The 241,114-nt window shown below is 52.6% G+C and overlaps 16 protein-coding genes, 1 non-coding gene and 3 pseudogenes across 29 annotated transcripts; 15 read left to right on the top strand and 5 right to left on the bottom strand.

The window, feature by feature from the left end:
• The first annotated feature begins 8,455 nt into the window (after positions 1-8,455).
• On the top strand, positions 8,456-17,099 carry LOC138991739 (leukocyte immunoglobulin-like receptor subfamily B member 3). Of its 3 annotated transcripts, XM_070387214.1 has the most exons (11): positions 8,456-8,572; positions 8,987-9,022; positions 11,132-11,416; positions 11,550-11,852; positions 12,070-12,366; positions 12,592-12,894; positions 13,523-13,570; positions 14,136-14,258; positions 14,413-14,529; positions 14,967-15,017; positions 15,947-17,099. In XM_070387214.1, exons 1-10 carry the CDS (start codon positions 8,539-8,541, stop codon positions 14,990-14,992), a joined length of 1,572 nt encoding a protein of 523 aa, XP_070243315.1. In that variant the 5' UTR covers positions 8,456-8,538; the 3' UTR covers positions 14,993-15,017; positions 15,947-17,099. The 3 variants fall into 3 exon arrangements, with proteins under 3 accessions (XP_070243315.1, XP_070243316.1, XP_070243317.1); XM_070387215.1 differs by lacking the exon at positions 14,136-14,258 and having other exon boundaries at positions 8,457-8,572; XM_070387216.1 differs by lacking the exons at positions 13,523-13,570; positions 14,136-14,258 and having other exon boundaries at positions 8,457-8,572.
• Positions 17,100-19,486: 2,387 nt separating this feature from the next.
• On the top strand, positions 19,487-30,457 carry LOC102284682 (sentrin-specific protease 3-like; annotated as a pseudogene).
• A 5,961-nt stretch (positions 30,458-36,418) lies between these two features.
• Positions 36,419-38,988, top strand: LOC102284401 (leukocyte immunoglobulin-like receptor subfamily B member 4). The gene is made up of 5 exons (XM_070387217.1): positions 36,419-36,598; positions 36,751-36,786; positions 36,963-37,262; positions 37,475-37,777; positions 38,728-38,988. The coding sequence occupies exons 1-5, from the start codon at positions 36,565-36,567 to the stop codon at positions 38,847-38,849; spliced, it is 795 nt and encodes a 264-aa protein (XP_070243318.1). The 5' UTR covers positions 36,419-36,564; the 3' UTR covers positions 38,850-38,988.
• Positions 38,989-58,994: 20,006 nt separating this feature from the next.
• Positions 58,995-66,685, top strand: LOC102287875 (leukocyte immunoglobulin-like receptor subfamily B member 3). The gene is given in 15 exon segments (XM_070387218.1): positions 58,995-59,320; positions 59,471-59,506; positions 59,678-59,722; positions 59,725-59,756; positions 59,759-59,963; positions 60,105-60,263; positions 60,266-60,406; positions 60,622-60,933; positions 61,146-61,448; positions 62,721-62,837; positions 63,843-63,885; positions 63,965-64,002; positions 64,284-64,336; positions 65,266-65,319; positions 65,321-66,685. Coding segments are annotated over 15 exon segments (1,665 nt in total). The 5' UTR covers positions 58,995-59,286; the 3' UTR covers positions 65,414-66,685.
• Positions 66,686-82,563: 15,878 nt separating this feature from the next.
• Positions 82,564-89,487, top strand: LOC102271419 (leukocyte immunoglobulin-like receptor subfamily B member 3; annotated as a pseudogene).
• A 206-nt stretch (positions 89,488-89,693) lies between these two features.
• Positions 89,694-97,034, bottom strand: RPS9 (ribosomal protein S9). The gene is made up of 5 exons (XM_070387219.1): positions 96,997-97,034; positions 96,617-96,738; positions 96,292-96,414; positions 90,750-90,936; positions 89,694-89,941 (listed from the first exon to the last, which is right to left on the bottom strand). Exons 2-5 carry the CDS (start codon positions 96,711-96,713, stop codon positions 89,764-89,766), a joined length of 585 nt encoding a protein of 194 aa, XP_070243320.1. The 5' UTR covers positions 96,714-96,738; positions 96,997-97,034; the 3' UTR covers positions 89,694-89,763.
• A 4,781-nt stretch (positions 97,035-101,815) lies between these two features.
• On the bottom strand, positions 101,816-105,835 carry TSEN34 (tRNA splicing endonuclease subunit 34). Of its 2 annotated transcripts, none has more exons than XM_070386797.1 (5): positions 105,769-105,835; positions 104,430-104,676; positions 103,944-104,193; positions 103,539-103,793; positions 101,816-102,307 (listed from the first exon to the last, which is right to left on the bottom strand). In XM_070386797.1, the coding sequence occupies exons 2-5, from the start codon at positions 104,670-104,672 to the stop codon at positions 102,120-102,122; spliced, it is 936 nt and encodes a 311-aa protein (XP_070242898.1). In that variant the 5' UTR covers positions 104,673-104,676; positions 105,769-105,835; the 3' UTR covers positions 101,816-102,119. The 2 variants fall into 2 exon arrangements, with proteins under 2 accessions (XP_070242898.1, XP_070242897.1); XM_070386796.1 differs by lacking the exon at positions 105,769-105,835 and adding an exon at positions 105,560-105,712.
• A 398-nt stretch (positions 105,836-106,233) lies between these two features.
• MBOAT7 (membrane bound O-acyltransferase domain containing 7) lies at positions 106,234-120,465 on the top strand. Its single transcript, XM_070387223.1, is given in 9 exon segments — positions 106,234-106,521; positions 107,225-107,303; positions 107,403-107,423; positions 107,426-107,531; positions 108,065-108,191; positions 110,271-110,430; positions 112,420-112,780; positions 114,796-114,972; positions 119,448-120,465. Coding segments are annotated over 8 exon segments (1,416 nt in total). The 5' UTR covers positions 106,234-106,521; positions 107,225-107,227; the 3' UTR covers positions 119,836-120,465.
• A 138-nt stretch (positions 120,466-120,603) lies between these two features.
• On the top strand, positions 120,604-130,156 carry TMC4 (transmembrane channel like 4). Of its 4 annotated transcripts, XM_005910342.3 has the most exons (15): positions 120,606-120,810; positions 121,978-122,191; positions 123,953-124,098; positions 124,288-124,520; positions 124,609-124,730; positions 126,301-126,448; positions 126,942-127,109; positions 127,333-127,496; positions 127,747-127,873; positions 128,137-128,234; positions 128,497-128,680; positions 129,064-129,194; positions 129,298-129,453; positions 129,692-129,770; positions 129,875-130,156. In XM_005910342.3, the coding sequence occupies exons 1-15, from the start codon at positions 120,732-120,734 to the stop codon at positions 129,941-129,943; spliced, it is 2,118 nt and encodes a 705-aa protein (XP_005910404.3). In that variant the 5' UTR covers positions 120,606-120,731; the 3' UTR covers positions 129,944-130,156. The 4 variants fall into 4 exon arrangements, with proteins under 4 accessions (XP_070243321.1, XP_070243323.1, XP_070243322.1 ...); XM_070387220.1 differs by lacking the exon at positions 129,692-129,770 and having other exon boundaries at positions 120,604-120,810; XM_070387222.1 differs by lacking the exons at positions 129,064-129,194; positions 129,298-129,453 and having other exon boundaries at positions 120,604-120,810.
• Positions 130,157-130,522: 366 nt separating this feature from the next.
• On the top strand, positions 130,523-133,775 carry LENG1 (leukocyte receptor cluster member 1). The gene is made up of 4 exons (XM_005910340.3): positions 130,523-130,695; positions 131,961-132,143; positions 132,751-133,013; positions 133,539-133,775. Exons 1-4 carry the CDS (start codon positions 130,564-130,566, stop codon positions 133,750-133,752), a joined length of 792 nt encoding a protein of 263 aa, XP_005910402.2. The 5' UTR covers positions 130,523-130,563; the 3' UTR covers positions 133,753-133,775.
• A 16-nt stretch (positions 133,776-133,791) lies between these two features.
• CNOT3 (CCR4-NOT transcription complex subunit 3) lies at positions 133,792-149,386 on the bottom strand. Of its 3 annotated transcripts, none has more exons than XM_070387226.1 (18): positions 149,171-149,386; positions 144,486-144,560; positions 144,313-144,380; positions 143,972-144,046; positions 143,733-143,822; positions 143,421-143,549; positions 143,235-143,330; positions 141,626-141,848; positions 141,413-141,546; positions 140,937-140,993; positions 138,724-139,084; positions 138,521-138,644; positions 137,764-137,962; positions 136,335-136,434; positions 136,061-136,259; positions 135,855-135,987; positions 135,241-135,366; positions 133,792-134,114 (listed from the first exon to the last, which is right to left on the bottom strand). In XM_070387226.1, the coding sequence occupies exons 2-18, from the start codon at positions 144,508-144,510 to the stop codon at positions 134,016-134,018; spliced, it is 2,238 nt and encodes a 745-aa protein (XP_070243327.1). In that variant the 5' UTR covers positions 144,511-144,560; positions 149,171-149,386; the 3' UTR covers positions 133,792-134,015. The 3 variants fall into 3 exon arrangements, with proteins under 3 accessions (XP_070243327.1, XP_070243325.1, XP_070243328.1); XM_070387224.1 differs by having other exon boundaries at positions 144,486-144,563; XM_070387227.1 differs by having other exon boundaries at positions 141,626-141,845; positions 144,486-144,563; positions 149,171-149,384.
• A 3,340-nt stretch (positions 149,387-152,726) lies between these two features.
• On the bottom strand, positions 152,727-163,658 carry PRPF31 (pre-mRNA processing factor 31). The gene is made up of 14 exons (XM_070387228.1): positions 163,524-163,658; positions 161,194-161,378; positions 161,042-161,102; positions 160,503-160,586; positions 159,765-159,862; positions 159,083-159,189; positions 158,240-158,409; positions 156,973-157,130; positions 156,489-156,578; positions 154,862-154,989; positions 154,714-154,786; positions 154,123-154,251; positions 153,912-154,010; positions 152,727-153,085 (listed from the first exon to the last, which is right to left on the bottom strand). The coding sequence occupies exons 2-14, from the start codon at positions 161,368-161,370 to the stop codon at positions 152,960-152,962; spliced, it is 1,500 nt and encodes a 499-aa protein (XP_070243329.1). The 5' UTR covers positions 161,371-161,378; positions 163,524-163,658; the 3' UTR covers positions 152,727-152,959.
• Positions 163,659-163,957: 299 nt separating this feature from the next.
• Positions 163,958-171,667, top strand: TFPT (TCF3 fusion partner). The gene is made up of 6 exons (XM_070387230.1): positions 163,958-164,097; positions 164,466-164,724; positions 169,617-169,687; positions 170,780-170,849; positions 170,929-171,141; positions 171,493-171,667. Exons 1-6 carry the CDS (start codon positions 164,075-164,077, stop codon positions 171,610-171,612), a joined length of 756 nt encoding a protein of 251 aa, XP_070243331.1. The 5' UTR covers positions 163,958-164,074; the 3' UTR covers positions 171,613-171,667.
• Positions 171,668-171,682: 15 nt separating this feature from the next.
• On the bottom strand, positions 171,683-175,479 carry NDUFA3 (NADH:ubiquinone oxidoreductase subunit A3). Of its 2 annotated transcripts, none has more exons than XM_070387232.1 (4): positions 175,098-175,479; positions 174,804-174,878; positions 172,734-172,811; positions 171,683-171,835 (listed from the first exon to the last, which is right to left on the bottom strand). In XM_070387232.1, exons 1-4 carry the CDS (start codon positions 175,462-175,464, stop codon positions 171,744-171,746), a joined length of 612 nt encoding a protein of 203 aa, XP_070243333.1. In that variant the 5' UTR covers positions 175,465-175,479; the 3' UTR covers positions 171,683-171,743. The 2 variants fall into 2 exon arrangements, with proteins under 2 accessions (XP_070243333.1, XP_070243332.1); XM_070387231.1 differs by having other exon boundaries at positions 171,683-171,855.
• Positions 175,480-176,187: 708 nt separating this feature from the next.
• On the top strand, positions 176,188-186,138 carry OSCAR (osteoclast associated Ig-like receptor). Of its 2 annotated transcripts, XR_011467599.1 has the most exons (6): positions 176,188-176,320; positions 177,109-177,141; positions 179,713-180,075; positions 181,301-181,582; positions 182,475-182,803; positions 183,681-186,138. XR_011467599.1 is itself a non-coding variant. In XM_070387229.1 (5 exons), exons 1-5 carry the CDS (start codon positions 176,284-176,286, stop codon positions 182,609-182,611), a joined length of 852 nt encoding a protein of 283 aa, XP_070243330.1. In that variant the 5' UTR covers positions 176,188-176,283; the 3' UTR covers positions 182,612-186,138. The 2 variants fall into 2 exon arrangements, 1 of the variants encoding a protein (XP_070243330.1); XM_070387229.1 differs by having other exon boundaries at positions 182,475-186,138.
• A 1,097-nt stretch (positions 186,139-187,235) lies between these two features.
• LOC102287400 (T-cell-interacting, activating receptor on myeloid cells protein 1) lies at positions 187,236-196,652 on the top strand. 3 transcript variants are annotated; one of them, XR_011467600.1, is made up of 6 exons: positions 187,236-187,361; positions 191,900-191,935; positions 192,063-192,353; positions 192,643-192,939; positions 193,996-194,192; positions 194,826-194,964. XR_011467600.1 is itself a non-coding variant. In XM_070387233.1 (6 exons), the coding sequence occupies exons 1-6, from the start codon at positions 187,325-187,327 to the stop codon at positions 195,273-195,275; spliced, it is 804 nt and encodes a 267-aa protein (XP_070243334.1). In that variant the 5' UTR covers positions 187,236-187,324; the 3' UTR covers positions 195,276-196,652. The 3 variants fall into 3 exon arrangements, 2 of the variants coding, with proteins under 2 accessions (XP_070243334.1, XP_070243335.1); XM_070387233.1 differs by lacking the exon at positions 193,996-194,192 and adding an exon at positions 195,271-196,652 and having other exon boundaries at positions 194,826-194,963; XM_070387234.1 differs by lacking the exons at positions 193,996-194,192; positions 194,826-194,964 and adding an exon at positions 195,271-196,652.
• Positions 196,653-200,511: 3,859 nt separating this feature from the next.
• TRNAC-ACA (transfer RNA cysteine (anticodon ACA)) lies at positions 200,512-200,583 on the top strand. The gene has a single exon. It is a non-coding gene; the product is annotated as a tRNA-Cys (tRNA).
• Positions 200,584-208,188: 7,605 nt separating this feature from the next.
• On the top strand, positions 208,189-209,097 carry LOC102284394 (vomeronasal type-1 receptor 4). Its single transcript, XM_005910805.2, has one exon. It carries the CDS (start codon positions 208,189-208,191, stop codon positions 209,095-209,097), a length of 909 nt encoding a protein of 302 aa, XP_005910867.2.
• A 1,897-nt stretch (positions 209,098-210,994) lies between these two features.
• LOC138991828 (vomeronasal type-1 receptor 4-like) lies at positions 210,995-220,886 on the top strand (annotated as a pseudogene).
• Positions 220,887-229,746: 8,860 nt separating this feature from the next.
• On the top strand, positions 229,747-230,636 carry LOC102274928 (vomeronasal type-1 receptor 4). The gene is given in 2 exon segments (XM_005910202.3): positions 229,747-230,095; positions 230,098-230,636. Coding segments are annotated over 2 exon segments (888 nt in total).
• The last annotated feature ends 10,478 nt before the right edge of the window (positions 230,637-241,114 follow it).

Consider the following 241,114-nt stretch of genomic DNA (forward strand, 5'->3'; position numbering starts at 1 on the left):
GCAGCTTACCTTACATTGCTGGGTAGAAGGATGGTTACTTTACAATCCAGCAGAAAAATGATGATTTTTTTCTTCTTGTCCAGCAACAGCCACCAATGAGAAGCAGTCACAGCACAATGAAAAATAGGCCAGCCCAGTCTATGAGAAGCAGTTAAGCCAATGGGAAACAGCCACAGCCCAGCCAATGAGAAACAGGGAATTTCAGCCTGTGAGACACAGAGATTGTCCAGTCAATGAGACACATGGAATTTCAGCCTATGCGACACAGAGACTGTCCAGCCAATGAGACACAGCCACAGTCCAGCCAATGAGAAACAGCCACAATCTAGCCAATGAGAAACAAGGAATTTCAGCCTATGAGACACAGTGACTGCCCAGCCAATGAGACACAGCCACAGTCCAGCCAATGAGAAACAGGGAGTTTCAGCCTATGAGACACAGTGACTGTCCAGCCAATGAGACACAGCCACAGTCCAGCCAATGAGAAACAGCCACAGATGAGCTAATAAGAAACAGCCATTACAGCCCAGCCAATGAAAAAGAGGGAAATTCCAGCCAATGAGACATGGTGAATGTCCCACCATTGAGAAACATCCACAGTTCAGTTGCTCAGTGTAGCCGACTCTTTGCGACCCCATGGACCACAGCACGCCAGGCCTCCCAGTCTATCACCAACTCTCAGAGCTTGCTCAAAACTCATGTCCATCCAGTCGGTGATGCCATCCAACCATCTCATCCTCTGTTGTCACCTTCTCCCGCCTTCAATCTTTCCCAGCAACAGGGTCTTTTCAAATGAGTCAGTTCTTCACAGCAGTTGGGCAAAGTATTGGAGTTTCAGCTTCAGCATCAGTCCTTTCAATGAACATTAAGGACTGATTTCCTTGAGGATGGACTGGTTGGATCTCCTTGCAGTCCAGGGGACTCTCAAGAGTCTTCTCCAACACCACAGTTCAAAAGCATCAATTCTTCAGCACTCAGCTTTCTTTATAGTCTCACATCTATACATGACTACTGGAAAAGCCATAGCTTTGACCAGACAGACCTTTGTTAGCAAAATAATGTCTCTGCTTTTTGATATGCTGTCTAGCTTAGTCATAACTTTTCTTCCAAGGAGCAAGCATCTTTTAATTTCATGGCTGCAGTCACCATCTACAGTGATTTTGGAGCCCCCAAAATAAAGTCTCTCACTGTTTCCATTGTTTCCCCATCTATTTATCATGACGTGATGGGACTAGACGCCATGATCTTGGTTTTTTCAATGTTGTTTTAAGCCATTTTTTTTTCACTCTCCACTTTCACCAAGAGGCTCTTTAGTTCTGCCATAAGGGTGGTGTCATCTGCGTATCTGAGGTTATTGATATTTCTCCCAGCAATCTTGATTCCAGCTTGTGCTTCATCTGCATATAAGTTAAATAAGCAGGGTCACAATATACAGACTTGAAGTACTCCTTTCCCAATTTAGAAACAGCCATAGCCCAGGCAATAAGAAACTGAAAATTCAGCTAATAAGAAATAGCCACAGATGAGCCAATCAGAAGCAGCAAAATCTTAGCCAATGAGAAACAGCACAGACCACCCAATGAGATACAGCCACAGATGAGCCAATCAGAAACAGCAAAATTTTAGCCAGTGAGAAACAGCCACAGTCCAGCCAATGAGATACAGCCACAGACCAGCCAGTCAGAAACGGCCACAGCTGAGCCAATCAGCAACACTGAAATTTTAACCAATCAGCAACAGCCACAGTCCAGCCATGAGAAACATCCACATTCCAGCCAATGAGAAATCATCCCATCTGCACAGCTTGCTTTTCTCTAACAGATTTGCATTTAAAGCACATCCCTTCAAGCATCCTCATTTTTCTGTATAAAGTAACATTCCTCTCCATTGCTCTCTGGACTTGACGCTGGTTTGCCACAGTTTGAATGTCCTGAATTGCAATTCCTCGGCCATTCCTAAATAAACTCATTTTGCCTGCAAAATAACTGGACCTTTAATTTTAGGGTTCAAACTGGACACACCTTTTCCTGGATGAGCCAATAATATGTCTGAGTCACTTGCTCTGGCCTCCTGCCTCCCTCTTCCTCCCCCGCCCCCTACCCCCTACCCGCTTCTTAGCAGGAATCCTCTTCCTGGTGCTCTTATCAAACTGTTGTCGTTTAGTTGCAAAGTCGTGTTAGACTCTTTTGCAGCTCCATGGGCTGTAGCCCACCAGGTTCCTCTGTCCATGGGATTTCCCCGGCAGAAATACTGGAGTGACTTGACATTGCCTTCTCAAGGGGACCTTGCCAGCCGAAGAATTGAACCCGAGTCTCCTGCATTGGCAGAGATTCTTTACCACCAAGCCAAGCAATTATCCAACACAAACCAGTCGATCCAGAGTCTACACCCCCATCACCTCTTTTACGGGTCTCCACAGTCTGGGCCACTATCCACCTGCCCTTGACACTCCGGGGCCAGGTACAGGCCAACAAGGGACACCTTCTCCACCCCACAACCCGCTGAGATCATTAAACCAGCCAATCCCAAGCTGCTTACCTTTTTTTGTCCATTATTTCTTGTGGCAACCACAATAAAGGCTCTTGCCCACATTCCCCTCTCACTCCATCTTCTTTCTGTCTCTGGAGCTTCATCTTGTGACCCTGGTGGGTGGCATCCATGCTCCCCCCTCCTGGGAACTGTGAGTTGCAAAATATCTTTTCAACAGCGAGGCGTCTCCTGATGGCTCCCTCACTATCCTTCACATTTTAAAAATACACAGCATTTTAAATCACCACCGTGCTGAGCTGGAATCAGCTTCACCTGTTTACTGGGGGACGAACTAACTCCTATCAAGAGGCCTTAGACTTTGGGGGTCTATTGGCTGTAATAATTACACAGCTGAAACACACATTCCGACCGTGAGAATGGGTAAGGGGTGACCCGGCCTTGGGTGTGCAGAAAGCAGACCCCCGTCTCTGCCTGAGTCAGAGCTTCGTCTTCCGTTCCCCGTGCACGATGTCAGCCCGCCCAGCGCTCTCTGAATTCCACACCTGGGAGACCTCATACCTTTCTCCCTGATCCCTACCCCCACCCACACCACCATCACAGACACCTGGATGGACCTCACATCTGTGTTACAGGAACAGATCCCCTCCTTCCTCTCCAGGGTCTCTGTATTCTTTCTTAATGTCACTTCCCACAGATTCAGGTCCAGCCACAATTGCCCACTTGATCACTTCACATCACTGCTGAAGTTACAGGGCTTCTAAATGAGGCCACTCCACGCTGTCTCAACAAAGAAACACTTGGGGTCCACACGACCACGGCCCCGGAGTGCCACCAAGGATGCAGGGTCACTAGGAACCCCTCGCCAGGAGAATTCCTATCCCACGCGTGGTCACTGTCCTGCTTACTGTGCAGTCAGACCTGCGGTTCCCACTCAGTGCAAATGGGAACGTTACCCCCAAATCCCGCTAGAGCACAGCAGAGTTCAGTTCCCAATTTGTGTGTCTTTTATTATTTTTAATAGAAACATAAATAATCCAGCCTACCAATGCAGGAGGCTCAAGAGACTCCCGTTGGATCCCTGGGCGGGAAAGATCCCCTGGAGGAGAGCATGGCAACCCACTCCGGTATTCTTGCCTGGAAAACTCCATGGAAAGAGGAGCTTGGAGGATACTGTCCATGGGGTCGCAGAGTCAGACATGAATGAGCAGACACAAGAAACCAGCATGCCTGTTGCAGATCTGGTATTTTTAAGTGTTCTTATACATCTGAAGCATATTTTAATAATTCATCCTAGATTCAGCCAGCTCCTACAATGACTATTTTAGTTCTGTGCAAACATTTGCACATTTAACCCTGGTAGGAACCCTCCATAGAATGTCCTACTCTCTTCTCCCATTTTCTGCAAGAACCGAGGGACTGAAACATTAGATAACTTGCCCAAGGTCGGCCAGCTCTGAGTGACGGGGCCACAGACCCATGTGGACACCTGACGCCCTGCTCTGACCTCAGGGCGGGCTGTATCTTGCCAGTTGGGAGGTTTCTGTCCTGGCTCAGAGGAGGGTGCCCAGCCCCCAGCTCGTTATTAGTACTGATCTTTCATTTGTTATTCACACTCGAGGTTAGTTCCTGCAGAGACCTGCGTCCTAACTCGGTGGTCTTCACCTTCACCTTCGTTTCCTCCGGTTCCATTCTTGTGCTGTTTCCCTGTTTCACTCTCTCTCTGCCTCTCTCTGTGTTCCTCTCTGTCTCTGTCTGTTATTTTCCCACCATTACCGTATTATTCAGGACTCTCCAGGACGGACAGGTCATCACACAGTTGTATGGGGATTTCTGAGAGGAGGCCATCATGGGAACAGACTCTCAGGGTTCAGGAGGTGGAGAGACCGTCCCAGGACCTGCTGCAGACCCAGGAGAGTGGCTGACAGCGTCAGTGTGGGTGTATGACAGCGTCAGCGTGGGTGTGTGACAGCGGCAGTGAGCGTGTGTGACAGTCAGTGTGGGTGTGAAGGCCGAGACCAGGAGAACGGCAGTGTCAGGCCCAGCCTGGGGCTGGGGAGTCAGGAACCAGGGGCTCTGAGTCTGAGGACTGGAGATGCTGGACGTCCCAGCGCAAGAAGAGGCAGGGAATTCACCCCCTGGCCCTTCTTGGTCTGTGGGGGCCCCGGGGCATGGGGTGGAGCTGCCCACATTGTGAGGGTGGACCCCTTCTCTCAGCCACTAAACCCGGCTCATCTCTTCCAGAGTCTCCTTCGCAGACATGCCTAATGCACTCCAGTACTCTTGCCTGGAAAATCCCACGGACGGAGGAGCTTGATAGGCTGCAGTCCATGGGGTCACTACGAGTTGCACACGACTGAGAGACTTCACTTCAAGACTCCTTAGCCCAGGCAGGTTGACACATAAATTAACGATCACAGTTAGAATGGTGCATTTCCCCTAAAACCTGGCCTGACCCTGACCCCAGGCAGACAGACGGACAGATGGGGGCTTAGCAGAGGGAAGTGTGGAGGGCTGGTGTTCCTGGAGATGTCCCTGAATATTCTATGCTTATGGATTGGAAAATTAATATTGTTGAAATGACTATATTACCCAAGGCAATCTGCAGATTCAATGCAATCCCTATTGAAATACCAATGGGATTTTTCACAAATGAGATGAACAATTCTAACATTTCTATGGAAACACAAAAGACCCCTAATGGCAAAAAAAAAAAAAAATCCCAATAACTGAGAAAGAAGAATAATGCTGGGGGGATTATACGCTCTGATTTCAAACTATACTACAAAGCTACAGTGATTGGATCAGTGTGGTAGTGGCACATAAACATCCCTCAGCACAAATCACCGCAGTGGTGCATGAAAATGTGCAGTGTTGGGGGAATGTAAACTGGGGCAGCCACCGCGGGAACCAGCACGGAGGTTCTGCAAACTATTAAAAATAGAGCTGCCACGTGATCCAGTCAAGGCCCATTCTGGTATTTACCCAAAGAAAACAAAAACACCAATTCACAAGGTTATATGCATGGCGATACTCGATGCACCATTATTTCCAACAGTCAGGATATGAAACAGCTAACTGAGCACTCAGCAGGCGAATGGACACAGGAGATGTGGTGTGTGTCTGAGTCTCTTGCACGCGTTTTCTACCTATGTAGTCCTTGTTTTCTATGACCCGCATTTCTCTGGTGGCTCGGCTGGTAGAGAACCAGCCTGGAATGTGGGAGACCTGGTTTGATCCCAGGATTGGGAAGATTCCCTGGAGAAGGGAACAGCTACCCACTTCAGCATTCTGGCCTGGAGAATTCCATGGACTGTATAGTCCATGGGGTCGCAGTCGCACACGACTGAGTGACTAAGCACAGACTCCTGTCAACTTCATGTTATTCCATCAGGAGGAGCACAGACAGGTTCTCTCACCTTTTCTATGACTGAGTAATAATCTTTTACACGTGTGTGTGTGTGTGTGTCTGTGTGTGTATCTTGGCATTTGTAACAACATTTGTGGACCTAGAGGGCATTGTGCTAAGTGAAATAAGTCAGATAGAGAAAAACAAATTACTGTATGATCTCATGTATGCAATCTAGAATACAAAACAAAGAAAACAGTCTGAGAGAGACTCATAGAAACAGAGCGAATGGGTGGTTGCAGGAAGGAAGGGGGACTGGAGGGGCAAAACAATGAAGGGGACAAACGTCCAGTTATAAATAAGTCACAAGCATGTAACTACAGCCTGAGGAATACGGTCAGTAACATTGTAATAAATCTGTGTGGGGATGGATGGTTACCAGACTTACTGTGGTCATCATTTCAGAACATATGCAAATGTAGAATCCTTATGAGGTGGACCCGAAACTAACATAACATTGCACATCAGATATATTTCAATAAGATAAGAGAAATGAGGAGACTTCCTGGTGATCCAGTGGTTACAGCTCTGCACTTCCACTTCCAGGGGGAGAGCTTTGGCTCTCTGGTTGGAGAACTAAGATCCCCACATGCCGTGTGGCCAAAAATAAGCGAACCTCCACTAAAATAGGAATATTCACAATAAACACATCTGACAAAAAAAGTCACGTGCCTAATAAGAATGAGAAAGTATCCCGTTATTTAGTAAAAAAAAATAATAATAAAGTTAGTTAGCCCCAATTTTTAAATGAGAAGATGATTCAAATAGACATTTCACAAAAATAAAATTAATATCCAAATGGCCAAGGACAGATGGAAAATTTCACAAGTTCATCAGTTACCAGAGACATGCAAAGTAAAACCACAAAGGTACCACCACCCCTCACAGAGGGGCAAAAATAAGAAGGTGGGAAAGCAGAGGGGCGGGTTAAGGATGTGGGGCAACCAGAATGCTCAGAGTGTGAACTGATGCCATCACTTGGAAACATATTCATAAGTACCTACTGGAACTGAATAAACGCACAGCACAACACACGGCAATTACACCCCGAGGTTTAGTCCAACAGAAACACACATATACGCTCGTCGCTGGACATGAATTAAGACATTCAAAGCAACACTTTCCATCCTAATGTAAACTGGAAGCTAAGCAAATGCCTCTTTACACTGGGGGGGATGTACACATGGTGGTGATTCACACAGTAAAATACTCCACAGCACCCAGAGTGTTAGACAAATCTTAAAATATTCGGTTGAGCAGAGGAAGCCACACACACACACACACAAAGAGGCTGCAGAGAATATTCACCCTGAGATAAAGAACCAAAACCTGCAATTTTAACCCATGCTGTTGAAGTCAGCAAAGTCATTACCTTTGGAGTTAAGTTACTGGAAAACGTGAGCGCTCAATGTGTGAAAATTCACCAAACTGTGCATTCAACATGTGCAATTTTTTGTGTATTATACTTCAATAAAAGTCAACACACACACAGAAACACATCAGTGAAAAACTGCTGAAAAACCCAAAGACAAAACCTTAAAAGCAGGGAAAGACATAATTTTCAAAGGAGCAACAGGAGGAGGCACAGTTTATCTGCACAGAAGTGGTTAATGCCATATTTAATGTGCTGAAAAAGCTAACTGCCAACCTAGAACTCAAGGGAACATCCATCCTTCAAAACTGGAAGTGAAATAAAGATATTTCAGTGGGCAGGGAGAAACCGTATCCATCGCCAACAGAATGCCAGGTTTGCTCAGCCCAGACCACACCCTCTCCACTCCCTCTTCCCTAGTCCAGGGTTGGAACACAGCCCCTCAGATAGAACTAGGTTTCTGTTAATAGGAAGACTGAGCACCGGTGCTGTGTAGACCACCATCACCACCTGGCAGAGCTCCTCCCGGGAGAAGCGGCTGTTCCCTGGCCTCAGGGACAGAGGACAAGGGATTCCACGATGGGGCTCCTGTCCTGCAGGCTCCGTGTGCACACACGCCTCCCACCCCCAAGCCCTGTTCTCATTTCAGCTCCCAGCTGAGGGCCCCACTGGGTCCCAGGCCCAGCACCAGGTCCCAAGGTCTGTCTCCCCATCACTCAGCTCTGGGATTTTGTGTGTGCTCACCGGCCAGCCCTGCCTCCCCCGGTTCCAGCACCGCCTGGGGAAAGGGGCAGAGAACACATGTGATAAGATATTTTTAATGCACTTGACACCTCCTGGGAATGTAACATATATCGCAATATTAAACACTCAGAGGAGGGTTTCGGAGTTTTCCATTTTCAATACGAGGAACCGTTGGCATAAAGTGATGCAACTCTTTGCCCAAGAACAGAGTCGGGACTGATGGTCAAGTCGGTGTGCTGCACAAAGTGTGTTCTGCTCACGGGTGGAGAATGGGGCTCCCCCTTCGGGGTGCACCCGGAGAAGAGTTGAGCCTCCTGGGAGCCCAGAGGGAGGAACAGCTGGGAGCCGCCCTTGGGTCCCCTTAGGGGGAAGTGTGACGGGCGAAGAGGGCGCTCTTCTCCTTTGTGTGAGGCTGTTGGTTGGAAACCGCCCCATAAAGGCCCGGGGCACATCCCCTTCTCCCGTGCCGGCTGCAGGCTCCATCCCTCAGCACCGACTCCAGGGCGCATCAGGACAGGGCTGGGCCATGGCGCCTGGGCCCTCCACCCTCCTCGGCCTGGGTGAGCCTGGGGGTGCTGGGACAGATTCCAGGGGCAGAGGGGTTCTGCTCAGCCCTGACTCCAGCCCAGGAGACGCCAGAATCCTGGGGGGCAACGTGGTTCCCCCTCCATCTCCGGGGCTGCGCCCTCAGCTTTGGCCCAGACCCAAGTCACGGGAAAGGTTCGGTCCTGGACACGGACTGGGTGTGGGGTGAGCGCAGACTGAGCCGGGCTGGCCTGGAGGAGAGGGTCGGGTTGTCTGAGATTTCTTCAGAGCGAGGAGAGGGCTTGCAGTCAGACGTAATGTTGTGGGGGGCGGTGTTGGGAAATGATGGAAAGACACCCGGCCACCCCACGGCTCCTCGAGGGCCCCGGGACTGCGGCCAGTGAGGAAACCGCGAGGCGGGCATCTTCTCACTAGAGCTTCTCTTCCAGCGCTCTGTCTGGCCCAGACGGTCCGCACCCAGCAGGGTGAGTCTCCCCCAAACCCCCGCCTCCCCAAGACGGACCTCGATGAGAGCGGAGCCGACCCGGGGGCCTGGGGGCCCCGGCTTATACCCCGAGCTGCTAACAGCCCCAGGGGGGGACCCTGGCCCGGGTCTCCCTTGTCCCCCCTCTGCCCTCGATGGCCCCGCAGGGACGACCCGACCCTCAGGACCGTGCTGAGCCCGCCAGCTCGCGCCCTCCTCCCCCCGCCACCCCCGCGAGCCCAGACCGCCCCCGCCCCCGCCCCCGCCCGAGTCCCGCAGCCCCGTGCAAACAGCGCTCGCTTGCTGAGGACCAGCCCGGCCGTCTCCAGTCTCCTCCAGCCTCCTCCTCCAGCCTCCTCCTCCAGCCTCCCCTGCACCACCCCCTCCCTCGCCGCCCCCCGCCACCCCCCACCCCCCGTGAGGATGGCCGCTCACTGGGTTTTCTTTCACTTTCTGAATCTCGCCCCCCAACCCGGCCCTCCCCACGGTGACTTCTCCGCCCTGCCCCTCAGCCCGGGGACAGTCCTCCACGTGTGCTCTTAGCTCAGGAACCCCCTCCCTCCACCCCTGGGTGGGCAGCTCGGCCTGGGCAGGCGCCGGGTGTTTCCCGTATTTGTGGAGCCAGAGGCACATGCAGGCCTCAGTAAACGGATGGACAGATGGATGGGAACTAGATGTGGGGGAAAGAAAGAGGGAGGGGTGGGCGAATGAGTGAGTGAGGAGCGCACTCTGCCGGCCCCTGCCTGTAGGGACTTCCCTAACTGAGGCCAACTTCCTGCTTCAGGGCTGCAAGTCCTCCTCGACCCCCGACCCCCCACCACGACCCCCACCACGCCCCTGCCTAGTTGAGACATGTGGGGTTTCCAGAAGCCTCAGTGACAAGGACACGGAAATACACTGGGATGGAGGAACAGAATACTGAGAAAACCCAGGGATGGTCCCTGCAGACTCACCCTGGACACAGTGACCCTCACCCGCCAGGGAATGTGGGACCAGACCTGTGCTCCAACTCCTCCACAAACACACACACACACTCATGCACATACATGCACACACCCCCACACACACTCGTGCACATACACACACATACCTGCCCACATACACACACCCCCACACACATATATACCTGCACACACACATACACCCCACACACACCCGCATACGCACACACATGTATACTGCGCACAGACACACACACACACCCATACACACCCCCACACACATACACACCCCCACACACCCATTCACACCCCCACACACCCATACACATATATACTGCTCACAGACACACACATCCCCATACACACCCCCACACACATACACACCCCCACACACACCCACACACATATATACCTGCACACGCACACATACACCCCACACACACCCGCATGCGCACACACATATGTACACCCCACACACACACCTGCACATACACCTACCCCCCCACACCATCTTTCCCAGCACAGGCAGCGACCCATCCCTTCAGATCCAGCGCAGGTCACTCCCACCCACTCAGAGCCCTGCTTTCCTCATCCCAGGAATGAGCCGGGCATCCCGCCCTGTGTCCCCCTGCCCCTCTCTCTGGAGTGGCCGTGGGCAGGGAGGGAGCCGCCCCCAGCTGCTCTGTCACCTCCCATGTCATCCTGAGCAAGATGTGACCGAGTCTCAGGGTCCTTACGTCAGTGGGGAGACTAACCGCAGTGGCGGGAAGTCACCTGCTCCTGCGATGGGCGGGGGGTGGGGCTGTCCACTGCAGGGGTGATGGGAGTGTTCCCAAACTGGATGCTGGTGAGGGCTGTACACCTCTGCAAGCTTCCAACAAGAAAAAGAAGCGAGAGAGTGAATTGCGTTGTGTGGTAATTCTCCACTGCTGCTGCAGCTGCTAAGTCGCTTCAGGCATATCCGACTCTGTGTGACCCCATAGATGGCAGCCCACCAGGCTCCCCCGTCCCTGGGACTTTCCAGGCAAGAGTACCGGAGTGGGGTGCCATTGCCTTCTCTGGATTCTCCACTAAAATGCGAAAATTATGCTGTGTGGTGATTCTCCACTAAGATGAGAGCCAGGGCCTGGGGGGGACGCCTGGTGAGCTCGCCTCTGATTTCCTTCCAGGGACCCTCCCCAAACCCACCATCTGGGCTGAGCCGGGCTCTGTGGTTCCCTCGGGGACCCCCGTGACCATCTGGTGTCAGGGGACCCTGGAGGCCCAGGTATTCCATCTGGATAAAGAGGGCACCTCAGTCCCCTGGGACAGACAGAAACCCCCGGGGCCCGGGGACAAGGCCCAGCTGGCCATCCCACAGATGACCGAGCAGCACGCAGGGAGCTATCAATGTTACTACAGCACCCCCACTGGCTGGTCAGAGGGCAGTGACCGCCTGGAGCTGGTGGTGACAGGTGAGGGACTCTCGGGGGCCTCGGGCTCTGCCCTCGGGAGGGGGTCTGCTCTCAGGGGGTGTCCCTCTCACAGCCCAGCCCTGGGTGGGGGAGAGGGGAGCCCCACGGATTCAGCTGCCTCCTTCTCTCCTAGGATCCTACAGCAAACCCAGCTTCTTAGCCCTGCCGAGCCCTGTGGTGACCTCGGGAAGGAACGTGATCCTCCAGTGTCTCTCCCTTCAGGGATTTAACAGATTCTTTCTGACCAAGGAAGGAGAAGATGAGTCCTCTTGGACCGTGGATGGAGAGCGACACCCTGACGGGCAGATACAGGCCCTGTTCCCCGTGGGCCCCGTGACCCCCGGGCACAGGTGGACGTTCAGATGCTACGGCTTTTACAGGGACACCCCCAGGGTGTGGTCGGCCCCCAGCAACCCCCTGGAGCTCCTGGTCTCAGGTGAGGAATCCTGTCCTGATCCCATACATTTGTGCAGACAAGACAATGTACTGGGGTCTCTGCTTCCAGGGGAGCCCCTGTGAGAGGGTGGGGAGAGGAGCGTGGGGCTCACAGGATAGACACAGAGACTGAGACACGGCGAGGCCTGGGGCCGGGCTGGGAGAGGGGGGGTTCATGGGGAAGCGGTCCCTACAACCCAGCGCGTGTCTCTCCCCAGGGCTGTCTGGGAAGCCCTCCCTCCTGACCCCGCAGGGCCCTGTCGTCACCTCTGGACAGAACCTGACCCTCCAGTGTCGCTCTGACGTTGGCTACACCAGATTCGCTCTGTCCAAGGTGGGGGGACAGGACCTCCCTCAGCGCCCTGCCCAGAGGCCCCAGGGGGGGCTCTCTCAGGCCGACTTCCCCCTGGGCCCGGTGGGCACCGTCCACAGGGGCCAGTACAGATGCTACGGTGGACACGGCCTCTCCTCCGAGTGGTCGGCCCCCAGTGAGCCCCTGGAGCTGCTGGTGGCAGGTGAGGAGCCAGCAGGTCAGTCAGGGACCAGACTCTGCACAGGCCCCACCGGGGAGCCCCAGGGGTGATGCTGGGACCAGGGGGAGGGGTCCCGGGGAGGGACAGAGAGACGGGGTGGGGACGGGAGAGACTCTGAGAAACAGAGACAGCGCTGAGGGACCAGAGAGGCCCGAGGAGTCACGCTCAGAACCAGGCCCGGCGCCCGCACCCCCTTCCTCTCTGCAGGACGGCTCAGAGACAGACCCTCCCTCTCGGTGCGGCCGGGCCCCACGGTGGCCCCGCGGGAGAATGTGACCCTGCTGTGTCAGTCAGGAGAGAGGACGGACACCTTCCTTCTGTCCAAGGAGGGGGCAGCCCATCGCCCCCTGCGTCTGCGCTCCCAGGACCAAGACGGGCGGTACCAGGCCGAGTTCTCCTTGAGCCCTGTGACCTCAGCCCACGGGGGCACCTACAGGTGCTACGGCTCACTCAGCACAAACCCCTACCTGCTGTCACAGCCCAGTGAGCCCCTGGCGCTCATGGTCTCAGGTGAGGCTCAGTGGTCAGCTCTGAAGGAGCCCCTCCTTTCTAGGGTGGGAGTTGGGGGGCTCTACAGAGAGTCAAGGAGGGTCACGCAGACGGGTACCCAGGCTTCAGAGGGACAGAGGGAAACGCTCCCCCCACGCCCTTTCCCACATCCTGTCACTGGACTTCTCAGGGGTGGGGGGAGGAGGCAGAGAGCCAGGGGCAGCTGCGGGGCCGTTTCAGAGACGCGCTGAGCAGAGTGGGTTCCAGGTAGCTGCAGCCCTTCCGCAGCCACAGGGGTCATCCAGAATCCTCTGGGGACCCCAGTCCCTGACAGGGGCTAAACGTAACAGCTCCTGAAACAACAGGGTCTCTGTAAAGTGAGTGGACAACTGGCCCCAGGCCTGTCCCTGGGTCCTTGGCTGATCTGATTGAACTCTGCTTCCAGTCTCAGCACACCTGGTGTCCTGGGGGCAGTGCTGGAAGTTGGGCAGAGAAGCGGGGCAATTGCAGCCTCCAGGGGCTCTGAGGCTAATGGATGAAGGGTCGGGGTCATGGAGCAGGAGATGCTGGGGCCCAGCCTCGTGGGGGAAGCAGCAGGGCTGAGGAGGGGAGAAGCCGCCCCACCCTCAACCCCTTTCTGATTCCGCAGGAGGTTCAGAGGATCAGCCCGCCCCTCAGTGGAGTCAGGAACAGCAGAGTAAGAGTGAGGCTTTTGGGGAGGTGGTGGTGGGTCCGGGGCAGAGCAGGGCTGAATATGCCGCCAGTTCAGGCGTCTCTGGAGACGCTGATGTGGACTCCCTCACCGTCACCACCCCCCCGTGCGGGCCTCAGCTTCTTCCAGTGTAAAAGGAGAGACCCATGCCCCAGATCTTAGATTTCCTCAGTTCTGACCTGGGTGTGACCCTGCATCGGGCGAGGAGCACAGGGAGCCCCCGAGGAGGTGACTGTGGGGGCCTGTCCCCTCCACTGCAGCATGTGGGGAGGGAGGAGAGGACCCAGAGGCCCCTCCACAAAGCCTACCCCTCTCCCTGCCCCCTCTGAGGTGGGGGAGGGGACGGGACAAGGGAGGACCCTCAGCTCCAAGTGAGACCCTCGGACAGCCCCCTGCAGGTGAGGGGCCCCCAGAGTAGGAAGCTGGTGTCCTCCTGGGGGCCAGCTCAGGAGGAGCTCAGGGTGCCCATGGCCCTGGTTCCAGTCCCAGCTCTGCCACCTCCAGGCTCGGTCACCAGGACCCGTGAGTGATCTCCCTCTCTGTGCCTCAGGCTCCTTGTCTGTAAAACGGGTGGGATGGGCTGGAGATGGATGCACAGACCCCAGCACAAGTCTGCACACGGCCCTGGTTCCAGTCCCGGCTCTGCCCCGTCCAGGCTGGGTCACCAGGGCCCGTGAGTGATCTCCCTCTCTGGGCCTCAGTTTCCTCGTCTGTAAATGGGTGGGATGGGCTGGATGTGGATGCACAGACCCCAGCACGACTCTGCACACAGCGGGTGCCCAGTTAAAGGGCCCCCATGGCTCACTCAGGCATCTCTGGTGCCCCAGGACTCACATGGTACCTGAGTGTCCTTATCGGGGTCTCGGTGACCTTCGTCCTGCTGCTCCTCGTCCTCCTCTTCCTCTTCCTCCTACACCGGGGTCAGGACAGACGCAGGAAGTCAGGTGAGTAGGGAAAAGGGTGACCAGGGCCCCTGGAGGCTAGGGTCTTCGGGCTCCACTCAAAGGGAAACCTAACAGATGGGAAGGTCAGCTTAGAAAACATTGTCCAGAGACTCGAAAACTCAGAAGGAAACACCCACTGTCAGCTCACGTGCACTAATTAAAGCCATTTCCCTCTTTTTCAATGTCACGAACACAAAACACGCACCACGAGCCCAGGCTGCCTTCTCTCCTCCTGAATCCCACGTGGAGGGCAGGGGTCACCACATCACCGGGGCCAAGCCTCTGTCCCTCTGAGGCTCTCGGAACCCCGCCCAGTGGTGCCCCTGCTCAGAAGGGTGGGGGACCACACAGCACCCGCCGCCGCCGGGGTGCAGGGTGGGGGCTCCAGCCCTGAGGCTCTCGGAACCCCGCCCAGCAGTCCCTCTGCTCTGCTGCAGGTGCTGCCGTGAGCGACGCACACTGAGGTGGGGCTGCAGCTGGACCATCGGGTGAGACCACAGACCTCTTGTTGACAAACTCAGCCCAGCGCAGGCGCCGCTGTGCTCACACCCCTGCTCCAGCCGCGCCCACCCCACCCCTCCTTCCCGGCTCCCTGGGTCCTGCTCTGACCCCACCCTCCCCTTGCCCTGTGACCTCATGGCCCCTTCTTTGGGGTGCCTTTCTCAGCTCCGTGTCCTCCGGCTGACCTTCTGGTGTGGGGGTGCAGCCCCAGGTCTCATGAGGACGCGTGCATCAGTGGATGGCCCACACGGCCCAGCCCCCCCCTCCTTCACCCCCAGCAAAGGGCGCGGGAGAGCGGGCACCACCCCCCAGGCCCTGCAGGTACGGCAGGCGCTCAGCTTGTGGTGAGAGGGGCCCCACGCCAACAAGCTGGCGGAGTCCCAGAATGCAAGGTGCTGACAAGGAAAGTAAATCAAGAGACGGGACTGGGCGCACGGGGCAGGCACACTTGGTAGGAAGGTCCTGAGGCGGAAGGGACAAGCTTTAGCAGGAAGACGGCTGTGTGCCGGGCCAGATGAGCAAGAGGTCTGGGCTCAGACAGAAACCAGGGCCGCACAAAGCACCCCGAGGCTCCCGGGCATCAGGAGGCCCCTGGAGTTTCCATCAGGAGAGTGAGCTGACCTGGCCCGAGGTTCCAAACCTCCTCTTGGCACAGCGGGGGAGCTGGCTGGAGGAGGGCGGCGGACCCAGGAGGCGCCTGTCCTGCCTCACTGTCTCCCTCCAGCACAACAGGCCCCCAGGAGGGGACGGGCGCCCTGTGAGCCCCCGAGATCACGAAGGCAGGAGGCGCCCAGGCCCCCCCCTCGCCGTCCTCCCGGTTGGGGGGATTCCGGGAAGGATGGACAGACACACAGCAGATGGGTCCCTCCTCTCCGGGCCCCCAGGTGCCCCATCTCACACACCTTCCCCCCCGCAGGCTGTCACATCTGAAGCCCTCCAGGACATGACCTACGCCCAGCTGAACCACTCGACCCTCAGAAGGGGGACGGCCATACCCCCTAGCCCCTGGCGGGGGAGCCCCAGCAGACCCCAGTGAGCACATGGCTCTCGCCGTTCGCTAGCCCAGGAAGGACCCGACCTCAGGCTCCAGAGATGAGATCTCAGGGACCCCAGGAGGCACGGGAGCTGCCAGCAGTGGACACAACCTAACAACCAGCAGCCAGTACCTGGGCTCCTAACAGACCACCAGGAGCCCCTGGGACCCTTTCGGGTCAACTTGTACCCTCATAGATAACCAATATCCTGACATTCATGAAATAATGCAACAGACTTGTCTAAAATCGTGTGTGGATGAAAAGAAAACTGGCTCCAAGCTCTACTCCCTCCTGGAGGCTGAAGGGGACAGTCTCACTGAGTTTCTTGGAATAATGGAACTTATTAAGCTGGTGGGAATTGGGCTCCCTGTCGGCTGAGGGTCCTGCCCAGCTTCCAGCAGCTGTCCCAGCCCTTGCCTTGTGGGTCCTCGCTTCATCTTTGAAGCCCAAATGGAAGATGAGACTTGCTGCCTCTCTCTGAACGCGTCTGCTGCTCCCCTCTGCCACTGCTGAGGACCCGGGTAACTCTTTGGACCCCCCTAGCTAATTTAGGATCATGCCCCCTTCTCTCAGCCGCAGCTGCATGATCCTTCTTGCCATGTGAGGTAACACGCCACAGGCTTGGGGAATAGGAAGTAGGCATCTTTTTGGGGGGTCTTTATTCTGCCCATCACACATTGTAAGTGCGTGCACCATTCAATGGTCACTCGTAAACATATACAGTTGTGCAGCCATCACACAAACCAGTCGCAGAACACATTTCTCCATCCCTCAAACTTTGCTTGCCTGTCTGCAGGTGCGCGCTGATCTCTGCCATAGGTGGCCACTGATTTGCTTTTTGTGTTTATAAATTTGCTTTTTAGGATATTTCATAAAAATAAGATTAAAAATATTGAGTCTTTTCATCCAGGCTGTTTTCCTAAATTTAGCATAATTTCTTTTGAATTTTTTTCCTTGTGTAGCATTGACCTATAGCTTCTTTTTTTCCTGTTGACTATATTCCAGGGATTGTATGTACTGTGTTTTGTTCATTCATTTACCAATTAATAAACATTTGAATTGCATCCAATTGTTGACTATGATGAATAAGCTTGCAAAAACATGTTCCACTATGTCTGTGCGTGTACAAAGATAAATTTGTGCGTTGAGAACCAAAACCAAAAGCAAACATAACAAACAGAAAGACAACACAGAAGCTGGAAACTGTTTTCAGTAAATGACAATGTAGACAATATGCATCAAGGGTATGAATTTAAAACACCAATATGTGCAGGAAAAAGATGATGAATTCAGAAGATTTAGAACCGTGAATGAATATATTACAAAAGCCTAAAAAAATCAATGACTTCACCACTCACACCAACAATTTAGGAAGGGATAGTAAATTATTTCACTTGAAGGTAGAAGATGGGAATAATAATGCAGACAATCAAGAAGTAGAGAAAATCAATTAAGGCAAAAAAGCACACTCATTCTTGACAATAGTCATAAATCCTAACCACCACAACCCAGGTAAAAAGAGAGAAACCATATTTTTTAATATCATGAACGAAATCGCAGGCAGCAGCACAAATCCTACAGAATTTATTTGGTGACAGAACATGAAACATTTGATACCAACATCCAGAAAATGAAGAGGAAATGGAAATATTCAAGTGTACAATTTCCTAAATAGACTTAAGATTAAATGGAATATTGATCACTTTATTCATTGGCTTGGTGATCAAACGCCCATGATTGAACTATGTAGAATCTAAAAAAGTCGAAATGAGAGACAAGGAAGGTAGACTGGTGGTTACTAGAGTTGGTGTGAGCGGAGGGGGAGATACTTTGGTGTAAGGGCACAGACTTGTGGTTATGAGCTGAATAAGGTCTGGGCATTCGGCATAAGGCAGGGTGATGATAGCTAGTAACACTGTATCACATTTCGAGCGTTGTGAACAGACCCTAACCACAAAAAAGGAAATAGTAGCCGTGATGATATGGAGCGGTTAAGGGAAGCTGTGGTGGTAACTAGTTCCACGTGTGTATCAGTTCGGGATGCTTTGCTGGAGATTATGTATTCATTTTCTTAACAAATGACTGACTGCCTTTATCTGACTGTGCTGGGTCTGAGGTGGGGCCCGTGGGATCTTTGATCTTCTCGCAGCAAGCGGGACATGCAGTTGGGCATGGAGGGGTCCCGGGAGCCCCCACTCCGCCCCTCTGCCTCTGAGGAGGAGCCCTCAGTGGAAGGACCGGCTCCTCCCTCTCCCCCATCCCCACCGGGGGCAGGGGCTCCCTCTGCTCTGACCACTGTGGTGTGCACACTGACACAGCCCTGCAGTGTGAGCTCCTGGATTTCAAGGAGAAATTGGCTTTGTTACTGGAGTCCTGTGGGGCCCCGTATCCAAGGGTCCAGAGACCCTCTCTTCACAGACAGAAGGCTTCAGCCTGTAGACACCCCTAACACCAGGGGGTCACAGGGCTCCCCTTGGCGACCGTGGCCCTGGGTTAGCCCAGATGGAGGGTCTCGGGGGATTCCTGGAAAGGATGTGGAGCTGAAGCGTCGGGTGCCCTTCTGCCCTCGATCCTCCCAGATGTCACTACAAGGCTGTCCCCAGACTGGTCACCATCCGTCCACACACACTGTGCTCCCCACCGATGGCAAGGCTGGGGCCTGTCGTGGGGCTGAAGCAGAGGGTCGGGGGAGAACTCACCCACCTTGACCTGGTCCCACAGGCCCCAACAGGGCCCTGGAATCGAGTGTAGGGATAATATGCATAACAACTACAAAATAAAGGGGGTAAGAACAATGTGACCTGTAGATTTATACGGTCTCTACTCTTCCCATGAAGACGTAAAATTCTCTTTCCGTGTAAAGCTGGGTACGTACCTGATAATCTCTAGGATAGCCACTTAAACAGCAAAGAGGTGTAGTTACAGCACCAATGGAAAAATTAAAACGGAATGGTAAAAACATTTTTAAATCCGAGGAAAAGCAGGAAAGGGTAAACAGAAGAACAAGAAAGAAGAGGAAGAACATTTTAAAAGATGAGATGGTAAACCCAAACAACAATCTTATCAGTAATAACATTATATGAGAATGTGCCAAACACAGCAATTCAAGGACAGAGGTTGTCAGACTGGTTTAAGAAAAGACCACTGCCACCAAGACCCTACACTATGAAGTTTAGAAAAAGCTCACTTCAAATACAACATATAAAAGTAAAAGATACGAAGGAATCTTGGAAACATTACTCCATGTGACGTCAGCCTGACACAAAGTATCTCCTACTGTATGATTTTCCTGACATGAACCGCTGGGAACAGGCAAATCCCTAAAGGCAGGAACTGGAACGGAGCTGACCAGGGGCTGGTTCTAAGAGGACCTAAGGGATTCTCGCTTAACGGGTACAGAGTTTCTGTTTGGGCTTACGAAAATGTTCTGGAAGACGGACAGTGGCCATGAATGCCAGCATGGTAAATGTGCTTAAGGCCGCTGAACTACACGCTTTAATCATGTTTCAACAGTGGAAAATATCAGTGTATAGGTTTTATACCATTAAAAAAAGTAGAAGGACTAAAAATGTACTATGCAAAGTCTAACCAAAAGAAAACTTAAGTGGTTGTATTGGATCCTATTTACCACAAATGGCCACAGACCTGGTGACCGGAAAGACTTACATGATCTTACAGCTCCAGGGGTCAGGAGTATGGAATCGGGCTCACTGGCGTGAGGTCAAGGAACAAGAAGTTTCATTTAGTTCATCTCAGCCCAGGACCGGAATTCTGGAAGGCAGCTGAATTCTAAATATTGATCATGTGTCCAGCAATGTTAGGAAACCACTTTTAAACCTTTTTCTTTCTTTCTTTCACTGCACCAGGTCTTTGGTGTGGCCTGTGGGATCTAGTCCCCCAACCAGGGATCAAACCCGGGTCCCCTTGCACTGGGAGTGTGGAGTCTTAGCCACTGCACCTGCAAGGAAGTCCCAGAGAACTCCTTCCTAACTAGAGCACAACATCTCGGTGTTACTTTGTTTTCTGTGCACACAGGAGCGCAGTCTCGGTGACGCAGTCTGGTTCTCGCCCTCTCCAGAGCCGCGCGCTCTGGCTGGTCTCACTTCCTTGGTAGGTGCTGCTAGTGTGCGGGTGAGAGCCGTGGTCATGAGGACACACATGGATCCTTGCCGGGCACAAAGGAGAGGACCCCCGTCCTCACCTTTATAAGTGGCGTCTAGGGCTAGTTGTTAAACGCGCCTTCACCAATGAAAGGAAATCCCCTTTACTTCTGATGTGTTTTTACTTCCAGCAGAAACTGTTAGCATATTGTATCAAAGGCTTTGCCTACATGTGTTGAGGTGATTATTCTTTTCACTTGCTGTATTGCATGATGTGATAGATTGCATGATGTGATAGATTCTTAAAACTTTAAGTTACTCTGTCCATCCAAAAACAAACAAACCCACAGTACGGTCACAAGTAACGTCCCTTGAACATGTCGCTAAATCTGGCTTGTGTACACTGTTCATGGATTTACACCCAAGCCCACGGGAGAGATCATCCTTTCCCTTTCCCGTTTAAAATTCCCTTGTCAGATTTCGGTGAGTATAGCCTTCTGGCCTGATAAATGTGTTGAAGTGTTGAGGTATATGCCTCCTTTTTCTGTTTGAAAGAAAAGTTTATGCAGTTACAGAGTGTGTGTGTGTGCTTAATAAGTACACAATAGTTTGGGACTTCCCTGATGGTCCAGTGAGTGAGGCTCAATGCCCCCAGTGCAGGGGCCCAGGTTCCATGCCTGGTCAGGGAGCTAGATGCCAGTTGTCACACTAAGGATCTGCAAACCGCAGCTGAAGACCCCAGTTGCCACTGGAGAGCGAAGACTTCGAGCGCTGCCATGAGGACCCAGCACAGCCAGCTAAATTACACAGAGAAATATTTCAGTTTTTTTTTTTTTTTTTAATTAGTACTTATGTATTTGGAAGAACTCACCAGGGAAGCTTCCTGAACTGACACACGCATCGGAAAATGGTTACCACATAGCTTTACTTAAGGCCTCCAGCTCATCACTTGGTTGCCATTTCTTCGTGATGAGAACATTTAAAGATCTACTCTCTTCACAAGACTCGAAAATGCGATACAGTGTTACCAGCTATAACTGCCGTGCTGTATATCTGATGCCCAGAACTTACTCACCTTGTAATTGGGAGACTGTGGCCTTGACCAGAACGTCCCCCTCTTTCTCCCCTCACTCCAACCCTGGTCACCGGCAATCTACCCCATCGGCCTCAGTCTGACTTCTGTAGATTCTACATACTGCAGTCGTGGGCGTTTGACTACAGAGTCAATGCATAAGGCAACAGAAGGGCCGGTCAATCTTACATTCGAAGCTTACCACTTGAAATTGTACACTTGAAGGTGACCATTTCACCTGTATCTTCTATGTCGGCACGTTTCAAAATGTTTCACAATGTTCTGTCACTATCTTTCTAAAGTCCGTAGAATCTGCGGTAGTCTTGGCAATTTCTTTCATATATTAGAAATGTGCGGTTTCTCTCTTTTTACCTTGGGCCTGGTGGCCAGGGTTTATGAACGTTGTCAAGAATGAGTTTCTTTTTGCCTTAACTGATTTTTTTCTACTCTGTGGTTGCCTTCATTTTTAGCTATCTTTGTCACTGTTATTCCCAAATTGCACCTTTATTTGAAAATTTTTTCTACTTTCCCCTAAATTCTTGATATGATAAACCAGGTCATCGGGTTTCTTCTAGACTTCTCTGGTATATTCATTCACGGTCCCCAATTTTCTCAGTTCATAGGTTCCACATGTATCATGCACTTTATCATTCATCAAAAACATTTCCTATCATCTTTTTTGCTGTTTGTTTTTTTGTTTGGATTTTTGCTTTTGGTTTTCAGATAACACATTGACTTTGAGATGTCCGTTGCATTATTTCCCAAATATGAGGATATTAGGTATCCTTGAGGGTAGAATTAGGTGATTCCCAAAGTGTCCCAGGGGCTCCTGGTGGTCTGTTAGGACTGGCTGCTGGTCATTACGTGCTATCCACTTCTGGCAGCTCCCGTGCCTCCTGGGCTGCCTGAGATCTGGTCCCTGGAGCCTGGGGTCTGGGTCCTTCCTGGGCTAGTGAATGGCGAGAGCCGCGTGCTCACTGGGGTCTGCTCGGGCTCCCCACTGGGGGCCAGGGGGTGCGGCCATCCCCCTTCTGAGGGTCAAGTGGTTCAGCTGGGCTTACGTCACGTCCTGGGGGGCTTCGGACGTGGCAGCCTGCAGGGGTAGGGGAGGTGTGTGAGATGGGGCGCCTGGGGGCCCGGAGAGGAGGGACCCATCTGCTGATGGTGTGACCGACCATCTGTCTGTCCTCTTCCCCGTCTGTCCTTCGTGTCCAGCAATCCCCCCGACAGGGAGGAAGGAAGGGGAGCACCTCCCCACCTTAGTTTCGATCTTGGGGATTCACCAAAGTGTCCGTCCCCTCCTGGGGGTCTGCAGCCCGCCTGTCTGCTGGAGGGAGACAGAGACACAAGAGGCACCTCCTGGGCCCACCGTTCCCTCCTCTAGTCAGCTCTCCTCTATGTTCCCAGATGTTTGTTCAGTTGCTCAGTCGTGTCTCACTCTTTGCAACTGCATGGACTGCAGCACGCCAGGCTTCCCTGTCCTTCACTATCTCCTGGAGCTTGCTCAGACTCATGTCCACTGAATTGGTGATGCCATACAACCATCTCACCTGCAGTCCCCTTCTCTTCTTGCCTTCAATCCTTCCCAGCTACAGGGTCTTTCCAGTGAGTCAGCTCTTCACATCAGGTGTCCAAAGTATTGGAGTTTCAGCTCTAGCATCAGTCTTGACAATGAATATTCAAGGTTGATTTCCTTTAGGATTGACTGGTTGCATCTCCTTGCAGTCCAAGGGACTCTCAAGAATCGTCACCAACACCACAGTTCAAAAGCATCAGTTCTTTGGCACTCAGTCTTCTTTATGGTCCAACTCTCGCATCTGTATGTGACTACTGGAAAAACCATAGCTTTAACTAGGTGGACCTTTTATACGCTGTCTAGGTGTGTCATGGCTTTACTTCCAAGGAGTATGGCTGCAGCCGCTGTCCACAGTGATTTTAGAGCCCGAGAAAAAAAAGTCTATCACTGTTTCCATTGTTTCACCGTCTATTTGCCATGAAGTGATGGTACCGGATGCCATGATCTTGGTTTTCTGAATGCTGATTTTTAAGCCAGCTTTTTCACTCTCCTGTTTCACCTTCATCAAGAGGCTCTTTAGGTCCTCTTTGCTTTCTGCCATTAGGGTGGTGTCATCTGCATATCTCAGGTTGTTGATATTTCTCCCGGCAATTTTGATTGCAGCTTGACCTTCATCCAGCCCAGCATTTTGCATGTACTCTGCATATAAGTTAAATAAGCAGGGTGACAATATACACACAACCTTGACATACTCCTTTCCCAACTTGGAACCTGTCAGTCATTCCACGCCCCATTCCAACTGTTGCTTCTTGACCTGAATACACGTTTTTCAAGAAACAAGGCAGTCTGGTATTCCCACCTCTTTAAGAATTTTCCCGTTTGTGGTGATCCACACAGTCAAAGGCTCTAGCATAGTCAACGAAGCAGATGTTTTCCTGGAACTCCCTTGCTTTCTCTACCATCCCACCACTGCTGGCAATCTGATCTCTGGCTCTTCTGCCTTTTCTAAATCCAGCCTGAACGTCTGGAAGTTCTCGGTTCACATACTTTTGAAGCCTGGCTCCAAGGATTTTGAGCGTAATCATAGGTACGCCTCTGCAAGTGTGTGCACTGCCATCGGCCAAGGCCGCTCTGCGTTATTAGGGAGCGGGAGGCCAGGGCTGGCTGTGGCCTGCTCGCGGCTGGTCCTGGCGGGGCGGCTGGAGCCCCAGTCAGTTTCCAGTCTGCTCCCTCCAGAGGAGGCAGGTCTGCCCACACGCTCTCAAGGGCAGAGTCTGGGTTTCCTTCAGCCCTCTGGTAAGCCCTGCTGGAGTGCAAGCCAGCAAAGGTGCCTCCTCCCCCCAGCACTGGTACTTAGGGCTGAGGTGCTCCATGTATGACTCAGACCCCCCGCTCCCCAGGGAGACCCCCTACCCTGTGATACCCGCCGTGTCCTCCGTGTTCCCTGCCATGGCGGTAGGTCATTCCAACCCGACTCCACGTGGGTCTCTCGACAGCCTGGCCGTGCAGCGCTGTCCCCAGGCCGATTTCCACGAGCCTTGCTCCGCGGGTAGCTGAGGTTTTGAGGTGCTGGTGGAGGGAAGTGAGCCGGAGTCTTCCTACGCTGGCCTCTTGGTCTCCTCTCCTGCCTGCTGTTTAAATACCTTGGATCGCTTTCCTCCTCCGCGGGTATCATTTCTAGTTTCCTGACTTCCAGCTTGCTGACTCTCTCTTCCACATGGGCTGCTTAGTTACCACAGCTCTCCGAGCATTCTTCATCTTGTTCACTGAGGTCTTCAGCTCCACCACTTCTGTTTCCTATTTGTTTTAGAATTTCAGTCTCCTTGGTGATGCGTTAGTTCAGTTCATTCATCACATCCCTGAGCTCGCTGAGCCGCCTCGCACAGCAGCTCCTCTGAAGTCTCCATCAGATCAGAACGCTTCCCGAGCTTCGGTTCCTTTCTTGAGGGACTGTTCTTTTTCTGTCTGTGGCACAATGTCACCATGCTTCTTCCCGCTGCCGCCTCGAGTGACTCCTTTCCTGGGGCCCCTTTCTGCTTGATTCAAGGACTCGACACTGTGGAAATCGGAGGATTGGCTTCTGTTTTCCAGTAGGTGGCAGAGACACACCACAGGTCTGGGGTTTCTCTTGCCTGAGTGGCCGGAATGTACTTGAGAACCTGTGCCTCCCACCCTCCGGTGCCCCGTCGGAGGCCCCATCTCTGACACTAAGCTGGTGGCCCCAGGGTCGCCAGTGCCTGGGTCCCCAGGACGGCGGGCTCCTCCCCCAGTCTGGGGACCCTGAGCCGCAGGGTCTGTCACCGTGGAGTGAAGCGGGGAGACGTGTACCCTGCCCAGTGCCCTCGGGTTTGCGGGCTCCACAGCTGCAGATGGGGAAGTCCCGGGAATCTCCGCGCCTGGCGGGACGTGGCCCCAGGCACGTGGCTGGCTCCCTGTGATCGTGGGGGCCCTGCGAGGACAGGAGGCCCAGGTTTGGTGCGCTGCCTCCCCTCTGGGGCTGCGGGACCCCCGGCTGTGGCCAGAGGGCGGGGATCGTGGGCACCCGCCCAGCTGGGACCCTCCTGAGGTGTCGTGCACACCTCCCTTCTCACCCAGCACCCCGGCGTGTGGGACAGAAGCCCTTGGTTGAGCTGTGGGTACTTCCCTGGTTATAGACGGAAGGGGAGAGTCAAAGGGCGCACCCCCACCCAGCACTCGGGTGTCCCTCTGCTGCACACTGTCTGATATCCACTCATCTGTCATCGATGATTGCATCCGGCACCCACGGGGGAAGCAGCTGTCCAAGTCAGCATCTGCCCACAGACTTATCCAGATGGGTGTGGAAAGCCCATAACCCTCCTCTGCGGTGGAAGACTTGCCGTGGTGATGCCACAGCTGCGCTCCGTGTCAGGATTCTTCCTTCTGTCTCCCGGGATGCAGTGACCACATCCTTTCCATTTCTCAGATCCCCAGATGCTTCCTCCCAAACTCCACAAATGACTGCTTTTGTTCCTCCATGATTCGGGCAGAGTGAACTCTTACGACACATGTTGGGGAGGGGGGTGTCATTTCCGAGCAACCGAGTGAGGAAAGGGAGGAAGCGGCCTTCAGCCGTCGTGGAAGTGGTGGTACCGCATCTTGCATTACAGCGTGTGACTCTGTGTGTGTGTGTGTGTGTGTTTTAATGCCTTCCAACAGGAGGGTCATTTGGGCCTGAATCCTGAAGGGTCTGCACCCAGCTTTGAAGGGGACGCTAAAGAAACAGAAATACCTCAAGTGATTTCTCCAAGCAGATGGAGAGACCAGCCCGCTGGGCAGGAACTGTGCAAGGTAAAACCTGGCTCCCAGGCCCAGGAGGGAGAGCTGCCCTCCCAGGCGAGTGGAAGAGCATCGTGCCACCCCAACTCGCGGCCTGCTGCCCCCACCCCGGGGCTCACCGGGTCTCCGCCAGCCAAGGCAGCCAGTGAAGCCCGTGCTCCCGGGTCTGGGCTCCCGTCCGGAGTCCGCCCTCCACACGGCACCTTGCTACCTGCCCCTTCAGAACTGTGTCCCACTCAAACTCCTCACCAGTTTCAGGGCGAGCTCCAAACTCTTCTAAGTGAACTCAAGGCTGTTCATCACGCCCCAGAGGAGGCCCCCAACCTCAGCTCTCACTTCTGTTCTGCTCCAAACCCGAAGGCTGCAGTCACACCACAAACACACACACACTCAGACGACTTCACACAATGGTGAGCCGTTTAACACACGTGTGCTTTCCCATATCTGCTTTTTTTAGGGTCATCTAGACCTGGCCGATCCATTCCCATGTCTCCAGTTGAAACTCCATGGGAAGAGTAAAACGTGGTTATTTCTTTGTCTTTTCTGATTCTTTTTGTGACTGCTACCGGGTACGCCAGGGACACAGTAAATCCTCGGTGAGCGTTTCCCTACCGGTGTTTTACACGTTGCTGGAGTTCAGTTGCTGCTGAGTGTTTAATTTACACGTTGGATTTCTCTAGCCTATTTGCAATACAGTGGCACACATGATCCTCATGAAGCAATCGGAGCCTCACAGTGCATTATGTCTCTGTCATAATCCAGGGCCCCTGCGCCTGGGGCAGCAACGCATAACCTCCACCGCCTCCCCCCTCCTCCTGTCCACACAGTCCTTGTGTCTCCAGGGCTCTCTGGAACTTTCCTTCCTCTCTGGAATGGTCTCACTCTCACCCCAGGTCTCCACCTCCTCAGAAAGCCACTCCCTAAACCATAGTCCACTCTGGCCCTCCGAGGCCTCCCACCCCCCGCCACTGCCTTTCCCCTCACCTGGGGTCCTGGAGGGGCAGGCGGCCAGTGGGAAGGTCTCGGGAGGCCACACGGCCATGCAGGGGAGAGGGGAGTGAGGTGGAGACCCTGGGTCAGCCCAGCGCAGGCCCTCCTGGGCTCATCCCCTGGACACTCTCAGGGCCCGGCCCCCACCCCCAAGGCTCCAATTCAACAACTGGGGAGTCCGGTTCTCTTTGCTCAGAGGGATCCCAGGCCACCGGAGCAGTTTCAGAGTCTCTCAGAGGAGCCAGGGCCCCTCAGATATCTGAGGACAGGCTGGTTTCCCGGGGGGTAGAGAGCTCTTGGCTGGCCTGCAGAGGATACAGACTCCATCCCATGCAGAGGCCCCCCAGTCACTCGTGTTGAGGTCCCCAAAGCCTCTGTTGGTTGGTAAACAGGAGTGGCAGTGACGGGGTGCATTCAGTTCTCGCTCGGGACAGGCTGGGGCACACAGCGCCAAGGAGACAGGCCACGCCCATCAACAAGGAGCCCCCAAGCCCCACGCTGGTGTCCAGCTGGGGCACAGTCCTGGACTCCACTTCCACGATGTCCCTCTCTGAACCTCAGTGTGCTGGTCTGCACAGTGGGTGGAGCCCGGCGGCATTCTCCCGTCGCCTGTCTGCTGGGAGAGTTGGTGGAGGTGGACGCTGGGACCGCAGCCCAAGTCTGCACCCAGGAGTGCTCAGCTGCGTGGCTTCACTGGCGCATTCGGCAGGTCTCGCTGTGCCCAGGGCCTTGGAAAGCGTTCTGACCGTGGCTCATGCAGCAAGTCAGGTGAGAGTGGATGGGGAGGCCTGGCGCCAGAGACCTAGGAGGGCACCCTCCGGAGCCCCGCACCAGGGAGAGGGGCCTGCGTTCGGTTCTGAGCGCCCTGCCCGTTAAACAGTCTAAAGTTCCTAGAAAGCTCCTTCCATCCCCACTTCACTCCCTGATCCTCTGGACAGAGATCCGGGATTCCCGGGAAGAAGGAAAGTGGGGAAGGCGCTCCTGCATGGAGGTGGCAGGGGGCTGGCTGGCATCCGAGGGGCTGCCCCGGGATGGCAGGGGCACCCCGGGCAGGTACCGCGGCTCAGCGGGAGCGGAGCAGCGGGAGCGGGCGCGGGGTGAGGAGCGGCGGCGGGATGGGGGGTGGGGGTTGGCGGCTTTAAGCGAGTATGTGAGTATGCGTCCAAGGAGCAGAGTTACGCAATGGCTGTGAGGAAATCTCAGACTTGCTAACACAGTTGGCAAAGAATGCTCGGAGGGGGCCTACTGGCTTTCGAAATGTCAGTACAACCTCATTTTTAACAGATAACTTCTGTAAATGACTATAACACACAGAAACAGTCTGACGGATGTAGACAACGTATCAGTAAGGGGATTCAGAGGCATAAACCTCTATGCATAAAGTAAATGGGACCCGGAAGCGCGGGAACCCTGAATTGAGACCTCAGGAGAGGCGGGGCCGAGGGAGAGGTGAGCTGGGAAGCCTGAGGCGGAGGCGCCCGCCCTCGGGCCTGTCTGCCCGGCTGCCCCAAGCTGGGCTACGGGAAGATGAAAGAGACTCTGCAAGACTAGCCTGAGCCTCCTGGACCCAGCAGAGCCCCCGCTTATCCAAGTCCCAGGCGGCACCATCCTCGTTGGTCCCCAGACCCCCAAAGAAAGAAAGCAGAAAGTGAAGTCGCCCAGTCGTGTCCGACTCTTTGCGACCCCATGGACTGTAGCCCGCCGGGCTCCTCTGTCCATGGGATTCTCCGGGCAACAATACTGGAGTGGGTTGCCACTTCCTCCTCCAGGGGATCTTCCCAACCCAGAGGTCAAACTCAGGTCTCCCACATTGTTGGCAAACTCTTTGCCTTCTGAGCCACAAGAGAATCCCCCAAACCCCGACTCAAATCAGGTGGAGGGTTTGGGCCGGACACTGGGTCAGGGACCACAGTGCCCCCCGGATGCCTCCCTGTCCCTCGGGCCGCTTTTGACGCCTCAGCTCGTGAAGAGGAGGAGGAAAACCCCGACGATGAAGGTGAAGGTGAGGAGGGGGAAGCGGCAGCTTGGAGGCCGCCCCCCAGATGGGCTCAGCTGGGGGCGTCCCAGGGGCCTCGCCCTCCCAGCCCTACTTATTGGAAAACCTGTTTGCAGCGCCGACCTCACAGAGCTGTGAGTCTTCCGGATGCTGCCGTACTCAGAGAAGCACCTCGCTGCCACTCCACTGCAAGCTTTGGGGTGCCACTGGGGCCGGCGGGGGAACCTCACACACCCCAAGGGCCACCTTTCACCCCGGGAAGGGGCTGCGACGCCACAGGTGCCCTCCCCCTGCTGTCGTTTTGACTTCCCCGCGGGGACCACCTCCTCCCCCGGCCCGGTCTGCTAGGTGCTCTCATGGCTGAGGAGGGGGTGACAGGGTCTCCACCAGAGCCCTCTCGGGCCCCCGTGGAGGAAGGTGGATTAAGCTGGACTCCAGTGTCTCCTCTGGGCCCTGACCTGGGTCTCGTCTCCTGGACTCTGCCCAGCGGCTTTGGGGGAACCACCTGGGCTGCAAGGAGAGTGAAGTCTGGCACCCTGTGAGGCCAGCATCCTCATCAGCAGTGCATGAAGGGCTGGGGACTGCGTGGCCCAGGAGCTCTTCCAGGCCCGGACATGGGCGCTGTAGGAGAGGCCGAGCAGCCTGGGGGAAGCTGGGCAGGACAGCACCCCAAGGGAGAAGCTTGTCTCCTGCGTGCAGAGCATCTCGGATGAATTCCTTCAGACAGATGGCAGCCTCGTCCTCCTCAGCACAGGTGAGGGCATGGAGCAACCGGAGGACATTTCCTGCCAGAATTGTCTGTACCGTCCAGGAAGGGCTTGGGGCGGCGATGGAGCCAGCCATACCCGCGGATGCCAGGCAATGCCCAGCTGAGGGGCCTCCCATCACCCATAAGGGCATGTGCCCACCACAGGTGGCTCGGGGACTCTGTCCATGGACAGAACTGGCTCAGCGACCCAGTGGCGGACGTGGGTGGAGACCTGGCAATGGACACGGTCCCTGAAAAGGTGCACTTCTCCAGCAGTTTCTTCTACGATGAACTGCGTACCATGGGTCGTGACGGAGTGAAAGGGCGGGCCGAAAACGTGGACATCTTCAGCAAGGAACTGTTGCTAGCCCCGTGGGCCCTCATCTCTGCTGACGTCAGGCGGCATACCTGTTCTGACTCGCAGCGCGCCCTGCACCGCCACTGCCCTCAGCCTATGGCCAGGTATCTGCAGGCAGAGGCCGGGAAGACAGACTGGCTGGACCTCCAGCAGGGCTGAAAGGTTCCTTCAACATGAATGTGGCCAGCAGAACAAAACCAGTGACTGCAGCGCCTCTGTGCTGCAGGACTGCCCGCACCTGGCCCTGTCTCAGCCACTCAGCTCCGCTCAGCAGGACGCGCCCGAGCTTCGGCGGCCGATCTAGGAGGAGATCTAGGAGGAGCCATGTCCGCAGACTCGGGGCCAGCCTCGGGGCCCAGGTTGTAAACGGGCAGTGGAACGTGTGAGACCCTTCCTAAGCAGCTCCACTTCCTTTGGTCTCTAGCCTCTTTCCACCCAGTTCCCTTTGGTTTTCCATATTTAAATGCTTTAACTGATTTCTGTATTTTTGTTTTCTTTGAGAGAATACTTGCTGATTTCTGATGTTCAAGGGGTGGCCATGGAAAAATCCCCAATTTCCCTCTGTCTGCAGGGGAGTATGGCCTTGTGGCCTGGGTGGGGCAGTCACCTGCGTTCCATGTGCAGGGCAGGCGGTGAGGGGCAGGAAAATCCGGGCATGGTGGGTGGGCAACGGGGTTACTGCCTGCCAAATCTTCAAACATTATATATTATATATATAAATGCCATGGCCCTGCTCTGTAAACAAAGGATCCTTTGGAGATAAAAATAAATAAGTCACAAGGATATCTCATATAGCATGGGGAATATAGCCAATATTTTATAACTGTGAGTGGAGTATAATCTATAACAAAAATTGAATCACTGTATATAATATATACACTGTATATACTACTGTATGTTTTAATTAAATCAACTGTTTAATTAATATACATTATATGTCTATAATATAGACATATATTACACATACCTTGATTGACATGCAAACAGTTACAGGCTTAAGTGCTTGTTAGGGCTTCCCTGGTGGCTCACATGGTCAAGAATCTGTCTGTGATGGGAGAGACTCAGGTTCGATCCCTGGATCAGGAAGATCTCCTGGAGAAGGGAAGGGCAACCCACTCCAGTATTCTTGCCTGGGAAATCCCATGGACAGAGGAGCCTGGTGGACTACAAGCATGCATGCTAAGTCACTTCAGTTGTGTCCGACTGTTTGCAACCCTGTGGACTGTAGCCTGTTCATAGTAATATATGCAAATGAATGAATAAATAAATTACTACATGGGAAAAAGAGAAAACTTTAGAGTAGAAATGCCAACTTATCAATACAGAGGGAGGGGTGGAAAGAGATCACCATTATTTAGTTCCCCTCATGTCAGGGGAGACTTATTCACAATTACTAACAATGGCAGTTGTGTGTCTGCCAGACGTATGTTGTACGTCTCCCAATATTGGACGAGAACCCAGCATCTATCCCGACACCGATCGAATTCCAAGGGAGAACTGGGGACTTTGCCTTGAGAAGCCGGGCACATGCCTGCTTGACGTGACCAGGCGATGAGCATGCATGACCAGGGTGGGGAAGGGGGGACACCTGGGCTCCTGACACCATGGAGACGACCACAGCCTCATTTCTGGGCTTCCGTCCAACAACGAGTGACCTGGGTCAGCTCATCCGTCCACACGGTCGGCAGAGGTTGAAGGTCATCTACAAATCCTGTACCCCTGAAGGCGGTCTGGGGCCCAAGGCACCAAGACTGGGGGGTCGTGCAGATTCTGGGGGATGACAAAACAGGACAACCACAGGCAACATATGCTTCCGGGTGAAACCCTGGACCAAAAGGAAAAACTGAGGCTGTCTGGCAGGTGACTAAATGTGAATTGGGACTGATGACTTGGTAAAATTTACATCAGCAAAGACCTCCAAATTGGCAGACTCAGGGTCACGTAGACGAGTGTTCGTGTCTATGGGAGGCACACACCGGTGTTTTTACGGTGATGATGCTTTATCCCAGGGCTTCCCAGGTGCTGCACTGGTAAAGAATCTGCCTGTCAGTGCAGGAGATGGAGGAGATGTGGGTTCGATCCCTGAGTCGGGTGTGGTGGGTTAGTCACCAAGTCGTGTCCGACTCTTTCGACCCCGTGGATTGTAGCCCGCCAGTCCATGAGATTCTCCAGGCAAGAATACTGGAGTGGGTTGCAATTTCCTTCTCCAGGGGATCTTCCTGACCCAGGAATCAAACCCGGGTCTCCTGCACTTCAGGCAGATTCCTTACCGACTGAGCTATGAGGGAAGCCTAGGGTTAGGAAGATCCCCAGGAAATGGCAACCCTCTCCAGTGTTCTTGCCTGGAAAATTCCCATGGACTGAAGAGCCTGGTGGGCTACAATCCATGGGGTCGAAAAGAATTGGACACAGCTGAGCGACTGAGCACATACATGCTTTATATCAGAAAAACATCTGTGTGTCTACATGTTTCTGTGTGTGTACACACATATGTAGCAGACTCACTCTCCTGCCACGTCCCTCCCTGACCACGTCATTCTCTTCCGACAGCTCTCTCTCTACATCTGCTTCTGTGTCTATCTCTATCTCACTTGGGTAAAATATTACTCAACTGGGAATGTAGGTCAAGATGATGTTGGAAAAAAGGCAATTCTTCTAAGTTTCCCTGTAAAACAATAAAATTACTATAAGATCACTTTAAATGAGGAGATTTAATAAGAGAGTAAGACATTTGTGTGCTGCAGGTTGCTCCTGTTTACCTTGAAGCCATGTGGGCAGAGCTGGGGGCGACTATGATCTTCTCAGGGCTGAGATCCTCTGCGATCTTAGCATAGTCTGAGAGCTGGGTCTGGGATATTGTGGAAGCCAATTTCTAACGTCATGCAGGTGCTTGCCTCAGACCCTGAAGCTAAGATGAGAGCCCCCAGAGAAATGTCATTTCTCCCCAAGCCTTACCCACTCCCCCACCCCACCTCCGCCGACCTCCCACCTCTCCCTGAAGCTCCTCCAGCGCTGCCTAGCTTTGTAGTCCTGCTTTCCTCCCCTCACTCCAGCTCCACAGCTCAAGCCCAGAAGGTGAACAAGCGTAACTGGAGAGGATGCGGGTCCTGGGTCCTGGCAGGAGGACTGGGTGGGAAGGGTCTGGGCTTCGGGACAAGGAAGCATGGACGCTTCCGTCTCTGTGATCCCAGACACAGCCCTGCCCCGTGCTGGACCCAGAGAGGAGTGTGCAGGACTGCACAGTTTGGGGAATCTCGGCATGAGATGAAGTTTACCACTCCCCAGACGCAGCCATGCGCGATTTGCTGTCTGAGGAGGGCAAACAGCTGGGCAGCCCAGTGAGTCCCAGCTTGCTATGGGGGACCCCCACACGGTCTTGTTTGGTTCCTCATGTGGGATCTTAGGTCCCCGGCCAGGGGTCAACACTGCTGCCCCCTGAAGCGGAAGCGCTGAATCTTAACAACTGGACCACCAGGGGAGGGCTGCCCCGCTCTTTTGAATAAGATAAAGCCGGGACACTTCCCCTCCTTTCACTCAACTCCCAGCAGCTTCTGACCTCAGCCTTCCTCTTGAAATAGGACACCCCTGGGCTGCTGGGATGCCACTCCTCAGGGGGGCCCTCCTGATGCCATGTGGGCCCCGCCTTCCTGGTCCTCTTAATGTGGTTCCTTTGAATTGGTGGTGTGTCCATGTCTCAGACGGTACTGCTGCCAGGGATGGTTGCATAGTGTGTGCACTGCACAAGAGAGTCCCGGGGGTCTGAGATGCTTGCCCTTTCTTATTCACACAGAAACCCCTGTAGACTAGCCTCACCCTAGCCTAGGATCCCCTGTCTCCCCTTCACTCCATTTCCTCTTCCCTCCGGCCCTGTGGACTTAGATGCGGTGGAACCACCCAACAATGTGCCTTGTGGGGGTACCTATAGGCATTGGGCACCTCCTCTCACAGGAAGGGCACCCCAGCCATTGTGTTAACACATGAGACCAGTCTGTATTTTAGGTTGTCAGATCCCAAAGTACAGCTGCACCCTCTGTACGCTCATCATTCACAAGTATTTCCTAACCCGCCTCCTTCCTGAGAGCCAGCCTTATGTAATCCGCGACCCATAAGCCGCCTGCCCAGTCCAGTAGCTCAGTAGCACATGGACGACTTGCAAAGGCCTCTTACTCTTTAGGGCTCATCACTCCCAAACACCCAAACGTTGCTCTCAATCCTTTCCTTTCCCGTGTCATGGCGGCGTCTAGAGACACTGACTGGCTGGCATGGGGGACTGACTTACACATACACGTGTTTACATGTGACTGTGTCTCGCTGCCCCATGCTGCAGTACACGGATCCTGCGCTGCAGGGGCCACTGCTCCAGCTGCAGTGTGTGGCCTTGGCAGTCGCAGCACGTGAGCCCGGGTGCTCTGCAGCATGTGGGTCTTAGTTCCCCGGCCAGGGATCGAACCCGTGTCCCCTGCCTTGCAAAGCAGATCCTTAACCACCGGACCATCAGGGAAGTCCTTCTTTATTCCTATTGAGGTATCGTTGATGTGCAGTATTATCGTCGTTTCAGGTGTACAATCTAGTGATCCAAAATTTTTACAGATTATACTCAAAATGTTATAGACTACATATAAAGTTATTATAAAATATTGGCTATACTCTTGACTTACAGCCATTATCTTGGAGTAAACACATTGGCACACATTTTCATAGGCTACCATGACTATCTGACAAGGCTATTTCAAGAGAGGAAAACTCGAATCTCAGTCTCCCAAATCAACTTAGATTGAAAAGAACTTTTAAAAATGGGGGTGGGGGGTGGGGAGTCCGATTGTAACCTGATTGCTCAATTCACACAAGCAGTGGGTGATTAATACATATTTAAATAAATATCACACTGCAGCCACGAAATTAAATGCTGGTTGGTCTCTGAAAGAAAAGCTATGATAAACCTGGACAGTATACTAAACAGCAGAGACATCTCTCAGCCAACAAAGGTCCGTCTAGTCAGGGCTATGGTTTTTCCAGTAGTCATGTATGGATGTGAGAGCTGGACCATAAAGAAAGCTGAACATCAAAGAACTGGTTCTTTTGAACTGTGGTGTTGGAGAAGACTCTTGAGAGTCTCTTGGACTGCAAGGAGATCGAACCAGTCAATCCTAAAGGAAATCAACCCTGAATATTCATTGGAAGCATTGATGCTGAAGGTGAAGCTCCAATATTTTGGTCACCTGATGTGAAGAGCTGACTCATTGGAAAACACCCTGACGCTGGGAAAGATTGAAGGTGGGAGGAGAAGGGGATGACAGAGGATGACATGATTGGATGGCATCGCTGACTCAGTAGACATGAGTTTGAGTAAACTCTGGGAGATAGTGGACGACAGGGAAGCCTGGAGTGTGGCAGTCTGTGGGGTCGCAAAGAGTCAGACACAACTTAGCAACTCAACAACAGGTAAATATCAATTTCTCCAGATAACTCAGAGATCTAATTCAGCTTACTGTCATAGAAGTTTTAGACAAAAAGCACAGAATGAAGAAGAAAGCCCTGCCCAAGGATCGTGGAGCCCCGAGGAGCCAGAAAGGACCCAGGGGCTTCTTCCCAGGAAGGCGGGAGACAGCAATACGAGAAAAAGACAAGTCCCTGAAGGGGGCTGTGATGGGGGAAACCCACACTCCGGGGCAGGGGAGGAGTCAGTTTCCTTCCTTATTCCCTGAGCATCTCCTCTGGGCTCTCGGCCACGTGGACGCCACTGAGCCCAGGGTGACACTGACCGTGTGTCCCTCACAAAGAGCAGACTTGTGGACACAGAGGGGAAGGAGAGGGTGGGATGAATGGAGAGAGTAGCGTGGAAACGCGCACACCAGCTCGTATAAAACAGACCACGGGGGAATGTGCCGTGTGACTCAGGGAGCTCACACAGGGGCTCTGTGACAACCTAGAGGGAGGGAGGTTCTAGAGGGGGGCATGTGACACATACGGCCGATCCATGTTGATGTATGGCAGAAACCAGCACCATATTGTAAAGTAACAATCCTCCAATTAAAAAAAAAATGTGTCTCTGGGGATCTGAGCCCTCCCCGAAGCGTCTCCAGGGCCTCGTGACCCCAGCCATAGTGAGGACCCCATGGGGACCTGCTGATGGCTGGGTAGAGGAGGAAGCAGACCCCGAGGCAAAGCTCGCAGAGGGAAGGAGCCTGGCCTTCCTCATCTGGAAGGGGCGTCTCAGGAAGTCACGGGGCTGGCTTCCTGCTCTGTCACGGAGACAAATGCCAGGCTTCCTGGGAGGGACAGTTCTCCTTTCTGTGGGGACGCTGATGTGACACCCTTGACGAGAAAACTCCGCCTCAGACTGCCAACAGCCTGTGGGTCTGTCTGTCTGGGGCACCCAGGTCTTCTCCATCCTCACAGCCTGGACCGCAGGGAGGAGACGCCATGGCCCCCACCCTCCCTGCCTTGCTCTGCCTTGGTGAGATGAGGTGGGGACGGGGGAGCCCTGGTCTGGAGGGACCCCCCCAGCCAGCCTGCTCCATCAGGGGACCCCAGGGCCCAGGAGGCTCCAGGGGAGCAGAGGCACTATCAGAGCTGAGGGCACACCTCTCACAGGGCGCTCTCTTCCAGGGCTGAGTGTGGGCCTAAGGACCCAGGTGCAGGCCGGTGAGTCTGTCCCAGGGCCCAGCTCACTCCTCTCATGGGGACATGGGTCACCCCCAGGCTGTGGGCAGGGGGAGGGCAGCTCGGGGCTCATGGAGTGGGGAGTCTGGGAGGTCTGGGCTGAGAGCCGGGGCCTGGGGGGGGAACACCCGGTGAGCCTGCCTCTGATTTCCTTCCAGGGACCTTCCCCAAACCCATCATCTGGGCTGAGCCCAGCTCTGTGGTCCCCTCGGGGAGCTCCGTGACCATCTTGTGTCAAGGGCCCCCGAATACCAAAAGCTTCAGTCTGAACAAAGAGGGCGACTCAGCCCCCCGGAACATGCATCCGGCACTAAAGCCCTGGGACAAAGCCAACTTCTTCATCAGTAATGTCAGAGAGCAGCAGGCAGGGAGATACCACTGCTCCCACTTCATCGGAGTTAACTGGTCAGAGCCCAGCGAGCCCCTGGACCTGCTGGTGGCAGGAGAAGAGCCAGCGGGTCAGTCGGGGACCAGACTCTGCACAGGCCCCACCGGGGAGCCCCAGGGGTGATGCTGGGACCAGGGGGAGGGGTCCCAGGGAGGGACAGAGAGACGGGGGTTGGGGAGGGGAGAGACTCGGAGAAACAGAGACAGCGCTGAGGGGCCAGAGAGGCCCATGGAGTCTCGCTCAGAACCCGGGCTGGTGCCCGCACCCCCTTCCTCTCTGCAGGACGGCTCAGAGACAGACCCTCCCTCTCGGTGCGGCCAAGCCCCTCGGTGGCCCTGGGGGAGAATGTGACCCTGCTGTGTCAGTCAGGAAACAGGACGGACACTTTCCTTCTGTCCAAGGAGGGGGCAGCCCATCGCCCCCTGCGTCTGCGCTCCCAGGACCAAGACGGGCGGTACCAGGCCGAGTTCTCCTTGAGCCCTGTGACCTCAGCCCACGGGGGCACCTACAGGTGCTACCGCTCACTCAGCACAAACCCCTACCTGCTGTCACAGCCCAGTGAGCCCCTGGCGCTCATGGTCGCAGGTGAGGACCAGTCTGTCTGTCAACTCAGCAGCTCGGGGCTCTGCCCTGGGAGCGCCAGGCGGTGGTGGAGGAGGGGGCGCTGAGGGAGGGGCCCCATGACAGAGGAGCCTCAGAGCCTGTGCCCCGCCCCTTCCTCCCTCACCAGGGTCTCGGAGGGCCAAGTGGGCAGTGTGAGGGTCTCAGGGAGGCCACAGGGCCATGCATGGCAGAGGGGAATGAGGTGGGGACTCCGGGTCAGCCTGGCGTACGCCTTCCTGGGCTCATTCCCAGGACCCAGTCTCCCAGACACAGACCCAGATCCGAACCTGGGGAGTCTCGGGGCTATCTGCTCAGGGAAGACAGCCCACCCCAGGGCACTTTGACATTCTCTGGGAGAACAAGGCCCCTCAGATCGTCAAGGGCCGGTGGGGAGTCGGGCGGAGATGTCGGGGGAGCCACAGGCTACAGGGGCCTGAGGCTGCTGGATGGGAATCAGTCTGGGAAGGAGCAGGCCCACCCCAACCCATCCTGCCCCCGGAGGCTCCAGGGATCACCCCCTCCCCAGGCAGAGTCAAGCCGGCAGAGGCAGAGGGCTGAGCCAGCGCCTGTGGGGGGCGGTGATGGGTCCGTGGGACCCCGCATACCACCGCTCGGGGGCGGGCCCCACCCTGTGGTGTCTGAGCTCCGTCAGCTCAGAGTCCTGAGCAGGAACGTCTGAGACAGTAAGATAGAGAGGCCCCGGGAGGCTCCCGAGGAGGACATGGCCCACCCACAGCCTCCCTTCAGGATCCTCGGGCCCCGCTAACACCCTCCCCCAGCACCGCGGTCAGACCCGCGAGTGGGAACGAGGACACCGTCCCCGTCAGGGGCTGGGCTCCGGGGCCACGTCCTCTCCCAGGAACGGGTGCCCTGGGCGCACACCCCGGTTCCTGGTGACGGGGCCGGCGCTGACCTGTGCGCCCTCAACCCAGACTACACGATGCAGAATCTCATCCGGATGGGCCTCGCAGCCTCGGTCCTGCTGCTCCTTGGGATCCTGCTCTGCCAGGCTCGGCACGACCACGGAGGAGCCCGAGAAGCAGCCCGGAGCTGAGCACCGGGACCTCGCACCGCCTGGAGCGCTGGAGCCTGGGACGCGAGCTTCCGGCCCAGGAGCTTCTAGAAGAGCCTTTGACCCCGGGGGAGAGACGCGCTGCTGGGCGTGAGGAGGCCCGGGAGTCCCCGGCGGCAGGGGGGCGCTGGGGGCTCCGACTCTGCTCCCGGCGCGGGGGGGGGGGGAGGTGGTGCGGCGGGGCCCTCCCTCCCGCGCCGGAAGCCCGACTCCTGTCTCCGCTCACCCCCGGCTCAAGGCACCTCCCAATGCCAGGGGGCGGGTCCTCGCCCTGCATGCCCGCAAGCTCTGTCCACTCATGGAGGACGTGAGCTTCATTGTTAATGCCAGCCGCCTCTGGTGTGCGCAAAGACCTCCATCCCTTCTCAGAAACAGAATGATGTGGACTTCTCCAGGGTTCCAGAGGTTAAAACTCCGCCTGCCAGTGCAGGAGCTCGGGTCTGATCCTGGTTCCCGAAGATCCCAGCTAAGCCTGTGTGCCCCAACGACTGAGCCCGCATGCCCCTGCGCTCTGCAGCAGGGGAAGCCCTGGCCTGCAACTGGAGAGTAACCACCACTCTTCACAACCAGAGAAAACCCAGGCGGCAGCAGCAGTGAAGACCCAGCACAGCCAAAAACAAATAAATAAATACTTTTGTATATAAAACAGATTGTCATGTAAGAAACTGAATAAATGGGTGAAGGTGGGGCCCCACTGGGAGCAGATGGATCCAGAACTCTTCCCTGAACCCCCTGGACCCCTCATGCCCTGCTCTCCTCATCAGGTGACACCCGGTGTCGTTTCTGCAGACACCATCGCTGCGAGGGGACACCCTGACGTTTGAAGTGACAGCCAGGTGCTCTGCTGGTAAACGGCTAAGGAATACAACAGTTTATAAAGAGCCCAGGTGTGTGAGCTGTGTGTCTGCTTTGGTGCAAATGCTCTCCGTGGCCAACCTCAAGGAGCCTGGGTGAACACGCTGAAGGCCCGGTGGGAAGGAAGGAGCAGGCTGACTTTCCCACAGGAGCGAGTCTGATCCAGCCAGCCCCCACCGATGGCCCCACGCGCACACATGTGTCCTTGTGTTAGTTAGATCATTTCCATGTCAGTTTCAAGCCCCACTTTCCATGAAATCAGATGCCAAAACCTTAGTCCATCAGAGGAGAGGGAAAGAGAAAACTATGCAAGTACCAGTTGCGGGAGAAAACACGGAGCACTTTGGCTCCAATACCTTACAGCTTGGAGTGCAAATCGCCTCAGTAATTTGGGGAGGAAATAACAACCATTAGTTAAAAGGGAGAGACACACAGCCCCACCCAGAGTTATGTAACCGAGGGGGAAATTGTGCCTAACCACCAGTACACATGCAGGAGAGTAAGGACAGAGGGTCACTCATATCAGACAGATCACAGAAAACAATCTCACAAACATGAATGCTTTGGTGTATACATGTGATGGAGCTTTTTTTGAGTTAAGAGAAGACTGTACTGACATACTGAGTTAACAAAAAGTTAAGACAAAACTCCTCGGAAACCATTTGCTAGTGATTCTCCCTTGCAAAATACATTAACACCAGTCTAGAAAGATCTGCAACCTGTTGCTAGTGTTAGCTTTCCAAAACTGCTGGGAAACCCGCCAATCAGTTGCTGCACTTGGAAACCTCTGGTCTTCCAGGCACGCCTCTCCCTTCCTCTCACACCTTCCCTCAAACCACTGCGGGTTTCCCGGGGGCGTGGGGGGCCCTTCCTCGACCCACTGGTCTGAACGATTACAGGCGCCGGGTTGCTGTGCTGGGTCAGCAAGGACCTTAGGCTTCCCAGGGCAACAGCATGTCCACCTTTGTTCTCTCTCTCTTAATGGAGCAGACGGCCATAGTTGCGAGGAACTAGAAGTGGCACACATGAATGATTTGGCTTTTCTTTTTTAGTGTAAACACAAACCAAGCTAGTGCTTGGCAACGGTCCAAACCTCTGGTCCTCCCCCGAAGGTTCCCCTAATGAAACCTTGAAGCCCAGCTCCCCCTTCTCAGATCAGAATTTGAGTGCAAACAGAAACAAGGACCCTCTTTGGTGCTATATATATATATGTACACACACACACATACATATATATACACACATACACACACACACACATATAGACACACATATACACACATACATACACACACATACACACACATATACATATATATACACATATACACACATACATATATACACACACACATATATATACACACATATACACACATACATACACACACATACACACACACATATATATACACACATACACATATATACACATACACATATACACATACACACATATACACACATACATATATATACACACATACACATACACACACACATATATACACATATATATACACACACATACACACACGTACACACACATACACATATATACACATACATACACACACATACACACACATATATATACACGCACATACACACACATACACATATATACACATACACATATACACATACACACATATACACACATACATATATATACACACATATATATACACACACATACACACACATACACACACATACACATATATACATATATATACACATACACATATACACACATATACACACATACATATATATACACACATACACATACATATATATACACACATATATACACACAGACATATATACACACATACACAAACATATATACATACACATACATATATACATACACATATACATAAACATATATACACACACATACACATATGTATACATGTACGTGTGAGCTTGTGTGCTCACTGATGTCCGACTCTTGCAACCCCATGGATTGTAGCTCACCAGGCTCCTCTGTCCATGGGATTTCCCAGACAAGAATACTGGGGTGGGTTGCCATTTCCTCCTCCAGGGTATCTTCCTGACTCACGGACTGAACCCGTGTCTCCTATGGCGCCTGACAGGCAGATTCTTTCCTGTTGTGCCATCTGGGAGATATATATATATATATATATATATATATATATATATATCTTCTGAAGAAAAAAGACAGACTGGCCGCTTCTTCCCACCCATTACAAAAGCAAACCGAAAAACAAAACAGGATTGAAATCCCAACTCAATGCGCGCTGTGATGCAGCTCACAAAAGGAACGCTGCCGGACCAGGACCCCGGTCAGATGTGCGAGCAGCGCCTAGCCACACACAGCAGCAAATAAGCAAGCACTACTTCTGCTTCTCAGGAAACATGATGGCCAGCTCTGCGCATCCATCTAACTCTTCCCTGAAGGTGGTCACACCTGCACACGTGCATGTACGCGCACACACACACACTTTTACACACAAACCACCTGGCGTCAGAAGCACCAAGAAAAACACACAACACCCCAAGAAGGCAGAGTGGCTGGAGTGAGGTGTGCGCAGATTCAGACTCTAGGGCTCACATAGCTGGGTCTGGAGCCCTGGCAGCAGGGCAGTCGTGAGTCTGGAGCAGCGGTGCCCTGAGGGCCGGGAGGGGACGGCTCTGGCCGGGCTCCACAGCCACCACTGCGGCAGGACTTGGAGCTCACCACTGCGGGGGCGAAGCAGCCCAGGCGAGCCCCTGTGGTCACATGCAGGGCCATCGGAGGACAGGACGGGGCATGGTGTGCTAGCCTCTCTGCATCTCTTGCTAGGACCCTGGAGGGCACGTACTCCCCTTCACTGCCCACCTTCCGGCCCTCGGGTCTGCCCGGCGCAGGGACGCCCATTCCTGCTGCAGCCAGCATGGCCACCACCTACAAGAGCTGGAAGCTGCAGGTGGACGCCCCTCAACCAGGTCCTGGGGGGTGCATCTGTCCCCAAAGGCACGCTGCTGAAATCGCCTTGGCTACGCACACCATCTCTTCCTGTTTGGCCTGGAGGCTGAGAGACAGAGGGGACCGGAGTTCCGGTGGGCCCACCCCCAGAAATCAGAGCCCACCATGATCCTGCACTCCCACTTCTCGGCATCGAAGACCAGTGACCCACTACCCAGGCTCCTCTCGGCCCCAAGTCAGCAGCGGGGATTCTGTGGCTGGTCTGAAAGGCCCGCACAGCCCTGGGACTCAGCCGTCTGCAGGAGGCGGTCGGGCTGGCAGCGCTGGCCTTTCTGAGGGCCCTCTGCCAGCTGGAGCACTCAGACCTGGCCCACTTCCCAGGCGGTACACGGATATAGGTTGAAGAAGTCCAGGGCGGCGGGAGACTCCCTCACGGGGACCGTGAGCAGGCTGGCGGTGACGTCGGGGACGAAGACCGCTCAGTGAGGCCGCGGGTGGGCCCCCAGCCCCGGCTGGTCTGGACGGACCCGGAAACGCCCTGCCGGCGCCGGGCAGGGCCCCAGGAGGAGCTGCTCTTCTCCCCGCCGTCTTCCCAGCTTCTCCCGAGGTCGGGCAGCCCTCCTGCCCGGGGTGTGTGGCGTGGACATGGTCTCTCTTCCCTGCAGGGATGGGACAGCTGGCCGCCCGGCGACCCCAGGTCCCTTCGGACGTCTTCGGCACCCTGGCCGGCTGGTGAGCCTCCGGGCCGACTTCATCCGGGGCCAAGGGCTTGCGGCCCGCTTCTTCGGGATGGGATGCTTCAGTTTGGGCTTGCCTACCAGGATCCGGGCGGCCTCTGAGGCAACGGGTGAGTCTCCAGGCCGGGGCCCCCGGGGGTCTAAGTCGGCTCATCCTCTCCTTCTGAGGACTAGGAGGACCGGGAGGACCGGGAGGACGGAGAGGACGGAGAGGAAAGAGAGGCTTTGGGCTGGAGGGGGCGCCGGGTTCCTGAGCCTGGAGCGCCGCCTACAGGTGGACATCCCCGTGCGCGTCCCCGGCCTGCCCCAGGGCGCTGGCCGCCCTTCCGGCCCTTCACCTGCCCCTCCGGTTCCTCTTCTGGAAAGCCGAGGCAGGCTCCGGTCGGGGTGTCTTCCTTGGCGCCCAGCCGTTGGGTCTGGGCGGCCCGTTGCGCCACTTGATCAGGCACCTGCGCTCGCCCTTGCGGAGCCGATGGCTCAGGCTGCGCGAGGCGCGGAGAGATGGACCGGCTCGGTCGGGCTCAGCCCCGCACCGCCCCGCCCGGCACCGCCCCGCCCCGCCCCGCACTGCACTGCTCTGCGCGCCCAGCACCGCCCCGCACAGCACCGCCCCTCTCCGCGCGCCCAGCACCGCGCCGCCCCTCCCGCCGCGTGCGACCCACCCGGACCACAACGCCCTCAGCTCACCGGCCACCAACGAGCTCCGACCCGCCCCGCGGTGGAGTTTTAAATGACAGACAGTCACCAAGTTCAACTACTACAGTAATACAGACCAATTTTCAAGCATGATAGCGAAAAAGTGAAGAAACAGTGTGTGACGTATTCCACTGCATCCGATTCACAAGGAGACGCAACGTGTTACTTGGGAGGAAGAACTTTGTGGATTCTTAGGACTAGAGGAAGATGTTCTGGATGAAGAACAAGCTGGAATCAAGACAGCCGGGAGAAATATCAATCACCTTAGATATGCAGATGGCACCACCTTATGGCAGAAAGCGAAGAAGAACTAAAGAGCCTCTTGAAAGTGAAAGAGGACAGTGAAAAAGTTGGCTTAAAGCTCAACATTCAGAAAACTAAGATCATGGCATCTGGTCCCATCACTTCATGGCAAGTAGATGGGGAAACACTGGAAACAGTGACAGACTTTATTTGGGCGGGGGTGTCCAAATCATTGTAGATAGTGACTGCAGCCATGCAATTAAAAGACGCTCCTTGGAAGAAAAGTTATGACCAACCTAGACAGCATGTTAAAAAGCAGAGCCATTACTTTGCCAACAAAGGTCCGTCTAGTCAAAGCTATGGTTTTTCCAGTAGTCATGTATGAATGTGAGAGTTGGACTATAAAGAAAGCTGAGCGCCAAAGAATGATGCTTTTAAATGGTGCTGTTGGAGAAGACTCTTGAGAGTCCCTGGGACCGCAAGGAGATCCAACCAGTCCATCCTAAAGGACAGCAGTCCTGAATATTCATTGGAAGGACTGATGCTGAAGCTGAAACTCCAATCCTTTGGCCACCTGATGGGAAGAGCTGACTCATTGGAAAAGACCCTGATGCTGGGAAAGATTGAAGGCGGGAGGAGAAGGGGACGTCAGAGGATGAGATTGTTGGATGGCATCACCGACCCAATGGACATGAGTTTGAGTAAACTCTGAGAGCTGGTGATGGACAGGGAGGCTTGGCATGCTTCAGTCCATGGGGTCACAGAGTCGGACACGACTGAGCGACTGAGCTGAACTGACAACTAGAGGATGGAAAGCTCCCACGTGACCTCCTGGTCCTCACACACCGGGGAGGGGGCGGGGGCGCCGTCAGAGGGAAGCTCAGGGGCTGCTGGAATGCGGTCCTGTCCCTCCTGACCCACGGGTACTGACTCCTGTCTGCGGCTCCGTACTGGTGAGTCCTCCCTTTGCTCCATCACCCTCCCTAGCTTCTCACCTCTGAGTGGGGCGGGGCTGAAGCAGGCTGGGGAAGGCCAACCCCTGCGTAGGGGCCGATTCACAGCAAAGTGGCCGTCCATCAGTCACGGAAAACTCTCCACACACTCTCAGCATGTTTCCACACACCATGACCTCAGCTGCCCGATCGGCATCACTGAGTCCAGCCAGACGATGAGCCGTTGACCAGGGGAAACGGGGCCTCAGACACACACTCTACCACCGGATGACATGCGGTGCAGAATTTGAATGGGGTCCATGTCAGTTTCTGAACATAAAAATCAAGAATCTCAATCTGGATGGAGGCCGCCACTGTGGACGTGAAGGGTTCAACCCTACGCGCAGTAGGATGGGGTCACAGAATGTTTGGTTCCAGAGTGAACCATATCAGGAAGCCTGGGCTCTATCTGGTCCTCAGTGAGAGCAGTGGGTGGAGGAGAATGCTCTTGGAGGGAAGGGCGTCCCTCTCCTCTGGAGTTCCTGTGCCCAGGTCCTCGCAGCGATGAACTAAAATGAGCCGATCAAATAAAAAAGCGCAGCTGTAGAGGTGGATCAGCTACATAATTGGGGGAAACAGTGAAAATCGAGAATGCAGGGCCCCACGTTCACATGTCAAGACGGCAACCGGAGAGCATTAAAGCTAGGTGGAAGCCTGTCTGATCGCACAGCGCCCTGCCCACGAGCGGCTCTGCATGGAGCAATGGGCAGCCGGCGGATGCACACCGCGGTGCCGCCAGCACTTCCGGGGTGCCTCCTGGGGCCCCGCCCACGTGGGTGCCGCACGCACACCACGCACTCCACATGCACTCCACCACGAAACTACGAGGTTGGGGCGTCTCTTTTGTGAGGGTGCTCCCAGGCTTATGCGGGAATTTACCTAAAACACACGGGATTAGGGCAACGGTCTAAACCACTGACGTGTCTGACTCCAGGAACCTGCCTGCTCTGCCGCACGGCTCCCAGCTCAGACCTACCCAGTGCCGCCCTGAGGAGCTGGCAGGACCCTCACGCCCACCGGCATGGTCGGATGTCCATCTCAACCCCAGGCTCTCTAACCAAGGCTGGCAGCCGCATGCAGGGGAGTCAGGCTCTGGGGTCAGGTTTGCTGGGCTTCCATTCCCAGATGGAAACTTCTGGTGATCTGAGCCTGAAGAACAGACCCAGTGACCCTGAGCCTTGGTGCTGTCATCGGGCGAATGGAAAGGACCCAGCAGAAGGAGAGCTCCGATGGCAGGCCCTGAAACAACTGGCCCGACACGAGTCTCCCCTCCCTGAGAGAACTTGCGTGTGGAGAGGAGGAAGCCCGGGGCCTCTTGATCAGAGGATCTCTCTGTGCCAGCATCCTGGGTATGCAGCCTCCTGTGCCGAGCACTGAGCAGGTGACGACTCGGGGCGGGGGAAGGAGGGACGCTCTGAGCTCCGGCAGCAGCAGGTGCCCTGAGACCCCCAAATAGGACAGCTGCCCCGGTCCCTGCAGGTGGGCAGCACGTTCGGGCACCGGGAAGGGCCTCTGGAGGTGGTGCAGACAGGGCAGGGGCCCCGAGCCCTCCCCCACTCTGCTTCGGTCCTCAGGGGTAAAATGGAAGCTGATACACAAACAGACGACCTGGGGACGGGGCGGGGGCGGGGGGGGGCGGGTTCTGACGGGGTCAAGACGACTCAAGGGGGAGAGGACATTCTCTGAGACAAACGGAGCTGGGAAATCCGGATATCCACCCGCAGAACAAAGATCGATGTGACACACGCCACATAAAAAATCAGCTCAGAGTGGATCCATGTGACAGCTAAAATTCTCTAAGAGAAAACAGAAAGTAAATCTTCATCTGTTGACTTGACAATAGATTCTTTGCTATGACAGGAAAAGGACCAGAAGAAAAGATAAGAAAAAGAAAAGATGAATTTCACCAAAATGTAACCTGGTGGTACCTCAAAAACACTCTCCAGAGTATAAAAGACAGCCAACAAAATTTGAAAAAAATATTAGCACATCGTCTAGTCAGAGTATAGTATCCTGATACATGAAGAATATCTTTAACTCAATAAGAAGAAGTGACCCGATATTTTTAAAACAGTCAAAGGCTTAAATAGACATTTCTACAGAGGAGATATACAGGTGGATGGCTAACACAGGAAAGGATGTTTAGAACATCTGTCATTAGGGAAATGAAAGTTAAACCACGATGAGATACCGTTGGAACTCAAGGAGATAGACCATGATTTGAGAAATTAACAACTGGTGATGAGGCAGTGGAGAAACCTGAAGCCGTGATATTGCAAGTGAGAATGGGAAATGGCTCCACCACTGTGCAAAGCAAGTCAGCAGTTCCTGGAAAAGTAAACCGGAATTAGCATTTGGCCTAGAAGGCCTACTTCATAGTGCAGTTTCAGTTCTGCAAGATGAATAGGCTCTGGAGACCCGCTGCAGCACAGAGTGTTGACCTGAGGCTGGCCGCACCGTGCTGTGCGCCAGGCGGCACAGAAAGCAGACCCCTGTTAAGCACTCCTACCACAATTAAAAAGCAGAAAGCTGCCAACAGCTACTCAAACATTTATGCAGGTATGTTCACCGAGGTAGCCACAGGAGATAAAAAAGGACAACAATCTGGACGTCCATCGCTGATAAGTGGATTAAAAAAACACCATTCACTGTTTTCAAATGGTATTTTGTCCAAAGCACAGAGACAGAGACCCCAGGATGCAGGAGGCTCAGTGGGGACAGACTTTCGTGGGGGAGAGGGGAATGTCCTCAGCCCGGATCTGACCCCAGCCCTCAGGGCGCAGAGCAGACCTGGAGCGTCCAGGACATGTGGTAGGGTGGGCACTCACAGGGAACTCTCTTCAGGGCTGTGCTGGGGCCCAGGGGACCAGGGACAACCAGGTGAGCCCCCAGACCTCCTGCTTCCACCCACCACCCCTGGTCTCTGGGGAGCACAGTGGGTCAGGGCCACTGGTGGCCCGTCTGGGAGGGGCCTGGGTGACAGCTGGGAAACCTGGGGGAGAAGGCGCCCTGACTCCTCAGCTGTAATTCCTTTCCAGAGGTTCTCCCCAAACCCTCCATCCGGGCTGACCCAGGCTCCATGGTTGCCCAGGGGAGCCCCGTGACCATCTGGTGTCAGGGGTCTCTGCTGGCTGAGGTCTACCGTCTGCATAAAGAGAGGAGCTCTGTATACTGGGAGGCTAAGGCCCCTCAGGGCTCCAGGAACAAGGCCAGGTTCCCCTTTGAATCCTTGAGCTCAAGTGGTGCCGGGCAGTATCAGTGTGCATATCAGAGCAGGTACAGCTGGTCAGCACAGAGTGACCCCCTGCCCCTGGTGCTGACAGGTAAGAGGGAGGGGCAGGTCCCTCCAGGTCCCTCCCACCGTGGGAGCCTCCTCACGGGCAGAGGAGCAGAGTGTGTGCTCAAGGGGCCCCTGCCCTCCCAGTCCACACCTCGGGTCACTAGGGTGGAGGTCCCCCTTTAACACAGCCCCTCGCCCACAGGAATGTACAGGAAACCCTAGCTCTCGACTCAGCCCAGCTCGCTCGTGCTCCCTGGAGACAACCTGACCCTCCAGTGTCATTCAGGCCGGCCTTAGCAGATTTGCTCTGACCAAGGACAAGGGGCTCACCCCTCCCCTCCGTCTGGAAGGGCAGCAGAGCCCCGACCTCCCCCTGGGCTGGATGAGCCACATGCACGGCGGCCAGTACAGATGCTACAGTGGACACAACCTCTTCTACACGTGGTCGGCCCCCAGCGCCCCCTGGACATCCTGATCACGGGTGAGGAGCCCCTGTCCTGGCCCAGGTCCCAACTGTCTGCTCAGGGCGCTGGACCAGGGTCGGCCCTTGTGGTGATGGGTCCAGGGAGAGGGCCCTGGAGCAGAGGCCCAGGTGGGGCAGGGGTCTAGGGGTGGAATGTGAAAACAGGAGTGAGAGGCATGGAGATTAAGGAGACGCACACAGACGGGCTGAGAGGAGCTGGGAGGGCTCACAGGGAGACCCTCAGCTCAAGGTCTGGGATGCGGGGAGGGGCTCTCTGCTCATCACTCCTGCCCTCTCCCCCAGGAATGCACAGGAAACGCTCCCTCTCTGCCTGCCCGGGGGCCTCAGTGCCCCAGGGAGAGAATGTGACTCTGCAGTGTCGCTCTGAGGTCTGGTCAGACACCTTCCATCTGTCCAAAGAGGGGTCACTCGCTGCTCCCCAGCACCTTCATCTGCAGGACATGGCTCCACCCATTCAGGCCAACTTCACCCTGAGTGCTGTGACCTCAGCCCACAGTGGGACCTACAGGTGCTACAGCTCACACAGCACTGCCCCCCACCTGCTGTCCCTCCCCAGCAACTCCCTGGAGCTCCTGCTCTCAGGTGAAGAGATACCTGCCCATTCCCACGAAGAAGTCAGACCCACAGCTCAGCCCTGTCCCCAGGCAGCTCTGGGCTGCATGGGAAGAAAGGAGACACGGGGACGTCAGCCAGAGGTGACCCCACCTCACGGAAGGATGGATAATACAAGGGGGCCCCTTTCCCTCTACTCCACATACTCCCTCCCCAGGGTCCAGGCAGTGCTAGGTGTGCAGAGGGGACTGAAGAGTGGAACGTTCTGGGCTTTGAGGGAAGACATGGAACTAAAAGCAGCATGAAGACCCAGACACACCCCCACACCCTCCTTCTGTCCTTGTTCCAGGGAGCAGCTGGGGCCTGCAGACCCCACCCACATGCCCGAGTTCCACGTCCGCTGAGTAACCAAGTCCTCCTAGCCTAGAGGAGACAGAGTTTTCCTGTCCTGGGTGACCTCCTGCTCCCCCTTCCCCACTAAACCTTTACAGGTTGTTTCCCACAGGGTCTAGGGTGGGGTGGGGATGAAGGGAGTCGGCTTCAGGTCCCAAGTATAACTGAGCTCACTGGTCCCCACTGGCTGCTCATAGTGAGAAGAGTTACGTGAAGGGGAAGTCACCCAGCTGGGCAGGGAGAGAAGAGGAGGCGGCCTCCCCGCCTCTGTCCGTGGTGCTGATTCCCAGAGCCTGAGAGTCAAGGACACCAAGGGAACCAGCCCCATAGTGTGCAGGGCAGAGTGAAGGTGGCCTCCTCGCCTCTGTCCGTGGTGCTGATTCCCGGGAGCCTGAGAGTCAAGGGCGCCCAGAGAACCAGCCCCACAGTGCTCAGGGCAGAGTGAAGGCGGCCTCCTAGCCTCTGTCCGTGGTGCTGATTCCCAGGAGTGTGAGCGTCAAGGGCACCAAGGAAATCAGCCCCACAGTATGCAGGGCAGAGTGAAGGTGGCCTTTCATTTCCAGGTCAAAGAGGTGGGAGGGTTCACTGGACAGTTACATGTAAATCAATGAAACTAGAACATTCTCCCACACTATATAAAAAATAAACTCAAAATGGTTTGAAAACCTAAATGTTAGACATAACATCATAAAACTGCTGGAAGAGAACATGGGCCAAGCACTCTTTGATATACAGTGTATCAATATTTTCATAGATCAGCCTCCCAAGGCAAAATAAATAAAAGCAAAAATTAACAGATGGGACCTCATCAAACCTATAAACTTTAGCACAGCAAAGGAAACCTTCAACTACAAAAGACTACATATGGAATGGTAGAAACATTTGCCAATGATATGACCAAAATATATGAACTGCTCATATGACTCAAAATCAAAGAAACAAACAACCCATCAAAAAGGGGCAGAAGAACTGAACAGACATTTTCCCAAAGACATACAGATGGCCAACGGGCACATGAGAAGATGCTCAACACTCAACACTGTCAGTATTTAGAAAAATGCAGATCAAACCTGCAATGAGTTACCACCACACACCAGTTGGAATGGATATCAACAAATACAGGTAATAAATGCTGGAGAGGGTGTGGAGAAAAGAGAACCCTCCGATACCACTGGGACATGTGTGTGCTTCAGTCGTGTCCGACTGTTTGCAAACCCATGGACTGTAGCCTGCCAGGCTCCTCTGTCCATGAGATTCTCCAGGCAAGAATACTGGAGTGGGCTGTCATGCCCTCATCCAGGGCATCTTCCCCACCCAGGGACTGAACGCGCGACTCTCTGGTTTCCTGCCTTGGCAGGCGGCTTCTTTACCACTAGCTTCACCTCTCGTACCTTGAAAGGTGCTTTTCTTCCATTTAGAGCCATCCTGCCCATGGCCACTAGAGGGCACATGAGAGACATAGCAGAGTCTGTCCTCGCGGCAAGACCTGTTCAGGAGACACCCCCAGGACTTCCCGCTGAACCGGTGCCTCGTCCACCCTCAGAAAAAGCCAGCTGCGTCCAGGAGAGACGATGAGCCCAGCCGGTCCAGCGAGGCTCTTACGGACCCCTCAGTTAGAGTCTCACACTTCACTGGTTAAATGAACCTCCCACCTAAACTGCTCATTCCCACATCTCTGCCACATCATAGCACTGCAGACTTCAAGGTAATGAATTCAGGAGAAAGCCCTGGACTGGGAGTTTGAACCACAAGGTTTCAGAAAGAGTACCATGCGTTGCTATGTTGAATGTGGATAAATCGCATTTCCCTTCCCCGGCAGGTCTTGCCTCTGTTTAACAAAAAAGCAGCTATGATTCTACAAAGTAGTTCTGGGGCTCGAGAATTGGGGCACTGTGACTCCACCCAGGGCAAGAGACAGTGGTCCAGAAATGCAGATGTAGGAGTTCCTAATTAGTGAAAACAATTGTCTTAAAGAGGTTCAGTGAACTGATCTTCCACAAGGTGCCCAGAACACAGAAGGGGGAAGGAGAGTCCCTTCAATAAACGGTGCTGAAAGAGCCAGATGACAGCAGGCAGGAGAATGAAGTGGGACCCGCAGCTCATACTATATGTGAAATCATCTCAAAACACAGCAGAGACTTAAACACAGGGCCTGAAACCATGAAAGAACAAGAAACACAGGGGGAGCGTCCTGACATGGTGCGGACAAGGTTTCTTTGGATATGACACCAAAAGCACAGGCAGCAAAGACAGAACCAGACCAGGGGGAGTCTGGTAAACAAAACCCACACAACAAAGGAAACAGTCACAGGAAAGGCAATGGGTGCAATGGGAGAAGATGTGTGCAAACCACACATCTGATAAGGAGCTACTTCTCAAATATACAAGGAGCTCACACAACTCAACGTAAAGTAACACCAACCCGGTATTTAAATGGGCACAGGACCTGAACAGATATCTCTCAAAAGACGACGTCCAAATGACCAAACAGACATGGAAAGGTGCTCAGCATCCATCAGTCCTCAGAGGATCACACGCCAGAGCCAGTGAGATGTCACTGCACGTGTTACAGACACTCGACTCACAGGAAAAAGACAGGTGCTGCCAAAATGCAGAGAGAAGAGAACCTTGTGCATGGTGGTTGGAAGGCAGTCGGTGCAGCCACTGTGGAAAACAGTGTGGAGTTTCCTTAAGAAACTAAAAACAGAACTACCACATGACCCAGCAATTCCACTCCAGGGTATGTATCCAAAGAAGAAGCTGGGACCTCACAGACGTATCTGCACTCCTGTGTTCTGCAGCGTTGTTCCCAGTAGCAGGATGTGGCCACAACCTGGATGTGTGTCGATAGATAAATGCACAAAGAAAATGCCAGACACACACACAATGGAGTCTCACTCAGCCTTTAAAAAAAGGGAATCCCTCCTTTTGAGACAACATGGGTGAAGCTGGAGAACATTATGCCGAGTAAAGTAAGCCAGACACAGACAGGCAAACGCAGCAGGAGCTCACTGAGTGTGGAATCTAAAACAGACTCGGCGAAATGGAGGAGAATGTAGTCCCCAGAGGCTGGGAAGGGGATAACGGGGAGGTGCTGGTCACGGGGAACAAAGTTTCCTGGACACCGATGAGTAAGTTCTGGAGACCTGATGTGCAGCGATGTGACTAGAGCTGACCGTACTCTACTGTAGACTCAATCCTGCTCAGAGGGTAGCCCAGAAGAGTCCTCACCAGACCCACAAACCAAGGTGAACTACAGGAGCTGATGGACACGCTAATTATAATTGGCATGACTGCGGTACTTATTTCACAGCATAGACAAAAGTCAGAACATCAAGCTGTGCATGTGGAACACATACAATTTTTGTCGATTCAGTTCAGTTCAGTTCAGTCACTCAGTCGTGTCTGACTCTCTGCGACCCCATGGATCGCAGCACGCCAGTCCTCCCTGTCCATCACCACTCCCGGAGTTTACCCAAACTCATGTCCATTGAGTCCATGATGCCATCCAACCATCTCATCCTCTGTAGTCCCCTTCTCCTCCTGCCCTCAATCTTTCCCAGCATCAGGGTCTTTTCAAATGAGTCAGTCTTCACATCAGGTGGCCAAAGTATTGGAGTTTCAGCTTCAGCATCAGTCCTTCCAATGAACACTCAGGACTGATCTCCTTTAGGATGGACTGGTTGGATCACCTTCCAGTCCAGGGGACTCTCCAGAGTCTTCTCCAACACCACAGTTCAAAAGCATCAATTCTTTGGCTCTCAGCTTTCTTTATAGGCCAACTCTCACATCCATACATGACTACTGGAAAAACCATAGCCTTGACTAGACGGACCTTTGTTGGCAAAGTAATGTCTCTGCTTTTGAATATGCTATCTAGGTTGGTCATAACTTTCCTTCCAAGGAGTAAGCGTCTTTTAATATCATGGTTGCAATCACCATCTGCAGTGATTTTGGAGCCCCCAAAATAAAGTCTGACACTGTTTCCACTGTTTCCCCATCTATTCCCCATGAAATGATGGGACCAGATGCCATGATCTTAGTTTTCTGAAATTTGAGCTTTAAGCCAACTTTTTCACTCTCCTCTTTCACTTTCATCAAGAGGTTTTTTAGTTCCTCTTCACTTTCTGCCATAAAGGTGGTGTCGTCTGCATATCTGAGATTATTGATATTTCTCCCAGCAATCAGGATTCCAGCTTGTGTTTCATCCAGTCAAGCGTTTCTCATTATGTACTCTGCATATAAGCTAAATAAGCAGGAGGACAATATACAGCCTTGACATACTCCTTTTCCTATTTGGAACCAGTCTGTTGTTCCATGTCCAGTTCTAATTGTTGCTTCCCACCTGCATACCTGTTTCTCAAGAGACAGGTCAGATGATCTGGTATTCCCATCTCTTTCAGAATTTTCCACAGTTTATTGTGATCCACACAGTCAAAGGCTTTGGCATAGTCAATAAAGCAGAAATAGATGTTTTTCTGGAACTCTCTTGCTTTTTGATGATCCAGTGAATGTTGGCAATTTGATCTCTGGTTCTCTGCCTTTTCTAAAACCAGCTTGAACATCTGAAAGTTTATGCCTCACGTATTGCTGAAGCCTGGCTTGGAGAATTTGGAGCATTACTTTACTAGCATGTGAGATGAGTGCAATTGTGTGGTAGTTTGAGCATTCTTTGGCATTGCCTTTCTTTGGGATTGGAATGAAAACTGACCTTTTCCAGTCCTGTGGCCACTGCTGAGTTTTCCAACTTTGCTGGCATATCGAGTGCAGCACTTTCACAGCATCATCTTTCAGGATTTGAAATAGCTCAACTGGAATTCCATCACCTCCACTAGCTTTGTTCAAAGTGATGCTTCCTAAGGCCCACTTGACTTCACATTCCAGGATGTGGGGCTCTAGGTGAGTGATCACACCATTGTGATTATCTGGGTCATGAAGATCTGTTTTGTACAGTTCTTCTGTGTATTCTTGCCACCTCTTAATATCTTCTGCTTCTGTTAGGTCCATACCATTTCTGTCCTTTATTGTGCCCATCTTTGCATGAAATGTTCCCTTGGTATCTCTAATTTTCTTGAAGAGATCTCTAGTCTTTCCCATTCTGTTGTTTTCCTCTATTTGTTTGCATTGATTGCTGAGGGAAGCTTTTTTATCTCTCCTTGCTATTCTTGGAACTTTGCATTCAGATGGGAATATCTTTCCTTTTCTCCTTTGCTTTTCACTTCTCTTCTTTTCACAGCTATATGTAAGGCCTCCTCAGACAGCCATTTTTTGCATTTCTTTTCCATGGGGATGGTCTTAATCCCTGCTCCTGTACAAAGTCACAAACCTCAGTCCAGAGTTCATCAGGCACTCTGTCAGATCTAGTCCCTTAAATCTATTTCTCACTTCCACTGTATAATCATAAGGTGTTGGGGGCCGGCGTGAGGCACTCCTCCCATGACAAAGGTCTGTATAATCATAAGGGATTTGATTTAGGTCATACCTGAATGGTCTAGTGGTTTTCCCTACTTTCTTCAATTTAAGTCTGAATTTGGTAATAAGGAGTTCATGATCTGAGCCACAGTCAGCTCCTGGTCATGTTTTTACTGACTGTATAGAGCTTCTCCATCTTTGGCTGTGAAGAATATAATCAATCTGATTTTGGTGTTGACCATCTGGTGATGTCCATGTGTAGAGTCTTCTCTTGTGTTGTTGGAAGAGGGTGTTTGCTAGACCAGTGCGTTCTCTTGGCAACACTCTATTAGCCTTTGCCCTGCTTCATTCTGTACTCCAAGGCCAAATTTGCCTGTTACTCTAGGAGTTTCTTGACATCCTATATTTGCATTCCAGTCGCCTATAATGAAAAGGACATATTTTGGGGGGTGTTAGTTCTAAAAGATCTTGTAGGTCTTCATAGAATCGTTCAGCTTCTTCAGCGTTACTGGTTGGGACACAGACTTGGATTCCTGTGATACTGAATGGTTTGCCTTGGAAACGAACAGAGATTATTCTGTCAATTTTGAGATTGCATCCAAGTACTGCATTTCGGACTCTCTTGTTGATCATGATGGCTACTCCATTTCTTCTAAGGGATTCCTGCCCATAGTAGTAGATATAATGGTCATCTGAGTTAGATGACCAGTCCCCTTTAGTTCGCTGATTCCCAGAACGTGGACGTTCACTCTTGCCATCTCCTATTTGACCACTTCCAATTTGCCTTGATTCATGGACCTAACATTCCAGGTTCCTATGCAATATGGCTCTTTACAGCATCAATTTTGTCAATTATACCACAGTAAAGTTGAAAAGCTTTTCTTTCATTTAATTACACCAGGCACATTGGGAGTTATTCCATTGCTCATTTTAGGCACTTGCTCTCGTGCTTAAAATACGTATTTACATTTTTATTTCTGAACACGTATGCATTCTCCTCCTCCTTTAGAAAAGACAAAGTTCTAACGGTGCTTCACCTGAACTCTGGGTACTCATATACACGTGTGTGGGCATGCGCACGTCTCTCTCCATGCACACGTGTGGGTGTGTTTGTGCGTGCAAGTGTGTGTCTGTGTACTTTTCCAAAGCTCATTTTCAGCCATGTGTTCCTCTCTGTTGCATCTCACTGTCTCTCTGCCATCTCTTAGTATCCCTTTCTGTGTGAAAACAGTCAATATCTAAGAACTTGCACCTCTGGAAATGCCTTCTCTCACCCTCATTCTCTTTTTAACAAGTTGCTTGAGAACACTCTATTTGGAATCCAGCGTGTGACTCAAGTACTAGGAGAGGAAAACGCTTGTCAAGGTTAAGGGCCCCATGCCCCCAGAGCCCACCTCCTCTCTCAGGACCTGGCGGGTTGAGGCTGAGGCACGGCCCACAGCGGGAGGCGGTGCTGAACCTCCTGGAAGCTGGGGATGTGCTCTGCATGAAGCTCTCACTTCTGCCCCTTGCAAGTACTCCGACTCAGGGGGAACTCTTCCTGGTTAATTCCCTGACGGCATGGCTCCAGTATCCTTTAGCGCCCCCTTTTGGTAGGGGGCAGTCTGCTCCCTGTGGGCTGGTCATTCTCTTGATAATCTGCGTTTTCCACAGGAAGTAGTTTCAGGACATTTTTAGGGCCTCAGTCCAGTCCGCCTTGATTTTCCTTTTTTTATTTGAAATTTACTTAAAAGAGAATTAACTGTTTCAAATTGTATAATTCAGTGCGAAATACTTTTTAAATTTAACCTTCAGTTTCTCAGTTTACTATGAAAGGTCAAGATACAGATGTTACTTTTTTTTACTTTTACAAATATGTAGTTAATTAACCTATTGTTGACGTTGCTGCCCCACACAGGCTCTCCGTTGCAGGGTGTGGGGTCTTTAGCTCAAGTGTGCCGTGTCTGGATCCCTGGCCGCTGATCCCGCCCGGGCCCCTAAGTATGAGCACCGAGTCTCAGTCAGGAGCCCAGCAGGGCGGCCCTCGGGTGTCACGTGCACATGCATGAGTCCCAGCCCTTCGCAGGTCGGTTCTCATCAGTAAAGGAGGCTCCGTTATTTGCTTCCTCAGCCGTTGCTGTCTGTCGTGAGCGTCTTCCCATCTGACACTTACGACAGATACCACACTGGCCCTCAGCACAGGCCCGCCTCTCCTGAATCTCCCTGTCTGCACTCTGTGCTGCACTCTGGACCATTTCCTCAATGCTATGCTCCGACTTCATACGGGGCCGCTCAGCTGCCTTCTTGGCTGCATGACTTTTTAACGTGTTGAATCTACTGGATTGTTCACGTTGAAAATTTTCACCTCTTTTCAGTGACCACCTGTTCTTCTACAAAATAATCCACATGCTTGCCTCCCTTTATTTTTCTGTGACCATGGTTCCCTCTGTGTGTCCACATGGGTGGAAACCTTCCTCTGACCCCGAGATGATCCCCGCCAGGGGCCACACCGCCTACCTCTCATGCTTTGCTGTGGTTCCCCTCCATTTGGGGAACTTTCTTTCTGCCCTTGTCTGTGGCTACATGTTTCAGAAACACTCTCCAAGCACGTCTCAGTGTTAGGAAGCAGAGGAGGCTCTGGGTGGGTACCACACTCACCCCCTTTGGTGCAGTCTCAGCCCGCAGCCCTTCACATCCACCCTCTCCTGCTGTCACCTCGTCTGGAAATTGACCATGACGACGGCAGCAAGAGCCTGCAGCCCCTCTGAGGGCTGGGGTCTGGGACAACAGGCAGAGGAGGAACCTCAGGTGCAGAGAAAGGCACCACCGCCCCCCCAGGTACATGAGCAGCGGGCACACGTTTACAGGAGCATCTGTTTTCCAACAGAGTGAGAGCTCTGACCCCAATCAATACCCCCTAAAGCTTGCAGGTGACGACAAGACCGGGAGGAGACTGTGCCCAAGGACCCCGGGGCCCTGAGGAGGCAGGAAGCACCCAGGGGCTTGTTCCCAGGAAGGCGGGCTGGACGGTGATGCGATACAGAGAGACGCCCTGAAGGGGGCTGCCATGGGGGAAACCCACACCCCGGGGCAGTGGAGGAGTCAGTTTCCTTCCTTATTCCCTGAAGCCTCCTCTGGGCTCTCGGCCACATGGACTCCACTGAGCCCAGGGACACTCTGATCGTTTGTCCCTCATAAAGAGCAGACTTGTGGACACAGAGGGGAAGGAGAGGGTGGGACGAATGGAGAGAGTAGCATGGAAATGCGCACACCAGCACGTGTAAAACAGACCACGGGGGATGTGTGCCCTGTGACTCAGTGAGCTCACACAGGGCTCTGTACAACCCAGAGGGGAGGGAGGTTCTAGAGGGAGGGCATGTGACACACATGGCCGATCCATGCTGATGTATGGCAGAACCAGCACCATATTGTAAAGTAATGATCCAGCAATTTAAAAAAACTGTGTCTCTGGGTATCTGAGCCCTGTGGGCAGCAAGAGACAGCATCCTCCCCAAAGCATCTCCAGGGCCTGCAGACCCCATCCACGGTGAGGACCCCAGGGACCTGCTGATGGGTGGGCAGAGGAGGAAGCAGACCCCGAGGGGAGGCTCTCAGAGGGAAGGACATGCCCTGCTTGACCACACCTGAAACAGGTGTCTCAGGAACACACTGGGACTGTCACAGGAACAACGCCTGGCTTTCAAGAAGAGGCTGTTCCCCTTCCTGTGGGGACACTGATGTGACAGCCACGTGACAGGAAGCCCCAGCCCCAGAGAGGACACACCCTGTGGTCTGTCTGTCCGGAGGACACCCAGGTCTCCTCCATCCTCACAGCCTGGACCGCAGGGAAGAGACGCCATGGCCCCCGCGCTCCCTGCCCTGCTCTGCCTTGGTGAGATGGGAGGGGCAGGGGGAGCCCTGGTCTGGAGGGACCCCCAGCCAGCCTGCTCCATCAGGGGACCCCAGGGCCCAGGAGGCTCCCGGGGTGGAGAGGCGCTGCTCAGGGCTGAGGGCACACCTCTCACAGGGCGCTCTCTTCCAGGGCTGAGTGTGGGCCTGAGGACCCAGGTGCAGGCCGGTGAGTCTGTCCCAGGGCCCAGCTCCCTCCTCTCGTGGGGACAAGGTCACCCCCAGGCCGTGGGCAGGGGGAGGGCAGCTCGGGGCTCACGGAGGGGGAGTCTGGGAGGTCTGGGCTGAGAGCCGGGGCCTGGGGGGACGCCTGGTGAGCCCGCCTCTGATTTCCTTCCAGGGACCCTCCCCAAACCCACCATCTGGGCTGAGCCAGGCTCTGTGGTCCCTGGGGGAGCCCCGTGACCATCTGGTGTCAGGGGGGACCCTGGGGGCCCAGGAGTTCCATCTGGATAAAGAGGGAAACCCAGTTTTCTGGGACAGACAGAAACCCCTGGAGCCCGGGGACAAGGCCAGGTTCTCCATCCAACACATGGGACAGGACCACGCAGGGAGCTATCAGTGCTACTACGGAACCCGCACTGGCTGGTCAGAGCACAGTGACCCCCTGGAGCTGGTGGTGACAGGTGAGGGACACTCTAGGGCCTCGGGCTCTGCCCTCTGGAGGGGTCTGCTCTCAGGGGCTGTCCCTCTCACAGCCCAGCCCTGGGGAGGGGGGGGGGAGAGGGTGGGGGCCCCACGGAACCAGCTGCCTCCTTCTCTCCTAGGACCCTACGGCAAACCCAGCCTCTCAGCCCTGCCGAGCCCTGTGGTGACGTCGGGAGGGAATGTGACCCTCCAGTGTGGCTCCCATCAGGGATTTAACAGATTCCTTCTGACCAAGGAAGGAGAAGACAAGTCCTCTTGGACCCTGGATGGACAGCGAATGCCCAGATGCAGACCCAGGCCCTGTTCCCCGTGGGCCCTGTGACCCCCGGGCACAGGTGGACGTTCAGATGCTACAGCTTTTACAGGCACACCCCCCGGGTGTGGTCAGCCCCCAGCGACCCCCTGGAGCTCCTGGTCTCAGGTGAGGAATCCCATCCTGACCCCATACATTTGTGCAGACAAGACAACGTACTGGGGTCTCTGCTCCCAGGGGAGCCCCTGTGAGAGGGTGGGGAGAGGAGCGTGGGGCTCACAGGACAGACACACAGACTGAGACACGGCGAGGCCTGGGGCCGGGCCGGGAGAGGGGGGTTCATGGGGAAGCGGTCCCTACAACCGACGCGTGTCTCTCCCCAGGGCTGTCTGGGAAGCCCTCCCTCCTGACCTCGCAGGGCCCTGTCATCACCTCTGGACAGAACCTGACCCTCCAGTGCCGCTCTGATGTCAGCTACGCCAGATTTGCTCTGTTCAAGGAGGGGGGACAGGACCTCCCCCAGCGCCCTGCCCGGAGGCCCCAGGAGGGGCTCTCTCAGGCCGACTTCCCCCTGGGCCCCGTGGGCACCGTCCAAGGGGGCCGATACAGATGCTACGGTGGACACGGCCTCTCCTCCAAGTGGTCGGCGCCCAGTGAGCCCTTGGAGCTGCTGGTGGCAGGAGAGGAGCCAGCGGGTCAGTCGGGGACCAGACTCTGCACAGGCCCCACTGGGGAGCCCCAGGGATGATGCTGGGACCAGGGGAAGGGGTCCCGGGGAGGGACAGAGAGACAGGGGTTGGGGAGGGGAGAGACTCTGAGAAACAGAGACAGCGCTGAGGGGCCAGAGAGGCCCGCGGAGTCTCGCTCAGAACCAGGCCCGGCGCCCGCACCCCCTTCCTCTCTGCAGGATGGCTCAGAGACAGACCCTCCCTCTCAGTGCGGCCGGGCCCCTCGGTGGCCCCGGGGGAGACTGTGACCCTGCTGTGTCAGTCAGGAAACAGGACGGACACCTTCCTTCTGTCCAAGGAGGGGCCAGCCGATCGCCCCCTGCGTCTGCGCTCCCAGGACCAAGCCGGGCGGTACCAGGCCGAGTTCTCCTTGAGCCCTGTGACCTCAGCCCACGGGGGCACCTACAGGTGCTACGGCTCACTCAGCACAGACCCCTACCTGCTGTCACAGCCCAGTGAGCCCCTGGTGCTCGTGGTCTCAGGTGAGGCCCAGTCTGTCCGTCTCACTCAGCAGCTCGGGGCTCTGCCCTGGGAGCGCAGGGCGGTGGTGGAGGAGGGGGCGCTGAGGGAGGGGCCCCTGAGGGAGGGGCCTCGGAGCCCGCGCCCCGCCCCTTCCTCCCGCACTGGGGTCCCGGAGGGGCAGGTGGGCAGTGGGAGGGTCTCGGGAGGCCACAGGGCCGTGCAGGGCAGAGGGGAGTGAGGTGGGGACCCCGGGTCAGCCCAGGGCACCCCTTCCTGGGCTCAACCTCCCAGGTCCCATTCTCCCAGCCACAGACCCAGATCCGAACCTATGGAGTCTCAGGGCTCTGTGCTCAGGGGAGACAGCCCAGCCCAGGGCAGTGTGGGAGCCGGAAGATCTAATACCCTCTCAGGTCATCAACAGGAAACACAGGCTTCAGGGGCTCTGAGCTGCTGGGTGAAGGGCCAGGGGTCGGGGGGCCCAGGCTGGGGGAGCAGGGCTGCGGAGGGGGAAAGCGGCCCCGCCCCCACCCCTTTCCTGACCCCCAGGGGCCTCCAGGCATCAGTTCCATCAGCTCCCCCCTCAGTGGAGTCAGAAACTGCAGAGAGGGGAGCAGGCTCTTGGGGAGGTGGTGGCGGGTCTGGGGAGGAGCAGGGCTGAATTATGCCCCGGTTCAGGCGCCTCTGGAGACTCTGATGTGGACTCCCTCACCGTCACCACCCCCCGTGCGGGCCTCAGCTTCTCCCAGTGTAAAAGGAGAGACCCGTGCCCCAGATCTTAGATTTCCTCAGTTCTGACCTGGGTGTGACCCGCATCGGACGAGGAGCACAGGGAGCCCCCGAGGAGGTGACTGTGGGGATCTGTGCCCTCCACTGCAGCGTGTGGGGAGGGAGGGGAGGACCCAGAGGCCCCTCCACGCAGCCTGCCCCTCCCCCTGCCCCCTCTGAGGTGGGGGAGGGGAGGGGACAAGGGAGGACCCTCAGCTCCAGCTGAGACCCTCGGACAGCCCCCTGCAGGTGAGGGGCCCCCAGAGCAGAAAGCTGGTGTCCTCCTGGGGGCCAGCTCAGGAGGAGCTCAGGGCGCCCACGGTCCTGGTTCCAGTCCCGGCTCTGCCACCTCCAGGCTGGGTCACCAGGGCCCCTGAGTGATCTCCCTCTCTGGGCCTCAGTCTCCTCGTCTATAAATGGGTCGGGTGGGCTGGAGATGGACGCACAGATCCCAGCACGAGTCTGCACACAGCAGGTGCCCAGTTAAACGGCACCCCTGGCTCACTCAGGCGTCTCTGGTGCCCCAGGCCTCACGTGGTACCTGAGTGTCCTCATCGGGGTCTCAGTGACCTTCGTCCTGCTGCTCCTCGTCCTCCTCTTCCTCTTCCTCCACCACCGGGGTCAGGACAGATGCAGGAAGTCACGTGAGTAGGGAACCGGGGTGACTTGGACCCCTGGAGGCCTTAGGGCATCAGACAGAGGGAAACCAAGGACATGGGAACAGTCAGCTTAAAAATGTTTTCCCACCATATGGAGGTTCCTTAAAAAGTAAAAGCAGAATTATCATATGATCCAGCAAATCCACTGCTGCCTATATGTTTCAATAAAATGAAAACTAATTTGAAAAGATACAAACATTCCAATATTCATGTAGGCAATTTACAATAGCCAAGATATGTCAGCAACCCAACTGTCCAGCAAGAAATGAATAGAGAAAATGTGGTGTGTGTGTGTGTGTGTGTGTGTGTGTGTGTATCCACATATACATACAATGGAATATTACTCAGCCATAAAAAAGAAGGAAACTCTGCCATTTGCAACAGCACACATGAACCTAGAGAGTATTACGCTTACTGAAATAACTCAGAGAGAACATAAACGCTTCATGATAGCATTGGTACATACTGAATCTGGAAAATAATACAAAGGAACATATATGAAAAACAGAAACAGAGTCCTTGATACAGAAAAATAACTAATGGTTACCGGGGGATTGGGCAGATGAGGGGTGTGGACTAGAGACACAGACTACTGTGTATGAAATAAACAAGAAGGATATACTGGATAGCACAGGGAATGTAGCAATTATTTCATAATAACTTTAAATGGAGTATAACCTATAAAAACATTGAATCATATGTTGTATGCCTGAAACTAATATATTACAAATCAACGATATTTCATTAAAAATTTTTCCAGAATCTCAAATCTGAAAATCTAGTGGAAAAAAACACCCACTGTCACCCACGTGCACTCATTTAAGCCATTCCCCTCCTTCTCAATGTCACGAACTGACACACACACCACGAGCCCAGGCTGCCTTCTCTCCTCCTGAATCCCACGTGGAGGGCGTGGGCACCACGTCCCCGGGGCCGAGCCTCTGTCCCGGGTCCCAGCCCAGGCTGAGGCTGATTTCCGACCTCCCACAGGGGCCGCAGACCCAGGGCCCGAGGACAGGGGCCCGCAGAGCAGGTAACTCCCGCCCTGACACCCCCAGAGCCCCACCCACAGCACCCCACCTTCTCCCCCTGACACAGTGTCTCCTCCTCAGCTCCAGCCCAGCCACAGACTCCCAGGACCAGGCCATCTGTGAGCAGGAGAGGCGGCAGCCCCACGGGGGGCACAGAGACTTCTGGAGGCAGTGGGGGGGGGACACTCAGAAGGGTGGGGTACCGGGGCTGGGGACTGAAACCCCACACAGCACTCCCCCAGGTGCAGGGTAGGGAGGGTGCAGAGAGACCTCTGGAGGCCGTGGGGGGGGATGCTCAGAAGGGTGGGGGAGCACACAGCACCCACCGGGATGCAGGGCGGGGGCTCCAGCCCTGAGGCTCTCGGAACCCCGCCCAGCAGTGCCCTCTGCTCTGCTGCAGATGCTGCCATGAGCGACACACACTCTGAGGTGGGGCTGCAGCTGGACCATCGGGTGAGACCCTTGCTCCCATTTGGCCACCACAGACCTCCTGTGGCCAAACTCAGCCAAGCGCATGAGCGGCCGCTGCTGTGCTCACACCCCAGCTCCAGCCTTGCCCACCCACCCCTCCTTCCCGGATCCCTGGGTCCTGCTGTGACCCCACCCTCCCCTTGCCCTATGACTTCATGGCCCCTCCTTCGGGGCGCCTTTCTCAGCTCCGTGTCCTCTGGCTGACCTTCTGGTGTAGGGGTGCAGCCCCAGGTCTCATGAGGATGCGTGCATCAGTGGATGGCCCACACGGCCCAGCCCCCCTCCTTCACCCCCCAGCAAAGGGCGCGGGAGAGCGGGCGCCACCCCCCAGGTCCTGCAGGTACGGCAGGCGCTCAGCTCGTGGTGAGAGGGGCCCCACGCCAACAAGCTGGCGGAGTCCCAGAATGCAAGGTGCTGACAAGGAAAGTAAATCAAGAGACGGGACTGGGCGCTCCGGGCGGGCACACTCGGTAGGAAGGTCCTGAGGTGGAAGGGACGTGCTTTAGCAGGAAGATGGCTGTGTGCCAGGCCAGATGAGCAAGAGGTCCGGGCTCAGACAGAAACCAGGGCTGCACAGAGCACCCAGAGGCTCCTGGGCACAGGAGGCCCCTGGAGTTTCCATCAGGAGAGAGACCTGGCCTGACCAAACCTCCTCTGGGCACAGCAGGGAGCTGGCTGGAGGAGGGCCCAGGAGGCACCTGTCCTGCCTCACTGCCTCCCTCCAGCACAACAGGAGGCAGGCCCCCAGGAGGGGACGGGCGCCCTGTGAGCCCCCAAGATCACTAAGGCGGGAGGCACCCCCTGTCCTCCCAGTCGGGGGGATTCTGGGAAGGATGGACAGATGCACAGCAGATGGGTCCCTCCTCTCCAGGCCCTCAGGCGCCCCATCTCACACACCTTCCCCTCCGCAGGCTGCCACATCTGAAGCCCCCCAGGACGTGACCTACGCCCAGCTGAAACCACTCAACCGTCAGAAGGGGGACGACCACACCCCTGGCTCCCCCGTCAGGGGAGCCCCCAGCAGAGCCCAGTGAGTACGCTGCTCTCGCCGTTCGCTAGCCCAGGAAGGACCCGACCCCAGGCTCCCGGGACAGATCTCAGACCCCAGGAGGCACGGGAGCTGCCAGCAATGGACACCACCTAACCACCAGCAGCCAGTACCTGGGCTCCTAACAGACCACCAGGAGCCCCGGGGACCCTTTCGGGTCAACTGGTTCTACACTCAGAAACAGCATCCTGGACCCCCGGTGGCCCAGCGGTTAAGAGTCTGCCAACCAATGCATGGGACATGGGTCTGATCCACTTGCTGCCGGACAGCTGAGCCTAGGGGCGCTGCAGCTGCCGAAGCCCTGGTGCCCAGAGCTTCCTCTGAAGCTCTGGTGTTCCTCGAGAGAGCCAGTGGGTGAGCAGTCCGTGCACAGCCAGGCAGCAGCCTCCACTCGCTGCAATCAGAGAGAGCCCACTCGCAGCAGGGAAGATCCAGCACAGCCACAAATAAACAGATTACTAAAAAACTGAAAGGCATGTTTCAGTTTCCTTAAAAAAGATAATTAATATCCTCATATTTTATAAAGAAGGCAACAGACTCTCAATTATCAGTGATTTTGAAAAAGGTCAGCACATTACTCCAAACGAAGGGAGGAACAGGGAAACAACAATGACAAGGGTAGCTACCACTGAGGACAAACAAGGAGAGGAAAATCAGAAAAGCCAGAAAGCTTCGTCCCTGAGGGCGTGGACCACACTCACACATGCTAGGCCCAAGGACCAAGTCAGAAAGAGAGAAGGTGTTGCTTTACCGCCATCAGGACACGACGGCAGGTCCTTCAGACTTTAGAAAGGTAAACACCTCATCGAAGGACAGTTTTATGCTATTATAGTAGAAAATGTAGATGACACAGACCAAAAGCCTCAAAAATAAAATTTATCAAAATTATGGACATAAGGATAAACAGAAAATCTGAATTGTCCTATATGTTAAAGTGAACTCTGAGTCCAGAGAGTTTCACAGGTGAATGCATCTGAACACGTGGGCACTCATGAAACACACACACTCGTACACACACCTACCGAGCTTACACCAGCTTACGCAGAGAGGGGAGAAGGAAGGAAGGGCACACTCCACAAAACATTTCACTGCGCCAGAAAAACCTGAGACCAAACGGTGACATGGAAACTACAAAATGGGAAAATCTCAGGAAGCTCTTTTTCCCTGGTTTGTTTTCCTAAACAAACATTCACAAAGAGGATTCATCAGTAAATAAAATGGAACACATATCACGCACATGCACGTATTTTTTTTCAAGAATGTGTGGTTGGTTTCATCCACAAAAATCCATCAATACAATTCAAATATTAAAAGAAGAAATTTTAAAACATCATGATAACAGATGAAAAGTTTTCTGATAAAATACACCACCAATTTATAATGAAAAAGTCGTAAGTAGAAGGGAAGGGAATTTCCTATCATTTATCAAAGCATCTTTTAAAACCTGCACTAGAAATCTATTTTTATGTTAAATAAGAATCTATTTTTCTGATTTGAAAAGGATCTATCTGATATCATTGAGTTTACTCAATATATAAAAATCAAGTGCATTTCAGATTTCCAGTGTTAGACCAGGAGGAAATAGAGCTTTGTTTCCTTAACCCCCACCAGGCACAGTTAAGCTCCTGGACGTTACATATACAATCACAAGAATACAGGCATGCCTCCTTTTACTGTGCTTCCCAGATAATCTGAGTTTTTACAACTTGAAGGTTTGTGGCAACCCGCATCAGGCAAGCCTATCAGTGCCATTTCCCCACTAGCATTGTTTTTTAATTGAAGTGTCTACTTTGTTGCATCAGGCATAATGCTCCTGCAGACCTACAGACCACAGTATAGTGTGAACGTAACTTTGATAGACACTGGGAGCACAGAAGAGTTTCCGTAACTCACTTTGCTGTGATATCTGCTTTGTTGCTGTGGTCTCCAACTGAGCCCACAACATCTCTGGGGTCTGCCTGTACTCTGAAGAGTGGAGGGAAGGCAGCAGACGGACGAAGAGTGGTAAGACCCCAGGAGTGAAACGGTGTGTATCAAAGGGGACCGGGTAGGGTACCTGGACTGCCCCACCCACCAGGCAGGAATGTCATACCCCAGCAATGCGTCAGGCAAGCCCTTTATAACAAAAGACCCAGACCTTCACAACATAATATCCAAAATGTCCAGGTCTCAATTTGAAAACTCATTCATCAACACAAGAACCAGGAAAATCTCATCTTGAGTACTTTGGCCACCTGATGAGAAGAGCCAACACACTAGAAAAGACCCTGATGGTGGGAAAGATTGAGGGCAGGAGAAGGGGTCAACAGAGGATGAGATGGTTGGATGGCATCACCAACTCGATGGACATAACTCTGGGAGATAGTGAAGGACAGGGGAGCCTGGCATGCTGCAGTCCATGGGGTTGCAAAGCGTTGGACACAACTGAGTGACTGAACAACAGCTGCTAACCCTGAGATGACAGAGGTGTTGAAATTATCTCACAAGCACTGTAAAACAGTCATGATAAAAAATGCTCTGAGGAGCAATTATACATATACTTAAAGTAAATCTAAAAAAGCTAGACAGTCTCAGCAAAGAAACAGAAGATACAAAAGAACTCAGTGGATATTTCAGATCTGAAAGACACAACAATTAAAACAGAAGCTCCCGTGGATGAATGGGCTCAACAGCAGAAAGGAGGTGACTGGGGACAGGGGACAGAAGAGGCAGCAACAGCAACACCAGTCTGAACACCAGGGAGCACAGATTCTGGAAAGGCATGGGAACAGAGTCTCAACAGTCTCCGATCCCACGGATCGGGGATCAGTCTCTGATTCCTAGAAGGAGAAGAGAGAGAGGATGAGACTGGAAAGCAATTCAAGAAACAGTGGCTGGAATTTCCCCAAACTTGGCAGAAGTCATAAATCTACAGATTCATGAAACTCAGAAAAACCCAAACAGGATGAGCCCCAGAAATCCATGCCAAGATGCATCACAAACCAACAAAAGAGGAAGACGCTCCCTGGACGCGGGGAGACCGAAGTGCCGCCTACTCACATGATGGTGCACTTATCAGAACCTCAAGGGCAGGAAGGAAATGGTGCAACAGCTTCAAGAGCTGAAAGAAAACCGCCGATCCCGATTCTATAGCCGTGTCCACCTCTCGGCGAACCCATGGACTGTAGTCCGCCGGGCTCCTCTGTCCATGGGATTTCCAGGCAAGAATCCTGGAGTGGGTTACCATTTCCTCCTCCATTCCTTCAGAAATGAAGGGAAGTGTGGAAGACACTCTCAGGTACGGGGAAACCGACAGGACCCTCACAAACACGCCTGGCCTAGATCAGTGGCCAAGGGAAGTTCTGGTCCCAGAAACGGGAGGAATCTTGGGACATCTGGAAGCAAGAAAGAATGGGGAAACAGAAACGTGGGCGGGAGGACAGCAGGCCCGCCCAGCCCCGTTAGCTCTCCTCCCTGGGCACTAGGCTCACATTTTGTGGGCAAAAACCAAGTCACACTTGTTGTCACCCAATGATAGTGTCATCTTGCGTTTATCTACTAGTGTTTTAAGAAATGTTGATAAATGAGCATTGTGTTTCAATTCCTGGAGCCTGTACGGGGATGGGAGATGTTTGAATTCCATGTAGTATAAAGAACGTATGCGGGTTTCCCTGGTGGCTCACTGGTAAAGAATCCGCCTGCCAATGCAGGAGACACAGGTTCAATCCCTGGTCTGGGAAGATCGCACGTGCCACGGAGCAACCGAGCCCGGGTGCCGCAACTACAGAGCCTGCGCCCGAGAGCCCGGGGAGCCACAGCTACTGAAGCGCGCGTGCCGGAGAGCCTGTGCTCTCAGCGAGAGAGGCCACCGCGGTGAGAAACCTGCGCGCCATAACTAGAGGGGAGCCCCCGCTCACCACAGCTACAGAGAAGCCCGTGCGGCAACGAAGACCCAGCACAGCCAGAAATAAACAAAGAATTAAAAAAATAAAAGGTATGGAACACTCAGGACAATCAGACATACTCAGAGAAGCCACACCCTCACAGTAAGGCCAAATGAACTCTAGAATATCCCCAGAGGTTGTTTTTAAGCCTTGAAAGGATAAGCTGAACTAGTCATTTTATCAACCTCCAAAACATAGTTAGTTTCACTTTAAAGACAGGAAGCAGAATCTGTATACTCAACAGCATAACTTCGGGGACTTCCCTGGCAGTCCAGGGGTTAGGACTCTGTCCTTTCACAGCCAAGGGCGTGAGTTCACTCCCTGCTCGGGAACAAAGTTCCTGCAAGCTGACTGGCTCGAACGAAAAAACGAAAAACGACGTAACTGTCCTATCACAGAGCGCATAGGCAGTCAAAAGCAACGCTGCAGTCAGGTGGAGTGGCAGGGGTCAGCGCCGCCCGCGAAGACTTCGGTGGGTAGTGGGGCTGATGCTCAGCACCCAGCCTGGCCTCTGCAGACCTGACGAATGAAGGTTGGTTGGCAGGCCTCAGACTTCACCCACGTTAGCTCCTGTCACAGCTGCTGTGTGGGAAGGGTACTTCCCGCAAAACAGAATTAGGCAGCCTTGGCTCACTTTTACGCAGCTGTGGATCTGGTAACTAAGAAGCAGTTCGTGTTCACCTAGGCTGGACTGCAGTTCACGTCCACACTTTGCTGGAGGCAAATTAATTCTCCCCACCTCGCAGCACAGTCCAAAGGGGCCCCCAGCTCCCTGACATCGGGCAGAACATCCCATCTGTCTGCAGTGTCAATGACGTCTTGTTAACTGGACCTCCTGGCTAGGGGGCGGCGAGCACTCTGGCCACCCTGGTATACACTACGAAAGGTGGGAGTTGTCGTTTTGTTTCTGCTTTTTAAGAAAAAAGAAATTCAGTGATCCAGAGCGTCCCAAAGCAGGGAGGTTAACAGAGGTCCTGTTCTCGGAGGCTGTCCAGACACTCCGTGTAGTAAGCCACGGGCCACTGCACCTTGTAACACTTAACCCTGAGAGAGAGGCATGGTTCTGGGTGGGCATCCTCGACTTGCAGAAGCAGCATATGTCATCCTTGGGAAAACAAGTGACTTCTCACGTGACTGAGAAGCTGGTGGACCTGAGTGGAGCCCCAAGGCAGGGTTCTGCAGTAGCTTCAGTCCTGGGACCCCCATATCCGGGTGTAGTGGAGGCTGCATGAATTCTCGGCGAGCCCCAGCAACAGAGGTGAGGTTTAGTCCTATGGGCTCACGCCATCACACCCACCATCTGCAACTGAGAGCCAGAGGCTACTTAAAGAACGGCCCCTGGGGCTTCCCAGATGGCTCAGTGGTAAAGAATACGCCTGCCGATGCAGGAGATGCAAGACTTCCATGTTCCATCCTTGGGTCGGGAAGATCCCCTGCAGCAGGAAATGGCAGCCCACTCCAGTGTTCTTGCCTGGAGAATCCCATGCACAGAGGAGCCTGGTGGGCTATAGTCCAGGGAGTCGCAAAAGAGTCAGACACAACTTAGCGACTAAGCACCAACAAACACAGATCCCAGATGCTCTCAATCTGATTAAAGAGGTCCCCTTCCCTTCCTACATAGCTGGGCATTTTATTAATTTTATCAAATGGTTCTGATGCCCAAACTTATGTAATGATGTGCGTGTTCTTTATTAGTCTATTAACATGGTGCATGAACCCTGCTGCTGCTGCTGCTGCTAAGTCGCTTCAGTGGTGTCTGACTCTGTGCGACCCCATAGACAGCAGCCCACCAGGCTCCTCCTTCCATGGGATTTTCCAGGCAAGAGTACTGGAGTTGGGTGCCATTGCCTTCTCCGGGATGAACCCTACTGGTTTTCAAACACTGAACCAGCCCAGCATCTGATGGGAAACCACACTTAGTTGTGGTGTGCTATCCTTTTCAGACTTGCTTGGCTTTCATTTATCAATATTCTGGTGAGAATTTCTGTATCTGTCTTCCTGCGGTGTACTGTCTGCAACTCTCTTTCCTTTTCCTGACTTGAGTCTGGAGTAACACTTAACCTCTTAAAACTGCTGCCCAGTGTTTTCTTTCCCTTCTGTTTTCTGGACGAGATTGTATAAAATTGTATTATTTCTCCCCTAAACGTTTAGTAGTACATGCCAGGGAACCCATTCTGCCTCGGAGTCTTTCTTCTTTGTTGGAAAGTTACCACAAATTCAATTTCTTTAATATTTTTTAAGGAATATTCAGATTGTTTCCTCTCAAGTGAGTTTTGGCAGCCTGTGTCTCTCGAGAGTTGCCAAGATTATGGGCACAGAACTGTTCGTTATTTTCTTCTTATGATCCTATTTATGTCAGTGGGGTCTCTAGGGATAATCTGTCATTCATCAGGTTGATTATATTCTTTGCAGCCAAAGATGGAGAAGCTCTATACAGTCAGCAAAAACAAGACCAGGAGCTGACTGTGGCTCAGATCATGAACTTCTTATTGCCAAATTCAGACTTAAATTGAAGAAATTAGGGAAAACCACTAGACCATTCAGGTATGACCTAAATAAAATCCCTTATGATTATACAGTGGAAGTGAGAAATAGATTTAAGGGACTAGATTTGATAGACAGAGTGCCTGATGAGCTATGGAATGAGGTTCGTGACATTGTACAGGAGACAGGGATCAAGACCATTCCCATGGAAAAGAAAGGCAAAAAAGCAAAATGGCTGTCTGGGGAGGCCTTACAAATAGCTGTGAAAAGAAGAGAAGCGAAAAGCAAAGGAGAAAAGGAAAGATATAAACATCTGAATGCAGAGTTCCAAAGAATAGCAAGAAGAGATAAGAAAGCCTTCTTCAGCGATCAATGCAAAGAAATAGAGGAAAACAACAGAATGGGAAAGACTAGAGATCTCTTCAAGAAAATTAGAGATACCAAAGGAACATTTCATGCAAAGATGGGCTCAATAAAAGACAGAAATGGTATGGACCTAACAGAAGCAGAAGATATTAAGAAGAGATGGCAAGAATACACAGAAGAACTGTACAAAAAAGATCTTCACGACCCAGATAATCACGATGGTGTGATCACTCACCTAGAGCCAGACATCCTGGAATATGAAGTCAAGTGGGCCTTAGAAAGCATCACTACGAACAAAGCTAGTGGAGGTGATGGAATTCCAGTTGAGCTATTCCAAATCCTGAAAGATGATGCTGTGAAAGTGCTGCATTCAATATGCCAGCAAAGTTGGAAAACTCAGCAGTGGCCACAGGACTGGAAAAGGTCAGTTTTCATTCCAATCCCAAAGAAAGGCAATGCCAAAGAATACTCAAACTACCGCACAATTGCACTCATCTCACACGCTAGTAAAGTAATGCTTAAAATTCTCCAAGCCAGGCTTCAGCAATATGTGAACCGTGAACTTCCTGATGTTCAAGCTGGTTTTAGAAAAGGCAGAGGAAAAAAAAAAAAAAAGAAAAGGCAGAGGAATCAGAGATCAAATTGCCAACATCCGCTGGATCATGGAAAAAGCAAGAGAGTTCCAGAAAAACATCTATTTCTGCTTTATTGACTATGCCAAAGCCTTTGACTGTGTGGATCACAATAAACTGTGGACAATTCTGAAAGAGATAGGAATACCAGACCACCTGATCTGCCTCTTGAGAAATTTGTATGCAGGTCAGGAAGCAACAGTTAGAACTGGACATGGAACAACAGACTGGTTCCAAATAGGAAAAGCAGTACGTCAAGGCTGTATATTGTCACCCTGCTTATTTAACTTATATGCAGAGTACATCATGAGAAATGCTGGACTGGAAGAAACACAAACTGGAATCAAGATTGCTGGGAGAAATTTCAATAACCTCAGATGTGCAGATGACACCACCCTTATGGCAGAAAGTGAAGAGGAACTAAAAAGTCTCTTGATGAAGGTGAAAGTTGAGAGTGAAAAAGTTGGCTTAAAGGTCAGCATTCAGAAAACGAAGATCATGGCATCCGGTCCCACCACTTCATGGGAAATAGATGGGGAAACAGTGTCAGACTTTATTTTTCTGGGCTCCAAAATCACTGCAGATGGTGACTGCAGCCATGAAAGTAAAAGACGCTTACACCTTGGAAGGAAAGTTATGACCAACCTAGATAGCATATTCAAAAGCAGAGACATTACTTTGCCAACAAAGGTTCGTCTAGTCAAGGCTATGGTTTTTCCTGTGGTCATGTATGGATGTGAGAGTTGGACTGTGAAGAAGGCTGAGCGCCGAAGAATTGATGCTTTTGAACTGTGGTGTTGGAGAAGACTCTTGAGAGTCCCTTGGACTGCAAGGAGATCCAACCAGTCCATTCTGAAGGAGATCAGCCCTGGGATTTCTTTGGAAGGAATGATGCTAAAGCTGAAACTCCAGTACTTTGGCCACCTCATGCGAAGAGTTGACTCATTGGAAAAGACTCTGATGCTGGGAGGGATTAGGGGCAGGAGGAGAAGGGGACGACAGAGGATGAGATGGCTGGATGGCATCACTGACTCGATGGACGTGAGTCTGAATGAACTCCAGGAGTTGGTGATGGACAGGGAGGCCTGGTGTGCTGCGGTTCATGGGGTCGCAAAGAGTCGGACACAACTGAGCGACTGATCTGATCTGATCTGATTGGCAAATGGTGTCTTCCCTCTTTCTTCCATGGTTTCTCTGACTAGTGGTTTGTCAATTTCACTGACCTTTCTAAAGAACTGGCCCTGGGTGCCGGGGTCCAGCCCCGGTGGATCCAGGGAATTCGAAGCGGGGACGGCGTCGGCGAGGATCAGGAAACAACTGCTTAATTAAGCGTTAATTAAGGATATAAAGAGTAATAGAATAAGGATAGCTCAGTGAGGAAATTCAGTGGAGAAAAGAGGCTGAATAATTCAGCCAGAAGGTAAGAGAAAGAACGACATGGGGAGACCAAGTTTCGGTGAACAAGGCCCGCACTTTATTTTCCAAAGTAGTTTTTATACCTTAAGTTATGCATAGAGGATAATGGGGGAAGGGGTAGAGTCATGCAGCAAGCCAGGCTTTCTTCCTGCAAACTTATCATATGCAAACGCTTAGGTGATTTGCATCATCTTCTGGCCCGGAGGCCTGTTAACATTTTAAGACCCTTTCTTCAGAAAACTTATTTTTCTCTAAAGGTGATTGGTCAGGAGCCACCCTCCAAAAGCATTAGATAAAGTTGCATTCCTACAGAGCAAAGGTGTGGTGGGCTATAACAAGAAAAAGAATTAACTCAAGGGTCCCAGGTTACAAACATTAAAGCTACTACTTACACCAATTATATTAATCAATACACTGCCAGGGACACAGCAGGTAAGGGATATGGAAACTTAGCAGCAAACATTGGCCCAAGAAGTGAAAATCCCTTCACCAATACAATTTCTAATCAATCTTTTAACTGCTCAAAGGAATCTGTATTTAGACAGTTTAGAACATCTCATGCCTCTCACAGTTTGGAGGCTCTGAGCAATCACATGTGGCCGGAAAAACCTATTCAGGCAGGCTACAGGACTTCCAAGGGAGTTTGTAGGTTGAAACACTGTCACACCCAGGAATTATTAACTGGAGCTGTAAGCTAACTCTTTTTTCAGAGAGAGGTAGTGGGGGACAGCCCCCCGTAAAGTCAGAGGTGTAGGTGAAAGCACAAAGCAGAAAGTAGGCAGACTCTGGTTTTGGGGGTAGATTGCTCGAGAATTTCCAGGGAGACTCCTGAGGCTTGATCCCGCCTTTGCGTATGCCAGGCCTCCTTCCTCATGACCTTTGCCAGGGGCGGAGCTCGCTCCCCGCACCTGGGTTTCATTCATTCCTATTATTGCTTTTCTGTTTTGTTTCATGGAGTTCTGCCCTTTACTGTTTTAAAGTATTATTTATTTCTTCATGGCTGTGCTGGGTCTGTGCTGCTGTGCGGGCTTTCTCCAGCTGCCGTGAGCAGGGCTGCTCTCTACTTGAGGTGCAAGGGCTTCTCCTCAAGGTGGCTCCTCTTGTTGCGGAGCAGGGGCGCCAGGGTGCACGGGCTCAGTTGCCCTGCGGCCTGTGGGGTCTTCCTGGACCAGGGATTGAACCTGTGTCCCCTGCATAAGCTGGTGGGTTCTTAACCACTGGACCACCAGGGAATCCTTTATTATTTATTATGCTTACTTTGAGGTGAGTCTGCTCTTTTTCTGTGTCTTAAAATGGAAAGTTAGGTTCATGATTAGAAACCATTTTTTAAAATGTGAACACTTGCTGCTCTCACCTGCCTTCTGAACACTGCTTCACTGGCATCCCACAGGCTACTGTACTTTCACTTTCATCCAGTTCAGAATATTTTTCCAATTTTCCTTGAGCTCCTCTTTGTGCTCTGAATTACTTAGAAGTGTGTTGTTTAATTCCCAAAGAGTTGAAGATTTTCCAGATAGCTTTCTGGTGATAGATTTTAACTTAAATCCCAATAAGGTCAGAAGACAAGTCATGAGTGGCAGCAATTCTTTTAAATCTGCTAAGCTGTTTAACAACCAAGAATAAAGACTACCTTGGCCAATATTCCATGTACTCTTGAAAAAAAGTGCATTTGCAATATGGTTGAACGTGTTCTGTGTGCCAGTTAGGTCAAGTCAGCTGATACGATGGTTAAGGTTTTCTATATCCTTGCCGACTGCCCATCTATTTACTTTTACTCTACCAAGAGAGGAGTACTGAGGTCCCTGACTATACCTGTTCACTCATCTATCTGTCTTTTCATTTCTGTCAGTTTCTGCTTTCAGTATTTTGAAGCTCTGCTGTGGTTTTGTGTGCAGACCTTTGGGATTACTATGTCTTCCTGATGAATTGACCTTTTTATCTTCACCCCCAATAATCTTCTTGCTCTAAAGTCTCTGGTGTGTTTTATTGTAGTGTGTCACACAGCACAGCCACTGAGGAAGGTAATGCCACTTCCTTGCTGTCCCAAAGATATCCGAGCCCTGGTCCCGCAAACTATGGATATATTACCTTACATGGCAAAAGGGGCTCTGCAGACATGACTAAAGCAAGTATCTTGAGATAGGGACATTATTCTACATAATCTGGGGGAGGCCAGTGTGTTCACAAGGCTTCATAAGAGGGAGACGAGAGGGCAGAGTCAGGGGTAGGAAACTGACGGCGGAGGCTGGAGTGATGGAAGGAAGGGCCCACAAGCCAGGCACTGCAGGCCGACCCTGGAAGACGAGAGAGGCAAAGAACAGAGCCACTGAGAGCAACCAGCCCTGCGGACACCTCAGCTCTAGCCCGGTGCGGCTGGCTTTGTACTTGTGACCTCCAGAACAGGAAGATACCACGTCTGTGTTGTTTAAAGCCCCTAAGTCCCAGGTAATTTGTTACACACCAGTAGGAAATTAAGGCAGCCACGTAAGCTTTATTTTGATGAGTGTTTGCATAATACATGCTTTCATCCTGTTAACCTATTTACACCACTGTATTAAGTGAATCTCGTGAGGTTCACTTGCTGGGTCTTCCTTATTGTTAATCCAGTTTTACAATCGCTGCCACTTAATTGTATTTTTGCCATTTATATTTAATGTAATTACTGACAAGGTTGTATTTAGGTTTCAGTTCAGTTCAGTCACTCAGTCGTGTCCAACTCTTTGTGACCCCATGGACCGCAGCACGCCAGGCCTCCCTTTCCATCACCAACTCCTAGAGCTTGCTCAAACTCATGTCCATCAAATCGGTGATGCCAGCCAACCACCTCTTTCTCTGTCATCCCCTTCTCCTCCTGCCTTCAGTCTTTCCCAGCATCAGGGTCTTTTCCAATGAGTCAACTCTTCGCATGATGTGGCCAAAGTATTGGAGTTTTAGCTTCAGCATCAGTCCTTCCAATGAACATTCAGGACTGATCTCCTTTAGGATGGACTGGTTGGATCACCTTCCAGTCCAGGGGACTCTCAAGAGTCTTCTCCAACACCACAGTTCAAAAGCATTAATTCTTTGGTGCTCAGCTTTCTTCATAGTCCAACTCTCACATCCATACATGACTACTGGAAAAACCACAGCCTTGACTAGAAGGACCTTTATTAGCAAAGTAATGTTTCTGCTTTTTAATATGCTATCTAGGTTGGTCATAACTTTGCTTCCAAGAAGAAATTTTAATTCCATGGCTGCAATCACCATCTGCAGTGATTTTGGAGCCCCCAAAATAAAGTCTGACACTGTTTCCACTGTTTCCCCATCTGTTTGCCATGAAGTGATAGGACCAGATGCCATGATCTTAGTTTTCTGAATGTTGAGTTTTAAGCCAACTTTTTCATTCTCCTCTTTCACTTTCATCAAGACTCTCTTTAGTTCTTCTTTGGTTTCTGTCATAAGGGTGGTGTCATCTGCATATCTGGGGTTGTTGATATTTCTCCCAGCAATCTTGATTCCAGCTTGTGCTTTCTCCAGTCCAGCGTTTCTCATGATGTACTCTGCATATAAGTTAAATAAGCAGGGTTACAATATACGGCCTTGACATACTCTTTTTCCTATTTGGAACCAGTCTGTTGTTCCATGTCCAGTTCTAACTGTTGCTTCCTGACCTGCATACAGATTTGTGAAGAGGCAGGTCAGGTGCTCTGGTATTCCCATCTCTTTCAGAATTTTCCACAGTTTATTGTGATCCACACAGTCAAAGGCTTTGGCATAGTCAATAAAGCAGAAATAGATGGTTTTTCTGGAACTCTCTTGCTTTTTCAATGATCCAGCGAATGTTGGCAACTTGATCTCTGGTTTCTCTGCCTTTTCTAAAATCAGCTTGAACATCTGGAAGTTCATTGTTCACGTACTTTGAAGCCTGGCTTGGAGAATTTGGAGCACTTCTTTACTAGTGTGTGAGATGACTGCAATTGTGCGGGAGTTTGAGCATTCTTTGGCATTGCCCTTCTTAGGAACTGGAGTGAAAACTGACCTTTTCCAGTCCTGTGGCCACTGCTGAGTTTTCCAACATTGCTGGCATATTGAGTGCAGCACTTTCACAGCATCATCTTTCAGGATTTGAAATAGCTCAACTGGAATTCCATCACCTCGACTAGCTTCATTCAAAGTGATGCTTCCTAAGGCCCACTTGACTTCACATTCCAGGATGTGTGGCTCTAGGTGAGTGATCACACCATTGTGATTATCTGGGTCATGAAGATCTCTCTTGTACAGTTCTGTGCATTCTTGCCACCTTTTCTTAATATCTTCTTCTTCTGTTAGGTCCCTACTATTTCTGTCCTTTATCGAGCCCATCTTTGCATGAAACGTTCCCTTGGTATCTCTAATTTTCTTGAAGAGATCTCTAGTCTTTCCCATTCTATTGTTCTCCTCTATCTCTTTGCACTGATCTCTGAGGAAGACTTTCTTATTTCTCTTTGCTATGCTTTGGAACTCTGCATTCAAATGGGTATATCTCTCCTTTTCTTCTTTGCTTTTTGCTTCTCTTCTTTTCACAGCTATTTGTAAGGCCTCCTCAGACAGCCATTTTGCTTTATTGTGTTTCTTTTTCTTGAGGATGGTCTTGATTCCTGTCTCCTGTACAGTGTCACGAACCTCTGTCCATAGTTCATCTGGCACTCTGTCTATCAGATCTAGTCCCTTAAATCTATTTCTCACTTCCACTGTATAATCGTAAGGGATTTTATTTAGGTCATACCTGAATGGTCTAGTGGTTTTCCCTAATTTCTTCAATTTAAGCCTGAATTTGGCAATAAGGAGTTCATGATCTGAGCCACAGTCAGCTCCACGTCTTGTTTATGCTGACTGTATAGAGCTTCTCCATCTTTGGCTGTAAAGAATATAATCAATCTGATTTTGGTGTTGACCATCTTGTGATGTCCACGTGTAGAGTCTTCTCTTGTGCTGTTGGAAGAGGGTGTTTGCTATGACCAGTGCATTCTCTTGGCAAAACTCTATTAGCCTTTGCCCTGCTTCATTCTGTACTCCAAGGCCAAATTTGCCTGTTACTCCAGATGTTTCTTGACTTCCTGCTTTTGCATTCCAGTCTCCTATAATGAAAAGGACATCTTTTTCAGGGTGTTAGTTCTAAAAGGTTTTGTAGGTCTTCATAGAACCGTTCAGCTTCTTAAGCATTATTGGTCGGGGCATAGACTTGGATTACCATGATATTGAATAGTTTGCCTTGGAAATGAACAGAGATCATCCTGTCGTTTTTGAGATTGCATCCAAGTACTGCATTTCGGACTCTTTTGTTGACTATGATGGCTACTCCATTTCTTCTAAGAGATTCTTGCCTACAATAGTAGATATAATGGTCATCTGAGCTAAACTCACCCAGTCCAATAATCTATTTTAGTTTGTTGATTCCTAAAATGTCAACGTTCACTCTTGCCATCTCCCGTTTGACCACTTCCAATTTGCCTTGATTCATGGACCTAACATTCCAGGTTCCTATGCAATATTGCTCTTTACAGTGGCGGACTTCACTTCTATGACCAGTCACATCCACAACTGGGTGTTGTTTTTGCTTTGGCTCCATCCCTTCATTCTTTCTGGAGTTATTTCTCCACTGATCTCCAGTAGCACATTGGGCACCTACCAACCTGGGGAGTTGATCTTTCAATGTCCTTTTTGCCTTTTCATACTGTTCAGGTTTAACCTTTTATTATTTGTCTTTTCTTTGTCCCCTCTAGTGTTTGCTCTTCAAGTTTCCCTTTCCTGTCTTCTTTTGGCTTTTTGGAATTTTTTTTTTAGTACTCTTGTTATATCTGTTAGTACTGTAAATCTTCACATGTTGTTTTTTTAGTGGCAACTGTGGGCATTATAATATATACACCTAATTCCACGCAGTCCACAGTTAATATTTCATCTCCTCAAGAGAAACATGAAAACCTTATCACACGGGTCCTTTCACCCTCACCTTCCATCATGCTATAGATGTTATATGTCTTCATTTATTATACCTATATTAAAAACCCCACCAAACATTGTTATTTTTGCTTTCAACAATCACATATACAGGAAATGAGAAAAATATGCTATTACATTTACCTATTTACCACTTTTTATTCTTCCTTGATTGTTGAATTTCCAAGTTTCCCTCGAGAATTATTTCCTTTCTGCCTAAAGAACTAGCCTTATCATTCCTTTAAAGAAGGTCTTCAGGCAACACATTCTCTCAAGTGTTCTTTCCTCTCAGAATGACTATTTTGCTTTCATTCCTGAAGAATATACCCAGAATTCCACGTTGGCTCTTCTCGTCCCTCAGGACTATCAGTCTTAGACCACAGTGGCTTCTGATATGAAATCTGAAATCATTCAAATCATTTTTCCTCTGTATGTAACCTGGTCCTTTTATCTGGATGCTTTCAATTTTTTCCCACTGATTCCATTTTGACTGTGATGTGTGTGGGCATGGTTTTAAAATTTTCTTCCCCACTGATTTGAATATAATTGTGATGTTTGGGCATCGTTTTTGAAGGTTATCTGATGAGCATCTTGGATGTGTAAATTTATGGCTTTCATCAAATCTGTAAAATGGTCAATATTTACTTCCTCAAAATTATTTTTCTTCATTGATATTCCCCTTTTGCTGGGCGATCAATGACTGTCTCAGAGATCCTGGGTCTGTGTTCATTTTTAAAAACCATTTTTTTTGCCTCCAGCCTGTGTTCTTCTCGTTTGCCTAGAGAAAGAATTCACAGAATGAGATGAAAAGTTCTGCTCAGGGTGAGAAGGGGCACTGAGGAGGCAGCGATGACTCAGAGGTTTAGAAGACGGGCAACAAGAAAAGATGGTGCTAAATTGTAGAAACAAGTAAATCAATGCAGAGGAAAAGCGAATCCACCATCCCAGGTCAGGAAGGAGGGCTGTGCTTTATGCTAAAGAATGGGGATCAGTATTCCAAGCATCTGCCATGCGTCTCTCTCCTAGGGTCGTCCTATTTATGACTGCCCCATTGGCTCCTCCAGGCAACCGAGGCAGACAGAGGAAGTACCTTCAGTTCCCCGGCCTCCCGCACTTCCCACCCAACCACCAGGCCCACATCACTGTGCCCCTGGAGCCCTTGTGAACAAGGTCCCTGACCCGTCCTCAGACATCCCGTCTGTGTTGTCCCATCTGCCTCCTTCCTGGTCCTCCAGCCCAGGCCCCACCCCTTACTCCCGTTCATCTCTCACTACCTCCCAAAGGACTCTTCCCACCACCGTATCAGGTCTGAGCCTGCCCCGTTCAAAATCCTTTCAACAGTTTCCACCTTCAAAAACGTGGGCCCAGGTGCACCACCCCATGTTCCAGGCTTTGGCAGGTCAGCCCCACTAAACAGCTCTCCGTCCTAGACCAGACTCGTCACACTTAACCACATATCCCCAAGCACCCACAAACACAGACCTACTTAACAACTCTGTGCCTCCACAGACCGTCCCCTCAGCCAGTCTGAACAGGGCTGTCCCTTCCAACCTGCTGGACCAAGAAGCCTTCCTGTCTCATTCCAGTGTAAAATACGTGAAGTCACTCGGTCATGTCCAACTCTTTGCAACCCCATGGACTGTAGCCCGCCAGGTTCCTCTGTCCAAGGGATTTTCCAGGCAAGAATACTGGAGTGGGTTGCCATTTCCTTCTCCAGGGGATCTTCATGACCCAGGGATTGAACCTGGGTCTCCCTCACTGCAGGTAGACGGTACCGTCTGAGCTACCAGGGAAACCCAGTGTAAATATATTTCGAGTTATACGTTCCCGTAAGGTTTATCTATGTGAACGACTTAAAACACTGGTCAACACGCCATCCAGAAGCCAGATCAATGTTGGTATTTTACTGTGAATGGGGTTCATTATCAATAGAGCCCTCTTGCGTTACACTCTCCACATGGTGGTAATCTTTCTAAACTAGAAATCACTTCATACTGTCTGCTGCTGAAAACCTTCCCACTGCTTTAAAGATAAAACCCCAAACACTTACATGCACTCAAGACCCAGTGTGGCGACACCCCTGCCTCCCCCCTCACTGCTCTCAATTCTGAGAGCAGCTCAAGGTCTGTCTGGTTGGGATGCCACTGCCTCCACTGCCGCTGCCCCTGAGCTAGTAGCTCCTGCCTGTTCGCCCATCAGACACACCTCCCAGCCAGGACCCAGGCTTCATGACGTCTATCTGTTAAAGGTACTCATGGTTCCCTGTTTTCTTTCAACTCCTAACAGTCTCACAAGAGTCAGCTGAACTGTTTGCCGGGTAAATGTTTGTTCTGTCTGTTTTTATTCATCTGAGCCCCACAAGTCCAGGGAAGGAATTTGATGGCGTCACCAAGGAAATTCCAGGCTCTGTCACCATGGCAGAACATGGTCATTGCCCAACAAATACCGACGAACTGGACTAGCTGACAAAAGAAAGGAAGAACATTTGCAGAAACTCAGGAAAGGGAAGCTACTTGCCCAAGATCACCCAACCCCTGTGGGAGGCAGAGTAAGAACCGGGACAGGCACTCAGATGGCTCCGGGGCCTGCCCGGCTTCTTGCAGCCTTGCACTCTGGGACGTGAGGTCACTCTCCAGATCCAGACTTGGCACGAGGAGGAGACGGAACAGGCAGGCAGAGTGGCGGGGCAGAAGGGGGTGTCGGTAAGTCTGATCTGGTCAGAAAGGCCCCGAGAGACCACGGTCGCCTCAGCCCCATCCTTCACAGAGAGTGGAGCGAGGCTCAGGAGGAACCCAAGACGGGCGCCACCGAGCCCGGACCTTCACACCCAGTGCGTCTGTCTGTCCTGCGGGCTCTGAGGTCTCTGTAGGTCACCTGCTCTGCTGGGGACCATGAGAGGCAGCGCCACGACCCTGACCTTCACCGCCCTTCTCTGCCTTGGTGAGCTTCCGAGAAGGGAGGGGTGGAAACCCCTCTCCTCCCACATCTGGTCCCTGACGGCCTCAGGATGCAGGAGGTTCCGTGGGGACAGACTTTCTTGGGAGAGAGGGGAATGTCCTCAGCCCGGATCTGACCCCAGACCTCAGGGCGCAGAGCAGACCTGGAGCGTCCAGGACGTGTGGTGGGGCCAGGCGCTCACAGGGAACTCTCTTCCAGGGCTGTGCTGGGGCCCGTGGGACCAGGGACAACCAGGTGAGCCCCAGACCTCCTGCTTCCACCCACCACCCCTGGTCAGTGGGGAGCACAGCGGGTCGGGGCCGCGGGTGGCCCGTCTGGGAGGGGCCTGGGTGACAGCTGGGAAACCTGGGGGAGAAGGCGCCCTGACTCCTCAGGTCTGATTCCTTTCCAGAGGTTCTCCCCAAACCCTCCATCCGGGTTGACCCAGGCACCATGGTCGCCCAGGGGAGCCCGGTGACCATCTGGTGTCAGGGGTCTCTGCTGGCTGAGGTCTACCGTCTGCATAAAGAGAGGAGCTCTGTATACTGGGAGGCTAAGGCCCCACAGGGCTCCAGGAACAAGGCCTGGTTCCACTTTGCATCCTCGAGCTCAAGTGATGCTGGACAGTATTGGTGTGCATATCACAGCAGGAATGGCTGGTCACAGCGGAGTGACACCCTGCCCCTGGTGGTGACAGGTAAGAGGGTGGGGCAGGGGCAGGTCCCTCCCACCGTGGGAGCCTCCTCACGGGCAGAGGAGCAGAGTGTGGGCTCAGGGGGCCCCTTCCCTCCCAGCCCACACCTGGGGTCACTGGGTGGAGGTCCCCCTTTAACACAGCCCCTCGCCCCCAGGAGTGTACAGGGCGCCCTCTCTGTCCGCCCAGCCCAGCCCTGTGGTGGCCGCAGGAGGCAGAGTGTCCCTCACATGCAGTTCACAGTATGCAGCGGGCTCTCTGCATCTGCTGAAGGAGGGAGGCACTGACCCGCTCCGACACAAGGCATCGAAGAACTATGGGAACCAGGGGCAGGAACAGGCTGTGTTCCCTGTAGGCCCAGTGACCACCTCCCACGGGGGGACCTACAGGTGCTATGATGCTCCCAGCACTCAGCCCTATCTGTGGTCACGCCCCAGTGGCCCTCTGCATCTCCAGGTCACAGGTGAGGCTCCCAGGCCCCTCTATTTCCTAGACAGACCCCTGACCTCAGCCTTATGCCCCATGAGCACTGGGGGAGACGGGGGCAGGGACACTGGGCTCCTGGGGCAGGACAGGGCGGAAGCCTCGGGAGGGAGCAGGGTGAGCTCTCTCCGCAGCCCCGGGAGCAGGGCGGGCGTGCAGCCACGTGCCTCTGTGCCCCGTCCGCAGGCCTGTCCAGGGCACCCTCCCTCTCCGCCCAGCCCAGCTCGCTCGTGCTCGCCGGAGACAACCTGACCCTCCAGTGTCGCTCAGAGGCCGGCTTTGGCAGCTTCGCTCTCACCAAGGACGAGGGGCTCAGCCCGCCCCTCCGTCTAGAAGGGCAGCAGAGCCCCGACTTCCCTCTGGGCCGCGTGAGCCGCGCCCACGGGGGCCAGTACAGATGCTACAGTGGACACAACTCCTACGCGTGGTCAGCTCCCAGTGCCCCCCTGGACATCCTGATTGCGGGTGAGGAGCCCCTGTCCTGGTCCAGGTCCCGACTGTCTGCTCAGGGCACTGGACGAGGGTCGGCCCTGGTGGTGACGGGTCCGGGGAGAGGGTCCTGGAGCAAAGGCCCAGGTGGGGCAGGGGTCTGGGGGGGAACGTGAAAACAGGAGTGAGAGGCACGGAGATTAAGGAGACGCACACAGACGGGCTGAGAGGAGCTGGGAGGGTCACAGGGAGGCCCCCTGCTCAGAGTCCGGGGTGTGGGGAGGGGCTCTCTGCTCATCACCCCCGTCCCCCCAAGGAATGCACAGGAAACCCTCCCTCTCCGCCCGCCCGGGGGCCTCAGTGCCCCAGGGAGAGAATGTGACCCTGCAGTGTCGCTCTGAGGTCCGGGTCAGACACTTTCCATCTGTCCAAGGAGGGGTCGCTCGCTGCTCCCCAGCACCTTCGTCTGCAGGACCCGGCTCCACCCGTTCAGGCCAACTTCACCCTGCGTGCTGTGACCTCGGCCCACAGTGGGACCTACAGGTGCTACAGCTCACACAGCACCGCCCCCCACCTGCTGTCGCTCCCCAGCGACCCCCTGGAGCTCCAGGTCTCAGGTGAGGGCCCAGCCCTGGTCCTCTGCATCCTCCAGGTCAGGCCAGGGCCCTGTTCCCAGGGGAGCTCTGGGCTGAGTGGGAGTGGGGGGTCACAGAAGGTGGGGATCAACTCTGAGGGGACCGGAAAGAGCCAGAGGCCTCCCTTCCTTGCCCATCCTTGCCCTCATCCCAGGCATCCAGACCCGCTCCTGGTGATGGAGCTGAGCTACACAGGCCTCAGGGCCAACCAGCAGGACTCAAGGCCAGAGCCCTCGGTCCCCACCCTCCTCTGGTCTCCAGTCTTCATGGCCCCTCGCCCAGAGAGCAGCACAAGAGAGGGGCTAACAGAGCCCGTGGCCCCCAAGGGAGCGAGTGGACAGGCCCTGGCTCAGCTGGTGTCCCGGGGGATCACGGGGCTCCCGGGAATGAGACGTGGATGAAGGGTGGGGGTCATGCAGTGGGGGATGCTGGGGCCCGGCTGGGGGAGGGGAGCAGGGCTGACAAGGGGAAGCAGGCCGCCGCTCATCTCTACTCTGACCCTTAGGAAGCTCCAGGAATGAGCTCCTCCCCGCCTTGGAATCAGGCTCGGGTGAGTCAGGCTCTCTGTAGGGCGGTGGGGGTGGAAGCAGCTCTATCGCGGCTCCGTCACTTCCCGAGTTAATGGCCTCGGGACAGCCCCTTCTCACTGGCATCAGCCTCGACAGCAAGGACGAGGATGCAGCAACACTGGTTGGGACAGTGTCTGAGCTCTCCAGCCCCCCAAGGAGCTGCCTTGGTGCCAGGCAAAGAGCTGGGCGTGGGAGTCACAGGGCTCTACTACTTCCAACCATGGGACCTTGGACCAGCTGTGCTCCTCCCGGGGTCAGAGGCCCACCCTCCACGCAGGGGGCCTCCCACCTCCTTCCTCAGCACGACAGCCCGCAGCGCAGGGCCTACTTGGGCCTCAGGAAGGCCAGAGCCCGCCCCGCTGCCCCTCCCAGACACACACTCCACCTCCACGCAGGCCCCGTGCTGGGGGCGGGCGGACGGGGAGGCAGGACTCTGTAGGGTGGGAGACGGATCCGGCTGGGCTGGCAGAGAACTGGGCTTGATGCACCCGTCTCTGAACTGGTGTTCTGCCTGGAAGTGAAAGCATGAAAACAAAACAAAAACTAATTCTAAAAAATATGAGGGAACCCACAGTTCCGGGTTCCAGTCCCAGCTCCACCACCTCCAGGCTGGGCGACTTGGGGGCCATGATCTCCCTCTCTGGGCCTCAGTCTCCTTGTCTGTAAACGGGTGGGATGTGCTGGAGATGGACGTGCAGACCCCAGCATGAGTCTGCGCACAGCAGGTGCCCAGTTAAACGGCACCCCTGGCTCACTCAGGCGTCTCTGGTGCCCTAGGCCTTACATGGTACCTGAGTGTCCTCATCGGGGTCTCGGTGACCTTCTTCCTGCTGCTCCTCATCTTCCTCTTCCTCCGACACCGGGGTCAGGACAGACACAGGAAGTCAGGTGAGTAGGGAACGGGGTGACTCGGAACCCTGGAGGTGGTGGGCTTAGGGCACCAGCCCAAGGGAAACCTAAGAAAGGGGTGAGTCTGGTTAAAACTGCTCTAGCATCTCCCCGTGAGAGAAATCTGAAGAGGCTAAATGTGAGCGCACGTGCATTAGAGTATCCTTTGATGTTTTCAAATTTACACGCCGCTTGAGAATACATTCAAGTTTTGTATTTCATGGTTTAGAGCTCTCGAATTTTTTAAAATAATTTTTGAATTTTGTTTATTGGCTGCTCTGGGTCTTGGTTGCTGTGCATGGGCTTTCTGTGGTGGCGGTGAGCTGGGGCTTCTCTCTGGTTGCAGGGCTCGGGCTTCTCTTACTGCAGCTCCCAGCTCCTGGGCTCTTGGGCTCTCGGGTTTCAGCAGTCACGCTCCCAGGCTCCAGAGCACAAGCTTAGTAGTTGTGGCTTAATTACTCCATGGAATGTGGAATCCCCCCAGACCAGGGATCAAACCCATGTCCCCTGTGTCGGCAAGCGGATTCTTTACCACTGAGCCACCACGGAAGCCCTTCTCTTGAATTCTTCGTGGAGGAGGGAAGGCATGATAATTTTTTCAGCCTGGAGACCCTTGCAGATCTTCCTGTAACCCTAGAGAAGGGCTCTGGGGCAGTGGGGAGGGTCGGGGAGGGCAGGGCTGGAGGCTGACTCTTGTCTTCCCACAGCGGCTGCAGCATCAGTGCTTGAGGACAGAGGCCAGAAGACGAAGTAAGACCTCTCCCACAGACTCGCACCCCACCGCCTGCCCGGGGCTCCCTCACCGCCCCAACACTGCTCAGCCCGACCTCTCCCACAGACTCGCACCCCACCGCCTGCCCGGGGCTCCCTCACCGCCCCAACACTGCTCAGCCTGACCTCTCCCTGAATCCCACCCCACCGCCTGCTTGGGGCTCCCTCCACCCCAACACTGCTCTCTCCTCCCCAGCTCCAGCCCGGCCGCTGACGCCCCGGAAAGCTTGTACTGTAAGGGGAAGGGGGGCGCTGTCCTGGGGGCCTGGGATCGGGTGGCAGTGGTTCTGGGCTTGGGAGGAGAGCTCGAGCCTGGCTGGGTGGCAGTGGCCGGTCACCGAGCCGCTCTGGACATCTGCTGTGGGAGGTGTGAGGCGGTCTGGGCAGGAGCCGGCCCCCCTTGTCCTGTCCCCACCAGGTGCCGTCACAGAAGACGCACAGCCAGAGCATGGCAGAGCGCGGGACAGTCAGGTGAGACCCCCACCTCCTCACTCACACACGGAGGGCAGAGGACACTGACCCCAAGGCCAGGTGGCCCCTTCCACGAGCACCTGCTCCCTGGGCTGCCGCGCCCCACACCCGGCTCCTCCGACCGGGACACTGTTGAACGCTCAGGTTGAGCTGGCAGGGCTGAACAGTCTGTGCCCCCCAAAATGGGCTACATGCAAGCCCTGGGCCTGGAGACAGGGCCAGAGGGGGGGCTTCTAACAGCCAGAAGATTCTGAGATCCTTGCTCAGCCCTCAGCCATCTTTCCCCAGGCAGGTGAACCTCATCTGTTCGCTGCAGTGAGGACCACCTCCCGTAGCCGCTCTGGTGACCCCCTCACTTTCCTGAAGGGCGCAGTGGGGCCTGACTGTCCCTCAGTGAGGACAGCCGCACTCAATTCCCATCTCCAGCCCCGTCCTCTCCCAGCATCAAACTTAGCGATCCATCACAGGATTTCAACTTGCTCCACTTCCCTCCTTCCTGAGGGTCGAAGCTACGGAACTGAAGGAGGCATGGTTCAGAGACCACCCCTCACCCCTCACTAGCAGAGCCCTAACGACTAAGACCCTCAAGGAGTGCATCCTTACCTCCCAGGCCCCCAGGCTTTCCCCATCTCACACCCCTGACCTCTTTCTACACCCTCCAAAGGCTGCCACATCTGAAGCCCCCCAGGATGTGACCTATGCTGAACTGGACCACTCAACTAGCAGACAGGGGGTGACTGCGCCCTCCAACTGGCAGTCAGGAGAGTCCCCAGCAGAGCCCAGCGTGTATGCTGCTCTTGCCTTGCACTAGCCCAGGATGACCCAGACTCCACCTCCAGGGACCCCAGGAGCTGCCCCCACGGACACTCAGTTCAACCCCAGCCAGCCTGGAGTCCTGACACCAGCAGCTCCAGGACCTCCCAAAGGTAGGCTAGGCTGCCAGCACTCTACTACACACTTCAGTGACTTGGCAAACCCTGAGCTGTAACCCGGAGAATGGCCACTGAACTGACAGCAGAGCCCCAAGCTCCCAGAGCAGGACTTGGGTGCCCCATGCCTGCAGCTGTTGGGGTTGCTCAATTCCTTATTTCTCATTTCCTGAGAACAAGCCCCTTCCTGTCTCAGACAGCTTGACAGAGAAAAGGGAAGCCTGCCTCCCTCCTGACCATGAAGTCTTCAGAACCCCCAAACACGGGGGGGTGGGGGGGGTGGCGGCAGGGTTCCCCCTTCCTGTCTGGGAAATGACCCCCTCACTCAGAACTGCTTTTGGCCATTGGGTGTTCATTAGAAAGCACTGGCTTAGTTCCTCCACCAGGGATTAACCGTGAACCCGCATCACAGCAGTGCAAGGCAGGTTCACTGGGACCACCAGGGCAGGTCCTGGCTGAGAAGCTCCCTCTAGTTTTGTCTTTGCCTGTACTGTGGGTCCCTGGAAGTGTGATGGAGTGATGTGTAGACGTGTCTGTCAGGATACGGTAAAGCCAGGCCTAAGGAGAACAAGGACCACCATCTAGCAACGGCTCCACAGACGGGAACAAAGCTCTCCCGGCCCCTGAGTGGAAAGCGGCGGCCCCACTGCCGCTCCAGAAGGGTGTGTGTCAGAGCGGGGAAGAGACACAGCAGTAAAGACAAATTCCACACTGTGGATATCCTGCTTTATTATCTGAGGCACACTGGCCGCTGCGCCGGCCCAGGGCACTGCCCGGGCTCAGTCCTCCTCCTCGTCATCGCCGGCTCCAGCCCCGCCCTGGCCCTTCTTGGCGTTCTTCCTCTTCACTCGGCCCGGGCGGCCCCCGCCGTAGGGGGAGCGCAGGGAGAAGTCGATGTGCTTCTGCGAGTCCAGGCGCACGATGAAGGACGGGATGTTCACCACCTGCTTGCGGACCCTAGGGGGGAGCGGCAGCTGAGGGCCGGGCCGAGGCCGGCAAGGCATTCCTGGTCCTCGGGGGCGCCCCTGTGTCCTGGACACTCGCTCACCTCTCACGGAGGGCCGGGGAATTCAGGCCCAGAATGAACTCGGGGGTGGCAGCGCGTTAACACTGAGGCCTGCTTCTCAAACACTGAAGTGTGCCAGACAGTTCTGAGCTGTGTGCCTCTCGCTGAGCTTTAGTCTCCATCAGGGCTCCTCTCACTGTCTCTGAAGTGGCACCCCAAGAGGACCGGGGCGGTTTCATTTCACACAAGCAGCATGAGAGGCTCCTGCCCATGAGTCACAGGGGCTACTGAGAGGCTAGGAACCTGCTCACTACACAGGCCCCTGTGACCAGGGCCCTATCTCCATAGGGTAAACTGAGCACCCAAAGATCCACCTGGCCCCTGCTCTTCACCACAGCAGCTGCCCGGAGAGTGCACTGTGACCACATGGGCCCAACCCACCCAAGTCAGCTGAGCTCCAGGGATGGCTCTCCAAGTGACACCAAGAGCTGTTACCTGTCCAGCTCCCGGCACGCCTGCTGGAGCCTTCGCAAGGTGTACGGCTCCAGCCGCAGTGACCCTTGCGCAGGGCTCTGGGGGTGAGGCTGCCCCCAGCTCCCCCATGAGCTGTCTGTAGGGACCAATCTGTCCCCTTAAGGTGAGCTCACACCTTCACCACCTCCGAGGGCTGCACAGAAGACAGGGGTAGGGAGGGGGCTCAGCGAGGGCGTCCCTTCAAGGGGCAGGGTGGGAGAGGCTCCGGGAGCCCCGAGGCAGTACCTGATGTGGCGCTGGCGGATGAGCACACGGGCGTGGTGGATGGACTTGGCCAGGCCCAGCTTGAAGACCTGGGTCTGCAGGCGTCTCTCCAAGAAATCCTCAATCTTCAGGCCCAGGATGTAATCCAGCTTCATCTTGCCCTCGTCCAGCACCCCGATACGGACGAGCCGCCGCAACAGGGCATTACCTGGTGAGGGGGCACAGAAGCCTGTCTCATCCTTCCAGTTCAAATCCGGCACCTCCACACCACGGCGGTGAGACCCAGCAGGAAGGAAGAACTAGTTCTGATACAGGACTCAACGCCCTACTGCATGAGCCACCGTGACTGCCAGAATCCTCACTACCCTGAGGCAGATGACGACCCACAACCTGTCTGAACAAGGGAGCGCCCTCCAGAGCTCTTAGAAGAGTAAGTCTGCACGCCGCTGCCCTCCACTAGTCCTCCCGTAACACAGCCAGGGGCTACGAGCCAATACGCTGGCGTCCAGAAAGCCCTACCAATCAAACGCACGCAAACCACCTCCCGCGTCTGACACTTCAACAGCATCAGTACCTATCTGTTAGGCCTGGAAGAGACGCGGCACACATTCGAGTTGAGTACGTGTCATCCATTTTCTACTAAAACGACGGTGAGGATAACCTCAGTGCCTGGCAAAGTAAACCAGCGGGCATCAGCTTCTCCCTGGCACCCAGCAACTCCAGGTTCAGGGGGCCTTGCCTGTGGGTGTCCAAGCGCCAGTCAGGAGAGCTCCGGGGACGCTGCTGGCTCGCACTCCCGGGGCTGGCTATCATCACAGAGGATTATCATTTATTAGCACCCACCCCTGCCCCTAGACAAAGCCTGAAGGAAAGCTGGCTGACTCTGTGACAGCCTTCCTAGCAGACTAGGAGCCAAGGAGAATCTAAATGGAGAAACATACTATACCTTTTCCAACACCCCAGGTACGAATTTGCACTGAATGAATACTGAACACAAGTGAAGGATATTCTCCCATCTACAACTGCATAAAAATTTTAGTGAGAAGCCTACACAATGAAAACTGCAAAACACTAATCAAAGAAATTAAAGACACAAACGGAAAGAAATTCAGTGCTCATGGACTGGAACAGCAGTTAAAAAAAAAAACGCCCATACTACCTATAGCAATATACAGATTCGAGGCAATCCCTATAAAAATTCCAATGCCATTTTTCACAGAAAAAGAACAAGCAATCCTAAAATCTTTATGGAACCAGAAAAGACCCTGAATAGCTAAAGCCAATCTTGAGGAAAAACAAAGTTGTAAAGAAGACAAAAACAAGAAATAAAGAGGAAAAAAAAAACCACCCCACAAAGTTGTATACGTTAGTTATAGTAATCAAAATAGTATGACATTGACATAAAAACAGATTGAGGGAATAAACCAGAATAGAGACCAGAAATAAACCATATATATAAACGGCCAATTAGTTTACAACAAAGGAGCTAGGGATACACAGTGGGGAAGAGCCTCTCAACACTGGTGTCTGGAGAACTGGACAGTCACATGCAAGGACAAGAATGAACACGAAAGTTAACTCAAAATCATGAATTCCCAGAAGGTCCAGTAGTGAGGACTCGGTGATTGGTGACTTCACTGCAGTGGCCAGGGCCGCTCCCCTGGCTCAGTGGTAGAGAATATGCCTGCGACACAGGAGATACGTGTTCAATCCCTGGCGGGGGAAGATCCCAGGGAGAAGGAAATGGCAACCTACTCCATTATTCTTGCCATGGAAATCCCGTGGACAGGAGCCTCGCGGGCTATGGTCCGTGGGGCCCACTGGGAGTTGGACAGACTTAGCGACTCAACAACTGGGAATGAAGATCCCTTAAGCCTCCAGCGGGGAAAACAAACTCAAAATGGACTAAACACAGGAATGTAATGAGACTCCCAGAGGAAAACACAGGCAGTAACCTCCTTGACCTCAGTCTTGGAGATGATGTTTTGGATCTGATTCTAAAGTAAAGGTAACAAAAGGAAAAATCAACAAGTTGGACCACATCAAACTAAAAAGCTTCTGCAGAGCATAACAAAATGAAAAACAACCTACGGAATGGGAGAAAATATAAATCACATATCTAATAAGGGGTTAATACCCAAAATATATAATGAAATAATACAACAGCAAAAAAAAACACTTCAATTAAAAAATGGGAAGATGATTTGATGCTAACTAGACTTACTGTGGAGATCATTTCACAATATACATTCTATACTAATAATGTCAAATTATAAATTACACAATTTAAAAACTGAACATAATAATCAAATATCATTACAAAACATATCCAAATGTAAACAAAAGTGAGTTTGGAATTATCTTCCATTTTGGACACTTCACGTCTGGATGAAACTGGAACCTATTATACAGAGTGAAATAAGCCAGAAAGAAAAACACCAATACAGTATACTAACGCATATATATGGAATTTAGAAAGATGGTAACAATAACCCTGTGTACGAGACAGCAAAAGAGACACTGATGTGTAGATCAGTCTTATGGACTCTGTGGGAGAGGGAGAGGGTGGGGAGATTTGGGAGAATGGCATTGAAACATGTATAATATCATGTATGAAACGAGTCGCCAGCCCAGGTTCGATGCACGATACTGGATGCTTGGGGCTGGTGCACTGGGACGATCCAGAGGGAGAGTATGGGGAGGGAGGAGGGTTCAGGATGGGGAACACAGGTATACCTGTGGTGGATTCATTTCGATATTTGGCAAAACTAATACAATATTGTAAAGTTTAAAAATAAAATAAAATTTAAAAAAAAAGAAAATAGACACCTGACAATAACTCAACCTGTATTACTTCAAAAACACATTTCACTTACTATTATTAACCCACCTACATCCTTTAATAGTGGGGAGGGCTATCAATACAGGAAAAATCTTACTGGATATGAAGACAAAAATAAAACTGATAAGCTTGCAGCCTTCAACCACAGGAGTGTGTCCAACTACTAAAAACTGATAAATGGCTTTCATTTGGCCCAAAGAATTAACAATCAGAATCAGCCAAATCAAAGTTTGTTTCAAAAAAAAAAAACAACTGTATGCCAGTGGGCACCTCAATGGCCAAGGGGTCCTTGTCTCTATGGCATGAAGCAAGCATTTAAGTGCCTTAGTTTCTAATATGATGTGTTAGTCACTCAGCTGTGTCCAACTCTGCCAGGCCCCTCTGTCCACAGCATTCTCCAGGTAAGAATAGGCTGGAGTGGGTTGCCATTCCCACTCCAGGGGACCTTCCTGACCCAGGGATCAAACTCCCACTAAGGAGTGAGTCTTATGACAAAAACAGTGTACTGGTTCATTTCACTCAGGCACTCACAGGTATCAACTCTCACCTCACACCACAACAGGGTAAAGAATCTGCCTGCAGTGCAGGAGACCCAAGTTTGGTTTTTACCCTGTGCTGGTGTGAGGTGAGAGTTGATACCTGTGAATGACTGAATGAAATGAACCAGTAACTCTTCTTGTCACACCTTAGTGGGAAAGGCTAGACCTCAAGCAAGGCCAACACCTCAGAGCTCCCAGGCTCCTCCTCTCCATCCCAGAAATCTAGCTTCACTCACTGTGGATTACCTGCTGTTGCCCTCTCCGTGCAACTTCCCCCCTGGAAAACCAAGTAATCCCTGGATTACCTGCTCAACCCTGCCCTGTGCCATCTCTTTGTCACATGACTGCTTAGCACCTAAGTTTCTCTGTGATTAACTCTCCAGCAAGTTTCCCTGAGACCAGAATAAGCTGAGGTCTGTCCCCCAAACTCTGGGACAGAGTTCCACCCAATACCAACATCCACCAGGGAGATTCCTCAATTCTCCCGAGTGTCAAAGGAGCTTCCCAACTAACAAAGGTTAAAAATGAGAACCTCTCACACCCTTGGAACTGGGATAGATCAAAGTGATGAATCTGTGTTAGTACAACACCTCTCCAAACCTTTCTCAATCTCTACTATGGATGACCACTCATGCTTAACGTAAGAGCACTTCCATCCTTAATCACAGTTTGGGAGAAAAATCAGACTAGCCACTCCTATTGAAAATAAAAAGCCAGCTGCCCAAGTTAGCCCAGCCCCTCTGACTTTCACTAGAATCAAAATTTCCTAGGGTCAGACCAAAAGCAGCATCAAGATAATACCTACAAAATGGCCAATTTTAGATGTAACTAAAAATAAATTTTAGATACTGTGAGCAAACTTCCTGTTGTGTACAGTTTATCCTAATAAAAGGTGTTACAAAAAACAGATACACCTACACCAAAAAACAGAATCACCTACAGCCAGAGTCGCATCTGTTAGAATCACAAACTGTATATGAAGCTCTTCCACACTCAGGATACAATGTAGCACCAAGTTTACTGACTACTTTTACATTTAGGAACTGTTTCAACTTTTGGCATGTTACCTAACCATCATCTGGAACCCTCCTTCAACTCCTAACCCTGCGCTCACATGCACTCCAGTCCCACCTATTGAGGGAAGTCTTGGATCACTTGCTCATTTGAAGACTATGATCAGTACCTCCACCAGTCTACTTGTGCAAATTAAATAATGTACACCAAGAGCTTAGAAAAAGATATTCAGTGAGCCTTATAAAGTACCAGCTTTCTTAGTATTTTCACCATTTGACAACCTAAGAGGTCCTACTAAAATATGAATATCGTCCCTTCCAAAAGCCCATAAACCTCACATCTCAAAGCAGACATTTAGACCTTAAAGAGTCTAAAAGATGGCAGTTTGTCAAGTATACCGCACCATCATTTTTTTTTTAACCTTAAATCATACGGTATGATCTGTATTCCCTCTAAGATCACCTGGAACCGTTCTTTCCTGTGAAACCCACAGGTCCTCTACTGTTCAGACCCTGAGTAAATGTCCTTCACCATCGTGTTAAAGAAGGCAAATATACACACTCAAGTTCCACCCTGGGTGGAACTTCTCAAATTTCACTGTCTAGTCAGGGAACAAGAACATAAGAAGCAATACTGTTCTGTTGAACTATGTATAGATATAACCAGGTGCCCAATGCTTGGCATTGTTAGCTCTGCTGCTGCTGCTAAGCCGCTTTAGTTGTGTCCGATTCTGCAACCCCATAGACGGCAGCCCACCAGGCTCCCCCTTCCCTGGGATTCTCCAGGCAAGAACACTGGAGTGGGTTGCCATTTCCTTCTCCAATGCATGAAAGTGAAAAGTGAAAGTGAAGTCGCCCAGTCGTGTCCGACTCTTTGCGACCCCATGGACTGCAGCCCATCAGGCTCCTCCGTCCATGGGATTTTCCAGGCAAGAGTACTGGAGTGGGGTGCCATCGCCGTCTCCGTGTTAGTTCTAATCCACTGGAAACCGATTCGCAGGGTTTGAATAAACCAGTCATAGATAAGACGAAAGGTACGTACTCGTATTCAGCCCTATTTTCTTACTCCATAACTCCTACTAAAGGCTGGATCCAATGTCTTGCTCCATGTCTTGCACAACCCTAGAAGGAAGAACAGCAGCAGCTCTCCTGCGGGCTCACATACACACCTTCGAACAGACGCCGCGGGTCTTTCTCATCCAGCGTCAGCAGCTCCCGGGCAGCCTTTCGGATCTTGGCCAGGGTGAATTTGACCCTCCAGACCTCACGTTTGTTCCGGAGCCCATACTCGCCTGCAGAATGAGTGAAAAAGCTCAGTCCCATGGACTAGTGAAAAAGGATTAGTGACTTCGGGATACAGAAAAACAACAGACAATCCCAAAACTGGGTGAGGAGGGTGAACACACTGGAGATTTTTAAACAGAACGAGCACGTGGGCGGCCTCACCCATGTGTCAGCTTCCCCAGCCCGGGAAACAGAAACCTAGCCACTCACCGATCAGCTTCAGCTCTTGGTCGAGGCGGGACTTCTCGAAGGGTCTCCGCGGGGTCACATAGGTTTTGCGACAAACCCAGCTCCGGGCGACCGGCATGCTGGCTCTGTTTGCCCGTCTGCGCCTGTGCGAGAAGGAGAGCTGCCCGTGAGGACTCGGCAGCGCCTGCGCAGTCCCAGAGCTACGCTAGGAACCTCCCGGCGCCTAGGGAAGATATCGCGAGAACTCTTCCTGAAGAGTTTTATAATCGACCATCATTTCTACCACTTTCCAGTTACGCTCATTTCACCTCCAACTGCTTTAGCGTACTCATTAAAGGTCGAATAGCCCGCAAGACTTTACGACCCACACCCAAAATACCGAACACGGCCGCATGGCTCACCTAAGCGAACGCTCTGGAAACCAAGAAAGAGGAGCATGCGCTCGCCGGCCGCGCTCTTATAGCAACGTCGCCCTCTTGTGACGTCATCACGCACAGCGCAAGTTTGCACCAATCAGAAAAGGCCTTGGCGGGCGGACAAAGCAGTCAAGAGGAGAGATTGGGCTAGAGTGGCTTGCTAAACCGGGAGGACTGAGGAGGGATTAGTGCTCCGTCTGGTGCGACGTGAGGGCTCCTCTCCGCCCTCGGGTAGTGACTTAAGTCACCACTCAGCTAACGTCTGAGTCGCGGTATAAAGTTGGAGTAGTCACCGCCACCGTGACTAGGCTTCATTCAACATGCTCCGTCTCTCTCAAAAGATCTCCAGAGGATTGGACCTATAAGAATTCAAAGCTCCTTCCAAGATGCTCTGTTATATCCATGAATAATTTTTTTAAAAATCATTTTTCATATCACCATGTCTACGCAAGGCACAGCCAGAAGCCAATCTGCCCTTTTGAACCCTTCAACAGCCCCTCTGTTCGTGAAACTTTGAGCCTAAGGGAAGAGAGGGAAAATAATAAGCAGATCGTTTCAGATGGCTGCTGTGAAGAAAATAAATTACTGATAATGACTGAGCCTCCCTGATGACTCAGTCGGTAAAGAATCCGCCTGCAATGCGGGAGACCTGGGTTCGATCCCTGGGTTGGGAAGATCCCCTGGAGAAGGGAACGGCTACCCACTTCAGTATTCTGGCCTGGAGAATCCATGTACAGAGGAGCCTGGCAGGCTACAGTCCACGGGATCGCAAAGAGTCGGACAGGATTAAGCGATTTAAGCACATTTCTCAATGACTAAGGAAAAATGGTATTTCAGAAAGGATGGTCAGGGAAGCCTTCTTGAGAAGGTGACTGATGAAAACTGTGTGTGTGTGTGTGTGTGTGTGTGTGTGTATACATGTAAAGGTAACCCACTTTTTTTTAACTTGAGATCCAATGATTAAAAGATCATTGTGAAAGATCATCTGTGCCTCTTTGTGAAAGACAGAAGTTTATATCCTGAGGTTTTCTTTGGGTTTCCAGAACAGGGAAATGTTCTGAAACCTCTTGCTATAAACCTGAAACAATTTATATATATATATATATATATCCTCTCAGACAGCCCCAGGATTATTTCCTGTAGTGCTTTTCTCTCTAGGATAATCCCATTCACACCAAGGACTTTATCGTGGTTAGATAATATTTAACAAGCACTCTAAATCTTTGGGCTAAACACCTTACGGTTTTGGGGTTTTTTTGTTGTTGATGTTTTAATTCATGTGACCCATTATTTCTACCACTAAAAATAATAATAGGTGGCATTCTAGAATACTTAAATACTATGCATCAGGCCCCATTCAAAGAATTGTACCCATGTTAATTTACTTAATCCTGGGCTTCCCAGTGGCGCTTGTGGACAGAGAAGCCAGTCAGGCTACAGCGTGTGCATACTAAGTTGCTTCAATCGTGTCCAACTCTTTGCAACCCCATGAACTGTAGCCCACCAGGCTCCTCTATCCATGGGATTCTTCAGGCAAGACACTGAAGAAGGTTGCCATGCCCTCCTCCAGAGGATCTTCCCAGCCCAGGGATCAAACCCGTGTCTCTTGTCCCTTGTATTTTCAGGCTGGTTCTTTGTCCCTAGTGCCACCTGGGAAGCCCTATAGTTTCCTGTGCTATCTAGTGTCAAGTGGGCTTTAGAAAGCATCACTACGAGCAAAGCTAGTGGAGGTGATGGAATTCCAGTTGAGCTATTCCAAATCCTGAAAGATGATGCTGTGAAAGTGCTGCACTCAATATGCCAGCAATGTTGGAAAACTCAGCAGTGGCCACAGGACTGGAAAAGGTCAGTTTTCATTCCAATCCCAAAGAAAGGCAATGCCAAAGAACGTTCAAAGTACCGCACAATTGCACTCATCTCACATGCTAGTAAAGTCATGCTCAAAATTCTCCAAGCCAGGCTTCAGCAATATGTGAACCGTGAACTTCCTGATGTTCAAGCTGGTTTTAGAAAAGGCAGAGGAACCAGAGATCAAATTGCCAACATCCGCTGGATCATGGAAAAAGCAAGAGAGTTCCAGAAAAACATCTATTTCTGCTTTATTGACTATGCCAAAGCCTTTGACTGTGTGGATCACAATAAACTGGAAAATTCTGAAAGAGATGGGAATACCAGACCACCTGATCTGCCTCTTGAGAAATCTGTATGCAGGTCAGGAAGCAACAGTTAGAACTGGACATGGAACAACAGACTGGTTCCAAATAGGAAAAGGAGTTCGTCAAGGCTGTATATTGACACCCTGTTTATTTAACTTATATGCAGAGTACATCATGAGAAACGCTGGACTGGAAGAAACACAAGCTGGAATCAAGATTGCCGGGAGAAATATCAATAACCTCAGATATGCAGATGACACCACCTTTATGGCAGAAAGTGAAGAGGAACTCAAAAGCCTCTTGATTAAAGTGAAAGTGGAGAGTGAAAAAGTTGGCTTAAAGCTCAACATTCAGAAAACGAAAATCATGGCATCTGGTCCCACCACTTCATGGGAAATAGATGGGGAAACAGTGGAAACAGTGTCAGACTTTATTTTTCTGGGCTCCAAAATCACTACAGATGGTGACTGCAGCCATGAAATTAAAAGACGCTTACTCCTTGGAAGGAAAGTTATCACCAACCTAGATAGCATGTTCAAAAGCAGAGACATTACTTTGCCAACAAAGGTTTGTCTAGTCAAGGCTACGGTTTTTCCTGTGGTCATGTATGGATGTGAGAGTTGGACAGTGAAGAAGGCTGAGCGCCAAAGAATTGATGCTTTTGAACTGTGGTGTTGGAGAAGACTCTTGAGAGTCCCTTGGACTGCAAGGAGATCCAACCAGTCCATTCTGAAGATCAGCCCTGGGATTTCTTTGGAAGGAATGATGCTAAAGCTGAAACTCCAGTACTTTGGCCACCTCATTCAAAGAGTTGACTCATTGGAAAAGACTGATGCTGGGAGGGATTGGGGGCAGGAGGAGAAGGGGACAACAGAGGATGAGATGGCTGGATGGCATCACTGACTCAATGGACATGAGTCTGGGTGAACTCTGGGGGTTGGTGATGGACAGGGAGGCCTGGTGTGCTGCGATTCATGGGGTCGCAAAGAGTTGGACACGACTGAGCGACTGATCTGATCTGATCTGGTTTTATACCTGCTTTACATATTATAGTGTGTATATATTAATCCCAAACTTATAATTTATCTTTCCTCCCCTCACTGTTCCCTTTGGTGACCGTAAGTTTGTTTTCTATGTCTGTGAGTCTGTCTGTTTTATAAATAAGTTCATTTTTATCTTTTTTTTTAGATTCCACATAAAAGTGATTGCCATATAAAACTTGTCATTGCCTTACTTCATTTAGTTATCATCACCTATGATAATCTCTAGGTCCACCCATTTTGCTGCAAATGGCAAGATTTCATTCTTTTTATGGCTGAGTAATATTCCATTGCATACATGTACCAAACCTTCTTTATCCAATCATCTGTCGATGGACACTTAGGTTGCTTCCATGTCTTGGTTATTGTAAATAGTGCTGCAAGCATCTTTTCAAAGTATGGTTTTCTCAGTATACGTGCCAAGTAGTGTGATTGCTGGGTCATTTGGTAGTTCTATTTTCAGTTTTTTAAGGAACCTCCATACTGTTCTCCGTAGTGGCTGCACCAATTTACATTGCCACCAATAGTGTAAGAGGGTTCCCTTTTCTCCACACCCTCTCCAGCGTTTATTACCTGTCGGGGGCTTGAGTTCTATCCCTGGTCAGGAACTAGATCCCACATGCCACAACCAAGACCTGGTGCAGCCAAATAAATACATTAAAAAAATTTTTTTTAATCAGTTTCTTAAATATTGGAAGTTGGTATTGGTAATGTTCTAGTAATTTCTTAAGCAGAAAGGCAGCTCTGCAAATTGTTTTCCAAGTGCATATTTCATACGTATGTGTTTTAGCTTTTGTAAAAAATTGTGAAATAGAGCATACATATAAAGGAGGATCTAGAAATGTACAGTATAAAAAGTAATTCTCCGAACACCTGAATAAACAGCACCCAATCCAAGAGCAAGACCACCCCCAATATTCCTCTCCCTACTCCTTAAAACTGCAACAGTTGCCTCCTTTTTTTCCCGAGTTATTTTTTATTTATGCCTTTGTATGCATCTGAAATGTCTTAAAGAAAGCTTTTCCAAAGTAAGTGCAGTGGAATAGCTCGGACTTCAGAGTCAGAAAGACCAGGTTTTAAACCCCCGCTCAGACGGTAAAGAATCTGCCTGCAATGGAGGAGACCTGGATTTGATTCCTGAGTCCAGAAAATCGCCTGCAGAAGAAAATGGCTGCCCACTCCACTATTCTTGCCTTGGGGAATCCCATGGACAGAGGAGCCTGCGTTTAGTTGCTCAGTTGTGTCCAACTCTTGTGTGACCCCATGGACTATAGCCCATCAGGTTCTTCTGTCCATGGAGATTCTCCAGGCAGGAATAATGGAGTGGGTTGCCATGCCCTCCTCCAGGGGATCTTCCCAACCCAGGGATCGAACCCAGGTCTCCCACATTGGAGGCATACTCTTTACCATTTGATCCACCAGGGAAGCCCATGGGGTCACAAAGAGTTGGACACGACTCAGCGACTAACACACCTGCTCCTTACTAGAGGTGGGACCTTGAGCAAGTCATTTCCCCTCCCCCAGGCTTTTCCTCATCTGCCCAAACACCTGCAGCAAATGCCCACACCTCCCAGGGTTGTCTTAAGGATTCAAATCACAAACTCCACACTGATTCAACAAATTTATTGAGACCTCTTGGGACCTAAGCCCTGTAGAAAACAGAAATAAATCAGCTTTCACACTCAGGAAGCTCATGGTTGGAAACTGGTAACTATAAAAACAACACAGCCACTAAGTGCTTTGGATCGGGAAGGGATATAAGGAGGATGTAGTGTTTATAAATCTGGAATCGAACACTAACCACCAAGAGAGGCAGGAGGTGGGGCAGGGCCTCCCACGCAGAGATGAGCTTGGAACCATCTAGGAAGGGTCTTGCCACGGACATGGCCGCACGCCCACAGGTCTCTGGAGCTCACTGCAGGCTGGCCCACTGCAGGGACGTGTAGACCACCTTACCATCGGGCTGCGGGGAGCAAAGCAGCAGCGTCTTTCTGACACTGGTGCCCAGGCGGCCAGCGGAAACCAGGTCCTGGAGTGGTATGGGATCCTCTGGAGCCCAGCACTGGGCGATGTAGTGAGCGTGGAAACGGAGCGGGTCACCTGGGTGAAGGAGAGAGGCAGGTAGCAGTTTCCACTGGTGGAAAGCTGGAAGACACTGGGACCTCCAACACGGAAGGGATCGCAATGCATCCAGCCATCACTACCGATATTGTAAAAGACACCCTTGGGCCTGGGGGGTGGAGCAAGTTGACACATTACGTGAAAGTGAAGTTGCTCAGTTGCGTCCGACTCTTTGCGACCCCATAGACTGTAGCCTACCAGGCTCCTCTGTCCATGGGATTTTCCAGGCAATAGTACTGGAGTGGATTGCCATTTCCTTCTCCAGGGGATCTTCCCAACCCAGGGCTCGAACCCGGGTCTCCCGCATTGTAGACAGACGCTTTACCATCTGAGCCACAAAAACAACAAGTAACTGAATATATCGCTGTCAAAGCCATGAGGAACTCAAAAGGGTATCATGTATACCGTATCATTAATATCCAATGAGAAGTGACTCAGACTAAAAGAGAATGATTTACAACAGAAGGGTGTAATAAAATAGAATTAAGGAGTTAATCAAATTTTTCTGAAAAGGGCCAGATAGTAAATATTTTCAGTTTTGTGGGCCATGCTGCAAATACTCAACTCTGCCAATCTAGCACCATAGCATCAACTGATTAAATGTAAACAAACAGAGTTGTGTTCCAATAAAACTTTATTTAAAAAGAAAACCTGTCAGTGGGCCTCATTTGACGGGCTGAGGGGAGGGGAGCTATACTTTGCCCCCAGGTTAGATGAACCTGACCAAGTAAAGTAGGACCCTGAGTAGGGAACTATACAGAAAACTAGCAGGTAACATAAATCTAAAAAAGCAAGGCTTCCAACAATTCTACTCCTCGGTATTTATCTGAAAAAAATAAAATGAAAACCCTAATTCAAGAAGATAAACGCACCCCTATGTACATTGCAGCATTATTTACAATAGCCAAGATATGGAAGGGCTTCCCAAGTGGCTCACTGGTAAAGAATCTGCAATATGTATGTATTATTAAATATAATAATGTACTTAACACTACAAAATATGGTTTGCTTTTTATTCTATATATTTTCTGTGAGAGTTCCTTTTTTCTTCTCTTTGTTCATTTACTAAACTGCTCTCCAAAAGAGTTTGGGTTCCCAAGTGTTTCCTGTTTCTTAGAGGCTGAGAAAAGGAGACCAAAAAAGGGGGGAATCGCAGAACGGGGTGGGATTGTGAAGAAAAATGTCACCAGAGGTCCCAACACAAACTCACCGGGATAGACCAGGAAGTCACCCCCAAACTTGCCGGCCGCACTGAGGAAGAAGCCTCGTTCCCACAGGTCTCTGTAGATGCTGTAGCGAAGCTCATGGGCAGGGCGGCCAGCGTGGGGCCAGTCTTTGGACTGGACACGCCAGTCCAGGGGCCTAGCCTTGATGGGCCGCGGCCGAGCAGTGGCCAACTGGATGAGCAGAGCAGACTTCGGTAAGGGGGCCACTCCATTTGAAGGCCCTGGTTGGGGAGAGGAGCCTGGTGGGGATGAATCCAAGAGAGTTTGATGAATCCAAGGGGCAAGGTTTTTTCCCCAGCCCCCAGCAAGGTCCAGCCCTAGAGTGCCAGCCAAAAATTCCTCAAGGATCTCTTCCCTCCTTCCCCTGGTCCGTGGACTCCAACCCCCACCTTCATGTGCTTCCTCATGCTCTCCAGCAGCCTGGCCAGCACTGGCCTCATTCTCTTCGGCAGCTTGCTTCCCACCGGCCTCCTGGCTCCCACTGGTCCCTGATTCCTGTTCCAGCTTTAGCTTCTTCGCAGCCTGGCCCTCTGTAATCTTCTCTAGTAGCTCCTGACGACGGGTCTCTCGGGCCTCAGCTGCCAGAGCGCTTTGTTCCTGGAAGCCCTGCTCTTGCTGGCGCTTGAAGGATGCCAGTGCCTGAGAAGTAAACTTTCCTGTAATACCAGGATTCAGGCATGCCCTGCCTTAGGAAGCTAGGAATCCTGACTCTGGCCCCTCCAAACCTTGGGAAATGAACCTGGGGATCCTACTACTCTCACAGAATTCCAGAATCCAGGACTTTCAGATCCCTCCCACTTCAGGACCAGTCGTCCCCGGCCTCTCCTCCCGCAGGTCCCCCGGGAAGGGCGCCCCAAGTCTGCCCCGCCCCTTACCAGGCTGTGTTGACGGGGGTCCGGGCGCGGGGCGCTGACAAGGGTCACTGCACCGATCTCGGCCAGCAGTCGCGCCTCCTCAGGCATCAGCAGCAGTGGGAGGCCCAGGCGCGAGTTCTGGCGGGGCCCGCGGGGCAGGGCGCCCACCGTGCGGCCCCCCACGCCCAGGCGCTCCCGCAGCGCCTGCACGGCCTCGGCCCCCCATACCAGGGAACGGCCGTTCGCCACCTCCACCACCAGCATCCTCCTGCGGGAGGCCAGGTGCACAGCAGTCACCCACCCGGCAGCACGCCTCTCGCCGCAGGATTCGCGACGCTGGGAGGGCGCCCACAGCCTGGCCGGGGGTCTCGGCGAAGCCCCACCCCTGAGGCTCGTGGGGCGGAACCTCGCTCCGAGACGCGTTCGCCACCTGCTGAGCGGGAGCGCTAGCCCCGCCCCCTGGGCGCCGGGCTCCGCCCCCGGGCGATCCCGCCAGGCCCCAGGGCTGACCCAGACGACGCCCCGCCCCGAGAGGAGCGCTGAGGCCCCGCCGGGGCGTCTCGGACCCTGCGGTCAGCATTCTGGCCAGGGGCGAGACTGGACGCGCGGGCCCTCGCGCCTTGCAGCAAAGCTTGCCGTAGGGTGGACCACGCCCCCTCCGAAAGGTCCGTTTCGGCGTCGCCGTCCGGTGTTCCCGTCAGGTGTCGGGACCTCCGGAGGCCAAAGCCCCCAGAGGCCACGCCCCCTTCGGGTTCCTCGGGGACGCCTCTCCTTTCTGAGCCCTCGAGGTCCGGCCTCAGGTCCCCGCTTTGAGCCCGGCTCGCAGAATGCGAAGCCCCGCCCCCGCCCGAGCGGGGCCGCTTCGTACTTTCGGAAGTCCTCGGCTCAGACGATCGCGGCCCCGCCCCCTCCCGAAGCCTAGGCGTCAGGCGTTCGGACGGCCTCGGCTCACGTCTAGCCCACAGCCTGAGGCCCCGCCCGCTTTGGCCGCGGGCTTTCCCCCCACCCCCCCGCCCCGGTTGGAGTTCCCGCCCTAAGACCGAACCCCACAGCCGGAAGCCCGGTCCGTTCTCCGCTCGGGCGGGCTCAGCCCGCTCGTGAGCGCTCCCTTCAGAATGTGGCACCGTCCTCTGACGGAAACAGCTATTCACCTCGTAAACACCAGCTCGCAGTCCCAGCGGAGCCACCCCCTACGTAGCGCGCCACTCGGGGCTTCCTCCACCCCCCATGCCGACCCCCTGCGTCGGTGTCGTCACGCCGCCACCTCAGCGGAGCGGGAAGTGTGGGGCCCGCCCCGCAGGGCCGTAGCCCTGCCTTCCCCTAAAGTGTAAACCCCTCGAACCCGCCCCTCGAAGCGCACCTCCCTCCTCGGTTCCGGGACTAGGAAACGGGCCGCTCGCCACGCTGGCCCCGCCCCTTGAGGTAGAACGCTATTTGCCCCACCCCCTTGGGGGGGTTGCTTCTGGGTCCCGCCTCTTTCATTTGGCCAAAGCCCGTGGCTCCGCCTCTGTCCTAAACCTGAGACTCCGCCTATGAGCAACCCAAGGTCGCTTCTACCCGACTACCTCCGAAGGGAGCCGAGGCTGTGGCCCCGCCCACATCCGGCCGAAGCCCTTGGCCCCGCCCACAAACGAACGTACTCGACCACCTCCGAAAAAATCCGAAGCTTGTGGCCCCGCCTCCAAATCACCCCCGGATTCCGGCCGAAAGAACCTGGAGCGGAGGCCCCGCCTCCCTCTGAAAGCTTAGCTCCAGGCCCCGCCTCTTTCCCGGGTCCCGCGGCGCCTTCGGAGCCCGAAGCTTCTGGGCCCACCCCTTTCCGAGCCGAAGCCCCGCCCTTTGCGTGCTCGCAGCCTGGTAGATCCGAGCCCGGGTCCCGCCGCTGGGTTGTGCTCTCTGCGCCGCGTCCGCGCTCCTTGCCCGCCCAGCCCGGACACCGCTGGGCGCTGCGCGCACGACCCCGGACCAAGCAGCTCTGCAGGCCCCCCGAAAGAGGCTGGGGGGTGCGGGGGCGTGCTGGGCGGGGTAGGCGTGGCCGGACCCACGGTAGCCAGCGGGCCAGGACTGCTCGGCCGCCTCCTGCCCTGCGGGCGGCGCAGAACCGCGGGCCCAGGTGGGCCGGGGTGTGGAGGCGCCCAGGAGACCGGGAGGGCTCTGAACAGTGTGGGGTCTCTGCGGATCGGCGGACTGATGGGGTGCGGGGGCGGCACCGGGAGCGCGGCCGAGCTCCGGGGTGGCATGGTCGAGCTCCCGGGTGGCGTAACCGCCTGTGGCTTTGCCCAAAGCGGATATGAGCCGTGCTTGGTGCGCGCCCCGGGACTCGGGCTGGGACTGGGGAGTGGGCCGGCTCTCCGGCTTCAGACAGGAGAAGGAACCCGAGCTCGGAGAGAGGTGGAGGCTGGAGACCTGGACTCCTCTGAGGCCCCCTCGAAGAACGGCAGGGGTTTGGAGAGCAGTGTTTTCGGAGGCGGCGGGTGGGGTGGAGGGGCTCGGGGATAAGAGAGGGGCTGGGTGTTGCTTTGATCGTCTACGGAGGAGGGGTCGGCAGGTTTGGATTCCTGGGTTCTCAAAGGAGAAGAGATCTGGGGGCCTGGATTCTCAAGAGAGGTCCTGGGGGTGACTTCCTCTATCCTCAAAGGAGGAAGGGCTTGGAGGTCGGGATTCCTGTGTTCTCAGAGGAGAGGAGCTGACGGTAGGACTCCTTGATCTTTGACAACTGGGGATTCGGACGGGGGCAGATTCCTAAATCCTCTAAGGAGGAGGGTCTGGCGGCCGGACTCCTGGGTTCTCACTGTGAACGTCTGCCCTTCCCCTAGAATATGTCGCCCGAAGAATGGACTTATCTAGTGGTTCTTCTTATCTCCATCCCCATCGGCTTCCTCTTTAAGAAAGCTGGTGAGTCAGGTTCCCTCCTCAGCGGAAAATAAGGGGGGGGGGGCCTAACGGGGGACCCCCTGGAAAGTTCTACGCTGATGCTGTGCCTTCTCCCCGCAGGACCTGGGCTGAAGAGATGGGGGCGGCAGCCGTGGGCCTGGGGCTCACGTTGTTCACCTGTGGCCCCCACACTTTGCATTCTCTGGTCACCATCCTTGGGACCTGGGCGCTCATTCAGGCCCAGCCCTGGTGAGGATTTGGTGGGAGGAGGAGGGGGAGCACGGAGCCGGTGGAGGATGCAACCTCTTTCCTCTTGGGGTCTTTCTCTGTTTCCGCCTCAGTCTCTGGATGTCTCTTGTGCGCCTCGAGATTCTCTGTGTCACGTGTCTGGTCTGTTTCTCCTCTCCTGCCTTTTTCTGGGTCTGGTCCCTGTGTGTTTGTCCTGGCCCTTGACGTCCATGTGATGGATTCAGGAGAGAGGAGGGCATTACTGGTCTGCTGGCCCTGGTGTTCTCTCTCTCTCTCCCTCGCCTCTCTCCCTCCCTCCCAGAAACAAGTGGAGGCCTGAAGGGTCTTCCCCCTGCAGCCTCTCTCTTCATCTCCTCCTTGTTCTCTGTTGCTGTGCGTTTTTGTGCAGCTCTTTCGGTCATGTTCATTCTGTACACCCCCCTCCCCTATCTCTGAAGGTGGGCGGTGGGGGGTGGGATCTGCAGCTGGAATCCAGGGGAGACAGAGGCAAGACCTTCCGCACCCAGCGCCACAGGCCTCCTGTCTTGTCTCAGCTCCTGCCACGCCCTGGCCCTCGCCTGGACCTTCTCCTACCTGCTTTTCTTCCGTGCGCTCAGCCTGCTGGGCCTGCCCACTCCCACGCCCTTCACCAACGCCGTCCAACTGCTGCTGACACTGAAGGTCAGGCTCCCCCCGCACCCCCAGCCCTCCCTGGGTGCCCGGGAACCAGCCCAGCTTTACCTTCTCCTCCCTGGGGAGGCAGAGGAGGCGGGTCGGTCTCTCCCACTCACTCTGCCGAGGGCAGGACTTAACCTCTCAGCTCTTCCCTGGGGTAAAAAAGTTCCCAAAGCTATATAACTGTGGGTGTCAGTGGATGGCTGGGCTAAAGTGCATCTTTGTAGCAAGCCACATTGCAAAAGAGAAAAAACAAAACAAAACCCAGCTTTGGGCAGAGAGCACTGAGCTGAGGGCACAAAAGCAGGACACCCTGTCTGGCTTCCCACGGCCTGGGAAGATGGGAGAAAACAGGCCCTGCCACAGAAGAAAAGGTCGCACATTGCTCCTGTGTGCTACCTCTCAGGGAACGGAAGGATCAGGCGGCAGTGGCGGGCAGGGCTCGCCTGGCATCCCTTGTTCCCGGGCAGGAGCTGAAGGGTGGGCAGGAGTGGGTTAGGAGTTGGAGGAAACCAGAGCCTCTTGGGACGCAGGGAGCAGCGCGCTTGGAAGGGGGCCGGCCGCGTGCTGCCAGCTGTGTGCTAGCCACATAGACTGTCCCTCAAGGGGAGACCGCAGTGCGGGCCAAGCCGTGCGGGGCCTGGCTGGCCCCAGTACAGAGTTCTGACTTCTTCCTGTGGGAATCCCAAGAGCCACTACAAGAGGTTTTTCTGAAAACCTGTGACCAGGTTTACAGGTTTAAAAATACTTCCTCCAGATGCTGAGAGAACTGCAGCAGGAAGGGTAAGGTGAGCTGGCGTGGGACTCCTTTATCTAAGTCCAGTTGACAAACTGAAGGCTTGAGGCAGGCCTGGGGCAGCAAATCAGGGCCCCACCAGGAGGCCTGGCACGTAGGAGAACCTGGGGCGCGTTTTTGTTGATGTTTACCTCGACCAGGGCGGGATGAGGTAGGGTCCTGGGCCCAAGGGGATAAGAGGAGGGGAGCCCAGAAGGAAAAGGACTTGGGTAGATTCGAGAAGGTTGGTCAAGGGTCACAGCCAGGCCCCAGGCGGTCTTATCAATAAAGGGAATAAAAACACGGGAATACAAACCCAAGGTTCACTCCTGCCTGCCTCGGCCATCTGCCAACTGAACCCCGGCTGAAGCTGGAAGTCACAGACCTGTGGGTGTCGGGCCAGCCTGGGGTCTGTGTGCAGAAGGGTAGAGAGCAGGCTGGGGGGCTAGGGTAAACATACTCAGCCCAGTGTGGACGCAAAGTGAAAGGGACAGGCCCAGAGACTTCAGGGACTCGACCTGGGGACCGAGGAAGGTTTCCAGTCTAAGCAGCTCATTGGATGCTGATGGCATTTGATGGGGCTTCCTTGGTGGCTCAGCTGGTAAAGAATCCGCCTGCAATGTGGGAGACCTGGGTTTGATCCCTGGGTTGGGAAGATCCCCTAGGGAAGGGAAAGGCTACCCACTCCAGTATTCTGGCCTGGAGAATCCCATGGACTGGCATATGACGGGGGGCAGGGCGGGGGGGGGAAGAGACCAGATGAACGCCCGCTTCGGGAAATAGCTAAAACCGTTTTCCACTTGGGATGTGTTAAATTCGAGGTGCCCGGAAGTCATCCATCCATGTATTAATGAGAAGAGGAAGCTGCTTTTTCTTTTTTTTTAAATTTATTTTGGCCATGCCACGTGGCCTGTGGGATCTTAGTTTGCCAACCAAGCATCATCAAACCCAGGCCCCGGTAGTGAAAGCACCAAGCCCTAACCTCCGGACCACCAGGGAATGCCCTAGAGGCAGCTTGAAGGACAAGCTTGGGGCTTGAAGAAGTCCCACCAGGGTACAGCATGGGTGGGACCTAAAGCCGTGAACTGCGGGGGACACGGAAAGATGGAACTTAGAGGAAAAAAGACAGAGGGCCCCAGGGGGGAGCCCTTACTCGTGGTTAGATGCTCAGAGCTGCCCAAGGAGCAGCGCCTCGGCACCCAGCCCCACAGGATCCCCCGGCCCTTGGCCTCTCAGGGCGGTCATGAACGGGAGGTGGGTGTGAGGAGGCCAGGGTCTGAGCTGTCCTCCCGCTTGCCCCTTCCTCCCAGCTGGTGAGTCTGGCCAGTGAAGTTCAGGACCTGCACGTGGCCCAGAGGAAGGAAATGGCCTCGGGCTTCAGCAAGGGGCCGCCCTTGGGGTTGCTGCCGGACGTGCCCTCTCTGATGGAGACCCTCAGCTACAGCTACTGCTACGTGGGAATCATGACAGGTGAGTGTGCCCACCCCAGGCCTGCCTCCGCCTGGACTCTGCTGTCTGTTCTGTGTTCCTGCCCCACCCCCACCCCCATTCCAGCCTCTGCTGCTGTGAGGGTGAGCCTCGGAGCCCCAGTCCATGTCTCCCTCCCCCGCTGGCCCCAGGGCCCCTCCAGAGCAGACACAGATTGTTCTCTGCCTCAGTGATTCTTTGTAACTTACTGGGAGCGCACGGGAGATTAAGGAGAAAGATCGACGTCACCCTAATGTGTCTGCCGCCCAGGCCACGAGGATTCACAGCGTATGATCCGACTTTTAGTTTCAGAACGTATTTTTCATTACCGTTGACCTCATAGAAGGTTTTGACTTCTGTAACAACTGTATTAGGGAAGTCGCTCAGTCATGTCCGACTCTTTGTGAACCCATGGACTGTAGCCTACCAGGCTCCTCTGTCCATGGGATTTTCCAGGCAATAGTACTGGAGTGGATTGCCATTTCCTTCTCCAGGGGATCTTCCCGACCCAGGGATCGAACCCAGGTCTCCCGCATTGTAGATTGATGCTTTACGGTCTGAGCCACCAGGAAAGTCCTTAACAACTGTATTGAGCTGTAATTACCATATTCACCCGCTCACAACCACATCCAGTTTGCTGGGTTTGAGTCTCTCTACAGAGTTGTGTGGCATGACTCCCATGCAATTTCATCACCTCAAAAAGAACTCCTGCATACTTTACCATCGTCTCCCAAACCTCCAGCTGCCTCCATTCCGTGAAAGCACTGACTTTCTCTATGTGTTTGCCTACCCTGATGGAATCATATAGCATGTGGTCCTCTGTGACGTGTGAGACTTTCAACACTTCTGTTAAAGCCCTCTGCTCCCTCCCTATGCCAAGCCATCATTTTATAAAAAGTGCAGCAGTCCCCTCTTTTCCATCACTGTCCCTCTGCAGCCCCTCCCTGCTCAGTGGCTGAAGGGTCTCCTGAAAAAGCAAAATAATAATCTAGCCCTTCCCTGGTGGGGGAGCCTACAATGGTTACTCTAGCACTGAGGAAAAAAACCCAGAGTCCTTGGAGATTGAAATGGCTACCCACTCCAGTATTCTTGCCTGAGAAATCCCACGGACAGAGGAGCCTGGCGGGATACAGTCCATGGGTTCGCAGAGAGTCAGATGTGACTGAGTGCGCACGCATGCATGCACAACATATACAAACAAGTTGGTGGTTTTACACAAATGGGAAACGTGCATACAGTCAGCACCCCATCAAATAATCTTCCCAACACACCACTAGTCTCTCCTGCTCCCTTCTAGTTGCTGTCTCCCAAGGGTAATCATTCTCTGGACTTCTAAGAGCATAGGTTAGTGTTGTCTGTTTTGGGACGTTATGTGAATAGAATCAAATACAGTACGTATTCTTTTGTACTGGCTTATTTGCTCAATGGTATGCAAGACTTTTGCTGCATGGACGTGTACCTGGTTTGTGTTCATGGCTGTGTAGTATTCCATTGAGTGGATAAACCACATGTAATCCAAAAAAAAAAAATATATATATATATATATATATATATAAAGCCAAACCCAAAGCCCTGGTCAGATCCCGCCCAGGGCCTTGCCCCTGCAACCCTCTGATGTCTTCTCAGGCCCCTGTCTTCCTCAAGGGATGCGCTGCTGCGCTCCCTGTTCCTGACCCCGGGGCCCCCCCTGCCCGCCTCCCTCCAAATGTGGTCTGTCTGTCTCCATCAAGTGTACCAGGACCCCCTGGTTCTCAGAATCCTCTGTCTGCTCCCTAAGTGTCTGTTCCTCTTTCCTGCCAAGTCCCCTGTCTCCCCCTTTGTCCACTTTCCCTTGCTCTCCGTTCTCCTCTCTCCCTGGTCCCCCTGGTTCCCCGGTTCCTGGCCCATCTCCCCGGCCCTGAGACCGGTGCTCTGCCCGGCCCTGAGACCGGTGCTCTGCCCGCGGACCCCACGCGCACTAGCGTCTGACCGCGGCCCGCCCTCCCGCCACAGGCCCGTTCTTCCGCTACCGCACGTACCTGGACTGGCTGGAGCAGCCCTTCCCGGGGGCCGTGCCCAGCCTGCGGCCCCTGTTGCGCCGTGCCTGGCCGGCCCCGCTCTTCGGCCTGCTCTTCCTGCTCTCATCACACCTCTTCCCGCTGGAGGCCGTGCGCGAGGACGCCTTCTACGCCCGCCCGCTGCCCGCCCGCCTCTTCTACATGATCCCCGTCTTCTTCGCCTTCCGCATGCGCTTCTACGTGGCCTGGATTGCCGCCGAGTGCGGCTGCATTGCCGCTGGCTTCGGGGCCTACCCCGTGGCCGCCAAAGCCCGGGCCGGGGGCGGCCCCACCCTCCAATGCCCACCCCCCAGCAGGTCAGGCGGCGGGAGGGAGGTGTCCCAAGACCCGGCCAGCCCCATCACCGCGGGCTGGCCCTGCCCCTAGCAGGGAGGAGAGTGGGGAGCAGCGCGGGGAGGAGGGGGAGGCTGGTCTCCCACCTGTTGTCAGCAGAGTGTCACTCTTGACCACCACAGCCCGCCCTCCCCTGTCCTAGGAAAACTCCTAAAACCTATGGATCGCCCCCTGTTGTGTGCTTGTCACCCCCTGGGGTATGAATTGCTCTCTGTTGCTAGGAAAAGGAAGGTGTATTCTAGCAACCCCCATGCTGCCCCTCTGTTGCCATGAAAGTGTCACCCCAGTAACCCGGTTGTTGCTGGTTGCTCAGGATGCTCTCCCTGGGCTCTGAGGAGCAGCCCCTTGTCGCTAGGGAAACCATTCCCTAGCAACAGAACTACACCTTCCTGCCTTTGTTGCTATGGAAACGGCATCCCCTAAACTGCCCCCTTCTTTGCTGGGAGCAAGCAGACCCTCCCCGTGAGATGTCACTACATAACGGCCTCTGTTTTAAATAGCATTCTCTTTATTTATTTTTGGCTGCTGAGCACAGGCTTTCTCTGGTTGGGGTGAGCGGGGGCTACTCTTCGTCTGGGGGGGCGGGGCAAGCTTCTCCTTCTGGTGGCTTCTCTCATTGGGGAGTGCAGGCTCAGGAGCTGTTGCCCACAGCCTCAGCTGCTCCAGGGCATCTGGGGTCTTCCCAGACCAGCAATGAAACCCTAGTCAGCCCCCTGCATTGGCAGGCAGATCCTTACCCGCCTGGGAAGTCCCAGAAATGGCATTCTCCACCATGCTGTCGCTGGGGGGACACCATTCTTAGTAACTGCCAGAAGCTCCAGTAACTATGGATTAAGCTTGTACCTGGCGAAGCTACTCCCCTAGTTCCTTCATCACGAGGCAGATCACAGGCCTAGTAACTAGGGACTCCCTTGTTGCTAAGGATATGTTACTCCTGTGTTGCTGGGGAAGTGGCACCCTGGCAATCAGGAGTGGGCCCTCCCTCAGTTCCCTGCAGCCGTCCTCTAGCCTTCAGGCTGGGGCTGGTGTAAATTTTGAACGACTCCTTACTAGGGTTGGGCCATCCCCTCGTAGTCACAGCAGCCATCCCGTTGTGGGGGAAGTGGCGCCCCCCCATGCAACATTTCTTCCTTCTGCCAGAGTAACCAAAGGCAGGCCTCCAGTTGCTAGAGGGTATCCCCTAGAAGACGTCAAGCAGAAGCTGAAAGCTTTTCTAAACCTTCTGGGCCCTGCTCTTAATGCAAGCCGTGCTTCTGTTATCAGAAGCAGCCAGTGGTTCAGGCAGGTCAGTGATAATCCCCTTCTGCTGGGACCGTTGGCACCGGTGACCCAGGAACCTCTGTATTGCTGGAGCTGATCCTTTTAGAACAGTCATACGGACTGATAGCCAGCAAACGCCTTTTCAGGACCCTTTTTTTAAACATCCTAGGCTTGTCGCTAAGAAATGCCCTTTCCCTAGCAACAGAGACCATCTAGGTGGCAGGCAGGCCTAGAACATGTCCCTAGCAACCACGGACCACCTCGTTGTTAGGGCTGCTGTTTCCCCAGTCAGGGAAGGGTTTGAGGAATTTAGAAAGGACTTCTTGAAGGCTTCTCTGGATATGCTGAGCTTGGTTGCTAAGGAACTGCCTTACCCCAGCATCTGAGACCATTGGCAGGTCAGGTTGCTAAGGACTCAGCTTAGTAACTGTAACCCTTGCAGACTTTTCCTGGCTGTTGCAGGCTCCCTTCTCAAGAGAAAGAGAATCCTATTGCTGTGGAACTGTGCACGTCCCCTCCCCGCCCGCCCCCCCCCCCCCCACAAATGCACCTTCTGGGCTCCCATCCCTTGTTGCCCTAGCAAATGCGACAGCCAGGGAGCTGTTGCCTGGCCAGACTCCCCTCCTTAGCGTCCGGGGCTGGGACAGGAGCCAGCGTCGGGAGGGGGCCTGGCTGAGATGCATGTCTGTCCCCCACCCTCGTCCTCCACCCCCCCCAGTCCGGAGATGGCGGCTTCCCTGGAGTACGACTATGAGACCATCCGCAACATCGACTGCTACAACACAGACTTCTGCGTGACAGTGCGGGAGGGCATGCGGTACTGGAACATGACGGTGCAGTGGTGGCTGGCGCAGTACATCTACAAGAGCGCTCCCGCCCGCTCCTACGTGCTCAGGTGAGCCCACCTGTCGCGGAGGACGGCATGCAACTACATCTCCCAGCTGCCCCGGAGGCGCTCTGCGGCTCCCCCAAGCGGGCCTCCGCCCCTGAGGGTCATGGGAGCTGTAGTTTCTTGGGCCTCTGGCTGCGGCTCGGATTGCGTTACCGGGGCAAGCTCGTTCCTCTTTCTCCGGGCCTCCGTTTCTACTTCTGTAAAGCCGGCCGCGTGGCACAGGCGCAGTGTACTAAGTCCTATGGACTCGATGACTAGACCTTCTGGAATCGTGACCCTGCCAATACCTAAGAAACGTTAAGCAGTTGGTTGAGCTCTGTTCCCTCTTTTTTTTTTTTCTCTCAAAAAATTCCCCTACATGCTTTTCTTTTTCTAGTTTTTTTTTTTTTAATTGAAGTATAGTTGATTTACAATGTTGTATTCGTTTCAGATGTACAGCAAAGTGATTTAGTTATATATATATTTTAAAATTTTTTATTTCTTGCTTTTTCCCACTGTGCTTTGCAACCTGCAGGATCTTAGTTCCCTAACCAGGATCTGAACCCACCCCAGCAGTGAAAGGGCAGAGTCCTAATCACTGGACTGCCAGGGAGTTCCCTACCCATTTTTTTTTTTCCAGATTATTTTCCCTTATAAGTTATTACAGAGTACTGAGTAGAATTCCCTATACAGTAACCAATACATTAAGTCCTGGTTGGTTATCTATTTTATATAGTGTGTATATGTTAGCCCGAAACTCCCAGTTTGTCCCTCCCCACGACCCAGTGTCCCCAACTCTTCAATGGGGGTAATGCCGTTAACCTGTGTCATAGGTTGCCCTGAGGAATAAGTGAGATAAAGTGTTAAATGCACTTAATGTGAGCCCTGAGCAGCTTTCATTATCCTTCACTCACCTGGTAATTCCTGAGTGGAGACTTTCTGTAAAGATAAGATAAACTGACACATTTAGATCTTGACAAATTTAGGAAGTAGGAAATCTTGAAGAGATCTAGGCTCAGAGAGGTCAGGCCACCTGCCAAGTATCCCTCCCTCTTCCCTTCGCCTCCAGGTGAGGTCAGGATACACTAACATGTCCTTATAATGAAGCGGTTAATCATGGCACTTCTGGAGCTAGACCTACCTGGATGTGCTGTCTAGTTTCGATTTAAAGATGCGCTCTGACCTTGTATGGGGCATGGAATAAAGGTGGGGAGGGGAGCAGGAGATGAGGCAGGCACTGGCCCGGTGGGCACTGATGCTGTCCTAGAGTAGGGACCGGTGGCCAGAAGTAGATGCACTGGAGAGGTGAGGTCAGGGCTCGGCCCCCACCTGCATGGGGGGCGTGAGAGGAAACGCAGCGGGGTGCCCAGGTGGTGGGCATGGGTGATGAAGGAGAGGAAGTCTGCACAGGAGGAAGTTTCAGAAGCGGGCAGGCTGAGGAAGCCAGGCTTGGGTTTAGTCTCACTGACTTTGAGGTGACAGATTTCTAGCCAGGGTTATTGGATAGGCACTGAGTTATGCGATTCTGGCTTATTAGTGAAAGGTTGGTGTAAGAAGTGGACCCGTGAGCATCGGCAGCTGTGGATGGTGCTTAAAGCTCTGGGGCTGAGTCTCAGGTCAAAGCACAGAGTGGACATACATTTAGACCAGGGATTTTCAATGTCTGAGTCACTCAGTGCTGTCTGACTCTTTGCGACCCCATGGACTGAAGCCCGGCAGGCTCCTCTGTCCATGGGATTCTCCAGGCAAGACTACTGAAGTGGGTTGCCATTCCCTTCTCCAGGGCACCTTCCCAACCCAGGAATTGAACCCGGGTCTCCTGCACAGCAGGTGAATTCTTTACCATCAGAATCACCAGGGAAGGCCCAGGACTCTGTCACTGGGGGTGTGGGGGGTGGGCAGTTGTGCTGCGCCCCCAGGGGTTATCTGGCAAGTCTGGAGATGGTGTATCATAATGGAGTCTAGTAGGCAGAGGCCTAAACGCAGGCACAGGACAGTCCACCCCCACCCATCCTGAAGAATGACCCAGCCCCAGAGGTCTGTAGCGCCAACATTGAGGAACCGGAACCGAGGTGTAGACTGGGGGCCGGGAGGAGGGGCCAGTGCAGACACAGCCAGTGAGAGAGGAGGACGATCAGCACAGCGTTCGGTTATAACCTTCAGACAAGCAAGGGTGTCGAGGAGGAGGGGCAGGAGGGAGACTGTGTCTGCCCCTGCCGGGAGCTCCAGGGACAAAGGCACGTGTGACCCTGGGGGTGGGGGGAGGAGGGGCATGGTGGGAGGAATTCCCCCGCATCCTTGCAAGGTGAAGTGAAAGCCAGATTGGAGTAGGTTCAAGAGAGGCTAGAAGATTCTCTGGAGAGTGTTCACTGCATGAGGGAGGGCGGGGGCCCCAAACAGGGAGAGAGTAGCTGAGGAAGGGGCCAAGAGCTGGGCTGTGCACACGCAGAGTTGGAGATGCTGGGCTCACACTCATGTGCATCCTCCTGTAAGTTCCTGTCGGTTCTGGCAGCCCAGAGCATCCTCTCTCCACCAGAGGTAAGAGAAAGGAAACAGTTTGGGTCCTGAGTGAGCATTAAACCAGATTTCAAGGCACAGCACAAGTAACCTCCTGCTGAGAATTTCCGAGATGGAAAGAAATCTCACCCTTTTTATAAAAAAAAAAAGTTCATCCATTTTATTTTTATTTTTTAAGTTGGAGTAGAGTTGTGTTCGTTTCAGGTGTACAGCAGGGTGAATCAGTTATATATGTATACACGTATCTATTCTTTTTCAGTTTCTTTTCCCACACAGGTCATTACAAAGCACTGAGTAGAGTTCCCTGTGCTATACATAGGTCCTTATTGAAAGGGAAAGTGTTCGTCGCTCAGTCGTGTCTGACTCTTTGCAAACCCGTGGTCTGGACATGGAATTCTCTAGGCAAGAATACCGGAGTCGGTTGCCAATTCCCTTCTCCAGGGGGATCTTCCCTACCCAGGAATTGAACCCAGGTCTCTTGCATTTCTTTACCGACTGAGCCACCAGGGAAGCCCCAAGAATACTGAAGTGGGTAGCCATTCCCTTCGGGGCATCTTCCCAACCCAGGGATCGAACCCAGGTCTCTCACATTGCAGGCAGATTCTTTAGCGTCTGAGCTACAGGGAAGCCCATGGTCCTTACTAGTTGTCTAGAAACCTCTCTTTTTTGACTATCCACTGCCGCGTACAGCCCTTCACATAGCATGTTCTCAAGAGACACACAGCACGTGCCTGCTTTCGGGTCCATCTGAAGCTCACCTGGCAATCGGTCTGCCAGCTGTGCTAGTTAAGGGTCCTTATCAACAAACCTCCTATCTCTGTCACCGGTGGGATAAAGCCTCAGAACTGCAGGGAGACAGGCTCTATCTCCCACCACATCTCTGCTTCCAGGAGATGGCTCCCAGGCCCTCAAGGAAAACATTCCTGGACAGTAACAATTTCTAGAGGCCTCTTTCACCTTTTCAGAGATTGATATCTGCATCCAAAGGACAAAGGAAAGATGCTCAAACAGTAGATTTTTGTTTTGTTTGTTCAAGGAAATGGCCTAAGGAAAGAGAAGGAGGAAAACATCTCCCCTGTCAACAACAGGGAGATTTAGCCTTTTTTTGGACATTGCGCCCTCCCCCACCTACCCCCACACAGCGGTCAGTGTCATTCTCATCCTTGGGATTTTTGTGTTGTTGAGTCGCTAAGTCGCATCCGATTCTTTGTCATCCCACGGACTGCGGCACGCCAGGCTTCTCTGTCCTTCACTGTCTCTTGGAGTTTGCTCAAACCCATGTCCGTCGAGTCGGTGATGGCATCCAACCATCTCGTCCTCTGCTGCCCCCTTCTCCTCCTGCCTTCAATCTTTCCCAGCATCAGAGTCATATTTGTACTTTAAGCACCCTGACGTGCCAGAGGCAGACCTTGGTGCCCATGGGCAGGAACTCAGACACAGTGCTTGGCAGAGCCTGTTGTGATTTGTGGGCATCTGGTGGAAGTGGGGGTCGGAGCCTGAATCTGTGGGTCTTCAAGGGCTAGTGTTTTTGGAATCAATAAGAAAGGGACCATGGCTGGAGATGTCTCAGTCTTCGTGGATCAGGAATTATAGTCCTAGATCCTCAAATCCTTAGAAAGGAAGTGGCAGGGATTTGATTCCTAGGTCCTGAGGGGAGAGTGTTGGGAGGGGGTTGCTGAGAAGACAGTAGAGACTCCTGGGTCTGAGGGAGAAGGGGATGGGGGTCCGGACCCCGGGGTCTGAGGGAGGAGGGGCTGGGGGCCTGGATCCCTGGGTCTGAGAGGGGAGGAGGTGTGGGGCCTGGACCCCCAGGTCTGAGGGAGGAGGGGCTGGGGGCCTGGACCCCCGGGTCTGAGGGAGGAGGGGCCGGGGGGCTGGATCCCCGGGTCTGAGGGGGGGAGGAGGTGTGGGGCCTGGACCCCTGGGTCTGAGGGGGGCGGCCAGGGTCTGCATCCCAAACCCTGATTCCCGGCCCCCCGCAGGAGTGCATGGACCATGCTGCTGAGCGCCTACTGGCACGGCCTGCACCCTGGTTACTACCTGAGCTTCCTCACCATCCCGCTGTGCCTGGCAGCCGAGCGCCAGCTGGAGTCGGCCCTTCGGTGGCGGCTGGGTCCCGGGGGCCAGAAGGCCTGGGACTGGGTGCACTGGTTTCTGAAGATGCGGGCCTATGACTACATGTCCATGGGCTTCGTGCTGCTCTCGCTGCGCGACACCCTCCGCTACTGGGCCTCGGTATACTTCTGCGTCCACGTCCTGGCCCTGGCGGCCCTGGGGCTGGGGCTGGCCCTGGGCCGGGGTGGCTCCGGGCGGCGGAAGTCTGGGGCCCCGGCCACCAGCCCGGCCTCGGGAAAGCTCCGGGAGGAGTGAGCCCTCGCCACACACCCTCTGCCGGTCGATCGGCCCCCTGGCTTTGGCCTGGGAATCCCATGAACCAGGCTGCCACCGCCCTTCCCAAGAAGAGGCCGGAATTTGGCTCCGGGCCTGGAGAGGATTCCCGGGCTCTGCGCCCTGCCTGACAGACCAAGGCGTGGGCGCACCTGCTTCCCTGGCTACCACCACCCGTGTCCTGATGATCAGTTTTCCCTCCCCTAAAAATCAAGATAAATGCCCAGAGAGAATCTTCATTGTCCCTGCCTGGGCCTGCTGTTCAGAGAGCTGTGTCTCCCGCCGCACTGGGGCGGGTGGGCCACAGGGCTTCTTGGGCAGCTGGCCTTGCTTTGGCTGCACCGTGTGGGGGTCGGAGCCTCAGGGCGGGTCCGGGAGTTGGGTGGGGGGAAGTGGGCGCTTTCTGGCCGCTTTCGCTCCACGTCCTCTCGTTAGACCCGCTCGGAGGGTGACCCTCTTGGAAGGGAGAAGCCGCGGCGCAGACGTCCTGGCCTTTGTGGGTTCCATCTGAGCCAGCCAAGGGTCCCCGCGCTCCTGTAGCCTCCTGTCATCCTCGGGCCTGAGACAGGCTCAGAATGTGTAAATCTCTCCCAATAAAGTGTCACACGGAGACTCTGTGGGATGTCTGTGGACGGTCAGCAAGGGTGGGGGGACCGCATACCTACAGCATCCCGCCGCGAGGTGTCACCGCCCGGGCCTCTGTGGACCTCGCCTCCTAGGAGGCTCCCGGAGCAGCGGCCCTGAAGTTGACGGGAAGGAGCGGGCACTGCCTCCGAGCCACCTGGCGGCCAGGTGCGTGCCCGCCTCGGCCCCGCCCTCGCCCGGGGCGGTCCCCGCTCGGGGGGCCCTGGAGACGGAAACGGATCGGCGGCCGGGCCATGGAGGAGCGCCCGCCGTGGGACCCGGAGGCCTGGGGCTCCGTGGAGGGGCGGCCGGCACCCCGGGCGGCCAGAACAGGTCGGGGGCCTGGAGAAGGCCGGGTCCGGTCCGCCTGGCGGGGAGACGGCCTGGGGGAGGCGGAGAACGGGGGCCCCGGGCAGAGGGGACCCAGGGGCCGGGACTTAGAGCTCCCGGAAGGAGTGCGCAGACCCAGAGCCTGGGAGGCGGGAGTGTCCGCGCTTGTCTGAGGGCTGGCAGGGGCCAGAGTCACGAACCGAATTAGAGGGGAAGGAAGTCCGGAGCCCACTCCTCAGCCTGAGGTGGGAGCGGCCACGCTTGGGTGCTTGGAGGGCGCAGGGCGGGGAGGAGCGGTGTCTGGGGCTGGGGGTCCAAACTCCCAGGTCTGAGGAGGAGGGGCCGGGGGCCTGGACCCCCGGGTCTGAGGGGAGAGGAGGGCTGGGGGCCTGGACCCCCGGGTCTGAGGAGGGAGGCGGGCCTGGGGGCCTGGACCCCCGGGTCTGAGGGGGGAGGCGGGGCTGGGGGCCTGGTCCCCGGGGTCTGAGGGGGGAGGCGTGGGGCCTGGACCCCCGGGTTTGAGGTGGGAGGAGGGGCTGGGGGCCTGGATCCCATGTCTGAGGTGGGAGGCATGGCGCCTGGATCCCCAGGTCTGAGGAGGAGGGGTGTGGGGCCTGGACCCCCGGGTCTGAGGGGGGAGGCGTGGGGCCTGGACCCCCGGGTCTGAGGGGGAAGGCGGGGGGCCTGGACCCCCGGGTCTGAGGTGGGAGGCATGGGGCCTGGACCCCCGGGTCTGAGGTGGGAGGCGTGAGGCCTGGACCCCTGGGTCTGAGGGGGAAGGCGGGGGGCCTGGACCCCCGGGTCTGAGGGGGGAGGTGGGGGGCCTGGACCCCCGGGTCTGAGGTGGGAGGCGTGAGGCCTGGACCCCCGGGTCTGAGGGGGGAGGTGGGGAGCCTGGACCCCCAGGTCTGAGGAGGAGGGGCGTGGGGCCTGGGCCCCCGGGTCTGAGGGGGAAGGCGGGGGGTCTGGACCCCCGGGTCTGAGGGGGGGAGGAGGGGCTGGGGGCCCGGACTCCCGGGTCTGAGGGGGAAGGCAGGGGGTCTGGACCCCCGGGTCTGAGGGAGGAGGAGGGGCTGAGGGCCTGGACCCCTGCGTCTGACGGAGGAGGAGCGAGTGTCTGCACTTCCCGGCCTGGACCCCGGACCCACCCCGCGTCCTGTTCCTGCCCAGGCCCGTCACTGTCCTCTGTGCTGAATGAGCTGCCCAGCGCTGCCACCCTTCGGTACCGAGGCCCTGGGGTGCTGCCTTGGGGGTCTGAGGAGGCTGAGGACGAGGAGGCATGGAGGAGCATGCAGACCTCCGCAGACGCCGCACTTCAGGAGCAGCCGGAGCCCGGCGCCTCCAGGGAACTGCCGTGGCCCATGCTGGCCAGGCGGGCACACAGGTGAGGCCCCCGCCAGGCCTGGCCTCCTCCCCCGGCTAGCCGCTCCGCCCCCTTCTCTGGCCGCCCGTCTGTCCCTGCCCCTCTCCCAGCTGCCCCTCTGGGTTTCCTTGCCTCCCGTCAGTGTTGATGCTTCTCAGGCTCCAAGGAGTCCTGTCTGCAGGATTCCTGTGCTCTCTCTCCCCCAGCTTCTGTGTCTTCTGTCTTTTCTCCCTCCAAGCCTGACTGCCTCTGTCTGAAATCTGTTGTTCACTGTTTTTCTCTCTCTCTGAGCTTTATGTCAGTGTCTGCCTCCTACCACTCTGTTACATCTTTCTTTCCCCTGTCCTGCTACATAATTTGCAGGATGCAGTGAAAGCTGGGTCTCTTGTTCAACAGTTACTATGCATATGGCACAGCAGTAAAAGTAAGCCAGAGGCCCTTCCGAGAATGGCCCTGGGTGCTCCTCAGGTGACCCTTGACACTGACCCTTGCTCCTTATATAATCTGGACACCAGTCCAGAGGTGTGGGGAGGTTCCCTCATGCCAGACAATGCTCTGACTCCACCTGGGTGTCCAACAACACAACTCAACTGTAACACTATCTACCTGGAGATAGAACCTCATTCACATAAAAAAGACACCTTTATCACTCTCACCACTTAGGAAATTCTAGCCTTTAGGAACTCTGTGCTAACAGGAAGAAGACCAAATAATATAATTCTTTTTATTTTATCTTATCTTAACCACTGGACCTCCAGGGAAGTCCTCCCCGCCCCCTGCTTTATTTCGATACAATTGACAGATAGCATCTTATAAGTGTAAGGTGTACAGTGTTACACATACACTTTATGTTGCAAAATGATTACCACAGTCATGCTAGCTAACACCTCCACCATGTCACATAATTACTGTTTGTTTTTTTGTGGTGAGAACACTTACTCTGTTGGCAAAAGTATACAGTGCAGCATTATGAGCTATGATCATGGAGCTCTACATTAAATTCCCAGAATTCATTAATCTTTTAACTGGAAGCTTGTACTCTGACCAACATCAGCATTTACCTACTCTACCCCCTGGTTACCACCATCCTACTCTCTTCTAAGTTCAGTTTTTTTATTTCACTTCATTTCGTTTCATTTTTTGACTGTTCCGTGCAGCTTGTGGGATTTTTAGTTCCCCAACCAGGGATTGAACCTCCGCCCTCAGCAGTCAGAGCACAGAGTCCTAACCACTGGACTGCCAGGGAACTCTCAGGTCAATTTTTTTAGATTCCACATGGGATATCATACACTATGAAATATGTTTCTTATTATAAGTCACAATATCACACCGACCTTTTTTTTTTTTTAACGTTATGATGATACTTGCCTACAGAAAAGTGCATGAGACATCATGCAATGGCTTACAGTTTTCCCAAAGCAAGGATCCAGATAACTTCCACCTGGGGTACCACCACCAGATGGGGCACCACCCATCTCCTTCCCAGACTTCTGCAGAGGATCGCCTCCTCGCTTTTCTTCACAGCTTCGCCATCTGTGTGTGCACCCCTGAACACCGTGCTTGCTCTGGGTCTTTCTGTGAATCGACCCCTGTAGTCTGTGTTTCCTGTCTTATGCTTAGTGTTAGGTGTGCTCCTTTTTACTGCTACAGAGCACCCCCTGTTAGGGACACCCAGAAGCCTGCTTCCTCACCCAGTGGCTGGGTTGCCTCCACCTGTTGGTGGTCTCCATGCGGGACGGCCAGGCCGCTACTTTTCTGTCTCTGACTCTGTTTCCCCCCCAGACAGAGGCTTGCCAGGGACCGAGTGGCCCAGGGCGCGGGGTCCGCAGGGGCCCAATGGACTCGGCTGATTCGGAGGTCCAAGGAGAAAGTGCGGGAAGGCCTGCGCTCCCTGCAGCCCTGGGCGTGGACGCTGAAGAGGATCGGGGGTACGGGGGATGGGGTTTGGGCTGGCGACTTGGGGCAGAACTGGACTCCCTGTCCTGAGGGAGGAGGGGCTGGGGTCTGGACCCCCGGGTCTGGGGAGGAGGTGTGGGGTCTGGACCCCCGGGTCGGAGGGAGGCGGGCCGGGACCGGACTGGGAGCGGAGCCCGCGGCCTCTCTGCTGCCCCCTGCAGGACAGTTTGGCGCTGGCACCGAGTCCTACTTCTCCCTGCTGCGTTTCCTGCTGCTTCTCAACGTGCTGGCCTCGGTGCTGACGGCCTGCATGATTCTGCTGCCCACCTGGTTGGAGGGGACTCCCCCGGGCCCCCCTGCCCCGAACGCCTCCTCGCCCTGCGGCTCCTACAACCCCGGCTCCCACGGCCTGGTCACCTTCGCCACCGAGCTCTTCAACCTGCTCTCTGGAGAGGTGTGTGCTGGGTCCCGGTATCCTCAGGGACCCCTGACTCTGGTGGCCCCACTTCCTGAACCCCCTTGTCCTGCCTTTCCTTCCGCAGGGTTTTCTAGAATGGTCTCCTCTCTTCTACGGGTTCTACCCGCCCCGCCCACACCTGGCCATCACCTACTTGTGCGCTGCGTTTGCCATTGGCCTCCTCTACCTGCTGCTCATCCTTCACCGGTCAGTGACACTCCTGCACCCAGATCCCCTGGACCGTGGCGGGGAGGAGCGGTGGGAGGAGCGCCCTCCTCCATAGGCCTGAGTCTCGCTCTGCTGCGGGGTCCCTTTCTCTCTGCTTGAATTGCAATCGGATTTTTAAAATGCTTCATGACTGGCTCCAGGCCGAGGATAGATGGGAGATGTCTCCCTCCTGTGACTTAGTCTAGTGGGGAGGGAAAGATATTAAACAAACAAGGAAATTAATTGCATCTTTTCTGGAGGGGAGAGTGGCTGAATAGGAAATAAACAGGGGTGATTCATTCACTCAGGGATAGATATTAACTGAGCAGATACTATGTGTCAAGCATTTTTCTAGGCATTTGGCAAAACAGAGCCAAAAAAAAAAAAAAACAAACCCAACAGAGTCTGGTTGGTCCCGGTGGAGCTGACATTTTAACAGGAGAGACAAGTAATAAGCAATAGACCATAATGAGTGGATTGTATGGCATATTAGAGGGTGATCATGGTTGAGGTTGCCCAGCCCCCAATCACCGTCGTTTGTATTAACACTATAGCTTGCTTTTGGCCCATTTTGTTCTTTATATAAAAGGAGACTCTATATATGATGAGGCTAAAGCCCGCAAGATTCCCTAATAATTAGAAGAGGGATGTGGTGAATGATAGAAGTTAAGAATGACTCCAGTGTTGGGACTTCCCTGGCCATCCAGTGGTTAAGACTCTGCCTTCCACTGCAGGGGGCGCAGGTTCAACCCCTGGTCAGGGAACTAAGGTCCTGAATGCCGCAGGGTACAGCCAGAAATTAAACAAAATAATAACAAATGGCTTCAAAACAAACAAGAAAAGAATGACTATAGGTGTTTGCCATTTGAGATGGGGAGGGCTGTAGAAAGAGCAGGCTTTGGGCGGGGAATATCCAGGGTGCAGTTTTGGATCAGTAGATTATGAGGGAATATTGAGTATGCATTTGCATATGTGGGGGCCGGGCGAGAGGGCACAGGTGGAAGCAAGGAGGGCAGGTGGGTGCACTTGGGGGGTGATGGGGGCTGGCACCGGGGGTGGTGAAGGTGGATGTAGAGCCTTTTTGTACCGTTTTCTGTTTTAGTCCTTTTCTCGGGTTTTCTGTCCCCTCCCTAGGTCTTTGTCCCCCTCTCTCCAGTCTCTACCTGCTCCCTCCTTCCTCTGGGCCTCTCCTTGGAACCCAACTTTCCCCATCTCCTTTTCTCTTATTGAGTCTTTGTCCCCCTTTCTTGGACTCTCTGCCACTTTGGGGTCTCAGTCTCCCCTTTGAATCTCTCTCTCCAGGGCCTCTGTTTCCTTCTGTTGGGAGAGCCGGTCTTATCTCTTAGGTTTCTGTCTCTCCCTTCGGGGGTGTGTCCTCCAGGTCTGTTTCTGAATCTCTTCTTTAGTCTTTGGCATCAATGACTGGATGTGTCTCCATCAGGTAGCAGCTCTCCAAATGCCCTGTGTCTCAGAGTTCATTATCCCTATTTGCCCCATAAGACGGGAGGGGTGTCCCCCTGCTCACGGATGTCTTGCCTACGCTCCATCTCCCGGTTCTCCCCTCTCTTAGCTCGGTGTCTGGGCTGAAGCAGACGTTGTTGGCTGAGTCAGAGGCCCTGACCCGCTACAGCCACCGCGTGTTCTCCGCCTGGGACTTTGGACTCAGCGGGGAGGTCCACGTGAGACTCCGCCAGCGCCTGATCCTATATGAGTTGCAGGTGCGCTTAGTGGCCGGGCCCTTGGAGCAGGGGGCACCCGAGGGGGCGGGGTTGACAGAATGGGCGGGGCCTGGGCCAGGGATGGGGCCTCCAGAGAGATGCTGGGCGGAGCTTTCTTCTTAGGAGGCGGGCCTTGAGGGAAAAGGGCTGAAGGCCACTACAGGTATGCCTGCCGTCAAGGGTACAGGAAAAAGCTAGCTCAGTTCACAGTTAAGAGCAGGGCGTGGCCAGAAAAGGCTTGGCAGAGTAGAATCGAAACTCCAAAGGCCAGGCAGGAGTGCTGGGCGGGCCCTAGGAGGAGCTTGATGTGTTGGGCGGGGCGTTGGAAGGGCGGAGTCAGTTTTGAATTGTCAACCTGGAGGGTCTTGGATGGGCTGGGACCAGGACTATAGATGTTCTTAGGGAGCCGATGCAGCATCAGTTTCCGTTGAGCGTGGACCGCAGGCTGGACCTGGGGCAATGGAACACAAGTGGACGTCTCTTCCGGCCTTAGGTGGAGCTGGAGGAAGCGAGAGTGCGGCGCAGGGCTGCGGTGCGGACCCTGGGCCAACAAGCCAGGCTGTGGTCGGTGCGCCTGCTGCTCAACCTGGTGGTGCTGGCGCTCCTGGGGGCAGCCTTCTACGGCATCTACTGGGCTACCGGGGCCACTGTGGACCTGCAGGTGCAGAGGGCCCTGGGGGAGGAAAGGCCCTGGAACCTACCTTCCCAAGGGTGGAAGAGACTGAAGCCTGTGATTCTTGGAATCTCAGAGAGGAAGGATTGGGGTCTGTGTGTGTGTGTGGTGGTGGTGGTGCTGAAGGAAGAAGAGGCTTGGGGAGGGTAATGGTAGGCATGGCCCCTGCAGGACCGCGGAGCCTCTTCTCTTGGCCCACCCTCCCTCCTAGGACAAGCCTCTTATCCAGCGGACGCCAGTACTGAAGCTCGTGGTGGATTACCTTCCGTCCATCTTCATCTCCGTGGTCAACTTCGTGCTGCCGCCTGTGTTCAAGCTCATTGCACCCCTGGAGGGCTACACCAGGAGTCGCCAGATCGTTTTTATCCTACTCAGGTTCTGGACTCCTGGCGTGGGCTGGGTCTGGCCGAGGGACATTGGTTCTACCAAATAAGAGACTGACATCGTCAAGATATGGGATCCGGTGGGATCTGGATTCAGATCCCGACTCCTCCTGTCACTGAGCCCCAGTTTTCTTCATCTGTGAAGTGGGGAGAACTGTGAGCACGCTCCACACAGGAGAATCCGGGCACGTGGTGGGCGCTCCATCAGTGTTGATGCCCTTTTTCTCTTTTCCACTTGCCAGGACAGTGTCTCTCCGCCTGGTCTCCCTGCTAGTCCTGCTCTTCTCTCTCTGGAATGAGATCACTTGCGGGGGTGATGCGGAGGATGAGAGGTGCAAAACCTGTGACTATAATTACAAAGAACTTCCGGTGAGGATGCGGGGACTCCTGGGTCCTTGAAGGAAAGGAACAGCCCGGTGGGTCCCAGATTCTTGGTTTGGGAGGAAAGAGGAGCTTGTGGTGCTAGAATACCTTCCCCATGAGGACAGGGGTATGGATTTTTAAAAAGAAGAAAGACCCCCGCCCCCCCCAGATAAAGTATTGATAGAGTCTCATACTCTTGCAATTTGGAGACTCAGCTGTTTGGGTCTACAGGGTCCTGAGGTCCTTCTGACCTGTTCTTCGTCCCTCAGTGCTGGGAGACCCGCATGGGACAGGAGATGTACAAACTCCTACTATTTGATCTGCTAACCGGCCTGGCAGTCATCCTGCTCTACCAGTTTCCTCGGAAGTGAGAATCCCTCCCCTTGCTGTGGTCCCGCCCCTGCCCTAGGCCCGCAGACCATGCAGACCGCCCACCCTCCACGGGTCTGATAGTCAAGATTATTAACTCCACTCAAGTCCGGCCGCCTAGACGCACACTCCCACAGGGCCTGGGAAGTTTCGCCCCGCCTCCAGATAGGCTCCCTTCCGATTGGTGGGCGGGACGGTGAAGGCGGGGAAACCCGTGGCCGGCCCGCCTCTGATTCTGCCGGTGTCATCCTGCCCCTCAGGCTGCTCTGCGGCCTCTGTCCCGGGGTGCTGGGCCGTTTTGCGAGGACCCAGGAGTTCCAGGTGCCTGACGAAGTGCTGGGGCTCATCTACGCACAGACAGTGGTCTGGGTGGGGAGTTTTTTCTGCCCTTTACTGCCTTTGCTCAACACGGTGAAGTTCCTGTTGCTTTTCTACTTGAAGAAGGTGAGTGGTGGGGAGCAGCCTTGGGTCTGAGGCGGGGAGGTACTGGGGCTTGGGTTTCTGGATTCTGGGAGAAGAGAGTACTTAAGGATGTGACTTCCGAATCCTGGTGGGGGAGGATGCCGGGGTCCCGGACTACGAGATCCCGATAGAGGATGGGTCTGGAGGACAGACCCCTGGATGTGGGAGGAAGGGTCCAGGGCATCCCAATTGTTAGGTCTGATGGAAGGAGGGGACCCAGACTCTTGTGTCTGATGGTGGAAAAGAACTGGGGTTCCTGGCTCCTGATTGAGGAGAGGGGGCCAGGGATTAGGGCTCCTGGATGGTGGAGGAGAGTCTGGGGCTCAGATTCCTGTGTCTCATATTCCTTTATCCCCTCCTGCCAGATCACCCTCTTCTCCACCTGCTCCCCGGCCTCCCGCACCTTTCGAGCCTCCACTGTGAATTTCTTTTTCCCCTTGGTCCTTCTCTTGGGTCTGGCCATCTCCGCCGTTCCTGTGCTTTATAGCATCTTCCTGTAAGTGTGAGAGGTACTGGCCTCTCTCTCCCACCCTCCACCCTCCTCTGTCCAGGGTTCTGACTTTGAGCCATCCTTGAGCTCTGCCTGTCTCTGACTTCAGGATCCCACCTTCCAAGCTGTGTGGTCCATTCCGGGGTCAGTCGTCCATCTGGGTGGTGATCCCCGCGTCTATCCGCGAACTGCCTCAGACGGCCCAGAATGTTCTCTTCTTCCTGGGTACCCAGGCTTTTGCTGTGCCCCTTCTGCTGATCTCCAGGTGAGGGCGCTAGACTCCTGGGTCTGAGTCTGAATGTCTGACCTGGGGTCCCGGGGCCTGCTTCTGAGAGAGAAGGGGGTTGGGGCCCAAACTCTTGGCTCTGAGGAAAAGAAGGGGCTGGGATGCTTTGACTCCTTGAGTCTGAAGGAGGAGGTCCAGACTCCTGGTTTCTAAAAAGCCCTACGTGGAAGATATTCTGAGAACGTTTGGGGAGTGGCTTCCATTTTATCTCCTCTAGCATCTTGATGGCGTATACCGTGGCCCTGGCTAACTCATATGGACGCCTCATCTCTGAACTCAAACGCCAAATACAGACGGTGAGCCAGGCCTGGCCCCTGGGAAGGGGTCCTGGAGAGTATGAAAAGGAACACAGGGGAGAGAAGAGTTGTCTCACCTCCCCCTCTCTTTACCCTTCCCTCAGGAGGCGCAGAATAAAGTCTTCCTGGCACAGCGTGCTGTGGCGCTGAGCTCGGCCGACAGAACTCTTTGACCTCTCCAGCCTGGCTTGGGGTGACGTCCCACTTCCAGCCCTAGACCTGCTCCCAGATCCTTTTTGAGCTTCGTCAACATCATTTGGGAAATGAGCGAACTGGAAAAGACTCCGCTCTTTTCCAGCCCTGGGATTCCCTGCTGAGCCCCCTGACACTCCAGTAAACCTTTCTAGTACTGTATCAATAAATATAGTACTGTATCAATAAACACAGCGGAGGCCGCTGAGTGCTTTTTAATCTCGGGTACGGAAGCGGGGGGCAAGCCTTCAGCGGGACATAAACCAATCAAATGTGTGGGTCTGAGAGCTTGGCGGACTCTTCCGCGAGAGAAACTGCGCCAGCCAATCAGCGGCTGCGTTCAGGAGCCTCAGGGCGGGGACACATGATTGAGTCAGAGTCTTGGGGAGCGGCGGTCGCTAGGCGACGCCACGCGCGATTCTCTGAGACGGGAGACGTGGGCCCTGCGGCCAGTCACCTCTCGCTACAGCCCTCGGGGGGGCGTGTCAGGCAGCGCAGAGCCAATCCGTGGCCGAGGAAGGAGCAACGGGGCGGAGCCTGCCTCTCGCCAATTGGAAGTGCCAGGAGGTGGGCCTGTCGGTCTGCGGACGGCTGAGGCGCCATGAATATTTTACCCAAGAAGAGCTGGCACGTCCGGAACAAGGACAATGTCGCCCGCGTGCGGCGTGACGAGGCCCGAGCCCGTGAGGAGGAGAAAGAGCGTGAGCGGAGGGTGCTGCTCGCTCAGCAGGAGGTGAGCCGCCGGCCCGGGCAGACGCGGCGCCACGGCTCAGCGCGCAGGCGCCGGGAGCGGGGCGGCGCCGGGAGCGGGGCACCCTGGCGGACCTGGGGCCCGGCTCCCGGGAGGGGCCTGCGGGCCGTGCCGACACTCCCCTCGACCTCTCCTTGGTCCTCCTGGAGGGCCGGAGTAGGGGCTCGTGAATAATCGGAGCCCTGGGCAGTTCACGGAAGCTTGGGCCGCTTGTTGGTTTAGCTGTACAAACACCCTGTGCAGTGAGCTCCTGCTGTCCCCTGGTGGCTCAGTCAGTAGAGTCTGCCTGCAGTGCGGGAGACCCGGGTTCGACCTCTTGGGTCGGGAAGATCCCCTGAAGGAGGAAGTGGCGATCCGCTCCAGTATTCTTGCCTGGAGAATCCCCTGGATGACGGAGCCTGGTGGGCTACATACCGTGGGGTCGCGAGGAGTCGGAAACGACTGAGCGACTTCAGTTTCGCTTTTCGCTGTTGTTCATCCGGTGCAAAGCGCTTGATTTGCAGTCTCTCGAGCCTTGTTCGTTCTTAGCGGGGTGGTTATCTCCCTTCGGCTGAGAAGCGAGATGGCTTCAGAGGAGGGGACACAGCGAAGCGACAGTGGCACAAGCCAGTCCCGCTGCGCCGGGCGTGCCTTTTGCCTGCACCGCTGCGCACTAACGTTTAGGGCTCTCTATGCAACTCCTCACCTGTTTGGTTTACACCTAGCTTCCAGTCCTTTGACTAATCCGATCGTCAGCACTGGCTGGGAAGTAGTCAGGGTTTTTAAAGTTCACATTTATCGGATTTCCCTACTGGTCCAGTGGCTTCCAATGCAGGGGGCCCAGATTCAGTCCTTGGTCAGAGAAATAGATTGCACGTGCTATAAAACTCAGATCTGCTGCAGCCAAAGTAGTATTTTTTAAGTTCACGGTTATCAATAGAAATTGGAAATCGAACGGGCATAGTGACTTAGCTCCATTCCTAGATCAGATCATCTGCCCTAACAGATGTTTTGGATGCCTTTAGAGCTGTTTTCATTGTGTCAAAGTGAAACCCCCTGGTTTACTGTTTGGAAGGTGGCTTACAAACCACGCCTTGCCTCATTGCTCCCCCCTCTCCCCAGGAAGGGTCAGGTGTCTCTTCTGGGTTCCCAGCACCCCTGCTCCCTTCCTTCGAGCCCTTAGCACTGCGGTGGTCGGCACCAGACTCAAGTCCCTTGGGTTAGAGCTAGGTTCTGAATGTTCTGCCTGTAACTTTTTTCCCCTCCAGGCCCGCACAGAATTCCTGCGGAAGAAAGCCAGGCATCAGAACTCGCTTCCTGCACTGGAAGCAGCAGAAGCGGGAGCCCCAGGCAGTTCTGGCCCTGTGGATCTGTTTCGGGAGCTGCTGGAAGAAGGGAAAGCGGTGACAAAAGGCAATAAAGAATACGAGGAAGAGAAGCGACAGGAGAAGGTAAGCTGGTCTTACCCTCTTCCTCTTCACGGGTGGAGCTGGGGGTGGGGGTGTGCCTTGCCCTCAGGTGTGACTACCGGAGTATTTAGGGAGATAGTGGGGATTAAACAAGCTAGAGAACTCTGAATAGTGTTAGAACATAGCATGTAAGAGGTGTTGGTTACTGCCGGGTGCTAGGTAGACCCCCTCAGGTCTCTAACCTGATGTGCAAACCCTGAAGATGTTGGGGAGTGTTAAGCTTCTTAAAATGTAAATCAGCTGTCCCTCACCTGCCCTCAGGGGTTTCCCATCAGCCTGCCTCCCCGCCCTCCCCCTCAGTCACTGCTTTACCTGGCTGGCTTCTTTACGGTTTGTTATCTCCTCAGATGCTGCCTTGGAACCCTAACGTAAGCAGTCCCCTCCTTCCTATGCTGTTTGTTGCTGAAGCTGCCCTTGTGCCCCACAGCAGGGGCGCCCTGGGGACTGGTCTGTGGAGTTCCAGCAGCTGGGGGAGTCGCCTCCTGACAGGCTCTGCTGGCTGAATGTCTGGTTCTGCCTGCGTGGGAACCCTGGCTCCCTAAGAGGGAACACACTTCCTGTTCTCACTTTCACATCTTGTCTCCCTCAGGAGAGGCAAGAGAAAGCCCTGGGCATCCTGACATACCTGGGCCAGAGTGCAGCGGAAGCCCAGACTCAGCCCCCTTGGTACCAGCTGCCCCCGAGGCAGGGCGGCCCCGCTTCTGGTCCTGGACCTGACGAGAGGATCAAGAGCCGCCTGGACCCACTGCGGGAGATGCAGAAGCACTTGGGGAAGAAGAGAAAGCACAACGGAGACAGTGGTGGTCACAGCACAAAGGAAAAGGCGGCGCCTGAGAAACAACGACCCAAAGGGTAAGGAGCCTCCCTCGGCCAAGCGGGCACCACAGGAGCTCTGGTTGAGGCGGGGGCTCTGGGGTCTGCAAGGTCAGGCCCGTTTTTTAAACACCGTTGAACGTTTCCAGCCTTTTTCTGGGGTCTGCAGGGACTAGGTGATATTTATTACAAGGCCGCTGCTCCAGTGGCTGGTGGGCCATCTGCTCAGCTGCTTGCTCTCATTTATGCTGTATATGTTAGATCCTGGACAGCTCTGAGGTTCTGTTTCTGAGACCAGGGTTTGAGGAGCAGAGGTTCAAGTAAACAGGTGTGCTTGTGTTCCTAGGATGCCAGACCGCCGAGTGCAGGCTGGCACCCTGGCCAGTCTTCTTCCCACAGAGGAGGGGATGAGCCAGGCAGTGCACAAGGCCGCCCAGCCGAGGACTAGCGGAGGGGCACTGCCCGTTGAGGCGGTGAGGCCAGCTGCCGGGTCCCAGCATCAGACCCCTGCCCTCCGAGGGGCTGGGCCTCCAGCTTCCCACACTGAGTGTCCTCTCCCTGCAGGCCTCCGTCCCTGGAACAGCTGCGAGCGGACCGTCTGCGGCGGGAAGCAGCGGAGAGGGCGCGGGCAGAGGCCCTGCTGGCCCAGGTGGGCGGCACGGCGGCCCCGGAGGAGCAGCCGGAAGAGGTGGACGAGCGGCGGAGGCGGTACAACTCGCAGTTCAACCCCCAGCTGGCCCGGCGTCCCCGCCGGCAGGACCCACCCGTGGCTCCCTGACTCTCAAGGGGGGACAGGAGAGGCCGCGGCTGCCAGCCGTCATATAAAACTATTTATTCATAAATATTTTCCAAAATGAAAATAGGTTTACCAAAAAATGTCCCTCACTGGGGAGGGGAGGGGGCGGCCCGGGCCCGGGCCGGGCTGGGGGAGCCTCCTGGCCCCCCGCTGCCGGGGGCGGGGCTGCCAAGGCCAGGCGCCGTCGGGGCGCAGGGCCCTCACCTGGGCGGGGTCGCATGCGGGGAGGGGAGGCGGGGCCGGTGTCACTGGAGGTCCCGGTCCTCCAGGTAGCGGTACTCAAAGGTGAAGCCTTCCTTCTTCCGCTGGCCCCACTTCTCGTAGTCAAAGTAGATGTAGGTGCCCTGGCCGGGGGAGAAGGCGGTCAGTGAGGGCACGGGGCTCGGGGTCCGGCTGGAGGACAGAGGGCCGGTGCTCAGGGCCTGGCGGAGCCGGGCGCCGGCCTGCTGTGAGCACACGCCGCCTCCCTGCACCCTCACGAGGCTCTTCTCGGGCGGGCGGGAACGTGCTCGCCCCGTGGTGGAGCCGGGTCTGGCTCTGGGTGTATGCGCCCAACTCCTGCCACTCCTTGCGATGGCTGTGTCTTTGGAGCACTGATTACTGCTGAGTGTGTGAGGCAAACCCTCGAGGCCGCGGAACAGGCTGGCGCCTGCGTCCAGGCATGCTGCCCGGACAGACGTTTTATTACAACGCGGTGGTGCGGGAACTTCTGAGGGACTGACGCCTAGAAATATACTCCCTTAAAGAGGGTTACAGCTGAACGGGCAGGGGACAAGGGCTGCAGTCAGTGTCCGGGAGACACCGTGGGGAGGGCGGGTTCTGAGTGAATGGTGGGCGTGCTTCAGAGAACCTGCCAGAACGCAAGGGAGTGTGTTCAGGACCCTGGCCTCTGTTGAAAGCCTGGAGGAAAAGCCGCTGTGGACACACCAGCTACAAGTGAAATGAAGTACAGCACAGCAGGACACTACACAGCAGGCACTGGTGCTTAACAGTGATCAACTCATTTAATCCTCACAACAGCTGCGCAAAGGGAGGTCCTGTCACCCCGTTTTTACAGATAAGGAGTGGAGACAGATGTTCACGTGAACCGTCCAGTCACCAGCTAGAGCTGGGTTCAAACCCAGGTGGTCTGGCTCAGTGAAGTGGAGGTTCTCGTTACTTATTATTAGAATGAGAAGACGTCTCCTTCTGTGTAGCCGAACCCCTGCCCTGCTGGGTGTGGGGAGCGTCGCGTGCGCCCTGATCTTGGGTGGGAGACACCGCATCCCCCACCCCCGGCTGGAGGCGAGGCAGGGGACAGCCTGCGTGGGGCTAGGAAGCTCCTCGGAGGAAGGCACCTCAGAGGCTGGCGCCCGTCTCTGGGCTGACCCAGAGCCAGACAGGGTGGGGAGGAGGATGGCCGGGCGGGCCGCACTACGTGGACTCGGCCTGTGGGGACCAGGCCGACGGGGCGCGGGGAGGGGCCCTCACCTGCTCGAACTCGTCTGTGATGGTCTTGGGCTCCTCGTGCCTCTGGAACCACATCATATACTTGGTGTGGAACCGCCAGGACTGCTTCTTCAGGGCCTTGGCTGCCAGGTACTGCGCCTTCGTGCCCTGTGGAGGGAAGGCGGGGCGCTCAGGGGTTGGGGCTGGGGCAGGGCGACAGGCTGACCCCAGGCCCCGCCACAGACCGAGCCGGGCTGGGACACAGAACATAGCAGTGCAGCTCTGAAGGGAAAAGAGGCAGGAGGTGAAAAGTGCTTTCAGAAAAGCTTTGAGAAGGAAAAGTGACTGATCATGATGAGAGCCGAGAGCAGGCAGTTTAGAGACTTTCCCAGGGAGGGCTGAGGGCAGAGGTCACTGATGACTCACTGGGGTCACAGGGGGGACAGCTCCGTGGTGGTCCCCAGGGAGGCCTGAGAAAGTGCCCACGGGCGCCAGGGCAGGCAGGCTCCCTGCTGTTGCCCTGGACAGGCCAGCCCCGACCTCGGCAGCCCTGACCCTCCTGCTGGAGTGGGGGCAGGGATGGGCTGGGGCAGCAGGGGGGCTGTGGTAGCCGCACCCACCTCATTCCTGCAGCCCGAGGGGGGACCCTGCTGTACCTCCAGATAGTAGAAGATGAAGAAGAGCGTCTCTGTGGACAGGCGCTGGTAGAACTCCACAGTGTCCGAGTGTGGGGGTGGCATCTGGTGGTGGTAGGGGGGCGTCGGACAAGGGTTCCGGGGTAGGTACTGCCTGTGGGGGACAAGGGGTCAGGGCCGGCCAAGGGCAGCGGGCCGCGGCCCCCTCGCTTGTCGCAGGCCCTCACCGGATGCGCTCCGAGTCCGAGGGGTGGGGCATGTGGTGCCAGGCGGCCTCCTCCATGGCCTGCTGGTAGAGCTGCTCCTTGGTGAGGGGCACTGGGCCCAGTGGACACACGCCCAGCGACAGCGGGATGTTCACCTCCGACAGCTGCAGGGGGGGCTGGGCCGAGGCCGGGGGTGCCGACGTGCTGCTCAGGAGGATGTCTGTGGGGCGGCGGCAAGCGTGAGGCCACGGCGTGCAGCCCGCCTGGCAGGCCCACCCTAGCCCTGGCCACTCACCTCGCTCGGTCAGGTGCAGCGTGGGTACGGGGTCTTCGATGCCAGAGCTGATGGCCGCACGCTCCGCCATAGACTTCAGCGAGCTCAGGGGCTCGGGGGCCTGGGGAGGAAGTGTGGCTGAGGCCGGGGCCACGGGGAGGCCCTGGTCCTCGCAGTTGGCACGCCCGCCTCTCCGCTGGGGTTCAGCTGAGCCAAAGCCGTCTGCATAGGACAAGCTCCAGCAACACTGAGCGGCAGAGAGAAGGCCCGGGCATGACCGAGCGTCCACCGACCCGGGCGCCCAGCACGTGTGGACCCTGCTGCACAGCGCCACGGGGCACCCCCAAGCACCCCACGCTGCAGACGGTCAGCGCTGTGAAGCCCCACCGAGCGCCTGCTGCTCTGCGCGCCCGCACGCCAGAAGGGCCCGCTCACTGCCTGTTCCGGCCTGGCCGGCGAGGCACCAGGGCCCCCACTCGGCCCCTGCAGCTGTTCTGGCCTCCTCACCCCATGCTGGCAGTGACGAGGCTCCGCCCTGCTGCTCGGGTTCCCTTACCCCACAGTGTGCTGCACGCACAGGCCCCACGGGGACCTTTCCACCCGCATCTCTCCTGTCATCTCTCTCAAAACCTTTCTAACTGTCCCCATCGCTCACTCAGTAACCGGAAGAAACAAAACATGGACTGGTGTCAGGAACCTCAAGACTCGTTTTTCTCCAGAGAAATAAATACATACATGGAGTTTCCTGTTCACTGTACCTCTCAAGCTTGGGTGCTTACTCTGAGCCAGAGACGGTTCTGAGAGCATCATGAGGCCTGTCCCAAAGAATCCCTCACACTGGAGGCGGGACTGTGAGCCCTTCTGTTTTCCGGTTGAAGGAAGGAAGGGGCAGGGGACAGTGCAGGGCTGGGTCTCCCGAGGAGCCGAGGGCAGACATGCTGGCCCAGGAGGCCGCGCCTGGCCGCACTCACCCTGTCTACTGAACCTGCCAGCCCCAGCCCCAGGCCCAGCCTGGATATGAGCCCCTCCCCTCACCCCGAGCCCTTGCTGCGGGTCTCCCCAGGTTAAGGCAGGTGTACCTGCATGGTCCACAGCCCCGCCCCCACAGCGTGTGCAGGGAAGGTGGGAAGTGAGTTCGGCCAGCACAAAGTGGCTCAGAGCAGACAAGTGTTTCCTGGAGTTAACAGTTGTCTGTCTTCAAAGGGAAGAAAACAGTGAGCCCCGGACAGTGAGTTGCGTGAAACTACAGCCTCGTGGGGCGAGCTGGGGACAGACTGACGGTTGGAAGGAAGGTGACAGTGGACACAGGGAGGCAAGGGTCCAGGGGACAGAGGCCGCGGCAGGGAGCAGCAGAGCAGCCGGAGCCGACGTGATGGCGCAGGGGTGTGGGCGAGGAGCCGGGGGGCTCTGCCGGCTGGAGGAGGGACCCCGGGGTGAGGCGCAGGCCCACCTTGATCTCGGGTGTGGCGCTGAACTGCGGAGGCCCGTTCAGCAGGCTGCCAGCTGCCTTGGCCTCACTGAAGCTGGGCGTTGGGGAGCTGGGGGGGTTCACAGGGAGCGGCACCAGGAGGCTGGGTCCCCCTGCGTTGTTCCCTGAGCCTGGGGCCACACCCCCGGCACCCACTGGGGCTGTGGCACTGGGTTCCTTCCTGTGGAGGACGACAGACAGGCGCAGGCTCAGAGGAGGGTCCCGGGTGGGACGGACAGGGAGACTCGGAGGTCAGGAAAGTCACAATGGGAGCGCGCACGGTGGTGCCGGCGGTGGGGTGCGGTCAGCCCAGGACAGGGGCGCTGCTTGAGAACACGCATCCTCAGGAGGCCGCCTCTGCAGTGGCCAGTTCAGGAGGGTGCAGCGAACGCCCACCCAAAGCCCAGGGAGGCACCTGGGGTCAGCCCGCATCCCCCACGAAGGGGAGCACGCTCTCGGGGCGTTCTCCTGGAAGGAGGACCCTGCGGGGGAGAGGGGCTGCCCTGAGACCTGGAGGAGTGCGGAGAAGAGGAGGGCAAAGACCTGCACTTGGAGAAATGGACGCGAACCCATCCACGGAGCTGGGCCCTGGGGAGGACACGGGCCAAGGAGACGCAGAGCGCCCAGCAGTGTAGGGCCCGGGGACAGCCCTGCTCGGATGGGGGCTTCTGGGGAGGGCCCGCTAGCGCGGACAGGCACACATCTGTGCGATGGGGCCGTGGCAGGGCCGCACACTCACGTGGTGCTGGGGGGTGGGTTGTGGGGGCCGGGCGGGGGGCCCAGGGCCTGGCTGCCAGTGCTGCTGCCCCCCGTGCTGCTGAGCGCTGCCTCCGCCGGGCTGTCCGCCACCACCGAGCTGTAACCTGGCGTGCAGAGCGGTCAACATTGGCCACCACCACAGTCCCCCAGGGCCTCCCCCAACCCCCCGCCGCCCCCACTTACTGGTGGCACCGTTCTGCTTGCCGGCGCCCCCGCCTCCGCCGCTGTTGCCCCCGCCGCCACTTCCCGCCCCAGGCTGGGCGCTGGGGGGCCGGGGCTGGGCACTGGGGGGCCCACTGGGGGCCGGCGGGGCCACAGCCTGTGCGTAGGGGGCAGGGGTGCCTGCACTGTGGCTGGGCGCCGGGCTGGCCTTGGCGCCCAGAGCGCTCGCGGGGGCAGCCGCAGCCGGGGCCCCGTTGCTGCCAGGGGTGGCGCTCAGGGCAGAGGCGGCAGGCGGGGGGCCGGGCGGGTAGCTGGGCGGCACAGCCGGGGACTGAGGGTGCTGGCTGCTGTGGACGGGCTTGGAGCCGTTTTTGGCTGGAGACTGCGGGTGGGAGGGAGCAGAGGGTCAGGACCCGGGGGCTGCCCACACACCCTCCCTGCGACAAGGCCCACCCTCAGCACTGGCACTGCTACCCCGGCCCTTGCAGGGACCCTGTGGCTTCCACCTCCAGCTCCACGCTGACAACACTTACGCGTGTCCAGCTGGCACCCAGCCCGCCACATCCTGCCTGGACAACCCCCTACGACGTCCCACAAGGATCTGAGACCCCATCTAATGATGGGGGGACACTCCCACGACATCCCACAGGGGCCTGAAACCCCATCTGATTATGGAGGGGACATCCCCAGCGACATCCCACAGGGGCCTGAGACCCCATCTGATTATGAAAGGAACGCCCCCAATGACATCCCACAGGGCCCTGAAACCCCATCTGATTATGGAGGGGACATCCCCAGCGACATCCCACAGGGACCTGAGACCCCATCTGATGAGAGGGGGGACACCCCCATGATATCTCACAGGGACCTGAGACCCCATTTGATGAGGAGGGGATACCCCCACGACATCTCACAGGGACCTGAGACCCCATCTGATGGGGGGACACCCCCACAACTTTCCACAGGGACCTGAGACCCCAACTAATGATGGGGGGACACCCCCACAACTTTCCACAGGGACCTGAGACTCCATCTAATGATGGGGGGATACCCCCACAATGTCTCACAGGGACCTGAGACCCTATCTGATGAGGGGGGGACACCCTCATGACGTCCCACAGGGACCTAAGACCCCATCTGATGGGGGGGGACAACCCCACAACATCCCACAGGTACCTGAGACCCCATCTAATGAGGGACACCCCCACAATGTCCCACAGGGACCTGAGCCCCCATCTGAAGACCTGGGGGGTGGGGGGGTGGGAATAGTGGGAACCACAAATGTCCTCAGAATGAAGTGGCTGAACCCAGCCTGTCGTGTCTAAACCCAGCCTGTCGTGTCTAAAAGCACGACAGGAATTCTGAATTAAAACTGTCACTAACATAACTTGGGAGGCTGCTGGTGACCCCCACGCCACAAAGTGGAGTCTGGAGCCCAGTGCCAAGCCCACCCCCACCCTGAGGCCCAGCTGCTGCTGCCCACGCTCACGCCCCCGGGCAGCCGGCCCCACCGTCTCCAGGACTGCCCACCGCCTCCCCCATTGCCCCGCCGCCTCCCGGGCCCTCGAGCCCACCGCACACCAAGCAGGACTCACTAGCTTGACTCTGTCTCCTTCCTGGCACCACGCTCGGTCAGCCCGTTTCACCCCAGCTTCACCACCCTGGCCTCAAAGTGCCCCTGGGGACCAGCCCTCCCAGGAACCCACACTCGCCCTCCGTAAGACCCCTTCGGGTGTGACAGGATCCCTACAGTGTGCCCCTGTCCAGGCAGAGGCGAGCAGAGCCCACCGGGCTTGTGAGGGGAGACCTGTGGCACACACGGCCAGCACGACCAAGGCCCAGAGCGCCCCCAAGAAATGCAACCCGTGCGGTTCCCGGCCTCTCATTGCTCAGGCTTGCTGAGCCCCTCAGCCCCCCGCCTGAGGTCCTGTACTCCGCGAGCCCAGCGTGCCTGGCCGGCTCCCCGCCATGTTTCCTAGCCCATCACGACGGGCCTGTTGCCCGCCGCCGCCTCACAGGGGGATCCTCCTCTAATGCCCAGGGCTGCCACCTCTCCCTGGAAGCACCCGCCGACCACGCCCTGCCGCTGCACAGACCTCCCAGGGAGCACCGCCGCCCGCCCAGCATGTCCCCAGAGCCCTGCACGAGGGCCCTGCTCAGGCCGCAGTGAGCCCCTGGGGAGGCACGAATGGGTGAGTGCTGGCCCATCAATGGCCGACCCCCAGCGCACCCACCTGGCTGACTTCACTGTCTGTCGAGCGGCCCCTCTTCTTGTCGTCTTCCGAGTTTTCCTGAGGTTTGAGAGGTGCGGTCAGAACCTGGGAGTCTCTGGGGCCTGACAGAGTCGCCTACCTCTGAACCCCCAGATCTGACGCCCACAGGCCGCTTCTGGCCCCAAAGCTGTTCAGGGCCCTGGGAGCTTCACCTCCAGGGAAACCTACCTAACCCTGCTCCCCGGGGCTCCTGTGTTCGGGGGCCAGCACCCCCGCCAGCCTCTCAGGGACCCAGGAACCAGCTCTCCTTAGGGAGTCCCCACATCCCCCTCCCAGGGGTCCAGTGGCCCAGGCACGCCGCCACCCCCCACCGTGTTCCACACCCGGACCCACAGTGGCCCTGACCGCCCTGCTGGCGATCTACAGCCGAGGGCCCAGAGTCCAGACACGCGTCCCCAGCCCTGGAGCCTCCGGGTGACGCGGCCCCCAGGCCTCACCGTGGTGCAGTTGGCCGGGCTGGGCGGGATGGGCGAGCTGGAGGTGGTCGAGGTGGGCGTGCTGCTGGACTGGTTGAAGATCTCGTCCTCCATGTGGCTGTGGCTGGGGGGGGAGGTGGCGACCAGCGCCTGTGCTGTGGGAGGGGGCAGGCGCGTCAGCGGGCAGCCCCCTCACCGGGCCCCGCTGCCCCCGCAGGCCCACGCCGCGCTCACGAATGTCCTCGAGGTCCAGGTCATCGTAGAGGAACTCGTTCTCCTCAAAGTCGGGGTCCTGGGACGAGTCCACATAGTACTCGACGTCGTCTTTGATCTTGCGGATGGCGTCCACCAGGATGGAGTCATTGTCCAGCATGCGCAGGATGGTCTCCAGCATACGCACGTGGTAACGGTGCTTCTCGATGTGCCGCTTCAGGCCCTCGATCCGGTCCTGCTTCTGCTGGCGAGCCCGGGCCGGCTCAGGGGTGGCAGGGTCCTGGGCCCCCACAGAGCCCAGCCGCAGTCCCCGGGCCCCCACAGCCCTCCCGAGCCCGCCACCCCTCCCCCTACAGAGCCCACCCCTACAGAGCCTGCTGCAGTCCCCGGGCCCCCAGGCCCTTGATCCGGTCCTGCTTCTGCTGGCAAGCCCGGGTCCAGCTCACTGGCGGCGGGGCCCCGGGCCCCCACAGAGCCTGGCCGCAGTCCCTGGGCCCCCCAGCCCTTCCAAGCCCGCCACAGTCCCTGGGCCCCCAGGCCCTCAATCTGGTCCTGCTTCTGCTGGCGAGCCCGGGCCAGGCTCAGGGGCCGCGGGCCCGCCGGGCTCCTCCAGCTCTCCCGAGCCCGCAGGGGCAGCATGCGCCTCCCACCCCGAGATCGCTGCCAGCGGCAGGGAGAGCCAGGGAGCCCACGGCTCCCTGCGACAGGCCCCATCCACCCACCCACCTCTCTCAGTGGCAGCCCCTACCTGAGCCCACCTGCCCACTGCGTCCGCCCTCTGCAGCACACAATCTCCCTTGCCCCTCCTCGCTCTAACAGCAGTAATGGCCAACCCCGTTTGGGGGTGCGTACTGTTCACAACTGTAACCATCTTTGTCACCACCCTGACACTGCACCCTCGTCCGTGTACCCCTAAGTCCGGATTCAGAGGCCTGCCGTAAAGCCCCATCGCCTTCAGGATTTGATGTCTCAGCTCAGCTCCAATCCCTCCACTCTGCAACGACCCTTCTCCCTCTGGCACCCGGCCACCCCTGCGCCATCCTTCACCGTCCTCTGCACACAGACAGAGGCACCCCTGGAACGCAGACCCGGTGGTCCTGGCTCTCTGGGACTTGGGCCCTGGGCCCTGGCTTTGTTTCAAAGCACTCCTCTCCTCGGGCCAAACCAACCGTTCCTCCACGTCCCACTGTGCCCACACCTCCTGCCCTCCTCAGGTCCTGGGCCCTCGGTGGCTGGGAGGCCACAGCGGCAGCTCCCCAGTCTCCTGCCCTGGGGGCCTCAGGCTTCATGCTTACCCTCCACCCGAGCCGAACTCAGCATCTTCCCCCAAACTGCCCCTCCTGACAGCCCGCTGTTCACCCAGACGCCAGGCGGCACCCGTGGGATGGCCTTACCCTTCCCTACACCCCCAACCCTCACCGTTCACGCTCCGCCGCCACCTGCCTCCGGAGCCCGGGCCCTGACTCCCACCCACCAGCCTGGCCCTGCCCCTGCCCTCTGCGCTCCGGGCCCCTGCCCCCTGCCCCCATCCCCTGCGCTCCGGGCCCCTGCCCCCGCCCTGGCCCCCGCCCCCCTGCGCTCTGGGCCCCTGCCCCTGCCCCCGCCCCCTGCGCTCTGAGCCCCCACTCACATCCTTGTCACCCTTCTTCTTGCGCGTCTGCACCGACAGGGACTCCACTTCGCTCTCAAACTGGTCCACCTGCATGTTCAGGGTGTCGATAGTGTTCTGTGCGCAGAGGAGAGGAAACAGTCAGCAGAGTCCTCACCCCACAGGGCTGGGCCCCCACTTGCTCAGCCCTCCTCTGCCCTGACGCACCGTGAGCCACTGGCCGACCTCCTCCTTCTCCTTCTGGGCGGGGTCCACCTTCTGCGCCAGGCCCAGGCCCTCCTTGCTGTAGGCTTTGGTCTTGGTCTCTCGCTCCACGACTTTGAACCGCTCCATTTGCTGTGGAGAGCACCGTTGGCGGGGATCCCGAAGGCGGGAGAGCAGCTGACTCAGGACTGGGGAGTGCACACTGGAGCCCCAGGGGCTGCTGCCTGCCTTCCCCCAGGCCCTTTTACTCAGGGCCTCTGGGGCCCCAGGACTCCTGCCACCCCCGCCTCTCAGGCACCAACCCCGGGCTCCTACCGTCTCAATGAGCTTGCGGTTGTCTATGAGCTGCCTCTTGTCCTTGATCTCGTTGGACGCTACCCATGTCTTGATCTGGTCCCTCAGCCGCTGGAGGAGGCAACAGCAAGACGGTCAGGCAGCCTCAGGGCGGCCTGGCCCCCAGCTCTCCAGCCCTCGGCTTCCCGGGACCCAGCAGTCCACACTCCCTGTTCCCGCCGCCCTCAGGACACAGGAGTCCAGGCCCCCAGCCCCCTCACTTGAAGCTTCTTAATCTCCTTCTTTAGATCAGCCTCATACTTTTCTTTCTGGTTCGCGTTGGCTGCATTGTGGAGCTGCGGGACGGAGAGAATGCAGGCGTCAGTGCGGTTCTGGCTGCCCGACGGCCCTCTGCAGAGGAAGACTCCAGTCTCTCTGTGGGCCGGGAACTCTGGGGGACCCACCCCCCATGCCCACCAAGCCAACCCAGAGCGGCTTCTCTGAGGTCCTTAGCACCTGGACAGGCAGGCCCTCTCCCGGTCCACACTCAGGAGCTCCCCAACCTTGTCCTGTTTGCCCATCCCTGGAGGTGCACCTGGATTTTCAGGCCCAACCCTGGTACCTTCTGCCAAATATCTTCAAATTGCTCCACGCCCTCGGACACCTTCTTGAGGCAGCGGTCAATCTCACCTGGTGGGGAGGAAAGGAGACTGTGAGCGTCCTGCCGAGGCAGCAGGTGCCCAAAGAAGAGTTCTGAGGAGCAAGCGCGTGGCACGCCGGCGGGAAGCGTGGTACCTTGGAGTTTGCGCTTGTCCGCCATCTTCCCTGCCCTACAGACGCACTCTCTTCATACTCTCCTGAAGACGGACGCTGCTGGGAGAGAGTAAGAAAGAACACACGTTTACTCCCTGGCTGATGAGGGCCACGAACAAGGCCGGGACTGTAGGGTGCATGGATGGCGAAGGGGAAGAGGCAGTAGCTATCTGGTGATGGAGACCAGGCCCCGTTCTCCTCCTCTGGCCTTGACTGCCCAGAACAGGTCTGGCCCATGAGAAGACTTTAGAAGTTTCTGACCAAGGAAACAGATATACTTTTTTCACGCCTCTGACCCAGGAAGTGGAAAATTCCTAGGGCATGAAGCATCTTCTCCCCCAGATGACACTCAAAAGGATTTCTTGGAGCAGGAAAATGGTACGTGGCCGAGTCAGGCTGACTGCTGGGGATGAGGCCCTAGACCCAGAGACCATGATTCCCCCAGAGGAGTCAAGCACATAAGTGACCAGAACCCTAACACAGGGAGAGATCACTCCCCAGACAAGTCAGGAGGCAGAAAATTTTGCATCCCACGGAGAGGAGTCGTATACCGGAGAGGAGTCGTATACCGTATACACACGGTGAAGTTGTGACAGGGGGCAAGCGTGGTAGGGGCAGACGAAAGGTGCCTACAACTGGGAAAACCAAACCCCACCGACCCTTACAGAGGGCTGGACCCCAAGCAGAAGATGGCCTTCGACCTCTGATAAGTTTACTCCAGACGAGAATCCTGAAACCAAAGAAGATATTACTACTAACCTGTAGTGCCTACACCAAAAAGGGTTAGAGGCGTGGGGCAGAGAGCACCACCGGAGAGGATCAGGAGAGGCGAGAACTCCGACAGAGATGAGGGGGGGAAGGTAACCTCGGCGGAGGCGGGGCTACCTGCACCCACGCAGGAAGGAATTACACGTCAGATGCAGCGGTGGTGCAGACTCAGGGACACCTAAGCCTTCCAATAAAGCTCCTCTACACAGAGATGGGCATCTCCAGCCTACAGGAAGTGACACGCAACCCAGAGGGGACTGAGATCACAGGGGAGCCACCAGAAGCTTTCCCTGGGAGGAACTGCCCCTCAGGACCCGACCCCAAGCCCAGGAGAGATGGCGAGCCTCAGAGAGGGAGGTCCCTGCAGAGATGGGGAGCGCACCCCACAGGCCAAGGTGGGGATCCCCCGAGCAGCCCCAACTGCCCAGGCAGAAAGAGCAGGCCGAGGAGGACTAGGAGCCTCGACCCAGAGAGAAGTCACGCCAAGAGTGCCCCCACCGTGGAGAAGGAGAAGGGAGCCTCCGGAAGAGTCCTGTCCTCCAGAACTTTGCACGGGGACAGGAACATCCTGTATCTTATGCTGTCCGTGAACGTGGCGAGGGCAACACAGAACACAGCTTTAGGTTTTGCTACCTAGTTGAGACTCCAATAAAATGTGCTAGCAGCCACCAGAGGGCCAGGGTCTTAGAGAGCACGCCTTCGAACCAGAAGCACCCCGGGACGGGCCCACCCTCCAGAGGGCCCCACTCTGGGGATGCCGACCTCTGATGGGGGCGGGGGTGCAGGGAGGAAAGGGCCAAGTGAGAGGGACAGCTGCACCCTCAGCCAGGGCTGGCTGACACGCCGAGGTGGGGAACACGGAGCAACTCCAGCTCCAGGAAGGCGGGGCAGCCAGAAAAAGCACCCAGGATACAGTAGCACAGAAGGGCTCAAAGTAAGGTGAGGCAGCACCTGGGCCCAGGAGCTCACACCAGGGCCTGGATAGGCCATGAGGCGTGCAGGGGTGAGTCTCAGCCAACACCCCGACGCTGGAGCGCCTCCTGCTGCCCGGGGGTGTGGGGGGCCAGGAGCGTCAGACAAGAGCTTCTGCTCCCCACCTCTGCCCCAGAAGCCCCACACGTGGGCAGGGATGGGCGCTCCAGCCCGGAGGGTTTACACCCCGAACAAGGCACTGCAGGCCTCAGGGAGGGAGGTCCTCACACAAAATGGGCCTGGGCACCCAGCCCAGGAGAGGGGTTGATACCCTCTGGAGGGGCAACAGACTGCAGCAGTAGAAGTCGTGAAGGAAGCAAGGTGCTGGGGCCAAGGAGAGCCTGAGCCCAGGAAGCGATCTTTCAGACAGCACCTCCAAGTGGGCAGGGCTGAGCCCGCGAGAAGACACCACCTGAGCTGGGGAAGGCAGTGGCTCCAGAGGAGGGCACGTATACCGGGTCGGGTGCTCACGCCCCAGGACGGGTCGGTACTTACAGGAGCTGAGAGCCTTGGCTGCGGAGGCACCAAGCCCCCCTCCACCCTGAGAACCCCCACAGCAAGTGGGAAGCCTGTACCTCAGATCCGCAGGAAAGGCCTAGAAAGGGGGCTGGAGCCCGAGTCCTGAGGTAGAGAAGCCCTCCTCACAGAAGAGCCCCAGGCTGGGGGTGCTGCTGCTCTCAGAGGGGCCGCCGGGGAGCTCCGGGGCAGACAGGCGTGGCAGGGGTCTCTGGGGAGACGTGCGGGTGCTCTCACCACCCCGAGTCTCAAATGGCACCCAGGACTCTGGAACCCTGGCCCAGGAGACGTAACCAAAACACTCCATCCAGGAGGAAGGCACATCCCCACGAGTCAGGAGCCTATTCTGGGGGCAGGGCGGTGAGCAGTGTGCCAGACCCACAGAAGCCAACGACCACTCGAGCGGGACTAAAACTCACACAGAAGAGCCCCCAAACTGTCACTTTACGGGAGACCACTCTGCCGCACACACGCCACAGGAGCTGAAGCCTTAGTCCTGGAGAACCAATACCAAGCGGTCCCTAACTCTGGGGGCTGTCACAAGCTGTTGGGTGAGGCGCCCGGGCCTGCTGGCGAGTGGTACTGGAAGGCCTCCCTTAACCTGGGAGGCCACTGACACCAGGAGGCGGACACACCAGGTCCTGGAGTGGAGGGGGTCATCTCCCCACTGCAAGGCCCAGGACCAAGGTTAGGGGACTGGGAATCCCACCCTGGGGTCTTCCCCTCAAGTCTCGGGCATCTTACCCCCCACATCAAGGAAGCTGGGCCTCAGGAGAGGGCAGACACTGAGTCCTGCCCAGTGGGACATCACGAGCAGGGCGGAGGCATTGGCCCTGGGCACCAGCACCGGGAAGGGTCCTTAGTCCCATGGTGGGGGGCACACAGAAAGGCACAGACACCTCAAGTCCAACAGTGGCCAACACCAACACCAACACAGACAGGAACCTACCCCTGGAGGAGGCAACACCGAGCAGTTCCTCATCCTGGGGAAAAAAGCCCCACTCCGGCCCCCAAACCCCACACCGCACAGTACAGGAAGCTCAGCCTGAAGAAACCTTACACTCCGAGGGGGCTCCAGCAGGGGGATCTGGGCAGGCTTGAGCCCTGTTCCACGACTGCTTACACCAAGAGCGTTCTTTAGGGCTGGGGAGCTTCCACAGCTGCAGTGAGGCGCCCGAGATGAACACCCAGGGGCTGGGGGCCTTGCCCCCTTGCAGGATCACACCCCAGTGAGGGACTGATGTGAATGGAGGCAGAAGCCTCAGACCGAGGGAAGTTAACAGCCGACACAGTGAGGGCAGTGGGGTGGGGAAGGAGCCAAAACAACCAGCACCAAAGGACAGGAGCAGCAACCGTGGGGAGGGGCTCGCCCCCGAGCTGACAGGCAGGGTCTGCTTAGAACGAGCGGTGCTGGTGCTGCCCGCCACCAGGAGATGGCTGACGCCGCGGGGAGAGCGGGAACTTGGGAGAAGCCCCCAAGAGAGGGCCAGGTGCCCAAGACCCACAGGAGCTCAACAGTCCCACCAAGAAGACCCTGAGGCAGGAGTGACATCAAGAGGAAGTCCACACCCGGATCGGGCTGGGCAGAGTTCTGGATCCAGGAGACAGAGCGTCCCAAAGAGCCAGGGACAGATACTCAAGAGTAAGAGCTGAGACACAAGTGGGCAACAGAAAGGAGAGTCGTGACACCCGCGGGAGGAAGGCCTGGGCCGAGGCCGTGCAAGCCTCAGAGGTGGGGTACTTGTCAAGCCCTACACCTGGCGGACTTGTGACTACAGAGGCAGAAACTTGGGCTGAGACTCCAAGCTCTGGAGCTGGTGTCTTCACTCCAGGAGAACTGACACCCCCCGACCCCTTCCCCAAAGAGAAGAGTGGCGCCCGCGGTGGGAGGGGAGTGGAGAAAAGGGAGAAGGGTGACCCCCTCTCCTCGTCCGGGGAACTCGCAGCCCCACACCCACGCGAAGGGGGCAGCCTCGCCCGGAGACCGCCCCCCCAGCACAGGGGCTGCAGCCGAGGGGTGGGGGGCAGGCACCTGAGCCCCGAGAGGGCGGGCACCTGCGGCCAGGGGCGCCTCCATCCTTCCAGCGAGGAGCCAATACCGACGCGGAGAGGGGCGGGCACCTCGCACCCTCACACCCCACGGGGGCCCGACGCGGAGGCCGCGCGGGGCCGGGGTCGTGGGAGGACCCCCGGGCGCCGCTGAGGGGCGTGGAGGAGGGGGGCGGGCGTGCGAGGGCCACGCACCGCCCGGCGGACGGCGAGCGCCGGGGCCGCGCGGGGGCGGGGGCGCCGCGCCGGCCATGTCGCGACAGGCGGCGGGGTCGCAGGGGCGGGAGGCGGCAGGGAAGGCGGCCGACGGCGCCGAGGGAGGAGGGGAAGGGGTCCGGCCCAGTCGAGCCTGACGCTCTCACCACAGGAGCTGGCGCCGCCGCTGAGGAGCGTATCGCGACAGGCGGGGGAGGCGAGCGCCCGCCGCCTTATTCTCGCGCCCCGGGCCCGGGCGCTATCGCGATAGCGGCGCGAAGCGGAAGTGGGGTGGGGGGAAGTGGGCCCGGGGTTGTTCTGACGACGGGGTCGGGGCTCAAGGGAGGCCGCGGCGTCTGCCGAAGGCTCCGCGGAAGCTGACCGGGCCCGGTCCAAGATGGCGGCGGCGGAGGAGGCCTCCCCTCCTCTCTTCTCGTCTCTGGCGCCGACCCGCCCCCGACCCCCGAATATAGGCCTATCATTGCTCCGGCCGCATGTCGCTCTTGCCCATCGAGCTCGCTCTATTGGTTCTTGTTCGGGATGCGGCCGGCTCCCTCTCGGTGATTGGACAATCGCTGCAAGGCGCGGCGTTCGATTGGCTTCCCCCGCGGGCTGCTAGGATTGGCTCACGCTGTCTTCCCCGCTCCGCCTCCTCCTCCCGCCTCGGGGCACAACACGCCAGCGCGAGGACTTGTGCGTCAATCCAGATGCCTGTGTCGCCCTGATTGGGTACGCCCGCCCCCCTCTCGTAACCCAATTGGTCGGAGGGAGGAGCTAGGCTGATCAGGGGCGGGAAGTCGTCCGTCAAGTTTGGAGCCGTCTTCCATTGGTCCTGGGGGGAACATTCTGCCCTGCAGTCATTGGCTGGTCCAGGAGTGGGTGGGGAAAGCGGAGGAAGGCATGGAGAGTGGGCGTTAAAGGCCGCGTACCTAATCGGAAACAGACAGGTGCCTTCAAAGCGGGGGCCAGGTTGAAGGCACCTGCCAATCAAGGCAGCCCCAGGGCGGAGCCAGGCAAGAGCGTCCACCCCTTCCCCTTCGTGGGCCCGGGTGTCGTTCATTTCTGTCCGTCCAACGATGTGACGAGTGGGCGGTACCCGCTCCTGTAAGCGTGTGAAACCGGGCATCGCAGGCAAGCTTGGGACCAGCGCGCATCCTTCCGCCTGCCTTGTGTCTTGGCCAGGCGGACCGGTCTCTCAGTTGCACGGCCCATCTTTGAAACTCAGAGGAAGGAAGAAAAGGAAGCAGAAGATAATGCCCCAAGTCACTGACATCACGCATAGCTGCACTGGTTGGGAAGTGGCATGGAGTTTTTGGCCTTCCTCTGAATGGTGACGTGATTGTGGGACAGTAAGTCTCCTCCGCACCTCCGTTCGCTTGTTGTCGTGAGGACGCCGCAGAAGGTACAGATGGGATTCCGTCCCCCGCCCCCCCCCCCGCACCTCCCCCCACCATGATTGTCGCCTACTGGTCCTTCACATCTCAGCTCGGTGGTCTTCTCTTGGAGGGAAAACTTCCCTGACCTCCCGTTCTGAGCGGTCCCATGAGCCCTGTTCATTAGAACCTACTTTTGCGAGTATGCCATCCTTTTCCTAATGATTTGAGTCTTCTCCTCTCTCAGTAGACCATTTGCTGAATGAATACATGGATGAATACGGGGAATGACTTGTGGTTAAGACTTGCTAGGTACCGGTGCTTCTGCAAACCAGGAGGCATTTGCCCTGGGCCACACAGTGGAGATGGGAAGTCAGGTCTGCCCAGCTCCTCTAGGAGGAGGAAACTAAGGAACTCCAGGGGAGATGCAGGTGAGAACACTGGAATCACCTGTGGCAAGGCAGGCACTGCTTTCAGGATCACCCAGGCCTGGGGAGTGAAGCCTAGGGATCTCTATTTCTACAAACTTCTTGGTTGATCACTAGAGTTGAAGAGTTATTGATCCATAACAGTCTTGTTATTCAACATGTGGTCCCTGGATAGAGTAATATCTTTAAGATGGCTTAAAAATCCCTTGGGGGTTTGTCAAATGCAAATTCTGATTCAGGAGGTCCCAGGCCCTGCTTTCTAAGATTCCCAGGTGATGGTGATGGCCCACCGTTCACACTTTGAGTAGCAAGGGTCTAGGGCAATGGTTCTCAAATTTGGCTGCACATTAGAAGCACCTGGGGGCTTAAAACAATTCAGATACTCAGGCCTTGCCCTAGACCGATTAAATCAAGAGTTTCTTGGGATGGGAACCAGACATGGTAATTGACTCTGAAGATGATTCGAACATGCTGCTAATCTGGTAGAGAACTTTCTAGAGTAGTAGTTTTCAAAATGTTAGTCCCTGCATTGGCAGCAATAAACACCACCTGGTAAGTTGTTAAAAAGGCATGTGTTTGAGCCCCACCATAGACTGTGTGCTTCCCTGGCGGCTCAGCAGGAAAGAATCATCTGTCAGTGCAGGAGACGCAGGTTCGATCCCTGAGGGGGGAAGATCCCCTGGTGAAGGGAATGGTCACCCACTCCAGTATTCTCTTCTGGGATATCCCACAGATAAAGGAGCCTAGCGGGCTACAGCCCATGGGGTCACAAAGAGTCGGACATGACTGAGAGACTAAAAACACACACATACACATAGACCAGCTGAATCAAACTCCAGGTGATCCTGAAGCATACTAAACCTGGAGAAACTGTTCTAAGAGGATGCGGGACTGTCAGGCCAGGTGACTGGGATTCCTTGAGACTCCATCTCCGTGCCCCTGTCCACTGGTTCAACGGTTCAGTGTGGCCGGGGCGGGGACTCTGACAGGTGGCCCTTCCCTGGCAGACCCACAGGCAGAGGTCAGCAGAGGTCGTCACTTTCAAGCAAGGCTGATCTACACAGATCCAGGGTAAGTCTGGGAAGACAGTTGTGTGGCCTGGGGTTATCTGCCTTCAGAAAGAACCTCCCAGGTGTGCACACTCTTTCACGTGAGGGAGGGGAAGAGTACCCCTGGGATGAGGGGGAGACTGGGGTCCAGAGACACACAGAGCCCCGAGTGGTGACGGGGGAGCCCCGTGGAGAGAGATTTCAGCCAAGACCCAATGAGCTGGAGAGAGGCCCAAGGAGACACTGTGAGCTGGAGAGGCCTGGCTCCCCGTGGGGCTGCTCCTCCAGGGTGGCTGAGGATGGCTGATCTCACAGGTCAGCAAGTAGCTCTGAAGCTAGCTCCCAGCGCAGAGCAGGCGGCCCCTGGAGGCACAGCACTCTCCTTACCTGGCAGGTGCTTTCATAGTGCTGGGTGCCCCCCAGGGCAGGGCGCCTGTCTGCCCTGCACAAGCAGGGCTTGGCGCACCAGGGTGGGAGCGGGAAGTCCTCAGCCAACACTGGAGTAACAACAGTGCCCCTGTGACGGGGCCCTGAGGCTGAGCCCGGTGCTGAGTGCTTCCTGAGCATCTCTGTGTCCCCATGGGTGCGCCTGGCGATGTGAGTGGGGAGGCCTGCAGGGTGGAGACCAACCGTCCAAATGCCACAAGCACCCAGGTGGCCTGTGCTGGAAGCTGGGGCCTCAGAATGAGCACGGTTCTCGAAGGGGCCTGGAGATGGACAGGGCGCCCCTCGCCCCGGAACCGCACGAGGAGGAGGTGACAGGCCCAGGGTGGACCTGGGTTCTGCGGAGCCCAAGCTCTGCTCACCAGACCCCAGAGCGCTGACTCCTCAGCCACCCAGGTGGCTGACAAACGCTCACTCGCCAAGACTGGATCCTGATAACGTGCTTTTAATTACGTCCATTCCAAAGGCACCTCCTTTCCCAGTTAAAGACGACGCATGGTGAGGCCTGGCTGTGTGTCTGCAGAGGGGGCGGCGAGCCCCACACGGGGGCCAGCTCCTCCCAGGCCTCACTGGCCATCACGCCACAGCGGCTGGCCTGGGGCGCTGCTCCCTGCTGGCAGCCCCAGGCCCTCTGGACCCCGACCTCCTTGGGGGGGCCCCCCTCAGGTGGACGTGATGCCGCTCTTCTCGCCCTTGACCTTGAGGAACTCGGCCATGCTGGAGAAGTACTTCTGGTTGGCCTCCGCCACCTTCTTCTCTGCTGCTTGTGGGTTCACAATCTCCAGGCCCTGGGCAGGGGAGGGACATGGGGCGGGGTGGGGAGACGGCCTGGTCTCTAACAGCCTCCCAGTGAGGGAATTGTGGCGTGTCAGGGGCCCACAGCCCTTCCTGATGGGCCTGGGGTTCTGGGCAAGCATGCGGAGGGCATGCCAGCCCCCAGGTCTCCCCTACCCTGGGAGATCCTCTGTGGTTCTGGGGGTGAGGCGAGCCAGGAGGACCTAGATCCCTGAATTTGTAACAAGTTCCCCAGGCGATTTTAAATACACCACCGTGTGAGAAAGGCTGATCCCGTTCAGTTCCTGAATGAGGACACCGAGTCCAAGAAGTAAGAGGTTTGCTCGCAGCCCCAGCTAGGACTTAACGACCTGCTCTGGGGGTCTGATGCGTGGCCGGCATTGATTCAAGTGTCTCACACCCGGGGATTCACATCTCGCTGAGGCTGCCTCTGGAGGCTCCGTCTCCCTAGTCCTTTCATCCCCAGCACTCTCCACCTCCCGACACACTATGTATCTTACTTGTCTGACCCCTGAGATAAACTCCTAGAGGGCAGAACTCCCTGGTGTGTGTCTGTCCACCTCAGCGCCTGCGACAGTGCCCCCGGAATTCAGCAGGCATCCCTCGGGTGGGAGCGGCTGGGCCTGCTCGGGGCCACAGAGACTCAGTGGTCCCTGCAAACCTCGCCGTGTGCTGGGAATCCAGATTCAACCTCGGGGGCTTCTTGGAGCCCCCCGCCCAAACCAATGGCAGCCCCAAAGTGGGGCACGTAAGGAAGCAGCAGCCCAGGATGGGGGAACATGGCCTTCCCCGGGCCTGCTGCCCCCAGAGAGCCGGTACCTGGAGTGGGGTGAAGGCCACGCTGGAGGCGGTTCCCGATGAGCGGTCGCGGATGGTGGACTTCCCACCGTACACCACGCTCTGCTTCTGCAGGGTCCGCTGCGGGGAGGGCAGGGCGCTCAGGGCGCTCAGGGCTGTGGCCTGGGTCTGCACACCCGTGCCTGACCCCGTACCCCAGGCCCCGCCCCCATCCCCGGGACCCAGCCCGCACCTGCAACGTCTTGGAAATCCTGGCTTTGGTGGCCTCGTTCACCTGCGTCTGCCGCACCCGCCCGCTGCCTGACTTGCCCAGGTGGCCCAGGCTGAAACCCAGGTCCTCCTGGTAGGCGTCCTCCTCGATCTGGTGGAGGGGAGACGTCCAGGTGTCAGCCGCCCCTCAGTCAGCCCAGGGCTCCAATCCACCCGGGACTGCCTGGGCCCCGAGTGCAGGGAGCCTTGCTGGGGCCCCGGTGAGGAGCATGGGTCCTGTTACTACTGCTTGAGCTGAGGGGGAATGTGTGTGTGTCTGTGCCGTGTGAAGAACCGAAACAGTTTTCACTGATGACACGCGAGCTAGTTCTGGCAGGACCAGCGGGGTGATGCTTAGGTAGCAAAGGCTTGGCAGGGGTGGTGCCTGGGAAGCCCTGGACAGCAGGGTGGTGGGGTGGGGAAGGTGGGGGGTGAGCCTGGGGGCCTGTGCGGTCACGGAGATCCCTCTGGGGCTGGAAGAGAGTGGAGGCCAGGGGACCAGGGAAGAGGCTGAGGTGTTGCCATGGCCACAGTAGTGGAGGGGATGCAGGGGCGCGAGGTAGGGGGGTGTGACCTCTCCGAAGCTCATGCGGTTGGCCTGCTTCCGGATCTCTGTCAGCCCCAGCCGCTCCTTCATCTTGCGGTACCTGGGGCGGAGCAGGGGGGTCAGCCGGGAAGGGGAGCCTCAGCCCTTCCCGCCCCGCCTGGTCCCCGGGCCCCACCTGCGGCCGCCTCTCTTCTTGCGCTGCCCATCAAGGGGCGCAGGCAGTGGCTTCACCTGCTTCACGGGAGGTGGCTCCTGCCACTTGTCAAACTTGCGCTCAATCTCGTCCTTCAGCTCGTAGCCCACCTGTGGAGTGTGGGCTGGGGTCCGGCAGCAGCTCCCATAGGCCTGGCCTGACCCCGCCCCAGCTCCTCTCAAGTCAGTAAGGGGGATGCCCTGGAGACCGCCACACCTGAGAATCCCTCTGGGCTCTTCCTTCAGGAAGGACCCCAGTTGGCCCCCATCAGCTCCTCTGAGGAGCCAGGCTCTCCCCAGGGCGCACAGGCTCAACGTGACCCACCCTGTCCCACCAGCTCCCCCTCCCCGGGGCTCGCTGGGCTCCAGCCTGGCACTGACCATCCGACTGCTTCAGACCCCATCCCCCAGTGTCCATGGGACTCGCCTGCTCTCTGCTCGCAGGTCCATATTAAACCCTCACCTCCTCAGAGCAGCCCTCCCGCCTTCCAGGTTCATCAGTCTAAGCTCCCTCGGCACCTCCATGACCTCCTCTCCCCACCGTCTCTACTCAGCACCCTGGACGCCCTGCATATTGACCAGCGTGTGTCTCCCCATCACCGCCCGCCCACAGCCAGAGTGGAGAAGCCACAGGGTAGGACTTTCGTCTGGCAGGGTCACTGCCGTATCCCGTGGTCAGAGAGGCCCAAACACTGTGCCAGGCTGGGTGCCTGGAAAACCATACTGCACAGGATGGACACGTCTCCTGTCACAGAACAGGCCTGCCCAGGAAGATAGGCTGACGGGATAAATACCAGCATAGGGGCAGAGCTGGCAGAGGAGACAGACCTGGTGCGGCAAAGAAGTCCCTCCCCCACCCCAGGGTGTCCAGAGAGACACTCCGCTGCGGCAAAGAAGTTCCTCCCCTGCCCCAGGGTGTCCAGACAGACCCCGGTGCAGCAGAGAAGTTCCTCCCCCACCCCAAGGTGTCCAGTCACCCCGATGCAGCAGAGACGTTCCTCCCCCGCCCTAGGGTGTCTACTACCAACTGGTTCCTGTGAGCTCATCACTACCTGACAAGCGGAGCTCTGCAGGTGTGACTGGGTTGGGGATCTCGAAATGGGGAATGAGAGCTTAGTGGTGTGTTTGGGATCCCAGTGGGATCACCGGGGCCTTAAAGGGTCAGAGAAGAAGTGCAGGCAGGGGCAGAGCAGGGAGAGCATGCAGATGCTGTGCTGGCTCTGAAGATGGACGCAGGGGCCCCGAGCAGGGGGTGCTGTGGCCCTAGGAAGCTGGAAACGGCCGGGAACGGCCCTCCCGAGCTCAAGCCTCCGGAGGAGCAAACTCGGCCAGCACCGCAGCTTCAGCTCGGGGAACCCCCGTGGGCTTCTGACCTACAGGACTCTAAGACCGCAACCCCGTGTCCCTTTGGGCCACTGCACTTGAGGCCATCGTCATGGCAGTGTGGGGGAGGGGACGCCGCTCTGGGTGGGGCCTGACGACACCCCTGCCCCCCAACCCCGTGAGTCCCCGTGCAGGGGGGTCTTCTGATGACTGCGCTCCTCGATGGACGACAGACAGGCCACAGATAGACCACAGACAAGCCACGAGGACGCTGATGCCGCCCTCACCTTCCCCTCCGTGCTCTCGTGGAAGCTGTCCACGCGAGCTGCCAGAGTACACTTGGCGGCCACCAGCCGGGCGGCTTTCCGCCGCAGATCCTGGGGCAACAGACAAGGAAGCAGGTCAGAGCGAGGCAGGAGCCTCAGAGCCCACGCTTCCCAGAACTGCCACCTTGCCGCCCTCTCTGCGCGGCAGCCTCCACCTCCACTGCGGCTGTGGGCCTGCACTGATGCGTCACAGTAACCAGTGATCATCACTGGGGTCTTTTTCCACCTCCTCTCCCGTCTGCAGACGAACCAGGTCCAGTTCGCGCACGTACAGACGGGGAGACTGAGGCTCGGAGCTCAGGCTCTGTGCCCAGCAGGTGGGTGGCACTGGCGGAACCCCAGGCCAGCCCATCGCTCCGGCCTCCTTGCACCCGCTTGTGCGGCCCGCCCTCTGGCTCCCGACGCCTGCCGCCAGCAGTGACCCGGGGACCTAGGGGGCGCTCACCGGGGGCAGGGACTGCACGATGTCACTGTGGTAGATGTAGCCGGTGTGGGGCAGCACCGAGGTGGACGAGAAGCCCGACAGTGTCTTGCGCTGTGCCCCAAGCAGCATGATGTTGCAGGCGGGCATCTTGGAGAGGTTGGTCAGGCCGCCGGCCACCCCTGGGGCAGGAGGGGGGCAGGCATCAGTGGGATGGCAGGGGGGTCCGCCGAGCACTGCACCTTCACAAGAGTTTCCGGCCGCAGCCCGGAGGGGGCCCCGCCAGGGAGCGTCAACGTGTCCCATCTTGGGGGGATTCAGAGGGGCTCCGAAAGGCGAAGCAACGTGCCGGAGGCTGCACAGTGAGCCCCTGGCGCACAAGGAACCTGACCCGTGTCTGGGAAGCCACGTGGCCTGCAGGTGCGGGCAACACCCCCGCTGGTCTCCAGGGTGGAAACCAAGGCGCGTGACATGGTTTGCCCAAAGATGTGAGGTCAGAGGTGGTGGGGAGTGGGGGAAGCAGGAGTTCATCCTTTCCGCAATCCTGCACACGCCTGCCTCACGGACAGAACTGTGTCCCCCACAAATTCACTCACTGAAGTCCTAAGCCCCCAACATTTTAGAATCTGGAAACAGGGCCTTTACAGGGGTGAGCCAGGTGAGACGATGTCCCAGGCTGGACCCCCAACCACGAGGACAGGTGCCCTGATGGGAGGAGGAGACCGGGACACGGGGTGACCAGGAGAGGACACGCGAGCAGGGGCCGTCCACCCCCGAGGTGAGGCCGCGGAAGCACCCCACCCCCCGACACCCAGTGCCAGTCTATCCCGAGGACAGATCTCGCCGTCGAAGCCCCGCCTGCGGTGACTGACACGCTGCTTTATCACACATGTGCCCTGAAGTGTTCCTTGGCTGAAAGGACCAGGTGCCTGGGGGAGGCGGTGGGGGGCGCTCTGCAGCCGCAGAGAGCCCCGAGGAGGAACGGACGCACTCTATTCCTATCACGCTGCCAGGACCAGCACCCCCATCTTGCGGGGAACCCTGGGGCGCAGAGAGCTGACCCATCACCAGGCAGCCCCGGGTCCCCGGCCCCCCCACTGGCCATGCCCCACCGCCCCTGCAGCTGCCGGGCCCCAGCTCTGCCGGCCGCCACGCTGGTCTGCGATCTCCGGAGAGACGAGCGGGTGGGGGTGGTGGCCGCGTGCTGGGCCCCAGGACGTGTAGAACACCCCCCGATTCCCAAGAAAGGGACAGGCCTCCCCGAAGTCACGGGTGCAGGGCCCGGCCTCACCCATGATCTTGGCGGCGGTGGAGGCCCCGATGATGATGGAGAGGTTGGGGGCGATGAAGGACATACGCGACTCCACGTACTCGTAGATGCGGTGCTTGGAGGCGTTGAGCTCCAGCGCCATGTCGCAGGCCTCCTCCAGCCGCTCCAGCTCCTCCTCCGACAGCTGCTGCCTGCGGGGTGGGGGTGCAGCTGGGGCAGACCGCATGACCCTGACCTCCGGGGGTCCTGTCCCAAGTGCTGAGGGGCCCCACCCTCCCCACCAGCCCCGAGGCCTGGAAGCGAAGCAGCCCGTGGCGGCACATCCCTGCCGCTTTCCCTTCTCTGCCCGGGGGAGGCAAGCTGGCCCAGGCCAGGCTGCAGCTGGGCTCTTTGCAGGTGTTCCCTCTTTCTGAAACGCTCCCTTCAACTCCCTGGACCCTGCAGGCCTGGCCTTGCCGACCAGCCAGGCCCCTGTCCAGCTGCTCCCCAGGAGCACCGTCACCAGCTGCCGTCGACCCTGCCCATTCACGGCTTGTCCGGTCAGAGCCCTGCTGTGGGGTGATACGCCTCTGCCCTTCTCTCAGGCCCGCCACAGACACTGAGGGGCAGGGGGAGACCCCGCGTGCCCCTCGTTAGGGGATGCCACTTCTAATTACAGGCCTGCCCTCTGCCGCACCCCTCAGGACCACAGGCTCCGGGGGGAGGCTGGCTTCCCACTGCCGGGGACCCCGGGCCCAGAGCCCGGCTTGCAGGAGGTGCTTGGCGAACACGTGGCAGTGCAGGGACCAGTCCTCCTGACCCCGATACCCGTGCCGCGGGGGCCCCACGACCAACAGCCGTCAGACGGGCCTGCTGGGTACGCACCCCTGGGTGGTGGAGGCAGTGACGCTGACGACCATGATGGTGGCGTTGGTCAGGATCTGCTGCAGGTTCTCATTGTTCTTGCATTTGTCCAGGCTGTTGCCCAGCTCCTGGGGGAGGAGGGGGTAAGGGGGGGAGGCCCGGGGATTCAGGAGGCTCTAGAACCTCTCCTGCAGGGACAGTGGCCGCCCCCGTCTACCCCTAGTTCCCACAACCCCGCGGCTCAAAGCATCCGCACTGTCTGCCCCGGATGGGCTCACCCGGAAGCAGACAGTCCACCTGCGGAGGACTGGCTGCCGCCACAGGCCTGCTGCCCGTGTCCACTCCGAGTGCGGTCTGACCGCGTCTCCTCCCCACCCCCATCTGCTCCACTCTCGCGGGAGCCTGGGTGCTGGGTGGTGTCCCACCTTCACGTGCCTGACCCTCCCGTAGGGACCTTCCCCTCAGACCCAGAGCCTCGGGGGCCAGATTGACTTCATGACGTCTTACACCTGCCTCCTCCCTCTCCCTGAACGCTCCAGGGCCTGTTGCCATCTTGGGGTCTTGGCTTCCCCCAATCTCTGCTCCCTGTTCCCATCCTGCCTCTGGCCTAGAGCTGAGTGACCCCCCAGCTCAGACCCAGAGGGTCCAAGAGCAGGGCGCTCTCAACAGGCGTGGTGGCTGGGGGCCCCTCCTCTGCACTCACCTTGACGGTGCGGATGTAATCCAGGGCGTTGGGGACCAGGGACTCCAACTCGGGGAATCGCTTTGAGTACTTATCCCGGATGAACTTATGGATGATGTCTGGGGGCACAGGGCGGGCAGGAGCCTGATGAGGGGCAGGCAAATGCCGCTGGCTCCCCCAGCACCCATCTGCCCTTCGTCCTGCAGTGAGGGAGCCCCTCATGGCAGCTGGGTTCACAGACACACAGCACAAAGGCTGCCCCTACTGCTGGCTGCGGCTGTGTAGATCAGTTCTGGTCCATAAGGCGTGAGAGCAAGTCACACGGGCAACTTCCAGGTCACTCTTTTAAAGGAAAAAATGTGCCCTCCTCCTCTTCTCTCCTGATTTTTTTTTGCTGATGGGGATGTAGAGGTGATGGCTGGAGGTAGGTAGTCACTTTGTACCATGAAACAGGTGACAGATCAGTAAGACTCAGACAGCCTGGGCTCCTCATCCAGACTTTCCCATGAGAGGAAAATAAACTTCCTTCTCGTGTCACCATTCTGTTCAGTAGCTGAACCTATGTTTGAGCTAATACAGGGGCTTAGGGGCAAGACCCTGGGCAAGGCCAGCAGGGACGGTGGCCTGGGATCCTGCCCGCCCCTCAAATGGGGACGGGAGAGGCTGTGGGGGACACCAGGCAGGGCTGTTTCTGCTTGCCCTCCCAGTGCTCACTCAGCTCATTCTCGATCTTCACTGGTTGCCCTTCCCGGTACTCACTGAGCTCATTCTCGATCTCTACTGTTAGGTTGTTGGCATCTACGATGACCCGATACTCAGGGGCCGCCTCCACCGGTCCCATCACTGTGGGGACGAGAAATAGCTTGGTATGGGTGTGTGTCTAAGCACCCACCCCTTCCCAGGTCCCAGCTGGGTGAGGCCAGGGATGTGGCTGGAGCGGGGCACAGAGGGGCTGAAGAAGAAACTAGGGAACAGGTTTGCATGTCTGCAAACCTCCCGTCTTTCCATCCCGGCCAGTCTAGATTTGACCTTATCTCTCCCTGGAACTAAACCCTCTCGGGGCTCCCTGAGGACTAGAAGCCATACTCCCCAGAATAATGTCTGAGGGCTCCTGAAAGGCTGGAAGCTCGAGGGCGGGGAGAACCAGCGCTGTGTCTGTTCCCTAAGCTGCACCCTGGGGTGCCTGGCCCACGGCTCCCTCTCCTGGTACAGCTCTTCCTCCAGTCTGTTCCTGTCTCTTCACGCTCTGATCACGACAGTGGCGACAGTATTGTCACGAGTGGAAGGGGAGAAGGCACCTTCTGAAGCTTTGGCCTGCTTGCTGATGTACTCCTCAATCTTCATCATGATCTCGGCAAACTGTGCGGGGAGGAGAGCAGAGTCAGAGCCCAGGTCCCACCAGGAAAAGGGGGCTGCTGCCCGCATCGGCATGCCTGGGACCTCCGCTCACCATCTTGCTGTCCCACAGCTTGGCGATGCTCTTGACTGAGTCCCCGGAAAGATCCAGCTGGGTCTCCTCCTGCACATCCTCGATGGCTGGCTCCTCCTCCTCCTCCCCATAGCTTCCTCCCTCCTCCTCTTCTGCCGCCTCCTCGAGGTCGGCCAGGAGCTCATCAGCCAGAGACATCCTGAGGCCTGTAGGGAGGAAGGGCAGGGCTCCCCCTTACTATGGGGAGTGGGGCTCCCCCGGCCAGAAGGCCCTGGTCCTTCTTGATCAACCCCAATTGCACGCAGGCACCGCAGGGACAAGGTACGTTCATTTGCTTTGCTCTCCGGCTCCTAACGGTGCCTGGCACATCACAGATGCTCAACAAACACCTGCTGAGTGCGAAGCCACCTCCCAGAACCAGGTGGTCTCCAGTCACAGCTCACCCTTCCCAGCCTCACTTCACTGGACAAGACACCGCACAGCCTCACACCAATGTCTCTAAGACTTATTAGGAAAAAGCACACCCCCTCCTCTTAATGAGATACGACCTCTTCTTACATCCTCCTTTTCTTCCACCCATTGCAGAGGCCCCACCCCACCAATAGCTGGGCCCCAAATGGGTGATAGATATCCTGAAATAATGGTCTCCTCAGATGTCAGGACAGCCAGGCAGGGCCTAAAATGTCCAGAGCCTGAAGGCCAATCACCTCAGGCCTGGAGCAGCACCTCATCCAGCCGGGGGAGCTGTACAGACTGTTTTTGTAAAGCCCACGCAAAGCACCATTCTACAAGGTACAATCCCCTCACTCTGTCCTCCCCAGTGCTTTTTTTTTTTTTTAAATAAGAAATTGCTCCTTCCTCCCATTCTTTTTCAGTAAGACATATGTATCATATACATGCCACTATACAAAAAATAGGTAACCAACAAAGACATGCTGTATAGCACAGGGGACTCTACTGAGTATCTTCCAATAATCTAGAAGGGAAAAGAGGGACTGACAGTGGTTGAGACTCCGAGCAGACACTGCAGGGGGAGTGGGTGTGATCCCTGGTCAGGGAACCAAGACCCCACATGCCCTGCAGCTTGGCCAATAAAACAGAAACACAACACTGTCAATCAACTATACTCCAAAAAAAAAAAAAAAAAATAAAGTTTCAAAAAAGCTTCAGGGAGTTCCCCAGCGGTCCAGTGGTGAGCACTTGGTGCTTACGCTGCCATTGGCCCGGATCTGTCTGTTTCCTGTATCTCCACCACCTAACAAAACATCTAGCATATGGTAGGTATTCAAGATATACTGGGCAAAGGAATGAATAAGTGACTTAAATCCTTATGCTAACCACGTCTGGTTTTCTTTCTCCAGTCTCTGATTATTTTTTTCATTCCTAACGCAGGGACACAAACAATATTTCTTGCAGCGTGGATCTTCCCTGACTCCAAGACTGAATCCTATTCTGTTGCTATACAATTTATGAACCAGTTTGTTTACTTCAACACTTGAAATTCTCTAAACTTCTAACAATTTGTTTGATGTCCACCTTCCCTATTAAGCTAAGAGTTCCATGAAAACAGAGACCGTGTCCATTTTCAGCGCCCAGCTTAGCACCTGGCACGGAGTAGGTGCCACGACCTCGCCTGACACCAGCCCACCTTCCTAGCCTCAGCCTCTGCCCCTATCCCCTATACCCCACGAGTCCTCACATTTCTTTCTCTTACCCACTTCTTCCCCTCGCTTTAGGTCTTCATACCCTCCCTTTTTTACCAGCTCAACACCTCCTTATCTTCAGTTCTCGTCTTCTATTCCAGCTCCAGAGTAGATAGCTTGCTTGGTAATACACACAGCACACGCCCTGTGTGTACCCTAAGGCGCATCACACATTACTTATTCAAGTAATGATTTGATTAAACCTGTTTCTCCAAGCACCACCATGCAAAGCACTAAGACACCCAGGAACGGTTTTCCTGCTCCCGCTAAAACCCCAGAGATGTAACCCTGAAGGCGCTCTGAGACCCTTGGGTAGTCGGTCTACGAATGCCCGCCTTTCTCTTTGGATACTTCCTCCCCCCAGGCCCAGGGACTTCCCTGGTGGCTCAGATGGTAAAGCATCTGCCTACAATGCGGGAGACCTGGGTTAGATCCCTGGGTTGGGAAGATCCTCTGGAGAAGGAAATGGCAACCCACTCCAGTACCCCTGCCTGGAAAATCCCATGGACGGAGGAGTGTGGTAGACTACAGTCCATGGGGTCGCAAAGAGTCGGACACTACTGAGCGACTTTCATTTTCACTCCCTCCCCTCCCGCCCCGGCCCGGGAATCCGACCTCTAGCCCTTCCCCCGTCTCCATCACGCTCACCTCTTCCCTCCTCACACCACGGTCTCTAGGAAGATAGCTTCCAAACAGCGCTCGACGCTCACTGATGACGTCTCACCCTCGCGCCCTCGTCGAGGCAAAGCTGCGCTTTGATTGGCCACCGCCCCGCGTCTTTCCTGAAGCGTTTGGAACAACTTTATTAGCACCTGAAGCTAGGCGGAGAAGGGGTGAGCAGGCCGAAAGGAGAGGCGCCTTATCCAGCTCGCGGCCCGCTGTGAACTGAGCCCGATAAACAGACTCGCCGCAGCCTCGCGACAGGGTGTCAGGATAAGAATAAAGGGCAACTGAGACGAACGGTGGAGGCGTTCAATGAGAAAGCAAGGCTTAATTTAAGCCGGGAGTCGGGGTGGAGGTGGAAGGGTTACGGAGCGGAACCGGAAATAGGAAACTACCGCTCCCAGAAGGCGTGGCGGCAGAGTCCCGGATGTTGGAGCCGCGTAGCCTGACGGGACGGGTAGTTTTGCGAACCACTTAACCTACGGAGATTGCCGAGGTTGGAAGTTCTGGGGCCTGGGGCTCCCCGAGCAGGAGAGATGGAACTGGAGCAGAGAGAGGGGTGAGTGATTTTGAGGAAAACTTCGAATCTCAAAAGACATTGTAGCTGCCTGATAGCAGTCTGCGCTGAGGACTGACGCGGGGGTGCAGTTCCTTAGCTTAGGGTCAGGGGTCCGTACTCGAGCAGGATGCATCCTGAGGCAGAAGGCTGCGGGTCTGGCGGAGGCCGGGACCCCTGGGTCTGGGTGAAGGGTTGGGGCTTGAGCTGTCCAGTGAAGAGATCTGGATTCTGGGAAGGGGTGGGCTGGGAGCCTGGACTTCTGAATCCTGGGAAGGGGTGGGCTAGGGGCCTGGACTCCTTCCAAGGCCTCAACGAGGAGGGATTAGGAGACGGGGCGTCGGGGTCCCTGAGCCCCCCCGACCTTACAGGACCATGGCCGCCGTGGGCTTCGAGGAGTTCTCGGCGCCGCCAGGCTCGGAGTTGGCGCTGCCTCCGCTCTTCGGTGGTCACATCCTGGAGAGCGAGCTTGAGACCGAAGTGGAGTTTGTGTCCGGGGGTCTGGGCGGCTCCGGGCTCCGGGAGCGAGATGAAGAGGAAGAGGCAGCCCGGGGCCGTCGGCGGCGCCAGAGGGAACTAAATCGCAGGAAGTACCAGGCGCTGGGTCGGCGCTGCCGGGAGATCGAGCAGGTAGGTGAGTGTGGATCCCCCTCTTTGGGGCTCCTCTGGCCTGAGTTAGTAATCCTTCCCAGTGTCTGCCTGTCTAGGTACCCAGCTTTCCTTGCCCAGGTGAATGAACCTTCCGTCTACTCATTCATTCATTATTTAGCACCTAGAGTGTGTCCCGCACCCTGCAAGGCACCTTGGAGGGCTGTCTCCTCTAGGAGCTTCATTTGACAGCACAAAGCAGCTCACTGCTAACCCACTGATCTGACTTTTCAGATCTCACACCCCTGACATCATTTACTCAGGTCCTGTCCGTTCTGCCTCTCCGATATCTCTCAGCTCCTCCTCCATCCCCACAGCCTTTGCCAAGACTCAGGTTCTTTCCGCTGAATCACTGCGTTAGCCTCCTTGGTGAGAATGAGTATGGAGTAGGAAGCCGGGCCCAGATCTTGAAAGGCCACGAACATGATAGCAAGAAGTTTGGATTTTTTCTTCTTTGAGAGTAAAGGGAGCGATCAAAAGGTTTCAGATAGGAAGGAACAGGGTCAGGTCCGGGTGTTTGAAAGACTGTCTGTCTTTGGTTGGACTCATTTGCTAGGGCTGCTGTATCAAGAACCACAGACGGGTGGCTCAGTAACAGAAATGTACTGTCACAGGGTCTGGAGACTAGAAGTCCGGGATTGAGGTGTCAGGAGTGTTGGTTCACCCTGAGAGCTGTGAGCGAGAATCTGCTATCTGTTCTGGGCACCCTCCCTGGCTTCCAGTGGCTTGCTGGGGATCTTTCACGTTCCTTGGCTTGTCGATCTCGGCTTTCAGAATCACATGGCGTTCTTCCTGTGCTCTGTGTGTGTGTGACTGTCCCGCCATACTGGATTAGGACCCACTCTATAATAGCCTCATTTAGCCTGATTACCTTTGTGAAGAGCTTGTGTCCAAATAAGGCCACATTCTGAGGTCCTGGGAATTAGGACTCCAACACACCACTTTTTGGGGACAAAGAGTCGGACACGACTTAGCAATTAAACAACAAAAATCCAGCCTATGACAGTGGTGTTGGGTGAGTTCTGGAAGAGGGGGGCAGCTAGTGTAGTGGCCCAGGCAGGAGAGGAGGAGGCCTGCACTCGGGTAGGAGCAGAGGAGAAGAGGAGGCAGGGATGACAGAGAACTAACAGGGGAGTGAGGTTTGAGCCGAGGCTTAGGGTAAGCAGGAGCACGGCAAGCTGGAGAAGTACGTTAGGAACTTCACATAGCACAGGGTTTGCTCAGGACTGGAGAGGCACTTGGTTTGATGGGGATGTTGGGGGAGGGGATTTGAAGGCCAGGCTGAAGGCAGCAGGACCAGTGGACGTGCTTGGAGCAGGGTCAGCTCTGGATATTAAATTACATACATTCCTCTGAAGTGCATGAAGGTTGAACCTATGCATACCCTGTGGCCACCAGTCCCAGTCCTTCATAAATACGCAGAAGACACACAAGACAAATGCGCCCCACCAGCAGTTACCAGACATTCCTAGAAGTACTCTTTGTAACATGGTTTTATGTATGTGTATAGATAGGAAGTTGGTAATGTAAGTATGAGTGAGTGAGTGAAAGTCGCTCAGTCATGTCCTACTCTTTGCGACCCCATGGACTATACAGTCCATGGAATTCTCCAGGCCAGAATACTGGAGTGGGTTGCCTTTCCCTTCTTCAGGGGATCTTCCCAACCCAGGGATCCAACCCAGGTCTCCCACATTGCAGGCGGATTCTTTACCAGCTGAGCCACCAGGGAAGCCCTAATACAAGTATTCAGTTCAGTTCAGTTCAGTCCCTCAGTCGTGTCCGCCTCTTTGCGACCCCACAAACTGCCGCATGCCAGGCCTCCCTGTCCATCACCAACTCTTGGAGTTTATTCAAACTCATGTCCATTGAGTCGATGATGCCATCTAGCCATCTCATCCTCCGTCATCCCCTTCTCTTCCTGCCCCCAATCCCTCCCAGCATCAGAATCTTTTGCAATGAGTCAACTCTTCGCATGAGGTGGCCAAAGTACTGGAGTTTCAGCTTCAGCATCAGTCCTTCCAAAGAACACCCAGGACTGATCTCCTTTAGAATGGACTGGTTGGCTCTCCTTGCAGTCCAAGGGACTCTCAGAAGTCTTCTCCAACACCACAGTTCAAAAGCATCAATTCTTCAGCACTCAGCTTTCTTCACAGTCCAACTCTCACATCCATACATGACCACTGGAAAAACCATAGCCTTGATTAGACAGACCTTTGTTGGCAAAGTAATGCCTCTGCGTTTTAATATGCTATCTAGGTTGGTCATAATGTTCCTTCCAAGGAGTAAGCATCTTTTAATTTCATGGCTGCAGTCACCATCTGCAGTGATTCTGGGGCCCCAAAAAATAAAGTCTGACACTGTTTCCCCATCTATTCCCCATGAAGTGATGGGACCAGATGCCATGATCTTAGTTTTCTGAATGTTGACCTTTAAGCCAACTTTTTCACTCTCCTCTTTCACTTTCATCAAGAGGCTTTTTAGTTTCTCTTCACTTTCTGCCATAAGGGTGGTGTCATCTGCGTATCTGAGGTTATTGATATTTCTCCCAGCAATCTTGATTCCAGCTTGTGCTTCTTCCAGCCCAGCATTTCTCATGATGTACTCTGTATATAAGTTAAATAAGCAGGGTGTCAATATGCAGCCTTGACGTACTCCTTTTCCTATTTGGAACCAGTCTGTTGTTCCATGTCCAGTTCTAATTGTTGCTTCCTGACCTGCATATAGGTTTCTCAAGAGGCAGGTCAGATGGTCTGGTATTCCCATCTCTTTCAGAATTTTCCAGTTTATTGTGATCCACACAGTCAAAGGCTTTGGCATAGTCAATAAAGCAGAAATAGATGTTTTTCTGGAACTCTCTTGCTTTTTTGATGATCCAGCGAATGTTAGCAATTTGATCTCTGGTTCCTCTGCCTTTTCTAAAGCCAGCCTTAACATCTGGAAGTTCACGGTTAATGTATTGCTGAAGCCTGGCTTGGAGAATTTTGAGCATTACTTTACTAGCGTGTGAGATGATTGCAACTGTGCAGTAGTTTGAGCATTCTTTGGCACTGCCTTTCTTTGGGATTGGAATGAAAACTGACCTCTTCCAGTCCTGTGGCCACTGCTGAGCTTTCCAAATTTGCTGGCATGCACTGGAGAAGGAAATGGCAACCCACTCCAGTATTCTTGCCTAGAGAATCCCAGGGATGGGGGAGCCTGGTGGGCTGCTGTCTATGGGGTTGCACAGAGTCGGACACAACTGAAGCGACTTAGCAGCAGCAGCTGGCATATTGAGTGCAGCACTTTCACAGCATCATCTTCCAGGATTTGAAATAGCTCAACTGGAATTCCATCACCTCCACTAGCTTTGTTCGTAGTGATGCTAAGGCCCACTTGACTTCACATTCCAGGATGTCTGGCATGATACCTAATATAAGTACACATAATATATATAAACCAGATCCATTTATTTTTATTATTGTTGTTGTTTAGTTGCTCAGTCGTGTCCAAGTCTCTGTGACCTCATGGGCTGTAGCCCGCCAGGCTCTGTCCATGGGATTCTCTAGGCAGAATACTGGAGTGGGTTGCTGTGCCCTCCTCCAGGAGATCTTCCCAACCCGGGGATCGAACCCACGTCTCCTGCTTTGGCAGGCAGGTTCTTGACTGCTGGGCCACCTGGGAATATTTCTGACCAGGAGGCTTTCGGCTCCGCTCCATCCTTCAGCTCCCCTCAACCTCTCTTCTCTCCACGACCACGTGACTCTTTTCTCTCCCAGTGATTTCAAGGCTCCTTGTGTCCTTCTGTTCAGTCTTTCAGTGCAAGGGTGGCGCTGGCAGAGTGAGCACTCTCCCGAGAACACCCACTCTATGCCAGGCTGGGAACCTTCAGCCCATGGCCCCCTGCCCTGCCCCCAAGCAGCAGCAGGTATCCCGAGCCCTGTTTAACAGCTGGATGCTGGGTTCCAGAGAGACTCACCATTTGCTCAAACGGAGCTGCACTTGAGCCTCTGCTCTTAGCCCAACCCCAACCAGGAGTAAGTTACGTTATTACTCTTTGACCAGTGCAGAAACTTGAGACTCAGAGAGGTTAAGTAACTTACCCAAGGCCACACAGCTGAGAAGGGCAGCTTGGTATTCGAACCTAGGTCCTTCTGACCCAGGAGCAGTCCAGTCCACGCATCTCCCGTGACGGCCCTACCTAAAGCAGCCACCTCCTGCCCTAATCTCCAGCCTGTCTCCTGGTTTGGAGTCCTTGAAACACTATCACTCTGTGAACAAGTCCTCTGGTTGGCAGGGTTTAGGGAGCACCCCCCTGCCAGGCTCTGCTCCAGGCCCTGGGGACAGGGGCACAGACCTCAGCCCATTGGAGCTTCTGTGCTGGCGGCGGAGACACTGAGGACACTGAGTAGAGACAGAGGCTGGAAGGCGGCGGAAAAGCGGAGCTGAGTGGGGCGGACCTGGGGCTCTGGCGTGGGAAGTGGGGGAGGCCTGAGCAGGGGGCCTTTGATGCAGGTGTTTTTCTTTTTTTTTGGCCACATTGTGAGGCACGTGGGATCTTAGTTCCCTGAGCAGGGATCGAACCTGTGCCCCCTGCCATGGAAGTGCAGAGTCTAACCTCTGGACCTTCAGGGAGGTCCCTGAGCACAGTCTGAAGGAAGTGAGCCTCATAGACACCTGGGGAGGAGTGCGCTGAGTGCCCCCAGGCCTGGCCCGTGCCAGGGAACTCGAGTGTGAGCGGAGTGCACCAGGCAGTGGAACAGGAGAGGCAGTGAGCAGGGAAGCGGCACACACACAGGCCCTGGAGGCCCTGGCCAGTCTCCCTGGTGCCCAGGGGCCCCACTCACCGTGCTGATCTCAGAGCCCGGCTGATGCGTGCTTTCTCCATCTCCCCGCAGGTGAACGAGCGGGTCCTGAACAGGCTCCACCAGGTGCAGAGAATAACTCGGAGACTCCAGCAGGAACGGAGGTAACACCCTTGGGGCCTGCGTCTCACGTCTCAGCCTCTGTCCCCACCATCTCCGGTCGGGCCTGGGCAGCAAGCTGAGTCCCAGGCCTGGGGCGGCGGGTGTGCCCCCAATGAATGGGGTGGGCGGAGTGCAGGAGACCAGCCCGAGGGTCACAGACCCAGCCTTGAGCCCTGGTCCGCTGGGTGCCTCCAGGCCAGCCACACCCTTGTCTGAGCACTAGGCCACCATCAAGGGAGGGTAATGCCCGGATCACAGGCTGCTGAGGAGACATCAAGGCAGGGCAATGCCAGGATCATAGGGCTGCTGAGAACTGAATGGGAGCCCTCCGGGCATGAACTCTTCGAATTAATTCACGTGAAGTGAAAAACGCAGCTCCTCGGTGGCCCTTGCCACTCTCATGCTTAGTGGTAACCGACCAAGTTCATTAAGAAGTGAAATTAAAAATTCACTCCCTCAGGCACACGAGCCTCATTTCACATGCCGGGTAACCATTTGGTTCTGATTTTCAGCGCAACTAAATAAAAATAAGCAGAATCGACCATTTCCGCGCGTCAGTCACTCACTCTCAACGCATGCCAGGTGCCCGAAGAGAGGACAGGTGGCAGAGGCTTCTGTAGCCGACAGCCTCAAGAGCAGCTGGCATGTGCTGAGAGGAGAGGTGCATGGAAGAGGCTCCGCCCAGGCGCTGGCTTATGGGGACCATCTGGTCAGAGCTCAGAAGAGACAGAAAACCAAAAAGCTTGTGGGAGCAGAGAGCAGGAAGAGAAGGCAGGGTCATGAGTGAGGGCCCTGGGCCCGCCTCCCAGCTACCAATGAAAATGACAATGTATGTTTGCCCAGTTACTGAGCCGACACCCCACCGGGCCTGTGGCACCATCGTGAGCTACCGTGCCACTGTCTGCAGGCCGCTCTGGTGCGGGGGTCACACCCCGGGGTTCCAGAGCAGGAGCTGAGGTGCAGAGGTCCCCCTGTCCTGCCCCGAGTCCACTGGGCACCGGGTGTCTCAGATCTTCAGGGTCAGAGCTGCACTGCATCCCCTTCCCGCCTGCCGGGCGGAAGGTAAAGCAGCTCCCCTGATGGCTTCTCTGCAGGTTCCTCATGAGAGTGCTGGACTCCTACGGCGATGACTACCGCTCCAGCCAGTTCACCATCGTGCTGGAGGTGAGCTGGGGTTGCGGGCAGGTAGGCGGGCCTGGAGCCCGGGACATGGCCTTCACCTGCCCCCTCTCCCGTCTGCCAGGATGAGGGCAGCCAGGGCACAGATGCCCCCACCCCCGGCAATGCAGAGAACGAGCCTCCAGAGAAAGAGGGGCTGTCCCCACCTCGGAGGACGCCCGCACCCCCGGAGCCAGGCAGCCCGGCCCCCGGTGAGGGGCCCAGTGGGAGGAAGAGGCGGCGAGCACCCCGCGACACCCGGCGAGTCGGGGCTGCGCTGACCCCGGAACTGGCCCCGGTGAGGGGGGCTGGGGGGAAGGGAGAGGGGTGCAGGGGGAGCGGGGGGCACAGGGGAAGCAGGGAAAGGCCAGGCTGGGACGGCTGGGGAGAGAGGGCCTTGCAAGGAGGAGGAAAGGGGTCAGGCTGGCCTGGGAAGGAGAAAGAGCTGGAAAATGCCAGACGGGGGTGGAGAAGGAAGACGTGGAGGAGGTTCTGGGGAGAAGGACAGATACCCGGGCGGGCTGGCAGCAGAGCAGGGAGAGGGGGTGGGGGCAGCTCTGGGGAGCATGTACGGGGACACGTGTACGGGCCCACCTCATGTGGGCCGTCGGGCCAGGGCCTCCTCACGCCCCACTCTCATCTCCCCCAGATCAAGGTTGAGGAAGACTTTGGCTTTGAAGCGGATGAGGCCCTCGACTCAAGCTGGGTTTCTCGGGGGCCAGACAAACTGCTGCCCTACCCCACCCTAGCCAGCCCCCCCTTTGACTAACTCGCTCCCCCCCAATAAACCAGCCCCCACTCTCGCCTTGGCTGCTGCCCACACACACTCAGGCTCGGGGTGGTTTTCACGCATTTATTGGGGCCATTGGGGCGGGGGCTGCTCCCTGTCAACAGAGGCGTTCACAGTCTCTTCAGCCACTCCAGGCTTGGGCCCTGGGGGTCCTGGGGGTGGCTGGGCACGTCGGGCATGTTCCCGTCGTCTCGGAGGGGCACTGTGGACAGGAGGGGGCCGCTGAGACCAGCAGATCACCAGGGCCCCCAGAGAAGGGTTGGCCTGTCAGCTTACATTCAGACAGGGAGATAGGACCCCAGGAGAGAGATGAGAAAGTAAGGGTCAGAGAGGGCTTCCCTGGGGGCTCAGGGGCAAAGAATCTGTCTGCAGTGCAGGAGACGGGGTTTGATCCCTGGGTCAGGGAGATGCCCTGGAGGAGAAAATGGCAGCCCACTCCAACATTCTTGCCTGGGAAATCCCATGGACAGAGGGGCCTGGCAGGCTATGGTCCGTGGAGTCACAAGAGTCAGACAAGACTTAACGACTCAAGTACCACCACCAAGGGTCAGAGAGTAAGAGATGTAGGGAAGCAGGGAGATAGAGACCTAGAGACGTGAAAAACCAGAATGATGGACACAGAAAGGAGCCCCAGAGAAAGACCCAACAGACATGAGGAAGCAGGACAGGCCTGGAGAGGCGGACACCCAGAAAGTCAGCAGTTGGGAAAGCAACAGAGGCTGGGAACCCAGACAAGGACATAAATCTGAAAGCACCACAGCAACTCACAAAGTGCAAAACCAGACAGGAGGGAGCTCCCCGGTGGCCCAGGGGCTAAGACGCGGTGCTCCCAAGGCAGGGGGCCAGGTGCGACCCTGTCAGGGAACTAGATCCCACGTTGCTGCAGTGAAGCTGACCATCTCGGGTACCGCAACTAAAACCCGGAGCAGCCAGATACATTTTAAAAAAGAAGTGAACTCGATGGCACGTGGATTCCATCTACTGAGGACGAAAGGACAGAGTCCAGCGTGCACTGCAGAATCTTGGAGCCCTGTGGAGGACGCGCCTGCCCATTACTGCCCCCCCCCCCCACCCGCCCCGCACAGCCAGGCCTCACTCACCTGGGTAGTTGTAGGGTGTGGCCCGGTTGATCATGAGCGAGTACTTGGTGTAGGGGCTGAGTGTGGGCAGGATTACAGCTGTGGAGAGATAACAGGCATGAGGCCTGGGGGAAGGAGGAGACCCCCGCAGACAGAAGCTGAGCTTTGGCCAAATGGGGGTCAGGTCCGTGGAGGGGAGGGGAGCAGGGGTTCACCTCCAGGAGGCCGCTTGGCACCCTGGGAGCCCCATACGTCAGCGGAAGGGTGTATAACAGTTTTCAGAGGTTGGGTGAAAGCCAAGTACTCACAGACACGTGGGACCTGGAGGCCATGGGAGGGAAGAAGGGGGTGGTCATGGAAGGAGCGCATGAGTCATGGAGCATATTGGGAGGTATGGGTCAGGGGGTGTCTTGGGAATCTTCCAGAGGCATCATGAACTGTTACAAACTAAGGAAGAGGGGGAGGTTCAAAGAACAATCATTGAGAAACCACAGTCCCTCTGGGGTGGGAGCTGGGAGTCACAGGGAGGTAGGGCAGGGCATATAAAGGAGTGTTCCAGGCCAGCACTGTCAGACAGGAATGTAAGAACCAGCGATGCAATTTACATGGGCAGGGAGGCCTGGCATGCCGCAGTCCATGGGGTCGCAAAAAGACACGACTGAGCAACTGAACTGAATAGCCACAGTAAAATTAAAAGGCACAAATTTAAAAAATGAACCAGGTATATGCAAAATATTACTTCAATATATCAACGTGAAAAAAAAAATGGGTATATACTTTTTGTTATAGGAAGTCTTTGAAATCCAGCACGTACTTTACACGAGCGTTACACGGCCCATCTCAATTCATACCAGCCCCGTTGCAAGAGCTCTAGGGCTGATGTGGGCCGTGGCTGCCAGGCCCGACAACTGTGGTCCCAAACCTCCCCCAGTGTGGGGCCTGCCCACCAGCGCTACTGACAAGGCCTGGGAACTTCTTAGTGCAACTGCCCTAGCCCCTCCCAGACCTACTGAATCAGAGCCTGTGTTTTAACGAGAGCCCCACTCCCACCCCTGAAAGTCTGAGCAGTCCAGCTCCAGGGCTGAGGTTCTCCATCCGGGAGACACGTTAGAGTCACCAGAGAATTTTCAGGAGATACCAGATTCCCGAGCTCCACCTCCACCCACCGCCAACTCAATTCAGAGTCTGGTGGGGGGGTGAGGCGATTATTATTTTTTTTTTTTTTTTGAAGCAAGGAATACAATTTTATTTGCAAAACTAGGCGTCCTAGAAGATGGCAGGCTAGTGCCCCAGCGTATCATCTTATCTGGGTCTGAATGCCAGTTTCTTTTAGACAGAGAAGAGTAGGAGGTGAGGAAAGTGAAAGTGAAAGTGACCTCGCGAACCCATGGACTGTAGCCTACCAGGCTCCTCTGTCCATGGGATTTTCCAGGCAAGGGTACTGGAGTGGGCTGCCATTTCCTTCTCCACACTTATTATTTTTTTTTAAGGGGTTAGGTATTTATAATGGGTACCTAGGATTGACAACTTCTTTCAAGGGATTACAGAATTCTTGGGTGGGTGCGGATGGGGTGCGGAGCGATGGGGTGGTGGAGGGGTCAGAATATTAGGGGTTGGGGTATTGGCACACTAGCGGGTACACGAAATGTTGAGGGCGAGGGTCGGTGCTCGGGGTACAGGATGGAATGATGGGCGGACACGGGATGTTGAGGGCGAGGGTCGGGGCTCGGGGTACAGGATGGAATGATGGGGTGTGAGGGACACGGGATGTGGAGGGCGAGGGTCGCGGCTCGGGGTACAGGATGGAATGACGGGGTGTGAGGGACACGGGATGTGGAGGGCGAGGGTCGCGGCTCGGGGTACAGGATGGAATGATGGGCGGACACGGGATGTTGAGGGCGAGGGTCGGGGCTGGGGATACAGGATGGAATGACGGAGTGTGAGGGACACGGGATGTGGAGGGCGAGGGTCGCGGCTCGGGGTACTGGATGGAATGATGGGCGGGGAGCGATGAGACCTCTACAGGATGGAAGGTAAAGCTGGGACGCCAGTTGGGGGTCATGCACGTTCGCACCAGGGACACTCACGCACCGAGGCCCGCAATGGCGAAGGATGCCACTAGCACCGGTTCCTTGGCCCAGACATTCTTGAGGAAGGCTGCGACTCCTGTAAGGATGGGTGAGGAGGGTCACCCTCGCACTTGATGTCCCCGGTGACCTCTATTCCTCTTCCGTCAACACCGCCCCGGAGGAGCCCCGTCGTAACCTCCGCACCCCTCTCCGGCCCGGACCCCACTGGCTCCATAGGGGCTCCGCGTTGCCCTAACCCCTGCACCACCCGGGGCTCCTAGAACCAGCTTCACGCGCCGGCAGAACCCGAACTTACTCTCAGCCATCTTGGTCTCGGCGGCGGCGAGGGCGCGGGGCACTCTGGGAGTTGTGGTCCCTGGGCACGGGCCCCGCAGCCTGAGTCCGCGCTTGCGCAGTGGCGCCGAACGGCTATCCGAGGCGGTGGCGGCGCGGAGCACTCTGGGAGTTGTAGTCCCGACCCGCAAGCCTCCACCGGCTGAGTCAGCGCGTGCGCAGTATTGCAGAACAGCGGTCGGTGCTGAAGGCTGTAGAAAAGGAGGCGGCGCTGTGGGTTTAAACGCAAGCCTGTCTTCGGCGCACCTGCCAAGGTTCGCTTTTCTCAGAACGTCGTTCCGGAGGAGTAACTTCCAGTCCTGCTGCAGCCCAGCTAAAGCGGAGTGCATCAGTCCTCATCTATAGTTTACTTCTGAGAGTCCATTTTATAGATGGGCAAACGGAGTCTGCGAGAGGACAAATGATCAATCTATCAGTTGAGGTCTTAGCTCAAAATCAGTTCGTCCTGCAAGCCCTCTCATTCCTGAAGGGTTAGGGACCTTCTGTGGACTCTCACAGTGCCCCGTGTGATCTCCATCCTGTGAAAAAGTAGTGAAACTGTTAGTGGCTCAGTCATATTCAACTCTTTGCGACCCCATGGACTGTTGTAGCCCCCAGGCTCCTCTGTCCATGGAATTCTCCAGGCAAGAGTACTGGAGCAGGTTGCCATTCCCTTCTCCAGGGGATCTTCCCGACCCAAGGATGGAACCCAGGTCTCCTGCATCTCAGGCAGATTCTTTGCCGTCTGAGCCACCACGGAAGCCCCTCATTCTAGCGCACATCGTTTTGTTTTGTTTTAACTAACCTGGTCGGGATGTGGCTTTCCTGATAGCAGGCTGGGAACTACTGGAGCACAATAATGGGGTCTGACTCTCCTCTGTCCCCGCTCCCCCAACCGTGCAGCACAGGGTCTGATACATAATAGGTGCTAGCTTTTTTTTTTTTTTTTAGCCTAATGAACACAACAGTGATCAGTGATGACCTCCCACTCTCCCGACTTCTCCCACAGCACCGTAAGGCTATGACACAATTACCCAGGGGCCCCACCCTGCTCCTCCTCCCTTCCCTGAGCACGGCTCTGATTTTCTGAAGTTGCCTCATTTCCCGGTAGGGGACCGGGCACGGTGAGCCCGGGCTGCTCTTCTCGCTCCAACCGAGAACTGCCCGTTATGGCGGAGGTGCTGAGCCTGCAGCTGCTGACTCTCTGTGAGACACCCACCCCCTTCCCCCTGGGTCCCTGGCTGGGCTGGGGTCTCCCTGAGGGCAGGTGCAGCACTAGCTGAGGGTTCAGGGGGATTCTAGGTTAGAATAACAGGACTGGGGCTCCGACCCCTGAATCCTAAGGTAAGAGGACACAGGGGTCTCAGGTTCCTGGGTTCCTGGGAGAGGAGGAAGTTGGGGAGCAGGATGCTCTAGATCTTGAAGCAAGAGAAGGCCAGGGACCTGAATTCCTGGGAATGGGGACTGTTCAGTCCTAAACCTTGATGTAACAGAAAGATGGGAGCTGAGACACCTGGGTCCCTGGGAAAGGAGGAAGCTGGGGGTGCAGACCCCCACACCCCAGAGAGGAGAACTGTGCACTCAGATTATTGTCTCCTGAAAAAAAGGGGAGTCCAAGCACCTGAATTCTTGGGTGTAGAGGAAAGAGGGATTAGGGTCTAGGCTTTGTTTTATTTTTCTGGCTGTGTGGCATGGCTTGTGGGAGTTTAGTTCCCCAAACCGGGGATCGAACCCCAGCCATTGGCAAGGAGAGAGCTTAGCTGTAACCACTGGATGGCCAGGGAATTGCCTGCCCAGAGTTTTGGTCTCTGAAATAAGTGGGGATTGGAAGTCTGAATTTATGGCTGATGAGAGAAGAGAAATTTGGGGCAAGATTCCTGTTTCTCAGAGGAAAGAGAGCCCGGGGACTTAGATTCCTGGGCGCGCAGTGAGGTGGGGCTGGTAGCAGCTGAAGGCTCTGACAAGACCAAGCCCCCTCCTCCAACCCTCTATAGGGCTGGTGTGTCACGCAGACAGCACTCCAGCTGGTGAGTAACAATCCCCCGCCCCACCCCCCCATTCCCCCACATGTTTCTGACATCCCGTTTCCAACTACTCAGCCTTTATTTTGGTGCCCACCGTCAGCCCAGATTTCCTTACTTCCCTCTCCTCTCTTCTTTCTTTCCCTCCTCCCTCCCTCCCTCACTTTGTTTTTGTTTACCTTCTGCCGCGCTGGATCGTGGTTGCTGCGCGTGTGTTTTCTCTAGTTGTGGCCACAGGCGTCTCACTGCCGTGGCTTCTCTCGTTGCCGAGCGCAGGCTCTAGGTGTGCAGGCTCTAGGTGCGTGGGCTTAGTTGTGGCAGCACACAGGCTTGGTTGCCTCATCCCACGTGAGATCTTTCCAAACCAGGGGTCACACCGATGTCCCCTGCACTGGCAGGCAGATTCCTACCCATTGTGCCACCAGGGAAGTCCCCGTATTCACCTTAGTGACCAGTGTAGAGAAGTAGGGAAGGTCATGCCCATTGGAGTGAATGAGACCCAAACGGGAACCCCGGTTTCACCACCCTATTCATTTATGACCTTGAACAAACCACTGCATGCTAAGACTCAATTTTCTACTCTGTAAAATGGGCTGTTGTGAGAATTTAACAAAATCACATGCATAGAACTCTTGGCTCAGAGCTTGGTGAAGTGCAGGGCTCGGGAAATAAGATCTCTGGCAAAACCCATTATTTCCCCATTTGGAAAGTGTAGTTCTCCACCCTCAGATGACTTGGTTTCTTTCCAAGGTTTCTGATGAGGGAGATCTTTTCTTCCTCTCAATTTTCCCCCAGCTACACTCCAAATAAGAGTCGCCTGGAAAACCATTAATACCTTGGTTATCAATTTTTTAAGTTTTAAATGCTAAAGCTAACATATATTCATGATTTTAAAAATGAATTATCATCAGACTTCCCTGGTGGTCCAGTGACTGAGACTCCATGCTTCCACTACAGGGAGCACGGACGGGTTCCTTCCCTGGTGGGGTAAGGCTCCACATGCCGCACAGCGAGCCCCAAACCCCTATTAAGTACTATTAAAGGATCTATAGCGATGGCTGTCTTCCCTTTCCTCATCTTCCTTATATAATCTCTGAACCCTTATAAAAAAATTTCCATGCATTCAAACACACACATGTATTTTTGTACTTCTTCTTTTTTTTTCCCCCCAAAGCAAAACTGGTATTTCTTGTAAGGTGTTCTACACCTTATATTTTTCACTTTGTAATTGCTGTCCATGTCATTATAGATGGTTCTACTTTTTTTCTCTCTCTTTTTAAAAATTGCTATCTAACATTCAGTATTGCAGGGGGGGTTCTAGTTTAGTTGGTTCTCCTGGTGTATATTTAGGTGTTCTCCTGGTGTATATTTAGGTTGCTTCCAGCGTTTACTATCACATTCATCGCTGCAGTGTGCATTGCAGTGTGAAGTTTTCATGTTCATGTAAGTGCATTTGTCTAGGGTGGACTTATTGAGGGGCTGGTCATATCCTTTGTGTATCTTAATAGAAACTGACAAACTGCTGTCTCAAAAGGTGTGGTTGAGTGCAGCTAAGCACCTGTTGTACTATATATTCTCCCAAACACAATGTTAACCGGTATTTAAATTTTTGACAACCTGAGAGGCAAAAATGTCTTACTATTGTTTTAACTTTTAAAAAATTAGTGTTATCGTGGAGTGACTCTCACATCGCAACCCCTAGATGTGTTTTGGTCAATTGGACTTCCTCCTCCATGAATTGCCTGTTCGTATGTTTTGCCCAGATTTCAGTTGAATTGGCTCTAAGATTTCTTTTCACACTTTTTTTTTTTAATGTGGACCATTTTTTTAAAGTCTTTATTGAATTTGTTACAATATTGCTTCTGCTTTATGGTGGGTTTTTTTTTGGCCACAAGCCATGTGGGATTTAACTCCTCCACCAGTGATGGAACCCACACCCCATGTGTTGGAAGGCAAAGTCTTAACCACTGGACCACATTACACCAGAGTGTAAAGTCCTTCTACACTCTTAATCTATGTGATTTATGAATAAGCCATTTCTGACGGTGCGCTTGTCTTCTAGCTTCATTTACATGTCTTTTCTCATATACAGCTTTAAAAGGTTAAAACGGCCAAATTAATGAACAATTTTCCCTTCTGAATTTTTCATTTTACATTTTCAGACAGCCTTCTCAACCCCAAAGATAAATACATTTTCCTATATTTTCTTCTGATACTTTTATAGCTTTTTAAAAAACTCATGTACTTTCTTTACATTAATCTGGAATTTGCTTGGGGGAATGGTGTGTGAGGTAGGGATCCAACAATTTTTTCCCCCAGATAGATGGCAAGTTTGGGCAACTGTTGAAATATGTCGAACACATTACAAGTATTCTGGAGGACAATTTGAGTTTGCAGATTTCCGGGATCCAATCCCTTGAAGTGACGTTTAAAACAGGAGTTGATGCCTCGCTCCTCTGATGTGCAGCCGGTTTTGAAAGCCTTGGTTGGGGTCCTGTGTCTCCCCTGCTTTAGGAGCAGGGATCTGAGGCTGAGAAAGGGGCAGTGATTCTCAAGGAGCTTCTCCTCCTACTCCAGCTGCCCGCTCATCTCCCTGGGCTCCCAAGAAGTCCGAGGACCCAGGCAGCCACGCTTACTCAGTCTCCCCAGCCTCCAACCCCAGGCCCTGGCTGAGCGCTCAGCCCGCTGCAGTTGTGACCCCTGGGGTCAATGTCACCCTGAGGTGCCAGGCACCCCAGCCCGCCTGGAGGTTTGCAGTCTTCAGGTCTGCAGAGCTCACTACTATGATTCACCGGGATGTATCTGCGGAACTGGCGGAGTTCTTCCTGGAGGAGGTGACCCCAGCCCAGGGGGGCAGTTACCACTGCTGCTACTGGAGGCGAGGCTGGGACCCAGATGTCTGGTCCCACCCCAGTGATGCCCTGGAACTGCTGGTGACAGGTGAGGTCCTGGGGGAGCGGGGTGTGGAGAAGGGACACAGGTGGGATGGAGGGGCAAGGAGGCAATCCGTGTATGTATGGAGAGGAGCTTGCACAATGACACATACAAAAAGAGTTACATGGAGAGACAGAGAGAATTCTCAGTCGGGATGATTATGCCGCCTTTCCACTCCCCCCCCCCCAGTCTGGCAATATCTGAGACATTTCTGCTTGTCCTGACCGGGGAAGGGTGTGCTACTGGCATCACATGGGTTAGAGGCCAGAGACGTTATAACACACCCTGTGTGCAGGACAGTACAATCCCCCTCAACACCCACCCCCAAAGAATCATCCAGATTTATCCAAAAATGTCACTAACGGGACTCTCCCGTGGTCCAGTGGTTAGGTTTCCAAGCACTGACTGCCGAGGGTGCAGGTTCAATCCCTGGTTGGGGAACTAAGATCCCCTAAGAATCGGAGAAACCCTGGGAGAAAGACACAGCCTCTGAGCCCCACGGGGGAGTGAAACATGCAGACCGGGGGGTTAAAAACAGAGCATTTTAGTGAGCACAGGGACAGTGGGAGAAAGTGGGAGGGAGAGGGAGGCAGACACACAGGGGCTGGGAGAGATAGGGACACGGACACGGAGGAGCTGAGGGAGAAGGTGAGAGGCCTGCAGAGATGGGCAGGGAGAGCGGGCGGGGGGGAGGGGAGAGGGTAAGGGAAGAGTGGAAAGAGGAAGGAGTGGGTGGGGAGAGGAAGGAAGGGAGAGCACGTGGGAAGGGGAGAGGGGAGGGAGAGAATGAGGCGGGGGATGGGGGTGAGGGAGGGAGAGAGGAAGGGAGGGGAGGGGGGAGGGGAGGAGAGGGGGGGGGGAGAGAGGAGAGAGAGAGAGAGAGGCTGGGGTGGGGGGGGAGGAGGGGGAGGGGGGGGGGGAGGGGAGGCGGGCGTGTGGGGAAAGGAGAGGGAGAGAATGGGGGGGGAGAGGGGAGGAGAGAGAATGAGGCGGGGGATAGGGGTGAGGGAGGGGAGAGAGGAAGGGGGGAGGGGAGAGAGGAAGGGGAGAGGGAAGGGAGAGGAGCGGAGAGAGAATGTGGCTGGGGTGGGGGGAGGGGAGAAGAGAGGAGAGGAGGGGGGAGGGGAGAGGAGAGAATGAGGCGGGGGTGTGGGGAGGGGAGGGGAGAGGAGGGGGGGCGATGAGGGAGGGAGAAGGCGGACCCCGACCCTCCCACCTCCTCGTCCCGCAGACGAGCTGCCGCGCCCTTCGCTGGTGGCGCTGCCCGCGCCGGTGGTAGTGTCCGGGGCCAACGTGAGTCTGCGCTGCGCCGGCCGCCTGCGGGGCATGAGCTTCGCGCTGTACCGCGAGGGCGAGGCGGCCCCGCTGCAGTACCGGGATTCGGAGCAGCCCTGGGCCGACTTCCCGCTGCTCGGCGCGCGCGCGCCCGGCACCTACACCTGCTACTACCACACGCCCTCCGCCCCCTACGTGCTGTCGGCGCGCAGCGAGCCGCTGGTGGTCCGCGCGGACGGTGAGCGGCCGGCCCCCCGCCCCCAGACCCGAGGGTCCCGACCGCACACCTGCTCCCCCAGACCCGGGGGTCCCGCCCGCACACCTGCTCCCCCAGACCCGGGAGTGCAGGCCCCCGCCCCTCCGCCCTCAGACCCGGGGTCCAGGCCCCCGCCCTCTCAGACCCGGGGGTCCAGGCCCCGCCCTCCCGCCTCAGACCTGGGGGTCCAGGCCCCGCCCTCCCGCCTCAGACCCGGGGGTGCAGGCCCCGCCCTCCCCCTCAGACCCGGGGTCCAGGCCCCGCCTTCCGCCCGGGGGGTCCAGGCCCCGCCCCTCCCGCCTCAGACCCGGGGTCCAGGCCCCGCCTTCCCGCCAAAGACCCGGGGTCCAGGCCCCGCCCTCCGCCTCTCAGACCTGGGGTCCAGGCCCCGCCTTCCCCCAAAGACCCGGGGTCCAGGCCCCCGCCCTCCGCCCTCAGACCCGGGGTCCAGGCCCCCGCCCCTCCCGCCTCAGACCCGGGGGTCCAGGCCCCCGCCCTCCGCCCTCAGACCCGGGGTCCAGGCCCCGCCCCCCCCGCCTCAGACCCGGGGGTCCAGGCCCCCGCCCTCCCTCTCAGACCCGGGGTCCAGGCCCCGCCCCGCCCCTCAGACCCGGGGTCCAGGCCCCCGCCCCTCCCGCCTCAGACCCGGGGGTCCAGGCCCCCGCCCCTCCGCCCTCAGACCCGGGGGTCCAGGCCCCCGGCCCTTCCCCCCTCAGACCCGGGGGTCGAAGCCCTGCCGCCATGCAGCCCCTGCAATGTTGAGACTGGAAGTTGCGTTCTCAGCTCCGCTCTGGAGCTTAAACACCCAGAGGACGGGCGGAGATGCAGGTCTGACGGGGACGCTGACCGCCTCTCTCCTTTGCTGGCCCCGCAGGCTCGGGCGCCTCGGACTACACCCAGGGCAACGTCCTCCGCCTGGGGCTGGGCGGCCTGGTTCTCATCTCGCTGGGCGCACTGGTCGTTTTCGACTGGCACAGCCAGAATCGCCCCTCTGGCAACGTCTGGGCCTGAGCCCGGGAGAGCAGAGAGGAAGGAGAAGACGCTGGGGTCCCATGGTTGGACCGGCCCTGCCGGCAGCCCCGCAGCCCAGCTTCCCGAGTAATAATGCCCTTGCACCGCGCCCGGGATCTTCCTTCTGGGTCATCTCTCCAGGACCTCCCAGATCAGTAGAAAGCACTATCGGTGGTTAAGCCTTCCTAACCAGTAAGACCTGAGATCGAATCCCAGTGCCGCTACTCACTCCTTGTGGGATGTTAGGAAAGTTTTACCGCTGCCCTGGCGGTAAAACGGAAGCATTGGAAATACTTCATTAGGATTACTTTGGACAATGCTCAATAAATGTCAGCTCCTGTATAAGAGCTGCTTCTCTCAAATTCACAGAACCAAACGAAATTCTAGTTGTGAGTGTTGTTTTCCCCTTGGTCATGCTCCAACTCACCTTTTATTTTTTTATTAATATATATATTTTTTTATTTGCCTGCTATGGGTCTTGGTTGTGGCATGTGGGATCTAGTTCCCTGACCAGGGATCGAACCTGAGCCCCCTGCGTTGGGAGTATGGAGTCTTAGCCACTGGCCCACCAGGGAAGTCCCTCCAGCTCACCTTTTAAATGAGTCACCATCATTCTCATGACATCACTCTTGGGGGCCAAGCAAACATCTTCCAAAGTCCTGCTCAGATCCTCCCCAGAGGAAGACCAAGTTCAGACCCTGCAGAATTTCTTCTCCGATTACAGATTCCTGGGCTCACAGCTATTTTCCAGAACCCTCCTTATCAGTAAGAGGCAGGGTTGGTTGCTCAGGCAACAGCCAGTGGCACAGTAGACCTTTGACCTGGACCCTAAACTCTACCTTCCGGAAGCCCTGGCTACTCCTATCGTTTCTCCCAAGTTTATTAATTTAATTCTCATTTTATCTGGCAATCTGATGCCTTTCTCGTGGTTATACACACATTTTCTGTTCCTAAGCAAGTCTTAACCACTCACTTATATGTTCTTGATTTATACCTAATCTTGGGGGAACACATCCTCTTCTGTTTTTATTAAAATTTCCAACTTCTCCTTTCTCTCTTCCTACTTTAGGGAGAAGAGGATGACTTCCTTTTTTTTGTTGTTTGTTTTTTATTTTGGACAGCCACAGCCCCACCACTCACTGGGCTGATAGCTTTGAACAACCTACAGATCCTTCTGAGGTTACATCTGTGAAAGCAGAAACTAAAAACATCTCCTGTGTCAATTCTAGAGGGAATTAAAGCAGGGGTCCCTACCCTGTGGGATCCAATGCCTGGTGATCTGTGATGGAGCTGATGTGATATTAATAGAAATAAAGTGCACAGGGGTCCCTACCCTGTGGGATCTAATGCCTGGTGATCTGAAGTGGGGCTGATGTGATATTAATAGAAATAAAGTGCACAGTAAACACAATGCACTTGAATCATCCTGAAACCATCTTCCCCCCTTGGTCTGTGGAAAAATGACCTTCCACGAAATTGGTCCTGGGTGCCAAAAACGTTGGGGACTGCCAGATTAAAGTGATAACTTGTCCCCAACATGTGAAGGATTGAAATAAGACTGTATGGTCATTGCCCTGCCCCCACGTCCTCTGCCTGCTTTCTGCCTGTGGAAAAGTTAGTCAAAGGGTAAGTTTAATCAGAGAAATGAGAACACGTGAAAACAAAGGAAAGCAGTCAAAAGGAGACCAAATAATAATGTGGTCATAAAGCATCCGGAGAAGGCAATGGCAACCCACTCCAGTACTCTTGCCTGGAAAATCCCATGGACGGAGGAGCCTGGTGGGCTGCAGTCCATGGGGTCGCTAAGAGTCGGACACGACTAAAGGACTTCACTTTCACTCTTCATTTTCATGCATTGGAGAAGGAAATGGCAACCCACTCCAGTGTTCTTGCCTGGAGAATCCCAGGAATGGGGGAGCCTGGTGGGCTTCCATCTATGGGGTCGCACAGAGTCGGACACAACTGAAGTGACTTAGCAGCAGCAGCCGCATAAAGCATCGGAGAAGGCAATGGTACCCCACTCCAGTGTTCTTGCCTGGAAAATCCCACGGACAGAGCAGCCTGCAGTCCATGGGGTCGCTAAGAGTCAGACACGACTGAAGCGACTTAGCAGCATTAAGCACAGTCGAGGACACTTAGTTCCTTCTCAAGGGCTGTAGATATTATCCTGAGCCATATTCTGTGAGCTGTCTTGAAGATCCTGAAACTCCAGGTGGAGAAGTTAACTACATGATGGCCAGACTCTACCCCGGACATGAGCTGCCACGATTCTGGGCATTCTCGCCAGTTGGTTCTGACACCTGTCTGCTGTTGGGGGCTGCTTGTGAGCACTGAGTGTCATTTGGGCGTTTTGCCAGTTGATTCTGACATCTACCATTGAGGACCATTTTGGGGACATGTGTGTTTGGGACTCTACGGGTCACCCTCGGAGAGAGTTTATGACTGATCTGTCATTTGGTGTGTGAGTGTGTATTCCGTTTGTGTGGTTGGTACTCTTGTTGCCTTATGTAAAATGGGAAATTCAGGTTCAATTCATTAAGAAAAATTTTAGCTGTGAAATCATGACCAAAAATATGATTTTTTGGGACAATGTGTGGCAGCAATATTCTTCAGACTCCAGAGAAGATTGGTTAAGATGAAACTCTTGAAATTCCAAAAACCCAGTTCTTTTTGCATATGTAGTTATAGAAGTCTAGTTTGATAAAACTCTTTTATCAGACCCTGGGAAAACAAAAATATGCCTAGGAGAAAATCTGAAGTTAATGCTTATCATGTCCTTGAAATACAAACACAGTCCACTTTGCCTGGATCTTCAGCCTTGGGTTAAATATAAAACTTCGAGCCAAGGAAAAAGAAAAGATAGAAGCCTTTTAAAACTGAGAATGTAAATTTGACTATTCTATTATCCATAAAGTGATAAGTTTAATTGCAATGCCTAATTTAATAAATGTAAAAAGATGAAGCAAAGAGATCTCTGTCTGGACGTTTGTATGTCTCAATATGTGTTTTTGCCATTAGATAATATTGCTGAGGTTAATTTGTAAAGAGGCTCTATTTAATTGGCCTTAAAAAACATAAGTGCTTACAAATCAAACAAATCTAAATTTACCTACTTTTGTCTTCTCATAAGACCAAGAGGGAAACTAAAGAGGTTTGGGCTTATTAAACACACATGATGTACCATTAAAGAAAAATTATGCTGTGAAAAATGTATACTTCTAGATGTATGAAATATATCCTTAGGTCTGCAATCAGAAAATGCTGGTGTATCAGTTCAATCACTTGGTTTTGTTAAGGTTCCAAGGGTTAAAAATTGTGACATGTAAAAATGATAAGGGAAACATTTCTATGTGTAAAACAAGTAGAACATGTGTTGCTGGCGAAGAGAAAGGATAAAGAACAGAGGCATTTTTGGAAAAAGACGATAATTATTTTGTCCTACAATTGTTTGTTTCTGGATGAGAAAATAAAGAACAAAGTTGTTTGGATCCAGAAAATGATAAAAGACTTATGAAAAAGGAACTTTGAGGAAAGAATTTTGTATGTTGTCAGGATTAAGATTAGACTGAATTTAATTGTTTATGAATGTTATTAACACTAGGCTGATGCAAGGCTGAACTTTTTTTTTTTTTTTTTTTGTCTCTGTTAAGAAAGCAGAGTTCTCCTAGAATATTGATCTGATTTTGATAACAGAGACTGCTGATGGAAAGTAATTGTTTTGTTTCTAATCATACTTGACCCCAGTGTTCAGGATGGAAACACTGCCCAATAAAGCTGAGGCAGAGTATAACTATTCGTGATCTGTAAGACTGCTGGCTCTAAGTTTACCGCTTAAAGCACACATACAGTGTCTGTGTGACAACTGGGTAGAGATGATAAAATGAACGGCCTCTAAAACATTTCTCTGTTAGCATACCTCTGAGCTTGTTCATGCTATCTTATGAAATTTCCCCCAACGTGGACAACTAGGCGATATATAAACAAAAAGGAGGCCAAGTGTCGAAGGAGATGGCTGGGCCCAGAGCAGGCAGAAAAAAGAGCCACTCCGGCAGTGCTGGGAAAATACATGGATTATCAATGATTCCTATCAAAGGAGTCACAATTAAAAGGGGGAATGGATGGAAGAAATGTTCACATACTGGGGTATGCGGAAGTCGTTCTGGCCTATACATGATTTAATTTAAACTTTAGGCTAACCAAAACAGCCTGTTGGGGACGCCAGCAGTGAGAATGAGTCCTAACCACTGAACCGCCAGTGAGGTTCCAGGAGTTTGCTTTGTCAACTGAATTCTCATTGTCACAGTTTGTGAAATAATCTGACAACAGCCCTTAGTTCTTAACCTGTGGGCATGTCTACCAACCAACTGATGCTTGCCCGGAATTTCCAATATACTCAGTGGTGAAGTGCCTTCACCCCTTCAGGAATCCTTCAGGCTCATGCCTAAGACATCTGGAGGGCTACCTATTTGAAGCCTGAAATCTGCCTGAGACAGGTGATGATTTCCTGTGAGCCAAGTTCTTGTGCAAGAAACATGTTGCAATTGGCATCCGCAACACGTTTCCGGAAAGTGTGGGAAGAGGGAACTGCACTGCCCAAGAAAACTGTTCTTGCCCTCACTCTGGAGTACGAGGGGTGGTGAGGCACTGGTCATTCCAGCTTTTCCCCTTTCTGTGGCTGCAAAACAGAAGGATCCGTGGCCAAGCTGACATGCTATGATGCTCTCCAAACTACTTCTCCTTCTCTGCTTCAGTAAGTCCCACAGGGCCATACATGGAGAACACAGAAAATAAGGTAACTGGTGAGAAGTTTACATTGGGCTTGGAGAGAGAAATGACATCAACTTTAGTTACTGAATGCATATCATGTGTCAGAAATCGGAGTGCAATATACACGTTCCCTCTAAACCAGTGCTTAACAAACTGGGATTGCTCTTGTCCCAGCTTTGTTTGGGATGTTTGCTGAATACCTGAACTTTATAGGCTTTGTGTTTTTCTTTTATTCTGGCTTTGTGTTTTCTTAAGATTGACTCACACTGTTTTGCTAACATAAAAATATATGTTAGAGGCTCTATATCAATACCATTAATAAAAGTCCAGTGTCACATAGAAGGTAACTATAAAAAAAATGCAGCAAGATAATAAACGTGAGAAGATGCTGTGTAGTGTTCCATGTCAAGTTTCTGAGCCTGAAATACATGATTTCTTTATTAGAAGGGCAATCAGCCATGATCAAGATACATTGGAGGCTAGTTTCAAATAGACGTCTTGTTGATATCATCAAAGGCAATATGAGAGTGCTCATGGCACGCTGTCATGCAGGAATTTTTTTTTTTTAAACAATCTTTTCATTTTGATTTGGGGTATAGCCAATTAGCAAGGCTTCCCAGATGGCTCAGTGATAAAGAATCTGCCTGCCAATGCAGGAACCTCAGGAGATACATATTTGATCCCTGGGTTGGGAAGATCCCCTGGAGAAGGAAATGGCAACCCACTCCAGTATTCTTGCTGGGTTAAGACCATGGATGGAGGAGCTTGGTGGGCTACATACAGTCCATGGGGTCACAAAGAGTCAGACACGATTGAGCGAGTGAGCACGTACAGCCAATGAACAACGCTGTGATAGTTTCAGGTGAACGGTGAAGGGACTCAGCCCTACATATACAGGTACCCGATCTCCCCCAGACTCCCCTCCCATCCAGGCTGCCGCACACCACTGAGCAGAGTTCCCTGTGTCTATAGTACGTCCTTGCTGGTTATCCAGTTAAATACAGCAGTGTGTGCACGTCCATCCCAAACTCCCTAACTATCTCTTGTCATGCAATGCTTTAACCATCCTTCCTTCCACCTAAAATCATCACATGTGACACCAGTGGACTATATTCCACATTTGGGAGGCACCTCTTTGATCCTTCCCCAGACAAACAACCAACCAGCCAAGCCAAGCAAAACCCTGCAAGAGAAGATCAGGTCCGCATCGACAGCTTAGGACTCAGATGTGAGTTTGCAGAACCAAGGGGCTTGCTTCAGATTGCACAGGTGGTATGTGAGGAAGCCAAATTCAACCCAGAAGGGTCTAGCTCCCCAAACGATTCCACTCAGGCACGATGTTCAGTTAAGAGGAACATATCCACGTGGTCTTTGGTATGGAAGCACCCTGGGCGTGCCTGATGGGACTTGCGGGTTGGAAAATGCCCGAGGAGGGAAAAGATACGTGGTTCAGAATGTCCCCCGCCCTCCAGCTATGCAGCTAGGAGGTGACACATGACGAGTATTTCCAGAAACCAACAAGGCTTGGTATTCACAGCAAATCTGGAGAGGAGAACTCGCCTCCGTGGGGGCCTTTGCACTTGGCTTTCGGCTATCATGCCAACCCACTCCAGTATTCTCGCCTGGAGAATCCCATGGACAGAGGAGCCTGGTGGGCTACGGTCCACGGGGCCGCAGAGAGTCGGACATGGCTGAGCGACTAACACTTGAACTTCCTTCACTTCTCCTATCATCATATATTTGTGATGGCCAAACTGCTCCTCGTGTTCCTCACGTCAGAGGCTGTTTTAGAGACATGTCTTAGCTGTGTTTTCAGAAGGAAATGCAGGGCTGCAGCATGTTGGCTGGAGACGCAGCTCCTGCACACACCATCTGGGGGAACTTTGGGAAAACCACTCCAATATCTGAAAGCTTCCTCATCTTTCAGGCTTACCTTCACAATTAGGGTCAAGTATGCATGACATTCTTGGGCGGGCTACAGGCCATGAGGTCACAAAGAGTTGGACACGACTGAGCCACAAACACAGCATAGCACATGCGTGGCAGAACACACATAGTGTGTGCTCAGTAAGTGCTAATTTCTTAACTAATTAATTTTTAAATTTTTGTCTGTGTTGGGTCTGCTTTGCTGCGTGTAGGCTTTCTCTAGTTGTAGCGAGTGAGTAGCTTCTCTTGTTGCGGAGGGCTGGCTCAGTAGTCATGGCACACGGGCTTAGCTGCCCCACAGCATGTGGGATCTTCCCAGACCAGGGATCTAACCCATGTCCCCTGCACTAGCAGGAGGATTCTTTTTTTTTTAACTGGAAGCTAATTACTTTACAATATTGTAGTGGTTTTTGCCACACATTGACATGAATCAGCCATGGGTGTACATGTGTCCCCCATCCTGAACCCCCATCCCTCAGGGTTGTCCCAGTGCACCAGCCCTGAGCACCCCTTCTTATGCATCGAACTTGGACTGGTGATCTATTTCACACATGGTAATATACATGTTTCAATGCTATTCTCTCAAATCATCCCACCCTCGCCTTCTCCCACAGAGTCCAAAGGTCTGTTCTTTACATCTGTGTCTCTTTTGCTGTCTCACATATAGGGTCATCATTACCATATTTCTAAATTCCATATATATGTGTTAATATACCGTACTGGTGTTTTTCTTTCTGACTTACTTCGGCCTGTATAATAGGCTCCAGTTTCATCCACCTCATTAGAACTGATTCAAATGTATTCTTTTTAATGGCTGAGTAATACTCCATTGTGTATATGTACCACAGCTTTCTTATCCATTCATCTGCTGATGGACATCTAGGTTGCTTCCATGTCCTGGCTATTGTAAACAGTGCTGGCAGGAGGATTCTTAACCACTGGATCGCCAGGGAAATCCAAGTACTACTATTTTATGCTTTTTACTCCTTTTCTTTTTCTGGCCACACAGAGCAGCAGGTGACATCTCAGTTCCCTGACCAGGGACCGAACTGGTGCTCCCTACAGTGGAAGTTTGGACTCTTAACCACTAGACTGAGAAAGAATTCAATGTTTATTATTCCTTTTATCATTCAGTCCCCTCTGACCTGCTTGGACATTGATTCCATTAACAACTGCGTCCGGAGATCTTTTAGCCTTTGAGCTTTTAAAACCTTCTCCTTTCAACCATTTGCAAGTATGCATTTCAGAGGTATTCTGGGCATTCACAATGTTGTGAAAAGCATCAGCCCACACTTTTTCATCATCTCCGACATAAACTCTGTACTTGTTAACCAATAACCTGTTTCCTCTTTCTCCTCAGCCCCTGGTGACTTCTACTGTACTTTCTGTCTCCATGAATTTGCCCATTTTAGGTATTTAAGTGGAGTCATAACCGTATTTGTTTTTTCGTGTGTCTGGCGAGTTTCACTTAGCCTAACGTTTTCCAGGTCCGTCCATGTGGTAGCGTGTATCAGAACCTCATTCATTTTCATGGCTGAATAGTATTCCATTGTGTGTATGCACCTCATTTTTGCAATCCATTGATCTTTTGATGGACATTTGGGTCTTCTCACCTTTTGGGTATTTACTTTTCTGCTTTTTTCAAAACATGAAATGCAATATTTTTGACTGACTCATGCAATTTTAGCTCAAAGGCTTGGTAACTTCCCTCTTTCATCGCAAGACACAGAACTATTTAGTCCACACAGGGGTAAAAAAGAGGAACTCTCTTAGCCACACAGACCTAACCATCATCTGTTGAGTTAGATCTATCCCTCTTTTTTAATAATGTTAGAAAACAGGCTTGATATCAGTTTTAAAGCGATATTGCTGCTGCTGCTCCTAAGTCACTTCAGTCGTGTCCAACTCTGTGCGACCCCATAGATGGCAGCCCACCAGGCTTCGGCGTCCCTGGGATTCTCCAGGAAAGAACACTGGAGTGGGTTGCCCTTTCCTTCTCCAAAAGAGATGTTAGCACTCAGGTAAACCTATATCTACCACATCCAGGCATTAGTGGTAGTATGTGTGTGTATACATACACACTTTTCAGATTCTTTTCCCTTACTGGTTATTACAAGATATTGAAAATAGTTCCTTGTGCTATTCAGTAGGTCCTTGTTGCTTATTTTATGTACAGTGATGTGACCCTGTTCATCCCCAGCTCATAATTTATCCCTCCCTTCTCTTTCACCTTTGGTAACCATCAGTTTGCTTACTATGTCTGTGGGAACTAGGAGCCCACGGGCAGCACAGCCAAAAAGAGAGAGAGACAGAGAAAGAAAGACATGTCAAACTAAGCGTGGCTCAGGTAGAACGAGAGGGTAAGAGGCTCGGGGGCATTCTGCAGAGCCGAGAAAGGTCCTGGGGTCTTGGGACGTGAGCGCAGCCCTGGAGAAGCCCTGAGGGTCGGCGTGGAGGAGCTGGGAGCAGAGCAGGGCCCAGGGTCCAGCGTAGGGACTGGCGCGCTCCCGCAGGCGGGAGCCCCAGGATGGCCCCTGGGGACCAGGAGGTGACCACGCGGGCTCCAGGCTGGTGTCTCTGTCTCATTCCCTGCAGGGCTGTGTGTAGGCCAAGCAGACCGAGGAAGAGCTGGTGAGTGGTTCTCCATGGGCCCTCAGGATCCTCCCTCCCAGGGGCCCCCATTTTCCCCTCCCCTCCATGGGCTTCCTGAGAGCAGGTGGGTGGGGTGCCCCCAGACCTGAGACCCGCTTCCTTCCAGAGGTGCTTCCCAAGCCCTCCCTCAGGGCCTGGCCCAGCTCGGTGGTCCCCGACGGGAGCTCTGTGACCCTGCGATGCGGGACTCCCACCAGGGATGTAAGCTTTGCTCTCAGGAAGGGGGCACGCGTCTGGGAGATGGTCCAGTCGCCCGACTCCACAGAGGGCCAGGCTGAATTCCATCTCCCCGATGTAAAGTCCAGCCACGCGGGCGAGTACACCTGTGAATACCACAGGAGGGGGAACCCCCACGTGAGCGCACGGCCCAGCGACGCCCTGCTACTGCTGGTGACGGGTGAGGGGGCACCTGGGGAGGACAGACCGCCCCGGGGCCAGGGGAGGAAGAGGCGGAGAGGGGGTTTCCCCTCCAGGGCTGTTGGGAGGGGAGATGGAGAGAGACAGGGACAGAGGTGATGCCTTGGTTTGATCCAGGGCTCCTAGGAGGGAAAAACCTTGTTGGAGTCAGGCAGAAAGAGCAAGAGGTCATTCACACGTCCCACAAGAAGCCCCTGCCAGGAGAACAGGGCAAGTGGGGCACCCAAGGCTCCCCTCTCTGTGACCTCAGAGTCTCTCTTCTCTCACAGGGTATCTCCGTCAACCTTCCCTCCAAGCACACCGAAGGGGGCCAGTGACCGAAGGACAAGAGGTGACCCTGCAGTGCCAGAGGCCGGCCGCGGAGCTGGGGCCGGTCATGTTCGCCCTGCTCAAGGCAGGAAGCGCAGCGCCGGTGCAGGTCCGGGCGCCGGCCGGGCGGGAGACCGACTTCTCCCTGCGGAACTTGAGCGCCGGCGACAGCGGGAACTACAGCTGCGTGTACTACCAGGCCAGGGCCCCTTTCCGGGCTTCACAGGCCAGTCCTCGCCTTGAGATCCGGGTGGCGGGTAAGGTTCTGCGGGATTTGAGGGCTTTTTTTTTTTTTTCCAGTTGAAGTGAGTGAGTGACTTACCCTTTGGCTCTCGTTTCTACTCCACTTGCACTTCTTTTTTTTAAGTTGATTCATTTATTTACTTTTGGCCGCACTGGGTCTTCAGTTGCTGCCCCCGGGCTTTCTCTAGTTGCACGGGCTGGGCTTTGCCGCAGTGTGCAGCCTTCTCACTGCAGTGGCTTCTCTCCTTGTGAGGCACAGGCTCTGGGGGCTCCAGTGCCGTAATTGTGGTGCATGGGCTGAGTGGCTCCACTGAATGTGGGATCCTCCCGGACCGGGGATCGAACCTGCCGTCCCCTGCATTGCAAGGCGGGTTTTAAACCCCTGGACTACCAGGAAAGTCCACCCTATCTCCTCTTTTTAATGTCTTTTCTTTCCTACTTTCTACTCCTGTTTTGTTGTTGTTGTACATTATTGGTCAATTTCTCCTGCTTTTCTTCAAAGTGATCAAACCCACCATCCTCAGAATGCCTTCTACCACTCTCGCATCTCTTAAAGTTTGGTTTATCCTGGTAATCTTGATTTTATTCTCAAGAGCAGTTTTTGTTGTTGTTGTTCTCAGAATGTGGTGATTTCTCAATGTAGAGAAACGGATGCAATGTCTTTCCATATCTCAGGTCACTTACTGTTTGAATTTGGCTGAGATGATTTTGCTTCCTGGCAGAATTTTGTTCCACTGAATGCTACAGACTTTCCTTTTCTCAACTTTGTCAACTTCTCTCTTTCTCTCTTTTTTAAAATTTATTTTTATTTATTTATTTGGCTTCACTTAGTTGCAGCACACAGGATCTTTAGTTGCAGCATGTGGGGTCTAGTTCCGTGATCAGGGATCAAACTCAGGCCCCTGGCCTTGGGAGGGCAGAGTCTTAGCCACTGGACCACCAGGGAAGCCCCCCATGTGAATGTTTATGATTAGAAATCAGGGTCTGTGTGCTCAACCCCAAGATGGGGAGAGGGCTTACTGAGCGAGGTGGTGTCATTACTTATTTCTCCTGGTGGCTTTTGCCTGCAGGGAACACTGCTGGTGATGGTTTAGAGAAGAGCTTGGCACTGACTGGGATGTGTAGGGGGAAGACACGAACACAGGCTTCTCTTTAGGAACCAAGACCAATGCCAGGCTGGAGCCCTTCTTGGCTGAAGCGGAGATCCTCCAAGGTCCAGATGCTGGGCTACTAAGCTCAGTTTTCTAGACTCACTGCCGGCATGAAGGTCTGTGCGATGGAGGGGGAAGCAGATGGAGCTGATGAATTATTTCAGTGCTTTGTGGAGCAACTTCAGTTTTTAGAGTTGCTCCTAAGGCTGTGTGTGTGAAATCACTTCAGTAGTGTCTGACTCTTTGTGACCCCATGGACTGTAGCCTGCCAGGCTCCTCTGCCCATGGGATTCTCCAGGCACAAATACTCGAGTGGGATGCCATTTTCTTATCTCTTGATTCCTGATTTATGGAGGTAGAAGGGAAAAAAGGAAATGTGGGAAAGTGGAAATGTGATAAAGAACAAATAAATGGAGACTTCACTGGTGGGCCGGTGGCTAAGACTCTGCAGTCCCAATGCCGGGGGCTGGACTTGGTTCCCTGGAGCCTACACCCAGCAAATAAGATGTAATACAGCCAAATAAATATGAACAAAAATGACAAATAAGTGAAAGACAAATGACAAGGCAGAGGGAATATAAAGAACAGAGGAGGCAGGCAGAAGCACTGCAGTGTTTATTTTTTCCATGATTAAAACTTCAGTGTTGGTGCAGCTGACCACCGGCCAGGAAAACCGGCGGCTGTATGAGAGTCACTCTGGGTAGAGGACACCCCTGCATGGTCCATGCTGATCCACTTCTCTCTTTTAGCTTCCCTGCCTTCCATAACCTCGGATTACACCACGGGGAACCACATCAGACTCGCTCTAGCCACCGTAATTATGGTTATTGCGGGGGCTTTCCTGCTCGAAGCCTGGTGTAGGCAGAGGCACGTCCGCGGGGAGTCAGGTAAAAGCAAAACAGTCCTGAACACCTCTTTTCACGGGCCACTATCGTGATACAGGGGCTAGACTCCATAGTCTGCCATAGAACTTGTTCTTTAAAAATTTTACTTATGTGTCTGCACTGGGTCTCAGTTGTGACCCTCGGGAATCTTTAGTTGCGGCCAGGGGGGCTCTAGTTGCCTGACCAGGGATCGAACCCAGGCCCCCTGCATTGGGAGTGTGGGGGTCTTAGCCACTGAACCCCCAGGGAAGTTCTGATGGTGGCTAACTTTCTACAGCTAAATATTCCTACAATCCTTGCTTACCTTTAGGATGAAGGATCCCAGGTCCCCAGAGCTGGAGAAGCCTGTGGAATGACTTATGCTGAACTGGTCAGCAGAGCCCTAAATAAAGGCCTTCCCAGCAGGAGAAGGAAGAGAGAACTTCCAGCAAGGAGCGGATGATGAGGGAGAGGCCCCTCAGGGGACTAGGCAAGTGGGAGGCTCTTTCCTCAGCTTGCCAATAAATGTGTGTTTCCTTCTTCTAAAGAATTTCTTTTAAGTGAGAGCTATTATTCACAGAGTTAAACACACACATCTCAAGGGCACAGCCTCCATGACTCTATTTATTTATCTATCGTCCATCCATCCTATTCTATCATCCATCCATATATCCATCCATCATTCCATCCATCTTCCATCTCTTTATCATCTATCTATCCATCCTGTTCTGTCATCTATCCATACATCCATCCATCATTCCATCTATCTATCTGTACCTGTGGTCTGTCTCTGATGCCGTGTTTCTTACCCTCATGGTCTGGTCCAGTGGCTCCATGATGCTTCTCCTGCTCAGACACCAGCAGAGGGTGCAGTATATTTACACCTCCACTGGACACCACAGATGCCCCCCGGAGACCAGAGCCGCCCACACCATCCTTTTGCTGGTGGTCACCTTCGTCATTGTTTACATACTGAATTCCGCTTGTTCTTTTTATCTCACGGTTCTTGTAGAGTTTCGTCTGTGGTTGATGCAGACTTCTGATGTCTAGGTTTCCTGTTTTCCCACCATTTCTCCTGTCTTGCTGCTCCTTAGGGATCCTAGAACTGCTAGATTCTCCTCTTATCAGATCAGATCAGTCGCTCAGTCGTGTCCGACTCTTTGCGACCCCATGAATTGCAGCACACCAGGCCTCCCTGTCCTCAGTATCCTATCATTTTGCCTTTTCATTCTGTTCATGGGGTTCTCAAGGCAAGAATACTGAAGTGGTTTGCCATTCCCTTCTCCAGTGGACCACATTCTGTCAGATCTCTCCACCATGACCCACCCCATCTTGGGTTGCCCCATGGGCATGGCTTAGTTTCGTTGAGTTAGACAAGGCTGTGGTCCTAGTGTGATTAGATTGACTAGTTTTCTGTGAGTATGGTTTCAGTTTGTTTGCCCTCTGATGCCCTCTTGCAACACCTACCGTCTTACTTGGGTTTCTCTTACCTTGGGCGTGGGGTATCTCTTCACAGCTGCTCCAGCAAAGCGCAGCCATTGCTCCTTACCTTTGACGAGGGGTACCTCCTCCCTGCCGCCCTTCCTGACCTTCAACGTGGGATAGCTCCTCTAGGCCCTCCTGCACCCATGCAGCCACAGCTCCTTGGACGTGGGGTTGGTCCTCCCAGCCACCGCCCCTGGCCTCGGGCGTGGGGTTGCTCCTCCCTCCTGGCCTCCATTCTCCTCTTAAGTTAGCAAATATGATTAAGGTGATAAATATTTAGTAGACTGATGGAATAATAACAGAAATTATTCTGTGACTACTCAGTGCCAAGTGTTTAAATCGAGTTATAACTCATGTAATATTACATTAGTTTTAGTTTTACGACACAACGAATGTGTTTTATGACATAACGAACAGGTACTTGAATGTGTTGCAAAATGGTCCCTGCAATCCTCCTTACTATCTGTGTACCCCCCCACACACATTGTACAGATTCTTTCTTGTGATGGGAACTTGAAGTTTCAATCCCTCAGCATTTTCTGAAAATGCAACAGTGTAGTCAACAATAGCACTATGTTGGACATCCCATCCCCATGACTTATTTATCTTGTAACTGGCTGTTGATACCGTTTGACATTTGTACTCAACACCATTTTTTAGTAAAACCCCATGAACACAAAAGGTCAGCTTATTGCAGGTGCTGCTTTGGGAGATCTGAAAGTCAATCCATGAACCTACCAGCTCAGAGAAGACACAGCTTCCATCTTGGCATTGTTGCTTGCATATTTAGTTTTCATCACTGCAGAATGGGAACTTGGCATTTGTTTTCTGTTTGTCCTGTTTCTTTCTAATTTTTAAAATTTTGCCTTTACTTTGGACAGTGTGGTGTTTTTATATTCCATTAAAATATTATACTCTAATGGTATAACTATTTTTTATTGGTGGTTGTAACTGTTATATCAGATCAGATCAGATCAGTTGCTCAGTCGTGTCCGACTCTTTGTGACCCCATGAATCGCAGCACGCCAGGCCTCCCTGTCCATCACCAACTCCCGGAGTTCACTCAGACTCATGTCCATCGAGTCAGTGATGCCATCCAGCCATCTCATCCTCTGTCGTCCCCTTCTCCTCCTGCCCCCAATTCCTCCCACCATCAGAGTCTTTTCCAATGAGTCAACTCTTTGCATAAGGTGTCCAAAGTACTGGAGTTTCAGCTTTAGCATCATTCCTTCCAAAGAAATCCCAGGGCTGATCTCCTTCACAATGGACTGGTTGGATCTCCTTGCAGTCCAAGGGACTCTCAAGAGTCTTCTCCAACACCACAGTTCAAAAGCATCAATTCTTCGGTGCTCAGCCTTCTTCACAGTCCAACTCTCACATCCATACATGACCACAGGAAAAACCATAGCCTTGACTAGACGGACCTTTGTTGGCAAAGTAATGTCTCTGCTTTTGAATATGCTGGATCCCAAATAGTGTGTCTATATATTTGTTGCTCATAATTAATGCTATGCTCTTTGCTGTCATGGACTACTTTTGTCTATGCAAAATAAAAAACAAAGAGAAAGGGAAGTTTATCCATGTATCAATATGACTGCCATTTCTATTGTCTTTAGCATCTTTTTTGTATAAATGGTTTCCATTTTGGTAGAATTTTTCCTCTGAAGAAATTCGTTTACCTTTTAAGGACTTAGATTTATAATGAGTGAGTTGCTTCAATGTTTATGTGTCTAAAAATATTTTAATTTTATGTGCCTTTTTCCATATTAAAGTGTATAAAAATGTAATACAATGTGATCATAAGTAACAGATAACCTTGTTTTAAACACTAAGGAATTAAATGCCTTTGTGTTATTTTTAGCTTTTAAATAATTGATTAAAATAATTTCAGGAATAATATATTTTCTTCCTCACTTAAATACTACTCCAATTATTAACACTTTAATACATTTCATTTATCAACTACTGTCTCTATATTTGATCCTTTTATCACTAGATTTTTATCCAGCCACTTCAGAGCACTGTGGGAACATGGTGAATTCCACCCTTAGCTGACTAGCATGGTTTTCCCTAAACAAAGACACCCTCCTACATGACCAGCACACCGCTGTTTGATTCAGAAAACCAACGTGGATACAGCACTACTACCCACGGGTCCTGTTCAGAGTTTCCAACTGATCCCAAATAGCTCCTCTTCTTTCCTGGTTGAGATTCCCAACAAGATTTGGTGTTGCATTTAGTTGTCACGCCCTTTCCTTCTCCCCCAGTCTCAGTCTTTCTCCGTCTTTCCTTTTTTAATCCTATCTTTGACCTACTTCCCTCTATAGGATGACCCTGCTCTTGGTGTTTCTTGGTGTCATGACTCCTCATGACAGGATAAGTTTATATTTCCTATTCTAGTTCTATGGAAAACGCCATTGGCGATTTGAAATGGATTGCATTGAATCTGTAGATTGCCTTGTATAGTGTTGATACAGAGCAGGACCCTGTGGTCTTTGCTGAGTCCTCACAATGTCCTCTACCTGCCTTTCATCTGTAGAATGACTTTAGCCGAAGAATAAGTTTAATAGGGGAAGTTAAAACATGCGAAAACGAAGGAAAACAGTTAAACTAGTCCAAACAATAATAATGTAGCTATTAAGCAAAGTCGAGGACTTTTCGTTTCTTTTCAAAGGCTACAGATAATATTCTGAGCCATATCTTGTGAGCTGTCTTGCAGATAATGAAACCTCCCACTAGGTGGAAGACGTTAACTACATCATGACCATACGGTAGCCTCACAAAAGGTGCCGCAATTCCAAGAACTGGCCTTAAAGAAATGGGAACAAACACGGAACTGAACACTCACTGCGCCTAAAACAAGACGACGCTGGTCAGACCACCAATGACCAACTTCAGGATGACTGTCAGAGCTGACTGTGCTGTTTCTGCATGTAGCCCCTCGCCTCTGTCTGTAAAACCTCTCACCTGCTGATTGTCAGTAGAGGGCCTTGGCCATTGGACAGACGTCACCCCTCTCCCCGTATCACCTGCATCTAAAATAAAGCAAATGTTCTCTCCACCAACCTGGCCTGTAACGGCTTTTGAGTGGCGAGCAGCTGGACCCCATTTTCGGTAACAGTATAATCATCTTAACAGCATTGATTCTTCCATCTGAGAGCAGAATATATCTGTCCCTCCTTTGTGTCACTTTAGTTTCTTTCATCGGCATCTCAGACTTTTCGAGTATAGTTCTTTTATCTCCTTCAGTAGGTTTATTCAGAGATATTCTATTCTTGATGCAATGGTAAATGAACTGTTTCCTTAATTTCTTTTTCTAACAGCTTGTTGTTCTAATGTAAATGTGAGAGATTTCTGTGTATTAATTTTGTCTCCTGCAGTGTTCCTGAATTCATAAGTGAGCTCTAGTAGTTTTCTGATACATCTTTAGAATCATTTATATATAATATTCAGAGAAGTCAATGGTACCCCAATCCAGTACTCTTGCCTGGAAAATCCCATGGATGGAGGAGTCTGGTAGGCTGTAGTCCATGGGGTCGCTAAGAGTCAGACACAACTAAACGACTTCACTTTCACTTTTCACTTTCCTGCATTGGAGAAAGAAATGGCAACCCACTCCAGTGTTCTTGCCTAGAGAATCCCAGGCACGGGGGAGCCTGGTGGGCTGCCATCTATGGGATCGCACAGAGTTGGACACAACTGAAGTGACTTAGCAATATATAATATTGCATCATCTGCAAACAGTGACAGTTTTACTATTTCCTTTCAAATGTGGATTCCTTTTATTTCTTTTTCTTCTCTGATTACTATGGCTAGAACTTTCAAAATTAGGTTGAATAAAAGTGGTGAGATCTAGTTGGTTTAACGTGTTTCTTGATTTATTTTCTGTCTGGATGATCTGTCCATTGACATAATTGGGATGGTGAAGACCCCACTACGATGGTGTTACCATGGATTTTTCTTTTTAGATCTGTTAATATTTCTCTTGTATATCGAGGTGCTCCTCTGTTGGGTGCATATGAATTTGCAGTTGTTATATCTTCTTTTCAAATTTAACCTTTGATCATTAGTAGTGTCCTTTTGGACTTCCCTGGTAGCTCAGTCGGTAAAGCGTTTGTCTACAATGCAGGAGACCTGGGTTCGATCCCTGGGTAGGGAAGATTCCCTGGAGAAGGAAACGGCAACCCACTCCAGTACTCTTGCCTAGAAAATCCCACTGACGGAGGAGCATGGTGCAGGCTATTGTCCATGGGGTCTCAAAGAGTCGGGCACGACTGAGCGACTTCACTTCACTTGTCTCTTGAAACGGTCTCCATTTTAAAGACTACTTTGTCTCCTTCCCGGTCCAAATGACCCAGCACTCGGATATGCGCTGGTGGTCCAAGGAGAGACCCAAGGAAAAGGATCCATGGTGATTTAGGGCAAATTATAGTTTCCGTGCAGAGTATGTGGAAGTGAGGGACATCTGACATTTCTAAGGAGAGATACTGCCTTCAGAGTTGTGTTTTCAGATAAAATAGACCTGAGGCTATAATGAGGAAAGATAGTGGAACTTAAGCTCAGGGGAAGACCAGCCTCCAGATCACGTGCTGAGGATCAGTGTGAACACAATTTGGAACAGTTTGGAAAAGTGAGACCATGAAGGAAAATGCCCAACGGGACACAGTGAAGGGAGCCCTGGTGCTCTGTGAGTGTCCCTCCCCCAGCTATGACTTTCACTGTAAACTTGGGTTCTCCCACAGGGAACTCAGAAAACTCTCCCTGCCCTCTGCTCAGGTGCTCACGGGGACCTTCTCAGTAATTGCCAGGAGTTGTCACTAGTCCCCAGGCGTGGGTGAGGGTGACGAGCACTGGGGGTAAGATCTGCCCCTCACTGGAGACGCCCCAGACTCTCCATGCAGACAGTGTCACCTCCGCTCCAGATGACATGATAATGCCTCCTCTGTGGGGACAGCGGGCCCAGGGACCCTGTCCCTATAACTGGGGCCCATCCTGACTGACACTTCCCTGCACAGAGTGTGGCGCCAAGTGCAGGCAGGTGAGTGCTCCCTTGTGTTCAGTCTCAAGGCAGGAAACAGGAGAGCCGGCTCTCAGCAGGAGAGGGGCTCAGAACTGTGTTGTCAGCATCTTGGGCAGGACAGGTGCTCCCCTGCCTTGTCCTGAGCTGCCCCGTCCATGCCCTGGATGGCAGGTGGAAGCGGGGAATGTACTGGGGTGTGTATCTGAGTGGGACCAGAGCTGTGAGTTCACTGAAGACCCGTGTGTCCTGGTGTCCCTGACAATGAGGGCAAGAGGGAGCGGTTCACTGTGGAATCTCTGCCAAGTCCTGTATGACCAGAGCTGCGGGCTTCTCAATATTGCATAAAAGTGTCTACTGACCGAGGACCTAATTGATTAGGGCTGGGTGTGAATATCATGGAATAGGTTGATGTGCAAGAGTTTGGGTTAGAACCTGAAAGTCCTGAAATAAGATCCAGTGACAGACACACACACATACAAACAGAAATACAGAGAAAAAGGTTGCCCTGTAACAATACTGACATTCTCCTTTACTGGATGAAGTCTCTGTATTTTCTGCCATGATTTGCCTTTCATGACTCTCTCTGTGTTTTATGTTATGTGTGTCAGTGTGGCTCATGTCTTCCCCTCTCTAACTGAATGTCAAAATCTCCTCAGCCTTATTACCACGAGCAGCAGGGAAAAGAAAACGAATTTGTATTGAAATGGAATTCAGTTAACTTTCCAACCTGACATAGTAGTGTAAATGTTAGAAAACAAGCATCATTAGATTTTTGAAAGATTGGAATTAGGAATTGAAGGAGTACCCTCTGTGATAATTCAATGTTTTATATTCAGAAATACAATGAAATGTACCTTGGGCCATGCCACAAAATTGATGTTTGTGTCCCACAAATATTCATATGCTGAAATCCTATATCTTAAAGACAAGGGTGTTAGGAGAAGAGCCTTTGGAGGTGCTCATATTACGTGGGAGGCCCTTTGTGAATAGGATTCCCACCTTGTCCAACTTGGGCTTCCCTGGTGACTCAGATTGTAAAGAAACTACCTGCAAAGCAGGAGACCCAGATTCCATCCCTGGGTCAGGAAAATCCTCTGGAGAAGGAAATAGCTGCCCTCTCCAGAATTCTTGCCTGGAGAATGCCATGGAGAGAGGACCCTGGAGGGCTACAGTTCATGGGGTCGCCAAGAGTCAGACATAACTTTTTATCACTCCCTGTCCAAATTCATGGACACTTCCATGTCCAGGCTGGTCCACCCACACCTGTGGGTCCAGAGAGGCCCCTGGGGGTGGCAGGCACTGGAATGTGTGTCCCTGTCTCAGCACAAGGGCCCCTTCTGTGGGTTCATTTCTGACTCTAGCTGTGGTGGTGAGCCCCCGTGTGTGACTGTTTGCGGCTGGTGCTCATGGGTCGGGTGGGGGCAGGTGTGTCCTGCAATTCCGGGTGATAACTGTTGGTTTCAGGGAGGCACTTGCCCTGTGGGGTGATCTTTGTGTGTGTTCCACACAATGGACAAACAGTAGCTATGACCACATCACTCACCCCAGCAAATACTCAGCCCAAGAGGAAAGAGGTGATGGACCATAATTGATTACTGAAATTGCAGTGGATCTAAAATGTACATCATGATGTAATACATGTACACCTTCTGAAGGAGTCCACAGTTGACTGAACTGATGCATACATCACCTCACATATGAGGTGTCCTCACCTGTGGGCACCAGGTTCTACATTAGCCCTCAGACCTTGTTCACCTTATAACTGAAAGACTGTATCCCTTTACCATCTTTTCCCATTTCCCCAACCCCAGTTCCCAGGCAACCACCATTCGACTCTGTTTCTATGAGACTGATTTTTTTTTTTTTAATAATTCTACCTATAATTGATAGAAATGGAGAAGGGAATGGCAAATATCTATGTCTGGATATTTCACACACCAAAGTGTCGTCAAGTTTTATCCATGCTGTTGCAAAAGGAAGGATTTCCACCTTTGAAAAACTGAGTTATATTCCACCGTATGATGCATCTTGGCTCCCTAACTGATTCATCTGTCAGTGGGCGCTTGGGTTGTTTCTGGGTCTTGGCTCTTGTGGTAACAGGCAGCAATGAACACAGGGGTCCAGACATTGCTCCAAGATCTGATTTCACCCCCTTGTATACACACTAGAAGCAGGACTGCTGGGTCACATGGCAGATCAGGTTCTAGTTTCCGAGGAATTATAACATTTTCCCCAGAAGCTGTACCCATCTATGTTCCCAGCAACAGTGCATAAGTATTCCTTTTTCTCAACATCCCTGCCAATTTGCTCCCTCTTGTCTTCTGGGGAACAGACACTAACAGGTGAGAGACGCTATCACATTGGGATTTTGATCTGATGACTAGAGATACTGAGCACCTGGCCATGAACCTTTTTAGCCCTTGGTTTGCTGTCTTTGGACAAATGTCTACTTGAGTCCTTTGTACATTTTAAGCTGGGTTTTGGGTTTTTCCAGAAATTCCTTTTACATTTTGGATGTTCACTCATTACTGGGTGTGTGGATTGCTAATATTGTCTCCTGTTGCATAGCTGCCTCTTCATGCTTTCCTTTGCTCTGCAGAGGTCTTATGTGATACACTCCCATTCGTTTACCTTTGCTTTTGTTGTTAAATTCAAACCATCATGACCAAGACCAATGTCAAGGAGCTCACTTCTTTCCTCTCAGACTTTCATGGTTTCAGCTCTTACATTCCAGTCTTAGCCCAGTTGAGACCATTTTTGTGTGTGATGTAAGATACTCTGCAGCTTTTCTTGTAGTTTTTAAAATTGGGACATAACTGATATAACATTATATGAGTTTCATGTGTACAAAATAATGATTCAGTGTCTGTCTATGTTGCCAGGTGGTTACAGTAAGTGTAATCTGTTAACACCTATTATACATGCATTACATTTTTTTCATTCAGTCAGAATTTGGTAGGTTTGTGACTACCAGTTTCAGTCTTTAGATGTGGATGTTCAGTTTTCCAAATAGCACTTGTTGAAGAAACTATCCTTTTTCTATTATATTATTCTTAGTGCCTCTGTCTAAACTTATTAGCTGCTGGAGCTTGGGTTTGTTTCTGCCTCTTTATTCTGTTCCATTGATCTGTCTGTTTAAATGCCCATATGTGTTTCTGTTACTATAAATTTGACATACAATATGAAATAAAGAAGTTTCATGCTTTGTTGTTCTTTCTCAAGATTCTTTCACTGTTTGTGTATTTTTTTTCTTTTTTTTTAAATTTAATTTTATTTAACTTTACAATATTGTATTGGTTTTGCCATATATCAAAATGAATCTGCCACAGGTATACATGTGTTCCCCATCCTGAACCCTCCTCCCAACTCCCTCCCCATACCATCCGTCTGGGTCGTCCCAGTGCACCAGCCCCAAGCATCGAGTATCGTGCATTGAACCTGGACCGGCAACCCATTTCATATATGATATTATATATATTTCAATGCCATTCTCCCACATCATCCCACCCTCTCCCTCTCCCACAGAGTCCAAAGGACTGTTCTCTTTTGCTGTCTCGTATACACGGTTATTGTTACCATCTTTCTAAATTCCATATATATGCGTTAGTATACTGTATTGGTGTTTTTCTTTCTGGCTTACTTCGGAACTGCCATAAGTTCTGGTTTTAACTTCTGAGGAACTGCCATAACGTTTTCCACGAGGATGTACCAGTTTACATTCCCAACAGTATGTAAAGTGTTTTTTTCTCTCAACCTCCTTGGCAGTGTGTTGCCTTTTGGTTTTTGGAGAACAGACAGACTAACAGGTGAGAGATGTTATCTCATTGTAATTTTGATCTGACAACTAGAGATATTAAACTCCTGTCCATGTACCTTTTAACTTTTTGCATGTCTTCTTTGGAAAAATGTCTGTTCAGGTCCTTTGCCCATTTTTTTTTGGGGGGGGGGAGCTGGTGAATAGAGGAATTTTAATACTTTTGTGTTGACATTTGTACAATAATAATATATTCTATAATTTAAAAATTTATTTTAAAAAACTAACATATATTTCCCACCCTTGCCCCAGCTGTATTTCTTATGCCTGCCATCTCAGTGGTTGATGCCACCATCTTCCTAGCATGGAAATCTGGACCCCCACTTTGACTCTTCATCCTCCCATCCAGTCTCCATGTCCTGTCCTTTCCACTTTCTGAAGCCATTCCTAGTCCATTTTTTTATACTGAGGTATACCTGATATATAACATGTCTAAAGTATACAACATAATAATTCAATATTTGTATGCATTATGAAATCATCACTACATAAGCCTAGTTAATATCCATCACCATATACAATTACAAAAAATTTTTTTCTTGTGATGAGGATTTTAAAATCTACTTTCTCCACAACTTTCAAATATGCAAAACAGTATTATTAACTATAGTCATCCTGCTGTATATTACATCCCCCAGATTTAGTCCATCCTTTATCCCCATGTCTCTGCCATTTCTCTGGTAAAGACCACAGGTACCTCTTGCCTCATGGTCACAGCATCTTCCCAGGTATCTCTGCCTCCCCACTCCCCATCCACATAGTCCAAAGTTCATGCTTTTCAATGTTCTATCTGATTGTGGCACTCCCCATGCCAGTAGAATTAAATTCCAGTCCTCAGAGCTCTTCATAGTCTGCTCTTGGTGACTTCTTAAAATTCTCACTCTCTTTCAGCCATCAACCAGACCCCTTTACATTTCCTTTATACCCTTCAAAAATATCTCCCAAAAGAAAAAAAAAAAAAGATATAAAAATATCTTCCAACAACTGACTTGAAAAAAAAAAAAAAGGTAACTGGAAAGCTCTAAGTTGAATCTGAGATACTGTTAAAAACAGAAAAGTCCAGTTCTTAAAAGCATGTTTGAAGGCCTTGCTGTTAAAAAAAATCCATCCTATTTAGCTGAGGTATATAATTGAGGAAAAACCTAATTTATGGGCTTCATCAAATGGGAAAGTGTCCACATAAGAGAATGGGTGTCAGTGGTTTGAAGTATAATCCTGGGGACAATAATGGAGCCCTTTGTAATTTTTAAAAATATTTGTTTATTCCTTTATTTATTTTTGGCTTCAATGGGTCTTCCTGTGGTGTGCAGGCTGTCTCCTTGAGAATTTCTAACTGCAATGCACAGGCTTCTCACTGCGGTGGCTTCTCTTGTTGTGGAGCTTGGGCTCTAGGGTGTGCGGGCTTCGGTAGTTCAGGCTCCCAGCTCTAGAGTGTGGGCTCAGAGTTGTGGCACTCGGGCTTAGTTGCCCCAAGTCATGTGGGATCCTCCTGAACCACGGATCAAACTCATGTCCTCTGCCTTGTCAGGCAGATTCTTAACCACTAGACCACCAAGGAAGTTCCATGGAGCACTCTTAAGGCCATGTCACAAATGATCCATGGGGCTCCTCTGTCCATGGAATTTTTTCCAGGCAAGAGTACTGGAGTGGGTTGCCCTTTTCTCCTCCAGGGGATCTTCCTGCACCAGGGACTGAAAATGCGTCTCCTCAGCTCCTTGCACTGCAGGCGAATTCTTTGCTGGTGAGCCATTAAGTGACTACTGGGTGTAAACTCTGAGCCTTTGACCCTCCTTTGCCCGTTTCAAACTGGATTATTTGGGGATCTGCCCAAATTGGATATTCACTCATTACTGGGTGTGTGGTTTGCTAATATTGTCTCCTGTTGCATAGCTGCATTTTCATGATTTCCTTTGCTCTGAGGAGGGTTTTACATGCTACACCACTCCCTTACCTTTGCTTTTGTTGTCAAATCCAAACCATTATGACCAAGACTAACCTCAGGGAGCTTACTTCTTTCCTCTGGGAATTTCATGGTTTCACATCTCACATCCAAATCTTAATCCAGTTCAGATCATTTCTGTGTGTGTTGTAAAATAGCACCCAGCTTCTTTTTCAGTTTTTGAAATTGAGATATAATTGACATAACGTTATGTCAGTTTTATGGGTACAAAATAATGGTTCACTGTTTGCATATATTGCAGTTGATCACAGTGTGCTAATTAAAATCTATGATATACATAGTCACAATTTTTTTCTTCTGGTCAGAATTGTAAGGTCTAGTCTCTAAGTTTTTATCTTTAGATGTGGATTTCCAACTTTCCAAATACCATTTATTAAAGAAACTATCCTTTTACAATTATGTATCCTTAGTGCCTTTGTGACTGATTAGCCAAAGGAGCATACATTTAGTTCTGTGCTCTCTATTCTGTCCCACTGATCTGTTTTATGCCTATACCATACTGTTTCTGTTACCATAGATTTGACATATATTTAGAAATGAGGAAGCTTGATGTTTTGTTCTTCTCTCACAAGATGTTTAGAGTATTTGGGAGTATTTTATGGTTGCATACAATTCTGGGATTTTTTTTTCTATTTCTGTGAATAATGACAAAAATGGATGAACTAGACCAACAATGCTGTTGAACAAAATAGATATAACCATCACTTTGTAGACCCTGCATGGAGAGCAAACATCAGGATGTAAAAGTAAATACAAAGCAAAACCAAATAAATAATGGTGAATGCTTTAACTGGTGTCTGGATTATGTTATCCTAGAAAGTCATTCTCTAGACTGTGAGACTTTTTTTTTTTTTTCCAGGACAAATAAAATGTGGGAATCCTTGTCCAGTGTTGGTTCTCTAAGAAGACAGCTGATGTCACCACCACCACAGCCTTCTTTCTGCTCCAGGACACTCTTGACGTCCTCTCCATGTTTTTTCACAAAGATGCCCTGAGAACCACAAGTGAGGCTGCTCTCCAAATCACATATCTTATACAGATGGTGATAGGGTCCCTGGTCAATGTCATCCTTTTCTTCCACAGCATCTCTCCAGTCTTGATTGGCCAAAGCCAGAGACCCACAGACATGATTCATACCCACATGGCGGTTGCCAATCTCTTGGTTCTTCTGTCCCCTGGCATTCCCCACACAATGGCAGCTTTTATTCCGAGGAATCCCCTGTCCAGTCTTGGGTGTAAATTTGTGTATTACTTACAGAAAGTGGCTCTCAGCACCACCCTGTGCTCCACCTGCATTCTGAGCACCTATCAGTCCTTCACTCTCACCCCCAGGAGAGCAGATTGGGTGATGCGCAGAGGAAGGACCCCCAAGGCCATTGGTCCTTCCTGCTGCACCTGCTGGATGCTCAGCTTCTTAATGTACATCCGTGTTCCTCTCAAACTCACTGGTCCACAGAACATGCACAGCTATACTGATACCAAAGGCACGTGGTTCTGTTCATCCTCACCTACTGAAATAGGTATGAGTTATTTGTGGTCCATCTCTGATGCCATGTTTATTGGCCTCATGGTCTGGTCCAGTGGCTCCATGGTGCTTCTCCTGCTCAGACACCGCCAGAGGGTGCAGTATATTCACACCCCCACTGGGCACCACAGATGCCCCCCGGAGACCAGAGCCGCCCACACCATCCTGATGCTGGTGGTCACCTTCATCACCTTCTACTTCCTAAATTCTGTTGTGTCTTTTTATATTGCAGCCTTCTTTGATATTCGTCTATGGTTGATACAGACCTCTAATGTACTGGGTTCCTGTTTTCCCACCATTTCCCCTTTCCTGCTGCTTCTTAGAGATCCTAGAACTCCTAGGTTCTGCTCTTGACTTGTTAGAATATATGGGTAAAGTGCTAAATATCTAGTAGTCACTTTTCATAACCATAATTATTGTGTAAGCACTCAGTATCCATTTTTTGAGGTATGATTCACACATAACCTTGCATTAGTTTCAGATAGAGAACACAAAGAATGGGCATTTATTTATGTTTCAGAATGATCATCATAAGTCTAGTACATCCCTGCACCTTCACAGATGACATGACTTTCTTTCTTGTGATATGAACTTTGCCATGTTTATTGATTTTATTTAGTTAGTTGTTTTATTATTTAGCTGTGGGGCACATGGGATCTTAGTTCCAAAACCAAGGATCAAATCAGCACCCCCTGCAGTGGAAGATCCAAGTCTTAACCACCAGGAAGTCCCTGTGATGAGAACTTTGAAGGTTGACTCTCTTGTTGTTGTTCTTCAGTCATTAAGTTGTATCCAACTCTTTGCGACCCCATGGACTGCAGCACACCAGGCTCCCCTGTCCTTCACCATCTCCTGGAGTTTGCTCAAAATTCAAGTCCACTGAGTGTGATGCTATTAAACCATTGCATCCTCTGTCACTCACTTCTCCTTTTGCCTTCAGTGTTTCCCAGCATCAAGGTCTTTTCCAATGAGTCGGCTCCTTGCATCAGGTGCCAAAGTATTGGAGCTTCAGCTTCAGTATCAATCCTCCCAATGAATACTCAGTGTTGATTTCCTTTAGGATTGACTAATTAGATCCCCTTGCAGTTCAAGGGACTCTCAAGTCCCAACACCACAGTTCAAAAGCATCAATTCTTCATTGCTCAGCCTTTTTTTTGGTCTAGCTCTCACATCCATACATGACTACTGGAAAAACCATAGCTTTGATGATCTGAACTGTTGTCAGCAAAGTGATGTCTCTGCTTTTTAATATACTGTCTAGGCTTATCATAGCTTTTCATCCAGTCTTTTCATTTCATGGCTGCAGTCACCATCCACAGTGATTCTGGAGCCCAAGAAAATAAAATCTGTCACTGTCCACTTTCCCCCTTCTATTTGCCATGAAGTGATGGGACCAGATGCCATGTTCTTGGTTTTTTTGTAGTGTTTGACTCTCAGGCTGGGCTTCCCAGGTGGTGCTACAGGTAAAGAACCCACCTGCCAGTGCAGAAGACGTGGGTCAATCCCTGGGTCAGGAAGATCCCCTGGAGGAGGGTACAGAAATCCAGTCCAGTATTCTTGCCTGGAGAATTAGAAGGACAGAGGAGCCTGGCAGGCTATGGTCCATAGGGTCACAAAGAAAGAGTCAGACATGACTGAAGGGACATATGCAATGAAATATAATTGATTATATTCACCATGTGGTTCATCACATCCCTTGACTTGCTTATTTTATAACTAGAAGTTGATACCTTTTGATGTCTGTACTCAACACCAAATTTCTACATAATTTCCAATGACCTGAGAAGGTTCATTTAATTCCAGAGATGCCTTAGGAGATCTGAAAGTCAACCCATGAATTATCAGCTTGAGAAATGTACAAATCATTACTAAGGAAACCATTTCACCCTTGACCAATGCAGCTGTCTGAAGAAGATCTCCTTTCTTTAGGAACATTTCAAGAGTTTCACCAAATTTTATCCTTGTGTGTTGTGGCTAATACTGGACACACACTGGCATAAAATCCAATATTGATCTCCATGAATATTATTCTTGTGTGGGTGGAGATTTGATTTCTGAGATAAAGGTAATACACATGAAAATGGAGAATATGTTTTTCTATACTGTGTTTTTCTATTGTGTAACTTTATTTCACTTCTCTTTCTCAAAATGCTGTAGTGTTACATGGAAAATCAGTGCTGTTCAATGGCTTGCTTGTCCTTTAAACCTGGATTGTTTACATGGTAGACTCTCAATAAATGTAGTCGATTAGATGGATGGTGTGAGCTGAAGGAAAGACTAGTAGCTGCCTTCTTTTTTATTTGTCACTTGTATAGTTTTCATCATTGCATTTTGTAAATTTGAGATTTGTTTCTATTTGTCCAATTTCTTTTTTTTTTTTTTTTTTTTTGCCTTCCTTTTAGTGTGTTATTTATAAAGTCCTATTTTTAAATTTAAGGTGTTAATGGATAACTATCTTTCAGTGATCTTTTGGTCATCATGTAAGGATCCCCCAGTAGTGTATCTATATACATTATTACTGACAAGTAATGCTATGGTTTTAGCTGTCATGAGATAGTTGTGCCTTATACAAAATAAGAAATGAAGAGAAAGTAGAGTTTATGCAAGTGTCAATGTGATTGCCTTTTCCAATGCTTGTAGTTCTTTTTTGTAAGTGTTTTTTCTTTGGTACAATTTGTCTTCTGAGTGAAGAAGTCCCTTTAACTTTTAAGGAGTTAGTTCTACTATGAGTGGATTGTTTCAATATCTATTTATCTAAAAATATCATAATTTTACTTCCTGTTTTTCCTATTAAAGTGTATAAAAGGTAATAAAATGTGATCAATAGTAGAAATATATTTAGTGATAGACAACCTCCTCTTAAACAATAATAAATTAACTGCCTATGAATTATTTTTATCTTTAAAATAATTGAATAGAAGTAATTTCAACTCTACTTCATTTTTCACACTACTAGATATAAACAAGGTAACCTACTATGTGGCCCAGAACTGGCAGCCCTCCTGCTCATCGGGCACAGTAAGAATGGGGGTCTCTAATGTGAGTCAGATGAACTGAGGTGGATGAACCTAGAGCCTGTTATACACAGTGAAGTAAATCAGAGAGAGAACAACAAATACCATATATTAACGCACATATATGGAATCTAGAAAAATGCCATATGAACCTATTTGCCAGGCAGGCATAGAGACGCAGAGATAGAGAACAGACTTGTAGACACAGCGGGGGGAAGGCGAGCATGGAATGAATAGAAAGGGTGGCATTGAAATATACACAACACCATGTGTAAATAGATAGCTAGCGGGAAGCTGCTGCAGAGCACAGGGAGGTAAACTCGGTGCTGTTTGAGGCCGTAGAGGGGTGGGATGGGGTGGGCAGGGAGGCTCTGGACAGAGGGGATGTATATATACATATAGCTGATTCATGTTGTCATATGGCAGAAACCAACACAACATTTTTAAGCAATTATCCTCCAATTAAAATTTTTTAAAAATATTAATAATAAAAAAAGATGGCGGTCCAAGGAAGGCCAGGCCAGGGCGTCTAGTGCACAAGAAGACCTGTACTACCATTGCCTTTACACAAGTCAGCTTGGAGGACAAGGCCACTTCAGCTGAGCTGGTGGAAGCCGTCAGCACCTGTTACAACGACAGATATCATGAGATCCACCATCACTGGGGAGGCCGTGTCCTGGGTCCCAAATCAGTGGCTCCTGTTGCCAAGGTAGAAAAGGTGAGGGTCAAAGAACAGGCCACCAAACTGGGCTAAATGTACACTATTGAGCTTTCTGTACGTGAGAGTAATAAATACTTCTTAGACCAGAAAAAAATTTTTTTGGCTGTTTGACATGTAGGAACTTGATTCCCCAACCAGGGATCAAAACTGCACCCTCTGCATTGGAAGTGTGGAATCCTAACCACTGGACTTCCAAGGAGATCACCCAAAATTTCTTATAGAAAGTCATAGGAATACTAGACTCGGGATCCAGTGATGATGCTCATTATTTTGGAGACATGAAAATGCATTGAGTGTTACATGGGGGGCTGAATGGGAGGGCAGTTTGGAGGAGAATGGATACATGTATATATATATACAGCTGAGCTCCTTTGCTGTCCACCTGAAACAGTCACAACATGGTTAATTGGCTATACTCCAATATAAAATATATAGTTTAATTGTAAAAATCTGAAAAAAAAAAAAAAAAAAAAAGATTTGGGCTTTTTTCCCAGGTTGATGAAAATTTCCTAAAATGAGTGTGGTAAAGACCACAAGAGGCTTCCCTGGTGGCACAGTGGTAAAGAATCCACCGGCTAAACTAGGAGACGTGGATTTTATCCCTGGGTGGGGAAGATCCCCTGGAGAAGGAAATGGCAACCCACTCCAGTATTCTTCTCTGGGAAATCCCATGGACAGAAGGGCCTGGAGGGTTACAGCCAGTGGGGTCGCAAAGAGTCCGACAAGACTTAGAGACCAAACAACAGCCAAGACCACTCTCTGAATAAAGTAAGACCACTGAGTGGTGTACTTTAGATGGGTGAGTTATATGGTATGTGAATTAAAGCTTCTCAAAGACACTGTTACCAAAACCGAATTGGTAAACACCTGCCTATATATAAAGAAAATACCTGGAGGAATAAGCCCAGTTGGAAGTGTGGTAAAAGAAAAAAAAGTTCGATGCACCTTCAAGCGATCCTATAGTACCCGATGACAACTGTGATTCTGAACTACCATTTTCCACAGGGAATTCAGAAAAAAGTTTTCTGCCAGCTATTTGACTGCCCATTCAGATCTTTTCATTGATTCCCAAAAGCTGTCCTTAATCTCCCAAGAAGGAAGATGATGATTTACACTGGGGATAACATTTGCTCCTCACTGGGAACACCCCAGACTCCCCATGCAGTCAGTCCCACCCACACAGCAGGTGGCGTGATAATGGAATCTCTGTGGAGAGACCAAGGCTAGAAACACCGTCCCTATAACCATGACACCAGGTGCTTGGGGCTCATCCTGAGTGACACGTCCCTGCACAGAGCTCTGAAGCAAAGACCAGCCAGGTGAGTGCTTCCTTCTGTTCAATCTCAGGGCAAAGACTGGGAGAGATGTTGCCTCCAGCAGGAGAGGGACTTAAGACTTAACTCAGACTGGGCAGGACAGGGGCAACATGGCCTCACTTGAGCATTCACATCCATGCTCTGCTGGGTGGAGGGTGGCTGTGAGCCCAGGAGTGTCTCAGGCTGGGAGCAGAGCCGGGTGGTCCACTGCAGATCCCTGTGCCCTGGAGTTTCTAAAGATGAGAGGAGGGATGTGGTCTCTCTGGAATGTGTGCTAAGCCTTGGATGATCCTGTCACCAAGCTCCTCCCTGTTGTTAACAAGGACTCTGCTCATTGTGAGCTTCCCTGTTAGCTCAGCTGGTACAGAATCTGCCTGCAATGCTGGAGACCTGGATTCGATCCCTAGGTTGGGAAGATGCCCTGGAGAAGGGATGGTCACCCACTCCAGTACTCTGGCCTGGAGAATTTCACAGGCTGTATAGTCCACGGGGTCCAAAGAGATGGACACGACTGAGCGACTTCCACTTTCACTGCTCACTGTAGCAGACCTCACAGATCTATGCTTGCAGGGGAAGGAGTCCCCTGCCCCCTTGTCAGTCAGTGTCTCAACCTGGGACCCTACTCCAGGCTCCTTGAGTCCTGTTGCCCACAGCTCCTGATGGTGCCTCTAAGCAGCTCATTCTCAGCTCTCCCTCAGCACTGGGCTACACACCAGCTCTGATTTCAGGGCTCACCTGTGATGAGTTACCTACTCCTCTGTTAATGCAACAGAATTAATTCCTGCTGCTTCCACTGTATTGTAAGCATTTTTACTCACAGAAGTTAAAAAAAAAAAAAACAAAAAAAAACCCTAAACTGTATGAGAAAGTTAGGGTAGCAAAAGTGCTCAGGAGCAAAAGAGACAGAACTGCCTTTAATGGTGTTTCCTGAAAGAAGAGCCCTGTCAGCACCTGCTGTGAGTTAGTTTCTGACTCTGGCTGTGGTGGTGTCCCCCCCATGTGACCGTGTGGGGCTGGGGATCATGGACTGTGTGGGGGCAGGTGTGTCCTTCTGATCATGACTGTTGGTGTCAGGGAGGCACCTCACCTGTGGGGTTGATTTCTGTGTCTCCCAGGATATGTACATCCGGTGGGTTTGACCACACCTCTCACCCCAGAATACCCAGCCTCACAGGAAGGTCATGGGCCATGTGTGTGGGAGGAGAGGTGCAAGAGGATGAAAGGACAGGCATGAACAGGAGTCTCTGGGAGCTGTGATGTAGGGAGACACGAGGGGGCTTCCTGAGGATCCTATGAAGAGTTACTGTGCATTGAGATTCATGTCAGGGCTTCTACTGATACAGTTCCATCGGACTCATGGAGCAGCCGCATTAGGAGGGCCAGGCTCAGGGCACCCCCAGGATGGGCCAGAGTACCCTGAAATAGGCTGGACAGGACGCAGCGCAGGTAGAAGTTGCCGTACAGCCTTGCAGGGCAGGACCCACAGTCCACTCACCTGTCCGGGGCCTTTCCTCCGGGGCTGCCAGGAGATCAGGGGTACATGTCCATCTCCGAGCCCCAGGAGCTACAGCGAGATCAGAGGTACCTGAACAGGCCTGTGCCTCAGGAACTGTCACAAGAGCAGGAGCATGTGTCCAAGTCCTCTTTCCAGGAGCTGTCGCGAGAGCAGGGGTAAGAGTCTAGGAACTGTCACGAGAGCAGGATAAGTGTTTAGGTCCTCATCCCAGTAAACTCTAGCAAAATCGGAAGTGGTGCCTGCACACAGCAGCTCCAGCACGAGCCACAGCTGAGGGAGAGGCTGGCCGGGAGCCACGGTGCTTGTCAGGCGACCAGCTGCATCTGCCGGGGCAGTATTTCTTGTTTCTGTGAGATCTCAATTTATCAGGAAGAGAGAGGGGAGAGGAGCAAACAAACAAAAAGGTATGAATCTCATCTTGAGGTGAAGAGAGCGAGTCAGTCATGGTGACTGAGGGGGCTCCTGAGGTGACTCTGAGAAGGTGGAGCCAGGAGGCTGAGCCTGAAGGACCAGACCGTTGAAATGGCGGGAAGAGGGGCGACTAGGAGCTGGGAGGGGAGGCCAGGACGCGCTTCCTGCTTTGAGCGGAAGTAATACCACAGCTGTGGTGGGAAAAGGAGCGAGGGCGGCCGTGGGGTTAGAAACGCCTTAGGTGCCCGAAGTCACTGTTTCCTTTTCACGTTGCTGCAGGTGCTCAGTGACAAGGCGAATGTTCATCTTTCCAAACGCCAGCTCATGGTTTCCTTGGTCTTTTCTATTGTTTTTCTGGTCTCTATTTCATTTATTTCCATCTGTTCTTTTTTATTTCCTTGTATCCATTAACTTTTCCTAATATCAAAATGAATCCGCCACAGGTATACATGTGTTCCCCATCCCGAACCCTCCTCCCTCCTCACTCACCATACCATCCCTCTGGGCCGTCCCAGTGCACCAGCCTCAAGCATCCAGCATCATACATCGAACCTGGACTGGCAACTCGTATCCTACATGATATTTTACATGTTTCATTGCCATTCTCCCAAATCTTCCCACCCTCTCCCTCTCCCATAGAGTCCATAAGACTGTTCTATACATCAGTGTCTCTTTTGCTGTCTCATACACCGGGTTATTGTTACCATCTTTCTAAATTCCATATATATGCGTTAGTATACTGTATTTATGTTTTTCCTTCTGGCTTACTTCACTCTGTATAATAGGCTCCAGTTTCATCCACCTCATTAGAACTGATTCAAATGTATTCTTTTTAATGGCTGAGTAATACTCCATTGTGTATATGTACCACAGCTTTCTTATCCATTCATCTGCTGATGGACATCTAGGTTGCTTCCATGTCTTGGCTATTATAAACAGTGCTGCGATGAACATTGGGGTACACGTGTCTCTTTCCCTTCTGGTTTCCTCAGTGTGTATGCCCAGCAGTGGGATTGCTGGATCATAAGTCAGTTCTATTTCCAGTTTTTTAAGGAATCTCCACACTGTTCTCTATAGTGGCTGTACTAGTTTGCATTCCCACCAACATTGAAAGAGCGTTCCCTTTTCTCCACACCCTTTCCAACATTATTATTTGTAGACTTTTGGATCGCAGCCATTCTGACTGGTGTGAAATGGTACCTCATAGTGGTCTTGATTTGCATTTCTCTGATAATGAGTGATGTTGAGCATCTTTTCATGTGTTTGTTAGCCATCTGTATGTCTTCTTTGGAGAAATATCTATTTAGTTCTTTGGCCCATTTTTTGATTGGGTCATTTATTTTTTGGAGTTGAGCTGTAGGAGTTGCTTGTATATTTTTGAGATAGTTGTTTGTCAGTTGCTTCATTTGCTATTATTTTCTCCCATTTTGAAAGCTGTCTTTTCACCTTGCTGATAGTTTCCTTTGTTGTGCAGAAGCTTTTAAGGTTAATTAGGTCCCATTTGTTTATTTTTTCTTTTATTTCCAATATTCTGGGAGGTGGGTCATAGAGGATCCTTCTGTGATGTATGTCAGAGAGTGTTTTGCCTATGTTCTCCTCTAGGAGTTTTATAGTTTCTGGTCTTATGTTTAGATCTTTAATCCATTTTGAGTTTATTTTTGTGTATGGTGTTAGAAAGTGTTCTAGTTTCATTCTTTTACAAGTGGTTGACCAGATTTCCCAGCACCACTTGTTAAAGAGATTGTCTTTAATCCATTGTATATTCTTGCCTCCTTTGTCAAAGATAAGGTGTCCATATGTGCGTGGATTTATCTCTGGGCTTTCTATTTTGTTCCATTGATCTATATTTCTGTCTTTGTGCCAGTACCATACTGTCTTGATAACTGTGGCTTTGTGGTAGAGCCTGAAGTCAGGTAGGTTGATTCCTCCAGTTCCATTCTTCTTTCTCAAGATCGCTTTGGCTATTTGAGGTTTTTTGTATTTCCATACAAATTGTGAGATTATTTATTCTAGCTCTGTGAAGAATACTGTTGGTAGCTTGATAGGGATTGCATTGAGTCTATAAATTGCTTTGGGTAGTATACTCATTTTCACTATATTGATTCTTCCAATCCATGAACATGGTATATTTCTCCATAAGATTAGATCTCAACTACAGGAGAAAAACTATTAAAAATTCCAACATATGGAGGCTGAACAACACGCTGCTGAATAACCAACAAATCACAGAAGAAATCAAAAAAGAAATCAAAATTTGCATATAAACGAATGAAAATGAAAACACAACAACCCAAAACCTGTGGGACACGGTAAAAGCAGTCCTAAGGGGAAAGTTCATAGCAATACAGGCACACCTCAAGAAACAAGAAAAAAGTCAAATAAATAACCTAACTCTACACCTAAAGCAACTAGAAAAGCAAGAAATGAAGATCCCCAGGGTTAGTAGAAGGAAAGAAATCTTAAAAATTAGAGCAGAAATAAATGAAAAAGAAACAAAAGAGACCATAAAAAAAATCAACAAAACCAAAAGCTGGTTCTTTGAAAGGATAAATAAAATTGACAAACCATTAGCCAGACTCATCAAAAAACAAAGGGAGAAAAATCAAATCAATAAAATTAGGAATGAAAATGGAGAGATCACAACAGACAAAACAGAAATACAAAGGATCATAAGAGACTACTATCAACAATTTTATGCCAATAAAATGGACAACGTGGAAGAAATGGACAAATTCTTAGAAAAGTACAACTTTCCAAAACTCGACCAGGAAGAAATAGAAAATCTTAACAGATCCATCACAAGCACGGAAATTGAAACTGTAATCAAAAATCTTCCAGCAAACAAAAGCCCAGGCCCAGACGGCTTCAGAGCTGAATTCTACCAAAAATTTAGAGAAGAGCTAACACCTATCCTGCTCAAACTCTTCCAGAAAATTGCAGAGGAAGGTATACTTCCAAACTCATTCTATGAGGCCACCATCACCCTAATACCAAAACCTGACAAAGATCCCACAAAAAAAGGAAACTACAGGCCAATATCACTGATGAACATAGATGCAAAAATCCTTAACAAAATTCTAGCAATCAGAATCCAACAACACATTAAAAAAGATCATACACCATGACCAAGTGGGCTTTATCCCAGGGATGCAAGGATTCTTCAATATCCACAAATCAGTGTAATACACCACATTAACAAATTGAAAAATAAAAACCATATGCTTATCTCAATAGATGCAGAGAAAGCCTTTGACAAAATTCAACACCCATTTATGATAAAAAGTCTCCAGAAAGCAGGAATAGAAGGAACATACCTCAACTTAATAAAAGCTATATATGACAAACCCACAGCAAACATTATCCTCAATGGTGAAAAATTGAAAGCATTTCCTCTAAAGTCAGGAACAAGACAAGGGTGCCCACTTTCACCATTACTATTCAACATAGTTTTGGAAGTTTTGGCCACAGCAATCAGAGCAGAAAAAGAAATAAAAGGAATCCAAATTGGAAAAGAAGAAGTAAAACTCTCACTATTTGCGGATGACATGATCCTCTACATAGAAAACCCTAGACTCCACCAGAAAATTACTAGAACTAATCAATGACTATAGTAAAGTTGCAGGATATAAAATCAACACACAGAAATCCCTTGCATTCCTATACACTAATAATGAGAAAACAGAAAGAGAAATTAAGGAAACAATTCCATTCACCATTGCAACGGAAAGAACAAAATACTTAGGAATATATCTACCTAAAGAAACTTAAGACCTATATATAGACAACTATAAAATGTGGTCCTCTTAAAAAAATATGTATTTATTTATTTGGCTGCCTTGGGTCTTAGGTGCAGCATGTAGGCTTACTTGCTCCTCGGCACGTGGAACCTTGGTTCCCTGATAAGTGTTTGATCCTCTGTCTTTGTGTTGCAAGCCGGTTTCTTAACCCCTGGACCCCAGGGAAGTCCGGATGTAGTTCTTAACTTCATGAACTTACATGCTGGTGGAGAATAAGGATATGCCAAATAGTAGAAATTAATATACTAATAGTGAAAAATATAACTGATGTCATGCATGTATCCTACAGGTTGAACCCCACATGTGGACTATGACAGTCTCTCCCTTCTCAGGAGAGGAAAAGATCCAGAATTCTTTCCCAATGTTGACTCTGTCATCATCTTCACAGCTTCCTTTCACCTTCAGGACACTGACGTCCTCTCCATGTCTATTCACAGAGATGCCCTGAGAAACCCAGGGAGGCGGCTGTGACAACCATCTTTCTGTTCCAGGTGGTGGTTGGGGCTCTGGGTAATGTCATCCTTTTCTTCCACAGCATCTCTCCAATCTTATTTGGCCAGAAAAAGAGAGGCACGGATGTGATTTTTACACACTCAGTGCTGGCCAATCTCCTGATTATTCTCTTCTCTGGGATTCCCATATAATGGCAGTTTTTGTTTTGAGAAAGCCCCTGAACAGTCTCTTGTGTAAGTTTGTGTATTACATACAGAGAATGGCTCGGAGCACTGCCCTGTGCTCCACCTACGTCCTGAGCACCTATCAGTCCTTCACTCTCACCCCCAGGAGAGCGAAGTGGGTGATGCTCAGAGGAAGGGCCCCCAAGTTCATTGGTCCTTCCCATTGCACCTGCTGGATGCTCAGTTTAATGAGCTCAGATGTTAATGAATCTGGATGCTCAGATATTAATGAATATCTGCATTCCCTTGATGATTACTAGTCCAGAGAACACAAGAAATGATACTGACAATCAAGAGAAGTGGTTCTGCTCACCCACAGCTCCTTAGGCAGCTTTTATGTACTTTTGGTCCATCTCTGATGCCGTGTTTCTTACCCTCATGGTCTGGTCCAGTGGCTCCATGGTGCTTCTCCTGCTCAGACACCGCCAGAGGGTGCAGCATATTCACTCTGCCACTGGACACCACAGATGCCCCCTGGAGACCAGAGCCGCCCACAACATCCTGATGCTGGTGGTCACCTTCGTCATCTTCTACCTGCTGAATTCTATTTTTTTCTTTTTGTATCAGTGCCTTTTTAGATTCTTGTCTATGGTTGATACAGACCTCTAGTGTCTTGGCTTCATGTTTTCCCACAGATTCCACCTTCCAGTTGCTCCTGATGGATCCTAGAACTCCTAGGTTCTGCTCTTGAAGAAAAATGGTTAAATAGCTAAATATATAGTGCATCCATGTTCAATCTCTCAGTCATGTCTGACTCTTTGCAACCCCAGGCTCCTCTGTCCATGGAATTTTCTAGGCAAGATATTGGAGCAGGTTGCCATTTCCTCTTCCGGGATTTCCCTAAACCAGGGCTCAACCTGTGTCTCCTGCATCTCCTGCATTGGCAGGCAGGCTCTACCACTGTGCCCCCTGGGAAGCCCCTTAGATACATAGTAGACAGCTTCAATAATAGCCAATTTCTTTCTTCTGCAATTATTTATATATTTATTTTATACCCACTTTTACTGAAGCATAAATAACATGACACAGTATCACTTCAGGTCTTACAACATTATGATTGAATATTTGCATATGTTACAGACAATCAGTCAAATAAGTCTAGTTGATATCTATCTACCTCCATATTGTTTTCAGTGTTGTCTTGTCTGATTCTTCATGATCATGTGCACTGCAGCACACCAGGCCTCCCTGTCCTTCACCATCTCCCAGAGTTTGCTCAAACATATGTCCATTGAGTCGGTGATGCCATCCAACCATCTCATCCTTATTGCCCTCTTCCCCCTCCTGCCCTCAGTCTCTCTCAGTCAGGGTCTTTTCCAGTGAGTCAGATCTTCACATTAGGTGGATGTGAAGTATCTGAGCTTCAGCATCAGTCCTTCCAATGAATATTCAGGGTTGATTTCCTTTAGGATGGACTGGTTTCATCTCCCTGCTGTTGAAAGGACTCTCAAGAGGCTTCTCCAGCACCACAGTTTGAAGGCATCAGTTCTTCAGTGCTCAGCCTTCTTTATGGTCCAACTCTCACATCCATACATGACTACTGGCAAAACATAGCTTTGACTATATGGACCTTTGTTGACAAAGTGATGTTCTCTGCTTTTTAATACACTGACTAAATTTGTCATAGCTTTTCATCCAAGGAGCAAGCGTATTTTGATTTCCTGGCTGCAGTCACCATCCACAGTGACTTTGGAGCCCCCAAAATATAATCTGTCACCATTTCCACCTCTGTACGTACTACAAAAAGTTTCTTGTGACAAGAAGTTTGAAGATCGACTCTCTTACCACTTTTCATTATGCAATACAGTATTATTAACTACTGTCTCCATGCTGTACGTTTATATACCCATGACTAATTTATTTTGTAATTAGAATTTGTTACCACCGATGTTTGTACTCAATACAAATTTTTACACAAATCCAAACAACTTTGAAGGTCAAATAGATAAATGGGCTTGCTGCCTTGAGAGGTCTGAAAGTGAATCCATGAGATTATCAACTTGAAAAAGATTCCAGCCATTACTAAGGAAACCTGTCTTCCCCTTGGCCAGTGCAGCTGCCTGAAGGAGCCTCCTTTCTTCAGGAACATCTGAAGTGTTTTCACAAAGCTTATCTCCCTGTGGTGTAGCTCATATCCGATAAACGCTTACACATAATCCAGTATTGCTGTACATTATGTTACTCCAAAGGGGGTGGATGTTTTATTTCATAGGTGAGGATAAGAATCCTGGGAAATGGAGACGGTGTTATGTTTTTGTTTGTGGTTTTTTTTTTCACTCGTGTTTCTCTGATATGCTGTAGTGTAACACAAAAATCAATGTTATTCAGTGGGTTACATCATTTTTCACATTGGATTTTCTTTACATGGCTCAGTTCAGTCAGTTCAGTCGCTCAGTCGTGTCCCACTCTTTGTGACCCCATGGACTGCAGCATGCCAGGCTTCCCTGTCCATCACCAACTCCCGGAGCTTGTTCAAACTCATGTCCATTGAGTTAGTGATACCAACCAACCATCTCATCCTCTGTTGTTCCCTTTTCCTCCTGCCTTCAATCTTTCCCAGCTTCAGAATCTTTTCAAGTGAGTCAGTTCTTTGCATCAGGTGGCCAAAGTATTGGAGTTTCAGCTTCAGCATCTTTCTCCTTCCAGTGAATATTCAGGACTGATTTCCTTTAGGATTGACTGGTTTGATCTCCTTGCAGTCCGAGGGACTCTCAAGAATCTTCTCCAGCAGCACAATTCAAAAGCATCAATTCTTCAGTGCTCAGCTTTCTTTATACTCCAACTCTCACATCCATACATGACTACTGGAAAAACCATAACTTTGACTACATGAACTTTTGTCGGCAAAATAATGTCTCTGCTTTTTAATATGTTGTATAGGTTGGTCACAGCTGACTGTCAGTAAATTTGATTGATTAGACAGATGAAGTCATATGATGGAGGGAAGAGAAGCTTCCTGCTCCATATTTTTCACTTAAACGTTTAGTCTTTGTCACTGAAACACAGATTATTGAGACTTAGTTTTCTATTTAATCCTAATCACTGTTTTCTGTTGCTTTGTCATAATATATTTTTTCTGGGAAAATGTGGCATTTTTAATATTCCATTGTAGAACTTAGTAGTCTTTATGCAGGTCAGGCAGCAACAGTTAGAACTGGACATGGAACAACAGACTGGTTCCAAATAGGAAAAGGAGTACGTCAAGGCTGTATATTGTCACCCTGCTTATTTAACTTATATGCAGAGTACATCATGAGAAACGCTGGACTGGAAGAAACATAAGCTGGAATCAAGATTGCCGGGAGAAATATCAATAACCTCAGGTATGCAGATGACACCACCCTTATGGTAGAAAGTGAAGAGGAACTAAAAAGCCTCTTGATGAAAGTGAAAGTGGTGAGTGAAAAAGTTGGCTTAAAGCTCAACATTCAGAAAACAAAGATCATGGCATCCGGTTCCATCACTTCATGGGAAATAGATGGGGAAACAGTGGAAACAGTGTCAGACTTTATTTTGGGGGGCTCCAAAATCATGGCAGATGGTGACTGCAGCCATGAAATTAAAAGACTCTTACTCCTTGGAAGGAAAGTTATGTCCAACCTAGATAGCATATTCAAAAGCAGAGACATTACTTTGCCAACAGAGGTCGTCTAGTCAAGGCTATGGTTTTTCCTGTGATCAAGTATGGATGTGAGAGTTGGACTGTGAAGAAGGCTGAGCACTGAAGACTTGATGCGTTTGAACTGTGGTGTTGGAGAAGACTCTTGAGAGTCCCTTGGACTGTAAGGAGATCCAACAAGTCCATTCTGAAGGAGATCAGCCCTGGGATTTCCTTGGAAGGAATGATGCTAAAGCTGAAACTCCAGTACACTGGCCACCTCATGTGAAGGGTTGACTCATTGGAAAAGACTCTGATCCTGGGAGGGATTGGGAGCAGGAGGATAAGGGGATGAAAAAGGATGAGATGGCTGGATGGCATCAGCGACTCGATGGACGTGAGTCTGAGTGAACTCCGGGAGTTGGTGATGAACAGGGAGGCCTGGCATGCTGTGATTCATGGGTCACAAAGATTCAGACACGACTGAGCGACTGAACTGAACTGAAATGAAGGTACAATTATTTGTATTTATTGCTGTATCAATTACATATGACCTTCCAAATTTTCTAATATTCTCCTTAGATTTATTATGACTGCTTCAAATAATGTCAGAATAGAAGTGCTCCAATCAAAGGACACAGACAGGCTGATTAGATAAAGAAACAGACCCATATACCTGCTATTTACAAAAAACTTTCCATCTAGAGACACGAATAGACTGAAAGTGATGGAATGGAAAAGGTTGTTCCACACAAATCAAAACACAATCAGAGAAATACTTATTCAAAAAAGACTTGAAAATAAAGACTATTACAAGAGACAAAGAATAACACCTCATATTGATTGAAGGATCAATCCATGAAGAAGATGTAACAATTGTAAATATATATGCAGCCAACATAGGAGCACCTCAATACAGAAGGCGAATCGGGTGTGTGTGTTACACCCAAGCCCCTCAGTCCAAATGAGCCCATGTCAGGAGCTCGGTGGCCCCTTGGGACTGGCGCTTCCACACTGGACGGCTCAGAGCTGGATGCTTTCACCCACTCAGCTGGAAGTCTGGGGTGAATCACATGTTTCAAATATGGGAACCTGAAGTGTTAGTGACTGTCTCTGTATCTTCATTACCTAGTTGAGGAATGGCACATAGTAGGTCCACACTGTCTGTATGTGTTTGTGTTGAGCAATGTCCCCATAGTGAAGAATCATTCAATATATTAAAACCTTTATGCACATTGTCCCAGACAGAGGCCACGAATGAACAGCGTTATAGGAGCAGTAGGACTTCCCTGGTGGTCCAGTGGTTAAGAATCCGCTTGCCAGTGCAGGGGACATGGGTTCCATCTCTGGTCTGGGAGGATTCCACATGCCACAAAGCAACTAAGCTTGTGCCACAACTACTGAGCCACTGTGCCCTAGAGCCCGGGCTCTGCAGTAAGAGAAATCAGAATGAGGAGCCCACACACTGCAACTACAGAGTGGCCCCAGCTCTCCACAACTAGAGAAGGGCTGTGCACAGCACCAGAAGCCTCGTGCAGCCAAAATAAATATTATTTTTTGAAGAAGCGGAAGATATTCTATCTACCAGGTTATCTTGGAAACCCCTTGTTTATGAAATGCAGACGTGTCTGCTGCCTTCATGCACCAATTCTCCAGAGAAGGTACCTGATGGGGAGGGTGGGTGGTGTCCCTTCTGCTCCATGGTCCCCCAGGAGAAACACCAGGCCAACTGCCTACCTAATGGATCAGGTATCAAACATCCAATTGTCAAGTTAAACTTCCAACTAGCAATTGATCATCACAGATGAAATTAAAGAATTCTAACATTTTCTCCCTAATACAATTTTAATAAATTCTTTTCCCCAACCCCTGTCTACATGTCCCAGAGTGCATCTTGCCAGAGCTAATGGACTGTAACACAAGGGCAGGCTTGTGATCCAAACAGACTCAAAGAGGTGGTCTGTGGGTGACGTGGAGCAGAGTCATGTGGACAGAATGGAGACCTGAGGATTCTGAGAAGGGAATCTCTGGCTTCAAAGGAGGCATTTTCCAGGTTAAACAGACTTGAGGCCATAAATAGAAAGGGCTGTGGAACTTAACCTCAGGAGAAAGCCCAGCCTCAAGACCCCATGCTGATGATCTGTGTGAACACACTTTGGAACAGTTTGGAAAAGTGAGACCACGAAGGAAAATGCCCAACGGGAGACACAGTGAAGGGACCCCGGTGCTCTGTGAGAGTCCCTCCCCCAGCTATGACTTTCACTATAAACTTGGGCTCTCCCACGGGGAACACAGAAAACTCTCCCTGCCCTCTGCTCAGCTGCTCACAGGGACCTTCTCAGTAATTGCCAGGAGTTGTCAGTAGTCCCCAGGCGTGGGTGAGGGTGACGAGCACTGGGGGTAAGATCTGCCCCTCACTGGAGACGCCCGAGATTCTCCATGCAGACAGTGTCACCTCCGCTCCAGATGACATGATAATGGCTCCTCTGTGGGGAGTGTGGGCCCAGGGACCCTGTCCCTATAACTGGGGCCCATCCTGACTGACACTTCCCTGCAGAGTGTGGCACCAAGTGCAGGCAGGTGAGTGCTCCCTTGTGTTCAGTCTCAGGGCAGGAAACAGGAGAGTTGGCTCTTCAGCAGGAGAGGAGCTCAGAGCTGTGTTGTCAGCACCTTGGGCAGGACAGGTGCTCCCCTGCCTTGTCCTGAGCTGCCCCGTCCATGCCCTGGCTGGCAGGTGAAAGGGGGCAATGTGCTGGGGTGTGTATCTGAGTGGGACCAGAGCTGTGAGTTCAGTGCAAATCCCGGGTCCTGGGGTCCCTGACAATGAGGGGAAGAGGTAGAGGGTCACTGTGGAATCTGTGCTAAGTCCTGGATGACTAGAGTTACTGAGTCCTTCAACCATGTTTAAAGGCAGTCTTTGATATTCTCAGACCTAATAGATTAGGGTTAGTATGAATATATGAGGACATATTTTTGTGCTGAGTTCATTAGAACTGGAAAATCCTGCAGCATCAGATAAGCTCTGATGACACAGACACACAGGTGCGCACACAGAAATACACAGAATTACACTGCTTAATAATGACAGACACATTTTTTCCTATTTTTAATCCCTGTTCAGTTGGATGAAGGTTTTCACTACTTTCGGCAAAAATACTCTCTCCCCATTCTGCATGGGTTTTGTGTTGTGTGTGATCCACATATTTTTCTCAAGAATATGGAAAAAAATCTCAACTGTCCTTCCTTAACCTGAGACATTATGGAAAGGGAAAAGAATCTGCCGTGAGATGAAATTCAGGTAATTTTCAAGTCTGCCAAGAGATGTGAGTGATGGAAAGTAACCAGTGTACACTTTTTTTAACTTAGAAATTAGAATATGACTGGCTTTTGTAAGTTAACTTTGCATTTTATACTCAGAAATGCTCCAAAATATATCTTGGGCTGTCCGTGGTCTGAAGTTTACTTCTGCTGCTGCTGCTGCTAAGTCGCTTCAGTTGAGTCCGACTCTGTGCAACCCCATAGAGGGCAGCCCACCAGGCTCGCCCGTCCCTGGGATTCTCCAGGCAAAAACACTGGAGTGATTGGCCATTTCCTTCTCTAGGTCTGAAGTTTGAGTCCCTGCAAATTTCATGCTTTGAAAACCTAACCCCAAACATGACCGTCTTTGGAGGTGGGTGCTTCATGCCCTCACATGTGGAATTACTGTTGCTATAAGAGAGGGTCTACAGAGTGCCATAGACTTTTCCATCACATGAGGACGCTGTGAGAGCACCAGCCATGAATCAGGAAGGGAGCTCTCACAGAGGGGTCCTTGCTACAGCCTTGTTTGTGGGCGTCCAGCCTCCAGGACTGTGAGCACTGAATTTCTGTTGTTTATAATCCCCTGAGTGGGTGATACATTTTTTTTTTATAACACCTCAAGCAGACTAAAACAGGTGAACACAGAGAAGGACCCCAGGCGGCAGTCCTGCCTAAGACTGAGGACTTACATCGAGGTGCGCTCTGCGAAGAGGCTGAGTGATTGATTCCGCACTGGACGCGGCCTGCTCCGCCCTCCCCAGCGCCCCCTGTGTCCCTCTGTGCAGGGCCGAGGTCCCGACTCCTCTGTCCATGGTCCTGGGCACACGACGCGCTCTCTTAGCAGGGCTTTCTCGTTCTCTTAGGAGGCCTGCACAGACCAGCCCTGACTTCTGTGCTGAGCTGGGATGAGGTGAGTTACATTCTCCTCCGAAGGTTCAGCATCGCGTTAACTCCTGCTGTTTGCACTGGCTTGTGCGTGCTTAGTCACAGCACATCCGAAGTCCAGAAAGTCTGATCATTTCCTCATTCCTGCCATGTCTGAATCTAAAGTTTGCTCTGGGTCTCCAAATTGTCCTTGCCTTGTAGTATGCCTAGGAGTTTTTTCTTGATATCTGGACATGATGTACTGGGTAAAAGGAACTGTTAATCAACCTTCAGTGATGTGGTGGTGAGGTGAGGGAGAGGGGAGATTCCACACCAGCAATTCTCTGCTTTTTCTTCCCCAGTAGATTGGGCAGGATGGCTAGTGTGGGCTGGATGCTGGGTATTTCCTTTCCCAGGTCAGTCAGGCTCTGAGAAGACCCCAGTTGGTTAGGCTCCAGTTAGCTAACCTCTCCTAAAGGCAGATTAAGAAGAACTTCGTGCTCTGATGTATTTCAAAATGGTTTTTCCCCTTCCAACCCCCACTGAAAGCACAAGGAGATTTTGCCACTGATTTTTTTTTTCCACTGATTTTTCCTCAAAGAAATCACAAAACTTAGAACTGTGGTAATCTCCCTATAACTTGGTCTTCCTGGAGTTTCTGAATGCCAGACTTCTCCACACAGAGCCTCCAGCAACCCATAGGGCCTACATAAATCCATTATAAGTTCAGGGTTTTCTGCCCTGGGTCCGAGGGGTTTCCCTCATGAACCTGTGCTCCAATAACCTCGATCCCGTCTATTCACTGTCCATCTCTCCAATCGTGGAAGCAGAGATTTCCCCTCTGTTCTCGCCTCTGTTAGGAATCCAAGAATTTACAGAGTATTCTGTGTTTTAATTATTAGGACAGAAAGTTGACTTCCATGAGGGAGCAGAAGCCAGAACTGCATGACTGATGTTTTATTGTTCTTTTGTATCTCTGATGAGCTGTGAGTTCTCCAAGGTGGACAACTGGTTCAGCAACAACTGTATTAAATTTAGTCAGACTCTCCTATAATCTCAGTAATATTGTCTCATTTTTCAAAGTTAATATTTTACTATAATAGCCAGGATGATCATACATTCTAAAGGGGAAGGGTATATCACTGTCTTTCTCTCATGTCACCTGTAATATGTATATTCAGGACATAGTATTTTACACCAATTATTGGTCAACCAGGGCTTCCCAGGTGGTACTATTTGGTGGAAAAAAAAAAACCCACTTGCAATGCAGGAGACATAAGAGACTCGAGTTCAATCCCTGGGTCAGGAAGATCCCCTGGGGAGGGCATGGCAACCCACTCCCAGTATTTTTCATGCAGAATCCCATGGACAGAGGAGCCCAGTCGACTACAGTCCACAGGGTCACTAAGAGTCGGATGCAACTGAAACTTGGCGTGTAAGGACACACACATTGGTCAGTCATGTTATTGATCAAGAGAGACATGGTTCTCAAGTTCCTGGATCTCACAGGCTAGTGGAGCATCAGCTTATACAAATGAATAGAAATAAATACAAAATAGTAAGTGGGACATTGTAACTGATACCATGCACCTGTTGTCTAGGCTGAGACCCTCCTGTGGAGCATGACATCTCCCTTCTCAGGAGACAGAAAATGCAAGAATCCTTTTCCACTTTGATTGCATAAGAAGACTTCTGATGTCATTACCAGCTCAGCCCCCTTTCCGCTCCAGGACACTCTGACATCCTCTCCATGGCTATTCACAGAAATGCCCTGAGAAACCCAGGGGAGATGGTTCTGGAAACCATCTCTCTGTTACAGATGGTGGTTGGGGCTCTGGGTAATGTCATCCTTTTCTTCCACACCATCTCTCCGATCTTGCTTGGCTGCAAGATGAGACCCACAGACGTGATTCTCGCCCACGTGGTTGTGGCCAATCTTTTGATTATTTTCTCCCCTGGGATTCCCCACATAATAGTAGCTTTTGTTTTGAGGAAGCGCCTGTCAGGTCTCGGGTGTAAGTTTGTGTATTACATACAGAGGGTGGCTCGAGGCAGCACCCTGTGCTCCACCTGCGTCCTGAGCACCTATCAGTCCTTCATTCTCACCCCCAGGACAGCGGCGTGGGTGATGCTCAGAGGAAGGGCCCCAAGGCCATTGGTCCTTCCTGTTGCGCCTGCTGGTTGCTCAGTTTCCTAATGAATATCTATGTTCCTGTGACAGTCACTGGTCCACAGGGTACAAACAACTATACTGATAACCATGGCAAGTGGTTCTGCTCCTCCTCAGCTCCTAAAGCACGCTTTCTGTACTTATGGTCCGTCTCTGATGCCGTGTTTATTGGCCTCGTGGTCTGGTCCAGTGGCTCCATGGTGCTTCTCCTGCACAGACACCGCCAGAGGGTGAGGTATATCCACACCCCCACTGGACACCACAGACACCCACCAGAGACCAGAGCCGCCCACACCATCCTGATGCTGGTGGTCACCTTCGTCACCTTCTACGCACTGGATTGCATTTTTGCTTTGTGTATTGCTGCATTTTTAGATTTTCGCCTATCGTTGCTTCATACCACTAACGTTTTGGCTTCATGTTTCCCCACTGTTAGCCCCCTACTGCTGCTCCTGAGGGATCCTAGAACTCGTGGGTGCTGCTCTTGGGTTTTTAGGCATCATGGCTGAAATAGTAAATATGAAGCTTAAATATTAGCTACAAGTTCTCTATTTTATAACTATCTACTGAGAACTGTTTATTTTGAAGTATAATTAGTTAGCTTAAAGCTCAACATTCAGAAAACGAAGATCATGGCATCTGGTCCCATCACTTCATGGGAAATAGATGGGGAAACAGTGGAAACAGTGTCAGACTTTATCTTTTTGGGCTCCAAAATCACTGCAGATGGTGACTGCAGCCATGAAATTAAAAGACGCTTACTCCTTGGAAGAAAAGTTATGACCAAACTAGATAGCATATTGAAAAGCAGAGACATTACTTTGCCAACAAAGGTCCATTTAGTCGAGGCTATGGTTTTTCCAGTGGTCATGTATGGATGTGAGAGTTGGACTTTGAAGAAGGCTGAGTGCTGAAGAATTGATGCTTTGAACTGTGGTATTGGAGAAGACTCTTGAGAGTCCCTTGGACTGCAAGGAGATCCAACCAGTCCATTCTAAAGGAGATCATCCCTGGGTGTTCTTTGGGAGGAATGATGCTAAAGCTGAAACTCCCGTACTTTGACCACCTCATGTGAAGTGTTGACTCATTGGAAAAGACTCTGATGCTGGGAGGGATTGGGGGCAGAAGGAGAAGGGGACGACAGAGGATGAGATGGCTGGATGGCATCACTGACTCGATGGACATGAGTTTGAGTGAACTCTGGGAGATGGTGATGGACAGGGAGGCCTGACATGCTGCGATTCATGGAGTCGCAGAGAGTCGGACACGATTGTGCGACTGAACTGAACTGAACTGAATTAGCACATACCATTACAGAAGTTTTGGTTGTGCAACAGAATAATACAGTATTTGTTGTTGTTGTACAGTTGCTAAGTTGTGTCTGACTCTTTGCAACCCTATGGTCTGCTATGGAAGCACGCCAGGTTTCCCTGTCCTCCACTATCTCCCAGAGTTTGCTCAAATTCATGTCCATTGAATCGGTGATGGCAACCAACCAGCTCATCCTCTGCCACCCTCTTCTCCTTTTGCCTTCAATATTTCCCAGCATCAAGGTCTTTCTCAGTGAGTCGGCTCTTCGTATCAGGACAAAATATTGGACCTTCAGTTTGAGCATCAGTCCTTCCAATGAATGTTCAGGGTTGATTTCCTTTAGGATTGATAGATTTGATTTCCTCACAGTTCAAGGGACTCTCAAGAGTCTTCTCCAGCACCACAATTCGAAAGCATTAATTCTTCGGTGTCAGCCTTTTGTATGGTCCAACTCTCACATCTGTGCATGACTACTGGAAAAGCCATAGCTTTGACTATACAGTCCTTTGTTGACAAAGAGATGTCTTTGCTTTTTAATATGCTGATCAGGTTTGTCATAGCTTTTCCTCCAAGAAGAAACCATCTTCTAACACCATGGCTGCAGTCACCATCTGCCGTAATTTTGGAGCCCAAGAAAACAAAACCTGCTGCTGCTTCTACTTTTTCTCCTTCTAGTTGCCCTGAAGTGATGGGACCGGATGCCATGATCTTAGTTTTCTGAATGTTGAGTTTTAAGCCAGCTTTTTCACTCTCCTCTTTCACTTTCATCAAGAGGCTTTTTAGTTCCTCTTCACTTTCTGCCATTAGAGTGGTGTCATCTGCATATCTGAGACTGCTGATATTTCTCCCAGCAGTCTTGATACCAGCTTGTGCTTCATCCAGCCCATCATTTTGCATGATGTTCTCTGCATGTAAGTTAAATAAGCAGGGTGATAATATACAGCCTTGACGTACTCCTTTCCCAGTTTTGAACCAGTCTATTGTTCCATGTAAGGTTCTAACTGTTGCACCTTGACCTCCATACAGGTTTCTCAGGAAGCAGGTAAGATGGTTTGGTATTCCCATCTCTTTAAGAATTTTCCAGTTTGTTGTGATATAGCATAGTCAATAAAGCAGAAACAGATGTTTTTCTGGAATTCCCTTGCTTTTTCTGTGACCTAGTGGACATTGGCAATTTAATCTCTGGTTCCTCTGCCTTTTCTAAACCCTGCTTGTACATCTGGAAATTCTCGGTTCACATACTGCCGAAGCCTGGCTTGAAGGATTTTGAAATAACCTGACCAGCATGGGAAATGAGCACAGTTGTCCAGCAGGGTGAGCATTCTTCAGCAGTGCCCTTCTTTGGGTATTTGTATAGAATGCAAAACATCACAAGTCTAGTTAATACCATATCTGTATATAGTTACAAAGATTCGTCTTGTGACAATTTTTTTTTTTAATGTGTAGACACAGGTTTTTTTTTTTTAATTTTATTTTATTTTTAAACTTTACAATATTGTATTAGTTTTGCCAAATATCGAAATGAATCCATCACAGGTATACATGTGTTCCCCATCCTGAACCCTCCTCCCAATTCCTTCCCCATACCATCCTTCGGGGTCATCCCAGTGCACCAGCCCCAAGCATCCAGTATCGTGCATCGAACCTGGACTGGCGACTCGTTTCATATATGATATTATACATGCTTCAATGCCATTCTCCCAAATCTTCCCACCCTCTCCCTCTCCCACAGAGTCCATAAGACTGTTCTATACATCAGTGTCTCTTTTGCTGTCTCATACACCGGGTTATTGTTACCATCTTTCTAAATTCCATATATATGCGTTAGTATACTGTATTGGTGTTTTTCTTTCTGGCTTACTTCACTCTGTATAATAGGCTCCAGTTTCATCCACCTCATTAGAACTGATTCAAATGTATTCTTTTTAATGGCTGAGTAATACTCCATTGTGTATATGTACCACTGCTTTCTTATCCATTCATCGGCTGATGGACATCTAGGTTGCTTCCATGTCCTGGCTATCATAAACAGTGCTGCGATGAACATTGGGGTACATGTGTCTCTTTCCCTTCTGGTTTCCTCAGTGTGTATGCCCAGCAGTGGGATTGCTGAATCATAAGGTAGTTTTATTTCCAGTTTTTTTAAGGAATCTCCACACTGTTATCCATAGTGGCTGTACTAGTTTGCACTCCCACCAGCAGTGTAAGAGGGTTCCCTTTTCTCCACACCCTCTCCAGCATTTATTGCTTGTAGACTTTTGGATTGCAGCCATTCTGACTGGCGTGAAATGGTACCTCATAGTGGTTTTGATTTGTATTTCTCTGATAATGAGTGATGTTGAGCATCTTTTCATGTGTTTGTTAGCCATCTGTATGTCTTCTTTGGAGAAATGTATATTTAGTTCTTTGGCCCATTTTTTGATTGGGTCATTTATTTTTCTGCAGTTGAGCTGTAAGAGTTGCTTGTATATTTTTGAGATTAGTTGTTTGTCACTTGCTTCATTTGCTATTATTTTCTCCCATTCTGAAGGCTGCCTTTTCACCTTGTTTATAGTTTCCTTTGTTGTGCAGAAGCTTTTAAGTTTAATTAGGTCCCATTTGTTTATTTTTGCTTTTATTTCCAATATTCTAGGAGGTGGGTCATAGAGGATCCTGCTGTGATGTATGTCGGAGAGTGTTTTGCCTATATTCTCCTCTAGGAGTTTTACAGTTTCCATTTTGAGTTTTGAGTTTTTTGAGTTTATTTTGAGTTTTGAGTTTATTTTTGTGTATGGTGTTAGAAAGTGCTCTAGTTTCATTCTTTTACAAGTGGTTGACCAGTTTTCCCAGCACCACTTGTTAAAGAGATTGTCTTTAATCCATTGTATATTCTTGCCTCCTTTGTCAAAGATAAGTTGTCCATATGTGCATGGATTTATCTCTGGGCTTTCTATTTTGTTCCACTGATCTATATTTCTGTCTCTGTGCCAGTACCATACTGTCTTGATGACTGTGGCATAGTAGTAGAGCCTAAAGTCAGGCAGGTTGATTCCTCCAGTTCCATTCTTCTTTCTCAAGATAGCTTTGGCTATTCGAGATTTTTTGTATTTCCATACGAATTGTGAAATTATTTGTTCTAGCTCTGTGAAGAATACCATTGGTAGCTTGATAGGGATTGCATTGAATCTATAAATTGCTTTGGGTAATATACTCATTTTCACTATATTGATTCTTCCAATCCATGAACATGGTATATTTCTCCATCTATTAGTGTCCTCTTTCATTTCTTTCACCAGTGTTTTATAGTTTTCTAAATATAGGTCTTTAATTTCTTTAGGTAGATATATTCCTAAGTATTTTATTCTTTCTGTTGCAATGGTGAATGAAATTGTTTCCTTAATTTCTCTTTCTGTTTTCTCATTATTAGTGTATAGGAATGCAAGGGATTTCTGTGTGTTGATTTTATATCCTGCAACTTTACTATATTCATTGATTATTTCTAGTAATTTTCTGGTGGGGTCTTTAGGGTTTTCTATGTAGAGGATCATGTCATCTGCGAATAGTGAGAGTTTTACTTCTTCTTTTCCAATTTGGATTCCTTTTTTCTTTTTCTGCTCTGATTGCTGTGGCCAAAACTATGTTTTAGTAATGGTGAAAGTGGGCACCCTTATCTTGTTCCTGACTTTAGAGGAAATGCTTTCAATTTTTCACCATTGAGGATAATGTTTGCTGTGGGTTTGTCATATATAGCTTTTATTATGTTGAGGTATGTTCCTTCTATTCCTGCTTTCTGGAGAGTTTTTATCATAAATGGATGTTGAATTTTGTCAAAGGCTTTCTCTGCATCTATTGAGATAATCATATGGTTTTTATTTTTCAATTTGTTAATGTGGTATATTACACTGATTGCTTTGCAGATATTGAAGAATCCTTGCATCACTGGGATAAAGCCCACTTGGTCATGGTGTATGATCTTTTTAATGTGTTGTTGGATTCTGATTGCTAGAATTTTGTTAAGGATTTTTGCATCTATGTTCATCAGTGATATTGGCCTGTAGTTTTCTTTTTTTGTGGCATCTTTGTCAGGTTTTGGTATTAGGGTGAGAATACCCAGCAGATAAAGGAACAGGATAAATGCCCACCAAACCAAACCAAAGAGGAAGAGATAGGGAATCTACCTGATAAAGAATTCCGAATGATCATAGCGAAATTGATCCAAAATCTTGAAATCAAAATGGAATCACAGATAAATAGCCTGGAGACAAGGATTGAGAAGATGCAAGAAAGGTTTAACAAGGACCTAGAAGAAATAAAAAAGAGTCAATATATAATGAATAATGCAATAAATGAAATTAAAAACACTCTGGAGGCAACAAATAGTAGAATAAAAGAGGCAGAAGATAGGATTAGTGAATTAGAAGATAGAATGGTAGAAATAAATGAATCAGAGAGGATAAAAGAAAAACAAATTAAAAGAAATGAGGACAATCTCAGAGACCTCCAGGACAATATTAAATGCTACAACATTCGAATCATAGGGGTCCCAGAAAAAGAAGACAAAAAGAAAGACTATGAGAAAATACTTGAGGAGATAATAGTTGAAAACTTCCCTAAAATGGGGAAGGAAATAATCGCCCAAGTCCAAGAAACCCAGAGAGTCCCAAACAGGATAAACCCAAGGCGAAACACCCCAAGACACACATTAATCAAATTAACAAAGATCAAACACAAAGAACAAATATTAAAAGCAGCAAGGGAAAAACAACAAATAACACACAAGGGAATTCCCATAAGGATAACAGGTGATCTTTCAATAGAAACTCTTCAAGCCAGGAGGGAATGGCAAGACATACTTAAAGTGATGAAAGAAAATAACCTACAGCCCAGATTATTGTACCCAGCAAGGATCTCATTCAAATATGAAGGAGAAATCAAAAGCTTTTCAGACAAGCAAAAGCTGAGAGAATTCAGCACCACCAAACCAGCTCTCCAACAAATACTAAAGGATATTCTCTAGACAGGAAACACAAAAACGGTGTATAAATTCGAACCCAAAACAATAAAGTAAATGGCAACAGGATCATACTTATCAGTAATTACCTTAAACGTAAATGGGTTGAATACCCCAACCAAAAGACAAAGACTGGCTGAATGGATACAAAAACAAGACCCCTACATATGTTGTCTACAAGAGACCCACCTCAAAACAGGGGACACATACAGACTGAAAGTGAAGGGCTGGAAAAAGATTTTCCATGCAAATAGGGACCAAAAGAAAGCAGGAGTAGCAATACTCATATCAGATAAAATAGACTTTAAAACAAAGGCTGTGAAAAGAGACAAAGACGGTCACTACATAATGATCAAAGGATCAATCCAAGAAGAAGATATAACAATTATAAATATATATGCACCCAACACGGGAGCACCGCAATATGTAAGACAAATGCTAACAAGAATTAAAGGAGAAGTTAACAATAACACAATAATAGTGAGAGACTTTAATACCCCACTCACACCTATGGATAGATCAACTAAACAGAAAATTAACAAGGAAACACAAACTTTAAACGATACAATAGACCAGTTAGACCTAATTGATATCTATAGGACATTTCATCCCAAAACAATGAATTTCACCTTTTTCTCAAGCGCACATGGAACCTTCTCCAGGATAGATCACATCCTGGGCCATAAAGCTAGCCTTGGTAAATTCAAAAAAATAGAAATCATTCCAAGCATCTTTTCTGACCACAATGCAGTAAGATTAGATCTCAATTACAGGAGAAAAACCATTAAAAATTCCAACATATGGAGGCTGAACAACACGCTGCTGAATAACCAACAAATCACAGATGAAATCAAAAAAGAAATCAAAATTTGCATAGAAACTAATGAAAATGAAAACACAACAACCCAAAACCTGTGGGACACTGTAAAAGCAGTCCTAAGGGGAAAGTTCATAGCACTACAGGCATACCTCAAGAAACAAGAAAAAAGTCAAATAAATAACCTAACTCTACACCTAAAACAACTAGAAAAGGAAGAAATTAAGAACCCTGGGGTTAGTACAAGGAAAGAAATCTTAAAAATTAGGGCAGAAATAAATGCAAAAGAAACAAAGGAGACCATAGCAAAAATCAACAAAGCCAAAAGCTGATTCTTTGAAAGGATAAATAAAATTGACAAATCATTAGCCAGACTCATCAAGAAACAAAGGAGGAAAAATCAAATCAATAAAATTAGAAATGAAAATGGAGAGATCACAACAGACAACACAGAAATACAAAGGACCGTAAGAGACTACTATCAACAATTATATGCCAATAAAATGGACAACGTGGAAGAAATGGACAAATTCTTAGAAAAGTACAACTTTCCAAAACTGGACCAGGAAGAAAGAGAAAATCTTAACAGACCCATCACAAGCATGGAAATGGAAACTGTAATCAAAAATCTTCCAGCAAACAAAAGCCCAGGTCCAGACGGCTTCACAGCTGAATTCTACCAAAAATTTAGAGAAGCGCCAACACCTATCCTGCTCAAACTCTTCCAGAAAATTGCAGAGGAAGGTAAACTTCCAAACTCATTCTATGTGACAACTTTTAAGACTGCTCTCAGCGACGTTCAGATATGGAACAGAGTACTGTTGTCACATCTTGTATACCACCTCTCCATAATTATTTATAAAGGAAAGTTTGTACCTTTTTTGTATTCTTGACTAATTCTTTCCTTTCTTTTTTAAATTTTGACCCTGCTTGCAGGATCTAGTCCCTGACCAGGGATTACACTCGTGCCCTCAGCAATGAAAGCACCAGGCCCCCACCACAGGACAGCCAGGGAGTTCCCTGTGCCTTCTGACATGTGTACTCAGTACCAAATTTTTACATGGAATCCCATCAACCTAGAAGACAAATCAGTGTTGGCACTGCCTTGAGAGATCTGAAAGTCAAACCATGAAATAACAGCTCAAGAGCTATTCACAGAAACATTGAGGAAATCAGTTACCCTCTTAGACAGTGTAATTCTGAAAGAATTCTCCTTTATCTGGTATCATTTGAACTGTGTCCACACACTTTATTTCCACATTAGTTTGACCAATACCTGATGTACATTGATTGGCACTTATTCCAATATTGGTCCCGATAAATATCACTCCTGAGTGGTGGGGAGATTTTATTTCATGATGATGCTATGAAACCTGGAAAATGGAAGTGATTTTCTACACTCTTTTGTATCTTTGTTTCACTTCTATTTCTTTAATATGCTGTAATGCTACACATAATTACCAATATTGTACAATGGATCACTTTACCTTTGAACCTGGGCTTTCTTTCCATATTTGAACCTCAGTATATATCACTGACTTGATGGATGGAGTAACAGGAAGGAATAGTAGAAGGTACCCAGTCCTGTTTGTCACATAAACATTTAGTTTTCATCACTGTCGTGCAAAATCTTGGGACTTTGTTTTCTGTTTTATCCTAATCACTATTTTCTGAGTTCCTTTTCTCTAATACTATCTTTTAGGAAAATGTGGTGTATTTATTATTGTATTTTTAAAATAGGTAGTCTTAACGTGTAACTCTTTGTATAGAATGCTCTAGTCATTACATATGGGTTCACAAATTCTTATATTCTGGTTAGAACTACTATGAGCATTTCAAAGAATATGTAAGAATTGAAAGGCTCCAACCAAAATGGATAAAGAAACATACCATACACATCCTGTACAAAGCACTCACTTTCACTCTAAAGACACACAGACTGAAAGTGAGAGGATGGAAAAAGACATTCCTCACGAATGAAAATCAAGAGAAAGTCAGAGGAGCAATACTTATTAAGACAAAATAGACTTTAAGATTGCTATAAGAGATAAGGAAGGACACTACATAATGCCCAAAGGATCGGTCCATGAAGAAGATGAAACAGTTGTAAATATCTTTGCATCCAACATGGGAGAACCTCAATACAGAAGGCGAATCCAGTGTGTGTGTTACACCCAAGCCCCTCTCGGTCCAGATGAGCCCATATCAGGAGCTCAGTGGTTGCCTGGGATGGGAGCTCCCACACTGGACGGCTCAGATCTGGACGCTTCCACCAGCTCAGCTAGAAAATCTGCTAAGTCATGGGTTTCACATATCAGAATGCAGGGTATTAGTAATTCTGTTTGTATCTTCATTACCTAGTAGAGGAATGGCACATAGTCGGTCCAAACCATCTCTGTGTGCTTGTGCCAAGCAACGTCCCCATGGTGAACAGTCATTCAGCATATTAAGATGATGTCCCAGCACACTGTCCCAGATGGCCAGGAATGTGCACATGTATAGAAGCAGCAGATGTCCTATCTACCTGGGTTATTTTGGAAAACCCATGTTTATGAAACACGGATGTGTCTGCTGCCTTCATGCGCCGATTCTCCACAGAAGGAGAATCAGAGAGTGATGCAGAGAGTGCGTGTGTTCCTTCTGCTCCGTGTTCCCTCGGGACAATGATCCCAGGCCTACCGCGCACCTAACGGAGCAGGTTTCAAGGATCCAAATACCAATTTAAATCTCCAACTAGAAATTGATCATTACAACAGTCAACTTAAAGAATTCTAAAGTCTAATGTTGTCCTAATAAATTCATCTTGCTAACCCCTGTCTGCACATTTAGGAATGCATGTGACCAGGCTCATGGACTAGAACACAGGGACAGGCTGGAGGTCCAATGAGAGGCTCAAGGAGGGGGCTCCATGGGTGACTTGAAACAAATGACAAAGTCCTGGCAGAGTCATGTGGCCATGAGGGAGACCTGAGGATTCTGAGGAGGGAAACTCTGGCTTCAATGGGGGCATTTTCCAGATTAAACAGACCTGAGGCCATAAATAGAAAGGGCTGTGGAACTTCAACTCAGGAGAAAGCCCATCCTCCAGATCCCATGCTGATGATCAGTGAGAACACCCTTAAGACCATGAGGGAAAATGCCCAGCGGAAGACACAGTGAAGGGAGCCCCAGTGCTCTGAGTGTCCCTCCCCCACCTATGACTTTCACTGTAAACTTGGGTTCTCCCACAGGGAACTCAGAAAACTCTCCCTGCCCTCTGCTCAGCTGCTCACAGGGACCTTCTCAGTAATTTCCAGGAGTTGTCAGTAGTCTCCAGGCGTGGGTGAGGGTGACGAGCACTGGGGGTAAGATCTGCCCCCCACTGGAGACGCCCCAGACTCTCCATGCAGACAGTGTCACCTCCGCTTCAGATGACATGATAATGGCTCCTCTGTGGGGAGAGCGGGTCCAGGGACCCTGTCCCTATAACTGGGGCCCATCCTAACTGACACTTTCCTGCAGAGTGTGGAGCCGAGTGCAGGCAGGTGAGTGCTCCCTTGTGTTCAGTCTCAGGGCAGGAAACAGGAGAGCTGGCTCTGCAGCAGGAGAGGAGTTTGGAGCTGAGACTATGCAGGATGCAGGCTGATCCTGCCTCACTCTGAGGATCCACACCCAGGGTCGCAAACAGTTGGACACGACTGAAGAGACTTGGCACACATGCAGGCAGCGTTGTTGCTCAAACCAGCGCAGCTGAGCACAGGCAACAGGACGCAGAGGTCACAGCTAACGGAAGAGATCCAATACGAGGTTAGGTTTGTTCTTCTGTGTTATGACTGGGGCCACGGCGAAATGTAGCTTTCTAGGAATGCCATGGAAGTTGCAGGTAATTG

The sequence above is a fragment of the Bos mutus genome, chromosome 18 (genome assembly GCF_027580195.1).
Source record: "Bos mutus isolate GX-2022 chromosome 18, NWIPB_WYAK_1.1, whole genome shotgun sequence".
NCBI classification, from domain to species: Eukaryota; Metazoa; Chordata; class Mammalia; order Artiodactyla; family Bovidae; genus Bos; species Bos mutus.

What these genes read in the sequence shown, in the direction of transcription:
- LOC138991739 (XM_070387214.1), top strand. Translation starts at nt 8,539, where the DNA reads ATGGCGCCTGGGCCCTCCACCCTCCTCGGCCTGG. An exon ending in CTCCACCCTCCTCGGCCTGG is followed by an intron (nt 8,573 to 8,986) that starts GTGAGCCTGGGG and finishes CTTCTCTTCCAG; the next exon opens with CGCTCTGTCTGGCCCAGACG. An exon ending in AGGCTGGGTCACCAGGGCCC is followed by an intron (nt 14,259 to 14,412) that starts GTGAGTGATCTC and finishes CTGGTGCCCCAG; the next exon opens with GACTCACATGGTACCTGAGT.
- LOC102284401 (XM_070387217.1), top strand. Translation starts at nt 36,565, where the DNA reads ATGGCCCCCACCCTCCCTGCCTTGCTCTGCCTTG. An exon ending in CCCTGCCTTGCTCTGCCTTG is followed by an intron (nt 36,599 to 36,750) that starts GTGAGATGAGGT and finishes GCTCTCTTCCAG; the next exon opens with GGCTGAGTGTGGGCCTAAGG. An exon ending in GGCAGGAGAAGAGCCAGCGG is followed by an intron (nt 37,263 to 37,474) that starts GTCAGTCGGGGA and finishes TCCTCTCTGCAG; the next exon opens with GACGGCTCAGAGACAGACCC.
- RPS9 (XM_070387219.1), bottom strand. Translation starts at nt 96,713, where the DNA reads ATGCCGGTCGCCCGGAGCTGGGTTTGTCGCAAAACCTATGTGACCCCG. An exon ending in CCCGCGGCGTCTGTTCGAAG is followed by an intron (nt 90,937 to 96,291) that starts GTGTGTATGTGA and finishes CCCCCTCACCAG; the next exon opens with GTAATGCCCTGTTGCGGCGG. An exon ending in ATCCGCCAGCGCCACATCAG is followed by an intron (nt 89,942 to 90,749) that starts GTACTGCCTCGG and finishes GCTCCCCCCTAG; the next exon opens with GGTCCGCAAGCAGGTGGTGA.
- TSEN34 (XM_070386797.1), bottom strand. Translation starts at nt 104,672, where the DNA reads ATGCTGGTGGTGGAGGTGGCGAACGGCCGTTCCCTGGTATGGGGGGCC. An exon ending in GCATGAGGAAGCACATGAAG is followed by an intron (nt 103,794 to 103,943) that starts GTGGGGGTTGGA and finishes CATCCCCACCAG; the next exon opens with GCTCCTCTCCCCAACCAGGG. An exon ending in TGACTTCCTGGTCTATCCCG is followed by an intron (nt 102,308 to 103,538) that starts GTGAGTTTGTGT and finishes TCCTTCACCCAG; the next exon opens with GTGACCCGCTCCGTTTCCAC.
- TMC4 (XM_005910342.3), top strand. Translation starts at nt 120,732, where the DNA reads ATGGAGGAGCGCCCGCCGTGGGACCCGGAGGCCTGGGGCTCCGTGGAG. An exon ending in GACGCTGAAGAGGATCGGGG is followed by an intron (nt 124,099 to 124,287) that starts GTACGGGGGATG and finishes TGCCCCCTGCAG; the next exon opens with GACAGTTTGGCGCTGGCACC. An exon ending in ATAATTACAAAGAACTTCCG is followed by an intron (nt 127,874 to 128,136) that starts GTGAGGATGCGG and finishes TTCGTCCCTCAG; the next exon opens with TGCTGGGAGACCCGCATGGG.
- LENG1 (XM_005910340.3), top strand. Translation starts at nt 130,564, where the DNA reads ATGAATATTTTACCCAAGAAGAGCTGGCACGTCCGGAACAAGGACAAT. An exon ending in TGCTGCTCGCTCAGCAGGAG is followed by an intron (nt 130,696 to 131,960) that starts GTGAGCCGCCGG and finishes TTTCCCCTCCAG; the next exon opens with GCCCGCACAGAATTCCTGCG. An exon ending in GAGAAACAACGACCCAAAGG is followed by an intron (nt 133,014 to 133,538) that starts GTAAGGAGCCTC and finishes CTCTCCCTGCAG; the next exon opens with GCCTCCGTCCCTGGAACAGC.
- CNOT3 (XM_070387226.1), bottom strand. Translation starts at nt 144,510, where the DNA reads ATGGCGGACAAGCGCAAACTCCAAG. An exon ending in CCTGGACCTCGAGGACATTC is followed by an intron (nt 141,547 to 141,625) that starts GTGAGCGCGGCG and finishes CCCCTCCCACAG; the next exon opens with CACAGGCGCTGGTCGCCACC. An exon ending in GCGCCACACCCGAGATCAAG is followed by an intron (nt 136,435 to 137,763) that starts GTGGGCCTGCGC and finishes CTTCCTCCCCAG; the next exon opens with GCCCCCGAGCCCCTGAGCTC.
- PRPF31 (XM_070387228.1), bottom strand. Translation starts at nt 161,370, where the DNA reads ATGTCTCTGGCTGATGAGCTCCTGGCCGACCTCGAGGAGGCGGCAGAA. An exon ending in TCGTGCAGTCCCTGCCCCCG is followed by an intron (nt 156,579 to 156,972) that starts GTGAGCGCCCCC and finishes CTGTTGCCCCAG; the next exon opens with GATCTGCGGCGGAAAGCCGC. An exon ending in ACGAGAGCACGGAGGGGAAG is followed by an intron (nt 154,990 to 156,488) that starts GTGAGGGCGGCA and finishes CACACTCCACAG; the next exon opens with GTGGGCTACGAGCTGAAGGA.
- TFPT (XM_070387230.1), top strand. Translation starts at nt 164,075, where the DNA reads ATGGAACTGGAGCAGAGAGAGGG. An exon ending in AGACTCCAGCAGGAACGGAG is followed by an intron (nt 169,688 to 170,779) that starts GTAACACCCTTG and finishes GCTTCTCTGCAG; the next exon opens with GTTCCTCATGAGAGTGCTGG. An exon ending in TGACCCCGGAACTGGCCCCG is followed by an intron (nt 171,142 to 171,492) that starts GTGAGGGGGGCT and finishes CATCTCCCCCAG; the next exon opens with ATCAAGGTTGAGGAAGACTT.
- NDUFA3 (XM_070387231.1), bottom strand. Translation starts at nt 175,464, where the DNA reads ATGCACTCCGCTTTAGCTGGGCTGCAGCAGGACTGGAAGTTACTCCTC. An exon ending in CTTCGCCATTGCGGGCCTCG is followed by an intron (nt 172,812 to 174,803) that starts GTGCGTGAGTGT and finishes ATCTCTCCACAG; the next exon opens with CTGTAATCCTGCCCACACTC. An exon ending in CACACCCTACAACTACCCAG is followed by an intron (nt 171,856 to 172,733) that starts GTGAGTGAGGCC and finishes TGCTGGTCTCAG; the next exon opens with CGGCCCCCTCCTGTCCACAG.
- OSCAR (XM_070387229.1), top strand. Translation starts at nt 176,284, where the DNA reads ATGGCGGAGGTGCTGAGCCTGCAGCTGCTGACTCTCT. An exon ending in CGCAGACAGCACTCCAGCTG is followed by an intron (nt 177,142 to 179,712) that starts GTGAGTAACAAT and finishes CTCCTACTCCAG; the next exon opens with CTGCCCGCTCATCTCCCTGG. An exon ending in GCTGGTGGTCCGCGCGGACG is followed by an intron (nt 181,583 to 182,474) that starts GTGAGCGGCCGG and finishes CTGGCCCCGCAG; the next exon opens with GCTCGGGCGCCTCGGACTAC.
- LOC102287400 (XM_070387233.1), top strand. Translation starts at nt 187,325, where the DNA reads ATGATGCTCTCCAAACTACTTCTCCTTCTCTGCTTCA. An exon ending in AGCAGACCGAGGAAGAGCTG is followed by an intron (nt 191,936 to 192,062) that starts GTGAGTGGTTCT and finishes GCTTCCTTCCAG; the next exon opens with AGGTGCTTCCCAAGCCCTCC. An exon ending in CCTGCTACTGCTGGTGACGG is followed by an intron (nt 192,354 to 192,642) that starts GTGAGGGGGCAC and finishes CTTCTCTCACAG; the next exon opens with GGTATCTCCGTCAACCTTCC.
- LOC102284394 (XM_005910805.2), top strand. Translation starts at nt 208,189, where the DNA reads ATGTTTTTTCACAAAGATGCCCTGAGAACCACAAGTGAGGCTGCTCTC.